At 49.6% G+C, this 284,629-nt stretch overlaps 5 protein-coding genes and 1 non-coding gene across 12 annotated transcripts; 3 read left to right on the top strand and 3 right to left on the bottom strand.

Annotated features, from left to right (window-relative positions):
• Nucleotides 1-54,854: 54,854 nt before the first annotated feature.
• On the top strand, nucleotides 54,855-95,958 carry REEP1 (receptor accessory protein 1). 2 transcript variants are annotated; one of them, XM_075562534.1, is made up of 7 exons: nucleotides 54,855-54,931; nucleotides 57,893-58,013; nucleotides 60,843-60,956; nucleotides 79,155-79,332; nucleotides 85,800-85,835; nucleotides 93,504-93,655; nucleotides 95,758-95,958. In XM_075562534.1, exons 1-7 carry the CDS (start codon nucleotides 54,864-54,866, stop codon nucleotides 95,827-95,829), a joined length of 741 nt encoding a protein of 246 aa, XP_075418649.1. In that variant the 5' UTR covers nucleotides 54,855-54,863; the 3' UTR covers nucleotides 95,830-95,958. The 2 variants fall into 2 exon arrangements, with proteins under 2 accessions (XP_075418649.1, XP_075418650.1); XM_075562535.1 differs by lacking the exon at nucleotides 85,800-85,835.
• Nucleotides 95,959-102,240: 6,282 nt separating this feature from the next.
• MRPL35 (mitochondrial ribosomal protein L35) lies at nucleotides 102,241-110,787 on the bottom strand. Its single transcript, XM_075563105.1, has 4 exons — nucleotides 110,666-110,787; nucleotides 107,603-107,792; nucleotides 106,890-107,034; nucleotides 102,241-102,649 (listed from the first exon to the last, which is right to left on the bottom strand). The coding sequence occupies exons 1-4, from the start codon at nucleotides 110,706-110,708 to the stop codon at nucleotides 102,461-102,463; spliced, it is 567 nt and encodes a 188-aa protein (XP_075419220.1). The 5' UTR covers nucleotides 110,709-110,787; the 3' UTR covers nucleotides 102,241-102,460.
• A 4,866-nt stretch (nucleotides 110,788-115,653) lies between these two features.
• On the top strand, nucleotides 115,654-149,627 carry IMMT (inner membrane mitochondrial protein). 4 transcript variants are annotated; one of them, XM_075563102.1, is made up of 14 exons: nucleotides 115,654-115,801; nucleotides 128,996-129,069; nucleotides 130,007-130,196; nucleotides 135,447-135,531; nucleotides 136,880-136,981; nucleotides 137,316-137,411; nucleotides 140,219-140,355; nucleotides 140,681-140,784; nucleotides 141,563-141,698; nucleotides 142,016-142,145; nucleotides 144,412-144,635; nucleotides 146,576-146,707; nucleotides 147,522-147,651; nucleotides 148,656-149,627. In XM_075563102.1, exons 1-14 carry the CDS (start codon nucleotides 115,757-115,759, stop codon nucleotides 149,267-149,269), a joined length of 2,199 nt encoding a protein of 732 aa, XP_075419217.1. In that variant the 5' UTR covers nucleotides 115,654-115,756; the 3' UTR covers nucleotides 149,270-149,627. The 4 variants fall into 4 exon arrangements, with proteins under 4 accessions (XP_075419217.1, XP_075419216.1, XP_075419219.1 ...); XM_075563101.1 differs by having other exon boundaries at nucleotides 136,877-136,981; XM_075563104.1 differs by lacking the exon at nucleotides 137,316-137,411.
• Nucleotides 149,628-155,298: 5,671 nt separating this feature from the next.
• Nucleotides 155,299-188,469, bottom strand: PTCD3 (pentatricopeptide repeat domain 3). Of its 3 annotated transcripts, XM_075563098.1 has the most exons (25): nucleotides 188,335-188,469; nucleotides 186,555-186,607; nucleotides 186,423-186,459; nucleotides 182,879-182,924; nucleotides 178,604-178,672; nucleotides 177,944-178,048; nucleotides 175,783-175,906; nucleotides 173,398-173,513; nucleotides 171,754-171,824; nucleotides 170,750-170,837; nucleotides 170,326-170,386; nucleotides 170,074-170,153; nucleotides 169,297-169,441; nucleotides 165,201-165,251; nucleotides 163,591-163,680; nucleotides 163,284-163,312; nucleotides 162,636-162,742; nucleotides 161,746-161,824; nucleotides 161,562-161,652; nucleotides 160,672-160,757; nucleotides 158,522-158,626; nucleotides 158,225-158,373; nucleotides 156,694-156,735; nucleotides 156,185-156,343; nucleotides 155,299-155,885 (listed from the first exon to the last, which is right to left on the bottom strand). In XM_075563098.1, the coding sequence occupies exons 1-25, from the start codon at nucleotides 188,433-188,435 to the stop codon at nucleotides 155,783-155,785; spliced, it is 2,187 nt and encodes a 728-aa protein (XP_075419213.1). In that variant the 5' UTR covers nucleotides 188,436-188,469; the 3' UTR covers nucleotides 155,299-155,782. The 3 variants fall into 3 exon arrangements, with proteins under 3 accessions (XP_075419213.1, XP_075419214.1, XP_075419215.1); XM_075563099.1 differs by lacking the exon at nucleotides 158,522-158,626; XM_075563100.1 differs by lacking the exon at nucleotides 182,879-182,924 and having other exon boundaries at nucleotides 188,335-188,349.
• On the bottom strand, nucleotides 157,297-157,433 carry LOC142462077 (small nucleolar RNA SNORD94). The gene has a single exon (XR_012787220.1). It is a non-coding gene; the product is annotated as a small nucleolar RNA SNORD94 (small nucleolar RNA).
• A 302-nt stretch (nucleotides 188,470-188,771) lies between the features above and the next one.
• POLR1A (RNA polymerase I subunit A) lies at nucleotides 188,772-251,172 on the top strand. Its single transcript, XM_075563096.1, has 34 exons — nucleotides 188,772-188,962; nucleotides 189,746-189,950; nucleotides 190,828-190,977; nucleotides 195,945-196,052; nucleotides 198,103-198,188; nucleotides 198,308-198,411; nucleotides 204,709-204,801; nucleotides 206,057-206,162; nucleotides 206,414-206,573; nucleotides 208,273-208,443; nucleotides 208,572-208,694; nucleotides 209,286-209,516; nucleotides 218,336-218,590; nucleotides 221,410-221,601; nucleotides 226,440-226,589; nucleotides 227,520-227,703; nucleotides 228,674-228,756; nucleotides 228,863-229,021; nucleotides 230,896-230,994; nucleotides 232,224-232,376; nucleotides 233,981-234,063; nucleotides 234,992-235,157; nucleotides 235,941-236,162; nucleotides 236,665-236,879; nucleotides 237,684-237,851; nucleotides 238,452-238,587; nucleotides 239,002-239,159; nucleotides 242,966-243,092; nucleotides 244,528-244,641; nucleotides 245,003-245,275; nucleotides 246,206-246,406; nucleotides 247,356-247,473; nucleotides 247,837-248,001; nucleotides 248,125-251,172. Exons 1-34 carry the CDS (start codon nucleotides 188,886-188,888, stop codon nucleotides 248,223-248,225), a joined length of 5,136 nt encoding a protein of 1,711 aa, XP_075419211.1. The 5' UTR covers nucleotides 188,772-188,885; the 3' UTR covers nucleotides 248,226-251,172.
• The last annotated feature ends 33,457 nt before the right edge of the window (nucleotides 251,173-284,629 follow it).

The following is a 284,629-nucleotide window of genomic DNA, read 5'->3' as shown; positions in this document are numbered from 1 at the left end:
TACATAACCATGACCTTAGTGACTTTAAGCAATGAAATCGTTGCAATTCATTGGTCTGCAGTTCTGGAGACCAGAAGTCGGAATGAATTCTATAGGCTAAAATGAACATGTTGAAAGGGCTGGTTTTTCCTGGAATCTGTTCTTTGCTTCTTCCAGTTTCTGGTGGCTGCTTAGCACTCTTGGCTTGTGGCGGCATCACTGTGATCTCTGCTTTTGTAGTCCCCTTGCCTGCTCCTCTTCTGACATCCACTATCTTCCTCTTATAAAGACACTTGGAATTATATTTAGGTCCCACCTGCATAATCTGGGCCTGCCACCCTGTCTCCAAATCTTTAACCGAATCCCTTTTGCCGTGTAAAGTAGCAGTCAGTTTCCAGCACTGGACCTGCAGACCATTGGGGTCATCACGAATCAACCTCTCACACCCACAGTTGCCGAACCCGTTGCCTCTAAGCTGAGGGGAGTTCCCCTGAGCACAGGCCGGGGAGCACAGAGCTGCTTTATAACAGAGCACCCTCGGACTCCAGCATCTTATTTTGTCTCCATTTATGGCTCTCCTTATTTGTGAAAAGTATTGTGTAGATAGAAAACCCCCCAGAAAGAAACGGTTAAGGTGTGATGGATATAAAGCACGGCATACATGTTTACTAGTGACACTGCGTGAGAGACAGAGCCTTTCCTCGGCGGTGTGGATGGACCCACTACAGTTCGCTGACCCATCGCCCTGTTGAAGGCTTCCTGTTTTTCTGTTGTGCCCACAGATCTTGCTGCAGGGAACATGTACGTGTCTCCTGAGACACTTGTTCACCATTGTCTACAGGAATGAAGGCATCTTCCACTTGACTAAATAACTTGAATTACATTCCCATAGATGCGTGGGTCTGTCTCTGAACTCTTTACTCCATTTCATTGATTAGTTTGCCTGACGCTGCACCAGGACTGTACTATCTTAATTAACATGCATGAAAATTTCCTGATATCGGGCCCGGGAAATCCCCTTCACCTTGGTGTGCTTCATAAATTTCTTCCCCAAATGGTTTTCCTTAAGTGGTAGAGACAATTTTTGCCCGTCTGCTGGGTATAAAATGGAATCTCATTATGGTTTTAATTTGCATTTCCCTGAATACTAATGAGGTTGGGCATCTTTTCATATGTTTATGGGGCCATTCATGTCCTCTCTTCTGTGAAGGGCCTGTGCAGGTCTTGCCAGTCTCCCTCTTGTCTGGATCTTAGGGAGTGGAGAGAGTTCTTTGAATTTTCTGGAGGCCAGCCTCAGTCACATATGCGTTACAAATGCCTTCTCCCGGTCTGCACTTTGTCTTCTCATTTTCCCGTGATGGGTTTTTATGCAGTGCATTTGTCAAGTTGTAAAATTTGTTTTGTTTTATCATTTTTGTGTTTTAAGAACACCTTTCTAATCAGACACGTAAATATTCTGCTACTGGGTGGTTTCCTGGTTTTGCCATTCACATTTCATTCCTTGGTCCATTTTCAGTTGACTTTTTTGTTTTTAATATGATGTGAGTGAAGGAGTCCATTTTTGTCTATGCAAATATTGTTAATTGCCCCAACACGATTTATTATAAAATGTGTCCTTTCTCTTCAGATGGACAATGCCCTGCCCTATCAGAAAGCAAGTCTTCTTAGATGTGCAGGTCTGTGTCTGGACCTTTTATTCGGTTCCGTTGATTGGTTTGTCTGACTGTGCACCAGTACTACATTGTCTTAATCACTGCAAAACAAAACAAGTGCATTGCTGTGGAGTAGACTCCAGTTGATGGCGACGCTGGCGGACAGAGCAGAACTGCACCATGGAGCTTGGGAGGAGAATGCCCTTTCCTTCTCCCGTGCAGTAGCTGGTTGCTTCAAACGACCAGCCTTCCCGTTAGCAGCGGAACCACTGTGCCACCACCAAATCCAAACGCACCCACTGCCATCGATGCTAGCTCACAGCAACCCAATGTAGAGGCTCCACGTCTTTATAGGAGCAGAGAGTCACAGCTTTCTCCTCCAGAGCGGTTCGTGGTTTTCAGCCATTTATCTTGTCCAACTCCTAACTCGCAGCACCTCCAGAGATCTTTAATTGCAATAGCTTTATAACGATTCTTGATATCTGGTGTAACAAGCCCCCCTCCCCCATCTTATTCTTTTTCAAGAATACAGTGGGACTTTCTTTTTCCATACACAGGTTTAGAACTAGCTTATTATTGTTATAGCACACATACATTAAAACATCTATTGGGCTTTTATGAGAATTGCAATGAATGAATGAAGCCCTAGGGAATTGATGTTTCTAAGCTGCTCCACATTGTCCCTGTCCATAAACATCCATCTCTAGCTAGCTGCCTTTCCCTAGGCATTCTTTAATCATTTTCAGAAAAACGGTATCCTTTTTCTGTAAATGTGTTATGCACGATTGGTTCAATGTGTTCTCGGGTGCGTGATATTTATTGACGTCACTGTATTTAACATCTGCCTTAGCTATCCAGCTCTGCTCTAACAGAAATACCGCAAGTGGATAGCTTTAACACAGAAATTTATTCCCTCACAGTTTAAACCCCAAATTCCGAGTAAGGGCTCTAGGAGAAGGCTGCCAGCTCTGGGGAAATAGCCTCACCTCTTTTCAGCTTCGATGGGCCTGGCCTTCCTTAGAGGGCCCTGTGCTTTCACACCAGTCTTTCCCTGAATCTAGCATCTTGGGACCCCAGGTCAACAGGACACACTCCACTCCCAGATCTGTTCCTTGGGGTGGGAATCCCTTCTGATCTCTGCTTCCTTCTCTCTCTTTTAACTCTTGTAAGGTAAAGTGTTAGAGGCCACATCCCAGGGAAACACCCCCGACATCAGACCAGGGCTGTGGCAGGATTCAGGGTGTGACATCCCACCCATTAATCCTCTTAGAGGTTTGTCACATCACATCACGAGTGATCTTTACATACAGCTATCACACTGCAGCATGACCAGGCACATTGTACACACTAATTTTTTTTGTACACACTAATTACATAACTGCCAAACCTCTGAGAATCATGGCCCAGCCAAACGAACACACATTTTCAGTCTATGGCCATATCATATTAACAATTTTCATCTTCCAGCTGTTTGTTGGTAAACTAGATTTTTTGGGGTTTTCTAGAAAAAGGGTCATACCAGCTGAGAATCGTAGTTGCGTGGCTATGTGTGTGTATGGTTCTGGTCTCTTTATTAGTTCGGCTTTGCTACCCCAGCTGGGACTAGCAGACATTCTTGCCTCATGCCTGGTTTTAAAAGGGACGGTTCAACCTTTCCCATGAACATTGTGCTTCCTGTAGAGTTCACAAGCTTGTTGATGGCAGGAACCATTTTCACCCTTAACAAATTATTGAGGACCCCCTCCAAATTCTTTTGGCTTAGTTTTATATCTCACCTTAGTTGTCTTATTAACATTTTAATGGAGACCTTTGAAATATGCATTCATCAATCTATTGTAAAATAATACTTTAAAAGCACCATAGCAAGGTGAAAGAAGTGGCATATTTTTTAGTGGAAAAGCACTTGTCTGAGGGCACCAGGATGGCGAGAAGCATGCCATGCGGCGTTGCTGTACATGTTTGCAAATCCCTTTCAAACAAAGACTAGTTGCCCCGTGGGATCAGAGCCCTCACTGATGAATTCGGGTTGTTCCGCCTTTCACGTTGACTGCACCTTTTAGTCACAGCACCGATCGGAACAGCTTCTAGATCACAAAGGAGGAAGATTGATGTATCAAGCCTTAATGGATTTTGAAGTGGAAAGAAATGTTGAAGAAGAAGGAGGTAATTAGTAAAAGGAGGAATAGACGTTATCATAAAGTGTTAAGGAGAAAGGATTCGTTGTCCTGTTTTCTAAACTAAGGTCGGGGCTTCAGTTGCTTGAAAACATTGCCTTTAATGCCGATCACTTTGTTAAAATCAGCAGGCAGAGTCAGGAAGCAGTGGATTGTCACCCCAAAATAGATGATGATGATAAAGGAGAAGAGAAAAGACCATAGAGATAGTTCACATTAATTTTCCAACTAGAAACACCATCCCTAACCACAGAGAAAATTCAGGAGATCGAGTGTCTTCTACAAGTGATTATTGTAGTTGACAAAATGCCAATATTCTCCAACTCTTCATCATCACTGTAAAGGTTCATGACATGTGTGTTATATGAATGTATTAAAGTATATAGGTGACTATGCCATTTTAATGCAATGTTTTAGTCCCCCAAAACAAGAAAAGATCGGCTTTACAAAGGTATTGAAAACAGAAGGCAATAATGATGAAAACTCAGGGAATCAAAAGGGTAGTGGGCTTGTGTGAGAGCCAACTTATGGACAGATCCTTTGGAACAGACAGACCACTGTCATACATTATGGACTAGCTGGATTGATAAACCAAATCTTAGAGCATATTAAAAAGATTATACAATAAATGAATAAGGTTGATCCCATGGATGCCCGGGGTGGTGCACCATAAGAAAACCAATCAATGCAGTACACCATATTAAGAACACAAAGAGGAAAAACGCTCACTTGATCTTCTAAGTGGATTCAGAAAAGGTATTTGACAAAACCCAGCACCGTTTCTTATTTAAAAATAATAGCCATCAGGAAACTAAGAACAGAAGGGAACTTCCTCTGCGTGGTAGAAAGAGTTTATGAAAAACTCAGAGCCGGCATCATACCCACAGTGTGATACTGAGGTTTCCCCTAAGATCAGCAGCAATACAAGGATGTTCACGTTCACCACTGCCATTGAATTTTGTGTTGGGAGTTCTAGCCAGAGCAATCGGCCAAGCTCGGGCCACTGCCACAGTGTTGACTGATGCTTAGCAACCCTCTGTAAGGTTTCCAAAATGAAATATCTTCATAGGAGCAGACCACCTCATTTTTCTCCCCCAAATCAGTTGGTGGCTTTGAATCACCAACCCAGCTAGAGCAATTAGGCATGGAAAAGAAATAAAAAGCACTCAAATGTATGGTTCAAAGGTACTAGGATACTACATACAAGATAGCTTCAAAAGAGCTACAGGAAAGCGACTGGAGGTAATGAATGGGTCCAGCTAAGTTGCAAGGTACAAGGTCAACACGGAAGCACCAGGTGTGTTCTTAACCCATCAGTCATGAGCAGCCCAGAAAGGGAACTATTCAAACAATTCCATTTACAGTAGTATCTAAAAGAATGCACTTCCAACGAATAAATCTAACCAAGGAGATGGAAGACATGAACACTGAAAACTACAACCAAAAAAAGGTTAAAAAAAAAAACAACCTAAATAAATGGGAAGGCATCCTCTGTTCATGAATTGGAAGACTAAATGTTTTTAAGGTGTCAGTACCACAGATTCAATACACCTCTTAGCTACATTTGTTTGGGGTTTTTTGTTTTGTTTTTTGCAGAAGTGGAAAATTCATATGGAATTGCAAGGAGGCTCTCAATAGCTAAAGCAATTTTGAAAAAGAACAGCGAAGTTGGAGAGTTCATCTTCTCCAGTGCCATAACTTACTACAAAAGTTGCAGTGATCAGAACATGAGCGGAAGAGGGCGGTACTGCTCGAACGAGAGACATACAAGGGCCCGTCAAAGTTTGTACAAAAATGGGATGTCAAGATAACGGGACTTTCCCACCAACCTTCGGAAACACCCTCAGATAGACCAATGGGATCGAATGGAGAGTGTAGAGGCCAGTTGCTTTTTGACAAGAGTAGCAAGTTGAATAGGCATTTACTAGATGGAGAAAGAATAGTTTCTGCAAATAATGTTGAGATAATTCGTTTCCATGTGCAAAAGAAAAAATGAAGTTGGATCCATACCTCATTATTATGAGGAAAAACAAACAAAAATCCCAAGACAGTAGTTCAATGGCCCAAATATAAGGCTAAAATTATGAAAGTCTTATAATTTTAGCCTTATATTTAGGAAACCAAACCTAAATCAAATGTACTGCCTGGCAGTCAATGCCAACTCATAGTGACTCTGTAGGATGGGTAGAACTGCCCCTGTGGGTTTCTGAGACCGTCACACTTCATGAGAGTAGAAAGCCCCATCTGTCTTTCTCCCTCAGAGTCCCTGGTGGTTTCGAACTGCTGACCTTATGGTTAGCAGTTCAGAACATTGTAACCACTATGCCACCAGGGCTCTTAGGGCTAAATCTTTAGGACTTTGTATTTAGCAGTGGATTTGTAGATAACATCAAAAACAAAAACAACAAAAGGGAAACATACATAAGTTGAACTTTATCAGAATTAAAAACTTTTCTGCATCGGATCACATTATCAAGAAAGTGAAACATACAACCTAAAAAATAGGAGAAGATATTTGAGAATCATGTATCTGATAAGGGCTTAACATTCCGATTCTATAAAGAAGCCCTGCAGCTCAACGGCAATGAGACAACTTTAATTAAAATTTGGAAAATGGGCTCTATAGAAGATATACCTATGGACAAGAAGTATGTGAAGAGATGCTCAGTATCATCTGTTATCAGATCAAAACCACAGTGACATCACTTCATCCCCAGTAAGGTGGCTATTCTCCCCAAAGCTGGAAGATACCAAGTAATGGTGAGAAGGCAGAGACACTGGACTCTGGTCCATTGTTTGTGGTGACATAAATGGAGCAACCAGGTCGGAAGTTCCTCAAAAAGTTAAACATAGAATCACTATATAGTGTAACCTTGCCATTCTACTCCTGGGTGGAATCGGTCAAGAAGGTTGTATATGTGTGTGTGTGTGTCCATACATACAAAAACTTGTACATGGGTGGTTACAGCAGCATTATTTCCAATAACTAAAAGGTGTAAACAACCCAAGTGTCCATCAACTGGGTGAATGGGTAAACAAAATATAGTATGCATGTACAATGGGGTATTTACTGCTACATAAAGAATGAGATTCTGATGGTATGTTGAGACATGTATCAGCTTTGAAAAGGTTATGCTAAGTGAACGAAGTCAGGCACAAAAGTACAAATGTGGTGCAGTTACGCCTCCATGACATATCTAGAATGGCAAGTACAGTAAGGTCACCTGGGCCTTCGAGAAAGAGGGAGTGGAGAGAGATTGCTCAATGTGAACTGAGGTTCTGTTTGGAAATAGATATGGTGTTGGGTGCCCAACATTATGAGGTTAATTCATGTCACTGTGCCGTGTCATGAAAATGGCAACATTCATCCTACATGTTTTTATCACAAGTGAACAAACAAAACGAGCCCAGGAGGGTTGGGCAGTCTTCCCAAAGTCACCCAACAAATAAGTGGTGGGACCAGATCCAGACGGACACGGAGGGTGAGCAGCACAATCGTGCTCAGGACGTGGAGGACTGACTCTCCAGGGGAGATTCTGGTTCCAGCGTCACCCCTGGTGAGCTGGGCAAGTAGCCATCCCTCAGAGAGCCTGTGCTCTCTCTGTAAAACGGAGACCACGGAGGGAGGGACCGTCTCTCCATGATGACATGAGGGGGTCATGGGGGGGAGGGGAGACTGAAATCTTGGCTGGCAAATTTCTGTGTGGCTTCTACCCATCCAATCCCAAGAGCATAAATTTAAGGACCTGTTTGAGATAGTCTCTTCCATCTTCCTTTGTGACAGTTGCTGGGTTTCCCGTTCCAGCAGCTGCCCACCTGCTCCCCCCACCTGGGTCTGTGGCATCACCGGAGAGGCCAGGATCCAGTCGCTTAGGTCAGCCTGGCCCGGCCCAGCCCCACAGTGTCCTCCAGTGCGTGGCGAAGGCTCGTCACTTCCCTGGAGGCAGGCCATCGAGCTTAATGAGGCTCTGGGCGGGTAGGTGGTTTCCCTCCAGGACATGGGCAAACTCCCCAGTTGGCTCAGATGCCTAGGCTGCCAAGCTGCCTCTGCTGAGCTGACAACAAGGATGAGGTCGGCTGTGGCTGAGGCATGCCTGGCACCAGGCAACGCGAGCTGTGGGGCTGGGTGAAGTCACTCCGGCTGGAAACTCTGATCCCAGGAGAGTTGGGAGACAGCTTGCTGGGGAGGTGGAGCGTACCAGTCGCCGTGGGCCAGGCTTCCCACTCCATGAGGATGCTACCTGGAAGTTTGCAGACTGCTTCCACATGGATTTCCCAAGCCAGCTCCGGAACCCGAAAGCTCCTGTTCTGAAGGCAGTCTGCAGCTGTTCGTTGGGTTGGCAGGGTTTTCTACTGAACTGCACGGCCCCTCGCTGATTGACAAGGGTAGGTTCCAAAGACCAGGTCGTTGTGTGAGAACAGGCATTCGAATGAAGGATGACACCCATCACAAAATGGAAGAGGACTTCATTACACAGCTGTCTGATTACGTCATGACATAAGCGCCGAACCATGAGAACCGTGGCCCAGCCAGGCTAGTATATAACCTTAGCTGTGCCCCCTAGTGCTACTCCTGCCTCATCTCTCAGCCTTCAGTACTGCCACAGGGGCTTTGGGAATGCACACCATAGTCCAATAGTGCACTGCCTTTCACTCTTGCCCTGAATGCAGAATGTCAGATAATGGGACAGTTGAAGCGTTAGTCTGGGTAGACTAGAGAAACAAATTCATAGATACTCATATGTGTATAGGAAAGAGCTTTATCTACCAGAGCAATTGAATATTGAGAAAACATCCCAGCCCAGTCCACATCAAGTCCATAAGTTTGATATTAGCCCATATGTCTGATACCAATCTATAAAGTCCTCTTCAGGCTCACAAAATACGTGCAATGACTCCGAATGTAGGACGATCACAGGCTAGTGGGTGGGAAGTCTTGTGGATCCAGTGGTGGTGTAAGCATCGCAGTGCTGGCAGGCATCTCCACGTGGCTTCTCCAGCTCCCAGGGCTCTGGCTGCGTCAAGGTAGCCTTCATGTGGCTTCTCATCAGAGAGGTCTCATAGGGAGTGAGCAAGTGTCCTGCCTCCAGCGAGCTATTTATCTCCTTAGTGCCTCCAAACGAGGTCATCACACTGTGACCTGATTGACAGGCTAGACTCTACCCCTTCATCCTGAATCCTCAAATTGACACAGATTATGTAACTCCACAGTTGAAAAGTACCTTATTTACAATGGAGAGAAATCCAATTTCTAGCTTCCCTGGAAGAATCCGATGAATTTGGCAGCGAGGTGATGCAGCCTGGTACCATCAGCCAGAGCCAAGCAGTGGCTGCCTGCAGGGCTCAGCCCCCACATGCCCCAGCCTGGAAGCTGGTGAAGGTTACCTTTTTTCAGCTTGCCCCGAGTCATTTCAATTACCAATCTGGCCTCTCTATTTCTAGAGCAATGTGGGAAGGTGAGTGATTTTCATTCTGAGATTCAAACTGGTTTCAACATGATTCGTATTGCCTGCAAAGGTCTGGGCTCTTACCACTGCCTCCCACTGTTCTCAGTCCTCTCAGGGCTACAGAGGATGGATGCAGTCACACTCGGCAAAGACAGCAGGAAACAGAGATCCAAAGTTGATCCCTGGCTGTCACATTTTAGAGTTGGGCAGCTTCCTTACCATCTCTGAACTTCAGACTGCCAAGTGCAATGATGTATGCAGGCTGCAGATGCAACATTTGACAGAGTCTCCAGGATTCGTCAATAAAAATAACCTAGCAGTTGCCTGAGAGTGCACTTGACTCACAGTCACCCCATCTGCTTCCGCGTAGAACTCGCTCCATATGGCTTTCCTTCGACGGCTCCATGGCCAGCCTCTCTTCTGAGCCGGCTCTGAGTGGACACAGACCTCCAGTGCTTCTGTCAGCAGTGGACCACAGCTCACAGCCCGAGTGCCCCGTTGTTTGCACCACCCAAGGGTGCTGACAATAGAATCGCGAGTGTGATGCCAAACTTTAAAAGGACCAACACCACCTTCTGTGGGTGTCTGGGAGTGGGCTCTTCACGGGAGTAGAAAGCCTCATCTTTCTCCTGAGGAGCAGCTAGGGGTTTCATACTGCCGACCTTGCAGTTAGCAGCCCGCCACGTAACCCGTCACACCACCAGGGACCCATATGTATACACATGTGTATGTGTGTGAATATATATGTATGCCTGAATATATATGTGTGTGTGTATGTGTTTCAAACTAGAATCCTGCTCAATCCATGCAGGATCTACTGCTTCCAGATGGTGACCAACCGGAGGGTATACGTAGAACGCCTCTTGCCCGCCCACGTGCTAAACCCCCAGGAATAAAACGAGAGAACTAATAGGTGGAAACCAAACTGTCATCCCTACAGTTGGCATAAATGATGTTGGAGGAGGTGCCCTGAGTCTGAGGTCCAAGTGAGCCGGCTGACTCCTGGCTCACAGTTTGGTTGATGGGATCTGCTTTCCCAGGGAACAGAGTCCTCACTCCTGCCCGGCTTCGTCGTCGTGTAGGGATGTCCTGACAGAAATATCACAGGGGGTGGCTTTGACAAACAGAAACATGCTTCCTCGCCGTGGGTGGAGCGCTAAGTCTGAATGCAGGGTGCAGGCTCAACAGGAGGGTCCTTGTCTGTTTGAAGCTTCTGCTTGTCGGTCCCACAGTGACCTCCACGTGGCATCTGCTATCCCCCATCTGTGCCGGACCTGCTGTTTGTATAGCTCAAAGGGGCTTTGGTTTACAACACAGCTTTGCTGACACAGACTCATTCGCATAATAGAAAAAGCCCTACCCCCAAATGGGATTACATCCCCAGCTATAGAGATCAGGATTTGCAAGCTGCATTTGGGGGCCCATTCAATCCCAAATATTGCCCTTGACTTGGGAACCTCTGTGAATACAGCCAGACACCCCCGCACCCCCAGGATCTTTAGCACCTCTTACTTCATATTATTTACTGCATTTGTGGTCCACTCAAGCCCCAGGTATTTTGTTTTTAATATAACTTTATTGGAGGCTCTTACAGCTCTTATAACAATCCATACACCCATTGTGTCAAGCATATTTGTTCATATGTTGCCATCATCATTTTCTAAACATTTACATTCTATTTGAGCCCTTGGTATCAGCTCCCAACTCCCCACTTCCACCCTCGTGAATCCTCGATAAATTATAAACGGTGATTATTTTCATATCAGTATTTTTTGCAAACATGGATTGCTATCAGGTCTATTTGTGGCTTTATCTTCTACTGAACACCAGGACTTGACTCTTCCTCGTCCCGATGGTCCGCCAAACCCTGAGCCTGTTTCCCAATAGCTGAGCCATTTCTTTGAGTTGTGCGATCTCCCTTGATGTGACGTCTGAGCCTTCATCCAAATGACTGATGCCATCGTTCCCGGGAGTGGCACATCATGGAATGAGTACATGAACAAATAGAAAAGTACCCGGATTCCTAATTCATTAGTCAGGGTTCTTTGGGTATAACCATTTTCTCCAGACTCTGTGCACACCTGCCTTTGCTGTCGTCCCATCCCAAATCAGGAGCTGTGGCTCATGCAGGCTGATGGCAGGCCCTATTCCAAGAGGAAGCAGGAGCGACTCTGCAGGACATGTCCTGAAGGAACCAGTGCAGACTTCAGGCAGGCACCTGCTCTTTCCAGTCTAGACCTCTCAGTTGGCTTACCGCTCTGTGCTAGAATTCTGCAGCTGCGCAGGATCTCTCACAAGGTCGTCCTCACTCACTGCCTTTGAGTGGATGCCGACGCACAGCCACCCTAGAGGACAAGGTAGAGCCGTCCTTGTGGGCTCCCGAGACTGTAACTCTGTGGGAGGAGCAGTTGGTGGTTTCAAACAGTCCAGCGTGTAGCTCACTAGGTCACCTGGGCTCCTGGTCCTAAGAGACTGTTTTTCACCATCCCCTGTGCCTGAGGCAGAACAGGTCGATTCACCTGCCCCGACTCCTGGGAGCGTTCATGCTTTGACTTGAGTCACGGCGCCCCCCCTCCTGGATGCCTCTTTTACTCACACCTTCCCCTCACCAGCTACATCCTGCCCATCTTTCATGCCTGCTGTTTCTTCTCAGAACCATCTGGACTAAAGTGGCTTCATTGTGCAGCAGCTCAAAGCGCTCACTGCTTGCACTGATCACCGGTCGTGTCCTAGGGAGCTATTCTGAGACTTTCACATATTTGTGTAGCCTTTGGTGCATAAATTTAATTGAAAAAAAAAACTTTACTGGGTTCTTCTCTGGTCTCTCCTCTTTAATGAATCCCTTGAAGACAAGCAGCCTGTTTTTGACCCCCTTTCCTCCTCTGTACACTTTCTACATCATTATCTTTAACAGCTCAGATATTGAGTTTTTGGGTCTTGTTTTGTTTTTTAGCAATGATGGAATTTTATGTGTCTGGAACAAATTAAAAAGAGAAAAGATTGACTTGAGGAGAAATCTTACTGACTTGAAGTGTGGAAAATACTCACAGGCCTCAAGCATAACATGCCGGTGTAGGTCTTTGGAGCACAAATCCCTACCCCTCTCCAAGCAATTCCAACCTCACTTAGAGCCGCAACCCAGCCACTGAGCACCTTCTGTGTGTTTGGTTCCGTGATGGGCCCTGGCTGGTTAGGAACGACTAAAGCAGACATGATCCTTGCCCTCATGGAAAACACTGCACGGAGACACCAATTCCTTCTTGACCCGCGGCCCTGTGGCTTTTCATTCAGGTGGTAAAGGAGAGAGAATCTAGCTGATAGCAAGGGCTCAAGTAGAGAGAAAATGCTTTAAAAGTGATGATGGCCACATAGGTACTGATGTGCTTGACACAATGGATGGCTGGATGGATTGTGATTAGAGCTGTAAGAGCCTTCAATAAAATGATGCTTTAAAAAAGTTACAGTCTCAAAAAAAAAAGGAGAAAGAATCTACAGATCAAGAGAGACTCCTGGTAGCCATGTTTGTTCTGCAGCTGATTAGATCAGAGATGGACACCTGTCCCTGGCTGGGTCAACCGTGGTTTCTCTTCCTGGCAACATGGACACGATAGAGCTAATCATGCCAGAGGCAGGAGCTGGGCCGAGGTTGGGCTGTATCGTGTCGGCTGAAGGGCAGGTGGAGGGTGAAGAATGAAGGAGATGTTCAGAGACTGTCCCGGGTGGCGAGGACTCTCCAGTCCCTGGCTCCATGCTCTCGCCCATCCCAGCATCCTGGGGCTCATGTGCTCCCCCAGTATTCTCTCTGCAGATTTTTTCTATGGCTTACCCAGCCCGCGGTCATTGGTGTTTGCCACCGAAAGAACTTCTACCAAGACCTTTCCCACTTTAGAGATGAGGCTCCAAGACCTGAAAGGCGAAGTGACTGGTCCTGGCCTGCAGCGAGTGAGTGGCCGAGCTGCAGCTCAGGCCTTCAGACAGTTCTCTGCTCTTTCTGGCCTTCCAAGGCGTCCCACTGAGCGCGTCAGAGACACAGACCTGGGTGTGGGTGGGGTTCTGAAACTGTAAGGCAACAAGCAGGGAGCCTTGGTGGCCAAATGGCTAGTGCGTGGCTGCTAACCCAAAGGACGCTGTTAGAAGCCCACCAGCAGCAGAGACCTGCTTCTGGACAGCCGACAGACTGGAGAACCCGATGGGGCACTTCTAGCCTGCCACTCGGGGTCTCTGAGTCGGAACGTACTGGATGTCACCTGACAACAGCAAAGGAACTGCCAGTGCTTCTAAAACACGATCCGCTGTCTGCCCCACTTTGAAGTGCCTTCAATGTGGTGCCCCTTTCCCCTGTCATCCTGCGGGACAGAGCAGCAGAGCTACCGCCGCCCACATTTTTGCCTTTGCATCTTGTGCCTTGGATTCTTGGCCGTGTGCACAGGCTGACAACACAGGTCTCCCCCTCCCTCCCTGCCATCCTTGCCCCTCTCTCCTTTTGTTCTTGTAACCCAGCACAGTGGGAGCTTGGGAACAGGTGGTTTCCCCTGAGCTGCGTGCTAGGGAACACCTGACCCCAGTGCCTTGTTTGGTCAACAGGCTTATTTTTAAGTAGACTTTAAAAAATGAGGTCATTGAAGACAAATTGGAAAGTATTTAAAAACAGAAATGAAAAGCTATTACTACTTCCACTGTCCCACCAGCACCATCGATAATGTTGCCGAAGATTTCTTTCTATTAACCTTTTACTTGTGAGTTAGTTTGTCATCGTGCATATTAACGAGTTTTTGTATCCTACTCCCTCCCCTTAGTGTGATAATTTAAAGGGTGTTTTTCTAAGTAAATATTTTTTAGTGGCTATACTCATACTAATAAGTTGGGTACAGTCACTTAAGGGCATCAAAAATATCTTTTTTCCATGAAGTGGACAATAATTCCATAAGCTATAAGAGTTGTAAAAACAACTAATAAACTCCACATGGAGGGAGCACACCAGCCTGTGTGATCATGAGGCGTTGATAGGAGCAGGTGTCAGGCATCAAAGATCCAGAACAAAAAATCACATCATTGTGAATGAGGGGGAGTGCAGAGTGGAGACCCAAAGCCCATCTGTAGACAATTGGACACTCCTTACAGAAGGGTCACAGGAAGAGACGAGTCAGTCAGGGTGCAGTGCAGCACCAATGAAACATACAACTTTCCTCTAGGTCTTTAATGCTTCCTCCCCCCACCCTGTCCCCCACTATCATGACCCCAATTCTACCTTACAAATCTGGCTAGACCAGAGCATATACACTAGTATAGATAAGAGCTGGAAACACAGAGAATCCAGGACAGATAAACCCCTCAGGACCAATAATGAGAGTAGTGATACTAGGAGGGTAAGAGGAGGGTGGGGGAAGAAAGGGAGAACCAATTACAATGATCTACATATAACCCCCTCCCAGGGGAACAGACAACAGAAAAGTGGGTGAAGGGAGACATCAGTCAGTGTAAGACATGAAAATAAAATTTTATAAATTATCAAGGGTTCAGGAGGGAGGAAGGGTGGAGGAGGGAGGGGCAAAATGAGGAGCTGATATCAAGGGCTCAAGTACAAAGAAAATGTTTTGAAAATAACGATGGCAACATATGTACAAATGTGCTTGACACAATGGATGTATGTATGGATTGTGATAAGAGCTATGTGAGTCCCTAGTAAAATGATTTAAACATATATGATAGAACCAAATCTAAATATGGAAAGATGGGTATATAAATAAATAAACTCTGCCCATCAACAGATAAAAAAATTAACTAATAATAAGAAGAGATGTAAGAACGATGCCTTTATTCATCCTTTTTTGTCTGAGCTAACTGGTGCTGGATGACCACAAGTACCCACAGGAGGCACCACAAGTGGAAGACGCTCACAGAACTTGACTCTCTCACGGCTGAGGAGATGGAAGTCCACGTGCAGAGTGCTGGTGCTGGGAGAAGACCTCCTTCCTGTCAGCTCTGGGGAAGGGCCTGGTCTCTTGCAACATGTGTGGGCCCCGTGTTCTTGGAGACATAACCTTGTGTTGGCATCAGTCTTCCCTGAGTCTAGGTCAGCCGTTTTTCTTGGCTGTAGTCAAATCACTTTAATCTCAAACGAAATCAATTCAAAGTACAACTTTAATCCCGTAGATTGTATCTGCCCAATTAACATAACTACCTCTAATCCTGCTCCATTAATATGGTAGGGGCTAGGATTTACGACATACAGGATAATCGTCTTACGAAATGGAGAATATTTACATAATACTAGCTGAGCTAGCACCCACTGGGAGGGCGGGGAGCAGAGTACAATTCAATTCATAACATGTTATGTGTGAGTGTTTTGTGACTGAAGATAATGGTGTTAAAGCATTGGTCATTGGTGGTTCAAAGTCACCAGCCACTCTGTGAGGGAGAGATGCGATTGTCTGCCCTTTTACAAATTTAGACTCTCGGAAGCCCTCTAGGGCTGTGGGTCGAGACCCTTTTGGGGGTCGAACGACCCTTTCACAGGGGTTGCCTGATTCATAACAGTAGCAAAATGACAGTTATGAAGCAGCAACAATAATTTTTTGGTTGGTGGTTCCCACCACACGAGGAACTATATGAAAGGGTCGTGGCAGTAGGAAGGCTGAGAACCACTGCTCTAGGGTCACTTTGAGTAGGAATGGACTCAATGGCAGGGCATTTATAGTGAATGATACGGAACCATGGTGGCACCATGGTTAAACTCTCAACTGCTGGTTCCAGTTCTGCCATACAAACCTGGCTAGACCAGAGGAGGTACACTGGTACAGATAGGAACTGGAAACACAGGGAATCCAGGGCGGATGATTCCTTCAGGACCAGTGGTGAGAGTGGCAATATCGGGAAGGTGGAGGGAAGGTGAGGTAGAAAGGAGGAACCGATTACAAGGGTCTACATATAACCTCCTCCTTGGGAGATGGACAACAGAAAAGTAGTTGAAGGGAGTTGTTGGGCAGTGTAAGATAAGACAAAATAATAATAATAATTTCTAAATTATCCAGGGTTCATGAGGGAGGGGAGCTAGAAGGGAGGGGAAAAAATGAAAATGAGGAGCTGATTCCAAGAGCCCAAGCGGAAAGCAAATGTTTTGAGAATAATGAGGGCAACGAATGTACAAGTGTGCTTTACACAGTTGACGTATGTATGGATTGTGATAAGAGTTGTAGGAGCCCACAATAAAATGATTTTTAAATAAATAAATAAGAGGTTGGCACCCAGCAGCTCCATGCTAAAAAAACAACCGCAAGACCTGGCAGTCTGCCTCCGTACAGATTACGGCCGAAGCGGCGGTTCTAGTCCAGCAGGCGGGGCACTGGCCTGCACCAGCCTGAGGGGCATCCAACCGCCACACAGATGATGGGGCGTCGTGGTCTGACGTTCTTCGGAACTTTTTCGTACGCTGATTCCCTACAGCAGAATTAGGGGTGAAGAGGTTTGACTCTTCGGGGTTCAATGCATGTCAGGGGATACTTTTCGCACAGGGCCCGCTAGGGCACACACGTGCTCACTGGTGGTGTGTGGGGGGCCCCGCCCGATTTTCACCGTTTATCTTTCGGCTCTCCCTGCCTGACTAAGTAGCACATGTAGGCCTAAGGAGCTGTCTCCACCAGTGTTCTCTGAGATCTGTTAAGAGAACTTCCCCGGCTACCAGTTCCCTAGATCAGATGACACAAGGAAGAGAGAGAGATGTGCATTTTGCTCTTTCCTCTGAGAGTGTAACAGTAACCCAATAACTGTTTGTCCTCGGCGTAGGGGACGCGCTGCCTACGTGATCGTCTAGAGCAGGGTCGGCCAACTGCAGCTCTTTGAGGATATACTGAAGTAGACCTGAAAACATGTAGACTATTATTCAGATCATGGTGATTTCATTGCTTTGTAAAAATGTATTTATGACTCTCTAATGATTTTTTTCATTGTTGTGAGGGGACAGGATTGGATCTTCTGTCTCACAAGTTTGCTGACCCCTGGTCTAGACGGTTTTACGTGAAAATCCCTCTGTTGTCTATTTTGGGGCATGAATAGGTAGAAAACTGGTAAGAGTTTAAACAAATTGGGAATATTTGATTTATCGTTGGCATACATTTTCAAATAAAAGGGAAGGTAGAGAGCAAGACTGCGTGTACTCAGCTGTTTTGTGCGTCCCGTGCCTGTGTTTTTACAGTGGGGAGGGGAGGGCAGACCCCTCGGCAGAGGCTGTACGTGATTTGGACTTTTAGGAGGGAAAGGCCTATGGATCACAATAGCACGTCGTGCTGGGAGGGGAAAGTACCTGAAGAACCCGGTGGCCACCACAGTGAACTTGAACGTCAGCGAGGATGATGGTAACTCGGTGCTGAGCAGCAGCGGGGCCTGATGCTCCAGGGTTTGCCAGGAGTCCGAGCGACTGTGACCGCCTGAGGGAAACGGAGACCCAGTGGGAGCACCTCTCGTGGCAAGTTGGGTTTGGCCAGGTCAGCACGTATGAACCAGATTGCAAAGGCCCTAGACAGCCAAGCACCAGAGTCTGGGAAATGCGCCCTATGGAGCCAGTCGAAGGGGACAAGCAGCGAGGGGTGTCAAATGGCACAGTTACGTTAGAGAGCAGCCGGGCAGTCTCTTATTGAGTTAGACGTGAACACAGTCAGGATTAGAGCCGTTGTCCCAGTAATTCCCCTCGTGGGAGAAATGAAAATAGGTCTCCACACAACCCCTCAAATGTCCGAAGCAGTTTTCCTTACCGTAACCAGAGGACTCAGACAGCGGGGAGCTAGGTGGGGGACAGGGGCTGGCTCAGGGAGGGAGCACTGGCTAGCTGACTCTTCATCATGCAGGCATGAAGTGAGGAGCGTGGGATGGGAAAAGGCCGGAGTAGCAAAGTAACCACAAAGGGGAGATCCCACGTTTGGAGCCTGCTGGGTGTGTGTGCCCGTCACACACCTGACATCCCTGGACCATGGCAGTGCCCTGGATGGAAATGGGGCAGCCGTCCTCTGCGCATGATCCTCAGAGCAGCAGCCTCTGCCGGGAAGCTTATTAGCAGTGCCGACTTCCAGGCCCCACCTCACTGTGGCATCCCGGTCGGTACAAATGGTTAATGTGCTTGGCTGCTAAGGGAAAGGCCAGGGTTTTGAGTGCACCCAGGGGTGTTTGGAAGAATGGCTTGAGGATCTACTTCTGCTCCGTGACAGCCATGGAAGTCCCTGTGCCGTATGGTTCTACTCTGACAAGGGGATTGCCATGCGTTGAAATCAATTTGATGGCAACTGGTAAGCCTTACCCCAGGCATACAACCAACCAGTCGCTCTGCAGGGGGCCCAGCAGTTTGTGTTTTCATAATCCCTCCAGGGCTTCCAGTACACCCCAAATCTGAGAACTACTAAAGTAGGAAATTGGTTTGAAGCAAGAGTAGGTGATCCAGGAGGAAATATCCAACAGGGTGTTGGGGCTCAGGAACCGGAGCTCAGAAAGGAGAGCAGCCAGGTTGGAGGTGGGGGAGGCTGGGCTTGCCTGCCCAGCACTGGGAGGACTAGGCAGAGGGTAGATGAGTCCTCTGAGGGGCGAGTGGGTCGGAAGAAGGCAGAGGGCCCAGGCCAGTCTCCAGGTGTCCAGATGATACTTCTTTAATTTGCTCTAGAATAGCTGACACAGAGGGGACAAGTATGGGAAGGATACTGGGGCAATATCCAGAACTCTGGAGTAGAGGTCCACCCAGTTTTGGGATGGACTTGGACCAGGAGCTGGGCACTGACAAAAACCCATACTGCTTCTCTCTCTGGGTCTCTTGCTTTTTTAACCCCTGACTAAAATCTGGAACCATGAAGAAAACTCCTCTCTGGGACTGAACATTAAAGGGAGCCTGAGAGCAGGCTGAGACGCTTGCTAGGTGACCACCTGGATCTACTTGTTGAGTGGAAGTGGGAGAAATGCAGCAATAAAGAGATGGGTTGAGTTTGGCCACTGACACCTGTGGACTTGGTTTACAGGAACTAGAGAAGATGAGAGTGACTGGTCTGAAGTTCATGACCTAGCACCGGGGGCTAGGGTTGTTGAGAAGTTTTGATGGGGCCATGGTCTAAGGCAAGGCGACCAATGGACACCCTGTTGAGGCTAAAAGAGGCAGCCCACATTGAGTTGACCAGAACCCAACCAGATGAAGAGGACTTTATAGATAGGTATTGGACATATGGGTTAATATCAGACTTATGGCCTTGGATTAGATGGCTGGGATGTTTTCTCAATGTTCAATTCCTCTTGTATATACACATATGTGTGTCCATGGATTTGTTTCTCTAGTCTTCCCAGACTAACACATTAGACTCCTTGTGCTAGGTACCAGTGATGAAGTCAAAGAAGTCATGGTTCTGCCCTCCTAGAGCTTGTCTGTCTGTCTGTCTTCTCCTCCATCGGGTCTTAGCATGAAATGTCTCCCTCTCCCATTCTTCTTCTCTGTACAGATAGATACATTCCCCTGCTTTAATGAGCATTGGCCACAGCAGCTAAGTTTGCATGCTTCATTTTAAGTACAAGGCGGACAGCACCTCAGCATGAGGAACAGGTCTGAGAGGCCCTGCCTGGTGGTGTCAGTTTGGCCAGAGCAGCACCCTGGGGTATGTACTGTGGGGTGGGGCTGGGTGATCTGTGTCAGGGTCACCTGGAGCATAGCCTTGACCAAGAGTGTCTGCTCCCGAGTCTGTCCCACATCTTTACTATGTGATCTGTAGGGGAAGTGGTTTTAGCTTACATTTCTCAGTGAGCTCCTTAAGGGAACGCTCCAGCAAAGATGGAGGAGGATGGAGAGCCCCATGGCTGGTCGGGGTGTGGGGGTGGTATGCTTTTTGACCCCCTTCTTGTTAGGAAGGAGTTTATTGATGACAAAGCAGGAATGGTAGCGTTGCGTCTCCCCACCCTCCCCCTTCAGGGGATGTATGCAAAGGATCTTTAAAGCTATTCCCACCCCGATGCTGAGAGAGCATTTTGCAAGTGACGCACCTTGGGTGTCCCAAGTCTGCGGGCCCCATTCATGGTTCACTTGGAGGGAGAAGGCATTTGGGTGGCTTCTTTGTTCCTTCCTCGGAGAGGCCTCACCTGTGCTCCGGCAGCGCCACCGCAGGAAAGATCCCTCCCTCTTTCTTTGCCATGATGTCTCGTGTTTCCCTTTGTTTTATTGGAATAGTTATGAGTCCGGGCATCATGAGGCATATGTGTCTCCTTCCTAGAGGGGGAACTTCAACTCACTGGCCCCTTTCCCATCTTTTTGTAAACGGTTTCTCCAACCTCTTTGTATCTGAGTAGCCATGTACTCCTCCCCGCCTCTCCCAACTCACCACCCCCACATCAGCGCACCTGTCCACCCATCCATTCATCCTCCCACTTCATCCTCCACACATCCACCCTTGCATTCATTCATATTTACTGCATGGGTCTCCCCTTTCCATGTCCCCTCATGCTTTTAGTGGGTACTCTCAGGGAGCGATGCCTGGCCCCACCTGCACGGAGTCACTCGTAGCCCCCAAGCCTTCAGTGCTCTCTCAGGACACCTTTCCTGAAGTGCCCCCCTGGCCGAACTTACTCCCCAACATATCAGACCCCTACTGAACATCAATATCTGCTGGAACACCCCTGCCTAGAAACAATGGGCAATATTTTTTCAAATATTAAAATAACAAACAAACATGGGATGCATTTTTGCCTTTATCTTTGTTTGCCTCTGATTTTCTTTTTCCTTGTGGGTGGTCCCCAGCCATGCAGATACAAGGTCAGAGGGCACTGACACTTTACGGTTAGAGAAGTAATGGCAACTTGCCTTCCAGGAATATTATACCAATATCTGCTCCCATTGCAATTTTTGACAGTTGGGTTTAGATATTTTTTTAATTGTGGTAAGTAAATATGCAACAAATGATTTGCCTTTTGGGCATTCTGTCTGTTACATTAGTCCTGTTTATCCTGTTGCTTAACAATGCTAGGATTTGTTTACAAATGCCATTGTCACCCTCAGAAACTCAGTGCCCGCCCCCCCCCCCCCGGAAGTGAGCCCGTCTTTCTCCATTCTACCCATCAGCAGTTACTCAAAGAGCCCCGGTGGTGTAATGACTTACAAGTGGGGCTGTTTACCACAAGGTCAGCAGTTTGAACCCACCAGCTGCTCTGTGAGTGAAAGATGAGGCTTTCAACTCCCATAAAGAGTGAGTCTCAGAAACCCACAGGGGCAGTTCTACTCACGAGTCTTAATCCACTCAATGGCCGTCAGTTGAGTTATTCCACTCAGCATGTGACCAAGGGTCACCCACGAGGCTTGAGCAAATCGAGGCTTCATGCTCTCTGGTGGAGTAATGCCTTCACTGTATTTCTCTATGATGGAGTCATAGTCTGTGTCACATTTTGTCTATCCAGTCATCTGCTGATGGACAGGCAGACTCTGTACCTCTGGGTAATTGTGAATGGTTTGGGAAGTCTTTATAAAAAGGCAGAGGCAGAAACGGAGGAGCCCCAGTGGCTTCCTCGTTGGCTGTGGCTTCTGTTGGCGGAAGCAGCAGTTTTTCCAGTAATCGAGCCGAGGTGTGGAGAGGGCTGTGGTGCCTGCAGCCCTGGAGGCTGCGAGTTGGCTTTCAGTGAGTGAGGAGGGCCAGAACTATCAGCACCAGCGCCCTTTTCCCAGGCAGAGCCCTTCGGCCTAGGCACCTCCTCAAGGGCCTACACAGCCCTTGGAAGCAGGGGGTGGGGTGGGGGTGGGGGTGGGTGAGGAGGGTGGGGTCGGCAGCTGCTGCTGACCTCCCAGCTCAGGGCTCCAGGCAGCAAGCACTCCATCAGCCACACATCCATTAACGAGGAACTCCTGGTTTGGAAAGCTTTGCACAGCCTACCGGGAATTAAAGGAAAGGCGTTCATTAACGTCACGATGGGAGCCATCATTACGGCCTGCTCGCCATGTAAGGCCACCGGCAAATGTAGGTTCTAAGAGGTTCATGATTGGCCTGGCAGCCCATTGGACCGGCCCAAGCAATGAACTTGCAGCCTCTGGAATGCACCCATCTGTTGAGCTATGAGGCTACACTGATCGTGTTGTTTCTATATGCTGGCAGGCGTCTGGAGTGGGTGCCATTTAGAAGGTCCTTTCGAAAACAAAGAAAAATCCAGTTTTTATTTTCTACCTGATTGGGCACAGTGCGGACGGTCTCAGATAAACCGTTTTCAAATGTACGCACTCTCTTCACTTGGCGACTGAAGCAGACAACTGCTTCCATGAGGGGATTTCATGTAAGCCACACAGGAGATATGAGACTAATATCTGATGAGTGTCTTCATGCTGGTCCCTTTAGAACCCCGTGCTAACCCAATCAGTGGAGACCCCGAGCGCCTAGGAAGAAAAGGTCGCGTTTTGTGTCATCCCTTGATCAGTTGGGATGGGTTCCTGTGGCCCGTGGGTTTTCAGAACTAGATGGCCAGTCTCTTCTTCGTCTGCCCCAGTCTGTTCGTCGTCATAGCAACAAGCCAGCCTGTGCTGGCAGGTGGGTGCTGGCTGTGCGTGAGGTGCGTTGCCTGGGAATCGAACCCAGGTCTCCCACATGGAAGACGAGGCACTTAGGAACGTTAACTCACTTGATCACAGTGAAAACTCCCATCAGTAATGGAAATGAGATGAGAATCGCTGCCTGTCTGCCTTCAAAGGCCCTTTTCTGTTGTGGGGGTGGTTTGTGCCCTGACTCTGGCAAGAGCCGGAGGAAAGGACGTTGGAAGCCTGGCTGGCACCATTGCTCCCAGGGACCACAGGGCCGCGTGCCCAAGGGGAGCCTGTGTGGTTTGTGCTTGCATCCAGCTCCACAAGGCTCTTAAAGCAGGAACCCAGAGGGCACAGTTGGACAGCTCCCAGCTCCTCTGGCCTGGGAGCTCTACTGAGGGGAACCTTTCTTTGGGGAAGGAGAGATCGATTCTTGCACATGCGCTTTGCTGACCACCTTACCCATGCTCAGCTGCATTTCTGCCTCTCCCAGCTAGAGCCTTACATGTGGGTCCTACTGTGAGCTGGGGTTCCCGGGTGTTGCTCTGAGGGGCACATAGTGAGTGAGCTACCTTGGCCATGATGCAGATTATTTATTCACGGATGTCAGTAGACACGAGTTTAGGTGAAAGAGGAGAAGCCAGGGGACCTGAACTTTCAAACTTCATGTGTCAGAGGTGTGAAAGGGCTGTGTCTTACACAGCTCCCCCTACTTTTAATCATTTAATATTTTTGGATATAGAAGTCCGTCATCTGAAAAGGCATCCTCTTTAGATCTCCTGCTGTAGCTCGACTTCTAGAATCAGCCAATGAAATCCCTGTGCATTGCAGTAGTCCCATCTGCTCAGGGTCACCATGACGTGATGGTGGCTCACATCAGCAGTTCAGGAACACCAAGGACTGCAGCCCCTTGTTTCCCAATGCCAATATTCCTAGAAGACAGAGCTTGGTTGCTCGGGGTCAAGGGCAGCTTATGTAATATGAGCCTGGTTTCTAAGGCCCACCCCACTGGATAAGAGGCACAGTTGTCAGAGAGGAGTGGTGTGCCCTGGGCAATACCCTAAAAGAGAAATCATAAGAACAGACAGATTTGACTCAAGAGATAGATTTTGGAACTGAGGGCTGATAGCCCCTAGGTAATACGATTTCCGCTCTGAAGAATAAAGAACTCCTTAGAGTCGCCCCAGGGAAACCATGCTGCGTTGAGTGATGGTGAGACCCTGTTCGTGCAGAGCCTCGAGCAGAGATCAGAACGTCAGCCTAGGAGGATCCAAGCACCAACTGAGGAGGAGCCAGATGGTTCCCAAGGTTCTTACAGTCATCTCGGTCTGGCTCCGGACTGCTGCCTCTGCTGCAGATTCTTTCCTGGAATTCCCTTTGCATCGAGGAGATATTAAAGGAACATGTGCTCCAGCTAAATTGATTGCTATTGTTGAACAATAGTGTTACACGCGATTTTGCATTTTATTCTTCTCTGTGTTTAAATTTTTTTCTACAACAGACATAAACAAGTAATGAAAAAAACAAACAAGTAATGTTTAGGTTAACAGTAAACAAATGAAACCCAACAGTTGAGTTTAGCCAAGTGACTATTTATTGTCTGCTCTCGTTGGTACTTGTTTACCACGAACAGGCCATCCTCCGTCCTGAAGAAACGTGTATCCTAGTGTGGAGGCATGATAGAGCCACGCACAACTGGACCTGAAGGGAGACTACGCTTCATGCTAATAGGAAATTACAGAGCATTGCAGGAGGGATTCGTGAAAAGAACATCAGTGGATGTGAGTGTAGAACGGTGATTCTCAAGGAGACATCATTTTGGCGCTATCCCAAGGACCATTTGGCCATATCGGGAGATAGTTGGCCATACCGGGAGATAGTTCGAGGGAGCCTTTGTGGGGTAGTGGCTATGCGTTGGGCTGCTCACTGCAAGGTCAGCAGTTTGAGATGACCAGCCTCTCCTCGGAAGAAAGACAGGGCTTTCCACTCCCACAAGGGGCTACAGTGTGAGAAGCCCACAGGGACATTCTATTCTGTCCTATGGGGTCACAGTGAGCCGGCATTGACTTGATGGCAGTGAGTTTGGTTTCGTGTGTTGGTTCGGAGACTGTTTTGGTTGCCACACTCGGGGTGAAGGAAGAGCCATTGGCATCTAGTGGATAGAAGGCGGAGACGCTGCCCACCACCCACCATGGCCTAGCACAGCCCCTAATGCCAACAGCTAGGGGACCTGCATGCCAGTAGTGCCAAGGCTGAGAAACCCTGGCTTAGAAGCAGGTTCAGGATTCTGGCAATGGAGCACTCCAGGAAAGGGAACGGTGGCAGACAGGCACACACAGGAGCCGCTGGCAGGCCTGTGAAGCGGAGGGGTGGGCAGTGGTGAGCAGGTAGGGGTTCTCAACCCCAGGATAAGCAGTTTGGCACTTCTCTGTGGTGAGTGGAGAGTCGTGGGGGTTTGTTAAGCAGTGCAGCCGCCGGGCGTTAGGGCTCCCCGCCTCAGCTTTGCTTCCTTTCTCTCTCGTCTGCACATCACCAAGACAAAAACACACCCGGCCTTTCCTGTTTCCCATTCCATCCACTCTCTGTCGTCCACTCATCTAAAGGAAAGCTCTGTCAGCACTTTGCCTTGCTGGCCCAGGACTCTCATCCGCTGGTGACAAAGGGATATAACAGAAATGATAGCCTTTAACCACTGGCCTTCCTGCTACAGTTTCCAGGAATACACCACGGGGAGGGCGACTGCCCGGGTCTGCTCTGATTAGCTTGGAAGCAGCTTTGCTTATCACCATCGTTTGGGTGTTTGTCCACATTCTCACACTATGCCAGGATGCAGCGTGGAGCAAGGACGGGCCGGTGCGTGCTCTGCAGTGTCCATGCAGTGGAAGCACCCAAGCAGAAGCCAGATCTTGACCTTGGTCAGACCTTGGCCATAGTCGTGGGACTCGCCCATCATTTGTTCTCTGCTGGCTCGCCCACAAGAGAGGAGTGCTAGGCAGTGGGAAGGGGCCCCAGTAGTACACTCAGAGAAGCACTGGGCTGCTGACTGCAAGGTTGGCAGTTCAAACCCACCAACCACAGGACAAAATTGGGGCTGTCTACTCCTGTAGAGATTAGCAGTCTCGGAAACCCTGTAGAGGCCTGCTGTGAACCAGAATCGGCCTCCTGGCAGCGGGAGAAGGAGAGAATGGCAGAGACCCAGTCCAGGGGCAGGTGTGGTGGCCCATGAGCATCCAGCCAGCTGGGGTCAGAGCTGAGGCTGACCCCGCCCCTCCACACCCCACTCTGTTTCCGGAGATACTGTGAGGATATTCACACCCAGGCAATGGCAGTGAGCAAAACAAGCTGCTGCAGTGCTCCCGTCAGAACAGGCAAGGACAGGATACTCCTGAAAATCATAGCAGGAGGCCCAGTGACTTGTGTCCCCTTCAGTGCACAGGTCCCCAGCGCCTTCATCCAGGGCCCTGATTTCCCTCAGGCAGCCTCATTTAGGCTCCAGACCCCCTCCTGTTCCTGAAATTCCATACTTCCAACCTTTTCTCCCATCATTCCCCAGGCAGAGTAAAAGCCAGCCCAGCCATAGCAAGGCATCTGTGAAGCGACTCCACACTGAAACACTGGCAACTGTGAGTCACTCCTCACGATCCCCCCAGGGATGGGTGCAGCGATGCTTCAGCCCAGGCATCTCTCCTGCCGCAGCAGGCCTGTGCGGGTGGGAGGCGGGACCCTGTAGGGTGCTGTTGCTTGGCAGACTGTACCATTAAGAGGTAGCCTGGTGCCATAGTGAGTTATGTGTTGGGCTGCTCACCACAAGGTCAACAGTTTGAATCCACTAGCTACTCGGTGGAGAAAGAGGTGGCTTTCTACTTCCATGAGAGTTACAGTCTCAGAAACACAAGGGCAGTTCTATCCTATCCTGTAGGGTTACTATGAGTCAGAATCAACTCAATAGTAGGGAGATACCCTTTGTGGGACCGGGGTGGTTCAGAGGTAGAATGCTCATCCTCCTGGCAGAGACCTGATTCCTAATCAGTGCACCTCAAGAGCAGTTACCACCCACCTGGGGTTGGAGGCTCGAGCGTTGCTGTGGTGTTCAAGAGGTTTTAGCAGAGCTTCCAAACCCAGATGGACTAGGAGGAGAGGTCTGGTGATCTACTGCCACAGATCAGCCAATGAAAGCACAATGATCTGATATGTCCTGTTGGCCCCGGGGTTACCACGAGCCTGGCAGGTGTTGCAGCAAAGACCAGGACCGAGGCCCCAGGCGCTGAGGTCTCAGGGTAGCTGCTACTTCCAAGCTGTGCTTAGGATGGGAGTGGCTTCACAGCCAGACAGGAAGGAGGCCAGATGCCCTTCTTGCCCAGCTCTGCAGAGGGGGTGAAATCGTTAATGTTTATTGTGCCAACCTGACCAATGAACACACGTGGGATTGATTGAAGGGCAGAGAGATAAATGGCTCGGCGAGCCTCACCTCTCTTGTCTCTTGCTCTTTGATCATTGGATCAATGTGTGGCTGCCTTGCTTGTTCTGTGCCTCCATTTGCAAGCCACACTACCTGTGGGACACCTAACCCGTGGACTCTGTCACTGTCACTTGAGGTTCCTTGAAGACCTGTTTCACCACACCATTGGAATTTACATCTTGAGCTGGGGACTGTCGGACCCTATCATCTTGCTGACTGTTGGTGACCTGCCTTGCTGTTTGCTGCCTGTGCCCGGATAGCCTGAATTGCTCTACAGAGGACTACCCAGAGGCCCTCAAGACTTAAAGGACTGTCAGTATCTTACAACTGTCTCACGGGAGTGAGTTGCACTGAGCCATTTGTACTGCTTTATAGATTAATTAACTGTTTATTTCTTATGTTATATAGCTATCTATCTATATAAATATATAAAAATTCTAGCGTATGGTTTTGTTTTTCTAGAGAACCCTGGCTAACAGAGGGAGACGTTGAGAACCTCCTGGGGGTGTTGGAATTTTGATGGAGGTCCGGTGGGTGGTGTCTGGCACAAATGCCCAGCACCTAGAAGGTCCTCAGCGGAGGCTTTCTGCTTTCCTGTGAGGCCTCCAGTTTTTAAGCGAGAAGAACACAGGCTCTGTGACGTTCCCTGATGGAAAGCGGCCTTTCCCCCAGCCTCAGTGTGCTGTTGTTACTTCCCCTTGAGTTGACGTGGGCTCCTGATGACCTGTGAGGAGGGTAGAACTGCGCCGTGGGGCTCTTGGGGCTGGGACTTCTCCGGGAGAGATCGCCGAGCCCGACTGCCAAGCCACCCCTCTATGGGTTTACACTACCAACTCCCCGGTTAGGGAATCTTTGTTTAAATTCCTGTTTCCTTAAGCTGCCTAGACTACTGGCATTGGAAAAGTGAATTGTGCTGAGACTCGTCATTAGTTCAAAACCAATCCGACCAGTCCTCACCCTTGATTCTGCTCCTTCAAATGCTCAGTAATTGTTCACTCGGCTCTTTTCTCTCCTCAAGGGCATTCATTCCTATTCGACCCTTGTCTGGACTCCTCTGTTCAGACCAAGGACTCTCTCACACCCTCTCTGGTTTCCACTCGTGGACACTGCTCCCTGCGGGTCCAGGCAGCATGTCTCCAAGTTGGACCCTGCTCCAGAACCTTCCTCCCCTTCTTGGCTTTACACTGGCCCCTAGTGGGAACACGTTTCCATTTTGCCACCCATACAATCATGGCCATTTGGGGGAAAGCACTCAGATTGCTTTTATTCTGAAGCCAACAAGGGTTTCTGAAGCCCCTCTCCTCAAAGCCCACTCTGAGATGCTGTCTTAAAATCGCTCTCTTTGACGACCTACCTGTAACCGTTCTCTTCAGGTCTGCAAAAACCGTGTCCACAGCTGTCTATGTCAGTCTATGGCAGATGAGATAAATATGTTTTTATTTTATAAACAAATCAATTTGTGCCCCATTGTATCTTCATATGGAGCCACAGTCCTCTGGACCAGTGGTTCTCAACTTTCCATTGCTGTGACCCCCGTACTCCCCTGGAGTCTAGGGCCTAGCCCTTACAAGCACTATCAAGAATTGCCTTCCAACACCTCCTGGCTGGGGCCCCTGCCTCACGTGGGGTGCCTTGCAGGCGGTGGCTGGTGCCCCAGGCTGGTATGACTCCGAACAGCAGAGAAGGCCTGCTTGCAGGTGTGCACCCAGTGACGTGGTGGGCTGTCTGAATGAGCAATCCTGGGGCAGTTTCTCACCCGCGTGCCATGCCTCCCCAGGCTGGCCCCCTCGGGAGCAAGTGTCCAGATGGTTGTTTAAGGGGCCACCAGCTGGACTTGTGTCCTAATTTGTGTACTTGTGACCCATGTGAAGAGGGTAGAACTGTGCCTGGGGGTCTCGGGGCTGGGACCTCTTGGGGATAGATGGCTTGCTCATAATTACATGTTAAACGAGTCTCCTCTCAAATTTTGAATTTCATCCACTGAAGGAGACCTATCTCCGGTTTCCTTTCTCCTAGGGTAGTGGTTCTCAACCTTCCTAATGCCGCAACCCTTTAATACAGTTCCTCATGTGTGGTGACCTCCCAACCATAAAATTATTTTTGTTGCTACTTTATAACTATAATTTTGCTACTGTTATGAATCATCATGTAAATATCTGGTATGCAGGATATATTTTCATTGTTACAAAATGAACATAATTCAAGCATCATGATGAATCACAAAAAATATGTAATTATATATTGTGAAATATTTATTTCTAATGACAAATAAAGGAAGTTTTGTCTTGAAGCATGGTGTAGCATGGGTAGCAGTCTTCGCGCCAGGTATGTGGGCATGTTTACATGTTGGCAGACCCGCCTGGAGATGGATAGAGGAGCCGTGTCTCATTTCCTAAGACCATTGGAAATATGTGCTTTCCGTTGGTCCTAAGTGACCCCTGTGAAAGGGGTCGTTCAACCCCCAAAGGAGTCACAACATACAGGTTGAGAACTGCTGTCCTAGGGTATTCTGTGGTTGAATCAAGGAGCCCTGGTGGTGCTGTGGTAAAGCGCTCGGCTGTTCATCGAAAGGAATCGGCTCCAAGGGAGAAAGATGTGGCAGTCGCTTCTGTAAAGATGTATAACCCTGGAAACTATGGGGCAGTTCTACTCGGCCCTATTGACTCGTAGGGCCCTAGAGGACAGGGTAGAACTGCCCTGTGGATTTCCCAGCCTGTAACTCTTTACAGGAGTAGAAATCCTCATCTTTCTCCCGAGGAGTGGAGGTGGTTTTGAACCACTGACCTTGGGGTCACTATGAGTCAGATCCTCTCCATGGCAGTGGGTTGTAAGGACTTGTCTAATCGGGAGGCATGCTAGGCAGGAATGGGATCTCCCTCTGTTTGATAAAATCTCTGTTCGGAGGCTTCTAGGAGCAGGTAAGTCAGGTCTGGGCATGTTCTTTCCTCCTATCACCCTTCCTGCCAGAGGTTCATGGACACGGTGTCAGTGTTAACTGACCACTGGGGCTTTTCAGCTAACAAGCCCAGTGGCCTGGGAACATGGCCATTTCTGATGAGCAGCACGGCCAATTACAACCAAGCCACCTCAGATCCCTGGAGAAAAAAATCAGGACATAAGAAAGAAATGGACATTTGATAGCAGAAATAATTGTAATAGCATAACTTGTGGATAGGGCACGTTACACAGTATTTCTTCTTTATAACCAGAACTAATTTTTTAAATAGATGTTTTTAATTTTTAGGGAAGTTTTAGGTTTACAGACAACATCCAGAACCATTATTAAGTCTCAGTTGTATTCTGCTCTATTAATTAGACAGATTTAAATAGGTCAGGAAATCAGTAACTCAACACGAGGCCAGCCTCCGTGGGCAGTATTCATTTGCCTGGCATGGTAGGATCATATGAGGGAGCCAGCCTCAGTGTACTCGAGTGAGGGGATTGGGAGGGCCTGGGCTCATATCTGGGTGAGTGTGGCCTGTTGGTAGGACCTGAGTCATTGACCTGCATCCCAGTTGCAAGGGAGGCTGGGGAAATGATGTGAGCATCAGCCATTTCCAGCTTCAGACTCCTAAGTCCAAGATTTTCCTACAAAGGGTGGTGAGGGGCCCTTCCTGCGTTAGGTGCCACCTGAGTGACAGACAGGTGCTTGTCATACCAGCTACCAGCATCTAGAATTGTCACCAGCTACTAGCATCTAGATGTCCCTGACATCTGCTTCCCCACCTGCCTGGACTATGGGCCGGTGTGGGTTTCGGATGGTATAGTGCTTGTGTCTATAGTGGTATAGTGCCCGTGTCTTTGGGGATCCCAGAAACCCTCTGCCCTTTTATCCAGGCTGGTCCCACTCCTGAAGCTGCCGTCCTGTGTCCTCCCTGCCTAAAGGTCTTGTCTTTCTGGTCCCACTTGAAGCCATCTCCTCGGGGCCCTTCGCTCATCCTTTCTTGGTCTGTTCTTGTATTTTCTAGGTTTTGTGGGACCTGAAGCTTATACAGTTGGGGGAGAATCTTTTCAGAAAAAGAAAGCATTTGTGGGATACATTATGTAGACGTCTCCCGGGGCCCATGCTGCTCAGGTGCCCTGATACTTAGACTCCATTAGCTTCACAGCAGGTCCATGTCTGCTGGCATCCACGCTTTTCTGCTCGGTAGGACTGGATAGAACTGCCTCCGTGGGTTCCCAAGACCGAGAACCTCATCTCTCCCAGGACTCATGGTCATTAAGCAGTCATTTGTGTAAACTGCCTGTTTGCTGGCTGCCTTTCCAGCAGAGGACCCCCGGCATGCAGTGGGCACTCAACAAATATTCAATGATTGATTACAAAGTGTGGGTAGCTAAGAGTTGGCTTTTGGAGTTTCTGTGCCCAAAGTACCAGCCTTTTGGGGTGTCTCTGGGCTGGTATGAGGGCTGTGCCTCCAGCGTCCTCCTTTAACCTGCAGAGCAGCTGTTGTGGGTCTCATGCTCAGAAGAAGCTGGTGCAGCGAAGCCCCAGCCGCCATCACTGTGGAGGTGGATCTCTCGGAAGAACATGCAGCACGGTCGCTGTGACTGAGGCCACGCCCACCACCAGACAGAGTCAGGCTGGCATCTCCGCAGGGTTTGAGTTGTTCAGATTGCAGGCTTGAGCTGGTCGAACGGAACAATTTACAGGTTTGTTCCTGCTTCCATCAAACTTTTCAGCTCTGTGCTTTTCTAAACTGGGCTCGGGCACACATTTGCGTCATCTCGATTTGGACTGGGAATTCTGCTGCACGCATTACATACAAGCTCTAAATAAGGAAGGAGCAAGCAGCAACAGCAGCAGCAGCCAAAAATAAAACAAAAAACCCTCTCTTCTCTGTGCTAAGATTGGCCAAGTGGCTGGGGGAGTGCTGGTGGCCCTGAGACAGGAGGCCTGGGTCTGACTCCTGTTGGTCAGAGAAGGGCTTTGGGCACAACCACCCCGAGCCTCCAACACCGTATTCACATCCCCTCGTTTAGAGGACACTGGCGCAGATCGAATGACCGAAGCTGTTTCGATGGGGACTTCCCTGGAAAGATGGTGTGCGTGTTAGTGATCCGAAGCCTAGAGGATCAGGAGCGGGAAACATGCCAGGGAAAGAAAGACTCACCAGAGAGGCCCCGGAGTCAAGCACCACAGGGAGAGAGAAGGCCGCAGCTTGCTGCTGTTCTGCCAGGATGGGCTGTGGCTGAGGGAGGGAGAGTCTGCTTTGTGTGAACAGCACCTGTGCTTGTGCTCGCAGGTGTCCAAAAGTGGATTCCAACCCCAGCGACCCAGGTACTGCAAGGATGAACCGCCGCCCGCCTCTGCACCAGCTGCACAGCTGTTCTTGTGTTTGAGCCGATTGCAGCCACTGAATCACACATAATATCCTTCTGGGCATATGCTGCCATCGGGTCAATTCCGACTCACGGTGGCCTTATAGAAGAGGGTAGAACGGTCCCTTTGGGCTTCTGGGTGTGTAACTATTTATGGAAGTGGAAAGCATCATCTTATGGCTGGAATCCTTTGAGTCAACGTATAGTCACCTGGTATCGGTGAACATGTAATGTGGGGCAGAGTGGGATTCTGGATGGCAGGAAGCACACAGCTCTCTCCTCCCCTTCTAGTCCTCTCGAATCCCCCCATCCAGTAGCTCATGGCTGGCTGGCCTGGAGGCTCTCGGCAGTACTGGGTCAAGACAGAGTAGCTCGGGGGGCTGGTGTGCAGGGGGGTGTGCAGGGAGACCTGACTTCCCCTGTGAAACTCAAGTTACATCTCGTCTGTATTGCAAGGGAAACCGTGTTGGCTGTCTCACGGAGTTAGGTGAAGATGAAGGGAGAATGGTGGTAAAGAAGTTTGCGGGGTACCGTACGTAACAAGCATGAACGGACAAAGATGGCTGCTGTTGGCTGTGGCCGAGCTGGCTCCGGTTTGTGGTCATCTCGTGCAGTGTGGCCTGGTCTGGTGTCATCATCGCTGCCCTTGGCATGTCTGGGGTCACTGGCACAGCCCCAGTGTGCTTTGTGGCTCTTCCAACTGAGAGGGCCCATCTTCCTACACTAAGTAGACAGTCGAACACAATTCTGTTACGGTCGGTAAGATATTTTTGTTAATTGGCTAATTTTTGGAGCCCTAGTGGTTAGGTGGGGTAGGGACCCACCAGCCCCGGTGTGAGAAAGATGTGGCTGTCTGCTCCCACAGAAGTGCACAGCCTTGGAAACCCTGGCGAGCAGTTCTGCTCCGTGAGTCAGAACCGACTGAGCGTGTGCGTTTAGGGAGCAGTCTGGAAGCTCCGCGGAAGCCTGTTCACGTGAGGGACCCTGGGAAAAGGCCAGTGGCCGCGCGTCCAGCGTCATGACAGCATGCAGGCTCCCCCGGTGCCTCGCAGGGGTGGGGCAATCAATAAATAGCTCTTAAAGGCCTTTAAAAATAGCCTGCAAATCAAAATAGCGTCATTGCCAAGGAGCCAAAGCATGCAGTGAGCGAAGATTGCCGTTTTCCTGTTGTCCCCCCGCTAGTCCATTAGCAGGTCGCACTGGGTACACAGAGGCCTGAGGGTGGGGATACAGGGCAACTCAAATACAGGTGGTTTGCTGCACCTTGTGGGCCTTGGGCTGCATTGCCTGCCCGCCTGAGCAGCTCTTTGCCCACTTGGTGTGAGCTTCTCTGAGCTTCACTGAACAGGAGGCTTCTCCCCTCCCCCAACCCACCCCCACTCCCTCATTCTCTACCACCCCCCCCCCACACACACACACAGAGCCAGGGAGACAGGAGCAGGTCCTCTCAGGCACATTTAGAATGCAGGCCCAGGGTGCATTTGAGATGGGTCTTCCAGGGCCTGGTGGCACAGACTGTGCTGGATTACACACCTAAAATAGAAGGCAGGTGGCGCACTGCTGAAGTGCTCGATGATGACCAAAAGTCTGGCCCTTTGAACCTAGATGAGCTGCTCCCAGGTCATCCCTACAGCCCCCGTAGAGCTGTTCTCCTTCGTCACACGAGTCACCATGAGTCAGAAATCAACTCAGCAACACCTAACCAATACCCTGAACATTGATGCTCAGACCCACCCAGGAGTACCTGGGAAAAAAGGCCTGGCCACCTGCTTCTGTGAGGACCACAGATGAGAAGAGCCCCATAAGGGAGCCCTGGTGGTGGAGTGGGTAATGCATTGGTCTGCTTACTCTGAGAAGAGCTACCCCCTCCCCCATGAGCCCTAGATAAGTTACAAATTATTATTTTGTCATATTTTGCACTGTCCGATGTCTCCCTTCACCCACTTTTCTGTTGTTCGTCCCCCAGGGAGGAGGTTATAGGTAGATCCTTGTAATCAGTTCCCCCTTTCCAACCCACCCTCCTAATATCATCACTTTCACCATTGGTCCTAAAGGGATCATCCACCCTGGATTCCCTGTGTTTCCAGTTCCTATCTTCACCAGTGTACATCCTCTGGTCTAGCCAGATTTGTAAGGTAGAATTGGGATCATGATAATGCGGGGGGGTGGGGGGGTAGGGGGAGAAACATTTAGGAACTAGAGGAAAGTTGTATGTTTCATCGCTGCTGCACTGCACCCTGACTGGCTCGTCTTCTCCCCAAGACCCTTCTTCAGTAAGGGGATGTCCAATTGTCTACAGATGGACTTTGTGTCTCCACTCTGAATTCCCCCTCATTCACAATAATATGATATTTTGTTCTTTGATGCCTAATACCTGATCCATTCAACATCTCGTGATCACACAGGCTGGTGTTCTTCTTCCATGTGTGTTTTGTTGCTTTTGAGCTAGATGGCTGCTTGTTTGCCTTCAAGTTTTTAATACCCCAGACACTAGTTCTTTTTACAGCCGGGTACCATCAGCTTTCTTTGCTACACTTGCTTATGCACCTATTTATCGTCAGCAATCATATCAGGGAGGTGAGCACACAATGATATGATTTTTTTGTTCTTTGATGTCTGATAACTGATCCTTTCAGTACCTTGTGATCGCACGGGCTGGTGTGCATCTTCCATGTGGGCTTTGTTACTTCTCAGCTAGATGGCTGCTTGTTCACCTTCAAGCCTTTAAGACCCCAGATGCTATATCTTTTGATAGCCGGGCACCATCAGTTTTCTTCACCACATTTGCTTATGCACCTGCTTTGTCTTCAGTGATTGTGTCGAGAAGGTGAGCATCATGGAATGGCAGTTTAATAGAACAAAGTATCCTTGCATTGAGGGAGTACTTGAGTGGTGCTCTAATGTCCATCTGCTACCTTAATACTAAACCTATAAATATATGCACATAGATCTATTTCCCCATCATCATATATAAATATGTTTACATATGTACATGTCTTTATTTAGATCCCTATAAGTGCCCTTTACCTCCTAGCTCTTTCCTCTGTTTCCTTTGACTTTCCTCCTGTCCCACTATCATGCTCAGCCTTCATTAGGGCTTCAGTACTTCCTCACGCCCTATCGGGCCTCCCACACCCTCCTCACCACTGATTTGGATCACTTGTTTCTCCCTTGTCCCTGGGTTTGTTAACATCACTACCTTTCCCCCCACCTTCCCTTCTCCCATGCCCCCCCCCAGAACTGTCGTTCCTGTTGTTTTCGCCTCCAGATTGTTCATCCAACCTCTCTTATTTAGACAGACCTGCAGAGATAAAAACATGCACAAAAAACAAGACAGAGCAAAACCAAGCAACAAAAGAAAACAACACAACAACAAGCCAATGACAAAAACTCAAACAACAAGAAAGAAAAGCTTGGAGTTAGTTCAAGGACTGTTCGTTGGTCTTTAGGCGTGTTTTCCAGTTGAGTCTGTAGGGGCACCAAGCCCTGGCCCCAAAGTCTATTTTTGTTATTCCCTGGGAACTTCGTTGCTCTGTTCCCCTTGCTGTTCTGTTCTTAATATTTTGCCTCAGTGTGGTGGGATCAGATCGGGCGGAATTCACACTGTGTCTCCAGTGTTGTTCCCTGTAGGACTATGGGTCAGTGAGGGATGTCGTGTCTCATAGTGGGGCCGGCCATGCGGTCCTCTCTGTGGATTGGCTGCGCTAAGCTGGAATATTGTCCTCAAGGCTTGGTGGGCCAGGATGTGTTCCACTCTCTCTTCTTCCCCCTTCAATTGCTCCCGTGTGCTCTAACTTTTGTTTTTTTAAAGAGATATATTTAGCTTTAGTGGGAGAACGGTGGGGCTTTCTACTCCCTTAAAGAGTTACAGTCTGAGAGACCCACAGGGACACTTCTACCCTGTCCTGTTGTGTGCTGGAATTGACTGGACGGCTGTGAGTCCCTGCTTGACCTTACATTGCAGTTTGTGTGCATCCCTTTTGTCTCTCGTGGTGAGGCATCAGGGAAGGCTCTGGTTTTCTCAGATCTTAGAGGCCGGCAACGCTCAGGACAGCTTCATTCATTTTAGAGACCTGCTGCTGACATTTTAGATGGCGTGACTCCTGGTGGTCAAGGGGTGTCCTGTTTCTCAAGTATGGTTGGCAAAGCCCCCAGCCTCTCTTCACTAGAGGCCAAAGGGCTCTCTCTGTTGTGGCAGCAAATACAGCTGCAGACGGTGTGCAGGTGCCCTGGGAATGTGAGCTCGCCTCTGGTCCTCTGGTTGAGAAGGCTGCCTGAAAGTGTCTTACACTCTCTCTGGAGTCAAGGTCGCTGCTGTCGCTGTGTGGGGGGTGAGCGAGGGACTTGGAGGAAGGCCCCTAACTTGGAGAGCTAGGAGAGGCTGGACACAGGCATTGAGTCAGAATAATAGAGTGGGTTAATGGAGTCAGTAAGTGTGGAATGGGGCTGTCAGGGTAAAAACAAGTGAAGGAGGTGAGAAGGGAGGGTGGGGGCTGAGCTCGAGGCGGTCAATCCCAGAGAGGAGGGGCTGTGTGGAGCCTTGCTCTCCTCTACAGAGATGGGCGCTCAGGCCTTCCCCCTTCCCTCTTCTGGGGCAGACCTTGAGCGTGTCGGTAGCTTTAAACCAGTTCCCGTCGCGTTGGTGCCTGGAACCCAAAGAACATTCGCCGTGTATCCAAGTAGACCTGTGCTCCCCAGGGGTTCATGGCTGATTTCTAGGAAAGAGATAAACAGGCCTTTCTTCACCTTTCAACACCTCTGGGTGTTGACTCAAACCTCTCACCTTTTAGTTAGCAACTGAGCACCCTAGCTTTCCCACCACCCAGGGACTTGTCGGGAGCTTTAGACCCCGTGTTAGTCTGGGTAGGCTAGAGAAACAAATTCATGGACCCTGATATGTGGGTATAGAAAGAGCTTTATATGCAAGAGCAATTGAATATTGAGAAAGCATCCAAGTCCAGTCCAGATCAAGTCCTTGAGTCCGATATTAGCCCACATGTTCGATATCAATCTATTAATCTCTTCAGACTCATGCAGCACGTGCAATGATGCTGAATGCAGGAAGATCACAGACCAGTAGGTGGGGAGTCTTATGGATCCAGTGGCATGGTAAGCATCTCCGTGCTGCCAGGGGTCTCCACATGGGTTAGCTAGGTCCGGAGCTCTGGCTACATCAGGGTAGGTCCATGTGGCTTCTCTCAGGGTTGTCTCATGGGGAGTCATCAGAGAGAGTGTCTCCCATCTCCAAGAAGGAAATACAGGAGTTCCCAGAATCCTCAGGAGATGGCTGTGCCCACACAGAGGCCACATTGGTTATATCCTGATTAACAGGCTAGACTCCACCCTACACTCTTAATCCTCAAATTGACACTGGATTATTAAATTACCACAGACCCTCCGAGACATTTAGCCAGAGTTCCTGCGTAGTGGCAGTCACATGTACTTAGTAGGACACCCCAGTCACCCAGGGACTCTGTGGGCTGGGTGGGGAGTGTGTTGGTCTGGGTTGACAGAGAAACAAATCCAGGACACTCATATATGTGTAAGAGAGCTTTACAAAAAAGATAGTTGTATATCAAGAAAACATCCAATCCAGTCTAGATCAAGTCCCTAAGTCTGATATTAACCCATAGGTCCGATACCAGTCTGTAAATTCCTCTTCAGACTCACGCAACACATGCAATGATGCTGAGTACAGGAAGATTACAGGCCAGTGGGTGGAAAGTCTTGTGGATCCAGTGGTGATGGAGCATCTAGCACTGGCGTGGGTCTCCACGTGACTCCTCCAGCTCCAAGGCTCTGGCAGCCATCAGCATAGCTCCATGTGACGTGTCAACAGGAATGTCTCACAGAGAGACAAAGCAGAGAGTGTGTACGTGTATCTGGCCTCCAGTGAGCTATGTATTTCCGTGGTGCCTTCAAGTGAGGTCATCAAGCTGCGACCTGCTTGACAGGCTGCACTCCACCCTTTTGCAAGTTGACAGGAGATTATGTAACTGCCACAGGGAGACAGGCTCAGAGCTGACAGAGAAAGAAGCCTGGCTTCCGGGGTCCATGCCCACTCTGTTCCTGGCTGTTGCATCTCCGTGGGCAAGTGAGGAGTGCCAGCAAGCCTCAGTGTCCTTGTCTGTAAAACAGGGTGACGGGCATCAAGGAGTTTAGGCTAGAGCGGACATATAGCCTGCGGAACAGCCCTAAATTCACAGGCACTCAGTAATCGTGGTTATGTGTTGGGTTGTTTACCATAAGGTCTGCAGTTCAAAACCACCAGACGCTCCTTGGGAGAAAGATGAGGCTGTCTACTCCCACAAAGTGTTACAGTCTGAGAACCCCACAGGGGCCATTCTGCCCTGTCCCAGAGGGTCGCTCTGAGTTAGAGTGGACTCAGTGGCAGTGGGTTTTCAGTGAGTTGTTGTGATCGTGGTGTTTTATTATTAGTATCTTTCCTGCCGTAACAGACTTCACGAGAGTCCAGAAAATCCTCCGGAGACATTTGCAAAGATGTCACAGAAGTGGCTTCTGGAGATGAGTCTTAAAGGATTAGCGGGACTTTATAGAGCAAGCAGGGCTTGGGCTGTGCGCTTGGCGGGCAGGACGTGCAGAAGCACTAGCAGCTGGACAGTCACAGAGGGTGAGCCTGCAGGACAGGTCAGCCGAGGCTGAGGGGGTGGGGGGCCCTGAGACTGGAGCGGAAAGAGGTCAGCAGGGCCCGTGGAGAAAGGCTGAAGCAGGGTCCCTGGTACCTGCGAATGGGCATTAGTGCCAGAGCTCCTTCAGTGTGGACCTGCTCCGCCCATTCTTTCTTCCCAGTAAAGCAAACAGGCTACGGAGAAACAGTCCTTTCCATCTCACTCCCTCCTTCCCAGGCCTTGAAAGCCGAGGTGCTCGATGACAGAGCTGTTGAGCTCTGAGAGACTGCAAAGCAAATCCGTCTTTTTGCCCCTGAAGGCCCCCAGTTCTGGGCCCATCCCAAGGTGTTGCTGGCAGGAGCACTTCCATTGTCTCTCTCGCCGCTCACCTGCTGTCCGAGCAGAGTGGACACTAGCCAGGGCATCTGAGCCGAAGCAGCAGCTCATTGACTTCCCCAGAGTGGATGGCACCTTGCCCGAGGCTTTGCTGACTGAGCCCAATGCTGCCTGGCACACAAGCACCTTGCTGCTGAGACCAGCGTCCCAAGGTCACACGTGTCCTCCGGATCCCCCCGACTGTTGCTTCCCTGCTCTGTGAAACCAGCACACGCTTATTGGGCATCTCTGGCTGTGCTTGGCAGGGGCATGTGGGTGTGGGAGCACCGTGGCTCTGTGGGCTGTGTGACCTTTCTGGAGACACGGGGAGTAGACAAATCACAGCAGGCATGGTCCAGGGCTACAGGCTTGCTGGCTGCTGTCGCGTAGTCAGACTCCAGTGTCCCGCGTATGTGGGGTCACACTGCCCTTAGGGTTCTCCAGGCTGGGAGCTTTCGGAAGCAATGTGTCAGGCCTCTTGTCCGTGCTGCCTCTGCGCAGGTTGGAACCACCAGCCTGACAGCTCGTGGTCTGTTTGCTCCACTAGGAAGTCTAACGGGAAGGTTAAAAGGGAGGGATGTTGGGGGTCGGGTGGGGGTGGAGTATAGGAGTTGTAGCAGCGTAGACTGGGAGAAGAGTCTGACCTTCATGGGCGGGGGTTCAGGAAAGGCCTCGTGGGGGGAGCAGGGCTGCCCTGGCCCTCTGGAGAACACTTAGAAGAGCGGTGGGCAGAGGCGGGGTGGTCACTGGGAGACCGCCCTCACAAAGGTGCCCACGGTCACCTGCCCATCCCAGGCATTGTCCTCCTTGTCCCCCCCCCGTGCCTTTGTCCCGGTTGCCTACTCTCCTCCGCTTAAATGCCTTAATGTCCTGGCCCTCGCCTGCCCCTCTTTTTCTTCCTTTCAGACGACTCCATGGTCCCGCGTGCTGGACTGCCTTGTTCCTCACACGTGGCACCGCGCCTCTCCCCAGGTGCCCGGTTGGCCTTGCTCACCAGGGCAGGGGCTTGGCTTGGGGGCCTGCCAACCTGTGGGTCCTCGCCCCCCACAACCACCACCATGCTTCCCCCACACGATGCTGGACCCTTAGATCACAAGGGCCCCGCCCCTCTGAGCACCTGCGCAGTCCCCGAGGGTCCTGCGCAGTCCTGGAGGCTCCCGGTAGGAGCTCCATCTGGGGTTGAATGAAAGGACTAGACGTGCTTAGAGCCAGGCTTCCTCCTTGAGCCTGAGAAACTGGCTCCATCAAGTTGGCTATTTCCCCTGCCGATCTGAGGAAAGAGGCAAGTCTGCATGGGTGTCACCCCGACTGGTAAACTGCAGTGAGCCCAGTGCCCTGTGTCAGGCCCCTAATTGCCCAGCTGTGGCTCTGGGCACCCCTAGGTGGGCCGTGCAAGGCTGCTTCCACACGGTCAGCCTGGCAGGGCGAGCGGTGGGGTTACTGCAGGAGAGGCTGGCACCTGCCGAACATGGATCTCTGAGCCTCTGTCACTCCAGTACCCAAGCTCGGGGATCAGCTTGCACGTGCATTAATATCTGGGTGACCTCATCAGTCAGATGGGAGCACTAAGCCCTCCGGCTCCGGCCTTCTGTCAGTTCATTCATTTAGAAATAATGGACGAGAGTGTGTCCCTGCGGTGGAGCCATTCAGAAAAGGGCAGGGGCGATGGATGGGCACCATGACCAGGGCAAACTCCGTGCCATCGAGTCCGGGCCGGCCCACGGCACCCTGTGGCACAGGGTAGAACCGCTCCAGAGGGCTTCTGCAGGGAAACAGACGGCCATCTCGTTCTCCCTGGAGCGGTCAGTGGGCTAGAACTTTGGACCTTCCGGTTAGCGGTGGAGCCCTTTTACCACTGGCTCCCACCAAGCTCTTTGTCACGGAATTCCAAAACCAAACTCACTGCTAGTGAGTCTATGTCAACCCGTAGCAACCCTGTAGGACAGGGTAGAACTGCCCTGAGTTCCCGAGACTGTAGCTCTTCGAGTGGCTGACCTTATAACAGTGAGCCGCCGGGGCATGCATAACCACTGCACCACAAGGCTGCTTTCGCCACTCCGTTGCACGGGTGTAAAATTGTGGAATTGGCAAATGTTTTGTTCTGTATCCTTGGGGTTTTTTGTTTGTTTGTTTTGAGGTAGAAGGGCTGGGGGAGCATGTCTCAAACACCAGCTGTTGGGCTAACAGTCAAGTGCTTCTCAATGTGAGCTTCCTGGAAACTTCCTGTGTGGTGGGTGTTGGGGCACAATGATGGGAAGTACTGATCCCCTCTTTAAGGTTCTTGCAGCCTGATCTGGGAGACTTGCCTTTAATCCAGGAATCACACAAATCCCGGGAAAACAACAACGCTGATCTCAGGGACACTGTTCTGTGGGAGTGGATTGGGAGGTCGGGGAAGGCTTCCGTGAGGAAGCGATAATGGAGCTGGGATTGGATGGGTGAACAGCTTTTAACTAGACAAAGAAGAAAGATTGCAGAAGGAGAGAGCAGCGTGGGCAGAGCCCTGGGGTGGGAGGAGTTAGGAGAGCTGTCTGCAGGCCCTTGGAGGTGGGGCTGAGCGTCAAGCTGTTCTGTGGCCACTGCAGCCCTGGACTTGGAACAGGAGGAACTGCTGTCCAGCTGCTGCCCTGGGCTGGTGCTGAGTGTTGAGAAGTGATGGGTGCAGTGTGTGGGGCATGGGTGTCAGGAAGCAGGGTTGGCCTGATTGGATTTACAATCGGAAAAGCTTCCTCTAGCTGTAGAAAGCCCCTGGACATTGTAAGCAGTTGCTGGCTGTTAAGCAGAGGGTTGGCCCTTTGATCCTGCTTTGCTACACCGAGCAAGAAAGGCCTGGTGATCTGCTTCTGGGAAGAGTACAGGCGAGGAAACTTCCGGGGCAGTTCTGCTCTATAACAGAGTTAGAGAGGACTCAGCGGCAATGAGTAGTCTGGCTGCAGGATGATGCGGCCAAGTCAGAGGGGGGCGAATTACGAAGAATGTGGAGGGGAGAAGGGAGGCAGCCCAGGATGTGAGTGGGCTGACAGAGAATCGGGTGGGGAGGTGCAGCAGAAGAGGAGAATCGACTTTTAATGGCAGGGGGCTTGTCTGCCCACTCCTGGCTTTGGTTTCTGTGACCCCAAACCGCAGAGTGTGGCCGGAGATAAAGGTTCCCGAGCACCGCCAGGCCAGGAGCAGAGAGCCCCCTGGGCCGGAACCAGGCCCACAGCTGCATGTTCTGAAGCTTGGAGAAATAAATTCTCCTGACACCCCATTGAGACATCTTCCCTCAGCTAGGATGTGTGGAAATCACATTTCTGCTTTCTCTCTCTCTCCTCTCCAGGCTTATATTTGGCACCCTTTACCCTGCCTATTACTCCTACAAGGCTGTGAAATCCAAGGACATTAAAGAATACGTAAGTGACACTGTGTTGGCGGGAGGAGGGGGGAGGGGGCAGGGGGAAGGTGATAGGAGGGGAGGGAGGTGGTGGCCTCCCTTGTGTGGGCCTCACTGTAGGGCAGGGAGTCCATTCCTTGCTCCTCTCACCCCGCTTACACACTGTGCCCTGGCCTCCTTCCCTGCAGAGACCTATTAGAACTGGCGGATTGGTGTAAGGAGAGCCAGGAGGGAAGGGGGAGGAGATGGCATCTGGAAGCAGGAGGCGTCCAGCTCTGCCACATGCCACCTATGGCCTTTGGCTAAGTTACTTCACCTCTCTGGGCCTGCTTCCTTGTCTGCAAAACATGCTGTCACCCAGAAAGCCCTTTGCAGGTGTCACTGACGGGAGACTGTCTGGCCTTGGGGGGACGAACACAGGCCCTGGAGCCCCGCAGATCTGGGTTCAGATCCTGTTTCTGAGACTCTGGGCCAGAATCCCATTCCAGTTCTCAGATTTGAATGCTCCACGATCTAAATCCTGTTGCTTTTATAAGCTTTTTTGAGGGTACAGGCTGTTCATCACCCCGTTTCTGTTCCCTACAGCACCTAACACAGGGCTGAGGGTGAGGAAGGGGATGCGGGAGTCTTTCATTCGAATTCACCACCATCGAGTTTATCTGACTTATGGCCACCCTATTGGAGAAAGCAGAACTGCCCCCGTGCGTTTCTGAGACTAGGAGTCTTTATGCACGAGTAGCAAGGCTCGTCTTTCTCCTGAAGAGCAGCTGGTGGTTTTGAACTGCTAACCATGCAGTGAGCAGACCAACACATAACGACTACCCCACCAGGGCCACTCAGTGAAGGACTGTCCTAATTACTCTTGGGGCATTTGGGTGCCCCAGCCACACATCACAGGTCTATTGGGTGCCTTCAGGCAGGAGGGCTGTTAGGGATTGTATTAGTCTGGGTACTTCAGAGGAACAAATCCAAATCAACTTATGTATAAGAGAGAGTTTTATATAAAGGTTAAGTGCGCATCAAGAAAACATCCCAGCCCAGTGCTGCCCAAGCCCACAGTCCAACATTAACCCATTAACCCACATGTCCAACACCAATCTACAAAGTCCTCCTCCATCTCACAAAACAGTCGCAATTATGCCAACTGCAGGAGGAAAGCCGAATCAGTGAACGTGTAAACATCTCAACGCTGGCAGGGGTCTCCACATTGGTGCTCCAGCACCCAGGGCTGCATCGGGGTAGGTCCATGTAGATTCTCCTTGGGGATGTCTTGCAGGAAGTTAGCCTTGCAATCTGAAGCAGGGAACTGCTAAGGCAGCTGCACCCTGGTGCGACCATCACAAAGCAAGAGACCCGAGAACTAGAAAGGCGAGGCTCATGGAGCCATTTATCTCTCCACCCTTCAATTAACCCCACATGTGTTTATTGGCAAGGTTGGCACAATAAACTAACTAACTCAGGGATGTCCCTCAAAAATGTGTTGTAAACTCCAACCTTTCTGTCTGTGCTTATCCTCCCATTTAGGAATGGGTTGTCTTTGTTCTTTAATAAGTTAAGATCAGTGGAAGGTGTCTTTTCAGTCCATCATTCTGAGATATATATGAATAAACCAGAATTTCCCCAGGCAGAGCGGAGCTTTTGTAGTCTACATTTTTCTGATGAGCATCAAGCACTGAGTTAGTGCACTCAGTGATACTGCCCGGGAAGGGTCTTTCTGGTCACAGTGAATTTTTTCATAAATGCAGTTTCGTTTGAACCTCATTTTTTGTAATAACAGAGTTAAGAGAACAGCGTGGGGTGTGGCATTTTGTTTGCTGCTTAGGAAAAATGCCGCAGAAACTGTTGTGATGTTGAACATAGCTTACAAGGACAGTGCTATGGGAAAAGCTCAAGTGTACAAGTGGTTTTCTCATTTCAAAAAAGGTGAAATGTCAATTGATGACAAACCTCATTCTGGACATCCATCAGCTTCCCAAACAGATGAAAATGTTGACTCGCAGTGCATTTGAAATTTGTTCTACCAGGTCAGGACGTTAATCAAACATTCTATTTAGAGGTTCTGAAAGGATTGCATAACCATGTTCACCAAAAATGCCTGATTTCTGGCAGACAGGGGACTGGTTTTGCCACCATGACAATGCACCTGCTCCCACAGCCATCTCAGTGCACCAGTTTTTGGCAAAAACCAGCATGCCTCTCTTGCTCCATGCACCTTACTCACCTGGCCTCGCTCCGTGGGACTTCTTTTTGTTTCCACGAGTGTAGAAGTTCATGAAAGGACAGCAATTTGATGATGTAGAAGAGGTGAAGGAAAAAAACGAGGAAAGTGCTGTCAGCCATCCCAAAGATGAGTTTGAAAAATGTTTCCAAGAATGGAATCGCAGATTTGACAAATGGATTAAGTGTGGTGGAGAGTATTTTGAAGGTGATAAGGTTGTTTTGTAAAAAAAAAAAAAAAAAGTTAAATTTATAGCTTTGGAGGGCAGGGAGGATTCCAGTTTTTTTAGGGGGTACCTCTTCATCAAAGAGATTAAACAACTGAGTTGAGGAGACCAAACTAAGCCCATTGCCCTTTAGTCAATGCCAACTCATAGGGCTAGAGTAGAACTGCTCCGAAGGATTCCCAAGACTGGGAGCAGACAGCCTCCTCTTTCCCGTGGAGCACCTTGGGGGTTCAAGCCACTGACATTGACCTTAGCAGCACGATGCTTAACTCTCTGCACGGCCAAGTGGCCTGAAGCAGGGAATCGATGGGGTGAATTAGGTGCTAAGACACACCTAGATCTCTGAGAAGCCAGGAGGGAGATGCTGTAGAAACAAGGACCTTCCTTCGGAGCAGACAGACAGCAAACCTTCCCTTCAAACCAGCACCCTGAATTCTGACGCGTAACCCCTAAACCATGAGCAAATGAATGGCTGTCAAAGGCACCCAAGAGGAGCCCTGCTGGTGTGGTGGCTATGCATCGGGCTGCCAATCACATGGGCAGGAGTTTGAAAGCACTAACCACTCCTGGGGAGAAAGACGAGACTTCCTACCCCGCCCGTAAAGAGTTTCAGTCTGGGACACTCGCTGGGGTAATTCCACCCTGCCCCTTACGGTTGCTGTGAGTCAGCTGCACAACTCGATGGCAGCGGGGCAGAAAGCCACCCCCGACTGCCCCGGCACCAGCTCATGAACACAGGCGTCATCAGATCTCCCCTGGCTGGCACGGACCTGATCGCAGCCACTGTGAAGAGAAGGCTGTAGGACAAAGACAAACAGGCAAAGTGAAGAGGGGCGCTACGGGATTTGGGCTAGAGACCCAAGGTCAAGTCCTGGCCGTGGCATGTGACTGATGCCATGTAGGACAAATGGCTTAACTTCCAAGAGGCGCAGTCTGCTCTGGATGGCGGGCGGATGACAATAGTCCCTGTCTCATTCGGAGTGTTGAGCGACAACGGGACATCGCTCTCCCTTTCTGACAAGATGTTTCTTGGCCAGTCTGGCGCAGGTAATGAAATCAGGCCTTGAGATTTCTCAGATTTTCTCAGCTACCCCAGGAGGTCTTGATGATGAGACCAACCACCTTTAGATCAGGTGCAAACAAGTCTCGCCGTCCACTCTCCGTGTCTCCCAGAACTTGCATTTGAGCTTGCATTTGACTGCTGCCAAGCAGGGCAACCAGACACGATGCTTTCTCCCTTGGAGCCTGGGCCCCTGGTATGTGCAAGGGACGCTCAGCGTGCAGACTATAAATAGTGGTTGACTTACAAGCACAGACCTCCATGATTCCCAGCTGACCAGGCAGCCTCCTCCAGGGCTCCCTCGCCAGCCCCGGTACAGGGAAGCTGGGTCAGAGAAAGAGGCCTGGCTGGAGTTGGCACAGTTCAAGGTCTGATCCTCCACTTTGCAGCCACAGACATTCAATTCTGTCCGCTCACACAGGCGAGATCAAGCCCTGCTAAATTGTTTTGCCGTGACTGTACTCACAGGCGGCTGCTGTTGGGCTGGAATGGCAGTTCATTAATTTGGAGTGGAAAATCTCCCTGACAAGCAGAGCAGCTGTTTGTGTTGTCTGCCGAGCACGCGCTTCCCCAGTAGGGACTGCTTCTTGAGGGCTGAGATTAGAAAGTTTCTGGATAAAACTGGAATTGGAAGGAAGAAGCTGAGTTAGCTCCCTAAAGTCAGGGAGATCTTCCTCCCTTCTCTGCATCTAGTCATAGGTGCATACACACACACACACACACACACACACACACACACCCCACTCCTATGTTCCCTTCAGTGTCCTTTTGACTACAAGTCCCATTTGCCAAGAGAGAAATATGAGGATTTCCTTAGACTCCTGTCTCTTCCCTTCCATCCAACCTTGTACACACACCCAGTTGGTAACTAAGACCAGTCATCCTTTTTTTTTATGGTATTGGTGAAGAATATTTTTGAAATCATTTTATTAGGGGCTCATACAACTCTTATCACAATCCATACATACATCAATTGTGTCAAGCACATTTATTCATTCATTGCCCTCATCATTCTAAAAACATTTGCTCTCCAACTAAGCCCCTGGCATCAGCTCCTCATTTTTCCCCCTCCCTCCCCACTCCCCTATCCCTCATGAACCTTGGTAATTTATAAATTATTATTTTGTCATATATTGCCCTTTCTGATGTCTCCCTTCACCCCCTTTTCTGTTGTCCATCCCCCAGGGAGGAGGTAACATGTAGATCCCTGTAATCGGTTCCCCCTTTCCAACCCACCCTCCCTCTACCCTCTCAGTATCGCCACTCACACCACTGGTCCTGAAGGGATCATCCGCCCTGGATTCCCTGTATTTCCAGTTCCTATCTGTGCCAGTGTACATCCTCTGGTCTAGCCAGATTTGTAAGGTAGAATTGGGATCATGATAGTGGGGGGAGGAAGCATTTAGGAACTAGAGGAAAGTTGTGTTTCATCACTGCTACACTGCACCCTGACTGGCTCGTCTCCTCCCCGCGACCCTTCCGTAAGGGGATGTCCAGTGGCCGACAATTGGGCTTTGGTCCTTCATCTTTTTAATGAGCTCTCCTCCTTCTCTACTGCCCTTCTCAAATGAGATTCTTATCCTTTCTTCCCTGGAAGGTTGCAATAGCAACCCCCTCTGTTCATTTTTACAAGTTGCCATTGTAACAAACTTAGTGATGAAGCCAACTCCAATTTGCTCTTCTAATTCTGTAGGTAAGAAGTCCAGTGGGTCTCACCGGACCAAAATCACGGTGTGGTTGGGCCTCCATTCTTCAGGGAGTTCCAGGGGAGACTCACAGTCTTGTCTCCCTTGCCCCCTTACCCCAGTTTATAGAGGCCTTCTGCATTCCTTAGCTTATAGCCCCTTCTTCCATCTTCAAAGTCAGCAAGGTTCCATGTCTTTGACCTAGCCTCTGTAGCCAGAGCTCGCTTTGACCACCATGGTGAAAAGCCATCTGCTTTTAAGGGTTCATGCAATTAGATTGAACCCACTCAGATCATCCAGCATCCTCTCCCCACTTCCAGGTCCTTAGCTTGTCACACCTGCGAAGTCCTTTGAGCATTCCTCATGGGCTCTTGGGATAGGGGTGCGGTGGCAATATTCTCCTCGTTAGTTCTCCCACCACCTCTGTGCTCCACAGAAGCCTTTTGAAAATGCACATCTAGTCATTTCACTCCCCTGAGTGTTTCCATGGCTGCTTAAACCTCTGCAAGGTCAAGTCTAAACTCTCTTATTTTAAAAATAAGGAGCAGCGCCTTATGCTGACCACTGGTCTGGGGGAGACACTGGGTCCCCCATGACAGCACATCATGGAGAAGACATGGGCCAGGTCTACCTGAGCCGTCCAAGGCTCTAGTAGCACTATATAAAATGAGCTGCCGCAGGGCAGTGGTGTACATGATTGGACCAGTGACTCCCCAAAATATCCACTCAGCTGCTGACTGAAAGCCCACCAGAGGCACCTCACAAGAAAGGCCTGGAAATCTATTTCTGATGAAGCAGCCACAGAAACCCTGTGGAGCGTGGTGCTACCTGGATGCTCATGAGGTTGCTGCTGGAGTCAGTCGACTTGATGCCAACAAGTGGCTTTCGGTCAGTAGCAGCGTTGGGTGTGATGCATGACTTTGACAAGTCCACAGATGCACGTCAGCAGGGAAAGCAAGTCACACCCAATTAAATGAGGAAAGGGGCCGGTGTAATGAACCTCCCACCAGGAGGCTAGCCAGTGTCTTGAGAATGGTACCAGCCTAGGGATTCTGGGTCAAGGCTGCTGGCACCTTGGTCTCTGAGAAGTGGTCTGTGCCAGGTCACCCCAGTGTGAGTGACTCCATGTTGCTGAGCCACCTCTGTCCCTTCCATGTGGCTGCTGTGTACACAGACCCGTGGAACAGGCATTGCAGCGTCCGAGGCCAGGGGCTGACTGCCATCCACATGACTGGCCACGCCCTCCCTTCGTCACTGAGAGTCTCCCCTGGTGTGGAGACCTCTGGGTGAGCATTCACACAGCTGACAACTGTATCTGCATTCTCTGTGTCCACTAACATCATTCCCAAAACCCATTAGCACCCATCGCTCTGCCTGGCCCTTCCAAGGACTCCTCGTCTAGCCACTCCCTCACATCGGTGAATCCGTGGAAATGCAGGATGACCTCAGAACATCGCTTCTTCCAGGCTAAGGGCACTCCAAATTCTGCCCGCAATGGGAATCTGGCTCGTACATGTTGTCAGGGTCCCTCCTGACCATACAGCTGTTCACTTCCAGCCCACGCCAGCGCTGTCATCTGTAAACTGGTCTCAGGTGTTTTCTTCTCAGCCATTCCTCTTGGTCCAGAAGAATTCCCTGTGAGACTGACAGAGGGCCCAGATAGCAGACATTGTATGAAAGGCTTGAGACTGGCATAGATGGGGTGGAAGGTGAGATGCGGCTTAACAAGTGGCTAAGCCAGCTACTGCCACAGCCAAGAATGGAGGACTTTCCCAGGTTCCTGAGAGTCCAGGGGGCAGAGTCTAAAGGACCCTCTGTGAGCCAGCTGCTGTAGCTGCTCCTTGAGAGAAGGATGAGGCTTTCTACTCCCATAAACACGTACCATCTCAGAAACCCATAGGAGCAGCCCTACCCTGTCCTAGGGAGTCACTGTACGTTGGAAATGACCGAGTGGAAATGAGTTTGGGTTTTGAAGGGTGTCTCACTCAACACACTCCCTCCAGTCAACGCCGACCCAGAGTGACCTACGGCCTTTTGTCGCTCATCATAGTGAGACTGGGAATATTATTATCCGTTCACCATCTGGAGGAGGAGACTAGGGCTCTCAGAGGACTGCTATTTGCCCAGCATTGCATCAGTCAAATATTCGCACCGGGACTTGACCTTCGGTCTCTAAAGCCCAAATCCCATATCCTCTTTGACTGGTTTTTTTGCCCTATATGGAAAAGGACCCCCTTCCCTTCACACCAGCAGCACACCAGTGGTGATCTGATATGATCTTAGTGATCTAGTGCTGCTGCACCAGGAATACCACAATGATCTTAGTGATCTAGTGCTGCGGCACCAGGAAAACCACAAGAGTATGGCTTCTTCCCTCCCTGCCACGAGTTGATGCCAATTCATAGCAATTCTATAAGAAGGGGTAGAATTGCCCCCTGTGAGTTTCCAAGACCTCTCGATGGGAGTGCAAAGCCCCGTCTTTCTTCCGAGGAGAAGCTGGTGCTTTGGAACTCCTGACTTTCAGATTAGCAGCCCAACAAGTAACCACCAGGCCTCCTGAGAGGTGGCCAGAAGCCTGAATTCCAGGCGCTGGCTCTAGAAAGTTTTCTCTCTGGGTCAGCTCTGGAGAAAGATCCTTATCTCTTCTGAGCTTCTGTCCCCGAGCAGCTTCCATGTAGCTTGGCCTCTCTCCCCATATCTGCTTGTTCATTTGCTTGATTAACCTTTCATATCTCCAAGAGATTGACTTAGACGCCCTCTTCACTAATGCTTTCTACCACAACATAGAAAGGCCATTCCCAGATGGTGCCATCACCCCAGGTATAGGGGTTGACATCCTATATTTGAGGAGGGACATAATTCAGTCTAGAATAGCTAGCTACTAACCACAAGGTTTGAGGTTTGAGCCCGCCCTGAGGTACTTTGGAAGAAAAGCCTGGGAATCTACTTCCAGAAATCCAGCCATTAAGAACCTTAGAGAGTACAGTTCGACCCTGGGATCCTTAGAGTGACCATGGATCAGACTCGGCTTGATGTCTGGTGTTTCCATCCAGTCAGTGCTGACTCATAGTGACCCCTGTGGGTTTCTGAGTCTGTCACTGTTTATGGGAGTAGAAAACCCTGAGGTGCTGGTGACTTCAAACTGCTGACCAAGCAGACAACAGCCCAACTCGTAAGCACTGCACCACCAGGGCTCCTGATACCTGTTGGTCTCTGGTTAAACCAACCTTGCTCCCAAGAGGCAGCCTGTACAGAAGCAGCCTGTACAGCCTGTACAGCCTCTTGGGGAGCAAAGCAGTCCACTGAGCCAAAATCCATGATGAGGAACCAGCAGATGGATCTTCATTTTCTTTTAATTGTTTTTTTTTTGTGCCCACTCAGGGATGCAAAAAAAAATGTTTTACTGGTTGGCCCCACGACCCCTTTTAGCACGTTAAGTAGTGTCAGTCCTGGGTGTTTGTTTTGTTTTGTTGTTTTTTTATTCTTGGTGTTGTTTCTGTTTGAACACTCAACTGTTAGCTATCACTGCTGTTCCCTTATATCGAATACCTTTTTTCCCCTCTCTTGTTTGGAAGCTTTCTCTCTTTTTCCCCAGAGATATATGTAGGTTTTCTTTGGGTTCCCTGGGCTTCGAATCTCTAGGTTTTCTGTTTCTCATCAGATTTGGGAAGTGGCCAGCCAGTGTTTCTGCAGTGTTGGCCCTGCCGCATTCACTCTGTTCCTCTCTTCGTGTGTGTTTCTCGTGGGCTGTTGGTACTTCCTGTGTTTTCCAACGTGGACTTCAGACTGAATGGTCTCTGTTGCCGGTCTTCATCCTGTACATGGACCTCTGCCTTTCTTGTGCCCAATCTACCGAAACAATAACTATTTTATTCCAGGTACTGCAGTTTTCACTTTGAGGATATCATTTAGTTATTTCTATTTATGTTGTATAAAGAGTTTTCTTCACTCTCCTGAGATTTCTCCCTCTTTACTTACTAAATCCATCTTTTTCTGTAGCTTCTTTAACCTATTTATTTAACCAACATCATGATATCAAACCTACCCATTTATTTTCTAGGATAAATGTAAATAGTGACAAAAGAAATGTAACTTTCATATGGAGACTTGTTCAAACAGGTTGTATCGTGAGGTGGACTAGTTGGTTTTATTTGTGTTTATCACTAATAAAACGACTCAGCCTATTTTGCCTGCTAGTTTCACGGTAACTAAAATGTTTTTATAAAGTAGTGTTTCTGAAAAAAAGGAAGGGAAAAAAAAGTAGTGTTTCTAATTCTAGCTTTGTTAAATAAGTTTTATTAAAATATAATTCACAGGCCATGGAATTCACCCTTCAAAAGTACATAATGGGTTTTGAGTTTATTTTCAGAGCTATGTAACCATTGTCACTAATTCCAGAACATTTTTATCACTCCAAAAAGAAAGCCTGTACTCATTTGTCATCCTGCACTGGCCCCTCCTAGTCCCTGGAACCCATAAATCTGCTGTCTCTATAGATTGGCCTCTTCTAGACGTGGTGTAAATGAGATTGCACAGTGTACAGTCTTTTGTGAAAGGCTTCTTTCACATAGTGCCATGTTTTCAAGGTTCATCCATGCGGCGGCATGTTCAGTACTTTGCCCCTTTATATGGCTGAGTAAGACTGGGTAGCCCGGTCACATTTCACTTATCCACTCAGTTTGTTGGACATTTAAATAATTTTCACTCTATGGCTACTATGAAGAATGCTGTTTATTCATGTACAAGTTTCTGTGTGGACACGTTTTCAATTCTCCTTGTCTTCCTTCTTTCTGGAATTTCCACCTCTCACCAACTACTGTCTCTGGTAAGTGCAGACTCCACGCTGTGATTCTTTAAGCCAATCAGACTGGGCTTCTGCTTGAGTTCTCTTTACCCCGTGATGTGGATGTACACCTGGAGAATGTCCTCAGCCCCATCTGCCTGGATCTAACTCAGTGTGTCTCCCTTATTTCCAGGGCTGATTCCCTTCCAAGTAATGCCTGCTTCTGGCTGCTCTTTACTGTCTCCAAGCACTTGTTTCATAAGTTTATGAATGTTGCTGGCAGGAGGGTTCGTTAGTCCCTTAGAAGCCACTCAACCGTTACCAGAAGCCATAAGTTACAGACGGAGGGATTTTTATCCTATGCCAGTCTGGAAGCTTTTTTGGTGAGGGAGTGGTGTCATTTGTTTATGGCTCTGTAGATTCGTGTGGTCAAGGCTGGTAGGAAAGGCTGGTGAGGGGAGAGCCAGGAGTGAAGGGAGCAGAGAGGAGATTGTTGAAGTGGTGCAGGAGAGAGGGAAGGAGGGCTTCCACTGGAGGAGAGAGCCGGTGGAAATGCAAAGGGATGACCAGGTGGGAGGGAGGGAAAGGATCCAGCTTTGAACTGGCGATGGGGCCTGCCATACAGACATCCCCACTGTGGATGGCGTTCAAGAGGAGGGGTTACTTTCCTCACTGTTCAGGAGGCTAGAAGTCTGAGAGGTGAAGCCCTCTGTTGGGAAGAGCCCAACTTCTCGAGCCCATTTTCCTGGATTCTTGGTGATCTTCTCACTGTCTCTTTCTTTCCTCATTTGTACTTGCCTGGCCCTGGTCTTCACTGCTCCTTCCAATTCAGAAGAGTTTGTGTTTAGGACATACTACCCTGATAGGGCCTTATTTAGCAGAACAAAGAAGGCCCCATGCCAGGGAGGATTACATCCACAGTGTTAGAAAGCAAAACCCATTGCCATTGAGTTGACTCTGGAGAGCAGAGTAGAACTCTTCTACAGGATCTTCAAGGCTGCAGACCTTATGGAAGAGTGCTGCTGGCCTAGTGGGTGAGCAGTTCAAACCCACCAGGTACTCCGTGGGAGAAAGATGGGGCAGCCTCCTCCCGTAACGATTTGAAGTCTTGGAATGCCAGCAGAGCAGTCCTGCTCTGTCCTATAGGGTGCTGGTCTGCCCAGAGTCAGAATCAGCTCAATGATAGTGCGTCTGTTTTACATCTTTATGGAAGCAGTTCTCCTATTGAACAGTCAGTCGATGGTTTCCACCACTGACCTTTCAGTTTGAAGCCACTGTACCAACCGCTGGGGGCGCTACCGTCCCATCATATCGTGAGGAGGGAGGGAGGGGAAGGGGATACAATTCCATCCATAACAGACTTCCTCACAGGAAAGTGTTCTCAAGTGACCAGTGAGCGCTGCCAGAGAGTCTAGGCTGGTTCAATGTAGTCCTGGGTGTGTTTTTGAAGAGACCTGAGGGGATTACTCACCTGGTGTTCCCAAGGAACTAGCGAGTTACATCAATTCTGACTCCCGCTGACCCTAAAAGACAGAAGGAACTGTCTCCTATGGCTTCCGAGGCTCTAAATCGTCATGGGAGGGGAAGCCTCATCGTTCCCTTGTGGGGCAGCTGGTGGGGTCCAGCTGCTGATGTTGCAGTTAGCACCCCAGTGCTACTCTGGTGGTCTTTCTGGGGAAATTACCTGCCGGAATCCCCATCCTTCCTGGTCTGCAAGTCTCCCTGGATCATCCGAGGGCAGCTCATGTCTCTTTGACCCCCTAAGCCAGGGGTCAGTTGGAAAACACTCGTCACCCTTCTAACACCAAGGTCTGGCATGGAACTAGACAGAAGTTGGGGAAGGAATCGGGAGAAGTCACAAAGCGGGCGCCGTGCTTGGACCTGCTTCAGCACCGACTCTCCAGGCCTGTTCAAGGTTGAGCAGTCGGGTATCCTTGTTACTAACTGCGTTGCTTTCTCTTTCCAAAGGTCAAATGGATGATGTACTGGATTATATTTGCACTTTTCACCACGGCAGAGACGTTCACAGACATCTTCCTTTGTTGGTAAGTACATGTGTTAGTCTGGGTTCACTAGACACACAAATTCATAGGCACTCATATGTATACAGGAAAGAGCTTTATATACCAGAGCAATTGACTATTGAGAAAACATCCCAGCCCTGTCCAGCTCAAGTCCATAAGTCCATATGTCTGATATGGGCTGGTAAGAGCTTCTTCAGACTCAGGCAACACATGCAGTGACACCAAATGCAGGAAGATCACAGGCTGGTGGGTGTAAAGTCTTGTGGATCCAGTGGCGGTGGAAGCAACTCCACACTGGTGTAGGTCTCCACATGGCTCCTCCAGCTCCAGGGCTCTGGCTTCCTTAGCGCCATGTGGCTTGTCAACAGGAATATCTCACAGGGAGACAAAGCAGAGAGTCTGTGTACCCTACCTCCAGGGAGGAAGACGGGAGTTCCCAGAATCCCGAAGGCCATGCCCACACAGAGGCCTCATTGGCTGTGACCTGACTGACAGGCTAGACTCCACCCCTTTGCAAGTTGACAGATTATGTAACTGCCACAGGACTCCAGGACTTAAGGCGCTCATGGAAAGATTTTGCCTAGTCTCAATGGAGAAGTGGGAAATAGTTAGAACCAGCATTAACCCTTACCTATGTCAGATGTGTCATGGAGATGCAGGGGTATTAATTGGAGCATTTCAAACAAATTAGTTTATAAAAGTTATTCTTGCAGTAAATACTTATTGACCAACCTTGTTCTGAGTATTGAGGTTCGAGTGATGGACACGACAGAATTATGAGGTGACTGTTGATGAATGATAAAAGGATTTTGAGACAAAGGCAAACCCCTTTCCTCTACTAAGACTTTGTTCACTCTCCCACCATAGTAGTGGTTCTCAACCTTCCTAGTGCCATAACCCTTTAACACGTGTTGTGGTGACCCCCCAACCAGAACATTATTTGTGCTGCTACTTCATAACTGTCATTTTGCTACTGTTATGAATCAGGCGACTCCTGTGAAAGGGCCATTCGACCCCCAAAGGGGTAGCGACCCACAGGTTGAGAACCGCAGTACTATAGCGTATTCTCCCGCGAGGTGGCAAACTCCTGCTGGTGAAGGAGGGTGTGTTCCACCGGGCTGTGGTTGTCCCTGTAATTCCTAGCACACACTTCTACCCACGAGGGTTTTCAATGGATTTTTTCTGAATGAACCAGTTAATGTAAGAATGAACCAATCAAGGACAAATGGGAAGAATGGCCATTTTCTGGGTAGAAAAGTAGGACAGGAAAAAACAAAGCTTGAGGAAAGCACATGTAATAATGGCTAATAAGAGTATAATGCAATCTTGAAATTCTAGCTCTGCTAATAAGAAACGAAAAGACCCGCATACACTTTAAATCAGAGTTGTAGCGAAGTCCAGGATCAACACGCTGTACCCTCTCTCGTTCCTCTTGAGGAGCAGACCTGTTCCTGTAATCAGTTGAGTTGGGATTTCCTTGCCCCCAGGAAGGAGCAGAGGAAAGTCTGTCACCCAAGGTGAATCAGGAATGCAGAGTAAGGCTCTTTGGTGCCAGGTCAGCACGACCTGGAAGGGGAGTACCCCAAACGGGCACAGCTGGGAGCCACCCCAAAGAACCCTACTACTCTGGCTTGTCATGAGGGATGCTTCGCCGACACAAGAAAGCCAGAGACTAGGAGACGGGAGGTTTGCAAAGACTGCCTGAAGGAAGAGATACACAGAAATGGGCCCAAAGAACAAACAGGGTCTGTAGCAAGCGGGCCAGAGAATCAGTGAGGCGCAGGCAGCCCCTAAGGGCCCCTCAGAAACTAAAGTCACCCTCCAAGCTGGTGGTTTCAAACTACTGACCTTTTGGCTAGCAGTCCAAACTCCTAACCACTTTGCCACCAAGCCCCTCAGAAGACTACATAAGAAACTGGGAATAGTGCCTGCTTTGATATATTTTTAGTTTTTGGTTTTAGCGCCTGCTTTGAGAAGGGGGCTAGGGACCAGGAGAACAAAAGTGTTCTCTTTGGACTTTGAGAATGAAGCTGTTGGCTTTCTTGGAGATCACCAGCCTAAGGAGTCCTCTGGAGCCACTCGGAGTCAGAAGTGGCTTGATGGCAGAGGGCTGGGCCCGCGCTGCCCCTCTTTAAAAGGATGCATCTTCTACGTGATAAGAAGGGCGCAGTGAGACAGCCCTTTTGGACCAATCTGTATGTCGAGCTGATGCCTGCCCTTGCCACATTCACGTGCTTCCCCTTGGCAAACAGTTGTTTTCCAACCAAAATTTCCTCCTTAATTGCTAGAGTATTCAAATATGGGAGAGTCATAGCCTCTGTTCTTTTTAACGAGCGCCCATCATGAAAGTGGTCCCTAGTTTCTGGGGGGCATAATCCGGGCAAGCCTGGCAGAGGCAGGAAGCAGGGGACCTCGCTGAGGAATGGAGGAACGAGTAGAGTGGCTACTTTAGCAGAGTCCTTGTGCAAGGACTCCTACTGGCACTGTCGGATAAGAGTTGACCTACTAACTGCAGGGTCGGTGGTTCAAACCCACCAGCTATGCTGAGAGAGAAAGCTGAGGCTATCGGCTCCCGTAAAGATTTATACTCTCTGTAGAATTGCTGTGGATTGAAATTGACTTGCTAGCAGTGGGGTTGGGCTTCTGGGTGTGAGAAGGAGTTAAAGGGCTCAGAACTGACTTTTTTGAAAACTGCTTATGATTTCAAACCTCTCTGTTTTCTAGGAGGGAGGCTGGCTGGGGGGCGGGGGGCAGGGTTTCCTTTCCTGATCTTCAGGCTAGCACAGGTCTTGAGCCCATCCTTCTCCCTCTGAGCAGCAGGGCGATTGCCAACGGGAGCCTGGGCGCCTGGCTTGCTCTGAGAAGAAGACAGAGAGACCTTGGGATGGTGTTGCCCGTGTCTGGCGGGCGCGGGCAGAAGAGGAGTCTCTGGGCAGTGCGGCCCAGAACCTGACTGGCTGTGTGCCTTCTTCTCACCTCCAGGTTTCCGTTCTATTACGAACTAAAAATAGCGTTTGTCGCCTGGCTGCTGTCTCCCTACACAAAAGGCTCCAGCCTCCTGTACAGGAAGTTTGTACATCCCACGCTCTCTTCAAAAGAAAAGGTAGCGTACCCCGCCCAGCCTCTCCCTCCCTCCAGCGAGGGGCCCAGGGGAGGGTGCCGGCAGGCCTAGGAGAGATGACAGGATGGCAGGAGAACTCCCAACAAGTTGTTCCTTGTAGTCTTAAAGTTTGATTTCCTGCCCTTTTTTCCTGGTTGGTGTAGACACAGTGGTAAAATTCTCTACAAGGCGTGATGCATCCTTATTTACTGGAAGATATGCCGCTCAGTTGAAACAAGGGAAAGACAAACTTCAGTCATGATTCATCCCCTCTAAACGGAATCATTTCCCTTTTGTCACGCCAAGCCCCTCTCCTTTTGTAGGCATGGTTTTTCCCCCCTGAAATTTTACTGAGATCTTTTTTTTTAAGATGCTTAAAACATAGCACAGACACAATATTTGTAGGCTGAGATCTTTTTTTAAAAATCATTTTATTGGGGGCTCATACAACTCTTATCACAGTCCATACATACATCAATTGCGTAAAGCACATTTATACATTCGTTGCCCTCATTACTCTCAAAACATTTGCTCTCCACTTAAGCCCCTGGCATCAGCTCCTCATTTTTTGCCCCCTCCCTCCCCGTTCCCCTCTCCCCCATGAACCCTTGATAATTTATACATTATTATTTTGTCATATCTTGCCCTGTCCAACATCTCCCTTTACCCACTTTTCTGTTGTCTGTCCCCCAGGGAGGAGGTTATATCTATATGCCTGTAATTGGTTCCCCCTTTCCACCCCACCTTCCCTCCACCCTCCTGGCATCGCCACTCTCACCACTGCTCCTGAAGGGATCATCCTCCCTGGATTCCCTGTGTTTCCAGTTCCTGTCTGTACCAGTGTACATCTCTGGTCTAGCCAGATGTATAAGGTACAATTGGGATCATGAGAGTGCAAAATATGTTCGCACATAATCAATTTCTACTCGGTCTTCAATAATCTACAATAGGACTGCCCCCTCAATACTTCTTTGGTTTGATTTTCTGTCTTAGAATGAATTCTCAGGAGCAGGATTACCGGGTCATAGGATTACAATATTGTATAAGTTGTTAAATGTAATAGGACGGTGTTATGTCCCTCTCAGATAAAACAGAAGCACTATTCACATGTTGGTATGCTAATTTCTATTGTTGTTAAGGTGGGGAAGGCTTTGGGGAACATCACAATTGGATGAGCAGGCTACTGTAAACTTCTCCTCAGGAAGGACAACCCTGGGCCCTCTCATCGGGAAAGGGTGGATGCGGAGCCAGAGGGAGCTTGCTCTTGACCTGGTTATCAAAGCCCTACGCATCCTAGTTCCTGTTCCTGGAGGGTCGGGCTCACCATGAAGCCAGACAGTGCCATTTCCATTGAAGAAAAGGTGTCTGGCTCTTAAGAGCTGCCAAGAACCACTTCCGGAGTCAGTCAGACGTCATAATTAGAGGACTTTCTGCTGCGACTTCCTAGGGATGCTTGACACCAGGCATGGAGCTGGGAGGTGGCCAACAGCCCTGCCACCCTCAAGGTGCAGGAAATGCACTACCGTGCTGAACTGCAACTGAGACGGGAGGCCAAGTGTCATTCTCTTACCCAGCTCTGAGTGGGAGCCCATTGCATCCATTTGCATACACCACTACGACCACCTCCACCACCCCCACCCTGCCAAAGTGACCCCAAGCCAAGGATTTGAATAAACTCCTCGATCCAAATTTGAACGCAGCCAATTCTGGTTTCTGCTTTCAATGTAGCATCTGTTACATGACTGTACCCCCACGCCCGCCCTTGCTAATAAAAACAAATCCTATCCTCTTTCTTTCTGCCTTCTGATCTCTCCCACCAGTCTGCATTCAGACAGGAATCTTCAAAAGTCCACGGAGAAATTTCATGATCTATCATTTCATTCTATTTCCTCACAAACTTTTCAACACCACCCCACCCCCTTGTAGAACGGGGTAACCGAATGTTAGTGCTGCGAGGACACCAGGGCCCTCAAAGGGAGGACGGTGCCAGCGGGCATCAGCCACGGAGGCCAGTCACTCTGAGAGACGCTCTGCTTGCACGAGGCTCCCGGGCCTGCACAGCCCTCCACGGGCTGTGACCGGCAGCACCAGATTTCTCAGAAGGCAAAAAGGCATGCAGAAAGGCAAAGTACAATAATAATAATCAACTTTTTAAAAAGACAGACAGAAAGGCGATGCACTTCCCAAGGTCTGGCAGCCAGGCCATGACAGGTGGAGCAGACACTGAGTCTCCGCATCCTTCCCACCCCAGCTTCTTTCCCTGTGTGGAGGGGCGAGATAGCCCACATCCAGGCGCCCATTGCATCTCGCCGGAGGGCGATAGGGCTTGAGATACCATCCTAGGGTTGGTCTCAGAAAGATTCCTGTGTCGGCAGGTTGCTGCTTTATTTATTTGTTTGTTTGTTTTTTGAAGTTCCTTTGCAAACTCCCCAAATGTACTCCTGAGTCTGAGTAGCGCAACTGATTAACTAACCAGAGATTAGCTGCTAAGAGTCACCCAGAGGCACCTGGCAAGAGAAGCCTGGAGAGGATGGCTGACGGGTTAGTCACGGACCACCCTTCTCAAATACACATGGAGTCTCCGGGACTCGGAATCAGCTTGACAGAAGATATTGGTGTGGCTTGCTGTCCCGCTTTCTTTTCCTTTCCTCATCTTCATGTGTGCTTGCGTGCACACACACACACACACACACACACACGTGTAGGGCTCTCCAGTCCCAGTGAGAAGCAGTGGTGAGCAAGCTCTCTAACCTAGAGCTCAGGAGAAGGCAGAGAGAACCATGATCCGTGTCCATGTTCCCAACTCAGTGTGCCCCTCCGCTTCTCCCGCAGGAAATTGACGATTGCCTGGTCCAAGCGAAAGACCGCAGCTACGACGCCCTGGTGCACTTCGGGAAGCGGGGCTTGAACGTGGCGGCCACCGCAGCAGTGATGGCTGCTTCCAAGGTACCGTGTGGGGCCCCGACCACCACAGCTCTGTGAGCACCTCCATCCCCCAGTCAGCCTGCGCGCCCCGCCGCAGCACACCTCAGGAAGGCCAAGGACCACTCAGTGGTCATGCCTCATCTTTTTCGAGTTCCCTTTAAAAATGTGATGGGGAAGAAAATGGTGAGGCGTGTCCCTAGACCGCTGCACACACAGAGAAATGCGGTATGCCATAGTAAGAGATTCTCAGGGGTTCCGGACCCTGGAGAGTACGCCCAGGAGGAAGAGGAATGGAGAGGGCAGGGGAGAAATACTGCTCTCTCTGCAGTTCCTCCCTAGGTGCAGTGGGAGAGTCACCGAAACTCGGAATGATGGAGAGACTGCTTGAGTGAGTGCCGAGTGACTCCAAGCACCTAGGGTCCAACAGAGACAGGGACAGGACTCGGGACCCCAGAAAGGAGGAGGGGGATGTGCAAGCAGTCCTCCCTGAGATGAAGGAGGCTTGAAAGAAACCCTGGGCTTGGGGGCTATTGAGAGCTGAGCAGGGCCTCCTTCTCTTTCCCATGCAGCCCTTTGCCGTTTACCGGTCCCTTCTGAGCTCACTCTCCTGGTCCTGGTGTCCGATCCTCACTATGGGCCAGCCCTGAACACACAAAGCGGCCAGACATTTATTCTCCGTGTAACCCAGCAGTTGACCTAGTGTTGCCTGGTGACGGGCCCTTCCCCCTCAAGCCCCAATGTGGTCCCTGGGTCTACCGGAGCTGGGTTGGAGGAAAGGCATTCAGGCTGAGGTTTGGGAAGGTTCGGTGGGGGAGGGGTGCATTGTATTAGCAAAGGGCAGCTACCAGCCCTGGATGGTGGTGCAAAGGGTAGGGGAGAGGCGGTAGAGGGAGGCCTTGGAAGAGGATGAGTGGTGCAGATCTTGGTGCTCCCTGGGCCTTGAAGGCTGCTGAGATACCTGGGTCAAGGGGCCCGAGCTGGGTCTTCTGTGCCCTTGGCCATGAAGAAACATGTGAGCAGAAGGACCCAGCCCGCAGGGCTACATGGTTGCTTGGGAAGCACCTTCTACCGGAAGTCAAGGAGTTCTGCCACCGAAGAGCAGGAGGGCAAACAGAGCGGTTCTTATTTCCAACCAGGAGAGAGCAGCACTTGGTCCATCACTCAGGATTGTAGTGAGGGCTTCCCTCGGCTGCCCACCTGGAATGTGGACAGTCCCTGCCCACCTCCGTCTAATGCTTGCTGGCAAGTGAGGGCTCCCAGTGATTATCTTCAGAGGGACAATCTGCCGGGATATCTCAAGGAGATTTACAGAGAGCAGTGGCTGCTAAGAGCCTCCTGTTTGTGATGGAAACTGCTTTAAGCCAAAGAAAGGAGAACTCAGAGTTTCCCAGTGTGGAATCCAGCAGCAATGTGATGCTGCAGGACCCCCACCCCCCGACCCTGCCTCCTCTGCTTCTGTACCCTGGAGTCAAGTTCAGTGATGGAAGATCAGTGGGTTGTATCTGCCAGGGCCCGGCCGCCCTGCCGCGTGTATGGAAATTCATTCTGATGGTAACTCCTGCAGGGCCGTCCTTTTCCAGGTCTGCCTCAAGCTGGAGCCTCCAGAGTCTTGATCCCGTCTTGGCCTGTGCTTCCTAAACAGCCAACGCCTGCCCCTCTGGTTGCCCGGGGCGCCCCTGCCCCCCAAGACTTCTCCAGCTAGGCACCAAGCAACCGCTAAAGCACGAAGGAAGCTCCTGCAGCCTGACACTTGCCTCGTGAAATAACTGCATGCTTTCTGCGGCGCCCGGTTTCAGAGGAGGACTTGTGTCTGCTGGTGGGGGCTTTGCGTTTTCCCCTCGAAACAGAAATATCTTGGGAGACAGCGCACGTCTTCTGTTCCAAAAAGCACACCCTGTATATTTGAAACAGCTAGATGGGTACTAAAACACAAAGTTAAATTCAGCCTGGCAGGGGCGTAGTGCCATGGTTTCCATAGCAACCGCAGAGCACTCGAGTAGAGGTGGGAGGACCATGCAGGACGCACTCACAGGGAAGCCCACTGCCGTGCCCCCTGGCGGTTCCCACCCATAGCAAGCCCACGCAGAGTGCAGGGCCCCTAGGGGCTCCACATCTTTCTCCCGCAGATCAATAGGCAAATTCAAACCAACACCCACACCCCACCGCTACTTGAGTTAGCTCAGCGCTTTAACCGCTGTGCCACTGGGGCTCCTTGCTGTCTGGACCAGAGGGTTCGCATCTCATTTTCTTGATCAAGCCACTGGGTTTTGTTTTGTTTTGTTTTGTTTTGTTTGTTTTTAACATTCCCCGTTGTGCCGCATCAGAATCTCAGGTCCATGAAGCTCTCTTTTTAACAGGTGGGCCAGATGGATTCTAAACAACTGCCTTGCACCCGGCCCCAAAAGGGCACAGGCAATTCAAGTTAAAACACTCAACTTCCCGTTCCTGGCATGTGGGTCCATCTGCTTTCAAAGCATTGGACTTGAAAATGAGGGGAATGCAGTGCCCAGCTGGGAAGCAGGATGGTGGGGGTACAGAACCCTTCCCCTCCTTGGTAGCCGCTGTGCCCCCAAGTGCCTAGCTGAGCTCTTAACTACTTATTGATTGCATTGAGGGAACAGACGGGAGCCTGGTGGTGTAGGGGGTATGCATTTGACCACAAACCGCAAGGTTGACAGTTCGAAATCACCAGCCACTCTCAGGAGAAAGATGAGGCTTTCTGCTCCCACAGGGGCAGTTCTACCCTGTCCTGTAGGGTTGCTGTGAGTCAGCAACGACTTGATGGCAGCGAGGGAAGGGAACAGCCGCAGCCAGAGATACCCTGGAAGAAAGAAAGATCAGGTAGTCTACTGCTGAAAGATCGGCCCTCAACAAGATCGGCAACCTGCTCAAGGCCTCATTTTTAATTTCTGGGACCCTGCCTCCCCAGAAATCAGTTCCCACAATAAAGCCTACAGCATTTGGCAGGATGGACATGAGAGAGCCAGTGATGAGTGAGCTGGTGGCAGGAAAAGACTCAGTTTAGAGGGAACTGGATGAGGTCCTGCTGCAGAAGCCATTCCCCACCCCACCCCCACCCCAACCCCCACCCCTGGGCAAACTCCCTGCATCTCCTCCCACCCTTGGGTGCCTTCTCAGGGGGAAACACTGAACTAAAGTGGGGAAATCAAAGATCTTTCCCCTGTACTTTCCATTGGTTCTTTTAAGATAATGTTGAGCCTTTGTCCCTAATAAAATGAATGTTTGTAGTGTTGCCCCTCCCCCTGCTTTGTGAATGTGAAGAAACTTTGTGAATGTGTGAAACCTATCACTGTACAAATTAAGTTCTTAAGAACAACACTATCTTAAAACTAGGAAAACTGAACAAATTAGACATGGGGGGGGGATTTCTCCCCAGGCCCATGAGCCCCATTCAACCCCGAGTTTTCTCCCCCAGAGGCATGTGGATCCATCTTTTCTTCCTGTGAGAGCACTCTTCTCTCCGCGTGTCTGGCTGTCCTGGTCTCTCAGCCGTCCTGCTCCAGACATCAGCTGTTTCCTAGCCCAAACTTTTCACCCAGAGAGAATATTGCGTGCAGGTCTTTTTGCGACTCAATAGGTTCTCTCTCTATTGGGGAAAAAAACAACAGCAAAGAAACAACACTCTACAAATGCATTTATTAAGCAAAACACATTCTCACTTGATAGCGAAACCACAGTGAGGGAAGAAAGAAAAAAAAAAAACCAAATGGAGCAAAAGTTTTGAAACTGTGGAGTGTATCTAGTCACCCTATCCTGCTTACCACTGAAATGGTATAGAGAGCTTACTGCCTGCCCCGTCCTCGGAGCTGGCTCTAAACCAACCTTGCTTTTTGCTACCTGTGGCGTATCTTGAAAAATTATGTTTCGTTTCCTCTTAGAGACTCTCCGCTAACGTAGTTCAACAGGGCCGATACTGCTCTGAAAGTGACCTGTTTAAGAAAGAGGCTTGAAGTACAGGGTCCTGCCCTGGGCTGGAAATTGGAGCTTCTCCTCCAGATGGTTTCAGATGCCAGTGTGGCGCCCCTCCCCCGAGACTCTAGTCTTGCCTGTGAGCTTGTTCGCAGCTTGAGTTAAGGGGTTCTGTCATCTCTTCCTTTGTGTCTTGAAATGAGATTTAAAAAATAAACAGTTTCTACTTGTCTCGTGCTTTCCACTCATTATTGTTCATTAAACCTTGTTGGTTGATCTGAAGATTAAGCCTCCTTGGTTCCTCTGTTCTAGGTGTAGCTAGAGTTAGTTATCTGTTTATCTAAGAGGCAAACCCTGCCTTGCCAGGGTCCCATGTAGATCAGTGCTACTTGTCCGCTAACATTCTATCTCTTTGTTCTGACTTGAAAAAGATTCCGTCAACACACACTCCTCCCACTGCGTGCAGCAAATTCATCGCAATCACTTTCCCTTGTTGCACGTGAAACTTTTACGTCATCAAAAGGCTGATCTGATCTTTTCTTGTGCTAAACCCAAACTGCTGTCCTCTCTAGAGCAGAGCTGCTCCATAGGGTTTCCAAGACGGTGCAGCTGTACTGGCGCAGACAGCCTCATCTTTCTTCCACTGAGCAGCTAGTGCATTTGAACCACAGACCTCAGGACTTTAGCCCAACACTTAACCCACTGTGTCACTGGGAAGGGCTCCTTTTTTCTTGCACTGAAGTAAGGCCAAGTAAGAATCAGATGCACCTATTCAACTAACTTTCTTTTTTGTGGATTTAGTGAAGGCTCACAGAACTAATCAGTTTTCCACTCAACCATCCGGTACTCATTGTAATCCCCCCAATGTAGCATCACTGACCCCACTTCCTCCCTTTGCTTTGTTTCTGTTCTCCCTTCTGTCCTGACCCTTCTGAACTTTGTCCTTGGTTAAGTGCTGCCCGTTGATCTCAAATGGTTATTCCAAGGTGTTCTATCTCATAGAGCTCTGTCATATTGCTGAAAATTTAGTATGAGGGTATACTCGTGTCCAGACCTCAAGGATGACTAAGGGCCATAGTCTTGTCCAACCAGTCGGTCTGGTCTGGTCTTTGTTTTATGATTTTGAGGGGGTTTTTACCCCACATTTTCTTCCCGCTCCATCCAGGACCCTGTAGTTGTGATTCTTTGCAGAGCTGAGGCAGTGATAGGCGGACACCGTCTAGTTCTTCTGGTCTCAGGGGCCTGGAGACTGATGTTTGTGTGGTCCACTAGTCCCCTGGACTGATTGTTTGCCTGCATCCTCCGTGTCCTCCCTGCCTCTGGACAGGGAGAAACCAGCAGTTGCAATTTAGATGGCTGCTCATGAACTTATAAAACTCCAGGCACAACTCATCAAAGTAGGATATAGTACATCATACTCGTTCACCTACAAATACTAGCAGATGGCAGTGGTAATCCAGAGACTGCCTGTATTGCGATTTCAATTCAGTGAATTTGAAGTTCATTTCCTCACTTGATTCCACCCTCATTTCAGGTCCTCCATAGTGGCAGGTGGCAGGTGGTAGATACAGCAGATGGCTCTCGTCACGGGACATTTCTTTGGAGCAGTGCTGCCCACCTGTTAGGCTCTTTGGGTCCCCTCTTATGTGTACCCTTCCCCCAGATCTGCACGGGCCCCCCCTTACCCATCTATTGATGAGGCTCACCAGGAAATCAAGGAGCTCGGCCTTCTAACAGCACCCACGCTGTAGCTCCTTTCCCTTCAGATCTCTCCTGGTGGCTGTGCACCTCCTTCCTGACTGGCCAGACAATGAAGGGGCATGACCTCCCGGGGGAGGCATGCCTTGGTTATGGGCCCTAGTGTCCCAACAGCTAGATATAACCCACTGAGCAGGAAATTAGCTTATCCCACTGGACTTTTAAATTTTTCATTCTCCTTTAACTTTGCTTTAAAAAAACAAACAGAATCTCTCTATGGAGCCTCTCTATGGAACAATGGGACAGGAACAGTTTGTAAGTCTCCTTCCTTCTACCCATCACTGCTTTAGCTAGACTTCCTGCCTAAATAAAGGGTGCTTCCACACAACCTGACACTTCATTTTAGGAAATCAGAAGCTCATTCTGGGAAATTCATAAGCCAGTGGTTGGGGGATTCAGACCAGACTGGGGTTGGTTGTGTGCACATGCACACACACACACACACCTGTTTTTAATCAATCACTGGACAGGTATTGGTTTTCTCTTTATAAAGTTTTTCTGGATCCACTAGTGCCTGCAACGTTTTTCCAAGGAAGAAGAGAGCATTGCTGCCCCCACCACCCCCACTACCTCCCTCCCCGGGCCTCTGAGGCTCACTTCCTGGCTTCCCATTGTCATGCCTCCCACATTAGAAGGCCAGGGACTCCCAGAAGCCCTTGCTTGTCCTTTTACACCTCAGAGGGGCACAGTGCTAATGTGCATCAAGATAACCTGTTTTATCTGAGGACTCTGTGACATAAAATTCATATGTAGAACTCACCACAGCAACCACCTTTACGCACCAAAGCTATGCCAACTGTTATAGTCAGCCAGCTGACATCGTTTGGAAGTATTCCCTGCACTCAGTCTCCCCGATAAATCAGTTCATGCCCAAGTTTAGCTTTTGGAAACATGCTTAAGCAGAATCAAGCAAGACTTTTTAACCAGTGTGGTTTTTGTCATTCAACGGCCCAAACGGCTTCTTGGTTCCCTGATGTTTCTACCTGGAATGTTGCGGCACTTCACTTGGGGGCTGGCTGGTGGATTAAAACAAACAAAAGACCACCACCACCCACCTCACAAATCAGCAGAAGATGAAGGACCAGGACTCACACAGAGCCGCCAGCCCGGTGTTCCTTGTCCCCCCTCTGTTCCGTATTTACCTGTGGAGACCATATGCCCCCTGATGTGTCAAGGGGCCAAGTGGGAAGAGAGGAGTCTGCCTGCTGGACCTCACAGTAGAATGTGGTGGGACCCTCAAGGTCCGAGAACACCATTTGAGGATCGTACAAGAGCAGGAAGAGCTGTGTCTGGGCTGCGGTGACACGGCATCTTCTCCTTCACTGCTTCCATAGCCTCTACCCTTCCCCTCGCTTCCTCCCTCCCCTAGCTCCTCGGTGTTGCTGCTGTGGCTAGGTGCCATTGAGGCACTCCAAGGCTCAGCAAGCCCATGGTCCGCCGCCCAGCCCTGTGCCATCCTCACCATTCTGGTTAGAAATCCTGTGCCAGCTGGGATTTCTCTGGAGCCCACCAGCCCTCTTTCCCTTCCTCCCCAAGTCCTTGTTATCCTCTCCCTCGAAGTCAGCTGGCACACATGGTTCCCAGACGGGCTTCTCTGCCCAGGGCCTGTCTCTTCAAGCTCGAGTCCGGCAGGTCTGGTTCTCTGTGGAACATCTCCTCTCTCTCTCTCTCCCCTTGGCATTTTTATATGCCAGTTCCCTAACTCCAAATCTGCCCCTCCTCTTCTGCCCCCTATTTCTGATGATGATAAAATGACCACCCTCACAGGCACCAAGACTGCCAGTCTCACAGTCCTCTGCCATGCCTCCTCCTCTTGCTCCTTTAGTCCCTGCCCTCTGGCATCCCTTCCCTCCTGGGCCTTCCTCCTGGGCTGCATTCGCCCTTCTAACTGTGGCAAGAGCTACCCAGGTGGCCAACTCCAGGCTGTTCCTCCTCTTCCGGTCCAACCCTGACCCTGACCTGCCAGGCTTACACCCCTTCCCTCTCCGCCCCACCCACACGGCTGTTCTACAAGATGCATTTCGGCTGGCTAGTTTTCGAATTTCCCTTTTCCTGCCTCTGCCTTGGTTCACGTTGTCCTATCGCTGCCCCTGTTTCTACCAGTTTGAACTTCTGTCAAGGGAAAAAGATGCTTCTCCATGAAACTCCTTCCGGTCCCTCTCTCCTCGGTTCTCCTCGGCACTCTGTTGTCGTCCCGTATACTCACGTCTTATCTGCACCCCTAGGGCGTGCTCAGTAAATATTAAAGGAATGAAAGACCACTGTCCATCTTTCTGGACGCCACAGCAAGCAAAGGAATGCTCCGTCTCAGTGATATCCCGCTGCCCAGGGTCCAGCAGCCCGAGTCTTCCACTTACTGTTTGCACAGCGAGGCCTCAGCATTTTCACCTGCAGAGCGGGCCGACCAGAGTGCCTGCCACTAGACACTGACGAGACCACGCACCTGAAGACTCCGCAGATGCAGAGCCAGAGCTGCTCTGCTTCGAAAACGTCAGCCAGGCTGCAGTCCCCTTCGTGTGTCCATCCGTGTGACTCTGAGGTTGGCATCACCCTTGACCAGAATAAAAGAAACAAGGCAGGTGTTGGCACGGAGATGTCTTTTACCATTCCGAATCTTTGAAGGCAGGGAGGCCCAGTTCCCTACTTGGTAGGTGTAAGGTCCACCCCTTGTCATTTCTTCCTGGGTGGCTGAATGGACACTGTCGTAGACACTACCTGCGCTCCAGTCCTTGAGCAAGCCCCTCTCCTGCCATGGGCTTCTGCTTCCTCAATGCTCAGGGCCTGAATTTCCATACAGTTTCTGCCACTTTTGCTCAGCTCCAGGTGGGTGGGTCCCCGAGAGAGGAGGAGGGAACCTTAGGTGCATTGCTAGAACCCCTCGAATCACAGGTGGGGAAACTGATACCTGGGGGTGGAGTGACTTGCCCAAGACACACAGCTGCTAGGTGCTGAGCTGGGATGGGGCTGGACTCCCTGGTTCCTGGCTCAGTGTTCCTGCCTTGGAGCAAGTGCCCCCTCAGCCCTACGCCTCCTCCTCTGCGCTCCCACCCCCAAACACACACACGCACACACACACACACCACCACCACCACCACCACCCCCCTACCTGAGCAGAAACCTCTCGGACCATTTTAAAAACAGTTTTATTAGCATATTATTCATTTACCATAAAATGTAATGGTGTAAATATGTTTAAAAGAGTTGTCCAGTCATCACCACAATCAATTCTAGAACATTTTCTTCATCTTGAACCTATTATTATTACTAGCTCCCCTGTGCCTCTCAACCTATCCTGGATTTCGCATGAAGAAAAAACCCAACAACATAAAACACAGAAAGACCTCTATCCAAGAGAAAGCAGGTGATAATAGAAACTGGAACAAATTAAAGACGAGCCAAAGGGAAAGCGAACGATAATCAGTTACATTTTAACCTAACTCTATCAGCAGTAGTCCTCAGGCCTATCCACATCCCTGAGCTGTGGTCTGAGGGAGTTCAGGGGAGGCTGAAAGCACGTGGAGGCTCTCTGGGGCGTTCACTGTCATCCATAGCCTTCTGGAAACGGTGCTAAGAACTCACGTGTGGGTACAATTTCCTCCTCTGCTCTTAGGTTTTATTGTTTACAAACCTTGGATCACACAGGCTGGAGTGCTACTTTTGTGTGGACTTAGCTGACACCTCACTTAGATGGCTGCTTGTTTTAAGACAAGCTGGTGAGACCTCTGATGCCAGGGTCCGAGAGTCGGGCACATCTCATTTTCCAGCACATTGTGCCCCCCACCATCGTTTGACTTGGGTTGCGTTTCTAGACTCTGAAGGGCAATGCTGAGTATGTGAGAGGTGACCAAAGGCCACTGAACATTTTAGAGCTTGTCACAGCCCTGGATTCTTTGAAGGTGGTCTCTCTGCTCTCCTGACCATTTTACATCAGACACCGTTAGGAATTAAGAAAGTGTATTAATAGGACATTGGTATTCATATAACAGCTCGAAGATGCCACCAAGGCAAGGCTCGGGCAACATTTAAACACAGGAAGTAGTTCAGACAGATGCAGCCCAGTTTTTCCCACCTCTTTTCTCCCTAGCCTGTTTCGCTCAAGGCTGCAGCAAACACACCTTAGGTTTTTCTCCTTCACCCCTTGGTCCCAGTCACACACCTCCCAACAATAAAGACCCTTTCCCCTCTCCGCCCGGTGACCCGGCCCTGGCCCCGTTCAGGTTTGAGCTCCTGTGTGAGCGGAAGCTGCCCCTATAGGCTCCACTGACAGTGTTCTCTCCCACCTCGGAACACCTGCCTCACGGTTCCTTGTCTGTGTCACGTGCTGCCGGCGCTGTTGACCTTCCCACGTGTCTGCGACCCCAGCCTGACTGAGAGCAAGCGGAGCGCCTCGCGAGCAGGAGCCCCGTCCTGCGCACCCGCGCTTTGTCAACATGCCCTCCCTCGGTGGCTGCAGGACTAAAACCCCAGGGAAGGATGAAGGAGGAGGCCACGTGACTCTCCAACCCATTGTTCTTGGCTTGGTGCCCATGGCTCTTTTTTCTTTTCCCCTCTGTCAGGTGGCTGGACTCTTTCATTTTGTCTCCTCTTTGGACCTCAGAGAAGGGCAGGTAACCCTGTTGAGAGGTGTGACTAACTCCAAACAGATCCAGCTGGGCAGAGAGGGGCCAAACAGCCATCTCTGCTCACCGGGACATGGTCTGGATCAGAGCCTGGTGTCCCCCTGCCTTGACACCTGTGTGTGTGTGTGTGTGTGTGTGTGTGTGTGTGTGTGTGTGTGTGAGTGTGTGAGTGTGTGAGACGTGTTACTCCATTCTGGGGACAGAGCGGGCCCCATGTCATCATCCGTCTGAAGCCTCTCACTGCGCTAACTCGGTAGCATCTAACATGAGATTAACTTACTCTATTCTTTCCTTTGTTTGATGCCTGGAGAATGGATTGAAGTTGATTATTGATGCTTCTCTGGTAGGCATTCCCTCTCTTTCTCGCTCCTTTTTACTCGACTTCCATTTTGTTTGTTAATCCAGTGTCATGTCACAAACAAGACCTGGGTCTCCATCCAGCATGTTGCTCAGGAGACTGCTTGGTATTGATGTGGTGCATGTGAGCTCTTCCGGAGCTGGGTATCCCCCGGGGACTTAGAAGGAAATACTAACGCTCTTTGCACTACTGGTGGGAAATGTGCTTGTATTGGTGGCTTCATTATCATTTGTCTGACTCACTAAAACCTTTGGTCTTAATCCATAATGTTATCAGTCAAACTAGACTCTGTACCGAGGTGAGCAGAGCTGAATTTCTGGCACCGACCACTGCAGGAAGCGCTTGGCCTGTGACTTGGTTTGTCGGTCTGGATAAGACCTCATCAAGAACTTAACCACTTAGCTGTTAATGGGGACCCTGTGGGCCCTAGAGACAGATCTCATTTGATTAGTGGTAAATAATTTTATTTGGAATACCAGGATATTCAGGTATAACTCTGTGAGAACATATCCACTTCCTTGACTAAGAAAGAGGTCCAGACCTCCAGAATTTGGAGTGTGTCGGCTTCATGGCTTTCTTATCCCGTACAAGAGCCTGGAGAACGGGAAACCGAAGGCCTGAAATTAGGAGAAACTTCAATGATGTGATTTAACTCTTGAAGTTTAATTTTATGAGTTTCAGCCAGGAAAATAAACTACAACACTCAGGCATGGATCAACTTCCCTTGCCCCAAGGCTCTCTTATGGAATTTCTGGGTTCCAGCTGGGAAACCCCTGGGACCATGTTGGGTTCATAGGTCCAGAAAGCAGCACATAAACAAGTAACCACCAAACCTGCTAGACCATGCTTATAACACCATGGGAAACACAGAGGCCAAGAACAGGAGACCATACGGAACAAGACAGATCCTCTTCACAAGAAGATTCATTTTCATGAGAGGCCAAGTCTATCTCCCTTCCTAGTACTATGGGGTAGCCTATGGACTGGCTCTCCTTTTTTAGGGGTGGGGTTGTTGAGGACAATGTGTCAACTCCAGGGACAGGTGTCCAGAAGTAGTGGAGGTGGGCTGACCTGTTCACAAAAGAGCCCCAGAATCCTTAGCTTTCACGATGGCTCCTATTCTAAATTCAGTGTTGACTGATAAGGAGATTGATCCAAGAGTCAACACATACACATGCCTGCCCCTGACGGAATCTAGTCACCTTTCATTAGCGTCCCCCTGGGAGACTCAACATTGAATCCCAAAGCATTCCAGGAACTCTTCGGAGGGCCTGCAATAAGGTCTAAATCCTGAGCCAAGGAAGAGCGTCAGAGATTCTCGGAGGAAATCTCGTCCAAGCCATTCCTGTTCTCCCCCCACCACCCTTCCCTTCTCCCTCCCCTCCCCACTCTCCTACTGTCCTTTCTCCTTGGTGAAACATATACCGCAGTGGACACACCCTTTCAGCCAGGTGCAATTTGCAACACTGATGGCTGTGGTTGTTAGGTGCCTTTGAGTCAGTTCCAACTGATCGCAACCCGGAACACAACAGCACAAACACCGCTTGGTCCCGTGCCAGCCTCACAAGTGTTGTGAGTGTGAGCCCATTGTTGCAGCCACTGTGACTGCCCATCACATCAGAGGTGACCCTGGTCACAGTCCTCAACCCGTGCCGCCCTTTTCACTGTCCCTTTCCAAACGAGTCCTCCATCGCTCACGTCAACGACTGGCCCTAAGCTTCCGATCCACTCCTGTAAGTTGTCAACTTAATCTCACAGGGATAATTCTTTAAAAGAAAACCATGTGGACATGGAAAACAAGGTGGACATACTTTATTAATTAAGCAATTGATTGGTACAAGACTTCCTTAACCAATGCTAGAGCTTCCTAGAGGTTGTTGAGCCTGAGGAAGGCCTAATTGACCTGGTCTAGGCCTCAATAGCAGACTTGAGCCTAGGTTCTTGGGCATAGACAGAAACTCAACTGAGTGTCTGGAGAGACCTTTTCTCCCCACTTCTTTCAAAGTCTGATGAAAAAAAAAATAGTCCCTCCTCATTTTTGAATAGACATATGGTATTTGTCTGAATCATCTGAACAAGATAGGGCCTGAAGGTGACCTTGCACGACTGCTGTGGGTGTTATGAAGAATGAAGGTGGAATGATTTCTTACAGTGAGTGCGTGCCTCTGGCACAGCCTCCCAAGGGTATGAAACAGAATACCGAGTGACGAGCCAGTCCCACTGGCCCTTGTGTTCTGTGCCACCGAGGAAGCAATTAGGACAGAGTGCTTTCTCACTCAGAGTGTTTACGTTGACTGAATAAAAGGATTCTTCAGATTAATGTAGACGTAGGTTTAATGTGCTGCTGCTTCGGTACATGCATTGAAGCATTGGGCGCAGTCAATTGATGGGGACTTCCTAGCTTTTCTCCTCCTCCAGAATCTGCGGAGTCGCTTTTAAGCCACACTCATCAATACGCATTGCGGCCCCACGAGACACCCTCTGTGCCTCTAAGGGAGCAGGTGCAGCCGAGCATTTGCCGGGGGGGATCCTCATCCCACGGAGGTGCCCACCCTGCCTGCTTTGACGCTGCCACTCTGGGGGTCTGACCAGGTGTCAGTGGAATGTGTTAAGACAAGCAGGACCCCCGTTCTTCCTTCCAGATTTCTTAAGTGGCTTAACTGAGCACCAAGGGTTTCAGTTAGGCGACCGGGCCTTGGGGAATGACAACCAAGTCCGTGCATGTGACAGAGACACCATGGCAACCGCAGTGACCAGCCCTGCTGTTGTCAGTGGGGGAAAACCACATGTTGAAACTGCTACAAGTCATGGATAGGAAGTCCAGAGGAAGTGCTTCTGTTGTGGGCCAGGTCCTTCGGTGATGTCCCAGCTCTGGGTGGAGGGCTCTGTGAGTGTCCTCATCGCAGGTGGCCGTCCCAGGCATCTCAGTCACACTTAGACAGGGGAGGAAGCCAGAGCAGGACCAGGTGATCTCCTCCCACATGTTAAAAACTCACTGCCACCGGGTCAATTCTGACTCATGGAGACGCTGTAGGGCCTGGTGGAACTGCCTTTGTGGGTTTCTCAGACTGGAACTCTCTGTTGTTGTTGTTGTTGTTGTTGTTGTTGTTGTTAGGTGCCATTGAGTCAGTTCTGACCCACAGTGACCTTACGCACAACACAAGGAAACACTGCCCCGACCTGCACCCACCTCACAATTGTTCACATGCCCAAGCCCACCTTTGCCGCCTCTACCGTAAGAGCCCTCCTCTTTTTCATTGCCCGCTACTGTACCAAACACGATGTGCTTCTCCGGAGACTGGTCTCTCCCGACAGCATGTCCCAAGCGTGGGAGACGCAGTCTCGCCATCCTTGCCTCTAATGAGCATTCTAGCCATACTTCTCCAAGACAGATCAATTTGTCCTTTCAGCGGTCTATGGTCTTTCAATATTCTTCTCCGGCTCCACAGTTCAGATGCATCTAGTCTTCGCCCGTCTTCTTTATTCCGTGTCCAACTTCCACATGCGCATGAGGCAATGGAGAATACTATGGCTTGGGTCACTTGCACCTCAGTCCTCAAAGTAACATCCTTTTCAATACCCCAGGGAGGTCTTGCAGCAGATTTACCCACTGCAATGTGTCCTTTGATCTCTTGGCTGCTGCTTCCATGAACTCTGGCTATGGACCCAATCAAGACAAAAATCAGTGACAGTTTCAACCGTTTCTTCATTTATCCTAATGTTCTCTATTGGTCCAATTGTGAGAATTATTATTTTCTTTACACTGAGTTGTACTCCATACTGCAGACTTCAATCCTTGATCTTCATCAGCAAGTGCTTCAAATTCTCTTCACCTTCAGTAAGTAAGGTTGTGTCATCCATGTGTCACAGGTTGTTAAAAAAATAAGCCTTCTTCCAATACTGATGCCACTTTCTTATCCATATAACCCAGTTTCTCTGATTATTTGCTCAGCTACAGATTGAATAAGTATGGTGAGAGAAAACAGCTCTAACGTATACCTTTCTTGATTTTAAACCGTGAAGTATCCCCTTTTTCCATACACACAACTACTTCTTGATCCATATAACTTGTTACTGGAGTAGAAAACCTCATCTTTCTCCAGAGGAGTGGCTGGTGGTTTTGAACTGCTGGCCAGTGTGTAACCACTATGCCACCAGAGCTCCTTCCTTTATATAAGGAAAATAAATTACCTTTATTAGCAATCCCCTATGTAGCTCTGGTGGTGCTGTCAGGTAATCATTGGACTGTTAACCATAAGGTCAGTAGTTCAAATCCACCAGCCACTCCATGGGAGAAAGATGAGGCTATCAGCTCCTATAAAGAGGTACAGCCCCAGAATCCCAAAGGAACAGTTTCAGTCTATCCTATAGGGCCACTAGACCTCTAAATCAACTCAATGGTAGTGGGATAGCAATCCCTTAGCAGATTTTCCCTTATATCTCATTGACCAGAACAATATCATATGATTATCCTTAACTGAAAGGGAAGCTGGGAAATCTTTTGTTAGTTTTTTTGTGTTTTTCACTATTTCAGGAATGGGGTGGGGATGAATCTTGGATGGTCAACTAACAGCGTATCCCGATGCGGTCAGTTACATTTGGGAAATATCAAGTTAAATAAATTGAAATACATGTCCTTTTTTTTTCTGGGTGATACACCATTGAGCTTTTTCCAGATTTAGGGAATCCGAACCTATTTTCATAAAATAGGGAGCCTCATTATGTAGAAGAAGCCTTGCTGGCTGTGGGTAAGTGCTAACCAAAAGGTTGGTGGTTCAAATTCACTGGCCACTCCCCAGGAAAAGCCTGCTTCTATACAGGTGATAGTCTTGGGAAGCCCACGGGGCAGCTCTACTCTGTTGTACAGAGTCCTGATGGGTCCGAATCCGCGATCCAGGGGGAAGCTGGGAAATGATGGAGCGCACCGACCAGGAGCTCTTCGTAGCCCCAGAAGAATATGGGAAACACGGGTAGGAATACCACAGGGAAAGTTCTCCAGAGCAGAGCCAAAGTGGCAAGTTAGGTGGAGGTTTGTAGGAAGAGAATGGGAGTGAGGTTTTCAGTGGAGACGAAGAGGGCTACGAGCGAGGGTCACAAACGAGAGGCGGTGATTGCTCCCATCTCAGAGTGTTTTGACGAGAAAGGGCTCACTTGTTTTCCAGAACCTGGTCTCCGTCCACCTGTATTTCCTCTGACACAGCACTTGGTTAATCCTGAGCTGTCATTCGCCCCTCTTTTCCTAACCCCCTGCCAGTCTTCATGGTGCCTCTGAGACTGGCTGCCTTCTGGGGCTGAAATACCGTGCTTTTCTAAAACAGCCGCGAGAGACGCCCATGGTGGCTTTCTCTCAAATGCGGTGTTGGCTACGTGGATAAGAGTTAGTCCTTGATCATTCATGGAGGCTTGGGGTCACGAACCTTCTCTTTGTCCTTTTGGCTAGAAATTACCTCTCCTTTGTCTGACATCCAACAGGATCTCCGTGACTCAGACAGCAGCTCCAGCAGCTTCTTCATTGACATTTTCCCAACACTTAATATTCACAGCTTTGCGGTGGGTATTATATGGGCACGATCTCATTCCATCTCCACCACCAACCTCCCCGGGAGGCTCTGCTTTACAGATGAGGGAATCGAGGAGAGAGAGATAAGGTTGCCCGACTAGTAAGTGATCGACCGGAATCCCAATGCAAGTCCCCCTCTGGAACTTCTGCCCTTCACTCTCGCCTGCGGTGCTCTGGTCCAGCATTTCTGTGTTGCGTGCGTATTATATGTCCTTTTAGGTTTTATCAGAAATCACACTCTGCTTCTGGTACTCCCTAGAGCAAGTAGCACGGCGTCTTGTATAAGCTTGGCAAATGATTGCGGAACAGATGAACTAGCAAATGGGAAGATGAGCCAAGTCCTGCGTTGGGGATGGTTTTCCTGAGTTTTAACATGCTAATAAACGGCTCAGGAGCATCAGAATGTTTTCCTCACTCCTTTTGGAACCAGGTTTTTTCGTTCATGATTTCATCATCTGTTTCCTCTGAATCATGACGTGATCTAAGGTGATTTTTAGTAGGATCTTCGTGGTTGGTGAGCTGTTTGATTTAGAGAGGATTCCATCTGGTCCAGCCCTCACTTGCTTGGCCAAAGCCAGTCAGCTTTTACTGTCCATGCATACTCTGGGGACACTGACCTTCAGCATCCTAGTGCCAAGTTGGAAGCAAACAAGGGTGATTTCTGTCCAACTATCCCTTTGCCTGCTTTTGCAATGGTAGTTGTATAAACCAGGAACAGTTTGGGTCCCTTTGGGACGTTGGAACCCCTCTCTTTCATGTTTCAACACATTTTTGCTTCATTCTAGCACTTGTTCTTATTCTCCCAGAAGCCCCTGCTGTTTCTGCCTTACCACTTCTCACTCACTCTGTGTTAGCTTCTTTATCCTGATCTTTGACGAAAGTCACTCCAGTGAATCACCAGGCTCTCCCCTCATTTCCATGTCCTTTTCTTCTTTCCGTAAAGTTCTTCCTTCCCCTGCTCGCTACCTGTCTGTCCTTTCTTGTCCAAACTCCATCTTCACTTCCAACCATCCCAGCCTCCCACCACACCATTGCCCCAGCTCAGGCTTTGTTCTCCGAGACGAGTCCCGCTTTGCCTCCCCAGGCTCACTTAGCTCACCCTTTCACCCCGCAACCTCCCCCCCACACACACACACATCTGAGGCCACACTATCTCTGCATCTAATTCCTGTCAAGGCCAAGGCTTTAGAGAAACCGCACCTCTACCTCCACTGTCTTCCACGGGCTGTCAGACCCCTGTGAGCGCGTGCAGGGCTGTGTCCACTCCCTCTGCCATGCAGTCTCCCATCCAGACAGCAGAGACCTCCCGTCCAGAAGCACAACAGCCTGACCTTACTTTCCTAAACACAAGACCCACTCCCTCCAGATCGATCCTGTGGCTCCCGGTCAAGGTGAAACGGCTATCATCTTTCCTTCCTGAATCCTTGCTTCCCGGGAGTTTTGCCATGCCCAAAGGCAACAGTGGGGCGAAACGTGCCTCAGACACCGCATCAAGCCAAACAGCTGAGTCTCTGGTTCCAAGACTTGGCAAACACCGCGCGTATGGGATTTCCTGGGAAGCGTAAGAACGGAGCACACCGAATGTTCCGCTTGGGTTTTCTGACCGATTCTTGTGTGCTGGGAACTGAGGAAAATGCAGCTACAGGAGGGTTTTTATTTAGATAAAAGCAAGAGAGGCAAACCACCTGTAGAGAGCAGGAGGAACTCTAGCCGGGAACTGGGTCCTGGGTCTGGGTCTGTCTCAAGTTCTAGTTTCTCCATGGCGGGGCGTACGGGGTGGGGGTGGTGGGAGACTAGCGCCAGAGGAACAAGTGCTGAGCCCTGTTTGCTCAGCCCCTTGGGTAGTGCTTGCCACATCCTTGCCTCTCTGTAGCGCCCTCCCTGGTCTCCCTTGGCACCTGGCTGGTCGCCAGACTGCCCTCTTGGCCTTCAAGTCTCCCCATGAGTCGGTGGGTCAGACCTCTGACGCGTGCTCCTTCCTGTGTTGTATCCAGGGACAGGGTGCCTTATCGGAAAGACTCCGGAGCTTCAGCATGCAGGACCTCACCACCATCAGGGGCGATGGTGCTCCTGCGCCCTCTGGCCCGCCCCCACCAGGGCCTGGGAGGGCCAGTGGCAAACACGGCCCCCCTAAGATGTCCAGGAGTGCTTCTGAGAGTGCCGGAAGCTCAGGTAGGTGACACTTCACTTATCCCCACCTCTCGCCCTCTGGGCCTTGCCTTCATCAATGGAGAGGGCGCCCAGCACCAGCCCTCCCTCCCTATCATGTGGCATGCCACCTGGCCGCTGGTCAGGGAGCTGCCCTCAACAGAGACGCCCATCAGACCAGGCCAAGCCAGGCCAGCCAAGGTGCAGAGCACCGCTCAGACCTGGAAGGGAAGCTGGTCTGGAGTCTCTGCTCAGGGGCATGTAGAATGGGCTGCACCAAGAGGTTGTGTCCTCCATTGGATTGTTTGAGGAATTGGGAGGTGGCAGGATAGCGTGCCTTGGCCAAGCCTTAGATAGCAGGCAAGGCTGGACCTGGGCTAGGGGGCCTTCTGCTCTTTCCAGCTCTAATCTCATACTTCTGGAAGGGCTGACCTCTCAGGTAAGCACACCTGAGCATCTCTTACGAGACACCTGCCTTATAAGGCTCTCATGGCTCCTTTGCCTGCCTGCGTGTTTCATACCTTCTCTCCTCCTCATCCCTAACCCCAACTTTCACCCCGGTCTCTGTGCACCAAAGGCCATACTAGTTCTGCATCTGATTCCTGCCGAGGCCAAGGCCAAGGCCATAGGAAACCGCACCTCTACCTCAAATGTCTGCCACGGGCTGTCGGACCCCCGGCAGGAGGCTGCCTCATTAAAAATGACCTGGGAACCTTGTTAAGCATGCAGCGGCCAGGGCCAGGTGAAGATATTTTCATGCCCCAGGGCAAAGAGTATCAGGGATGTCTTTTAATATAATAGAGTCAGGGGAAAAAAATCTACTTATTCATTTACTTTATTTCAAATAACTGGACAAACGGAAGGAGATCATCTAATTAAAAAGATACATAGTAAGTAAGACAGGAGCATTAGTTCCTTTCTGGTAGCTCAGTAGTTAAGCACTCTGCTGCTAGCCCCAAGGTCAGTCGTTTGAACCCACCAGCCGCTCCCCTGGAGAAGTCCATTCCCATGAAGCTCCACAGCCTTGGGAGCCCTATGGGTCTGTGATACTCTGCCCTGTAAGGTCGCTGTGAGTCAGTGGATTGGTGTTGGATCCGTTTCTGAAGTTGTAGCGTGTTTCTGCCGTGGGGTTTCACTGCGCCTAGTGTGAGAACTTCTACATAAACTTGTGTTGACCATTTGATATTTTGTTTGTTTTGATGAGATTTTGAGTCAGATTGATCCCTAGTAGCCTAGGGGGTTATGTACTGGCCTGCTAACTGCAGTCAGCAGTTCAAAACCACCAGCTGCTCCACAGGAGAAAGCTGAGGCTTTCTACTCCAGGAAAGAGTTTCTGCCTTGTGAACCCACAGGGGCAGTTCTTCCTAGTTTTATAGTCCTGTAGGGTTGAGATGAGTTGGAATGGACTCGATAGCAGTGGCTTTGGTATTGAAATTGGTTTCTCGGGAAGCCTAGCACCCTGGTCAGTGCCTTTATAGCCTGGCCCTGACTCCCACCTGCCCAGCCCAGCCCATCCCCAGAGGATCCATAGGTGCGGGGTGCAGTGCAGAGGTGTGTGGATACAGGCAACACACCAGGTGCTGTTGGGGGCACCCTCATAGGGGCCCCTTGCTGTGGATCCATCATGGGTGGTCTGGGACGTGTGGAGAGCAGGCAAGCACTGATTGGCAGGGCGTGTCAGGACTCAGCAGTCTCCCAGACAGCCCTCAGGGCAATCGCAGACACACAGGCTCTCAGGAGGTGAGCGCTTCTGCTGCCAGGAAGGGGTGGAAGGGCAGCAGGTTGTATGGGGGTTGTATGGGGGACAGCCTGGGTCATCACCTCCACCTCTCACCCTTGTGGCCAAGTGAGCCATGTGACTGGGAATGGGCCACTCTATGGAGTCACTCCCTGGTGACCGTGACATTTGTCTGGTGGCTGCCCTGCCCTTAAGCGGTCTTCAAACTGTGTGGACCTTGTGTGCTTTAGGTGCCGTCTGTAGGAGAGTCTTGGCCCTGAGCCCCAGTCCTGCCAGGCCCCACATGACTCTTGGGGACTTTAGACATCAGTGGAACCAAGTATCCCTGTGGCTTTCCAGGACCGATGGCACAGACTCTACCACCACCACCTCCTCTCCTGGGCAAGGAGCACGGTTCAGAGCTCAGTGGGTCAGCTGCCCCTCAGGACCTGCTCAGGAGTGACTTTCTGTCGGGAAGCAGAGTCCTCGCCCCGGCAGAAAGGAGGACCTGAAGTGGCCCTCCTTGGGGACATTCTCCTGGACAGGTCCTCAGGACGAGGAGTTCAGTGGACAGTGTAATTACACATGAACCTAGGCTGTGTGGGCGGTCTGGCTGTGACAGCTGTCAGCCCATTGATGTGGCTGATCCCACCAACGAGGCGGGTGTCCTCTTCCTCCCTGACCTGTCCCTGCATGTCCGTCCTGGAGGACCACCTTCTCCGATAAAACAGAAATATGTTTCCATCCTGCAAAAGAAAAACACACAGTTCGTAAGAAGGCTTTCCCATCAACAGAGGCATGTTGAGATATTAAAGTTGCTGCTTCTTGGGGCAGGAGGTGGGCGTGGGGACAGAAGTAGAAACCCGGCCGGCTGGGGAGCTGGCAGTTTGGCCATGGGGACCAGTTCACCACAGGGAGGGCTACTCCTGAGGGAACTCTCCCAGGGCCACTTAGCATGGGATCCCCCCCAGGCTGGGCAGGGGCTGCTCAGCCTAACCCTCTGCTTTCTCCAGGGAGGAAACCAAGGGCCAGGAAAGGGGCTCATCACCAGGGTGTCTAGCTGGCAAAGGGGTGGGGGTGGGTAGTACAATTTGGCCAGACCACCAAGCACCTGCAGCTTCCGATCTGTCAGGCACCGTCCACGCCGAGAACTCCCTGGTTGTCCAGTCTGTTCCAACACACAGCCACCTGTAGGACCGAGCTGAACTGCCTCATTGCACTGCCCAGGTGAGCATCCTTATGGATGCAAACTGCCCAGTGTTTCTCTCTCAGAGCAGCTGGGAGATTCCAACTGCCCATACTTTGGTTAGCAGCCAAATGCTTCACCGGGATTAAAACAAAACAAAAGGCCCGCTCTGCGAGGCTCTGCGGCAGAGCAAACACCATTGGGGTGAAGTTCCAAGAAGACAGCCACCTATTAGCTGTGGGACGAGGTACTTGCCTCTCAGAGCCTCAGTTTCCCTTATCCATACAAAGGGAATCTTGGGTCACCTTTCCAGGACAGTGAGGAGGAAGGTGAAACAACGCAGGAGAATGTGGCTTGAGGGTGTGAGCAGTCGGTGTGCATTGCAGCTGTGCAGGGTCACACTGCTGTGACTCGATTCGCCAAAGACAGCATGTGTAAGAACAGATGCAGCTGGGAGAAGCAGGCTGCCTGGTGGGGTAATCGGATCCCTGGTATTGCCAAGGTGGCCGTGTTTTGAGAGTCTGGAGGGGGATCCCTGCTCTGGGTAGGAAGTGGGGCTCAATAGCCTTTCCCACTAAGATCCTACGTGGGCCTTACAGAGGAAAGAGGCTGTGAGAGGGCCGCACTACTACACCAAGACCACACAAGAGGGAATCCACAGCCAGACCTCAAGACTCCTGCTGGTCCCTGGGTAGATTGTTCAAGCAGCCCCCCTGGGGCAGCGCTGCGGGGAGTCTGGCAGATTCCCAGAGGCCAGATGGCAGTGTCTCTTGGGCTTTCAGCGGTGTCACAGACCAGCTGGATAGAAAAGGGTGTGTGTGTGGTGGGGGGTGGGGGATGGTGGGATTGGCTTCTGTGCCCTGCACTAGCAGAGACGGGCACCCCCTGCTGGCCTCACCCGTGGGCAGGACAGGGCGAGCTCTGGGAGACGTGGCCTTGCTGCAACCTGACCCTGTCCTCCTCATCGCCTCCCCCCCCCCCACCCATGGCCTGGGCACAGGGGCAGGAATGTGCTGACCCAGCAGGAGGCCGAGACTGAGTGGCACTCCCCCCAGCTGTTCTGGGCTGAAAATAAAAGTCCCTTCAGGGAGAAAGACAGGTGAAAGATGGCTACGGGTCCCATGTGCGGGCAACAGTGCCTGGTCAGAGGTTCTAGGGCCGTAGAAACCCCCTGAGCCAGGTCAGGAGGCCTGACAGAAAATTGACCAAGTCGGATTGTGCCTCTGGCCTGTGGGACCTGGATGACGGGCATAGTGGGTGTGAAGGGGAAGCCTGGCCTTCTATCCTGGCTCTGCCCGGGCCCACTGACCCCAGGCCCTGCAGAGGCAGCAGGTACTTCACAGGCAGGGGCTGCCCATGGCCCTGAGGCCAAGTCAGACTCCCAGAGGCCCATGGGCCTGAGGCAGAACTGTGACCAGTGGGGTGTCCATTGGCTGGCACTTGTTTTGTTTTTGTTTTCAGAAGCCAATCCCAGGCCTTTCTTCAAGGTGCCTCTAGGCCAAGGGTTCTCAACCTGTGCGTGGTAACCCCTTTGGGGATCTAACGACCCTTTCATAGGGGTCGCCAGATTTGTGACAGTAGCAAAATGACAGTGATGAAGTAGCAACAAAAATAATGTTATGGTTGGGGAGTCACCCCCACATGAGGAACTGTATGAAAGGGCCGCGATGTGAGGAAGGTTGAGAACCACTGATCTAGGCAAACTCCAACTTCCAGCCTTTTAGTGAGCAGCCGAGAGTTTGAATCATTCTTACCCCGCAGTGACTGCAGGACGACGTCACTTCAGGGATGAGACTGGACCTTAGAGACGTCCTCACAATAATGCCAGGGGGTTGGGGGGAGATGGTGGGAGCATGGCCAGAGGACAAACTTTGTTCAGGATACACACCCAATGTCTTTCCATTTTCTTCTTTGAAAAGTGAGCACAGTCAGCCCTGCTCAGCCCCTGGGAATGGTACAAGTGGGTCACACTCAGCCCATGACCAAGAGCTTGGTGGTTCAAGTCTGCCCAGAGGCACCGTGGAAGAAAGGCCTGGCCAGCGACTCTCAAAAAATCAGCCCCGGGAAACCCTGTGGAGCACAACTCAGCCCCTCATGAGATTTCCAGGAGACAGAATCGACTTAGCAGCACACAGTTTGGGCCCCTGGGAGCCCCTGGGCACCTGGAGAGCTCTCTGTAGCCATTGCACGTAGATGGACCTTAGAAACAGGAGGCTTAGTGAAAACAATAGGAAACAGAACGAGATAATACCTACTAACGCACATAGGTGAAAACATAGGCCATGAGCAAAACTAAGACTATGCAGTGTGCAAGACAAGAGACAACAAAATCCACTTTAAAACATGAAATTGCAGCTTCTCAGGGAGGAAGGCGGATGTGAATGGGGCATGGGAGTAAGATACCTGCATTCCCATTGCCTTGAGTCTGTTCCAACTCCTGGGACCCTGTCGGACACCTACACTTCCCAGGACTGTACATGGTTCTGAGAGCAGAGGGACCCCTCTTTCTCCCGGGGAGCAGCGACTGGTGGCTTCAAACTGACAACCTTTTGGTTAGCAGCCGAGCATCTCACCACTGCGCACCTGAAGTCCTTGAACTACAAACTAGCAGCAGTCATTGCATGGGACGAGCTTGGCTTCGGTGGGTTTGGGAAAGACTGGAGGGAGCAGGCAGAGGAGAGAGGGAGGAACATGCGCACTGACTGTTGCGGCCTGGGTGCAGAGCTCTGGCAGCTCCTGACCGGCAGACCCCACCCTAGACTTCCCTGTGAGCCCACCCTGCCCACTGCACCCCCCTACAGGCACCCGGCCCACTCCTCTCCCACCTGAAGGTTTCAGTATTGGGGCAGACACCACATCCTGAGCACCTGTTCTGTGCCTGGCACTTGGACACCAGGGTACAAAGAATGGTCCTGCCTTCCATGAACTTGGAGTTGCTCCATCAGCATGGATCTATGTAGTGAGCACCTACTGTATACCAAGGAGTGCCTGGGTGTGCACATGGTTAACACATTTATCCGCTCACCCTGAAGCTGGAGGGTCAAGTGCAGCAGAGGTGCCTCAGAAGAAAGGCCTGGCAATCTATTTCCATCCCATCCCCCACCACCCCCACCCCCACACACAAAGACTATCAGCTGCTGGAAGTTGCATGAGGACCCACAGCTCTATTCTCATACATTCTGGAGTCCACCCGATGGCAGGTTTATTTAAGCGGAGTGTCAAGGCCTGCATCATCATTTCGTCTTCAGCCTAGTGACCAGACTCCAAGTGCTTTAGCACCTCAGAGGTCAGTCTGAGCATCCATGTGGGAGGCATACAGAGGTGGGGGAACTTCTGGGAAGGGTCCTGAGGTCACCCCTTGGAGGAAACTGTGACTCCTGTTGCTTCTCATCTGGGCTGCTGGCCTCTGCAGCCAACAACGTTTTCTAGCACCAAGAGGAAGGTGAATCAGAGGGGGTCCCTGCCCCTCACCCTGTGATGTCTCTGTGTTGGTCATGGGACCCCCATACCTCCCTGGGACCCCCAGTTTTCCTGGGGCTGCCTCCTGTGAGTGGGGGGTGGTCACTGATGGTGCTCCCGCCCCCACAGTGTGTACCTGCTGTCCCACCTGCAGGACCTGGAAAGGTAAGTAAGCGGTCAGCCTCTCTGCAGTGTGCTCACGGCTGCCACTGGGGGAGGGTCTAACCAGGACTGGCACCTCACCGTGGGGCTCCCTTCAGCTGCATGGCCTGGGGGGCCGGACTCAGGAGGGGAGCCCTTAAAACAGGGGTCCCCAGGGTGCTGGAGTGACCCAGGGGGGCTGCATAAGCAGACACCTATACTTTATCTTAAATTAGGGGCAATAGTACACGTTTTTAATTGCCCAGGGGCACTGAGTACTTTTGTTTTCCTGAAAGGGGCAATAGGCAAAATGTTTTGGAACCTGTGCCTTAAAGCCACATGCAGTGATGGTCATCCAGCTCCTGTTAGAAACTGAGAGCCATGTAACCTGGAGGCCTGGCTCAGGGGTTCTCAGCAGGGTGCAGTCACCAGGTGGGCCAGGACTGCAGTCATGAGAAGGACAAAGGACGGCCGGAGTCTGGAGCAGCCACTGCAGAGATGGCGCTGACCTCTTGGCTAGAGGCTTCTCCAGGGCTGCTTGGGTGTCCTGACCACATGGCGGCCGCTCTGCCCAGAGGCGGTGACCCAAGAGAGAGGGCGCGAGCAGGAAGTCACAGCACCCTTGAGTCTTTGACATCACAGGCCGCCGTTTCTGCCCTCGTATATTTGTTCGCAGTAAGATGCTCGCCCACATGTGTGGAAAGGGGAATCAACCTCCACTTCTTGAAGGAAGGGCAGCACAGGAAGGTGTGGGCATCTTTGTAAACCATGCCAGTTGCCCTCTGGGTAGAGGGGACACAGGTGATTGCTGAGCTCCTGTGGGGTGACAAAGTCATCCCAGGGGTGTCTTGTCTGGGTGCGCCCAAGGGAGCCCTGTTCCCGCTTTGCCATTGACCACTGGCGTGTGAGTCCCCTAACGCTCCCAGCCTCGGTTTCCCTTTGGAAACAGGGTGATGATCTGCTTCTCTCCCTTGCTGTGCTGTTGTGAAAGTGGCCGCTCTGTGAAGGGGCTTTGTGGAGACTTACTCTTATGGATAGTTATAGACCGAGGACCCCCAGTTCTGGACAGGGACCCCCGCTGCTGCCCTCCCTGCCTGTGAGTGTGGCTTGGCAGGGCGAGGGCAGCCCCGAGGTTGGCCAGGTTGCTCTTTCATGGCCTGCTACCCCTGCTGGTTTACTCATAGACCCTGGGGACTAGAGAGGGCACTGGACCTCACTTGGCCTGGCGGCCCCTAGAGGAGCTGCCTCAGGCCCCCCGCTGGTCAGCAGCCTGCTGTCTTGGGTGAGGGGAGAGGGGTGCTCACACCATACTCACCACCCCCTGTGCTGCTAGTTCTGCTGTCCTTGAAATGTTCTAAGAAACCCATCCCCCACATCTCGTTGGCCCTCTGTCTCTTCATTTCTAAGGCTCTCTGGGGCCTATAAAAAGATCTGAGAGTTCGGGAGCCCCTAAGCCCATTGTGAACTCATCTCTGAGGAACCCTGAGCAGGTGGGGGCAGTTGGAGACCAGCATCTAACACCCACTCCCACCAGGCTCAGATCCACCTGCCATGTGAGCCTTGGGCCTCCCAACCCACACCCAGTGTGGACAGCTAGTCCCTGGAAGACCGCCACACCCCCCACCCCCATCCCACCCCCACCCCACCTCCACCCCAGCCCCTGACTCTTGCGGCCAGTCTCCCTTCCTACGTGCCCTCCATTTAAGACGGTAAGTTTCTGGGCCCAGGGCCCTTCAGAAAGCCACTGGCTGGTGTGAGAGCTGCCTTCTCCTCTGCGCATCCTGGTGGGGGACCGCTCTGTGCTACCCTCTGGAAGCCCTTCCCGGACCCCTGGTGGCTTCCTAGTCAGACACTGTTTCCGGTGTGTTCCAATCTGGTCGCCACTGTTGAGTGTGGGGACAGGCAGAGCTAGGTCTCTGTGGGGGCCTGGGGGCAGGCCGGGAGGACAGCGAGGGCACCCAGCATTCACTGAGGGACCTTCTGGATGCTTCCCTCAGAGGGAGGGGTGGGAGCTGGAGGGTGGGGGGTGTTGGGTGGTCAGTGGGTGGGGCTTGGTGGGCTCCCACTGGGCTGCATTCCCCCTCTTTCAGAGTAGTCTCTTGACTCAACCCTCCCTGCCTTTCTCCCTCCATCCTTTCATGCTTCCTAGACCCCCTCAACCCCCAGGTTCACCCCTGGGTCTGCCCAGCATGAACCATCTAATGCGCTGCCCAGACCCACTAGCCCTCTTGCTCGCCAAACCACCTCTGCAGAGGCCTAGTGGACCTGGGTAGCTGCCTCTCGGGCCACCAGCTCAGAGGGGAGGGGCCCGGCACATGGTGTTGGGGAGATCGTCTCCCCCTGGGGCTGGAGGCTGGGAGAAAGGATATGGGGTGATCTCAGACACTGTGATCAGAGGGCCCTCCTGTGCTTTGAAGGAAGCCCATGCCACTGGGCTAGCCTAACTGGGGGTTGGAGTCCTCCCTGGGGCTTGGTGGCCTCCAGCACCCCTGGGCAGAAGCAGGAATCCTCCCGGGGCTTTAGCCCCAGGTCTGCATCCAGGAGCTGTGGGGAAGGAAAAGTGGGCATCTGGGAGGTGACAGATAGGTCACAGGGCAGCGACAGCTGTGACAATAGAACTCAGAGGCCCCGGGGGCCGTGGAGTTGGGCAGGGCCTCCCTTCAAGCTGTGCTTCCCAGGTCTCGGGTCCTAGGGGAACGCTCCCCCCCTCCCAGGGGAACGCTCCCCCCCTCCCAATCCACACACCCACCTGTGTGTTGGCCTGTCAGCCCTGCTCCAGTGTGTCTCTGGCCTCGGCCTCTCTGTGTTTCTATGATTATCTTCCTCCATCCCCACCCCCGCTCTTCCCTCTTTTCTCTCCACCTGCCTTGAAGTCAGAGAGAACCGAACTTGTGTTATTGTTTGGAACAGAGGTTTTATTTACAACCTTCTTATTAAACAAATATATAGCACATGATTTTAAAGAGTAAACGACACCCCCTTTCATCCTGCTTTACAAAAAAAGGTTTTTTTTAAACATTGCTTTTTATTTGAGTGTGGTCCCTGGGACAGCATCTTACCTCTGGCCTCAACAGTCAGAGCTGTCCAAAGTGTAACACATGGGAACATGGAAAGGGGTGTGTGTGTGTGTGTGTGTGTGTGTGACAGACAGAGAGCGAGTGGCTGATTGACTGACTCATCCCAGGCCCTTCCCTAATAGCATCTTCTTTTCTCTCTCCTTGGCGGCTGTCGGGACGCGGATGTAAGTGCCCCAGAAGTGTGTGCTCTTCCTGACGCATGTGCTGGCTTCCATTTGTGTCGCCCGCTAATGCGTGTGTGCGTGCTGTGTGGGGTGTGTTTGCTAACCCGGCGTGTGTTCTGCTGCCCCTGCAAGGGTGAGGGTGGGGGGAATGGCAGGTTGGGGGCTTTGCACATGCTCAGCCCTGGCTACTAAAGGGGTTCAAGTGCTTAGCTGCTAGCTAGCTAAAAGGATGGTGGTTCAAACCCGCCAGCTACTGCTCCACAGAGCAAGGTGTGGGCCGTCTGCTCCTGCAGGGGCGGGGCAGTTCTAGTTCTCCTCTGACCTGTAGTCTTGTGCCAAGTCGGCATCGACTCAATGACGGCGGGCTTGCTTTTAAACCTCAGCCAGCCTCTCCCTCCCTGCTCTCCTCAGAGTAGAGGTGGCCTGCCTCCCAGCCTATTCTATGCTGACCCAGACCTGTCAGCCGAGGCCACACACCCGTTCCTGTGCCGTGGAAGACAGCAGGCACTCCTGACCTTTTCCACTGGCCACCCAGACTTGCTGGCAACTCTGGGGGCTCACGGCATGCCAGCCACCACCTGAGACTTGGAGGTGGTGGTTGGAGGCTTGACTTTGCAGGGAGACCCTCAATCAACTGGTCTCCTGGGGCAACCGGAGTTCTGACATGGGCAGCAACACTTTCAGGCATCTTGCAAGGAATGACAATGTCTTGGGTCCCCAGTTCTGTTTAGATCTGTAGATTCAAGTGCCTGAGGAGGCACCTGCGGAGCCCTGGTCCTCAGCCTCTTTCTGATGCCCTCTCAGTGGGACTGTGCGCTGTGGGGGTAATTTCTTCATCGGTGGCCCTTCCTCATGCCAAGAGGATGTATGTCTGCTTGCAGAAATCATCTGTATGACAGTGAAACCGATTCAGGAGAATGATGTCTTGCAGTCAAGGGATAGGCAGGCAGGTGAGGCTGTCATCGATTCTGGTCTTCCTGGCAGCTAGTGCGGTGCCAGAAACGCCACAGTGCCACAGCCAGGGCCTCAGAGGTCCCAAAAGGAAGGTGGAAGCTTCCAGATGGTGTTCTTGGCAACAGTACTCCGTGGCACGGTGGCCACTGGGGGTCTTCTGCTTTGGGGGTGTCTCTCATGTACTCTGGACATTTGATCAGGAGATACCTGAAAAGGATGTCATGCTTGGCAAAGTAGAGGGGCAGTGATAATGAGGAGGACTGTGTTAGTCTGGGTGGACTGGGGAAACAAATGCATTGACACTCGTGTATAAGAGACAGTTTTATATAAGAGGTAATTGTACATTAAGAAAGCATCCCAACCCAGTCCAGTCCAAGCCCGTAAGTCCAATATCAGCCCATATGTCTAATACCAATCTATAAAGTCTTCACGAAACACATGCAATGATGCCAAATGCAGGTTGATCACAGGCCAGGGGTTAGAAAATCTTTGGATCCAGTGGCGTTGTAAACATCTCAGCACTGGCAGGGTCTCCACGTGGCTCCTCCAGTTCCCAGGCCACAGGGTCTATCAGCATCGCACCATGTGTCTTGTCAGTAGAGCGTCGACAAGAGTGAGTAGAGAGAGAGAAGTGTCTCCCACCTCCAAGGAGAATAATACAGGGGTTCCCAGAATCCTCAGGAGAAGGCCATGCCCACACAGAGGCCTCCTTGGTTATAGCTGGACAGGCCAGGTGCCACCCCTTCCCTGGCAATGCCCTCAAATTGACACCAGATCATGTAATTACCACAAGGACCCTCAATGAGGTAGACTGACGCCTGGGCTGCAATGCTGGCTCAAGCCCTCCAATCGTGGGAGGTACAGGACTGGGCAGTGTTTCCTCTAGTTGGGCATGGGTTGCTGTAAGTCGGAACCGACCCGACAGCACGTAACCGCAGGGACTCTCTCGGTTCATCTGAAGCTACCCCCCGACCCCTCGCCACCCATGCAGCCTCTGCCCAGCTGACCACTGACTTTCATCCCCGCCTGGATGTCTGGGTTCCCCTGGTCCCATTGCTCCCACTGGGTCCGAGGGTCGCCTCCTTTCTGCCTTGTGGCTGGAGAATGAACGCAGCACAGAGCCAGCCCAGCTGCGTGGCTTGTCACGCAGGTGTCAGTGCTTGAGCCCTTTGCCGGGTCTTGTGATCCAGACTAGGGAGCCGGCTGGGTGGCTAGAGGCATGAGGCTCTCAAGGGATCCTGGGATATGCGTCCAACCTCAGAGCCATCACGCAGGGAAAGCCTGGCCCAGATTTCTGGAGGACAGCAGGTGGAGGTGCACAACTCTCAAGGAGACCCAAGCCCAGGAGGGGGGCCTCTGGAGAGAGGTGGCATGCAGGCTCAGGAAGGGGAGGGCTGGCAGGGCTGCTTCTGAGGGTGGCACCGCTGGGTCGGCCCATCTCCATTTCTTCCTGTCGGGCAGGAGCTATATCTCTGTGCCCAGAAGGAATCCCCTTGTGATGAGTGCCGGTCTGATCTGGTAGAAGAGCTAAGCTTTCTGCAGTGAATGATGTCAGTCTCCTGCTTTGTCCAGGGGGACAGACGCCACTGCATGTCTCGCCTAGTGAGTCAGGTGCTCAGGGGGGCCTGGGGAAGGTCAGCCAGGGCTGGCTGAGGCAGTGACCAGCATGAGAACCAGGGCAGGCAGCATAAGCCCCTAGCACACAGCCCCCAGTGCTGAAGGCCTCACAGCGCGGAGAGGCCAGCAGGCCTGGTGACTCCCAGGGTCCTATGGGGACCACTTTGGGGACAGGGGAAGGGACCGGAGGACTGCAACATGGAGTCAAAAGGCTGGGGGGTGGGGCAGCACAGAGGAAGAACTCAGAGAGGCTGATGATCTTCAAACTAGGCCCACCTGGGGTGCAGGCAGGCAGACTGCTCCCGAGTCCACAGTGGAGGAGGTGGCGGTAACTGAGCAGTCAGTCCTCAACTCACGACACAGAACGCCACCCTGTCCTGGGCCTTCCCCATGGCCAGTGGCAGATGAGGCCATTGTGGTCCCTGTCTTCACAGGCTGCTCCCCTAAAACCTGTTGAGCATGATAGCAACATGCACACCTCCACTGACAGATGGAGGGGGAAGGGGAGGGGCTGGGTGTGAAGTGCACTGGCAGGATTCAAACCCGGGTCTCCTGCGTGGAAGGAGAATTTTGGCAGTGAACCAACCTCCCGATACAATCCTTTGGCACGTCCTAGTTAAGACCAGCGTGTCCATGTGCTTCCCCTGCCGTTCGTTGTGCGGTACAGCAGCAAAATGCTGGTGGGGGTGAGGGGCGCAGTGCTGCCTTGTGGCCCAGTGAGCCCCTGCGCCTGGAGGGAGGAGGGCATTTGGTGGCGCAGCATCGGTGTCCCCGGAAGAGCGTTGGCTTCTCTGCAGAGCTCCCGGTGGGTGCCTGTGCCCGGCTCTGAGCGTCCCCCGACTGCAGGAAGCTGCTGGCACAGGGAAACCCGTGGGAGCCGGACTGCAGCACTGCGGCCGTTTGTCCATCTCTCTCAAGTCCCTGTCTCTGGCGCGCCCTAGTGCGGCTGTCCAGTCCTTCTTTCGCTGGCTTTCGTGGGAAGTGCTCGGTTTCCTTCTCTGACAGGTCTCCACCGCCTCCGGGTTCCAGCTTTCGCAGGTCTGTCTGTGATGTTAGTTCTGAAAGGCTAACACTTAGCTCTCCGCTCAGAGAGGGCTCCGCGGCCGGAGGACCCGGGAGGTGGATTGGCGGGCAGCATTGTCAAAGCGCTGTGCTTCCTTCGGGTGGGATGGACGCCTCCGCAGCGTTCACTGCTGCTTTGTTCAAGGTGAACCAAGACGCAGACCGCTGTCGTTTGTGTTTGAAGTGGGGAGCCTATGATCAGGTCCCCCTCCCTTGAGGCCCCTCTGCATCTCTAGGACTTGACCTTGCAAATTAAAAATCCATTTCGGGCTGTAGCTTAAGGCTTCCTGGCAGTTTGCAGAATGGAGCTGCGTGTGCCAGCGGGATCACCAGCAGCACTGCTTTGCATGGAGACTGAGAAGTCTCCCCTGCCCTTGAGCCCACTGCCCTCCTAGAGGCATCTCTGTCCCTGGGAGTCTGAGCTCAGGGCTTGGCATGCCTCGGTGAAAGAGGCTTCTTTTGCTCTGGGCACGGGGGCCCACACAGATCATAGCTTTCCACGGCTTACTGTTGTTCCATGTGCACAGTTCTTGCTAAACCAAGCCCCCCGCCCCCGCCACACACACACACACACACACACACACACACACCACCACCACCACCCCACCCCCGTTTCACTCTCCCCATCACCCCTGGAGCCCCTGCCAGAGGCCTGAGGACCATGACCACTTCTTCTTGGGCTCAGCCCAGCTCTCCTAACAGGCCTGGCTTGTGGTGCCGTGTGGCTAACCTCGTCCTTGCCCTCCCTCCCCTGCTCCTGTCTCCACGACTGATCCCCGCCCTTGTCTCCCCTGTGTAGATTGGCAATGGACATTAAGTGGTTGAGGGAGATGTGATTGAGGGTGGTGTGAAGGCCTGGGAGCCCCTGCGGCTCCAAACCCCACGGGCATTTTCTGACAACGAGGAGGAAGACCTGCTGGACTTCATGTACAAGTATAAGGCCCTTCGAAAGCCGGACTTGGCCCTGGAGGTACAGGGTGCCTGGGGCTGTGGGCTGGAGCCTGTGTGCCCTGGGGCTTTGCCCTGGTGACCTGGGTGACTGGGCAGCAACACCTCTCAGGGGCACCCACCATTTCCTGAGTGCCTGGGGTGGGCAGCCCCGTGCACCCAATGGGCAGGACAGGGTCCTGTGTCAGATCCAGCTACTTGCTGGTGGGAGGGGAATACCCTCGTCTTTCTATTTGGAGTCAGAGGGGGCAGTACAGCCAGAGGTTTGTCTCTGCGTGATTTTCCTTTCGTAGTAAGAACGAACTGAAGATCGCGTGCAAGTCGAAAGCCACCCAGAACACCTGCCCTGTGCCCAGGTGTGACTGTGGTTGGCAGCAGGAAGGGCAAGTCTTGAGCCCCCCACCCCCATCCCACCCTCCCCTGCCGGCCTGAGGTAGAGAGCAAATCGGCAGCCTGGGACTGAGGCACGCAGTGGGCAGCATTGGTGGGAAGTCTCTCTGCCTCCTCCTGTCTCCCTTCTTCTTTGTGATCTGTCAGGAGGCCCGAGAGTCCCGAGGCCATCTGAATCCTCTGTGCACCGAGCACAGCCCTGTGGGAACCAGCTGAGGAGAGGCTTTGGAACGGTCCCCTTTGCAGACGCAATCCTTGTACGCACACTCAGAGGCTCGCTCTAGGGCACCCTCCCCCTCCCCTAGGCGAGGCCCACGAGGACCGGTTTGCGAGCTTGAGGGCCTGGGTAAGAGATGTCCTGAAATGGATGCTGCTTGAGGAGCCAGCCCGGGCAGCCCCCCACGAGGAAAGGAGCCCGGGCCAGAGTGATGGGGAGGCCTCTAGGATGTACGGGGGTCTGAGGGTCTGGGCCTTTGGAACGTTACTTTTCAAAGTAGCTCTCGCCACTTTGCTGTTGACACCAACAGCCCACCAGGTCACGAAAAGCATGGGTCCACCTGCGCCTCTGGCTTCTCCAGGGGTGGGTGCGAAGTGGCCCAGCCTTACAACCCAGCATGAGGACAAGCCTCCCAGTCCCTGGCTCCTTACTCCCTTGCTTGCCTGGCATTGGGCAGGTCACTGGGAAGTAGCAGTGACCGTGACCCAGACTTGCCCTCAGGAAGTTATCTGGGGGTGTGGGGATGGGGAGAAAGCTCTGCTCCCCGCAGCATGGGTGGCGGCGTGTAGAATGCCAAGAGGACAAAGGAGCCCTGGGGCGGCCATGCGCCTGCACTGAAGTGGCATAAGTTCTCCATGACTTCCCACAGGTGGGTGGTTTGAACCCATTCAAATCCAAAGACCCTTCGGGAGGCAGGTCTGGCGGTTGATCTGCTTCCACAGGGTCACAGCCGTGAAGACCCCCCAAGGATGGGACGCTTTGAGTCCGCCCCAGCCCCAGCCCCAGGGAACGAAGAACACCACAGAGGGCTAGGGATGTGTAAGACGGAGAAGGGCATCCAGGGCAAAGGCACAGACGCGAAGAAAACTGGCAGAGGAAAATGACATTCCTTGCAGAGAGAGACGTGGACAGAGATAGACAGGGCTTGAGGGCCGGCCAGTTGTGTGCTAGGCTGGGAGAACATCGCTCTTTTGTGTCGCATAATGGAACGGGTGTGCCCAGCGCAGCGTGAGGGGTCCCTCCAGGACGACTTGCGGGTGAGATGAGGCGGAACCTCGTACACGTCAGGTGGTGTCCTCAGGGTCTCCCATCGAGAAGGGAGGGACTGGGGACTGAGACATTTCCAGCACGGGCCAAGAATCACCAGATTGGTTCCCAGAGGAGCCGGAGCAGACCAGGGCTTGACGGGGGACATTTCTCGCTGGGGTGGGGGTGGGGTTCTCTTGTCATGATCCTGGTGCTTCCCGGATAAGAACTAGAAAGAAGTGTAACTCTTCCACACAAGCACCTGCTGGGAGAGCCAGGGGCACCTGGGAGGGTGCAGTCACTAAGATAAGGACATGGCTCCCTCTGGGAGCTGTCCAGGGGGAACGACTCTAGGGGTTGGTTCCTCTTGTGAAGACTCAGAGTGACCCCCCCCCCACACACACACCTCACACCACTGGGATGCTGCCCTCAGAGTCTCTGTGGTTGCCAAATGGAGGGGCGCCTCATTTTCTCTGCCTTTTCTCTACCAGGCACCGCCTAGAACCCTCCGATCTCGCTTCAGGACGAAAAGTACCTCACCCTCGGCCACCGAAACCACGTGAGAGAGATGAGCCCACGCACCGGGACCCACAGAATGTTCCTCCTCTGCCTTAAAGAGCTATTCACCGAGAGCAGAAGCCGTGGCTGGCGCGCCCCAAGTGTGCAGCCTCACAGCCTTCTCCTTCTCCCTCTCTAATCCCCCCCCCCTTTTTCTTTTCTTTTCTCTTCTTGGGAGAGGACAAAGGTTAAGGTAGTGTGTGGGAGGGGTGACTTTGAAGCCCTCTGAGGGCAGTAGCTTTCCGCAGTGGAATTGTCTTCACAGACAGTGGTGTTCCCACCCGTGCGAGAGCCCCCCCACCCCTCACCCTACTGAGATGTACATTTGTAATTTATCTGTTGCATAATTAGACTTTAGCCCTGTATATGCAAACAAAACCATTTTCTTAAAGTGTTTTGTTTTGTTTTTGTTCTTGGTACTCATTCGTAGGACGGTGGTGTATATTTTGTTCTTGGTACTCATTCGTAGGACGGTGGTGTATATACGTGTGGCTTTTGGTGTACTATAAAGGACTGCAAGGCTGCCAGAGGTTCTGCTGTGTAAGAAAATGGCAAAACAAACAAAAGAGAACCAAAACCCAAACCCAGAATTGTAAACAACCTCTTTGACTCTAGACACGGTCCCAGATGTGCTTATGAAACATCCAAAGGCAATCGGGGTACAGTGTCCCTTCTCCAGCAGCTGGTGGACCCTTCCTTCCCAGGCAGATGTCGCCCACACACCAGAGAAGCCGAGGCACATTTTTTAGGGGCAGGGAGGAGTGTGGTGAGGTCAGAGGGACAGGTAAGAGACGCCATCTCCCCGCTTGGATTCTGGATCAGGAGCTTCTGAAACCTGCTGGGGGGCAGGTCACTTACCCTGGGGATGTGGACTCACAGGGCTGAGGGACAATTCTGTTTCAAGCGTATTTGACAAATGACTCTCTCTCCTTCAGTCACCGTGCCGCCTATCCCCTGGTGGAGAAGCCTATACTCTGAATACCGCACCTTGTTTGAAAGGAAAATAAGGAACAGAAAGATGTATGGCAGTAAGGACGCGGGCTCTGCGAGGGTCTGAGAGGTTGAGATGTCTCTGAGGAAGACTTGCCCCTAAGACCCTGGGGCAGCTGGGACCCACGTTCTCCTGCCCCCTCGCTGGCTCGGACGGAAGCTGAAGGAGAGAGGAGTCTGCTTCCTGGATGCTCGAGGTCTTACTGGACTCTCGACAGACAAGCCTGGCTCGCCTAAGGAAGGCAGGAGGGCATTCTCTGGGGGACTCAACCCTGTAATGGAAAAGAACCTGGCTGAAAGGGCAAGGTGGTCAGAGGTAGCTGCTCTCCCCGCTGGGAGCCGAGCCTAGTGGCAGGACTAGTGTATTTGTGCTTAGAGATGGTGTTTTCGTGCAGTGTGATGCATGCAGCGGCCCCACCCAGTTAGTTACTCATATTTGGATTACGTTTGTTGACATTGAGGATGAGGGGACTATGTTCTGCGTCACACAGAACAGTCGACCGACATCAGAGGCCCGGTAAAGACTGTCGCATTACTGAGCCGCACCTCAGTGGCCCATGCTGACGGCACTTAGCTGGCTCTTAGCCACCTGAGAGGGTTTTAGGTGATGCTGATTGTTGCCAGGTATGCATATTGAAGTCCCTTCTCCCCACAGTTCCGCCAACTGTGCTTCCGACATTTACTAAAGTGTTTAGGGGAAGAGATCTAGAAGTAGGTTTGTGGTTGCAGGCCCCAGAGAGGCCATCTGCTCATTGTCTGTGACCCCTCCCCGCCCCACCTAAACCTGCTGGGAAAGACAGGACCCGTGTTTTCTTCAAGCTCAATGAATAGCTTCAGACAGAGGGAAATATTCTTTAAAATATGCTTACCTGTTATTGAGAGTACCCACAATTACCAGGGGAAAAATGCAGAAAAACCTTAAGTTAAGCAGCTTTTTAGCAATGTTTTTTCTTCTTGCCAAAATATGAAATGCCTTTAGTAGCAGAGATGAAACCCTGTTTTACCCTGAGACGTTTGCATAAGTACAGGCTGTCAAGTTTGCACTCATTATGCCAAAAAAAAAACAAACTGGAAGCACTCTACTCTCAGACATGGTGTTATTACTTCTCATTCACACGGTTTTAAAAGAATATCAAGGTATCTAAACTGCTGTCTTAATGTCAATGTGACTTTTTCCTTTAAATGTTGATGAAGGAGTTGGTTTCCCTCTTAAAGACACTCACTGTATAACAAGAGCAGCTGTCATGTTATGGCAGAATGTGTTTACTTATCCACCAAGCTGTATACCTGTGTACGGACTGACATAAAATGTGAATGCCTGCAAGTGTACATGTAGTTGGCGTGGTGTTCTGTCATGAGGCTGTCCAGGTACAGTGTTCCTAAACTGCAGATGTACAGGCACAGGCTGTTTCCAATATGCTCTCTCGGAAGGCTGTCATTTTCCTGTGGTAACGTTTAGTTAGTTGAGCGCCCATTTGGGGGGAGGCGAGTTGTGGTCTTGGACTTGTGCAGGGGAGAGAGTTGAGTCAGTCTCCCTCCTAGCTTCGTGTGACTCACTTGCTCCCCGGGCAGGCCTTGGACGTGCGTGCTCTCCGTAGTCAACTGTCCTTGTGTCTAGGTTTCAGCTTGGTGCCCCAGCCATCATCACGGAGCTCCTCCCTACCCCCTCAAGTTGCAGTATTTGAAGCAGCGAAGGCAGTGCCCCCGCCTCTGCCCTGGCACAAAGAGCTGGCCTCCCGGATCAGAGCTGTGCCCACTTCCCCACTGTAGCTCCCGCAGTCCCCATGCTGGACTGTGCGTGCGTAGGGTTGTACAACTACAGTATTCCAAAGGGCAACTTTCTGCTGTTGTGCTATGATGCCTGATCTACATCTTGAAAAAATAAAGTCTTAACATTTTTTCTTTTTAAAAAAGGCTTTGTAATGTTGGGCTTAGAAGGACAGAGAACACAAATCCACAAACCAGTCAAACGTGTGGACGGTAGCAAGGTGCTCATCCACTCACTGGCCTTCTGACTTGGCCTCAGGCTCCTGCAGAGGATTGTTGGGAGGGGAGAACTATGAGATCATGAGTGTTTTGGAAACAGGTGGATCACACAGACACTAACATGACAGCACTGCTTTTACATGTTTAAAAGATCACTACGGATACTGGACAGCTATGAAAATACAGAGCAGGTAACCTGGCACGCAAAGACCTAACTGTGCAGATGAGTCTTCATTCTTTCCCTTCTCTGAACCTGTTTCCTCATAGCTACAGTGCGTGCGTGCGTGCGTGCGTGAGTTACTGGGAGTGGTATGCACATCTTGAACATGGCTGCAGCCCTCACCTTTAAAAAATGAGTGGTACAAAGCTTGGAGTCACATAAACCTCAAAATTGAACATGGACCCATTTTATTTTTAAAATCATTTTATTGGGGGCTCATACAACTCTTATCACAATCCATACATACATCCATTGTGTCAAATACATTTGTTCATTTGTTGTCATCATCATTCTCAAAACATTTGCTACTTGAGCCCTTGGTATCAGCTCATTTCCGCCCCCCCCCTCCCTCATGAGCCCTTGATAGTTGATAAATTATTATTTCATCATGTCTTAACTGTCCAACGTCTCCCTTTACCCACTTTTTTGTTGTCCGTCCACCAGAGAGGGGGTTATATGTAGATCATTGTGATCAGTTCCCCTTTTCTCCCCCCACCTTCCTGGTATCGCTACCCTCATTGATCCTAGAGGGGTTTATCTGTCCTGGATTCCGTTTCCAGCTCTTATGTGTGCCAGTGTACATCCTCTGGTCTAGCCAGATTTGTAAGGTAGAATTGGAATCATGATAATGGGAGGAAGCATTAAAGAACTAGTTGTGTTTCATCATTGCTACACTGCACCCTGACTGGCTCATCTCCTCCCCACAACCCTTCTGTAAGGGGATGTCCAGTTGCCTACAGATGGGCTTTGGGTCCCCACTCCACACTCCCCCATTCAAGATATATTTCTGTTCTTTGAGGATGGGCCCATTTTCTTTGTCGCTAGACCTTTACAGTAAGGACTGTACAATGGAGCCCCTGTCGCAGGTGAAGGAGCAGAGTCAGAGGACTGAAGAGGAGGAAGAAAGATGGGCACAACCTAAGAGCCCACCGATGGCCATCCACACAGTGGACACAAGTCCCATCCAGGAAGCAGCTCATACTGCGGGTGCCTCTGGAGGACGTTATGCTGAGCGAGACAAGTCCATCAAACTGGACAAAGATCGTAGGGGTTTGCTACTGTCAAAAGCCAAGGAAAGGTTTACATGCAGAAAGAACCCCCGTTACCAGGACAGAAGAGGAGGGGAGAGAAAGAAAGTCATTAACTAGATAGTAAGCACAATTTAAAAGAAAAGACAACGTACAGTAAGTGACAAAAAAGAATGATTGAAAATGTATTCATTTCTTAATTTCCTGAACCAGATCCAACACAGCAGAACTGAGATTAACCAGGCTAACTGCTGTCAGACGGCACCGGTCGTGCCGTGAGGGCGTCCCAGGATTCACGCTGCGAGACTGCAGTCCCTGCGGACTTCCATCTGCACTTCATGTGTTAGAAGACAGGGGCATGCACAGGATTCCAAGGAGCTAGACCTGGGTTCGGGGACAGACTTTCTGAACTTTGGGGGCATTTACTTAACATTCTCTTTCAGTTTCCCCACATCTACAGTTGGGATGAATCATGGTATCTCCTTTGTAGGGCTGGCAGGGGATTAGCAGTTGGACAGGTTAAGTGCCCAGCCCCATGCTGGGACAGAGGCCACAGTCAATAACATAAGCTCCTACACATGTTCAAGGATGAGGATTCCAGTTTGTGGGAAAATCCCATTTTTTTGTTAATTCCTCTTTTCCACGAACTTTCAGAAGCTTCTCCTGCATGTGCTTACGTAGAACTTTCTGACTTAATGCAGGATGTTTGTCAGACAACAAAATCAGTGTTGATAACCCCTGCGACAGACATAGAACCAGCAGACTCCACTTCCCCTAACCCATGCCTGTCAGCACTCGCACTGGAAGCTGTGGTCCAAGCCCTGTTCCACGGGCCTGAGAGAAGCCAAGGTGACTCAGCCCCAGCAGACCGTGGGCCACATTTACACTCAAGCCATCCCTGAGACTGGGAACTCACGCTTCTCCCCAGAGCCCATCGGCAGCAGTGCCACCCACTGCCGAGCTCGGGAGCTGGTCGGGTGCGAAGCGATGTCAGGGCCTTGCGACTGGCTGGTTTCTGCTGTCTCTGAAGTGGGAGGACATGCAAACCCATCGAAAGTGAAGGTTACCCTGTGTGTTTGGGGCCCTGATCGCATCACCAAGTAACTGTCCTTTTTAAACAACTGCTCCTATGCGCGCGTGCGCGCGCGCGCACACACACACACACACACACACACACACACCTGGCTTTACGATACTCTCCTTTCCTTCTAATGCACACACTGTTTCCCAGGGCTCCCTTCCCGACCTGACAGGCCACAGAACTTCAGTAGTTTCTCTCCTTTCTTCCAGGAACAATGGAGGAACTCCATCTGATCGCCACTATTGTTTCTGAAGCAGTCATTGATGCTCAATTCTTAGTGATGGTTTTCAACCCTAAAAAGCTCACTTGAAAACGCTTCCCAGGGGTTTAACAGCTGAGAACCACTACCTTAGAATACAACCACTCAGCTAACTGAATTTTACTTCAAGCCTCTCTCCAAGTGAAAAATGCTTACTTCTGACCTCATTTCTAAAAGGATTGAGGCTTTTTCTTTGCTTCTACAATGCATCTTACCCTCACAAGCAAAATTATGAACTCTCAAGGATACACTAAAAAAAAAAAATACAGTATATCTCATTTCTATTTTGCATTTCTCCATATGAAATCCAAAATGAAGAAAGCTATAGAGGCAGTGATTGGATTACTAATTACCTGAGGGCTAATGACAAGAAGAAAATGTTCTATAATTCATTGTAGTGATGATGCAGAACTGAGTATGATTGAACTACTGCACTGTATGTATGAATTATATGTGAATAAAACTATTTTGAAAATACACTATCTTTCAACACTTCTTGTAACTTTGTCCACCTGAGTAACCTCTTGTTTAATAAATGGGTTTGGTGAGTGCTGTTTCACGGACCCTTCTCCCTCGGAAATGTCCTGGACTCAGGAGCGCAATGAAGACAGTCCACTGGGTGTCAAGAGGATCGCTGGCCCACGCTCCTCTCATTGGGAAATGCTCAGCGAACCCCTTTTTGCTCCATATTACTAGTTGCAAACACAACTGAGTGGGCCTGGGTGGGTTCCAGCAAGGGAAGTCACCGAGGCATAACAGGGCAGGATGGCACCGCTGGGAGTCACTCAGCAGTTAGACTCGACTCGAGCTGAGGGTCAAGATGTTTAAGGGGAAAGTAATTGGAACAGCAGGTCGTCAAGACCATTTATTAAAAATAACGCACACTTGCAACGGCCATTTCTCTGACCACATCAAAGGTGTCTACTCCATTAAGTTTTAATGTTGTTTAGACAGGATTACATGTATCAGCGGGCACAGTTTACATCATCAAGGTACACTTATTCATCTTTGCAAAGACACACACATAAAGGGCACACACTCAGCAGCTGGGAAACATCCCCACTCCTCAGCTCTAGACTTTCAGGTTTGTGCGATCATGGTAGAGCTGGTAAGGATCATTAGCATACCAGTTTCTCCTCTTCCAGAAAGATGTCGTCATCTTATTTAAGAGTTTGCTCTGGGTTTTATTGCAGAAGACAAACTCTCTCAAGCGTCTCTTCCTTGCAGCTGTCTTTTTCCACAGCTTTTTCTTATAGCCGGCCTGTCGGGCGACGTGACAAAGACATAGAAAACATTTTATGTGGCAGGAAACAAGGTATATTGTCTCTACTTGTGGCTTATTGGCCTAATGGGGACAAAAACAGACATCTATTGGGGCGGGCATGTTCTTTGGAAAGATGTGTCTTACTGGCGAGTGGAGAAAGCAGGTAGTTGCAATAAATAATTTAACATTTTTGGGGGAAAAGAAGAATTAAAACCACAGAAAACAGGAGAACAGGAGAAAGCATACACAAGTGCGCCTCACTGAACGGCCTTTGGTGTGACATCGAGTGCATATGTTCGGTGGCCCCACGGGTTGGTTGGTTGGTTTTAAAGGGAAAGCAGCTCCCCTTCTGCTTATTATTTCCTCCGAATGATTTTAAAGACCCAAACCCAGATTCCTGCAGAACTGAACCAGGGTAGGTTACGGGTTGGTGAGACCTGGCTCTAGGCGGAGTACTGGGCTTTGTCAGGCAGGCAGGTGGCAGCAGTGGCGGCTACTCCTGCTCCTCTGCTCCCAGTTGCCTGCCCTCTCACCCCCTCCTCTGGCCTCCTCCAGTAACTACAAGAATGAGGAGAAGTGACCTCATGTTAATTTAACATGGTGTTCACACACATCCAAATCAGTGTCCTATCCATGGGCACATCATGGTGGTAACGAATACTAATCACTAACTTCATGTGCATGATCTTATCTCTTCAGCAACATACGCTCTGTGGCAGTTACATAATTCTGTGTCAACTCGTAGATATAAAAAGTGTAGGGGTGGAGTCAAGACTGTCAATCACGCCACAGCCTGATGGTGCCTCCTTGTTGGTGTGACCTCATAAAGGAGGGTCCTGGGAGCCCCCCCCCCCCTGCCTTCCTGCTGGTGAGCCATGCTGAGACCTGCTCAAGCCCTGGGATGCAGCCATCGCCAATGGATCCAGGCAACCTAGCCCCCACAGGCCTGGAACTTTTCTGCATCCTGTGTCCTTGCATGTAGTTGCTTGAGTCTGAAGAGGGATTAAGGATTAGTGTTGGACTTAGGGACTTGATCTGGCCTGGGCCAGGATGTTTGCTTGACAAATAATTACTTCTTGATAAAAGTTCTCTTTTACACATTTATGAATGTCACTGGATTTATTGCTCTAGTCAACCTGGCCTAACATACTCATTTATGAATTTGATCAAATAAAACATAAGCACCATTTGTTAGCAGACCGACATCAGAGAGCTAGTAAGAGTTCTTAAGCACTGTTCTAAAGCCCATCTGACTATGGGATGGTGGAGGGAGAATTGGCTAGCACGGTAAGTTCACTTCAGGGGGCTGAGAGACACCGTTATTGAATGTATTGCTTCATTTATTCTATCCACACCAAAAAAACAGACTCAATGCCATTGAGTTGGTTCCAACTCACAGGGACCCGATAGGACAGGGTAGAATGGCACCTGTGGGCTTCAGAGACAGTAACTCTTTATGGGAGCAGCAAACCTCGTCTTCTCCCGCTTCTATTCACACACTTGGAACCAATTTTTAGAGGAAGTACTTTTTTAGGAAGTACTTTCCTAAAGAATACTCTAAATCAGTGGTTCTCAACCTGTGGGTCGCAACCCCTTTGGGGGAGGGGGTGTCAAATGACCCTTTCACAGGGGTCACCCGATTCATAACAGTAGCAAAATGACAATGATGAAGTAGCAAGGAAAATAGTTTTATGTTGGGGGGGGGGTGTCACAATATGAGGAAGTGTGTTAAAAGGCCGCAGCATTAAGAAGGTTGAGAAGCACTGCCCTAAATCTATTTAGAGGGAGTTGTTACCTCAATTATTTATCGCAGAACTACCATAAATACCACTGGAGCATTATTAGTTTCTCACAAAGCAAAATAAGACCAAACAGAAAACCTCTATGGAGCCCTGATGGCACAGCGGTTAAAGCGATTGACTGCTAACCAAAAGTCTGACCCCACCAGCCAGTTAACAATGACAGCCTTGAAACCCCTACGGGGCCGCCTGTCCACCAAGGTGCTAGGAACTGAAATAGATGCAGTGGCTTTACTTTTAAATAAAAAATACAATCATAGCCTGTTTGGATGAGACCTTAAATGCCAGCCTGCTTCAATAATGGCTCAAGCCACAGCAAATTACCAAGGGGAGGAAAGAACAGAAACCAGTCCTTTGACAGGAGCCTAGGGCCCTCTTCAAGCCAAGGCTCTTTACAGCGCTATGCTAACCGAACCAAAGTGAAGTTTATCACTGAAAAGTGGCGTGGGACTTTCACATGGCTCAAGCACCATCACGGGGACCAAGACTCTCGCAGTGCAGGGGTGCTCAGAAGTAAGGGCACTGGTTCAGAGTTCTGGTTTGAAAATGCTAGAGATTGGCGGTTTGCTCCCAATTTTAAACCCAGAGGCTCAAGTCAAACCCTCGCGTTCCTGTGACACTGTTCTAGTCTGCAGGCCAGCTGGGTCTCTCCGGGTGAGGCTCTGACTTTTCTGTCCTTCGCGAGGGGTTCAGCACCTGGCAATAATTATGATGGCCCGAAAGGAAGAAAATGTTTCCGGTGATCCAAAAGCCAAAGACTCAGAACTCTCAGAACTTTACTCGGCTACTTGGGGTTTTGTAAGCATCTGCCAAGTGGTCTGGGAGAGTTCTGACCAACCCACTTATCTACAGATCCTAGACTGTCTGTAGGATAGAATACTTGCCTCCAACCTGTCAAACGGCGAGAAAAGTTGTGCCAATTATTCTCACCACCACCCCGCCACTCCCTCCTCCAAACATAAGGAAACAGCATTTCATCTCTAAAGACTCATTTAACTTGCAATTGGTAAAAAGGAATTAGTATTTGAACAGATTGAAACTCCAAGGTGGCTACCGACTGTTCTGGACATAAAGTCATGGACGAAATGGGAGAAAAATGTAGAACACAGTTCAAAATCTTAAAAAAGATCAGACTTACTGTTCTTACAGAGACTGGCAGAACCCCGAGACTAAGGCCCTTAAGACACCTTCAAACCTGAAACTGAATTCACCCCAGGGATAACCTTTCAGCCAAACAGTAGGCTCCCGATCCCCATGAAGAACCCATGCCGAAGAACAACCCAACAGGCTGGACCAAAGGGCAGCATTTGTGGCAAACAGAGCAGGAAAATAGGAAGGGGCAGGAAAGCAATGGAAACAGGGAGGGGGCAGGGGTTAGAAGAGCACTGTTAGATTCAGGAATGGCAATGAATGCTGCGAAACAAAATGTGTACAAATCGTTGTTGTTGTTGGGTGCAGGGAGACTGCAAAGGTGGTTCTGTGGAACTTCTGGCTGCAAAGGGCTTCCTAGTTATCAGCTCCTTTGTTTCTATGGTTAAGAACATGGATGCAGAACGTGCCTGTGGCAGATCATGGAGCAACACTGCTAGATGATGGTTCTCAATCATTCACACTTCCAGCCCAAACGAAGCCCTGCTGGCAAAGTGGGCCATGCCTTGGGCTACTAAGAGCAGTTAAGAGTTCACCTACAGGAGGCATCGGCTTTCTAGTCTCGTAAAGATTTATCATCTCAGTTCTACTCTCCCCAGAGGGTCACTCTGCCAGAATCGACGTGATGACAGGGAGTTTCAATCAGGGAAAACACTCATAAACACCACCTTTTTTAAAAAAAAGTATCTGAGATTAATGTTCTGCCATAAAAATTAAGCTGCCTGACAGGTGTTAAAGTGGGTGAGGGGAAGAGTGTTCCACAAGAGGGCCAAGAGGAATCATGGGGTGGGGACATGGTTAACTATGTATGTCTAAGACGTTTCAACTGTTGAATGCAAAATTGATTCACAATAAAAGTTATTTAAAAATCAGGTAAGCTACCTAGAAAATCCAATCCAAAGTAGGCCGAAAAGCATCTCAGTCCCCACATCTGGGTCATGACCCCAGTCCAGGCTGGTCTATTCTGTCACTGGATTGCTCCACTGTTGAAACAAGACCTTAGGGGTTTCATGGGACTCCATAAGATAAACAACATGTCAACAACTGAGGCGACTCCTGTCCCACAGTGAAGACTTTTGTCGTTGTAAATAATCTTTTATGAAAGGGGCTGTTTAGTGGATGCTGACATGTTTTCTCCACACGAAGTCCCTCCCAGAAAGCCAGCGCATACAACCTGCTGGGGCAAGTTAGGGGAGGAGATACCAGTGATGAAACAAACGTTCAAGGAGTTGTTTCTTTTGATCTCTTGCTACCCTCCATTTGAAATCCAGTACTGGGTGGAGACTTACCTTCCTCCTTACCCAAAGGCCAGAATGAAGTCGAAGAAACCGATACACGACAGCCTTGACAGTCTTTCTCTTTCCCTTTCTTATACTGCAGTAAGTTAGAGTTCTGACTGGTAGCTTCAGGACACTAGGAAGCAAGGGACCCACCCTAAAACACACATACATACACACATATAAAGATATCAGTTGTTTAGTAGATTAAGAGATCGAATCTTTCTATGACCACTAGGTCTAAGAACTGAAGTTATTATTGATTTGCAAGCCTTCCACCACCTACTTCCCTCCACCCCAGAAAAGTGCGTCCTACTACATTGCAATCATCTGGTTTCTCATGTATCTGACTCTGCCTCTAACTTTGCCTCCTCTTTGTCAAATCCAGTGCTGGGTGCCCTGGTCTGCTAATACTGCACATTTGGTGACTGGATGACAGCACCATACATCCCACCCCTATAGCTGAGCATCTTGCTCATCCTCCTCTTTGGCTGATAGCCTCGGCCAGGAAGCCAGATATGGACAACAGAGGGGCCTCCCTTTGGCAGTCCTTGCTGTGGACAACCAGCTGTACACGTGGTGATCACATTCCCTGACGCAAACAGGCAAAATCTTCATAATATACAGTAGGCAGGCCAAGTGTTTCACCTGTTTTTAAGATGTCCTTGCAGGTGTGAACATTTTAGAAGTTTCGCCCAAATGTCAAATTTACTGGAAGAGACTACCTGTTGAGAATTGGTGCAGGCAGCCAGCATGGCAGGTTTCCCACAGGAGTAATCAGTCTGGGAGTAGAGGAAACAACTGGTGTTTGCAGCTGACTAAAATGTCGGGTGGACAATGCAGAGAGAAGACATGCATTCTTGGCACAGTTTTGATAGGCCGAAGATGCCAAAATACTCAAGGGCCGTAAGAATCCTGTAAAAACAGAGAGAAGCAGGTACACTTAATATGATACATCAAAACGGGCATCCAGATATTTAAAATTAAGTGATGTATCAAAGCCACCAGGCGTACCAAGTCATTAATGTGCCCCAATTTCCAGAGGTGCTCTGGTGGCTCAGTATGTGTTAGGCTGCTAACCACAAGGTTAATAGTTTGACACCACCAGCCATTCCCAAGGAGAACGATGAGGTTTCTACTCCTATCAGAGTTACAGTCTCAAACTCCCAGCGGCAGTTCTTTGTCCTGTAGGGTTGCTATGAGTTGGAATGGACTTGATGACAATGAGTTGAGAATGGATCACAGGAACACCATCTCCCATGCCCCTGAGACCAGAACTAGATGGTGCCCCACTACCACTAACAACTACCCTGACAAGGAAGTCTTTCAAAGCCCTAGGATAAAGTGAGATAAGATGTGGAACAAAATCAAAAACCCTAAACAAACAAACAGGCCTACTGGGCTCGGAGGACAGGAAGGGATAAGAAAGAAAGATGTAAAAGGGAAGTCTAGGAGGGAATGGGGAGAATGCTGCTACATTGTGGGAACTACAATCAAAGATTTGAAACAATACACATTAATTGTTGAAGGGAAAATCAACTTACTCTGTAAACTTTCTCTCAATCACACTTGAAAAAAAAAATAAAGACACAAGCCAGGATGGGAAAATAAAAAATACTGGAAATACACATAAATGATAAAGGACTCATAAACAGACTAAAACCACTAGCTGTTCAAGGGGGGAAAGATAAGCCTTTTTACTTCCATAAAGAATTCCAATCTCAGAAAGAAAAAAAAAGATTTACACTCTCGGAAGTCCACGGGGCAGTCTCCGTGGCATGTAGGGTCACTGTGAGTTGGAATGGCCTCAGGGGAGGGAGTTTCATGGCAATGGAAAGTGCCACGGCTTCGGGCAGCATTTAAGCATACTACCCCATGAAAGAGGCCAAGCACTGAAGAATCTGCATGACAGTGATACCTTGGGTGTCAAACTCAAGTCATCTTTAAACAATGAAAAAGTCAAGAACTGAACATATTTTCCCCTTTAAGAAATAATGGAAAACCAAATAATTTGTTTTGAGACCCCAAAATTACATTTATAAGCTCATTTTTCCTGGACTTGAAATCACTGTGGAGGTTTTTAGCCTTCTTGCATGTCACTGTCTCATACACACTATCGCTATCAAGTTGTTTCTGGTCTATGCAAATTAACAGCAACTTTTCAACTTCTCCGTTTCATCGGAATGACTTCACATCTTTCACTACATGCGTTGCTTGAGTCATATATACATATTTTACTGTTGATAATGTCAGCTTAGCCATATTATAGTAGCTTCCAAATGAGACAAGTGACACCCCGATTAAAATTTCACCATCATTTCTTTCTTCAACTATTAATGGTTCTCACAGTTTGCCTCTTAGCTTTGCTGCTGGAATCACTCAATCTCTGTGGAGCCGTGGTAACAATATGCTACATAAATAAAGCACCAAAAGAAAGCGCAAATGTTTTAATGCACTAACAACAGCACTATAGGTTGTGTGACTGCCAGTGGTGCTGACACAGAAGCGTCACCCACCCCTTTGTGTCCACAGCAAGATGAGACACTTGACTCAGTCTTGGCCCGGACAAGTCAGACATTTGGTTCGAAGGTTACAAACACCGCAAAGATCTGTTTCTCACTTTGCTGTTTGAGTAGTGGAAATTTCCAGCGTGGAATCATTGGACAACCAAGGAATTACTGTATATGGCTCCACTGATGTTGGGTTCAAAAGGAGGCAAAGCAAAATGTATAAGAGATGCATATACTGAAGCTATTAATTTGTCCCTATTGTAGAAAAAAGCCTAGAGGGTAATTATGAAATAAGAACAGCGCTGACCCTTGGGGAAAGTACGAATGGGTGGAGGAAGGGGCTTCTGGTGGCATCACGTTCCATGAGTTGCCCATGGTATTAGCTATCCACTTGTATGATTTAGTTATTAAATCCATGCATGTCAGTTATTCTTTACATGTATTACATCTCACAAGTTGGAAAATCCCTATCATTGCAGTTTTCTTCTTCAACTTATTTTTAGTTCTCTTGTACAGAAATTTGTAAGGTAATATATTTTGTATGAAAATCATTTCTTAACTATCATCTTTTTAAAAAAATTTTTTTAACTATCATCTTTGAATGATTTTTAAACTTTGTGCAGCAAGCTCTTAGTGAGACATGATTTAGCTGCCTGTACAGCTGTTACCTGGACGCAATTCCTACTCACAGTGACCTTATAAGACAGGCATAAATGCCCCTATGGGTTTCCAAGACCGCACGTCTGCTTTCTTCGTACGTTAAGTGCTCCTCTGGCTCGCTCCCTAAAGACCCGGGGTCTCGAAACCCATGGGGCAGCTCTGGGCGGCGTGTTCTGTGGGGTCACTTTGAGCGGGAGCTGACTCCGGGTCACTCTTCGGCAGGAAATCCTTCTGACCGCCCTACTCCGAAGGCTGCAGTTAGAAAGCTGTCGCGTGGTGGGTGTCACACGGCGCTTACTGTGAGCCCGCAGCCAGTGCCATGGGCCCCCCTGACAAGACTCGAAACAAATGATTTCAAGTGTTCAAGGTCAAAGGCGAGTGGCGGGGCCTAGCCTCTAGCCATAAAAGTAAGCTGGGGCCAGGTCTCCATCTGCCCCTACGTCTGTCCCTGGTTACTTGCTGGAAGTGAGGAGGAGGGCGGCAGAAAACGAGGCCCGCGCTCACGGAGCCCACCACGCGCCTCTCGGGAATCCAGGCATGGCCCCTTTCCTGTTAACCTTGAGCCCTGCGCCCGCCCCCGCCCGAGGAGAAGCACACGGCCCTGGGGTGCTCACTGACCTGAAGCGGCTCTCACGGCCCCGGCCAAGGCCCGGGACGCCATGCCAACAGCCGCTCGCAGTACGGCGGCCGCGCGGGGCCGGGGCCGGAAGCCCGGGGCCGGAAGCCGGAAGCCCGGGGCCGGAAGCCGGAAGCCCGGGGCCGGAAGCCCGTGCGGAGACGTCCGACCGCCGCGCTTCTCCAAAGCCACCCCGTGGAAGTCAACTGACGCCGACAAAGAAAAGAAATCGGTGTCTTTAAACAACAAAGGCGGGGGGTGGGGGGGGGATTGAGGGTGGGGACTAAAAGGAAAGGGCGGAGTCAAGGAAGAAGGTTAAAAATTAGTAAAGGAGCGGTAGAGTCAACCTGTATTAAATGCCTAACTGCCACCGCCTGTCTGTCGGTGGAGTCGCCTATGGTGCTGGGCGGGTTTCTGCAGAGCTTCCAGCCAAACCAGACTAGGAAGACCTAGAGATCGATTTCTAAAATTAGCCAGAGAAACCCCTGCATCAAAACCGTTGCCTTCTGTCTTGCTTAGACTCCCTGAGGCGTCTCGTGCATGGACCCTTCCTAACTTTGGCTATGTCTGTGGCAGACTGTCCTCCAACACTGTAAAACAAGGGCCTGGAACAGTGCTTGGTATATAGTATTAGGCTACTAAAAATAAAATTTTTATTGTGTATGTAATTGAACAATTTATTTTTTATCTTTTTGTTAAATTTATTTGGAAGAATAATACATACCATCTTTCCCAAACTGGAAGATGTTACACCAAGTGAATGGAAGGGGAAAAAATAACAGAATTATTAAGTATGTTTTTTGGGGGTGTGTGGGGGTGGGATGGAATGCCAACTATAATGTGATTCTAAATATCAGAACGTGGCAGGGGGCTGACTGCAAGGAATCATCAATTACTCATACGTAAGGTCAGGTTGAAGTTGAGACCTTCTCAAGAATCGACACATTGAACCCTAATGATAGAAAATCTGACAAGCAGTGGGATTACATCCAGAACATTATGCATTACCAAGGGCTCAAAGAGAAAGTAAATGTTTAGAAAATAATGGTGGCAACATATGTACAAATATGCTTGATAGAATTGATGTCTGGGTGTAGTAAGAGCCCCCAATCAAATGAAAAAAAAAATACATTAAGAAAACAAAGGTCATTAAAAATACAAGAAAAAATACATAGGACCAAAGTGAATGTCAGAGAGACTCAAACTTGTTCTTGAACAAAAAATAAAGCAAATGGGGAAAAGGTATGAAGTAAAAGAGCTGAACACAAAATTTCAAAAGTTAGCTCTAGAAGACAAAGGATTATAATGAAACGTGCAAAGGCTGGAGTTAGAAAGCCAAAAAGGAAAACAGAAAAGGAAGGATGTGCTCAGTATATCTCAAGCTGAAAGACTTGAAGAAAAATTCAAAATTTATATTGCAATATCGAAAGATTCTTTGGGGAAAATATTGAATAAAGCAAGAAGCATCACAGAAGATGAAAGTAATGCAAAGAGTCACTGTACCAAAAAGAACTAGTTGACACTCAAGCATTTTGTATATGGTCAAGAATCTATGATATTGAAGTCTGAGCTGCACTGAAGGAATTAGAGAAAAACAAGGCTCCAGGAATTGATAGAATACACATTAAAATGTTTCAACAAAGCTGATTAAGCACTGGAAACATGCACTGGTCATTCAAAAAATTTTGGAAGATAGCTTCCTGGCCAACAGACTGGGAGAGATCCATATTTGTACCCATTCTAAAGAAAGGTAACTCAAAAACTGTGGGAATCATTGAGCAATATCATTAATACAACACACAGGTTAAATTTTCCTGACGAAAACTTACTAATGGTTGCAGCAGTACATCAAAAGGGAGCTGACTGAAATTCAAGCTGGATTCTGAAGAGGACACAGAGCATGGGACATTCTTGTTCAGATTGCTGCTGTCAGGTAGATCTTGGCTGAAAGCAAAGAATATCAAAAAGATGTTTACTTTTTGTTTTGTTTTTTAAAATTTTATTGGGGCCTCGTACAATTCTTACCACAATCCATACATACATCCATTGTGTTAAGCACATATGTACATTTGTTGCTATCATCATTCTCAAAACATTTGCCTTCTACTTGAGCCCTTAATATCGGCTCATTTCCCCCCTCCCTCCCTACTCTCCCTCCCTCATGAACCCTTCATAATTCATAAATTATTTTGTCATATGTTAACCTGTCCAACATCTCCGCCCCCACCCCCCGCCGCCCTCTTCTCTGCTGTCCATCCCCCAGGGAGGAGGCTATATGTAGATTCTTATAATCGGTTCCCCCTTTCCACCCCACATTCCCTCCACCCTCCAGGCATCGCCACTCTCACCACTGGTCCTGAAAGGATCATCTGGATTCCCTGTGTTTCCAGTTGCTATCTGTACATCCTCTGGTCTAGCCAGATTTGTAAGGTAGAATTGGGATCATGATAGTGGGGGGAGGGGGGAAAGCATTTAAGAACTAGAGGAAAGTTGTGTTTTATTGTTGCTACCCTGCACCCTGACTGGCTCATCTCTTCCCCACAACCCTTCAGTAAGGGGGTGTCCAGTTGCCTACTGATGGGCTTTGAGTCTCTACTCTGCACTCACCCTCATTTACAATGATATGATTTCTTGTTCTTTGAGGCTTGATACCTGATCCCTTTGACAGCTTAGGGTCACACAGGCTGGTGTGCTTCTTCCATGTGGGCTTTATTGCTTCTGAGCTAGATGGCCACTTGTTTATCTTCAAGCCTTTAAGACCCAAGATGCTATATCTTTTGATAGCCGGGCACCATCAGCTTTCTTTGCTGCATTTGCTTATGCACACATTTGTCTTCAGTGATCATATCAGGAAGGTTGGCACCACTGATATGACATTTTGTTATCAGACAATAACTGGTTCCTTCTACACTTCGTAGTCAGACAGGCTGGTGTGCTTCCTCCATGTGGGCTTTAATGCTTCTCAGCTAGATGGCTGCTTGTTTTTTAATTGACTGTGCAAAGGCATTCAACTGTGTGGATCCTAACAAAGTATGGAAAACATTAGAAGAATAGGAATTCCTGAAAATCTCATTGTTCTCATGCTGAACCCTGTATACAAACCAAGAGTCAGTTCAAGCAAACTATGAGAATATTGTGTAGTTTTAAATCAGAACAGGTATGTACAGTGTGTGCCCTTTCACCATATTTATTCAATAAATGTTGGGCAAATAATCAGAGAATCTGGACTATGTGAAGAAGAACATGGCAACAGGATTGGAGGAAGGCTGAATAACAACTGCAAGGTCGGCAGTTGGAAAACAGCCACTCCCTGGGAGACAAATGAGGCTTTCTACTCATCCTATAGGGTTTGTCCTATGGGACTCTATCCTAAAAGGTCACTATGAATCAGAATTTTTTTTTTCTTTCTTTTTTTTTTTTTGAATCAGAATTGACTAAACAGAAATGAGTTCAATTTTGGTTTGAGGGGAGACACAAGGAGCCATCTTTAACACGCAAACTACCTCTCTCTGCCTTCCCAAGTTTATCAGAGACTGATCAAGACTGCTGCCTCTCCCAGTCTCTTTTGGATTTGTCCTGGTCGTGTTGGCGGTTCAATGATGGGTAAAGTACACAAGAAGCCATTTGCGCTGTTTCAAGGTTTAGGATAGAAGTAAGGCTCTGATTGTAGGGCACAGACTCCCACAAAGCAAATGCCTTTTAGTTTCAGGCACTAATGCAGTATTGATAAAGGGGTGAAGAGTTAGCCTGCTATTAATGAAAATACTAGAAATACAACACAATATAAGATTTAGTTGTAAATCCAAAATTAAGAGCCTCCTCTCTTGAAGCAAAAATTACGTTTAATTCATATAAAAATTACTTTTAAGTTTAATTCGGAGGGATGGTCTTCTAACTCAGGAAGGAGGGAAAGCCATTACAATAGGTAGCCAGGCATGAAGCATCCCTATTTAGATAAACAATGGAAAATAGTGCTCCAGGGGATGGTGATCTGGTAATGCCTGGAGAAGTGTAGGTATCGATGATTTTTTTCCTGTGATCATTGCAAACCTTTTAAATTACATAGTTTGGGGTATGGTTTCCTATGGTCATTGCAAAATCTTTTTGTCACATAATTAGGGGTATATAATTTGATTTTCACATGATTTTTAAGCAGTTTGGAGGTAGCAAATACCACTGTTTCCTTCTGTCTGTCTGTTCCGCTGATAGGCGATTTCGGGCCCTTACTTCCTGCAACAGTACCGCGAATAGTATTGAATAACATGTCCTTTCTTGATTAGTTTCAGTAGGATATTCTGGGCAATAATATTTCTGCAATTTCACTTCCACCTCATCCCACAGATTTCGACCAAAATTACGGTTCTACATTAAAACGTCATGAAGAAAACTAGCTTAAACGTAAAATAGAAACTATGTCGACTGAAACAAGCCCCGGAGCCTGAAGAATCTGGGTTCCTTACCCAGGTCTACTACTTGCCAAGTCCCTACAGCCCTCAGGATGACTTCCCAGAGAAAGGCTGCCTGCTAAAAGCTGAAACACTGCCATTGTTTACGTAACTGTGCCCCAAACAGTTGTCTATGAAAAAAAATCCCAGCTGATAGAGACAACCGTGTATGTTTTCTTGCTTTTATTCTTTGAAGAGTCGGATCTACCTATTTTCCATCTGCGAACAGATCCAGGTTTCTGTCACCCTCCCCCTATTCACCTAGTGACCTCGGCTTCAGGCTACTGAATAGAAAGCCGAGCACGACCCGGAAGTCGTCCTTTCCCTTTCCTTCTAAGTAACTGCGTCCGGCTTCTTCGGCTCACTCGGCGGCCTGGAGCGCTGCCTGGTAGCTAGCGCAGCCGCCACTACGCCGGCGGGGAATTTGCTCCGGGAACGTCTTGACCGTGAGCGTGGATGGTGGGCGGGAATGAAAGGGGCGGAGACGAGGTTACGCGTGCGCAGTGGCGTTCGATTGGACGCCGACGCACGTAAGTACGTACGTACGTACGTACGCACGCACGCACGCCGGTCCTCCCTCCCTCCGGTACTCGCGCCACCGCGGCTGCCCCCGCGTAACCCAGTACCACCGTCCACCCTGCTGCCGAGATGCTGCGGGTCTGTCAGTTATCGGGCGTGACCGTTGCCGCCCAGGTGAGCGCGGGAGTGGAGGCGCGGAAAGAGCGCGTGAGGAGGTGTATTTGGGCCTTGAATGGGAAACCAGGGAGACCTTGGCTCTGCGTAGGCCTTAGGAAAAGGCTTGTGGCAGGTTGCCGACCGTACGAGACTGGGGCGGAGCGGTGAGGCAGTTAACTGGGAAGTTATGTCGACTATAGGATGACTGAGGGCTATTTTGGGGTGTGGTGGGGTGTGGAGAGAAGGTGGCGGGGAGGCCGGTGCAGGGTGAGGGGTGCGGCTTCGGGGCCGTGTCATCCAACCAGCACCCCGCTGTCCCAGTCAGGGACCAATCCTAGCTCCTAGCGCCTGGCTCGCCGGTTGGGCTCGTGAAAGCAGTGGGGTTCGCGCAGCCAGCGTGTGAAGGTCGAGGTGGGGAGAACTACATCTCCCGGCAGAACGCGCGCGGTCTTGGCTTGTTGCATCTCTGATTAGGGGGTTCTCGGACTGTTGGACTGCCGGGAGATAAGAGTACGCGGTTTGCGGGGTAGCGGTGGGTCAAGGTTGTATTCATCCGTAGGAACTGCCTTTCTTTTCGCAGGAGAGAACACCGCAGAGCTACTTTTACTCAGTAAATAAAACACAAAGACTCCGGGAACGGGAGAGGACAGGAGTCATGACCTTGTACTCCTTTCTGAGATAAACCCGGAGTGGGGGTGGGGTTTCCAAGAGGCACAACGGTGGCAGACCTAGTCAAGGAGTCCAGACACCTTAATCACCTTTAGTTTTGCCAACAAATCAAAGTAGTATTCTAATTTTTTTAAATTAAGTCTGTTTCCATTGGTCACACTTGTCACAGAAGTGATGTTTTGGCAAAGAGCAACCTTTCTGAGTAGACTTTCCTTCAGAACTAGACACAAAGGGCTTAGAGGACGCGGGGTGCCAGTGTACCATAGCCCTCTCGGAAACTACAGACTTGCGAGTGGCCCTGTGCTCTTGCAGTAGTCTTCTAACCTAATTGAAAAGAAGGGAAAGAAAGGTGGTTATCTTGAGGACTGAAAGGCAATGTTGCTAACAAGCCTGTTTAGAATTCAGTTTGTACGTGGTCTTTTTTTTTTTTCTGTGGAAGAGGGGAAGATTTATTTGCACAAAACCGACTTGTAGAATCATTCTAATATAGTCTGATGAGATTGATGGCTGCTCAGTGTCTTTTTGAAGGCTTTGATTCTGCTTAAAAATTATTTTTAAAGTGTTATTGGGAATTGGGTGAAGGTTTACAAAGCAGATCAGTTTTCTGATTAAAAATTCATAAGCATTTTGGTTTATCTCATTGATTATAGCCCCATGATGTGTTTCCTATTTCTGTTTCTACTTTTCTAACCCTCCTAAATTTGGTCCTTGGGTAAATGCTGCTCTTTAGATCCCAAATGGTGGATTATTCTAAAGTGTGTGTATGTGTATTTTTTGCCTCTTACAGACTTGGAATTTGCATGGTGGTCAGCTCAAAATCACCAGCCGCTCAAAGGGAGAAAGATGGGGCTTTCTACTCCCATTAGTCTCGGAAACTCATGATAGGGTCTCAATGAGTTGGCATCAACTCAATGGCAGTGAGTTTGGTTTGATTTTATACACCTGCTATCGTTTAAATGAAAATTTAGTCATGGGTTAGCTTCATTTTCAGAGACCTGAAGAGTGACTAACGGGATGGGGGGTTTCATTGATTTCTACTGCACCAGTAAGCTTTTTATTGTTTTTCTTTAGGAAACAAATGGAGTGTGTGACCATACCAAAGGCAAAATATAAATAATCCCATTCCTTTTAGGGGTTTTGTTGCACATTTTTCTTCCACTCTATATAGGACCTCCTAATGTGTAGTTGGTAATAGTAGCCAGGCACCATCTAGTTATTCTGAGACCCTGGCCATTGATACTGATGTTTGTATGGTCTATTGGACTCTGTGTGTGTGTGTGTGTGTGTGTGTGTGTGTGTGTGTGTGTGTGTGTATGATTTGTGGCAAGTCTATTTTTCCAAGCATGCTATTCTTTTCCAAGAACTGATATCTCCTGAGAACATGTCCAAAATATGTGAGATGTAGTTTCATTTTTAAGGAACATCCTGGTTGTACTTTTTTTTTCATTTTGTTGAGGGCTCATACAACTCTTATCACAATCCATACATCCATCCATTGTGTCAAGCACATTTGTACATTTGTTGCCCTCATCGTACTCAAAACATTTGCTTTCCACTTGAGCCCTTGGTATCAGGTCATCATATTTCTAAAGAGTCTTCCCTTTTCAGACACATACTGACATTTTTAAAAATCATTTTATTGGGGGCTCTTACAACTTTTATCACAATCCATATATCCATCCATTGTTTCAGGCACATTTGTACATTTGTTGCCATCATCGTTCTCAAAACATTTTCTTTCTACTTGAGCCCTTGGTATCAGTTCCTCATTTGTTTTCCTCCATCCCTCACCCTCATGAATCTTGGATAAATTATAAATTATTACTTTGGTATCTTACACTGCCTGCTGTCTCACTTCACCCATGTTCCTGTTGTTCTTCAACCGGGGGGTGGGGTGGGCATTATATGTTGATCATTGTGGTGAGATCCCCCATTCTTCCCCAACATTCCCCCTACCCTTCTGTTATCACTATTTCCATTATTGTTCCTAGGGGGTTTATCTATCCTGGATTTCCTGTGTTGAGATCTCTTATCTGTTCCAATGTACATGCTCTAGTCTAGCCGAATGTGTAAGGTAGAACTAGGCTCAGGATAGTGGGGGTGGGGGCAAGCATTAAAGAATTAGAGGAGTGTTGTGTGTTTCATTGGTGCTATACTGCACTCTGGCTGTCTCGTTTCTTCTTTGAGGGGATTTCCAGTTGTCTATAGGCAGTTGGGCTTTGGATCTTCTGATGCCTGATATCTGATCCTATTGACAGCTCGTGATCACACAGGCTGGTGTGCTTCTTCCATGTGGGCTTATTGCTTCACAGCCAGATGACTGCTTGTTTTATCTTCAAGCCTTTAAGACCCTAATACTATATCTTGTAATAGTGGGGCACCATCACTTTTTTCCACCCCATTAGCTTATGTGCCATTTTGTCTTCAGTGATTGTGTTGGGAAGGTGAGCATCACAGAATGCCAGGTTATTATAACAAAGTGTTCTTGCATTAAGGGCGTGCTTGAGTAGAGGCCCAATGTCCACCTGCTACCTTAATACTTAACATATAATTATGTGTACATAGATCTACTTCCCTATTGTTATATTGATTTTGTGTTTAATGGAGAATGTATCCCCTCTCTCAGTGGTGCAGAAAGTTTGTGGGTTAATATTTGATTAAATAAGAGTTTAAAAATTAGGCTCAGCATTCAAATAATAAGAAAGTGGCATTAGTTCCCTATGATTGACACAATTGTGGGACACGCAGTGTTAGAAAGTGTGTTAACTCCTAAGGGCCAACAAATGATCCTTGAACTAACTACAAGCTTTTCTTTTGTGAAGTGTTTTGTTTTGTTCTTTATCAGTGATTTGCTTTTGTTGCTTTGTTGTCTGGTTGTATACTGTTGCTTTGTTTTCCTCTGTCTTGTTTTCGTGCATGTTAGTGTCTCCACAGGTCTGTCTGAATAGGACAGGCTGGATGAACTATCTGGAGGAAAAACAATGGGACCAACAGTTCGGGGGGGCGGGGATTTGGGGGGGGCAAGGGGGTAAGGAAGTGGTGTCAAACATAGGGACAAGGGAACAGCATGGGACCCAAAATGGTAGAGAGGGGGGAGTGGCAGGCCTGGTGGGGAATGATCAAGGGTAAGGTTGCGTAGAGAAGAGGTATAGCTGTAGCCCAGGTGGTGACGGAGCATGGTAGTAGGGCAGGAGGAAAGTCAAGGGCGAAGGAGGAAAGAGCTAGGAGTCAAAGGGCGTTTATGGAGGTCTAGACAAAGACATGTACATGCAAATATATATAGGAGGATGGGGAAATAGATCTATGTGTCTATATTTATAGGTCAAGTATTAAGGTGGCGGAAGGACCTTGGGCCTCTACTCAAACACTCCCTCAATGCATGAATACCTTCTTTTATTAAATTGGAACTCTATGATGCTCACTCTCCCGACACAACGGCTGGAGCCAAAGTGGGTGAACAAGTAAATGTGGTGAAGAAAGCTGATGGTGCCCGGCTATCAAAAGAGATAGTGACTGGGGTCTTAAAGGCTTGAAGATAAACAAGCGGCCATCTAGCTCAGAAGCAACAAAGTCCACATGGAAGAACACACCAGCCTGTGTGATCGCGTGGTCCTGAAGGGATCAGTTATCAGGCATCAAAGAACAAAAAATCATATCATTGGCTGCACACCTCCATGATAGGATCGCTGAAGACAAGTGGGTGCATAAGCAAATGTGGTGAAGAAAGCTGATGGTGCCCAGCTATCAAAAGAGATAGTGTCTGGGGTCTTAAAGGCTTGAAGGTGAACAAGCAGCCATCTAACTCAGAAGCAAAAAAGCCCACATGGAAGAAGCACACCAGCCAGTGCGATCACAAGGTGCCAAAGGGACCAGGTATAAGGCATCATGCAAAAATATATATATATGTATATATATGTGTGTGTGTGCGTGTATATATATATATTTACCATATTGAATGAAGGGGGAAGTGCAGAGTGGAGACCCAAGGCCCAAGTGTCGGCCACTGGAGATCCCCTTATAGAGGGGTTTAGGAGAGGAGATGGGTCAGTCAGGGTGCGATGTAATACCGATGAAGAACACAGCTTTCCCCCAGATCCTGGATGCTTCCTCCCCCCAACTACCATGATCCAAATTCTACCTTGCAGGGCTGGATAGGGCAGAGGTTGTACACTGGTGCATATGGGGGCTGGAGGCACAGGGAATCCAGGGTGAATGATACCTTCAGGACCAAGGGTGTGAGGGGCGAAGCTGGAGAGTGGAGGGTGAGTGGGTTGGAAAGGGGGAACTGATTAAAAGGATCCACATGTGACCTCCTCCCTGGGAGATGGACGGCAGAGAATGGGGGGAAGGGAGACTCTGGATAGGGCAAGATATGACAAAATAACAATGTATAAATTACCAAGGGCACATGAGGGAGGGGAGAAAAAAAAAGAGGACCTGATGCAAAGGGCTTAAGTGGAGAGCAAATGCTTTGAGAATGATTGGGGCAGGGAATGTGTGGATGTGCTTTATACAATTGATGAATGTATATGTATGGATTGTGATAAGAGTTGTATGAGCCCCTAATAAAATGTTAAAAAAAAAAAAGAAAGTGTGTTAGTCTGGGTAGACTAGAGAAACAGATTCAAAGACACTCACTCATGTGTAAGAGAGAACTTTATATTAAAGAACAATTGTACATTAAGAAAACATCCCAGCAAAGTCCAGATCAAGTCCATAAGTCCGATATTACCCCATATGTCAATACTAGTCCATAAATTTCTCTTTAGACTCAGACAGCCATGCAGTGATGCTGAATGTAGGAAGATCGCAGACCAGTGGGCGGAAAGTCTTGTGGATCCAGAGGCAGTGGAAGCATCTCAGCACTGGCGAGGGTCTCCATGTGGCTTTCTCCAGCTCCTGGGCTCTGATTCTATCATGGTGTCCATGTGACTTAGCAGCAGAGTGTCTGTGTGTATCTGGCCTCCAATGAGCTATTTTATCTTCATAGTGCTTCCAAATGAGAAGTCACATCAAGGTGGGACCTGATGACAGGCTAAGCCCCACCCTTTCACAAGATGTCAGGAATTCTGTAACTGCCACAGAAAGTATGTGGGGAAAATAAGCACCTTCAGTGTTGGTTACTTTGATAAATTTTGTCCATGTTGCCAATTTTGTCTTTAGCAATTGATCCTATAGGTATACTTACATATTTGCAAAATGACTGTGCAGAGGTATACATGCATTATTGGTTAAACACATCAACACATCTAGAAACCCTGTTGGGTTTCCTGTTGGGTTGTTAACTCCAAGGTCAGTGTTAGAGTAAACCATCCTCTAACAATCGTGGGGGATCCATAGGCGTAACTGTATAGTTATATAAAGGTTATAATAAAGTGGTGGGAGATAGGAAAGTAATGGAGTCAGACACATTTCATGGTAGCATGCTCACAGCTTCTCTAGGTGGTCCATGTGGAGGTGGGAGAAGAGAGTGAGTCTTAGACCTAGAGATCAAAAATCATACCTTGATCTTTTTACAGGTTTTTTCTTTCTTTGAAAAATTTTGTTTCTTTTAATTAATTTATTCTTTTATGGGTCATTGGTTTTCTTTTTTGTTGTCATTGCTGTGTTCTCATTTGTCGCGTATCTTGTTATGGCTTGATTTTTGGTGCATATTATTAGCTCTACAGATCTATCTAGATAAGACTGTCTGGAGGAGATAACAATGGGACCAATGGTTCCGGGGGGACACGGAAGAGGGTGAGGCTTGGGTAAGGACGTAGTGCTGACCAACCCAGGGACAGGGAAGCAACAAGTGATCCAAAATCAGTGGCAAGGAGGGCGTGAGAGGCCTGGTAGAGATTCAGTAAGCACAATGTAACCGAGAGAAATTACTGAAACCCAAATGAAGGCTGAGCATGATAGTGGGACAAGAGGAAAGTAAAAGGAAATAGAGGAAAGAACTAGGTGACAAAGGGTATTTATAGAGGTCTAAATACTGGCATGCACGTATGTAAATATATTTATATAGGAGGGTGGGGAAATAGATCTACATGCATATATTTATAGGTTCACTATTAAGACAGCAGATGGACATTGGGCCTCTGCTCAAGTACATACTCAATACAAGAACATGTTCTATTAAATTGGCATTCCATGATGCACACCTTCCCGCCACGATTGCAGAAGAAAAATGTGTGCATAAGCAAATGTGAAGAAAGCTGATGGTGCCCAGCTGTCAAAAGCTATAGCGTCTGGGGTCTTAAAGGCTTGAAGATAAACAAGCGGCCATCTAACTCAGAAGCAACAAAGCCCACATGGAAAAAGCACACCAACCTGTGTGACCATGAGCTGTTGAAGGAATCATGTGTCAGGCATCATCAGAACAAAAAATCATATCATTGTAAATGAGGGTGAGTGCAGAGTGGAGACTCAAAGCCCATCGGTAGGCAACTGGACACCCCCTTACTGAAGGGTTGTGTGGAGGAGATGAGCTAGTCAGGGTGCAGGGTCGCAACAGTGAAACATATTAACTTTCCTCTAGTTCCTAAATGCTCGCCCCTGCCCCCCTTCTATCATGGACCCAGTTCTACCTTACAAATCTGGCTAAACCAGAACATGTACATTGGTACAGATAGCAACTAGAAACACAGGGAATCCAGGACAGATGACCCCTTCAGGACCAGTGGTGAGAGTGGTGATGCCTGGAGGGTGGAGGGGATCCAATTACAAGAATCTACGTGTAGCCTCCTCCCTGGGGGATGGACAGCAGAGAAGAGGGTGGGGGGAAATGTTGGACAGTGTAACATATGACAAAATAATAATTTATGAATTATGTAGGGTTCATGAGGGAGGGGACATTGGGGAGGGAGGGGGAAAAATGAGGAGCTGATATTAGGGGATCAAGTAGAAGGCAAATGTTTTGAGAATGATGATGGCAATAAATGTACAAATGTGCTTGACACAATGATGTATGTATGGATTGTGATAAGAATTGTACGAACCCCCAATAAAATGATTTTTCAAAATAAATAATATTCAGGAGGACTATATATATTAAAAAGAGCGAGTCTTTACTATTTGGGGACTTGTATAGGTAGCCAGAAATCATGCATATTCAGTAGTTACATATGTCACAAGGTGTGTGGTAACCACAGCAAAGTCCCTGAGCTCACAGGTGAGGAAACCTATTCCCTGCATTAGGAGAGGGCATGAGAGGGGATGGGTGCCACCATGGAAGGAAATAACAAGAAGGTCTGCTTCTGCAGGGAGACAGAATCAACCATGTGCTCACATTAAGACAGCATAGCTGTTAGGGGAGAATCTGTGGGATTATATTTAATGCAGTATAATGTACTAGGACTTTATCTCTAACTTACCAAAGTTGTGGCTTTCCTACCATGGAATACTAGCTTTCTAGATTCCCTCTTTATAAGTTAGGGAATATAGTCCTAGTCATATTTCCCTCAGTGTTAGTTTCCCACAGGTCAGCAGTTTGAATCCACCAGTTATCCCATGGGAGAAAGATAAGGCTTTTTGCTTCCATGAAGACATACAGCCTTGAAACCCCCAAAGCAGCATTTCTACCCTGTCCAGGAGGATTACTATGAGTCAAAGTTGACTCCATGGCAGTGGATTCGATGATAAAATGCTGTTACCCATAGAGAATGAACTCAGTGATACATTGTTAAATAGAGTTTAGTACAGAGCCAAGGGTATAGTTTACCATTTGTGTCAATAGAGGAAGGTGGAGGAAAATACATACATTTGGTTAACAGATGGGGCTGTCATGAGGCCGAGTTGGCTTCATAACAATGGGTTGCATAAGAATGTGTGTGTGTGTGTGTGTGTGTGTCTGTGTCTGTGTGTGTGTATAAGCAGACATCTGGGTAAGAATATCCAATTTCTCTAAATAGTTAAGAAACTGAGAATTTGTTGTCATTAGAACTAAATGATTGCGAAACAAGCATGAAGGAGATTTTGCTATGTATACATTTAAACCTTTTGCATTTAAAAAATTTAGATCTTAGACTTAATTAATACTGAGAATTGTAAACTTATAGTCAAATATAACATACTCCACCAAGGGAGGTGTGGGTCAGGATCATGAAAGTAGCGGGATAAAGAAACATGTTTACAGAAATGTTGAAGGGAATTCAGGTGCTTTCTAGCTCTAGTGTAATTTGGTTCTCTGTTACCCTGTCAGTTATCTACTCTTATGCTTGCTTCTTGATACTCTGATTAGCTAATTATCCACCATTAACAGTTTTTTGATTATTGATCTGAATATCTTATATAGGTAAAAATTGAACCTCAAATTGACACAGTTTTTTTGTTTTTGTAATATATCCCTCCTAAAGGAGCCCTGGTGTAGTGGTTACTTGTTTGACTGCCAACCACAAGGTCAACAGTTTGAAACCACCAGCTAGCTGTTCCTTGGGAAACAGAGCTTTTTACTCTCTTAAATAGTCACAGGGAAACCTACAGGACAGTTCTTCCCTGTCCTGTAGGGTCAGAATGGACTCCTTGGCAGTGAGTTTGGTGTTTGAATTCCTCCTAAGTCAACAAGCCTCATGGCACAGAGGCCTAAGTGCTTGACTGCTAAGAAAAAGGTTGGCTATTTGAACCCAGTCAGAGGTTCCATAGGTGAAAGACCTTATGTCAAATTATAGCCGAGAAAACCCCAAGGTACAGTTCTGCTCTCACATATGGTTGCCCTGAATTAATTGTTGGCTCCTAACAATAACAAGCTAAGAAAAACTACGCTTTGATGGCTGAGTAGTAGAATGCTCGCCTTCTATGAAGGCCCTGCCCATGGTGGCTTGCATGTTGCTACAATGTTGGACGGGTGTCAGTGGAGCTTCTAGACTGAGACCTAGGGAGAATGACCTACCTCTGATTCTGAAAATCACCCATTGAAAATCCTATGGTGTACAGTGGCCTCAGCTACTTACTTATCCTTGCACATGATAGAGCAATGATTAGGGTCAACTAAAGGGAAGTCAGCAAAATGAGCTGTTGATGTATGTGGAAATAGATGTGATTCTGTTTAAACTTTTAAACTTCCATGCTACCTGCTTTAGAGCAGAAGGAAACCACACGTTTCTCATAAAATTCTGTGTTCTTTCACCTGAGTGTAACACTATATCAATTATGCATCTACCTCTGGACGTTGGAGAAGAGTGAAAATTGCAGCTCTAATTGTGGGATGGTTTCATGTCTACTCTGTAATTTATTTCTTAGAACAAAGTATTTTTTCTTTCAGTAGTGATTACATAATAGCTTTATTTCTTAAAGAAATCATTTTATTGGGGGCTTGCACAACTCTTATCACAATCCATAATACATCTATTGTGTCAAGCACATTTGTACATTTGTTACTGTCATCATTCTTAAAACATTTGCTTTCTACCTGAGCCCTTGGTATCAGCTCCTTATTTTTCCCCCTCCCTCCCTCCCTCATGAACCCTTAATAATTAATAAATTATTATTTTGTCATGTCTTACACTGTCCACCATTTCCCTTCACCCACTTTTCTGTTGTCCATCACTCAGGGAGGGGGTTATATGTAGGTCCCTGTAATGAGTTACCCCTTTCTACCCCACCTTCCCTCCACCCTCCCAGTATTGCCACTCTCCTCACTGGTCCTAAGAGGATCATCTGTCCTGAATTCCCTGTGTTTCCAGTTCCTATCTGTACCAGTGTGCATCCTCTGATCTAGTCAGATTTGTAAGGTAGAATTGGGATCATGATAGTGGGGGAGCAGGAAGCATTAAAGAACTAAAGGAAAGTTGTAAGAACAAAATTTGAAAGGAATTTTACCCTACCCCACCCACCACCTACCGCTACCCACCCCTTATTCCTCACATGCAAGTTCAGTAAGTGATCTAGGGAGACTTTTCTCCCTTTGACTTGTTGCAGTGTGACTTTCCGATAGTTAAAGGATTTCATTTATAGATGCCATAAATTTGAAATTAATAGACATGTGTGGTTTTGAACTAGTTTAATAAAATATCCCCCAAATATTTGTGCTTGTTTATTTTATCTGAAGGGGCCACAGATTTTTAACAAACATTGGGGTATATGTACTTTTTAAAATGAAGATGACTGATGAGTTTGAACCACTGACTCTGTGGTTAGCATCTCATAGCTCACTGTGCCATCAAATGGTTTTTTTTGTAGTATTGAATATTCTTGTTTAAAAGTATGTTGGCTTTTAATCCAACAGTATTGTAAAACAAATCAAAGATTAATGAGGTGCTTTTAATCCAACAGTATTGTAAAACAAAACAAAGATTAATGAGGGTTTGCCTCTAGAATATGGTGTCAGTGAAAACCATCGCAAAAAACTCAGCCAAAGAGGGAAAGGAAAAGACCCATATCAATATTGGACATATTGATTCTGGCAAGTCCACCCCAACTGGTCACCTGATCTATAAATGCGGTGGGAGTGACAGAAGAACCATTGAAAAGTGAGAAGGCAGCTGCTGAGATGGGGAAAGGCTCCTTCAAGTCTGCCTAGGTCTTGAATAAGCTGAAAGCTGTACGTGAACGTGGCATCGCCATTGATATCTCCCTGTAGATATTATCAGTGTAGACCAGCAAGTACTACGTGACCATCGTCCATGGCCCTGGACATAGAGACTTTATTAAAAACATGATTATAGGCACATCACCGCCTGACTGTATTGCACTCAATGTTGCGACTGGTATTGGTGAATTGAAGCTATCTCCAAGAAAGGGCAGACCCAGTCAATGATCTTCTGGGTTACACACTGGGTGTGAAACAGTTAATTAAAATGGATTCTGTTGAGCCACCCTACAGCCAGAAGGGATATAAGGAAATCTGTAACAAAATCAGCACCTAAATTTAACACAATTGGCTACAACGCTGACAGCATTTGTGCCGATTTCTGATTGGAATGGCGACAGCATGTTGCAGCCAAGTGCTGGTATGTTCAAGGGATGGGATGTTACCTGTGAGGATACAATGCTAGTGAAACCACACTCAAAGCTCAAAGCTCTGGATTGCATCCTGCCACCAACTCCCACTGACAAGCCCCTGCACCTGCCTGCCTCTCCAGGATGTCCCAGCACTGCCCCTGGGCACAGTGGAGACTGGTATTCTGAAACCTGGCATGATGGTGGTTACCTTTGCACCAGTCACCGTTACCACTGAAATGGAGTCTGTTGAAATGCAACGTGAAGTTTTGAGTGAAGCTCTGCCTGGGGACAATGTAGGCTTCAATGTCAAGAACGTCTCTATTAAAGATGTTTGCTGTGGCAATGTCGCTGGTGACAGCAAGAACGACCCGCCAATGAAAGCAGCTGGCTTCACTGCTCAGGTGATCATCCTGAACCTTCCAGGCCAGATCAGGGCTGGATACGTACCTGTGTTGGATCGTGTTACTGCTCACATTGCTTGCAAGTTTGCTGAGCTCAAAGACAAGGTTAATCACTGTTCTGGCAAGAAGTTGGAAGATGGCTCCAAATTCTTGAAGTCTGGCGAGGCTGTCATCGTTGACATGGCACCTGGCAAGCCCATGTGTATGGAGTGCTCCTCTGCCCTCCTGGGTGGTTTTGCTGTTCAAGACATGAGACAAACAGTTGCTGTGGGTGACATCAAAGCAGTAGACAAAAAGACACTGGAGCTGGGAAGGTCACCAAGTCTGCCCAGAAGACTCAGAAGGCTAAATGAATATTGCCCATCACACTTCCGGTGGTGGGAGAACAGTCTCAGCACTGTTTGTTCAATGGGCCATTTAAGTTGAATAGTAAAAGACTGGGTAATGATAACGATGCATCATAGACTTTCAGGAGGAAAAGAATGTGAGCCATATCTTTCTTTTGGTGTGCCCATTTTAAGTTATTAGTTTTTAAAATTAGTACTTTGTAAATGGAAAACAACTTGATAAGAAATTTGTCACAGAATTTTAAAGAAAGCCATTAAAACAAAGTTTAGGGCAGGGGGAAGCCCATGAGATTTAGATGAATGCCTCTAGGAATTGCCTGGCTACATGCATAGTTGGGTCCAATTCCCAAATAAACTCACTGCCATTGAGCTGATTTCAACCTGTAATGACCCTCTAGGACAGGGGAGAACTGCCCCCTTGGGTTTCTAAGACTATCTTCTTGGGAGCAGAACTTGGTCTTCTGGAAGTTCATCCAGGAATATCCCCTGAATGGATTTCTGTGTATCCTATGTTTTCTAGATGTCAAAAATAAATTTACAAAGGTGAGAATAAATATACTGCTGTTTTGTTTTTACTTTTCTATCAAGAAATGACAAATTCCAATTATAGTCCAGGTACAATGACCATACTTAAATAAAGGCTCAAAAGTGATCCTTTTTTCAAATTCTTAAAGGTAGTTTATATGGCCTTGGACTGTAGAGGGCACCTCTTAATTTTAAGGATCTACAAATATATTCTGTGGTAAGTTGATTTCTGAAAGTAAATTTTTGTGTAATGCAGACATTTATAATAAAAGTATTATTTCCGAATTACCAACTCTGTCATGTTTTTGAAAATGCTTTGGTTGTAATGCTTTCTCCTTCTTCTGTAGAGTTGTCTCTGTGGGAAGTTTGTCCTTCGCCCATTACGACCATGCCGACGATACTCAACCTCAGGAAGCTCTGGGTATGTAGTATGTCTGCCTACCTCCATGGAATGGCTGCTCACACCCCTCTTTTTAAAAGTGGAGCTTTCTGTGGGGTGCTCTCTAGAACAGCCGTTCTCACCCTGTAGGTCGCTACCCCTTTGGGGGGGCTGTCGAACGACCCTTTCACAGGGGTCACCTGGTTCCTACAGTAGCAAAATTATAGTTATAAAGTAGGCAACAGAAATTATTTTATGGTTGGGGGGGTCACTACAGCATGAGCAAGTGTAAAGAGTCACAGCGTTAGGAAGGTTGAGAACCACTGCTTTAGAGCCTTATTTACATGAGGATAAAAGTATTGTGATGATTCTCTTGGCTCCTTGTGGTAATTAGATTGCATCTAAATCAGGCTCCCCTCCCCTCCAGGTACTGTGTTTCATTTGATGGCAAGCTGTGGCATAAAACGCATTCTTAATTTTATATTATTTAAAGGGTTTCTTATATTTTCAAAAATTTTTAAACGGGTGAGGCACCTTGAAACTTAAGAGTTCTTCATGGGTTCATAGCAACCTCCTAATTGTGAACATCTGAGTCTTAAAAAGATTTCTAGTCTAGAGGTTACTATTTTAAAAAAATAGATGAGGTGCCCTGGTGGTGCAGTGGTTAAGTGCCCAGCTGCTAACACAAAAGATCGGCACTTTGAACACAGCAGCTGCTCCACTGGAGAAAGACGAGGCAGCTCCTTTCGTACAGATTACACCTTGGAAACCGCATGGGGCAAGTCATTGATTACTGAATTCTACTTTCTACGGTAGACACGTTATAAACAAATCAGGGAGAGAAGATGTGTAGCTGTGGTGTTGAAATTGGGTGCTGCATCAGAATCAGTGGTAGAGAAGAATGTCTTTGAGCATAGCAGTAGCCCAGTAAGTAGGAAGGCTAATAAATCTAAATGTGTCTCTTATTTCGTTCACTTAGATTGAGTGCTGGCAAAATTGTGGGAGCTGGACTCTTATTTGTTGGTGGAGGTCTTGGTGGCACTGTCCTGTATGCTAAATGGGATTCCCATTTCCGGGAAAGTATAGAGAAAACCATACCGTACTCAGACAAGCTCTTTGAGATGATTCTTGGTTCTGCACCTTATGGCGTTCCATTGCCAAAGAAGCCGGTAAGACTTTGCAACAATGTTTTGTTATAACCTACCTAATTGTAAGTGCGAGTTGTGTTGATTTTGTTTTGTGCTGCTTTTGTTTAGTTTATTTTTTCATCTTGAAGATGTACAGATTTATATTTTAATCAGTAGGACTTTAATCAGTAGAATTTTAATTCAGTAGAACTTGCCAGGTATGTTTGTTGCTGCTGGTTAAATTGAACTTAAAGTTTGCAGATGAGTTCTTATCCCTTTGGGGTCCTAGACATGCTTTCATCTAGCAAAAAACAAATATCATCCACATGAAACTGGAGAGATGGCTCAGACAAAGATGGCCCTCGGTGCCTTCTGTGGCCTTTAGCCACACCTTTGCAGCTGTCAAACTGCTGGAGACACTAAAACATGAATGAAGAATGGCCACAGCATAGAGCCTCCTGGGGATAGTTAATAGTGGCCCCCTTTAAACCCTTCAACATAGCCACAAAGTGTTCAGCTATGTCCTGATTGGTTGACCGTATCTTTTAGTAAGCTAACTTTGTGCCTATTTTTTAGTTTCACCTTTTTACCCATTAGCCAATTTACTTATTAGCCATTACACTTAAATTCTTCATTCAAACATCCAAAAACCCAACCCACTAAGCTTGAGTTGATTCCTACTCATAGTGAACCCATGGGACAGGGTAGATCTGCTCCACAGGACTTCCAAGGCAGTAAATCTTGGTAGAAGCCAACTGCGCCTCTCCTCTGTAGAGGCTGCTGCATACAAACCACCATTCTTTTGGTTAACAGCTGGGCACGTTAACCATAGCACAATCAGGGCTTCTTTGATTCAAACACTGTTGCCTGAAAACAAGAAAGAAAGACAAAACAAAAAGATTAGACGAGAGATCATGGTTTTGTGGCTGAGTTGGTATTGGGTATTTCTCTTCAGTGGACACTGGGTGGGCTTCTCCAGTGTACAGGGTCATGGCCTCCTTAACCAACATCTAGGAGTCTGTGTTGGGCGAGCCAGATAGTTTTGCAGGAGCAGGATCCTGAGGGTTCCTTCTAATAGCCCTGGGTTTTCTCTAACCAGACCCAGGAAAACTAGCTGCTAGTCGTAGGACACGGAGTGAAGCCCACAAGGCTAGAGCAGAGTTCCTTGCTGCTTGCTATGACCTCCAGTGCCGTTCTGTGTAGATGACTCCTTTCTCTCTTGCTAGCCGCGGCCTGTCCTCCCTCCACTTGGCCAGCCTGCTGAATTATTTTCACGTTGACTAACTCAGCATGTGTCTTCTTCCCCACCTCAAAACTAATGTTTATCCTCACTTGCTTTTTTTCCCTTTTGTATTAAAAATAGCACCAGGCTTTCGGATGAATTCTTGAGTTCATCTCAATAGTTGCCCATATTTTATTAGCTGTCCAGTCTTTAAAATTTTGCTTTCTGCATTGGAAAAATATAAAGTATCCAACTGCCAAGATACCACTTTAAGGACTAAGGTATGCCTGACCTAAGTCATAATATTTTCAGTTGCCTCATGGATTGAAAAGTTGGACAAAAGACCAAAGGACACCAAGGAAGAGTGGATGCTTTTGAGTTATACATTAGTAAAGAATATTGACTATATCATCGACTGTCAGAATTAAAGACAAATCAATCTTGGAAGAAGAACAACCAGAATGCATCTCAGAAGTATGGATACTTGTACTTTGAACATGTTGTCAGGAGAGACGAGTCCCAGAAAAGGATGTCATGCTTGGTAAAGTAGAGGGTCAGCAAAAAAACACTTTCAATGAGATGGCTGACATAGTGGCTACAACTGAACTCAAATACAGCCATGATTGTGAGGATGGCACCGGACTGGGCAGTGTTTCTTTTATTCTATATAGGGTCAGAAATGACTCGATAACATCTCACAACATTATTTATACTACAATTAGTGCATTCATTTATTGTAGGGATTTTCAATCACTTGAGGTAAAGATTAGATGATAGTGAAAACTAGTATGGATATAGAAGCTGCAATGTTTACCCTATTGTTTTTTTAATTTAATCATTTTATTGGGGGCTCCTACAACTCTTAACACAATCCATACACACATCCATTGTGTCAAGCACATTTGTACATTTGTTGCCATCATCATTCTCAAAACATTTGCTTGCTCTGTGAGCCCTTGGTATCAGCTCATTTCCCCCCCTCTCCCTCCTTCCCCCTCCCTCATTAACCCTTGATAATTTATATATTATTATTTTGTCATATCTTATACTGTCCTTCTCCCTTCACCCACTTTTCTGTTGTCCATATAATCTGAGCTTATATGTACATCCTTGTAATTGGTTCCCCCTTTCCACCCCACCCTCCTGGTATCACCACTCTCAGCACTGGTCCTGAAGGGATCATCCGTCCTGGATTCCCTGTGTTTCCAGTTCCTATCTGTACCAGTGTACATAATCTGGTCTAGCCAGATTTGTAAGGTAGAATTGGAATCATGCTAGTGGGGGTGAGGAAGCATTTAGGAACTAGAAGAAAGTTGTATGTTTCTTCGTGGCTACCCTGCACCCTGACTGGCTCGTTTCCTCCCCGTGACCCATATGTAAGGGGATGTCCAAATGCCTGCAGATGGGTCTTGGGTCCCCAATCTGCACTCCCCTCATTTGCAATGATAAGATTTTTTATTCTTTGATACCTGATCCCTTTGACACTTCGTGATTGCACAGGCTGGTGTGCTTCTTCCATTTGGGCTTTATTGCCTCTGAGCTAGATGGCTGCTTGTTTGCCTTCAAGTCTTTAAGACCCCAGATGCTATGTCTTTTGATAGCCAGGTGCCTTCAGCTTTCTTCCCCATATTTGCTTATGCATCCACTTTGTCTTCAGCAATTGTGTTAGGAAGGTGAGCCTCATGGAATGCCAGTCAGTTTAATAGAACAAAGTGTCCTTGCATTGAGAGAGTACTTGAGTGGAGGCCAAATTTCCATCTGTTACCTTAATACTAAACCTATTCATATATGTACATAGATCTATTTCCTCATCCTCATGTATAAATATATTTACTTATGTACATGCCTTTGTTTAGATCTCTATAAATGCCGTTTGCCTCCTAGTTCTTTCCTCTATTTCCTTTTACTTTCCTCTTCTCCCACTATCATGCTCAGCCTTCATTTGTGTGGCAGTCACCTAATCTGGTGTCTACCAGGATTAAGAGTGTAGGGGTGGAGTCTAGGCTGTCATTCTGGAGATAGCCAATGAGACTTCAGTGGGCATGACCTGAGAATTCTGGGAAATCTGGTATTTCCTCCTTGGAGGCAGAAGTCACCTCTCTCTCTCTCTGCTACTCCCTGGGAGACATTGCAGAAGACAACCCACATGGATGCAGCCAGACCTCTGAAGCCGGAGAAGCCACAGAGAGACCCCTGCCGGCCCTGAGATACTTACAACGCCATTGGACTCAAAGACTTTTTAAGCACTGGCTTGTGATTGTGTTGCATTTGACTTTATTGCATGTGTTTTGTGAGTCTGAAGAGGACTTTATTGATTGATAATCGGACATATGGACTAATATCAGATTTATGGATTTGATCAGGGCTGGGATGTTTTCTCCATGTTCAATTGCTCTTGTATATAAACCTCTTTCTTGGACATATGTGTGTCCATGAATTTGTTTCTCTAGTCTACTCAGACTAACACAATTTGGGTTTCAGTAATTCCTGTCAGTTACATTACCCTTGATCACACCCTACAAGGCCTCCTACACCCTCCTTACAACCGATTTGGATCACTTGTTGTTCCCTTGTCCCTGGGTTGGTTAACACCTCTTCCTTTCCCCCACCTCCCCCTCTCCCATGTCCCTCCAGAACTGTCAGTTCCCTTGTTTTCTCCTCCAGATTGTTCATCCAGCCTATCTTATTTAGACAGACCTGCAGAGATAATAAACATGCACAAAAACAAGACAGAGCAAAACAAAGCAACAAAAGAAAACAAAACAAAAAGCCAATGACAAAAAACAACAAAAAAAGAAAAGCCTGTGGTTAGTTCAATGACTGTTGGCCTTTAAGAGTGTTTTCTGGTTGAGTCTGATGGGGTGCCAAGTCCTGGCCCCAAAATCTATTTTTGGTGTTCCCTGGGGACTTCATTACTCTGTTGCCCTTGCTGTTCTGTTGCATGCCCTTAGTGTTTGCCTCGGTGTGGTGGGATCAGATCAGGCGCAATTCCCACACTGAGTCTCCAGTACTAGCAAAACTTGTAATAGCAAAACAAGGTAGGAAACAACATCGGAGATTAGTTATAAATGATGGGATATACATTACATAGGATATTAATGTAAGTGAAAATTATTTCTTTGAGTTGGAAAAATAAAAAGAGCAAGTTATGTAGTAATGTGTATACTCTAACCCTCTTTTCGTTTTTTTAAAGAAATGAAAGTTGTATATATCTGAGCTTATGCTTGGGGTGGAAGGACAGTGTTGGCTACTTGAAAGTGCTGTAAGGGAAAGGATCGGTAAAGAAGGAAATTAAAACCCAAACCATTGACATATCTTGATACTATGTTGCTTGTCACAACAAGTTTCTATTTCATGAATTTAAAAAGATCACTAGAGAAAAATTAATATAATTAATGTAATTCTAGTTTCTAGGCGTGGCAAAGGTCAAAACCTTTTTTTAGTAGTCTTCTAAAAATATGAGTTCTACTGTGAAGGTCTGGCAAAAAGTGGGACCACATAGGTTGTGAGTATAAACATTTCTATTATGTAGTAATTAGGAAAGACGAAACCAGCCATTACTTCAGTAGGACCATTTATCTTAGTGTACATGATCATGTGAGTCAGTCCTGGAGATTAAAGAAGCAAAGTAACCCGACATTTCCATTTTTACTCAGAGCCCATGAAAATAATTTGATTCTAACTGAGTGTATGTAATATCTACCTTAATTTAGTTTAGAAGGGAAATTGAAATAACCTGAGTATACACAGGACTGATGCATATTTAGAAGGTGTGTCATATGCGATGCACTTTATTTACTCTGTATTCTAAGAGAAGCCCTGGTTACTACTAAAATATGATCAAATTGCTTGCAATGAATGGAAAGCTTGAGCTATAGTTTTCTGGTAACAATGACTTGTTATATAGAGGGTGGCTAATAAAATATATTGTGTTGTACAGCTTTTAATACCTTAAAGTCTAAAATTCTGAAAGATTTTACTTTTGAAATAATACAAATTACTGTATGCTTTTTTTTTCTTCCCCGTGTATCATATCTGAAATGTGAAATGTTTTTCTTTCCATGATTCAGTCTGGTCCAGAGGCTGTGAAAGGATCCAAACAGCCTGCTTCATACCTGCACAGACCACAGGGAGACACTCCAGCATCAGTAGCAGGTACCTACATTCAGACCTGTTCTTTTCCGTAGATGAGTTTTTGAATTGACTTGTAAGAAGAAGGCTCCTCCCACGAAGGGCTCTTGTGTCCCCCACTCCCCTCCCAGGAAAGAAGGGTTCCCACCTATCATTTGGGCTTTCATTCTAGAAATTGGGCTTTATTTTGAATACCTGTTGAGTGAAGGTGTTGACAGAAAGGGGCCTGCTTGTAAGAGACTGTTTCTTTTTCTTTCTCCTATTTTCCCTCTTTGTGCCCAGCCTTTTACCCGTTTGCATTTTAAGCTTGCTTCTCTTTCCCTTGTCCTTTAACCTGTTGCTTCACTAATTCCTTTTCCCCTCTTTAGTCTTAGTGATAAAATGTCTTACTGCTGTCCTCCAGCTTTATTTACCTTTGTCGTAACAGTAATCTCATCCTAATTTACAGCACTTAGCCAATTCTAAACTGTTTGGTGTACATTTGAATTCCTTTGTGTATCGTTAACTGCTGTTTTGGATGAAATTTCGGCGCTGTTTACTTGAGTGTTTAGTGTGTATCAGGCATTCCTCTAACCATTAAGAATCAGGCAACAGGCAAACCGGAAAGAAAAAAAGAATCCCTGGCTAACATCCCGTTGGTAAAATGAGGGGGAGAGATGATACAAGTAACCAAGTATATGCGGGGTCTCCCATGGACTGGTGAGAGGGGCGAGGGAAGCCTCCGGCTGTTGTAAGGCAATGATAAGCAACCAAGGACAGAAGCTGGGATTTAACCGGCCTTACAGTAATTCTACTTTGTACCTTTGAAATGTGTCTGCGGCCTATTTTAAATAGTTTTTCCTCCATTTCATTGCTTCCCCACTCACACTCTGCCTCTAGAGTTTTACTACTGGTTTCACTCTTCTACCACCTGTCCCTCAGGCTGCCTTTGTCATCCCCCCACTTGTCAGGGCAGCTAAAGAGAATCTTCTGGTTAGCCACTTTACTTTGTCTGCCTTCTGCATCATAGGATCTCTTTTTCCCGTGTCATTTTCATTCCATGTTGTGCTCAGCTTTTGTCCACTGCTCGTGTGTTAAGCGTTGGTACTGTTGCTCTGCCTGAGGGCAGCTCGTGATGGTTGGAAAACAGAGGATGCTGACATGACTCCTTTTCCCCTGGCTTCCCCAGCCAGTGTCCATTGTGTGTGAGCTTGAGGCTGCACTGGGGAGTGCTCCGTCTGTTTGAATGACGGCTCCATGTGTGATTGTGCCACATGTGAAGTGGGTGGTGGTGGTGGATTCATGTTTATCTCGGTTACCCCGGGACTATAAGTACATGAGTAACATATATTTATAGCACCTACAGAGGCAGCTCACATTATTTCTGCAGCAGGTGATACACTGTCAGTCCCAGCCCCTGCGGTTCAGCACGACAGATCCATAAAACCGGATCTCTCTGCAGTTGGTGAAGGAAAACCTACCCCTGCAACTTCAGGTAATTTGATTATTAATATTTGCTGCTTCATAAATGATACACATTAGAATTATTTAATACCTAGACCACACATACATACTATGTAAGTGTAAATTTGTGCTTCTTTTAAATCTACAGACTTGCTTAGGAAACTTTCTGAAAATTTCGAATCTAGGGGTTAAGACATGGACCCATTTTCGGGCCAGTAAGAGTGCTGAGGTGGTTTTAGGGCTCTTAGCCCCGTTCTCCTCAGTAGACCTAATGGGCAGGTTCAAATGCTGATGGTGTTTGTCTCTGCTAGCTGCTGAAATCCCGTGCTGAAATTTGATTTCCTCTTATTTACTTTTGCCACAAGAGGAAGCGTCCTCGCCTCCTGTAAAAGAGCGTCCTCCTGAAGAAGTTGCCGCCCGCCTTGCTCAACAGGAGAAGCGAGAACAAGTTCAGATTGAGTGTATGTAAACCATACAGCTCTCCAGATCACCTCTCAGTTGCTTTCTTCTTCAACCTTTTGCTCCCATTTCTTCAGCTTCTGTGACTGCTTTTTCTTTATTCGCATTACTCTGTGAGTTTTAACATTTGTCTTCTTCCCATCTGACTTTCTGTTACCTGGGTGGCAAGGGATCGATAATGTAGTGTGCAATGTGTCTCATGGTGAGCATTCTGTGACGTACTTTCGCCTTGTGTTTTTGGAAGTGGCTCTTGAATCCCTCCAAGGAAGCGGTCTGTTTAGAAATCTGACGTGTGCTGAGTCCCTCGACTGCTCCTGCGTTTTCTGAGCTCTTGGCCATAGCACAACGCTTGAGACTGTTGGACCACCTGCAGTGGTTTTGTACTTTCCCCCTCGCCTTTTCGTATTTCCTGAACTTTTTACCACTTCAAATTGAGACCACTTTTTTCTTTCACTCATGCTTCCCCTCACGTTTCTCCCTTTGTCATATGGACACATGGGTGTAAATTACAAATTTAAGGGGTTTGTGCCTTTTTTCCAGTTCCTTGTAGCTTTCATTCTTGAGCAAGTAAACATTTTCAGGATTTTGCCTGCTGCCTCTTAATTTTCTCTCACACGTAGACATGTTTTAAATTAAGGATTACAGCTCAGTGTGTCACAAAGCCACCCTTGGGCTCTTTACCAAGGGTACATAGACCTCTTGAGTGACTGCTTTTACAGGTGTGTGGGCCTCCTGTCCACCGCTACCTCAAGCATGCCATGGCAATCGGATACCGTATTTTCCTTCCTCTGCCTCGCCAGGTTAACTTTGATTCTGCAACTGTTTCTTAGTGCGTTTTCATTTCTCGCTTTCAGCAACTTTGATTTGTGTTACAAGGGTACCGCTTATGATTTATCAATTTCTATGTATTTGTTCATCTCTCTGCAAAGCCACTGTCAGAATCGGCCTGTTTCTCTTGCTCAAACTCTCCTTTTCCTTCATTCTCATCTCATATATTCTTTTTTTGTTGTCCCCAATATCATCTTGTATTATCTTTTTCTCCATGGTTATCTTTCAAGTGACCATTTTTCATTTTAGCACATTGTCTGAAATCACTGCTTACATTGTTTGGAGGTTTCTTTGATATTCCTTTTTTTAAAAAAAATCATTTTATTGGGGCTCATACAACTCATCACAATCCATACATCCATCCATTGTGTCAAGCACATTTGTATGTTTGTTGCCATCATCATTCTCAAAACATTTTCTTTCTACTTGAGCCCTTGATATCATTTTTCCCTCTCCCTCCCCACACCCCCTCCCTCACAAACCCTTGATAATTTATAAATTATTATTATTTTGTCATCTTTGATATTCCTTAAGTAGCAAATAAAAATGTGATTTTTAAGTTGTATAAGCATGTATACATAACAAATTGGACAGTTTAGTGTTTTTCAGTTGAATGATTTTGTAATAATAATTACATTGGAAGTGTGATTTTGATTATAATTTTCTTACCCAAACAAAGAAGGTGAGGGGGAGAGTCTTGTCCTTAGGGGAGTAACCTGGGTTTGCCCTTAAGGAAGTTAGGGTAACCAGGGATGCTTTGGTCCTGAGTAGCCAGGGAGTCAGAGGGCCCTAAGACCAACCCTGTAAGCTTTCCTGATAAGCAGCTAGCTGTGTGTGCATCTCAGTCCTGGACCTGCTTTTGCTGCTTTAGGCCCATGTGTGACCGTGTTGAATTGATCTGCTATCCATCATGATTTTGTGATGAGTTCTTTTGTTTGGTATCATCTCTTCATGGCCATGAATCCATTGGCCACACCATTGTAGCCTCATGACTGATGATCTCCTTCATTTGGAAGATTTGTCTTTGTCTTGTCGTTGCCCTATTTAAGACTTAACAGCAGAGTCTCTATAAAATATAAAAGAGAAGAAAAAAATAATGATCTTAATATATGATCGCTCCTTAAACATTTGTGTCTTGTAGCCTTCAGACTTGTTTGCAAGCTACCTTTTATTTTTGTGCCTGTTACACCTGGAGAGCCTGCCTGGTATCGGCCGCTAGCCGGAAGGCTGGCCGTTTGAATTCACACAGTCTAGGAAACCCGTCGATGCAGTGCTGCTCTGTCACGGGGGCTTGCTCGGAGACATCACCTAACAGCAGCATCTGTCTTGGTGTGACCGCGGTGTTTTGCTCTGAGTATTTCTCTGGCTGAGGGTCTCTGGTCTGGGCATTATTTAAAGGGAAAAACAATCCATTGTTTATGCTGAGGTTGTCAACTCTAGTGGCACAGTGGTTAAGCCCTCTGCTGATAACCAGAAGGTCGGCAGTTCAAACACACCGGCTGCTCCAGGGGAAAAGAAACGACAGTCTACTTCTGGGAAGTTTACAGTTTCTGAAACTATGGGCCAGTTTTACTCGGTCATACAGGGTCAGAGCTGACAGTGGGCTTGTTTTTTTGGAAACTTTAAGGTCTTAAACCTGATCACATTCTTTTGAAACAGATTGCCTTTCTTTAAGCCGCCCTTTTTCTTAAGGGGGGGAACCCAGGTGAACTTTATTTTGAAGAAATTCCGTTAGCCATAAAAGTAAAATTACTATAAGCAACAACTCCCATTTTATCAATATTTGACTATGCTTTTAAGTGAAACCTTGATTCCTAAATTTGGGGCATTTTTTTGTTTTGTTTGTTGTGCTGTTGGGTTTGCTTGTTTTTACCATTTTTGGAGACATGCAGTGGAAGACAATAGGGGAAGAGTGTAGGATTTAAAATTACTATATATGAAGGCAGGAACCTATATTTTTAAAACGCTTCTTTCCCCCCAGCGATAGCTAAGAGCTTAGAAGATGCTGTCAGCCAGACTGCTCGCACCACTCTGCAAGCAATCACAGCGCAGAATGCCGCGGTTCAGGCTGTCAATGCACATGCCAGTGTCCTGAAAGCCGCCATGGACAATTCTGAGGTGAGCCCAGGAAGGTGCAGCCCATTGCTCTGAGTCAGTTCCAGCTCACAGCAGCCCTCTCGGATGGAGTGGAAATGTTCCCTAAGGTTTCCAAGACTGTCTTTACAGGAGCAGGTAACCTCACCTGTCTTCCATAGAGTGACTGGTGCGTTTGAACCACCAGCCTCCTGGCTGGCAGCCTATCATTTAACCCACTGCACAATCTCAGTATCTTCAAGAATGATTGGATAGGTGTTATTTAATAGACCAGTTTTATCCTCACAACATGGTTTACACATCAGCTATAGCAATTATTCATATTTACACACTGAAAATTTTTGTTTAGATTTCAGGTGAGAAGAAGGCAGCCCAGTGGCGCACGGTGGAGGGCGCATTGAAGGAACGCAGAAAAGCAGTGGACGAGGCCGCCGATGCCCTTCTCAAAGCCAAGTAATTACTCATGGACTTTTACAAGTTATTAGGGTCTCCTGGTGGCTTTCTTCGGGCCGGGCTTTCTTTGTACAGAGTGAGTGAATGGGGACCAAGCCCTTTTCCCTCTCTCTACCTGTGCTTTGTTGTGCTGGGGTCAGAATGTGGGCATTTAATAAGAAGGAAATAAAATCTAATGAGACTAAACTAAATTTGGCAGAAACTTGAACAGCATGCATCTTGTTAATAGAGGAAAGAGAAGCCTCTTAGTAGAGCCAACATAGCTTCTAGGAGCCCTCAGACAGTATCTTCAACTCACTGGTCCTGGAGCCACATTGCAGAACTCTGTTTTGCAGTGGACAAGGCCTGCAGTCTGTTCAACTTGGGAAGCCTAAGGAGTCCCAAAGCCTTCCTGTGAGACCCAGTTATTTGCTGAGGGAGAGTTGTGGCCTCCTCCATCATTTTACCTTAATTAAGCTGTCTTCATTGGAAAGCTAACAAGATCCAGGATATTGGTTGCAAGAACTGACATTCATTGAGTGCTCACGCGGTAGCAAACACTGCACTCTCCTTTCCTGTACCTCATGCCACCGCAGGTCCGTCCCCCTTTGTCCTTGGTGGTTTGGGTTGTTGGTGAGATAAGCTGCCGTAACTGGAGCCTGCACAAGCACTGAATCTTTGTTTCAATTCATTTCTTTCATAGATCTTTAAAAACTATATGTTGTACAGCTTTTAGAATGCTTCCATAAAGTTGGCAAGGAATTGTACTAAGTCTTTGTTTCGTTTTATTGGTTTCCAGAGAAGAATTAGAGAAGATGAAAAGTGTAATTGAAAATGCAAAGAAAAAGGAGATTGCTGGGGCCAAACCTTACATAACTACTGCAGAGGGCAAACTCCACAACATGATCGTCGATCTAGACAATGTGGTCCAAAAGGTGAGCCCCTTAGGCCTCTTGATTACATGAAAACACGGCCCTTTAGCCAAAGGCTTTAATAATGCAAGGAAACAAGATGTGTGTAGCCATCGTTGTTGCCACTTAGAGAAGTACCATTTTGTGACTAAATGAAAGACAAGCGCTTCCGTCTAAACTTGGTGTGGTCGATAAAGGGTAGTTCCTATCAGCTTTAGAAAGCTAGCTAGGTATTATCTATGCATTCACAGTCAACTTAGCAAATAGCAAACGACTTCTATTTCTGAGATTGTCTATACTGTGTTGTTCAATGTAGCCATCTACCCTCTGTGTTTCTCTAGGTCCAAGCAGCACAGTCTGAGGCTAAGGTTGTGTCTCAGTATCATGAACTAGTGGCCCAAGCCCGGGATGACTTTAAACGAGAATTGGACAGTATTACCCCAGATGTGATGCCCGGGTGGAAAGGGATGAGTAAGTATAACTGAAGCATTGTGCTTAACAACTGACCTATCAACTATACAGTAAGCCTGCTTCAGCTGCATTCATTTGGTCCAAACCCCTGTCACCTGGTGTACAGCACAATGCTGTCGACATTTTCTCTAGCAGGCACCATGCCAGGAAGCACACTGGTGGCCCCCTCCCTCCTCCATGCTTGGTTTTAGCCATGGTGAATAATCTGGTTCCTGCTATTCAGAAAAAGCATTTGGGATCCAAGCAAGTGAGAGAATATTATAACCTTGGCTCTGATAAAATATGTGTAGTTATTCAAAACCTTAGTACTTTGCAAATATTTAGATTGAATTGCTAATGGCACACCTTGGAGGTGTGAGTGGCTCAGTAATAGAATGCACTCCTGCTTTGTAGGGTACCTAGTCCACTTCTCAGCCAGTGTACCTCATCCACAGCCACCAGCCACATCGTGGTGCTTGTTTGTTGCTATAAGCCAGCCGGGTTTTAACAAAGCTTCCATACTGAAGAGAGGCCTGCTGATGTAGAGCAGCCTGCGGATCACTGCAGTCTGATATGGTGAGACTGGTACAGGCCTGGGCAGCATTTCAGTTCGTCACCGTGAGCTGGGTGCCAGCTGTCATGGCCGCTTTGGTAACCTGGGCACACTTTCTGATTGCCCTCTGACACGGAGGTTGAGAACCTACTCAGGGCTTTAGAGTAGAATTGTTGTGGGACTGGACTACATTAGCTCAGATTGCAAGAAACTTGATACTGAGGGTTAGACAACTATTACATAAGTAACTGAGAGATCGTCCCATTTTCCTGAAATGCCTGGCGCTAACATTGTCGCATATGCTTGGAATTCTTTCGTAGCTAAGCTCAGTGCCATCCTTGTTAATAATAGCCAGCACGACTGAGCAGTATTTTGGCACCGTTTTCTAAGCATTCTACAGATCTTGGCTTAATTAAAGATCCAAACAATCCTGAGGTATGAAGAGGCCTTTTTGACCTCCAGTGTCTGGTTTTTCTTTCCTTTCTTTTCGTGGTCTTCCAATTTAACATCAATAAATGTAATACTTATATTCTTATTTTCAAACTCCTTTGAAGGCATGTGTTCTGTGCTTTGGAAGCTTTGTTTTGAGCCTTTGTTTAAGTTACGTACATAATATAAACAGAATTGTGTCACATGACAGATCTAAATAGGGTCTTTTTGTCATTTGCGCTCTCCGTGATTGAAAGCCTCTAGATAGGATGTATATAAATATATTGCTTGTAATTGTGGAAAGTTTCATATATTAAAAATAGAAATAAGAGTATGGTAAGCGCCAAAGCCCTTTCACCCTGCCTCAGCACTGGTCACATGGCCAGTTTTGTCCCATTTGTTCATGCTGCCCCTTCCTCTAGCTTATGTTGAAGCAGATCTTAGCATGTCCTTTCATTTTTAAATCCCTTCAGTGTGCTTTCTGGAACATCTTCACCAAGCTCCATCACAGCGGAGACATGAGTATTCCTAAGTGCCCTTACATGTCCAGTCAGGGTTCCGATAGGCTCCATTGTCTGCAAAATGGGCTTGTAAAATGAATTTAGTCAATGCGTCTTTTATATCATCTTCTTATTTCAGTTTATTTTTTAAAGATATGAGTCGTTTGTCATATAGAACTTCCTATACTTTCTCTATTTTGCTGATGTAGTCCTAGTTCTTAATGTAGGCATGTGGGGCTTTAAAGGCTCAGTATTTTGAAGACTCGTACAGGCCTTGAGGATTTAAAAAGCTCTGCAGGGGGCCTGGTGCACAGCTCTGGCTGCAGACTGTGGTCCTGGATCCTGTTTGTGTGAGAAAAGGAGCAAAACTGATAGGAGAGAGTAAAAGAGTATTTAAAACAAGAAGCGAACTGGGGGTGCATGTTATGAAGAATCCTGGGATATAAGCCAGAAGACACAGACGTGGCTGCATGTATCAGCTGTATCTCCATAGGCAAAATTAATAGGTGAAAAGCTAATTTATAGTTCATTCACATGACAAGTTTTACATTGGGTTCCTGAAAAAAAAAAACAACTGATTTCTATGCCTGTAAGACTTAACTAAGTTTTTTTGCTTGCGTTTGAAAACATTTTATTGTTAGACCCTATCTATCAATATCCAGCTCACCTGGAGAATCTTAAGCCCATTTGTGAAGCTGATTTTTCCTTTGCATCGTTTTAATGTTAAATTGCAAATGATTGAAGCTGTGTACCTGTGGTAAATCCTTAGGGTGAGATGCTGAACTCTGGAATGTGTTCTCTTTAGCCGACACGCTGTCCACTGATGATCTGAACTCCCTGGTCGCTCATGCCCATCGCCGCATCGACCAGCTAAACAGAGAGCTGGCAGAACAGAAAGCCATGGAGAAGCAGCACATCGAGTTAGCCTTGGAAAAACAAAAGCTGGAAGAAAAGCAGACGTTGGACTCTGCTGTGGCGAAAGCACTAGAACATCACAGAAGTGAAATAGTGTCTGAGCAGGACCGAAAGGTAGCAGAGATGGGTGTCATGCCGGGCCTAACAGTGAAAAGGAATCTATTTCTGCCACCAGTTTAAAATGCCGGGTTTAAGTCATGCCGAACCACCCACAGAATGCAGCTTGGTCCTCTGCATTCCTGGTCAAAACTTAGAGCTGGGAAGCATCGAACTAGCAGAGCTCCTTTTTGTTGAGCAGATGCTGCAGTTCAAGGGGTCATAGGCTACTGGCAACCAGGCTTATCTAGTTCCTCCTCCCCCAGTGGACTTCTCCCCGAAAGCAGGCCTGGAAGACCCTCTGTTGGCATCTGAGTGTGTTCCTCTTGCCAGTGTTCTACACGGCGGGTGGTTAGGAATGATGGAGTCACTCTTCTAGATGTGGGCACATCACGTGTTAAATATGTGGCCACGGAGATTTGGGGACCTGGCTACACATCCCACCTTCATATCTCTCTGCAGCACAGTTGACCACTCTCTCCTCTCTCGATAAAGGGCTTTCTTCCCTCTTCTAACCTCTCTCGCCACCTGCTGAGCACTCCTGAGGCGCCTTTGCTCAGTCGGCGTGCCCTACTATGCTTCTGAACCCTTACTCCACAGTCTCAAAGTGACCGTAGGTGGTGGTTTCAATACCATCTGTAGCATTCAGATCCAGGCCTAACTGTGATACCCCTGGCTGAATTTTTAGTAATTGTTTTATACTCAACACATACCAAACGGCCTTTTGATTCTCTTCAGCCTGTGCTCAGGCCCTCAGCTGGCTTCTGCCGTAAGTAGACCACCAGCTATGCTTGCTGGGTCTTCTGTCACTCATGTCGCCTGTCGTACAGCCAGCGTCAATCCCTGATCGGTCCGTTCTTCTCCTTTACCTTCACCTTAGTCCACGCTGTGGTTCAATAGGTGGCTCTTTCTATGCTCGTCATTCTGTAGTTTGAACAGCCTTTCCTGTTTTCATACTGATCCTTGTATTTGGTTGGTTCATTTTATAAAACAGCTTTGATCAGACACGAGGTTTGTAAACTCCTCCATCGACTGTTAGTATTTAATACAAATTCTAAATTATTGTCTGATAACAAAAAGGCCTAGGTCTCTTTTCGGCCTGCTAGGAGCCTGGGGTCTTCATGTCAGTGCTCCAGGCTGAATGGTATTTTTTTCTGTGCCTTAACTACATTTTCCATCTTGGGACCTTTATACATTTCCTGCTTGGGACTACTTGAAAAAGGGGCTTTACTTAGTACTTTGGATGTCACAGTCTCAGCAAGGTCTTCCATGTCCCCTTATTCTAAAGTAGAGCCCAATGTCAAGTGTCACAGCCTGAGAGAGGCCCTTTTTATGGACTTGTTTATTGCCAGCTCTCCACGTTAAAAAGTGTACTGACTGAGAGCTAGAACCCATTTACCGTGAGCACCCTTGTATCCAGGCAACTAGCAGGCACTGCCGGACATGTTTCTTAGATCTTTATGTACTTGACTGACTGCACTCATAGTTATTTGCTATTTTGAGAAAATAAAAGCTTTGGATTCCAGGTACTCTGTGTTCAATAGGTTGTATTATGTACGACATGATAATACCATTTTATATTATGTTCACTAATCACCAGCTACTGTAATGTTCATGACATTCCTCAATGTGGGCGTTACTGCTCACAGAGAGATTTGGGGAGAACGTTGTAGTGGTTTTCCTCCATGATCTAGCATTAGTTACTTTCGTGGGGAGCTTGCACTTCAGAAAGTGACAAGTGTCTGCTTTGTGTGGGAGGCAGCCAGGTGATGTGGGTTCGAGAGACCCCTGTTTGAAATTGGGTAGGGTCATCGTTGGATGTTTGAATCACCTCCCAACTCTCAGCTGTGTTCACATGCCTGCCCCTTGGAAGTGACTGGAAGCATTTTTGTTCATTGTCTTCTCTTCTCCTGGATTTGGAGCGTTGAGAACCAATCCTGGCTGTGTTTGGTTCATAGGTTGATGAAGTTCGAGATGCCATGGAAACTGAAATGAGAACCCAGCTCCGCCGACAGGCTGCTGCCCACACCGATCACTTACGTGATGTCCTTCGGGTCCAAGAACAGGAACTGAAGTGTGAGTTTGAAAAGGTAAGAATTTTCTGTTATCCCATTAATGACCTGTTATCAACAGGCTCTCCTTCCCATTAATGACCTCCGTATGGCCTCTCTGTTGCTGTGGAAGGAAGGTTATGGAAAAATTGTTACAGAGCCTGGTAGAGTGGGGCTTTTGTATATCTGCAAAACGGGTCATTTTTACATAAAGGTGTACCTGCCTGGAAGTCGTCAGATGTGTTTTGAATGCATCAAAGGCATGTAGCGTTCCAGCAGCTCAGGACAGTTGGTGAAGGAGGACCGGGGACTGTGTGTTGGACAGGAGGCATTTCCTCATTAAGGGTACTTCTCTGAGAGGTTGAGTTTATAAAACAGCAGGTCATAAAGACACCATTAATTTTAATCAGTTTCTATTCAAAGTCATTTACAGATTTTTCAAGTAATGTTTCAGAAAATTGAAATGGACTATTTTTTAAATTTCTATTTTATAGCTATTTACTGAGAGAAATTAATGTTTTATTCTTAAGTAGAGGACATGGAAATACTATATTATGTGTGGCCATTAATGTACATAAGTTTTTTTGTTTTTGGAGTTGGCAGTTTTTGGTAGCCTGCTTTGCCCTGATCTGCTTTGTCTCCTGTCAGACTCCTGATGGAAACATCAGGTACAGTCCATCTGGTTCTGAAGTCACACACATAATGTTGTAGGTTCATGACGACTGCTTTGGTATTTCAAAGGCCCACTTTGCTTCCAGAGGGGTGGCATTTTCTAGAAGAGTAGCATCCAGATTAAGTGATGTGCACTGAGGTAGCATCACTGTTCTCTGTGCACTGTTTGTGTTTATTTCAGGACATGTCTGAAAAACTCGCTGAACAAGAATTAGAGTATCGTCGGCTCAGCCAAGAGCAAGTTGACAACTTTACTCTGGATATAAACACTGCCTATGCCAGACTGAGAGGGATCGAACAGGCTGTTCACAGTGAGCAGAGGGGCACTGAGGGCGGCTGCTTGCTGGGAGGCTAATGAGCTGTGTGCACTAACTAAAATCTCTACCAGAGTTTAAGCATTCTTTTTAATTAGACCCAGATTTCATGCACTTGGAACACAGAATGTTTAGGGGGGAAATCTTTAAAGGCACTAAAATTAAATCTAAGTAACTTGAAGTTTTACTTCTTGTTACTTAGATGTAATGATACGACATAGTTAATGATAGGACAAACACTAGATGACTGTTGTTGAGTCAGTTAACCAACGCCCGCGGGCTTTTCTTGTGGGCTTGGGTTGTGGTCCGGAGGGTCCTTGCGGGCTTGTGCTCCCTCTCCAAAGGGCCCTGAGTCCTCGGGGACTTGGAGAGTCAAGTGGAAGCTGTGGTTTGCTGAGTCTTCCACGTGCCCTACCGAAAGGAAAATCTGACAGGGGATTGATAAAATGAGTTGGGAGGATGTTTAGAATCTCTTTTATCAGTGATCTATAAAAATAAATTCAATATTCCTGGATTTTCAAGATCCATTCGTTGACTAGGTTTCTTTGAAGTCTTCCATTCCTTTGCAAGGAGTTTCTGGTGGTCTCAGCATCAGCTGTCACTGTCCAATTTATCAACATGTTTCTTTCTCAACTTCTAAATAAAAAAATATTTAAATTGGATGCCTCACAGATGTGAGTGACATAGGAAGACTGTACTTGGTATTGTCCTGAGTGTTTAGGTCACAAGAAGAGGGCTGGGAGGTCTGTGTGTGGGTACCTACACCTGCCAAGTTCTCCCTGGGGTGTTAGCGAAAGCCAGCCTGGCTGTCACCTGGTGACACCTCACCTTGTTGCCTCACATGCAGTGACTGACTAGGAAGACCACACCAGAAAGGTTCACCCTTTCTGTGAGACTTTAGCTTGTCCATTCTACATTAGCTCTCTAGATGTATTGGAAGCGTATGTAGTGCTAGATGAAGAGGACAATGTTTTCTTTGCCTTTTATTTACTTATCTGTAGGCCATGCAGTTGCTGAAGAGGAGGCCAGAAAAGCCCACCAGCTGTGGCTCTCGGTCGAGGCGCTGAAGTACAGCATGAAGACGGCCTCTGCAGACCTGCCCACGGTCCCGCTGGGCGGTGCCGTCGAGGCCATCAAAGCCCATTGTGCTGACAATGAATTTGCCCAGGCTTTAACCGCGGCAATTCCTCCTGAGTCCCTGACCCGCGGGGTGTACAGCGAGGAGACCCTTAGAGTCCGTTTCTATGCTGTCCAGAAACTGGCCCAGAGGGTAGCAATGATTGATGAAACCAGAAATAGCTTATACCAGTACTTCCTCTCCTATGTGCAGTCCCTGCTCCTGTTCCCACCTAAGCAGCTGAAGCCACCACCGCAGCTCTGCCCTGAGGATATGAACACATTTAAGCTATTGTCCTATGCCTCCTACTGCATTGAGCACGGAGACCTGGAGCTGGCGGCCAAGTTTGTCAACCAGCTGAAAGGGGAGTCCCGACGAGTGGCCCAGGACTGGCTGCATGAAACACGAATGACCCTAGAAACCAAGCAGATAGTGGACATCCTGACTACATACGCCAGCGCCGTAGGAATAGGAACCACTCAAGTGCAGCAAGAGTAAGGCCTAGGTGGTGTCCTGGCCAGTCCTATTTCATGTCACAGGAAACCGGCAGTGACAAGTATACGAGGGGTTGGCAGCAAGGGACCCACAAGTGTCTTGAAAGGAGCAGGTTTCAGATCCTCTTCTCAGGGTCAACACTTGCTGCAGTTCCATTATCTCCACTTGCTATCATGTCAGTGAACTCCAAGAATGCTTTCCTTGCCACTTGTGTAACATTGTCATTTTTCAGGTTTCACCGACCGGGCTTTTGAGCCAATCAAAATAATGTTTGTGATCCCTACTGCTAGTGATTTTTGACCTTGGAGCAAACTGAATAAAGCAACAAGATGAAAATGGAATACCTTGTCCCTTTCCCCAAGCTACCATTTCCAGTGTGTTGTGTGTTCAGAAAATGGCCTTGGAAAGTAGCAAGCAGAGGCAGAAAGTCCTGGCCACATGGAGCTTCTGGGCTGAGACTGGGTCACCAGAAATTCCAGGGCTGATGCATGGCTCTGAAGCTTCTGGTGAATTGATGCCTGCTAGTCACTCAGGGAGCCTGGTTACAGTTGTGATCCAATCCACAAGGTAAGCAGTTGGAAACCACCAGCTGCTCTGCAGGAAGGAGAAAGACGGGGCTTTCGACTCCAGTAAACAGTTCCTCACAGGCAGCTCGACTGTCTTAAGGGGCTGCCATGAGTCAGCATCAACTCAAGGACGGTGAGTGTGGATTTGAGTCAGAATCAGCACCCTGATGTATAGACCAGAATGCTTAAGATTTGCATTTATGGTGGGACTTTTAGCTTTCTAGTGATTGAAAGAACTCATGTATCCAGACTGCCAGGAAAAAATAATTTTTTATTGGGACCCAATATACACATTGCTATGTGCATGTGTAAATGAAAGTTTCTAGCCAGTGCTGGTCCTCTGCTTCTGGGGCTGCTTTCTGTTGCTACCAACTAAGTTAACTAAACACACCCCACATGGGTCACCACCAATAGTTTAAAAAGCATTAGCAATTGGCCATGCTCATTTCTGGTACCTGGACTGAATCTTCACAGAAGTGGGGGCAGTGATCCTGGGAATGTTACAGAGAGATTGGATAATGCTGTGGTGTACGGGGTGGAGGGGGCTTCAAGTTTATGTAAATTCTCCTTTTCCACAAACTCTGAAGTTGCCTCCTATTTAATCTCAGTTGCCATAAAACCAAAAGAATTTCCTTGACCACCTTTTGGAAGGTAAGGGCAATTGGTGTCCTGAGTAAACACAACATGGTATGTATTGGTTTTTAAAGGGCAACCCTTCCACATGAAACCATGTTTTTACCAATAATCATAAATTGTCAGCTTTTTGTGTCCACAAAGTATCCCAGATAGTGTAACACCTAATGGAAGGATTGACAGCTCTTCTGTGGGAGAAACACATTTAAACCATTGTCTGTGTATGTTTCCCTGGAAACCCTATGGGGCAGCACTACGTTCTACGGGGACACCATGAATTGGAATGGGCTCAATAGCAAAAGGTTTAAGCTTTTGGGTTTTGTGTATGCAGAGAATTTGTATCTGAGCACATGGAAATCATGAAGGGGGTTTTAATATTTTAGATCCGCAGGTGATAATGGCAACTACTGGATTCAGTTTGTTCCATTCAAGTGTCTGCATGCCCCTGACCTTGTCCTTTCATTGCAGCCTATTGGGTCATCTTAGATCTGGATTGATATTTACATTCCTTACATTCTCTGAAGTGGATTCTTAAAAACATATCTAGTGTTCTTGGACTGGAACCTGTTTTGTTTAATGCTCTTAATATCTGAATTGGAGGCACTCTTGGAATTTGGGGGCTGGTTTTTACAAGGTAACAGAACTTTACCAAATTCACTGCTATGAGTCGATGCTGATTCGGTGACTACAAGGCAAGATGGAAGAGCCCCAATGAAGTACTAGACGCACTCACTCTTTGCTTGGAAGTTTGGAAAATAGCTACTTGGCCAGGTGACAGGAAGAGATCCATATTTATACCCATTACAAAGAAAAATGACAGCAGGATGCTCAAATATCAATTCCATTAATGTTACATGGAAATAAAATTCTGCTGAAGATCAACAAATGTGGCGGCAGCAGTACATTGATGGGGAACTTGCAGAGGTGCAGGCCGTGTTCAGGAGGACGTGGAACAGGGATCTTGCTCATCTTGGTTCAAAGCAGACTACTAGAAAGATAATTACTTGATAAATTGACTGTCGAGGCATTTGATGTGGATCATAGACTACAGACAGCCTTGAGAAGAATGGGATTTCAGAACACTTCCGTGTGCTCGTACAGAACTTGTACCTGGATCAAGAGACAGTTGTGCAGACAGGTGTGTCAGGGCGGGATCCTTTCACCATACTTACTCTATGCTGAGCAAATAATCAGAAAAGCTGGCTTATATGAAGGCATCAGATTTTGAGGATGGCTCAGTAACAGGTGTTGCCTGTGATACACAGATGACAACTGCTTACTGAAAGTGAGGAGGACTTGAAGCACTTGCTGATGAAGATCAAGGATTGAGCCCTTGGTCTGGATTACAGCTCATGTCAACAAGACCCAAACACTCACAATTAGACCAATAGGTAACATGACAAATGAAGACTATAGACATCAGGATGTGCACGAGTGCTCATGGAAGCCGCGTTGCATTAGGTACACCTGCTGCGCAAGACCTTTAGAGTAGCAAGGGTATTACTGTGCAGGAGAGGTGGGCCTGACTCAAGCCATGGTATTTTCAATGACCTCCTATGCATGTGAACACTGGACATGGGGTAAGGAGACCAAAGAATTGATTCATCTGAATTGTGCTGGCAAGCAAATTGAAAGTACCATGGGCTTCTAAAGGACAAAGCTGTCATAAAGACGGACAGCCAGAATACTCCTTAGAGGCAAGGATGGTGAGATTCTGTCACGTACTTTGGACATGTCAGGAGAGACCAGTCTCTGGAGACCATCGTGTGGTAGTCAAGGGAGGAAGGCCCTCGAGGAGATGGACTGTCACAGAGGCTGCAACAATGGGTTCAATAGGAGCAAATGTGCGGCTGGGCAGGACTGGGCAGTGTTTCATTCTGTTGTGCACAGGGTTACTGTAGGTCAGAACTGACTGAAGGCACCTAACAACTTTTCTAAACTCATCCTCTTTATTTTGGGGATGGATGAAATGGCAAAAGGCATGTACTTGCAACTCTGATTTACCTACTTGTAATATTGATATACATATTTGTAATATCAAAAATGCTTGTAATGTTTATTTTACTCAAACTATATAAAACATTATAGTTAATGAATTGTTTCTCTTGGAACTCAGGAATAGCCTCCTGTTTGATAGCTAAGCTCAAAACATGAACAGACCTTCAGTGGTTTATTTCAGATCCAAAACAAAATTATGCAGACCACTTGCTTTCAAATTTTAATAGTTCCCTTAACACCCCACCACCCTGTTGCATTTTAGAAAGCAGACTGATGTTGTAAGGTGGCCCTCTAGCCCCACCCCCTAATCTTCCTGGGTTGTTTTTTCACTCGAACACCAGTCATATGATATAAAGGGTGAATCTTACTTGCATTTAAGCTTGGTCAGATTTATCAGCAGAGGGAATCCACAGGATCCAGGAGGTAGATGGGTTGTAGGTACATCCAGTTGGTTCTGACTCAGTAACCCAGGGGTCCTCAAACTTTTTAAACAGGGACAGTTCACTGTCCCTCAGTCCCGTTGGAGGGTCAGACTATAGTTGTTTTTTTTTTAATTTTTAAACTATAAACAAATTCCTATGCAACTGCACCTCTTATTTTGAAGTAAAGAAACAGACGGGGCAAAAACACCCGGTGGGCCGCAGTTTGAGGATGCCTGCAGTAACCCAGCCCTGCGCCATCTCGCTTTTTAGGCGTGAGTTCATTGCTGCAGCCACCACGTCCAATTGGTCTTCTGAGGGTCTTCCTTTTTCACTTGCGCTGTAGCAGACATGGGAACTCTTTGGAATGCACAATTGCTGTCCATCAGTACCCCTTTAAAGCAGCGTAACTACCCCTGGGACCACTCCCACATTTCCAGTTCTAAGGCCATACCAGGTCATTGGGTTTTTTGCTTTCATCTGTCAATGGCTATAGGACAAGGTTCTCCATCCTTTTAAGCACGCTCCTAGTTAATTTTTTTTTCTTTTGCCTAGTTTTCATCTTTAATGTTGGAGATTATAGAAATGATTTTAAATAATCTTAGGCAGTCTTTATTAATCATTCTATTTGGGGCGGCAATCCACTATTCAGTTGTATTGAGCACACTTGTACATATGTTGCCATCAACATTTCCAAAACACTTTCCTTCTACTTGAGCTAAGGTAGTCTGTAAGGCACAATCCTCCAGTATTCCTATTAAATTTCCTGCACTTTTAATAGGTTCTAAATAAGTCTCCCAAGTCCCAAATTGTCCCACTGTTTAAAATTAATTTACTTCATCTCAGTGCAGACGTGTAATTTGACACGAGGGGAAAATGTAAATGCTGAAACACCAGGCCAACTACTTTTACCAGGATCAAGCAGTCATTTTCTCAAACAGAAGTCCTGGAGGCTGCAGGGCAGTCAGCGTTGATGAGGAAGACGAGGAAGGTCGCCTAGCCACTACCCTGAGTAGCAGCTGCCTTGAGTTTTAGCTATGTTGGCTCTGCACAGGGTCCAAGGGTTTGGGAGGGAATGTCTGGCAAGTGAACTGGGCTTTAATAAATTGTCATGACCCTGCTTAGTTTGCAAGTCTTAATTTTCGCTGCGATCTATAAAACTGAGCTGCTCCCTCGCAGGCCTTCCCATGTGAAAGTCCACTGCTGTGCAGGCGCCCAGGCAGCAGTCCTCTAGTCTTGAGTCCAAGGCAGGTGCAGATGCACTGCCCTTCATTTTGACCTCCCCGTTTTAGTACATTGCTTAAGTATCCCCAATTGTGTGGTCAAAAGTCATTTTACCTCTCAGGTCTACTCTAAGTGATTGTATAACCGGTCCTGTCATCCTTCTAGTGGCCTGCTTTGTGTAGTTTATGCAGCAACCAACACGAAGAAATTCAGCAAAAATCAAAGACTGTTGAGAAAGCAGGTAGCATTCATTAGTTTACTCTGCATAATGAGCTCCTGGGTGCCAGGTTTTAATCCAATCATAGACATTTGGGAGAGGTACTGTTAAAATCCTTAGTGGCCAACTGGTCAGTGCATGGTAATAAGGCATTCTATTGGCAGTCTTCAACTGACCTGTTGAACCAAAAATAGCATTTCTAATTTCTGGTGATCAAACAAGCTTACTCGACATACCTGAAGACTCCTTCCTTTAGCCTTCACAGTTCTCACTCCCAACTGTGCTTAGGGTGCTGGTACTCTGAAATGGCTCACTAGCCTCAGCAACAGGCTGTTCCCTGCTTTCTGGGCAGCTGGTGCTGATGCGATAGTGCTGGCGTGATTATAAAGCAGCATGTCCATTTTTTAATTAGGCTTTTCGAAACTGGATTCTAGTTCTAATTGGATCTGAAGTGCAGCCCAGAGCTTGTCCCTTCTAATTTTGCTATAAATGTTGACATTTCAGGATGTAAACATGAATCTGTACATCAACTGAGACATACTTGCACGTTCTATCAGTATCTCAAACAGGGTTTTCCTGAGCCATGCTCTCAGGGTGAGCACTGAGGCAACAGAAGATGCTGATGAACCAGTTAGCATCACTGGCAGTGACACCAACCAGGTTCTCCTTGAAAGTTGCTTCTTTGATTCAATGTAAAGGCGTTAAGGGATCATCACAAATTCTTAAATAGCTAAGTACTATACTAGTGAGTTTATTTCTCTTTGCCCTCAGAGTTCTTGAGCTCAGTCATTCAAGAGAATGCAAGAACCAAATATCAGCAATACATGATCAAGCCCAAGAAACATCCACCTGTTACCCACAAGCCCCCTCGTCACCTACCTACCTCAGGCATGCCACTACAGGAGGCGCAGCCTGCAGACAGGGAGTTACAGGGCGGGCGGAGGCTATGTAGAAATGAACGCACACATATGCACATAAGGTATAGCATTTATTGACAGGCTCCACTTGTAGGTCAGTCGTGCAGTCTAAACTCCTGTCATTCTATTGAGCTTTAAAGCACAGTCTTCATGTCTTCGGAAAAGGGCCTTGTTGCCCGAACAGCAATTGTTATCCAAACGCGTGAAAACCTGTTGACCCCTCAGACCAGGCACCACAGCACGAGGCAGCCCAAGGCTGGGACTCGGGGTGGACCTTGGAGGGGCAAACCGCTGAAGTTCCTGGCTCTGCTCGGCACAAAGCTGGATCGCTGCTGCTAAACTGGGAGCCTCACTCACTTCGGAAACACCAAACTCAAATCTGACCAAATTTGAGGTCGGTGTTACCTCTACTATACTTCACAGCAACAAATTCCCTATCTGTAGTCCCTTCTTTCTCGCACCATTGCTAGATATTAACGCCTCAGTTCCCATGGGACTTTTGCAGACACGCTAGGCCTCATCTGCTTCTGAATTTCCCACTTCTATTTGCTTTCACTGATGTCGCTGTCACTATCGCTGTCACTGCTGTCACTCTCGCTGCCGCTGCTGCAGGTGGTCAAAACAGTTGGGCCTCCCAGGGCTTTCCTGGAGGAAACAAGAGGGGAGTCACGATGGGACAGCCGGGGGACCAGGCTCCCTGAGTGCCTCAGACCTACCACTTGTCATTTTTTTTATCAAAAGGAAAAAGATACACCAATTTTATAAGTAACAAACTTCAACAGCCAAACCTTTCCTGACTGGTACGCTAAATGAGTAAGGTCTAAATTAATACACATTTTTTTAAAACAAGAAAGGTTCATGACAGAAAGTGATAATCTGAATGGACAAATTGCCTGCTCTACCAACCCCACCTTTCTTTCCCACGAAGATCCAGCACCACTTACTTCTGCTCCTCTGTGATGGCAAAGTCGGCCAGCACTCTCTGGGTGAGGCCCTCACAGGAAGGCAGGCTGAAGGCACTGGCCAGCTTCACCACCCCAATGGCCTGCTCCGGGCTGTTGGCTGCCTTTGCACTGTCCACAAACTCACCCAGCAACTCACTCCTGTCAACGAGCAGCCAAATGAAAATCGTCTCCAACTAAGCCCTGCCAAGGCCATCAGTGAAAGTCTATAGACACAAAAATCTTAACATTTCTTCGGAGTGAAAAATTCTTTTACAGTAGCGTTTCAAAGTCAGTCACATGACATTGGTTAACTACATTCAGCGAGCACCTCGCTGCAATTGCTAAGCAGCTGTTCTGATGGCGGGGCAGCTGCAGATGGGCACGTGCCGATCAGAAGCATGCTCAAACGTGGTGGCAGCAGGTGACGAAACGGGACCACCCCACAGAAAGTCAGGCCATGTGGCTAATTGCAGGTGGTATTCAGGGACATCCTATTAACTGCAACTTACCTGGGAACCTTGTTATGCTTCCTGAAAAGCCCCAGCATTTTCCTGTTCAGGACGAGGAAGGAGAAAGATGTTGACTACAAACAGAAAAGCAGAAGGCGCCCAACTGACAGTAGCTGTTCCTTCCCTGCCCTCGCTGACATAAATCTGTGGGCTCCAGCTCCCTCTGGCTGTCTGCCCTGCCTGTGCACAGCCACCTCGCAGCGGCCCCACCTACGGGCACTGCACACGCCAGTAAGCCTGCCAGGGCTTGCACTGCTCTGGGCACTAACCGCTAGCAGATGCTCTGCTGAAAGGAAGGAAAGGAGAGAGGGACAGAAGAACAGGGGAAACAATGCTGAGAGCAGGCTTCAGCGAGAAGCTCGAGCTTAATCTGCTTTGGAATTTTCGTCAAACACTTTTTGATTACTAAATAGATTCAAGGTTGATTTTACATCCCCAAATTGTATCAAACACTTAAGTTAGTGGGGGCCTACACAACAAAGAACCAAGTGGACTGGAATGCACACCTGCCAGGGGCCACTCTATCCCCAGGGGAAGGACTCCATCACGGACTGGGGGGTGGGGGCCCTGAGCTCTGCTGGCCCTCCACTCCGCTATGAAGAGCAGGCTCAGATTGAGGCACCAGTCTCATGCCAGTGCTCGCCAGCATCCTGCCACACGCAGAACGAAGGAGAGACACCAACATTCAGCTCCCATGGCTCAGCTGAGGTCCGTACCCCTGCGCCAATCATCACAGCCTGATTCACAGCAAAGGCATGCCAGCCTGCCACCTGCTACCCACTGCTAACAGCAAACACCTGTCACTAGCAGCACACTTCCTAGCATGGTGTCTAAGCGATGGAGCTGCACTTGACACCAGAGGTCAGCAAGCTTCCATGCTTCTGCTGGATGCAGTTTGCAGTCGCATTCTGGACTAGTGCTTGTGGAGTTCCGTTCTTGTGAAGAAGCCATGCATAAACAAACCCCTGAACCTAAGGCCCCAGGCCACCCTCGGGAAGGGATCTCGCTCGCGTGGCTCCACTGTGAGCCCAATCAGTGTACAGAGGGAGTGGTGACTCTAGAAAGGTAGGCACCACCTGAGAGTCATCAGCTCTTTGAGGTCAAAGGGTAGCACTGGACAAAGGCGGGAGCACAGGAAAGGGGGGAAAGGGGATGGATGAATGGGGTCAGCGTGGGACTGCTATGTGAACTGAAGAAAACTGCCCAAATTGTGCTTTGCAAACCTTCAACCGTAAACTTCATCCACACACCCCTCCCCTCAATTCTTAGAAGTCTCATCACTCAGCTCCTATTCTGAGAGAAGGGTGAGAAGACGTGAATAAAAGGTTGCTCAGGAAGCTCAACGACCAAAACATTAAAAAAGAATAAGTTTCTTTGGTCACCTATTATAGTTTAACTTTCCACTGAAAATACACGACACAGAAGCTAGTTTGAGTCCTGCTAACTCAATCTTGTTTGAGAACCTTTCTTGACAAATGCTATCTTACATGCGAATATCAGCACTCCTCATTTACACATGTAGTCCACTCACCAGGCTTCCTGGGCTCTCCCGGCCCTCAGAAAGAGCCCAGCTATACAGTTCAGAGAGGCAGCTGGCCAATCTGAGACGGTCTGTCTGGCTTCTTGGCTTTCGTACGTAGACTTGATGTCGGCAGCACAGTCAGCAAAGGCCACCTGGAGCTGAGAGGACCTGAGTCAGTGGGGCTGCCTAACTGGTCTGATGGGCATCCATCCCACGGCCCCGCCCAGACGACCACCCCCCATGTGAACGGCTCCCATGCTTACTAAGGACCTAATGCAGACAGAAGAGAAAGCAGAAGACCACCACCTGTCTGGGGGAAATGACTGCTGCTGCTCGTTTCCTTAGGAATGCGAAGTCAGAACCAGGGCCTTGTCGTTTTTCCTCTGGACCTGGCCGCATTACAGTCCCTAGCTACAAACGAGGGGAGTGAGGCACAAAGGAAGTTCCCTAGGAGGACCTGGGGTCTGCACCTACACAGACACTTACTCAAGTGTCGCAGGTGGTCCTCAGCCACAAGAGTTGGAAGGGATGAAAATGAGGTCAGAGCAGTTAGGATGAACCAAGAAGTTCAGGCTTTTTCCAAAAGGCAGCAGGGGTCCGTCCTTTGGTGAGTTTTAAAAAATCATTTTATTAGGGGCTCTTACAACATCCCATACAATCCATTGTATGAAGCATATGCATATTTGTACATGTTGCCAACATATTCAAAACATTGACTTTCTAGCTGAGTCCTTGTTATCAGCTCCTCCGCTCATGACCCCCTGATAAGTCATCTTGTTTTACACCAACCACTGACTCCCTTCACCCATGTTTCTGCTGTTCATTCCCCTGGGTGGGGGAGGGCTCCATCACCACCCCCATGTCTCTTCCTGAGGGGTTTATCTGACCTGACTTCCATGGACCAGTGTACACGCTCCAGTCTAGCCAGAACTAACAGGGAGGACTGAGGAAGCCTCAGAGGACCAGAGGAATATTGTGTCTCCTCGGTGCTACTCTGCGCCCTGGCTGACCCATCCTGTCCGTGTGATCTTTCCGTGAGGGGAAGTCCTATTGTCTAAAGACAGGTTTGGGGTCTCTACTCTGACTGCCTTGTTCTCAGCAAAACGTTTGATTTTGTTCTGCATCTTCTGATGTCTGTTATCTGATCCTGTCGACACCTCATGATCACACAGGCTGGTGTGCTTCTTCCACGTGGACTTGTGGCTTCTCTGCTAGATGGCTTCTTGTTTTAACTTCAAGCCTTTAGGACCCCAGGCACTCATCTTTTGGTAGGCGGGCACCATCAGCTTTCTTCACATTTGCTTAAGTACCCCCTTTGTCTTCAGCGATCGTGTCAGGAGGGTGACCATCACAGAATGCCAGGTTTTTAGAACAGGGTTTTAGCGTTGAGGGAGGACTTGAGCAGAGGCCCAAAGTCTGTCCACTTCCTCAATGTGTTGCCATACAAAGATATGTTCATACACCAATACCTCTATGAATATATTTACGAACCTATGTTTATATCTCTCTATCCATAGCTGCTTCCTAGATCATTCCTGTTTCCTTTTACTTAGCTCTTGTTCCACTATCACGCTCACCATTCTTCTGCCTCTTTGCAATTCCTCTCAGTTAGATTGCTATTGCTCCAACACCTTCTGTTCTTGCTTTAATTTCCTAGTGGTTCCAGTCTATGGTGTTGTTTGCTCACCACTCCCCACACTCCTCACCCCATGCCTTTTCCTTCTCCCAAGTCCCCAGGAACCATGGGTCCCATTGCTTTCCCCTTGGGCTTGCTTCCCATGCCTATTTTACATAGGTTTAAAAACAAAGACAATACAAAAGACAGAAAAAAACAAACTAGTAACAAAACATGGAGAAAGCATACTTAATTCCAGGTTTGTCTGCTGACTTTTATGACTATCACCCCTACAGTCCTGGAAGGGGGGTGAGGGTTGGTCTAGGAACTGTCCCTCCTATCCTGAAATCTATTTTGGGGGACTCCTCAGGGGCTTTGTGACTTAGCTTTGCTCCCATTGCTGATCTTCCCTTCTTGGTTCTGTGGGGGCAGTCAGCCTCGACTCACTCCCCGCCGCGTGTCCCCAGGGCTGTCCTGTTGCGGTAAGCTCCAGCTAGGGGACACGTCTCTAGCCCTACAGTACCCTGAGGGGTTATGCTCATAGCTCCTGTCTTGGGTTAGAGGACTGAGGTGGACTGTAGAAACAACATTTTAACATGTGGACTGGCTTCAATGGGCCTAATGGAAACCTGCAGTCTGGGGGCAGCATCCTCCAGAGAGAGAGAGAGAGAGAGAGAGGAGAGAGAGGAGAGAGAGAGAGAGAGAGAGAGAGAGAGAGAGAGAGAGAGAGAGAGAGAGAGAGAGAGAGAGAGAGAGAGAGAGAGAGAGAGAGAGAGAGAGAGAGAGAGAGAAAGGGCATGCTGCTTTCTCACAACACACCGTGTTTCAGGAGGTTCCTTACCTCTGGCGGGTGCTTGTCCCTGGACATGAGCATGAGGATCTCTTCCCTCAGGTCACTGCGGTAAGTGTGGCCATACTCTTTACTGTCTTGGAAGGGAAAGGAGCAGTGATGAGTGACCTTCATCTCCTAAGGCTGACACAGCTTTGGCTGACCTCTGTCCACTGCCAGCTGATTCATGAGGGAGGCTGAAAGCAAGTGGCTCACAGCATCGGTTCCCAGCTTCCAGAAAACCACCAGGATAGTTCATGGCAACAAAGAGTAAAAACAGTAGTGAGAGCCAAGGCCAGTAACCTGTTCTTGATCAGGTGCTGTCTAAGTGGGCCTGGTATCCCCACACGTAGCACAATGGAAGCCATCACTTCCACATGGGAAGTCACTGTTTTATAGTACTTTGGGAGTTTCGATCTTTTTTATACACAAATACAGCAACAATGCATATTAAAAGGGCAAGATCTAGTTTGCAGACACGGACGGTTGAAATGGACGCTGTGATAATACAGGAATCCCCTGGGCATGCCTTATTTTACAATCAACTCAAGACAGAACAGCTCCATGATCATGGTTGTTTTGCTTAGAAATATAAAGTACTGCTGGTTTTGGTGAGCAACCAAACCAACTGATGCCACATGGTACTGATTCAGGGAGCCCGAGACATGGGATCAGACTGAGGGTCTGCTCTGTCTGAAGAGGAAGACTCTCAAGCAGCTGGTTCTCAGCACATTTAACTCATGCAAACCATGCGCAACATGAAGTGGGCTGGGAGCAGCCTTCAATGCATTCATTTTGGTCCAAAGTGGAAGTGGCTATCGTGAACAATGGCTATGTGCTTGTTCACCAAACACAGGGCATTTTCCAGGACAGAGGTCAGGCCCACACAAGGTGAAACTGACCTTTCCAGATCTGAGGAATCATCTCTAGCCGAGAGGCCACATCCAAGGCTTGGAGAAGATCTAACAGCGTTTTGGAATGGGGAAAGAAGACCTAATTGAGAGAAATTCAAGTACATTTTCAATAACACCGATAAAGACACAGACTTGTCTGCAGTGGTAAATGATAAGTCATGAACCATCTTACTGAAGGTATCAGGTCCTTATACCACTGCAAGGTGACATCGATGTTTTCCATCAGACAAAGCAAACTGAAGAATCTGGAGCTGAGAGAAAAGGCGAGTTACAAACTCCCCACCCCGAACAACACTCAAACTCAGAGCCACCTACAGGGCAAGCTGTCAATCTCACTCGATGGGACCAGGAAGCCTGGGCTGTCTCCATGGAAAAAGCTGGTGGTTTGAACTGCTGGCCTTGTGGTTAGCAGCTCAACCAGTAACCCACCATAGGCCACGAGGTCTCCTCACACTTAACACCAGGTGGTAATATGGCACAGTTTTGGCCGACACCTTACATAATTTCCATACGACTAATTAACAAGGTCCCACCTGTCATTCATGTGCTCATCTGCCCAAGCAAATCCATTTAAAGAGCCTGTCTGGGTTCTTGAAAAACAAAAGCAAGGGCTGGGGAAAATCACAGAACAAGCCAGAAAGCCCCTCCGTGACCCATCCCTGCTGCTCCAAAATTAAAAACACAGAACATGCAAAGTAGAGGTGAGGCAAAAAGAGTACATGGGCTTAAAGCGCTCCACGAACTGTTTTCATTTAATCCGGCGCCCTGGGGCACTTAGGGCTTCGAGCTGCAAGGTCAGGAGGAGATCAGCCTAGCAGCTGCCCCCAAGGCAAAAGATGGCGCTCTCTGCTGCCACCAAGATTCAGCCTCAAAAACCCTACAGAGAACCCGGTACACCCAAACCCACCAAAGCCAATAGCAGTGGGTTCCATTACATCAGGGGCATGGTCCTTACAGTAAGTGCAGGTACACTAAGGAAGGGCCCCAACATCTCCCCACTGGCCTAATCTACTCATGGTTACGTAGACTTCTTGCCCAAAGACACATTTCTAGCACACTTACAAATAGAAATTACGCCGGTGATCAGGTCCAATGAACTTCCGATTGTCGCCAGTGTTCAAAAGGCCATGTATTTTATAAGCAAGTTCTAGGTCTTTGAGAGAAAAGGCCTGAAAATTTTCAAGTATTAATATTTATTATTGACGTATGAAAGCAATAGTCTTTTTTCATCATGAACTAGTGTGTTGTCGTCATCAAAGCCCCTCCCCCCCCACCGCCCAGGGCACATGTAGGGAGAGGGGTGCTTACATACAAAGGAAACACCCCAGGAGACATGCACATTTCACCACAAAGCAATTATCTTTAGGGAACAGGGTACAACTTATTCCGAAACCACTTCAAAATATATGATAACAAACTGCCAAGTAAAAAGTCACGAATAGGCATTAATGAAATGCTCTGTACCTGTATCTGGAACAGAGATACAGAAAAGGGGAATTTAAACAATAAACACGGGGTAAAGACACTATGGGAGCAATAGCAGACATTAGAGAAAAAGAAAAAATTTCGGCAGCTAGACTTGCATGGCGAATGCTGGGAAGTGAAAGGAGCCATGTGGAAAGGCAGACTGAATCAAGACTCGGTCCAAGGACAGACCATGGACGATGAGGGGGAGCAAGGGGAAAGGACTCAACCAGAAACGGTACTCACAACTTTCATGGCAGATTGAAAAAACATATCTGAAAATCAAAGTTCATGAGAGCCATGGTTAGGATGGGTGGAAACAATTTTTCCCAGGAAGTGACAGTAATAAATTCTGGCAATGTAACAACTGATAATACACAAAATCAAGCTAAAGGAATAAAACAGGAAGAGGGACAGCAAACGGCCACTCTGGCTCTCACAGAATAACCATTCAAAATACTACAAAACCCTGTGCCCATCACCTAACAAACAAAGCCTCTAATTAACCAGCACGCCAAAAGCCCACTGGGTTTAGATGAGGAAAATGACCTACCGTCATCCAGGTCCCTTGTGTCAAATTTCTTCCCCACTAACTCATCCATTATATCATAGATGATATGGGACGATGCGTTTGAAGCACTATCTGCGAAGGATACAAACGGGTCAAGCAGGTTCATCTCCTACACCACCGCCACGCCCGCTCCCAGTGCACAGGTGCACTCTCCTCCCTCCCTCTTGCGCCCGGAGCTCATCTGGGGTGACCATGGGTCTTTGTCCATCGGCTCCACCGGAGGCTCTTCAGCTTGACTTTCACACCCCTCACTGAACTGACCCACCCATTCAAATAGCCATGTCCTGTACAATACAACCTGGATCAGAAAACCAAGTGGGGAAATAGGGCTAATACCTGTAGACAGTCCTTTCAACATTACGAGCTGAGTACTTAAACATCAAATCGCTTATCCACAATGTCTGCATCCAAATGGTTATGAGAGGACTCAAGCTCATAGGTAAAAACCATTCTACCTTTCAGTCCTACCTTTCGGAAAGGGTTCTGAAGCCTCTGCGCACTGTTCTTTTGACAGCACACGCATGCCTTTTTAATTTGCTTCACCTCCAGGCGCTGGGTCCCTAATTGTATTAGTGACACACAATTGCCTTAAAATGTATGTTTTTCACACTTCATGTGCTCTCTCTGTCCTTGGGGTAAACTCCTAGGAATTGTCTTTGGCAGTAACATGTACCCAGAAGACAAACCAGCCCTGCCTCCCCCCCAAACCCCGGCTGTTCCTTACGAAGTCCTCACTTAGCCACCTAACAGGGGGTGCAGTGTGCCAGAGACAGGAAAAGCTACGGGCTCAGACGCTAGTTCTCACCACAGCTGAGTAAAAGTTCAAAGCTGTCAATTGTCATGTTACCTTTGTTTTTCCCCAACAGATTAAACAAAACATCTCTCAGAGGAGAGGATGTAGACTACGTGAAATCTGCCGTCCACCCCGGAATGAACAGTGCTCCTCTCTCTTGTTTCAACGGCCACCAGAGCAAAGGACGACTTGCCTTGTCATGTCCCAGCATGGCTCCTCCTCAGCTTAGTCAAGTTGGGGGTACACAGAAAAGACCCAACAGACGGGGCTGCCTCCCGCCTGTCCTCCAGTTATGGCGCAGGACACGGCACACTCAATCTACCGCAGCAGGACCTACGGAGGAGCCCATTCCCATTCGACAACCTGGCAAGCACTGGATTACAAATCTCAACTCAGAAGTGCCGACTCCAGAGAACACCCCAACAAGGACGAGCTGACCTCGAGGCTGGAGCCAGAGACGGAGAGCAAGGAACTACCCTCCCTGGGGACCACGAGCACTCCTTCCACCACGGACATTCAATCCTATTTAATGTGAGTGAAATCGCACCACTGCAGCTTGGCACGTCTAACAGCCCACTTCTGTTGGCACACCAGCATCGCGCTCTGTGCCGTCTCTCCAGCTCATCACAGAAAAGGCACGGCCCTCACAGGAACACTGTTCCCAGGCTACAGTTGTGAATGTGCAAACTCCATTCTCAAGTACTATGCAAAACAGCTAATTTGTAACAACTGGTCAGGGAAACGCAAGGAAGCTGTTTAATTTTCTATATAAATCAATGTAACGTAAGATAATACATACCAGACTGATAAAATACTTGAAGAATGTAGTGATATGTTGCAAGCGAGGGTTCTTGAATTACCAGGTGGAGAAAAAAAATAAGAAAAAAACATGTCAAAACAAATTTGTCCAAAACATATCTTACCATTGTACACTAGAACGAAACACACATCGACATTGTTTTTTAATCAAGACTCCTTTCTGAACAGGCGAAATCTTTGTGAAGACCTCACCATGTTCCCGCCCGAACTGATCCCGCCACACCAGGGCTGACCACTAAGGGTGTGGGGCTGAGCAGCGAGGTCCCCAGGGAATGCTGAAGGTGGACTTTGAGGCCAGGGCTTCGCACCCCAACAGACTCGACTGGAAAACACACCTCAAGGCCAAGAAGCAGTCCCTGAAGTAACTACAAGTTTTTCTTTCTTGTAGTTGTGTTTTGTTTTTTGTCATTGGCTTGGTGGTGGTGGTGTTTTTCTTTTGTTGCTTGGTTGTACTCTGTCTTGTTTTTGTGCATGTTATTATCTCCGCAGGTCTGTCTAAATAAGATAGGCTGGGTGAACCATCTGGAGGAGTAAACAATGGGACCGACAGTTCCAGGGAACATGGGAGAAGGGAAGGTAGGCAAAGGAAGTGGTGTTAAAAAACCCAGGGACAAGAGAACAACAAGTGATCCAAATCAGTGGTGAGGAGGGTGTGGGAGGCCTGGTAGGGCATGATCAAGGGTAATTGCTGAAACCCAAAAGAAGACTGAGCATGATAGTGGGACAGAGCAAAGAGCTAGGAGACAATGGGCATTTATAGAGGTCTAAATAAAGGCATGTACATATGTAAATATATTTATATGAGATGGGGAAATAGATCTATGTGCACACATTTATAGGTTTAGTATTAAGGTAGCAGATGGACATTGGGCCTCCACTCCCTCACTGCAAGAATACTTTGTTCTGTTAAACTGGCATTCTATGATGCTGGCCTTCCCTACACAACCGCTGAAGACAAATGGGTGCATAAACAAATGTGGTGAAAAAAGAGGATGCCCTCCCCCCAACTACCATGATCTGAATTCTACCATGCAGGCCTGGATAGGACAGAGGCTGTACACTGGTACATATGAGGGCTGGAGGTACAGGGAATCTAGGGTGGATGATACCTTCAGGACCAAGGGTGTGAGGGACGATGCTGGGAGAGTGGAGGGTGAGTGGGTTGGAAAGGGGGAACTGATTAAAAGGATCCACATGTGACCTCTTCCCTGGGAGAGGGACAGCACAGAAGGGGGGAAGGGAGACTCCGGATAGGGCAAGATATGACAAAATAACGAGGTATAAATTACCAAGGGCACATGAGGGAGGGGGAAAAAAAGAGGACCTGATGCAAGGGGCTTAAGTGGAGAGCAAATGCCTTGAGAATGATTGGGGCAGGGAATGTATGGATGTGCTTTATACAATTGATGTATGTATATGTATGGAGGGTGATAAGAGTTGTATGAGTCCCTAATAAAATGTAAAAGAAGAAAAGAGGAGAAAAAAATGATTAGGGCAAAGATTGTACAGATGTGCTTTAAACAATTGATGTATGTATATGTATGAACTGTGATAAGAATTGTATGAGCCCCTAATAAATTGTTAAAATTAAAAAAAAAAAAAAAGATGATGCCCAGCTATCAAAAGATATTATCGTCTGGGGTCCTAAAGGCTTGAAGGTAAAGAAGCAGCCATCAGCTCAGTAACAACACAGTCCACATGGACAAACACATCAGCCTGAGTGATTAAGAGGAGTTGAAGGCATCAGCTATCAAGCATCATCAGAACAAAAAAATCATATTGTGAATGAGCGGGGGAGTGTGGAATGGAGACCCAAGACCCATCTGTAGGCAATTGGACATCCCCTTAAAGAAGGGTCGCAGGGAGGAGACCAGCCAGTCAGGGTGCGATGCAGCAACGATGAAACATACAACTTTCCTCTAGTTCCTACATGCTTTCTCCCGTCCCCCACTATCATGATCCTACTTCTACCTTACAAATCTGGCTAGACCAGAGGATGTACACTGGAACAAATAGGAACTGGAAACACAGGGAATTCAGGGCAGATGATCCCTTCAGGACCAGTGGTGAGAGAGGCGATAGCGGGAGGGCGGAGGGAAGGTGGGTTGGAAAGGGGGAATCGATTACAAGGATCTACATATAACCTCCTCCCTGGGGGATGGACAACAGAAAAGTGGGTGAAGGGAGATGTCGAACAATGCAAGATATGAAAAAATAATAATTTATAAATTATCAAGGGTTCATGAGGGAGGGGAGAGCGGGGAGGGAGGGGGAAAAATGAGGACCTGATGCCAGGGGCTTAAGTGGAGAGCAAATGTTCTGAGAATGATGAGGGCAATGAATGTACAAATGTGCTTTACACAATTGATGCATGTACGGGTTGTGATAAGAGTTGTACAAGCTCCTAATAAAATGATGAAAAAGAGACCGGGAAAAACAATGACCTCACCATGTGCACAAGTCCTAATGCTACTATAAAAGCAGTTAAGGATGGAGCACAATGACAACGCACAAGCACGTGTCTGGGTTACGTGTTTCCTTTGCGACTACGTCACAGAATTTGAAACTAATCTATTCTTAGTGGAGAATTCTTTACACAATTAAGAAATAAAATAAAAAAGCACTAAGGTATACAACCACGGAGGTAGACAGTATGGTTGCTCCCTCCAATAACTGGGAATGGAAATTCCTTATGAGCCAGCAATTCTTCTGCTGCCTACTATTCCCTGAAGAAGTCAGAACAAGCCAGAAAACCTTCAGAACTTTCCTGAAAGTAAACACCGGACAATGACTACACACATTACTCTCATGTTGGTGGCAGTGAGGTGTACAGCGGTAAAAAGGGGGCAACAGAAAGCCGAAACATCCATAAGAAATGGCTAAGGAACTGAGATACACACGATGGAACACTGGACCACAACGATGCAACCCCAAAGCACCTCCCGGCTGAAATGGACTGGAGGACATTGCTGAGTGAGGGCAGTCCATCCCCAAAGGGCAGAAACGGCAGAACTGACCACCACTTAGGATAAAAACTGAAACAAACGCTTGCCCACCAAAGGTGACAGACTTTGGAGGTGCCAGAGGGAGAGGAGCAACCCCCTAAAACAGCAGTTCTCAACCTTCCTAAAGCCGCGATCCTTTCACACAGTTCCTCACCTTATGCTGACCCCAACCACAAAATAACTTTCATTGCTACTTCATCGCTGATTTTGCTACAGTTATGAATCATCATGTAAATGACATGCATGATGTATTTTCATTGTTACAAATTGAACATAATTAAGCAGTGATGATTGATCACAAAAATAGTATGTAATTATACATTGTATGTATTTCTAATGACAAATAAATGAAATTTTGTCTTGAAGCATGGGGGAGCATGGGTAACAGTCTTGGGCATATGTGCATGTGGACAGATCCGCCTGGAAATGGATGGAGGAGTGATGTCTCGGTTCCTACGACCATCGGAAATGTGTTTTCTGATGGTCTCAGGGGACCTCTGTGAAAGGGCCGTTTGACCTCCAAAGGGGTCATAAGCCCCAGGTTGAGAACTGTTGGACTAGAAGGTTGCCAGGGATTGACCTGGGTGATGGGGGAAGGGAGGCCGGTAAGAGAAGAAGTCGTGTGGCTGTGTCCGGAGGAGGCAGGGTGTGTTGATGCATCGGGAACGTAACCCTGCCCACCCACTCGACCCCTGACAAACCTGATACACAATAAACTCATTAAAAAAAGGTATAAGGGAGCAGCTCTCAACATGTGGGTCGGACCCCCCCAGGGGTGTCGAAAAACCCTTTCACAGGGGTCGCCCGATTCATAACATTAGTAAAGTTGTAGTTATGAAGTAGCAATGAAAATAACGTTCTGGTTGGGGGTCAGCACAGCTGTAGGACCTGTATGAAGGGCCGCGGCTTGAGGAAGGCTGAGAACCACCGGTGTAAGGTACTAAAGGGAACTGTAATTCGCTGTCAAGGGTGGGACGATGGCAATACCATCCTGCACGGTCTGGACCCAGGACCTGCAGCCAGCAGAGCAGCGTGCCTGCAGCAGGACCTCGAGGTGGCACCCTTCCTTACCTATTCCGATGGCTCTCATCTCCCGGAAGGTCTGCAAAGCCGGCAGCCTTCCAAACGCATGGAATCTTCGGAGACATCTCAAGATGGTATTAAACGTCTGCAGATTCGGTTTCACCTTCTGAGCAACCATTTGTCTCAACAGCTCCTGTCCCATCAAAAGCAGGGAATAATTGTTTACGCCTGGATACGATAACCAATAACATAGTATTCCCTATTTTAGCAAAGGCAGGGAAGAGGAAGACTCATTTGGGCTACATTCATAGCAAGTTACCAAACTCCTGATTTCAGAGTCATTTTATTAATTAGCACGATCAGTGATGTTGCTGGGGAAGCACTTCATAAGTGCCCCCCCCATGGCATCTCACACTCCAGCCATCTAGTGAGTCCCCCCAGAAAAAAGGCTCATACCAAAGATGATATTAGAATGAACTTTTAAGTTTGTGCTTTTAAAAATGACTAGTACAATATAAGCACGTTTTATTCCAAGTTACCAAACAGCAATTCAGTGATCTTTAATGTTTAGAACTTATGAGATAACTTTACGACAAATTTGCTACATCTGTTTTAAAATACTTTATTTTTATAATTTACAATAAAGCACATTTTCATACACATATGAATAAAACCCAGATCTTCATGAATTCCAATTGTCTGCTCTGAGGGAATTATGTTTATTCTTCCTACAAGCCATGCACAGACACTTACCTTACAATCACTGAATAGCTACCAACACACCTGAGGCCTATTCGAAGACAATACAAGGGAGGGCCTCCTTACCTGCACCTTCTCCCACCTGTCCTCAAATCTCCCATTCACGGTCGTTGCTTCAATCAAAGCATTGAAGGTGTCTACATCAGCTGTAAAGGAAGGAAACAATCTTAGTCCCATGTGGAGTTGAGGTGGCGGCCTTCACAGGCTCACAGCTGTGTGTCCACGGGCCTGGAAGTCACCTCCACTCCTGTCTCACATACCAGAGCCTCTGAGGAGGAACCAGACCGCTCACACACACCTTCCTGAAGGCACACTCACCACTAAGTCTGTTGTTCAACAATTCCGTGTATAAGCTTAATGCCTGCTCATTAGCTCGGTGCTAGAAGGATAAAAATTAAAAGGGCAAAATTAATTCAAGAAATCACACGCACAATGACTGCTATAGTTTGGGAATAAAGCAGCAGACAAGCTTCTTATTTTGCCTTCCTGGGGAGCCCCGGTGCGTAGTGGTTATGGGTTGGGCCGCTAACCACAAGATCGGCCGTTCGAAACCACCAGCTGCTGAGGTGGAAAGACGAGGCGTTGGCTCTCTCCTGCCCCCACAGGATTGCTGAGTCAGAATGGAACCCAGTGGACCGAGGCCAAGGAGCCATGAAATGTGCTACATGTACGGGGCAGCCTCCCAGCAGTTTTGAGGTTAAGAAATCCTGCCATAGCAGAAGTACAAACAGAAAATACTAACCTTCACCATGCCCCGGATCATTGTGCAGTAGGAATGTGCGTTTTTCTCGGGCATTACAGCAAAGATCCTCTCAGCGTTGTTGTTTTCTCTAGACACAGAGAGTCAGTGTGAGCCAGGGAAACGGGACGTGCAAACAACTACCACTGAGTGTTTCCGCCATGCCCTACATAGTCTCAGCACCCCGAGGAAGACAGGGCTAGGCGAATTTTGAACATGAGGAAAACCAAACCCACGAGAACTTCAGTTTTAAGTTGCCCAATTATGCCGTCAAAAGGCAGAACCAGAATGAAAAGCTTTCCTAATACAGTGTTGAAAAGTCTCCCCACCCGCTGTCACCCCGCACATACACGCTCCCACACGTATCCACTAATGGTTTCTTTGGAATCAGCCACACTAAGACAAGTATACACGGACTCTGCGTATATATGCCACGTTACAAAAACACGCGTTGCAGATATTTATTTAGAAACGTCCAAATGCAAGCAAATACAAATTTTAAATTTACAACAAACTATATTTCAGATTGCAGAATGCATTTTTGTGTGGGAGGATGATGGGCACTGTAAGAAACTGTAATACCAAAAACTCAAGCCTACTGCCACGGGTGTGACTCAGATTCCAAGCGACCCTATACCGGGTGTCAGAGGCTGCCAATCTTTACTAAGCAGACAGCCTCATCTTACTCCCTCAGCGTGGCTGGCGGGTTTGAACCACCAACCTCCTGGTTATGAGCCCAATGTATAAGCTGACAGCACCACTAGAGAGCCTTAGATAGTAATATGAACTTCTAATAAAGGAAGGAACCCTGGGGGTGTAACGGTTAAGAATTCAGCTACTAACAAAAAGGTTGGCAGTTCAAACCCACCAGCACTTTGGGGGCGAAAAGACCAGCTATCCTCTTTCGTAGGAGAGGTCAGTCTAGGAAACTCGTGGGGACAGGTACATTCTATCCTACAGGATCCCTATGGTCAGAATCAACTTGATCGCACATTACGACAACATACTTCCAAGCTATTCCGAGCTGATGACCAATCTTCTTCCTAGATTTCTCACTGTTTTCCTCTGTGGCCTCCTCCTGAAATGAATCATCAGCAGCAGCTGTTAAATCAAAGTTAGGACAACAATGGAATGCACTACAAAAAGAACTTCCCAGAAGTATGAACACACCCAGCAGAAGGCAGAGCCAAGGCCAGTACATGCGCACCCCTCTAGGTAACAATGCCGCGTGGTCGATCAGAGAATTTACAGGTGAAAAATAGAGCTGGCCCCAAAGCAGGAAGGGATGCCCTGCAGAGCAGGTGGGGCCAAGGCCGTCAGGCCTTGCCCAAGGACAGAGAAACTGGAAGGTCACGTGACAGTCGGTCTCTTGAGGAAGCACATACTTCAAAAACTATCTGGCTGAATCCAGACAAAAATACTGTTCATCACGAGGGGCCAGGGAAGACACCCTGACTCCGGAGCTAGAGATCGGACGTCTGGTTCAGTCCCAACACTTTTAAGCACTGACCAGCAACGCCAGCTGATGTTTTGTTTTTATGATTTAAAAAAACCCAAAACACTGCCCCACATTTACAAATCAAGATCTGGGTCAGGCTGACACCCAGCCAGCTAGGCCTGGCTAGCATAGCTCAGGGCTACCCCGAACCTGTGGCCTCGGGAAGGTGGTTGGCCGGGACTGGCAAGGAAGGTCCCGGGTTGGTTAGTGGAGAAAAACTGGGGATGGCCATTTGCTCACCCAGAGATTCATTTTCACACAAGTAAAATGATACTTTTTAAAACAATCGACTATACACAGGGGTTACAAAATATTTGTGGAAAAGTTATATTATCTTTAGATTTTATTTTTCCACTTTTGTAAGCTGTCTCTTACATGTTATATATGCTACTTCTCCACTTCATTGTCTAAGAAGGAATCCTGGTGGCCAGTGGCTAAAGCTCCAGGGCTACCAGCAAGTTCGACGGTTCAAACCCACCAGCAGATCTGCTTCTGGAAACATTACAGCCTTGGAAAGGCTATTGGTAGGGAGGAGGTTCTACTGCCTGTCACTGGGTCAGAATTAGTGACAAGTGGGCCTCTATTAACATCTCAGTTTCCCACACTCCAAAAGACCTACACTAGTGCTCTCAAACACAGTCCAGTAACCATCACTCAGACAACCTCCTTTATTTTGGCGCGGGGGGGGGGGGGGGATGGCAGAACTGGACGCTGACAATATTTGTGCATCTGATCCAAATGTTTTTTTGGGGGAACTATTTCTAAGGGTAAAACTCTGTGTTGAGATGGGTGACACTCCTTGCGGGCACGACGCCCCTTTTGCACCCAGTCTAGCATGGCCACTCCTCTGGCCTGTGTGCGCATGGGCTTTCAGGAGGTCCAGGAGCGGGACATCTTGTGGCTATTTGCTTCGTACTGTCACTGAAGTGACACTAGCCCACGCATCTGTAAGAGGGACGTAGGGCTACATTAATCATCTCTCTCGTGTGGGCACCACTGTGTGTCAGGCAGCTGCATCCCGCATCAGCACAAGGCTCTGACCTTTACTTGCACAGGTGACCAAAGAGCATATGTTAATCCGAGAAAGGGTCCAGAGGAACCGTGAAACCACTGCCAGGTCTACCCTTATGAACGCTAGAAGGCGACGGATTACCAAGTCCTCTGGCTTCTCAGTCTGTTGAAAATGATAATCAGCCGGGGGCTCTTGGTCACCATAGTAACAGAGCAGATCCAAGAGCTTATTAGTCGTTTCCAGAGAGATGGCAGTTCCTGTGTGGGGAGACAAAGAAAGGAACCTTGAAAACACAAGAACTACCAAAAGCCAGTAGGTTGAAATCTGTCACTTACTCCACTAGCGGGCTATCTACTTAATATCACCCATCACTTTATCCATTTAATGTCAGCAAGAAAGAGGTGCAGACAGGGACATTACTCTCATTTTTCAAGTAGTTTCACCTGAACAATTATGAATCTAGATGAAGTCTGATCCACAGGTCTTTATCTGATGGGCTCGGATCCTGAGAGAGAAGCCCCGAGTGTCAAGGGCTCACCTTTCATACCCAGCCCACCATGCCCACCCTGCGACAAACGTATGCAGGCCTCACTGGGACCCAGGCCTGCACTGAGAGGCTTGCCAACAAACCGAGATTTAGGTCTAAAAGCAGTCTTTAAAAATCAATGCTAATCAAAGAACAAAAATCTTATCATTGTGTGCTCACTTACCCGATACAACTAATGAAGGCAAATGGGTGCATAAGAAAATGTGGTGAAGAAAGCTGATGGTGCCTGGCTATCAAAAGATACAGCGTCTGGGGTCTTAAAAGCTTGAGGGCAAACAAGTGGCCATCTAGCTCGGAAGCAACAAAGCCCACATGGAAGAAGCACAGCAGCCTATGTGATCATGAGGTGTTGAAGGTATCAGGAATCATCAGAACAAAAAATCCTATCATTGTGAATGAGGGGGAGTGCCGAGTAGAGACCCAAAGCCCATCTGTAGGCAATTGGACATCCCTTACGGAAGGGTCCCAGGGAGACCAGCCAGCCAGGGTGCAGTGTAGCAATGATGAACATACAACTTTCCTCTAGTTCCTAAATGTTTCCTCCCGCCCCCCACTATCATGATGCCAATTCTACCTTACAAATCTTGGCTAAAACAAAGGATGTACACTGGTACAGATAGGAACTGGAAACACAGGGAATCCAGGGCAAATTAATCCTTCAGGACCAGTGGTGAGAATGGCGATATCGGGAGGGTAGAGGGTGGGTTGGGTGGAAATGATTTCAAGAATCTACATAGAACCTCCTCCCTGGGGAATGGACAACAGAAAAGTGGGTGAAGGGAGATGTTGGACACTGTAAGATATGGCAAAATAATAATAATTTATTTATTATCAAGGGCTTATGGGGGGCGAGGGAGGGGGAAAATGAGCTGATGTCAGGGGCTTAAGTAGAGAGCAAATGTTTTGAGAATGAGGGCAATGAATGTAAAACTGTGCTTTACACAAAATTGATGTATGTATGGATTGTGATAACAGTTCTATGAGCCCTTAATAAAATGATTTTAAAAAGCAGATGCTAAAAGCACTATGTTCTCATTTTAACACTCAATTCAGAAAAGGGCACAGGGAGGAGGCAAATTTTACTATTTTAGATTGCCCCTTTCTAAATAAAATTACTGAACAAGGAATGAAAAAGCCCAGAAGACAGGGTCTGGCCTAGTGGAGAGGCACAGGATGTGGACTCAGTCCACTGGGGAGGGTGTAGCCCTGTCATTTCAGTGCTGTGTAATCCCGGGAATACTACTGCAGCACCCACTTCCTTTAGAAAATGACTGTAAAACACGCAACCCCTCTGGGGAACACCCAGACCACACCCAAACCACCAAGATCTTCAAGACCCTCTGAGCAACGCAGCGACCTTTCTCAGGCTGTAGAGCTAATGAGTGTTAGAGCAAACACCACTATCAACCCCAGAGATGAAGGCTCGGTGCTCTCTGTTCCACGTGACTGCTCAATTGCAGATCAGGCCTTTGCCCCCCCCCCCCTCACTGCTATCGAGTCATTTCTGACTCGAGACCCTCTAGGGCACAAGAAGTGCTCCCTAAGGCTTCTGGGACAGAAGCAGACAGCCTTCGCTCTCTGCCACAAAGCACCGGGCATATCCAAACTGCCGACCTTGCTGTTAGCAGCCTCATGTGTAACCCACTATGCCACCAGGGTAAAGGTCCATTCAAATTCAGTACCCAGCTGACATTCACAAATGACTGGAAGCCGAGAAAGAAGGCACTGCCTCTACCTGTGGTCCAGCACGAGAGGGTAAGTTACCTAAGTTGCAACTCTTATCTCATCTCTTGAGTTTAAGATGAAGCCAAGCAGAAAGTGAATACCTCTTACACTATCAGATAAACAGCACAACCAACCAGCAGCACAAATACAACAGTGCTTGACTCGTTAGCCCCAGGCACTCTGGCTTATTAAAACTACTCTGACCCATCTTCAAAGACTACCTTCTTAGAATGACTGTAATGAAATGTTGTTACCTGCTTGCAATAGCTGATCAAACATGTCCACGGAAGCTTTGACTTTTTTGAGTTTAATTCTTTCTTCTAAGGCAGCTTCGCTTATACCTTCAATCTGAGGTTCAAAGTACTCTGGCATTAAACACTAGAAAAACAAAATAGCCGGTCACCACATGTAGGCTGAAGTAAAAGGACAACTGCATAGGGTACGTACTTTGTTTCCTACACACCAAACAGAACTACCGCACTCCATCCAACTCAATTTTCATCCACAGTACCCTGTCTCTTATAGGAAAGTATCTAACGGAGCCCCACCCCCATCTCCAAACCAAGACTGTTTCTGACTGCCTTCCAGCTTTCTAGATGCTGAACTTGGGTCTCTGCTTGGCTCAGGGCCCAAGACAGAGGTCAGAATCCCATGGGAGTTGTTCTAGCAAAAGTCAACCTTGAGCTAAGCCTACAACTGTCTTTCCCGGGGCTTCAGTGTGCAGCCACACAACGCTCCCGGCTTCCTCGGGGGCTGCTAGGCGTCAATGAGTGAGAAGCAGGAGGGCTGTTTGGGTTTTAAGAAGCAGGGAGCTTTGAGCAGAAGGGACTGGTTTTGGACACGGTACACCTGAGGTACTGATTTCTACTGATAAGCAGCACAAGGAGCCTGGACACCTGTCTTACCAACTGAACACAACAACTGGCACCCAGCAGGCACTGTACCGAACAAAGTACTACCACAAGTACTCGACTATCAGCCCACCCGAATATAAGCCACCAACAACTTACAAAAACTTTTGACACAAGTAAAAGCCTAGGCTGGGAAATGCAGCAGCTACTGGCACATTTCAAAATAAAAATAGATACCAATGAAATTACATTGAGGCATCAGTAGGTTAAATATTTTTGAATATTTCAAAAAACATGGTAAACTAGCTCGTAAGTGGAAAGAAGTGTCAACCAAACAATATGGTATCAACAGTAACTACACACGCTGTGTTACTGCATGCGCTGCCTCACTCCCTGCATTTACACGGCACAGCCTGTATAGTCTGAGGCCTAACGCAGGCTGAGGATATTCCAGAATGTGAATGACATGACTGCTTGCACAGAGCAGCCTGTGTCAGGGCTCTTACTCTATACGCTGCATTGTGTGTGCACTGTGTTACTGCATGTAAGGGAAGTGCTAATGCAACACATGCATTAAAACAGTGTGTACACAACATAGTGTGCCTATCATGAGCCCAGCACAGGCTGCTCTATGCAAGCATAGAGGTTAATAAGATAGGGTTAGTCCAGACAGGGGTTAATAAGAAAATAAAAACTAAAATATAGCAGACTAAGTACTGTAAATAAACATACCGTATATCCAAGACCAGAGATAGACCGGTACTTGTATTCAGCAAAGCTTGGGTGGGGCAAGGGGGCGTGACCAAGCACGGGTAAGACTAGAAAGGCTCGACATTGGTGACAGCCCCGGAAAAGAGCAGAACGGCCCCCATCCGACATTCATCTGACAAGGACACGGTGCGGCCAGGCACACAGAAGCAGGCAGGTTACTGCCTAGCACTTCAGACAGCACAGAGGCTGCGGCGTGCAGGGGAAAAGGAGAGCGGTGAGCTCAGCAGTCATTGGACCACCCACAGAGACTATAGGCGCCCGCAGATGAATGGGAGAGACCGGAGAATCCGCACTGCACTGGAGAACAGGTAAGTGGGACCCTTACTTGAGAATAAGTCAAGGAGGGGGGCCTTTTACAGCATAAAAATGTGCTGAAAAACTCAGCTTACACACGAGTATATATGGTAGTTGGAAATACATTTTGCAGTGCAAAGTAGGATTTAAGTGCCAAATGGGCTAGAAGCCTGCTGTTGCAGGCAGAGAAAGAGAGACTGAGCAGGAAACCCGACACAATGCTTAAGGAGCCATTAGTGAAATTGTACAAATAAAGATCTGAGAAACTGCTGTCAAGGATGCCAAATGTTAGAAAATATTAAGCTACGAGGAGCAAATATATTTAAGGAAGTCAAAAAGGTTAGTATCATGAACAGGTTTAATACTACTTGTTAAAGGGCCTTTTCCTCAAGAATTGAGGGCATTCAAATAATTACTCAAATGTTAGCCAGCAAAGCATAACTTAGATTTATATAATTATACATAGTATTATCTGAAACTTGCAATTACCTCTCCTTACCGGTATATGAGGTTCAGCTATGTCCTTCAGAAAATATTTGGGATATGAATTAATTATAAACTTAGCTGCATTCTCTCCAGACTTCTTTGCCAATAAAAATAAACGCTACAGAAGAAAAAAAGATTTAAATATCCACTGGTTACTTACAGAGCACATGTGAACCCTAAGCAAGAATATTCTTCTGAACACAAGGGAACGCAACACTGGATCCCAATTAGAAACCATGTTGCATTACACCCCTCTTCCACTAGGGGCGACGGGAACAAGTTCAGATCACACTAGGCAATCTAAGGGGGGACCAATCAAACTCAAACTCACTGCCATCAAATCAATTCTGACTCACAGTGAGCCTGTAGGAGAGGGCAGTCCTGCCCCCTCTGCCCCTGTGGGTTTCTGAGAGGGTAACTCTCTAAGGGAGCAGAAAGCTAGTGCAGCTTAACTGAGAGGGTCACTCAAGTGTGAAGATTCCTAAATACTCGAAACTAAAACAATCCGTTTTGGGAGAGGTTGGGGGAAGCAGTAAAAGACTCAGCCTACCAGTTGTACCAAGAGCTGCAATTTCTAATAGGTTTTTACAATGAAGTTAAATGATATATACATCTTGCACCCAAACCAGCAGGAAAAAGCCCAACACCAGAGAAGTTACATGGGAAGACTCACAGACTCCATAGTGGAGGTTGGAATGAGGTATGGATCATCTTGAAATGCACAGGGAACAGCTGTGGGGTCCTGTGGAGAAGGCAGAGTCTCTTTAGCTAAATAGTTATGAAGAGGAGTTAATGAGTTTGGATGATCAAAGATTCTACAAATTGTTTTAATTACACATATAAGATTTTATATAATTCTTATCCAGGAGAAAGCCCCCTGGCCTGTCAATGTCAGCATCACACAAACGGTCTGAAACCCCTGGTTTATGTACGCATATGGACACACACACAGAGCAGGCACACACGGACACCTACACCTAAGTCCTCTCAGCTCTTCAAGAAATGGCTACAATTACCCCAAGCCAACCAAGGGTCACCACCTATAACTGAGTCTAAAAAGGGAGACGCGCTAACACCAGGAACTATTTTAAACTGCAGGTGAGGAATGCCTAGACCAGTGGTTCTCAACCTGTGGTTCGCCACCCCCTTGGGAGTCGAACAACCCTTTTTTCACTGGGGTCGCCAGATTCATGACAGTTGCAAAATTAGTTATGAAGTAACAACGCAAATAATGTTATGGTTGGGGAGGGGGTCCACAACACAAGGAACTATATTGGGGGCCGGGGGGTCCGCAACATGAGGAAGGTTGAGAACCACTGCACTAGAGCATGGTTTCTTTCAAAATAGGACCACTAGCTACATCATGTCAACTTCATCCGAGCACTTCCCACCGGACAGACAAGGGTACCCCCAGATCCTCGCCCGAGGCAGAGCAGCAGCAACTTCACCATGTCCTGCTACCCACGGTCCCATTAAAACATTTGTAGTGCCAGGGCGCTGAAAACAAACTAACTCTCCAGCACCCCCAACTCACTCCCTGCACCCTCTTTCCTGGGCCTTCTGGAGGGCCTGTTCCCTTGCAGAGATTGCCCCTGAGCTGTACCACGGCCAGTGGGCCTACTGGCCTAGCCTTTCCCGAGGGCAGTTTCCTACAGCTCTCAAGAGAAGGCTGCTCACACCTGGAGTCTGGAGTTGGTATTCTGTTTGGTCCTACTTTCCTGCTGCCGCTTTCAAAGCTCTGGCTCTTCCCACTTCCCATAGGAGGCTCATTTCCTCTTTGGCTGAGTGCTTGGATGTGAACCAGGAGGCTGGCAATTTGAGCCTACCTTGCACCTCTGAGACAGACCTGGAGCATGGGAAAGGTTAGAGGCAAGGAAATACTATGGGCAATCTTACACGGGGATCACTATGAGTTAGAATCCACTTTACAGCACACAGTGACAACACACTGCTCTTACGAAGCTGCAAAGGGTCTAGGCACAGGCAGCAGCTCTGGACTACACTCTGAAAACAAGCCTCGTGCCTCCAGCTCCAATTTGATCACACTCACACACACCTACTTTGGTCTCCCAATAACTCCAGTTTTGGTGACATGCTGGATTAACTTACTGGATTTATTCTTCCATCTGAGGCTCTCAATGGCTCTCACTATGGTCAGGGAAACAACTTCTCCAGCCTGGCCCTGCAGTGCACACACTCCAAACCAAACTCGCCCGACAAAGCGACTCTCCCCGTTCGTTATCTTCTCCATCTCGCGTGAGTGGCACTGGCCACTCTAAGTTCAACTCAAAGGCCATTACTTCCATTCAACTATTTCAGGTGGGCTCTCACCATTCCCAGCACTGGGGAGTGGTTGAGTGTCCCTCACCTGGACAGGGTGGTTTACGCTGGACCCCGGCTTTCCTTGGGGAAGCATGGCGTGGTCTTACATGCTAGGCAGGGAGCTCTGCATGACTAAGCCAGCTGCTGCAAGCTGATTCCACTTATGGCAGCTCTCTGCACGTCATGTCACAGCACGAAGCTCCCCGGGCTTCCCAATGGGCTTTCTTCCGAGGGGCTGCTGGGTAGGGTCCAACTACCCCACGCCTTCGGTAGGCAATGAAGTGTAGAAAACCATCTGAATTCCTCAGGGACCCCTCCTACATGACTAGCATCCAGGGACAACCCCGCCCGCACTAAGTCTACAGTGGGTTTTCCCTGCAGACATTTCACACTCATGGCTCAGTACCAGAACTCGCTGGGTCCTGGGGCCTTCACTGGGCGAGGACCGGGAAGGGTTAGCTTGGTTGCTCACTTTCCCCATGCACTTTTCCCTCTGCTACTTTTGCCTTCATGAATCTCAGCCACCACATGCTGAATCCTGTGAGTTCTCCTAACTCAGCGACCTGTGAGAGGCCTTGGGGACTATGAACACAGGCATCCTGCAGTAAGAAACAAAAGGATTTGCTAAAGGGAAGCATGAGAAAAAGACCAGGCAAAGACCACACCCCAGAGGAAGGCCTGAGTAACTAGGAAGGAGCTGCATTACTGTGAAAGCCAAGGATGTAGGTCTGCAGAGGAAAAGGGAAAATACATTTACTTCACATATGTAAGTGAACATAATTCCCACTCTCTTTTCTAAAAGCTGTGTCAGACAAATGCTTTTCTAAAAGCTTGTGTTAGATCACTGTTTAACCGCTTCAGGCTCCCCGCATGTCCCAATGCCTAATTGCAGTATGAGAATGTGTCTGTAAGCTTGCGGAAAGATAGTGAATTTTTCCACGAACTTTTTGCAGCCCCCACACTTAAGCTTGCGATTCTTCAGAAGTCTGGATAAAACCCGAACTGTGTGGGATTCATGATCTCCCGTCCTCTTTCACTCCCGACCTCATCTCTCCAAGCCTCAATTCCCACCGCACCGCACGACTCACCCATGTGCCCCTGCGCGGAATGCTGTTCCCACTGTCACCTCTGCTCCTCTGGCCATTCCAGTGCTGACTATCCTGGAGTGTCCTTTCCCAACCGAGGTTAGGCTTCCTTCTCAGTATCCCCACAGCAGCTCAGGCTTGTTGCCATCACCCTACTACCAAGATCCTCAGTTTTCCTCGAGGCCCCCCCCTCAAGGGTCTACCCATGAACTGCGTATCTAATGTGACAACGCAGCACAGTGCTTGCTAGCGACTTCTTGGCACTCAGCGTCCACATGAGCCATCCTCACGAACACCGTGAGGACCACCTAGAGAGGCCCATTTCTCTAGTGCATACATCAGGCCGAGTCTGGGTTCACCCAAGAAGCAAAACCAGTGGAGTTTATTAACATGCACACACAGAGAGGTTTTCACACACATGCCGACTTATGGAGTGACTGTCCAAAACCGGCAAGACTTGCAAGTGGGCAGATCCAAACCCACAATCAGACCGCTGCCACAGTCAGTTCCGACTCACCGCGACCTGACAGGGCAGAGGGGCGCTGCTCTTTAGAGTTCCCAAGACTCACAGCTTCTCGGGACCAGGAAGTCTCGTTTTTCCCCTGAGGGGGGGTGCAGTCTCTTAAAACCCTTGCTCAGAAACTGCTCGGGTGTACTGGTGCACCTTGTATCCAACATCCCATGCACTTCTCTTACAGTGTAAGAGCCAGTCTAGCTATTTGTGATAGTGGCCTCCAAGAAGGTGAAAAACCATAGGCATGTGGCTGGAGAAAAGACTGGATTACTTTGGACAATTTCCCCAAAACTGAAATTAAAAGTAGCTTCAAGGTAATGAAAAAAAATTGCGATTTAGTTTTCGCTACCAGACTCCAAACTTCATTCACAAATAGCCAACAAAGCAGATGACTGAAAAATCCCATCAATGAGAAGAGCCAGCATTTTCGGGGCCTGTCCTTTGTCAGGACCTGTCCCCAACCCTCTGACACACACGGCTCCTTCTGCTCTCACCCTCGCCCTGAGCTCGGTGCTGAGGAGCCTTCCACTGCAGCTCCCGAAACAGAAGCGTTGAGAAAGGTATTCGTCAAGATGACAGGCAAGCACTTAGTGAGGAAACACAAAGTCTTTTGCTCGGTCCCCCTTTCTGACTCTAAGCAGTGTTTCTAGCATGCAGGTGCTCTCTCCACAGTATCCTATGGTCCACCTGGATTTTTAGCTAGCACAAGCCAACCCCCACCCCCCAAAAGGCCCCTCAACCACCTCTTCAGTTGATAATGTTTAAAGATAACTGGGACTAACAACAGAGAATTTGAGAAGAACATGACAAAAAGACAAGGGCCCTTAAGATAAAGTCAAGACTTATACATATTTAAATCAGCGCCGAGCCAGTCACTTAAACACTTTAAAAACCTGGTTTCCTCATTGACATATCAAGCAGAGAAGAGATCAGGCAATTTCTAAGAAACTCTTTGGAGCCGCAATAGCTAAATTGTGAGTAATGAAGCAGTCTGAACGTTAAATAATTATCTGTGTTAGACACTTACCCTGTTGACTGTGGAGGCAAGGGCCTGGAGAACTGCCACATTATCCCTAAGAATGAGAATCACACCTTAACCACACGGCTCTTCACACTCCCCCCGTGACCCAGAGAGTCTACTCGGAGCAGACTGGCCACGTCTCACAGAGAGGGCGTACTTTATCTCCCAAGATCAAAGTGGTGACAGATCAGAAAATGAGGACACTATCTAGGTCTTAGGCGTAGAGGTAGTTTGAAATTGTTCCAGATATACATTTCACTGCTCCCTGTGGTTCCTGATTTTTTTTCATTCTAATGTCAGGTTTAATGTTTCATTTCCAAAAGAGAACTGTAGCAAATTTAACAAACCAAACACAGTTTTTTAAATAAAGTCTAATCTAACACAAAAATATGTCACCTGAAAAAGACAAATCCCCATGCAGGAAATTTTATACTCTATCAAAACTGAGGAATCACTAGATGGGGATAGTATCCACGAGCCATTTCATCTGCTGGGAAGTCATATCATTCCAGCCAAGAGTGACTAAGCTATGTACTCTCATAGCACCCATAACTAAATTGGCTACACACCTTCATAAACTCATGAACATTTGACCAGATCCCAGTGAAAACGAACAGACAACTGGTATCAGACGACCGCAGCTCTTTTCTGGTTTCAACTACAATCTTGTACTCCGCTGGTGGTCAGAGGCATCTTGCACCACAACCCACTTACTAGATGATACAAGTTATCGGAGACCACATGCTGCAAAACGCTTCTTTTGCATTCCCTGTGCTTTCTTGAGTGACAAAGGCAGAGTGGGTTGATAAAAGTACTCTGTGCACTGTTAAAAGTGGTCAATTAACTTACAGAGGTACAGCGTCGCTACTTCCCTACCTATGACATAGGCCAGGCGCCCTCAAACTACGGCCCCCAGGCCACATGCGGCCCGCCGAGGACATTTATCTGGCCCACCGGGTGTGTTTGCCCCGTTTGTTTTTTTACTTCAACATAAGATATGTGCAGTGTGCATAGAATTTTGTTCATAGTTTTTTTTTTAAAACTATGGTTTGGCCTTCCAATGGGTCTGAGGGACAGTGAGTTTGAGGACCCCTGACATAGAAAGACCAATCAACCGGCTTCTGGGTAGTGGGCTTGCTGAAAACTGTTTCCTTTTAGCAGGCTAGGTACACTATCCCATCCTCCTTTCATAACTACTCATTACTTTTATAACTTAAGAATCTTGTTTATTTAAACAATGAACAAGTCTTCAGGTCATTCTCAGAAAGACCTGGCTTTCTGATGGGGCCTTGAAGTCCATGCCATAATAAAGTACTGCAATCACTTTTGTGGTTAAGTTTTACGTCTTACATATTCAACAAATATTGAATAAATGAGACCAGGTCAATTAAGGCAGGGGTCCTCAACTTTTTAAACAGGGGGCCAGTTCACTGTCCCTCAGACCGTTGGAGGGCCGGACAACAGTTTAAAATTATGAACAAATTTCTATGTACACTGCACTTTTTTTAAAGGGTGGAAACAGACCCAGTCATGGACACGGCAGCCTGCTGGGTCTCTTTGCTTTATTAGTTTCCAGCCGATCAGTTCAGAAAGTTGGAGAGGGTGAGGCTGCAACCAGGAGCTCTGGATATACGCTCCTGGGGCAGGCTTGGCAGGTACAGACCCACCGGGGACTGGTAGGAAGACCATGGACCAGTGGCTGCTCTCCCACACAGATGGAAACCTGGGATTCAGGGGTTGTGCCATAGGCCTGCATGCCCCAGCAGGTCACAGACCGTCAGTGCCCTGGTGAGCCTGGAAGGACTTGACCAGAGCGATTCATGCAGTGACCGGGCTGGGGCCGCGGACTGGGACGTGGCCTTGTAGTGGTTGCATCTGCTCACACAACTTAGGGGGTCAACACAGGCCCTGGTGAGGGATGGAGCCCCTTAGAGAAGCCAAGGGTGTTATGTCTTTCAAGACACAGACACCCTAAGACCAGAGTCCCAGCCTCGAGCCTCGGAGGCCAAGATGAACCAGCCCTCGGCCCTATCCTGGCACAGGGGGTAGGATCGTCAGGAAACACCGCCCCCCCATCCAGCCCTCCCTGCCTGAAGGTCAGCAGGCTGTAGTTCTAAAGCGGGGTGACCAATGCTTGTGGGTGCTGGGGCTGGGCTGCCTGCTTACTTTCCCTGGGAGGCAGATTTGTGGCCTTTACGGATGAACTTCAGGGAGCTGCTGAATATTCAGAAGCGGGACTGCCCCCCTTGGGGCCATCATTGAGGAACTCGTGGCCAAGCCCGTGGCCGCATTTACCGCAGGACACCTTAAAGGCATCAGGCTGATTGCGCTTGGGCCGCTCGGCCACGCTCTCAACGTGGACGGTCTCCATGAAGGCTGGCCACGGCGATGAGTGCTGTACGTGGAGCGGCTGGAGAGCAGCTCGCAGCCGCACTTGGCACACACGGAGACGGCGGGTTCACAGTGATTCTGGAAAACCTCGCCCATGGGAGAAGCTGCAGAAAGACAGTGCTACCAGGTTCCCGTGCTGCTCTCACACTCGACAGCTTCGAGTGCACCGACCCCACCGCACATATCTTATTTTGAAGTAAAAAACCAAAATGGGCAAAAACACCCGGGGGGCCAGATAAATGTCCTTGGTGGGCCGCATATGGTCCGCGAGCCTTAGTTTGAGGACCCCTGGTTTAAGGCTACAGCGAATAAAAAACTAAGTTTGCAGCCCAGACCACAATGACTTCAAATTTGTCTTATTTTCTGTATCACGTTAGAGGTAACTTCCTTAGGAAGTTAGCCTAACAGTGATGTTCATGAGTAACTCCTAAGTAAACATTAGTCCATATAGTGGGTCTTTTAACATTTCATCTAAGTAAAGCTCAATCCCCTTCATTCTCAAATCTCCATCTACTTCCTTTCCATTCTCTGGGTTACATTCCTTTTCTAGTTCTCCCACTGCTTTCTGCATCATTGGCTCTTCACTTAGCCTTCATGCCTGGTCCCGTCTTCTGTCCATCATATCACATCTCAGTATCTAGACTGTTCATCATTTGTTGACTTGACCAGTCCCTCCTACTAGGATCAAAGTGCCTTAAAAGGACTTTGGCGGAGCTGATACCAAGGGCTCAAGTAGATAGAGAATGGTTTTGAAAATGATGGCAACATTATGTATAAATGTGCTTGATACAATTGATGTATGGATTGGTTTTGTTTCTCCTTTTCTTTTTCTTAAACATTTTATTACGAGACTCACACAACTCTTATCACAATCCATACACACATCAATTGTATAAAGCACATCTGTACATTCTTTACTCTCATCATTTTCAAAGCATTTGCTCTCCACTTAAGCCCTTTGCATCAGGTCCTCTTTTTTTCCCCTCCCTCCCCACTCCCCCCTCCCAATGTATGGATTGTTATAATAGCTGTAAGAGCCTCCAATAATCTTTAAAAAGGATTTGGTCTGATTTATTCACCCTCATTACCCTCATCCCTAACATGTACAATCATGCTACCCTCACAGTAAGTACATTTGTTAACATCACGGAATACTCACCAAGTTTTCTTTCTTGGAATGACCACTTCTTCGACACCTTAATGTGAAAAATGAAGCAAAGTTTATCAAAGTTGCCCAGAAGAACTAGTATACAATGTGCTGATCCCCGAATGATTTCAGATTTTCACATACTTGTCACATCGGCTCCGTGAACATTTGGGAGGGTTTCACTTCCAGAGTAAAGCCTGTGAAAAACAGAAATACTCAAGCTAATGTTCACTAATGATGTTCTCAGCTCATCTCTCCTGTACGGGAATTCCGAATCCAAAGTTTTCACCACCATTGATGGAACAAATGGAATGGTTCATGTCAGTGTGTGATGATTGCCTCTCCTGATGGGGGAATTTCAGAAAGGGATCAATCATTTCAAATTATAGTTGCTTCTCATGACATTAGGGCACAGAACACTGCAACTTGAGGCTGAATGCTGAGTTAGGGAAGTTGCACTCGGGCAAAGAGAATGGTTAAATGCCAACACCAGACACTCACACAGAAGCCCTGGTGACCTAGTGGTTATGCTCTGGGCTGCTTATCACGGGTTAGTTGTTTGAAACCATCGGCTGCTCCAAGGGAGAAAGATGTTACTCCCGGAAAGAGTTACAGTCTCGGAAACCCATAGGAACAAATCTACCCCGTCCTACATGTTTGTTGTGAGTTGGAACGGATTTCATAGCAGTGAGAAGTCCTAGCCGGAAAAAGAGGACCAGAAAAGTGGAGGACAGCGAAGATTCAGGTGGAGTAACATTAAGGCTTCTGCAGGACCAAGCAGAATACTTTCTCTTCTGGACAAGATACTAAAGGAGGATTTTAGACAGGTAATATAAAAGTGAATGCAGTGTTTTTTTTCTATACTAGTTCCAAGGCCTGAAGGTGCAGCAGTTAACCTTTGGTCGCCCACGAAAAGGTTGGTGGTTGAAACCCACCTGCAGCTCTGTGAGGAAAAAACATGGTAGTTGGTTTCTGTAAAGAAGCCGTGGAAACCTGATGGGGCAGCTCCTTTCTGTCCTACAGGATCGCTGAGTGGGCACTGATATGACAGCAGTGGGATGACTTTTATTTTCAATATTCTAGTCTGACTATAAAACCAAACACTGCCATCGAGTTGATGATGACTCGTGGCGAAGCAATTGGACAGGATAGAAACTGCCCTTGTGAGCTTCCAAGACTGTAACGCTACCAGAGTACAAAGCTCCATCTCGCTCCCAAAGGGCGGCCCATGGTGATTTTGAACTGCTGACTTTGTGGTTAGCAGCTCAATTTGTAACCACTAGACCACCAGGATCCTTCTATTGATGACGAAAAAAAACTTCGCTGCCGTCCAACTAAGGAAGCTAGCCCTGAATTCAGTTTTTTCTCCCCTAGCTTTTTACTACAAATTACTGCTTCCCATATTTTCACAAAGATAATTTTTTGCATAATGTTCCAAAGTGAAGCAAGCACAGCATTCCTAATGTGAACGGACATGATCAGGTCCTGCTTATCCAATAAATTGATTTATTTGCTCAAATATCCGTCCTTGCAAAAGCAAATTAACACTCGTAAATGGTCTTTTAATTGGACAGACAAGAGCTCGTCCCACTGGGCATAAGTGAAGGTCAGATAATATTTTCGAAATGTAAGGTGCGATTGCTAGTAGCCGCGTACTACAATGGAAGCGCTACAGAAGTGGGGTCGCCCTTCTGCTAACAATGCTAATTCCTGAGTTCTACAAATCTACCAGCACCCAAGTAAATCAATGATCCTTAAAGTCTAGGTCAAGGCCGTGGGCTGGACGGCGCGCGGGAGCTGACAAGCACATGCGCACTTCCCGCCATCGTTGCACGTCTCACGGCACACTCGACGAGAAAAATACAGGACCAAGCCGAGGCTGGGCGTCTTTCTGGGGCCCTCTAGCCCTCCACGTTTCTCTTACCTACAATTTGGGGCCCGTCCACGAGGACCTGCCCTCCAGCCGGTCGGCAGAAAAGGCCTACAGCGGCCCCCCAAGGAACGAAGAGGCCGGGCGGCCGCCATCCTTCACTCCCCGCGGAGCATCTTGGGAAGCCGCCCCGGGGCCTTCTGGGAGCGAGGGATCCGGTGGGCGGGGAGAGCCCGCTATTGGCTGGGGCGAAACCAAATGAAAGCAGTCGTGAATCGAGGACAGGCCTATGACTTAAAAGCCTTTATTGCAAGAGCGTTCTGCTTCGTGTGCTTCATTTGCCTTGTAGAAAGTTTTCGAATCTATGGCTTTAGTGTTTTGTGCACCTTCGGTTGTTTTCAAGATGAGGAAGTGAGTCGTGGGAATAGTCTCCCCCCCTACAGAGGAGGTGGCCTCGCCTACGTCGATCCCATTCCAGCCTGCGTTTCTCCCTGCGCAAGCGCACTTTGAATCACGTGGTTGCGAGCCGAGTGCTGAGGGAAGCATCGACCGGGAGCAATTTGGAACATCTCTTTGGTTGTCGGAACACCTAGCTGACGGACAAGATGTTGGGCTCCAAGAACGTGCCCTGGCGGCGGCTGCAGGGCATTTCCTTCGGGATGTATTCGGCCGAAGAGCTCAAGTAAGGGGTTGGTGGGAAGCACGCACACGCAGCCGCTCTGGAGGAGGGTGCCTTACTACAGTTCCCAGAAAGCCCTGGGCCAACCGTCTCCTCGGAGTCTGCGGGCGTTTGGCGCATGGACTGTTGGGATCCGTAGTCCCAGGAACGCTCCCGGGCCAGCGTGCGCTGCCTGGAAGCTTGTGGGGCAGAGCTGCCTGGAGATGGGACTCATTCCGAGTTACATCGTTATTTGACCTCGTTAATTAAGCGATTGTGGAGTTAGTATATTGGCCTTTATGCGACTAATTAAACACGTAGTCAGTTTGTCTATAAAAGAATTACCCTTCAAGATTCGCTGTAGCCCTCCTCACCCAAGTCTAGGACACTCCAGTTTCCTTTTTGATCACGGTTGCCTTTAACAATTTTGAGCAGAGAATCTCGCAACCTTCAGCCACTACCAGTACCACGTTATGTTAAGGTTCTCCTTAAGTTAAACACTTCCATTGCTCCAGAGATCATCTGGAGCATCTTGAACAAAAATGTGTTTCTAAATCATTTTGCCACTCCTTTACTGACAGATGTTTATGGAGTGACTTGTGCGTGCAGCCTCGACATTACATTTGGGGGCACTCCGTTGCTCCAGGCAGACTAGCATACTCTGCCCTAGGACCCCTCTGTGTGTCTGAGGACACTGGTGTTAAACAAATGATCACTTTGTTTTCTAATTGTCAAAAAAAAAAATCCTTCAGAGAAGCTGGTAATCATAGTTTTTCCTTGGTCTTTTCTCTTTATTTGCCTCTCTAGGAAGTTAAGTGTTAAGTCCATTACAAACCCTCGGTACTTGGATAGCCTGGGGAACCCATCGGCGAATGGCCTGTATGATCTAGCGCTGGGCCCTGCAGATGCCAAAGAGGTGTGCTCCACCTGTGTGCAGGATTTCAACAACTGCTCTGGTCACCTGGGCCACATCGATCTCCCGCTCACGGTGTACAACCCTCTCCTTTTCGATGTACGTCCTGCCTTGGGCTGGCCTGGGTGCGCTTGTCTTAGGGACGCTGGTTGGCTTTGTGAGTGCCACCTCTCACCCCCTGAGAGGTGCTGCTGACAAGGTTAATCTCCAGCTACATGGATGATGATAAGGGATTCTCCTGCATGAGATTCAAAGCCTGGAGGAGCCAAGTTGGGTCAATTCATCTGGGTGACAACTCCTTGGCCGTGGAAGAACCTTTAGTATTCTCTAGGCCTACCAAGTGTTTGACTTGGTGGCAGGGACAGCAGAGCCCCAGAAGGTGAGACAGTGAAGAAAGAATGAAATTGCTGTTCAGATGCCTGCTGGTACATTTTCAGCTACCATGTTAGACAGATAATGGAGTAAGCATACAATTTATTAATCATACTAAGAAAATTGTCTTAATCGAAATACTTTGAATAAAATAAAGGTAGTTTCCTAGAAAAATCTTTTGCCTACCAAAAGTATTTCCCAAATTTTAGTGAATTCAAATGAAAGCCAGTGAGAGAATATACCCCTAAAAACCCACTTATTGTCAGACAGTCGATGCTGACTGATAACTGTTTGTAAGAGTAGAAAGAAGGCCCAGTCTTTCTCCTGGGGAGCTGCTGGTGGTTTCAAACTCCCAACCACATGGATCGCAGCCCATCTTGGAACCACTGTACCACCAAAGCTCCCCATGAGAGAATATAGGAGAATGCTTATCTAATGCTTGAGTCTAAGAAGCCCTTTTAAAGTATAGGCTAAAGGGAAATTCTTAAGACTCGTTTCAAGAACATAAAAATGAAAGTTTTAAGAGCATTTTAAATCACCGTGATTTTTATGTTTCATTCTAATAATATACTGTTTTCTCTTTATTTTTAAACCCATACCCCAGAAACTCTACCTGCTGCTCCGTGGCTCCTGTTTAAACTGTCACATGTTGACCTGCCCCCGGGCTGTGATTCACCTCTTAGTCTCTCAGCTGAAGGTTCTGGAAGTTGGGGTCCTGCAAGCAGTCTACGAGCTGGAGCACATCCTGGGCAGGGTAAGGGGGTTGTGGCAGTCAGGGAAATCATAATGGAGGAGGATGAGATGATCATATGCTGTCCATAAGAATTGCCATAGGAATGGTTTGGTCCTTCTGTCCTATGACTGGCTGCCTGTCAATAACTAGGTATGCTACCACGAAGTCAGAAAAGTCATGGGGAAAAAGTTACTGAAAACAACACTGGACTACCGTTTTACCCCTCAGTTGTCTTATTCTATTTGGACTGGGCTTCCAATCAAACTTCATGCGTTGCTTTTGATTATTGCAGCTCTTTGCGCTCATTTAATCTACAACGGTTTCTCCCCTTTCTCTTTTGACAATTCAGTGCCACTTGTAAGGTTTCTCAATTTTGGATTTCTCTGTGTATTCACATACGTTGGCATAAGGAAAGCCTAGAAGATGTCAGCTATTCTTAGATGCCATTGAGTTGGTGCTGATTCATAGTGACCTTGAGGACAGATTGCATCAAAAAGAATGGCTTTCCCACAAGCCTTTTGCAATCCCCTGTATCCCAGGATAGAATGCTGCTCCGTGCTGTGCCCTCCTCACAGTCATTGCTGCATGGGAGTCTGTTACTACAGCTGCTGTCAGTCCGTCTCCTCCGGCGTCTCTTCCTCTTTTGCTGACTGTTTTCCAGCATGGTGTCTTTTTCCATTGGTGCCTCCTAATGACAGCTCAAAGTAAGCAGAAGGATGTCTGTTTCTGAAGAGCTTCCTCACGCTCCACCTTCCGGGTCAGATGTACTGGTTCTGGCAGTCCATGGTACATTGGCTATTTCAAGCTTCTGGGTTCTTCAACCTTAGTTTTTCATTGTCCAGCTTTCACAGTCTACTAAAAATAATCCTGCTTGGGTCAGGCACACCTTAGTCATCAAGTTGACATCTTTGCTTTTAAACATTTGGAAGAATTATTTTGATATCTTGACCGCTCTTCCATGGACAATGGTTGTGAGTTGGAGGAGAATGAAATCCTTGATCGCTTTGGTTTCTTCGTTGATCGTGACGGTTATTGGCCAGCTGTAAGGAGTTCTGGGCTCCTGATGTTCTGGTTCGGCACATGCTCGAGACTGCAGTACTTTGCCTTCACCAGGTGGTGCTTCAGAGCTTGTTCACTCTCAGTCAGCCACGTGCCATCTGCACAGTCGAGGTTGTTACTGAGAGTCCTGATGCCGTGCTCTTCATTTACTCCAGTTTCTCAAAGGGTTCGTGTAGCACATCAAATAAAGTGAAATAACACAGCCGTGCTGAGTACTTCTTCCACCTTTAAGCCATGCAGTGTCTCCTTGTTCTCTTCAGATGCTCGCCTCTTCTTCTTCACTGTGCGGTTCTGCATGAGCACAATTTTAAGTGTTCTGAAAGTCTCGTGATTTGGTACGATCCACGCAATGGAATGCTTCCATGTAGTCCATCAAACGCAGGTCTTTCTGATACTTGCTGCTTGGGCTAAACCCATCTGACAATGGCGTTGCTAGCCTTGTCCTCTTCTGAGGCCACCTCTCATTACTGACACCGTTCCCCTTGATGTCTACTACAAATTTTTGCTACCATGTGGTTTCATGGTATTGTTTGATAATTTCCGGATTCCATTTCATTGTCTTTGTTTCGATTGGCCACTATTCCATTTGGTTGTTCAGGTAGCTGCCTTCTCAATGTCTTGACCTAGAAGAGTAAGCTCCCGGTGTTGCGTCTGTTAAAGCATTTCAGTTGGTATTCCGTCGGTCTTGTTTTTCACCAGTACCTGTAATGTGCTTCTTCTTCCATCAGTAACACCTGAATATATGCTGCTGCCTGAAATGTTTGAACATTAGCCAATTCTTTGTACGGGGAATCTATTCCATTTTTTCAATAGTCCTGTTTTAGATGAAAATGTACATTAACCGTTTTTGTACAAATTGGTCTGCATCATCCCTTGGTGAGCACTTCGGTTTTTTCCATCTTTTTGTCTGTTAATACAAGCTTTTGATTTCCTTCATTCTTTAGCATCATACAAGTAGAGAGCCATGGTTGTATCTTAGCTGACTGCTCACAAACTCTTTTAAGACTCTAGATGTTTCTCACCAAACTAGGATGTAAAACATTACCTTTGTACATCATGGCAATGGGCTGAGTTGTCCCCTGAGACCAGTAAACCATCTAGCTAATAGTCTGGGTATGTCTAGGGAGTCTCGAATCTGCTGCCCCGTGTGCACTGTTAGGTCTTACAGCACACAGACACGAGTGTGCACATGCCTACAGACTCATCCTCGTGGGCATGCACTTATTTACATATGCTTTCCTGGACACATACATGCCTCTGTCTACCTATGTACCAGTGCACCTATTTTTTGTGGTTTTACTACTAAAAGATTATATATTATTAGAGCATTTACTGAATGTGTCCCCTTTTCTCATGTTGTTCTCAGAGACTTTATTGACCCTGACTGAGTTTTACTAAGTTCACCCATATTTGGTTTTACCTTTGTGATCACCAAAAGTAACAAGCGGCTTCTATCTAGAAAGTGACTTCCTTCTTCCTTTCCCTCCCATCTCTGGTACCCATTAAAGAACTCTGTTTATAGATCTACACTTCATATGTGGGCAACTGTACAATAGTTGTCCTTTTGGAGTTGGCATATTTTACTCGCCATACCATCATCTAGACCCAAGGACTCCTCATTCTGTATCGTTGCTTACAATTCCGTTGTCTGGAGGTACCACAATCGGCTTATCCGTTCACCCCTTGGTGAGCACTGAGGTTTTCCCATCTTTTTGCTATGCTAATACAGCAGGGAACAGAGTTCATCACTGTTTTCACAGCCTTTAGGATGGATACCTAGGAGTGGGATTGCTGGACCAAAGGATAGTTTTATCTCAAGTTTTTGAGGAAGCCCCATCTGTTTCTTGTCGGGGTCGTACTGTTTGACAGTCCCACCAGCAGTGCATGAACATTGTTTGCACTGTTTGTTGCAAATGTTTGTTGCAAAAATTAGGTCCCCTGGTTTTACTCAATCGTGTCTTCTGTAAGCTGTAGTTTGACTTTTAACATAACTCTTTGATCCATTTTGAGTTAGGTTTTTTGGGTAGTGTAAGTTATGGGTTCTGATTCATTTTTCTGTGTGTGGATATCCAGTTTTTCCAGTATTTAATTTTTTTAAAATAATTTTATTGGGGGCTCATACAACTCTTATCACAATCCATACACCAGTATCATTTCTTAACGAGATGTTCTCCCCCCCCCTACCCCACCCCATGGAATGAATGGCCTTCAACACTGTCAAAGATCAGCTGTCTAGATAGGCGAATGGATTTACGTCGGGGTTCTCATGTCTGTTCCGTTTGGTCTGTGTGTGTGTCACTGGATCGGTGCTGAGTTGTTTGATTACCATGCTGCACAGTACGTTTTGAGACAAACGTGAGACCTCCTCCTCTGTTCCTCTTCAATATTAAGGTTCTTCAGGCCTTCTTTCTTTCCATGTAAAGTTGAACATTAGTTTCTCTATTTCATTGAAGGGTGTTGTTGAGATTCGGCTCTGGATTTCATTATATCCATACGTTGCTTTTAGTAATATGGATACATTCAGATGTTGAGTCTTCACATCTGTGGACATGGAATGTTCTTCAGTTTGCACAGATCTGTTGGTTCATTGCAGTAACAATGGTACAGGTTTCCATGTAAGTCTACTGGGCCCCTCGTTAGGTTGTCCCTAGGTATTTTATCCTTTTGGGAGCTACTGTAAACAGTATTGATTTCTTGATTTCCTTTTCATAGTCCACTTTGTTAGCTTAAATTTGAGTGATTTTTGTGTGCTGACCTCGTGCCCTGCCACCTATTGAACTTTCTTTATGTAGCCCCCTCAACGCTCTGATGTAGGCTCCTGGGGTTTTCTGTGTACAGAGCCATGTCATCTGAGAATAGGGCAGTTTACTCTTCCTCTCCAATTTGGATGCCATTTGGTTCCCTTTTATACCTGGCTGCTCCAGCCAGAGCTTCTAGTACAGTATTGAACACGAGCAGTGGTCGAGAACATCCTCGGCTTGTTTCTGTTTTCCAAGGGAATGCTTCAGTTTGACTCCATTGAGAAAAATACTTGGGGGTTGGGTTTGCATATTGCTTGCTGCCCTCATACCATAAATTAGAGAATATGTCTTTGTTCTGGATGTTTCAAGCAGTATCGATTTCAGCGCTTTTCTGAATAGTTGGTAGAATTCTCCAGAGAGGCTGTGTGTGCAAGACTGTATTTTCTTGGGAATTTTTTTAAATGGCATCTTAAATTCTTTTTATGGTTTTGCTAAAACTTTTTACCTTGGTTTTTGTTCATTTAAGTGGGTAGTGGTTTCTAGAAACGTATCCATTTCTTCTAGGTTTCAAAGTTCCTGGAGTGTAATTTGTTACCATCTTCCTCTTTGATTCTTTGTGTCTCAGCTTGGCCTTCAGTGGGGTCACCATCTCATTTCTGGTTTGGGTTATTTGCATCTTCTCATTCCTTTTTCCTCGTCAATTTTATTGATCCCCTGAAAGAACCAACTTCTAGTCTTGTAGATTCTTGGTTCGTTTCTGTTTTCTGTTTCATTTGTTTTTCTACCTTGACCCTTGTTACTTCCTTTTTTAGTGTCTTCCATCCTCTTTCGATGCTTCCTGTGTCTTTGAGTTCTTTGTCCTTTGACTCTTTCAATATTGCCTCTCAAGATGGGAAGCTTCCCTTTGAGTCTTTAACTGGAGAAATACCTACTGTGCTCTTTCCTTCTGGATTCTGACTTCAGCCCCTTGCCCATTTTGTTGAAATACTCTATACTGTCCTGCCTTTGTTCTAGGACTGCCCCACCACCTATCTGAAAACTTCACACGGTGATGGCTTCCTTCTTGATGGGACACTGTCCGGGGGGTCGCTCTGAGTCGGCATCGACTCGCGGGCGGGGGGTTTGGGGAGTTTGGAGTAGAGGTGCTAATAAACAGTTAGTAACGTGTTTTTCTTCTTTGCCTTTCAGTTTCTGGAAGAAAACCCTGGTGCTTCTGCCTTGGAAATTCAGGAAGAGTTAGAACAACACACAACCCAGACCGTACAGAACAACCTGCTAGGGTCCCAGGGAGCACATGTGAGTGGCCGCCTCCCTCAGCTCCCTCATCACCCTTCCCTGGGCTCGGTCCTCCCTGCTGACTTGTGACTGCCTGAGGTAGATCTGGGTGCTGCAGCCTCTGAGGGGACCTGTGAGCCCCCGTTCCCTCCTCTCTGGCTCTTGACTGCAGGGGGGGTGAGGTGAAGCAGGGAATCTAGGCTTAGCAGCCAGCAAGGTCCTGGCATGGAGGCCCTCCTTCCTTTCTCCACACTAAACCGTTGACCTCACGCCCCTTCCTCGTCACACGTGTGTGTGGATATGCTTGATGGGTCAGTGCTGTGGGCCGGCAGCTGTTGTCGCTAGCCGCCCTGACTCAGAGGACCCAGGCCTGCTTCGTGGGGGGTTGTGCCTGGAGCCTTTATGGAAGCACTTGGCCATGCTATGTTCTTCATGCAGCCCATGCATGGCGTAGGTCCAAGCCACCAACCTTTAGGTTAGCAGCTGATTGCAAACCACTAGCAACATGCAGGCGCCTCTCCACCTCGAAGCTATCTTAAAACATCCGGTCCGAGTTTGACATCAGAGATTCTGATGTGATGAGTCTGGGTTGGTGGTGCTCAACAAAGAAGAGCTCATGGGCAGGTTTAGGTGCTTCCCAGGTGGTTGTCCCACACACACTGTCTGCCGAAGCTGCGCATCCGCATGTTCACTGGGGAGGCCTTGAGAGGACCTCCCAGCTTCATCCAGAGATACTGGCTTTCAACAAAAGGAAACTGCATTTTTTGCGTGCTCAGTGTATCCCAGGGAGCCCTGGTAGCATGGAGCTACCCACAAGGTCAGTAGTTCGAAACCACCAGCTGCTCCTCAGGAGAAAGATGAGGCTGTCTGCTCTGGTAAAGAGTGAGTCTCAAAATAGGTGCATAGCAAGTGTGGTGAAGAAAGCTGATGGTGCCTGGCTATCTAGAAATACAGCGTCTGGGGTCTTCAAGGCTTGAAGAGAAACAACCATCTAGCTGAGAAGCAATAAAGTCCACATGGAAGAAGAACACAAGCCTATGTGATCATGAGGTGCTTAAGGGATCAGGTGTCAGGCATCAAAGAACAAAATATCATATTGTGAATGAGTGGGAGTACAGAGTGGGGACCCAAAGTCCATCTGTAGGCAACTGGACATCCCCTTATAGAAGGGTCTCAGGGAGGAGACGAGTCAGGGTGCAGTGTAGCAATGATGAAGCATACAACTTTCCCCTAATTCTTCAATGCTTCCTCCCGCCCACTATCATGACCCCAATTCTACCTTACAAATCCAGCTAGACCAGAGCATATACAAGGGTACAGAAAAGAGCTGGAGACACAGGGCATCCAGGACAGATAAACCCCTCCGGACCAATAATGAGAGTAGCCATACCAGGAGGGGAAGGGGAAGGTGGGGGAGAAGGGGAACCAATCACAATGATCTACATATAACCCCCTCCCTGGGGGACGGACAAGAGAAAAGTGGGTGAAGGGAGACATTGGACAGTGTAAGACATGAAAAAACAAGAATAATTTATAAAATGTCAAGGATTCATGAGGGAAGGAGGGAGGGGGAAAATTAGGTGATACCAAGGGCTCAAGTAGAAAAAAAATGTTTTGAGCACGATGAGGGCAACAAATGTACAAATGTGCTTGACACAATGTATCTATGGATTGTGATAAGAGTTGTACGAGCCCCCAGGAAAATGTCTTTTTAAAAAAATTTTAATTTTTTTTTTTTAATGAGTCTTGGAAACCCACAGGGGCAGTACTACTTGGTCCTGTAAGGTTGCTGTGAGTCTGAAAGGACCCGATGGCAGCGAGTGTGGGGTTAGTGTTTCCCTGGGCCCCTCCGTCTCTAACAACCTCACAAAGTGCTTACTTACTTCTCCCTCTGAACTCAGCAACATCTGTTTGGAAGAGGTGCTGGTACCTGGCAGAGCTGGGCTTTACTTAGGGTCGTGTTTAAAATCCCAGGGCTAGAAAAATAGAAAGGTGGGAAACCAAGAGAGGAGACACACCGACTTCATTTTAAAATGGACTGGAGGGTCTTGTGGTTTTCTTTTCCAAACAGGTGAAGAATGTGTGTGAGAGCAGGAGCCAGCTCATCGCCTCCTTCTGGAAGGTGCACATGAGTGCCAAGCGATGCCCCCACTGCAAGTGAGTGTGCCTCGTGCCTCTTCCCTGGACGGGCAGTCTGGCCAGCGTCCCTCAGCTGCTGGGGGTCGGGGGGTGTTTGCTATGTTCTTCTCCTCCGTCACGACTGCGCTCGCATGTAGGACTGGGCGCTCCGTCATCCGGAAGGAGCACAACAGCAAACTGACCGTCACGTATCCAGCCATGGCGCACAAGAAGAGCAACCAGGAGGCCCCCGAGACCCCGGGTAAGCAGGCCGGGCCCAGGAGAGGACCCCTCCGCCATGGCTTTGTCCCAGACCTGGAAGCGCTGTCCCTGTTGATGACCCGTTTCTCAGCCAGGCATCTATGGCCCACTTGTCTGCAGGGGGTTCTCTTGCGTGCCCTGCCCAGGCCGCTTTGACAAGAGAGCTCCTGTGCTGGGGTGTGTTAGGCTGTGCCGGCCGGGGAGGGCCACTTCCCTCCAGCGGCAGTTTGCCTGAAAGATTCCCGAAGAAGCTGGCCACTGGTTAGAAACGTTCTGTTGTGTCGTCTGCATTGTCTTCATTCACGTCCACTGTTTGACCTCTCTGGTGTCTACTCTCCACGGCAATGGCTACTACACAGAACTCTCAGACAAAATGCATGATCAGGGGGTTTATTAAGAATGTTAACAAGTTGCCAGGCCGGTGAGAAATGCTCAGGGCTGAGTTGTTTAGGTGGCCATGGTGCGAAGATGTGTCTAGTCCACTTACAAATCCCCAAGGGGCGGACCACTAGCTGTAAGCCTCAACCCAAAGTCAATACAGCTCAAGCTCCCCAGGGTCGGCAAACCCAGCTCCCTGAATTAAGTGCCCAGAGGCACCGCATTCCAGTAAGCCTCAGGCCAAAGGCACTCAGCTCCACTTCCGTGGGCTGGCAAGTCCAGCTTTCCCAGCTAAGTGTCCAGGGCACCCAGCCCCCTGCACAGCGGCACTCAGCTGTCCTTGCTCCTCGGGTGGGGACGTCCGTCACAGGGGTCCGTGCCCCGGCTTCTGCTGCTGCCCCTCTGACGGTGTAGCTGTGTTCTGGAGCCAGAAGGTTTAACAAGGAGGGATCTTGGGTCCAGAGCACACACTCCACTCGTGGCTCTTGCTGGTCATGAGGTCCCTCCTCCTGCTTCTCAGAGGGCTCATTTGATATGCAGCAGGATGGCACTCCAGGGAATCCTACTGAAATGTTACACACAAGTTAATGCTGTCCGTATCTTCCCCTACTCATCAGAGTCATGTAGGGAAAGATCGTTTAGTGGGATTGAAAAGCTACCTGAAATAATTTACTGTCCCTGCAAAACACGTGGATTTCTTAGGGAGATAAAGGTAGGTGAAGTTTTAAGAAAAACCACATTCAAAGACTCGGGACCCCTGGGGGGCTGTTTTGTTAGCTGTACCAAATGGTGGGTTCTCCGCTCTGCTCTGCCCTGGTGGAATGACTCCAAAGAGCTGGCCTGGCTCCTCCCACTTACTTTGGAGTTGAGTGCTCCTCTGCAGTAGTGTTTTCTTTTAAACATTGAGCAGTGAGCGCTGGATGGGATATTGTGTGTTGAGTGCCAAGTCCATGCCTGCTCTGTGCCAGGTGTGAACTGTCCATTTTTGTTTCGTAGCCCAGGGTCGAAATGGCACAACCTGGGGTAGACACCTGGCTCTGCTTCTTATTCTGAGTGACTCAGATAAGGTCACTTCTTCAGGCTTCAGTTTCCCACTCTAGAGGAAGCGGCCCAGAACCTACAGGGTCACCTGGAAGGCAGTGAGAGAGATCGTCCAGAGTGGAGAAAACTTACCCAGGTGCAAGTCTAAAGCATGAGCATTACCAGACCTCAGTCTAGATTCTGGGTCGAGAGGTGGCCGAATCCGTTTGCTGCCGGGGGAGAACGTCTCCAATACATTGAAGACTGGGCAGGCCTGTAGCAAAGAGGCCTCTGGGTTCTACTACTGCTGAAGTAAGCCTTCCGTTTGGAGTGAGGCAGGTTGATGAAAAAAAGCGTCGGAAAGGCAGTGCAGAGCGTCCACGTGATCTGTTTGCTCTGACGTAGCATCCTGCCATTCTTTCAGGGCGTTGATCCAAACTAAGAAATGAACTTGGAGATGAGACCGTAAACTCAGCTACAGGCTCCAGTTGAATTTTCACCAGTGTTTTCAGTGTAATGCCTACTTTTATGCTCTAGGTCAGCGGTTCTCAAGCTGTGGGTCGCGACCCCTTTGGGGGAGGGGGGTCACCCAATTCATAATAGTAGCAAAATGACAGTTATGAAGTAGCAACAAAAATCATGTTATGGTAAGGGGGAGAGGGTTCACCGTAACATGAGGCACTGCGTGACAGGGTCTCAGCATTAGGAAGGCAGAGAACCACTGCCCTAGCCTCTCTACCAGGATTCCACGCTGCATTTTGGGAACCTGCTGCGTTTGTGCTTAGCAGTGCTTCATGTTAAACTAAGTAAACGGTAGAGCGTCCTACTCCTGTTGCCCCCAAAACTAACCTACCTGTGGCCATCGCATTGATTCCGGCTCTTAGCGGCCCTTGGTGTGCACAGCGGAACAGCCCCAGGTTTTTCTTGATTCTCGTCTTTTGCACGGTGGGTTTCCAGGCCTCTCCCCTGACCCGGCTGGGCAGGTGTGTGCCGCAGCCTTTGCTGTAGGCGAGCCGTCGATCAGCCAGGGCCCTGGCTTTTCCTGTGCTCTTCGACTAACTTCCCTTAAAGCGATGTTTCCCTGGCTGCCTGTCTGCTCCAGCTCCCAGGAGGCCTCAGATGGCGAGCAAACACGGTCAAGCGTTGGACAATAGCTCTGTCTTTGTGGTGAGCCTTTTCAGTGTTTTTTCCCAACTTACTCTTTGGTCATCTTGGGATCTGCCCTAGGAACAGTTGGCAGCGAGGTAAGATGGAGGGGTGATGGGAGACTGAGGCCCTCCAGGGTTCCAGGCCTGGGTTTTTAAGACCGTAGCACATATTTGTTTGCTGGGCACTCAACGCCGGGAGGCCAAGCAGGTGCCCGGAGGGAGACCAGACTCCAGGGGGTAGGTGAGCACTCTGAACGTGGGCCCGGGTGATCCCAGAAGCGGAGCCTTGCGCACATGGACTGCTGTGTGCATGCACCGCGTGCTCCTGGAACCAGAGTGCGTTCGCATTTGAACAGACCGCGAGACTCCTTTGAGCCCAGCCACTCGCACCCACTGGAGCCCAGCCTTCCCTAAGTCACGGTCACTCGAGCTCCAAGCCCTTTTCCCAGATGGCAGCTTTTCACACCGTGTAGTCCCGTCCGAGAGATCCCACTGTGTAGGTTGCTGGGAAGGATGCAGCCACGAGGTAAGGTGGCCTCCCTCAGACCTCTTCTGACCCCAACATCTGCTTCTGTGATTAAACTGCGTCAGGAAGCCCTCCTGGCAGCTGGTGGCGACAGTGCCAGAGCCAGCCAGTCCTCCGGAACCCTTCAGTACTTTTTCTAAACAGTTTTATTAGTACGTTATCCGCTTGTTATTCAATTCAGGAATTCCGTCACATTAAGAGTTGTACAATTGTCACCACATTCAATTCTAGAACATTTTCCTCCTTGTACTCGTTATTCATGTAGCTATTTGTTTTCTGGTGGTGGCAAAAGTATACGTAACAAAACATTCTCCAATTCCACAAGTTGTACATGTATAACTGCAGTGCCATCGACGATGCTTCTCATGCTGTGCAGCCGTTACTGACACCCTTTTCCAAACTGCTCCACCTCCCTGGACATGGGCTCCGTGGCCCTCCGCTGCAGCTCCTCCTCCTCCACCCATGTCCGAGTTTGGTCTCCATGGACATGGGCTCCATGGCCCTCAGCTGCAGCGCCTCCTCCTCCACCCATGGCTGAGTTTGGCCTCTTTTTTAATTTTTAGTGGTTTTCTCGATACAGTATTCACATGTCATGCAGTTCCGTGCTTAGATGACTTTTTAAATGAATTGGACATACATCATCACAATCCGTTCCAGTGCTCCCTCCCCCTCCTGCATCAGACTTATTTGTTACAAGAGATAATTCGTCTTCCTCTTATTTCACTATTAAGTTCAGATACTTCCAGAATAACCCACAGATGGTTCTGTACGTTAGTGGGACTTTTTCCCACTGAGCGTGCGTAGCTTTCTTACATGGTGGGCCTCCCTGAAGGTCAGTGGAAAATTCCATCAAGCCCAGCTTACTTTCTGTTGACTTAATCTGCTCGAATAGTTTGCTTTTATAGTGACCAACAATGAACACTTAGAATTACCCCTTGGCCCAGCAATTCCACTTGTAGAAGTTTCTTTGTGGGAATTCTGTAAACACCCGCAGCCTTGTTGAAGTAGTTTATAAAATAAGATACAATCTGAATGCCTGTCGATAGAGAATAGGTAAAAATGAAAGCAGAAGTTTAACCTGCCTCCCTGCACACAGAAAGGTTGGCGGTTTGAGCCTATCCTGAGGTACCTCAGAAGAGAGGCCTGGTGATCTACTTCTGAAAGGTCAGGAGCACAGTCCTGCTCGTCACCCGGGGTGGGGGTGGGCCCCAGATGTCGGGGTCAGCTGCTCAGCAGCAGCAAGATTGGCGATAGTTCAATGAATTTGGGCCCATCTGTGGTAATCCAATTTATGTTGTTTTTGTTAAGTGCCATTTAGTCGGCCCCAATCCCTATGTACCCTGCCCTGTCCTGCGCCATCCTCTCTATTGTTACTGTGCCTGAGCCCGTGGATGCAGCCACTGTGTCCGTCTAATCTGATTGAGGCCCTTCCTCTCTTCCACCGCCCTCCACTTTGCCAAACAGGATGTCTTTCTCGAGGGACTGCTCTTTGCTGACAACATGTCCAAAGTTGGCGAGACAACGTCTTGCCATCCTTGACTCTAAAGGGGAACTCTGGCCTTGCTTCTTCCAACACAGATCTGTTTGTCCTTTTAGTCCACGGTACCTTCACTGTTCTTCTCCAGCTTCACCATTCAAATGCATCGATTCTTCTGTGGTCTTCTGGAGGCAATGGAGAACACCTTCATCCGCAATGTCACATCCTTGCTCTCTAATACTCTGTAGCAGTGTTGTGCAGCAGATTGACCTAGGGCAACACGTCTTCTGATCTTAAGACACCGATGAGGATCTGAGGAAGGACCAATCCTTGACAACTTCAGTCTTTTCTGCATTTATCATGATGTTAGCTGTTGGCCCAGTTGTGAGGATTTGGGTCTTCCTCACAGTGAGTTGTATGTAGTCCATACTGACGGCTACAGTCCTTGATCTTCATCAACAAGCGCTTGAATTCCCCCTCGCTTTCAGCAAGCAAGGTGGTGTCGTTTGCATATCCGAGGTTGTTAAGAAGCCTCCCTCCCATCCTGACGCTGCACGCTTGTTCATAGGACCCAGCTTCTCTGATGATCTGCTCGGCACACAGATTGAGAGGCTGCAACCGTGATGCCCACCTTTCCTGATTGTAAACCATGCAGTGTTCTCGTGTTCTGTTGGCACGACTTCCAAGTTCCACATGAGCACAATGAAGGCTTGTGGGATTCTCAAGGTCATCCACAGTGTCTTATGGTCCACACAGTCTCATGCCTTTGCATAGTCAGTGACACACAGGGAAAAAAGACCAGAATGGGATTTTTAAGTCAACCCCGACCTTAGGCTATTAGAAGCATCCACGATGGAGCGTGTGAATATTTGGTCAGAATCTGTTGTGTGCTAGACACTCAAGTTCTAGGGCGCAGACAAGGCATAGCCCTTCCCTGATGAATACGTAAAGAGGGGGGCTCGTGCCACTCTGCATTTTAGGGCGTGCGTCCCAGAAGAGACTAAGAGTTTTGAAACTAGAGTGTTCGACTATGTACTTGGCCTTTGAAAACCATGAAAGTGCCCAGAGCCCGGCCTTCTGGATGGGAACCCTTTGATCTCCTGACACACTTTGAGAATACGACCGATGCGATCCTTGTCAAAGGCATGGATTGTACACTTAGCCGCACACACGCGTGTGTGTGCGTGCACATGTCCATGCTCCTTAATCCGTAACGCTGCGTGCACAGGGAACTCATCTAGAATAAGCCGCGTCCTAAAGGTGCTTCAAATAAGATGATGTAATCGGCCCAGATGTCCAGCCGTATCTAAATCAGGAGGCATCCATCCCCCCGTGTGAATCTTCTGCAGCCATTGAGAACGCTGGTCAGGGAAAGAGCAGGAGCAGAAGCGCTCTGGAGGGGATGCCTAGCGTGGAGCACAGCACTGGCTGAGTAATTCCACACTTCAGCTGATAAATTATGCAGAAATGCACTTGTCTCAACCAGAGAGCGGGAAGGAACGTGTAAAAGTGATCATCGTTCTGTTAAATGCAGTGGTATCATGTTTCCGCTGCCCCCGCCCCCCTGGGCCCTACTTTTCCTGTTTTGTGCACCAACCATACTACTTTAGCTACTTGAGAAATGAGGTCAAAGCACCGGTGAGGGGGACCCGGGCTGGAAACGTCCTGTCCTAGAGCCGGGTCTCTGGTCAGATGGGAGGCTAGGGCTGGCCACCCGCTAACGGCCGTCTTTGTGCTTCCCTCCTCCAGCTCCAGGGATCGAGGAGGCTCAGCTGGGAAAGCGAGGTTACCTGACCCCCAACAGCGCCCGAGAACACCTCACCGCGCTCTGGAAGAACGAAGGTGCGTGTCGGCCTGCACCGCCAGCTCTGTGCCTTCTCCAGAAGAGGGAGGGGGTAGTGTGCTCGTGAAACCAGCCCATTGTTTTGGGGCAGCCTCGGGATGCTCTGTCGTTGAGGCATCTCTAGAAGGGGGCGTGCACCCACCTCTGAGCATGCCGACCCTGTGCCTGAGCCCGGTCATTACACTGCAGCCTCGGCGGGCCTTGCTTCAGCACTTGGCCGTATTTCTGGAAGGCTCAATGTAAAAGCCCGCGATTTTACATGTCCACCCCAAAAAAGACCTTTCTTAACACGCAGGACTGAGATCATCCTCGGAGGCACGCGCTCAGTGAGAAGTAGCTCGCGTTACTGTGGCTGGCCCCAGCACGGTCCATTCATTGATCAGGAGTGGAACATTTCCCTTTGATTCTCAAATGATTCCCTCTTGGGCAGTGCCCCTGTGGAGGGCTAGTTTTTTGGTTTGTTTGTTTGTTTTGTTTTAAGGCTAGTTATTTTCCCCTTGATTTCACATATATATGTAAGAACGCCACAGTGGCCCTTGTTTTGCTTGTTTGTGTTCTCACTTGCTGTTGGGGTCCAGGTTGGAAATAGGAAACAGGTGTAAGGTTGTTCTCTCCCTGGCCTCCAGGGGGTCTTTATGGGGGGCATCCACTCGGTGGCAGTGAGTTTGGATGTTTGCATTTGGTTGCCAATCACAGATGATTAGCTTGTTTTTATTTTATTTTACTTTGGGGGGGTGAGGTTATTTATTTTTTTGTTGATTATATTATTGGGAGCTCTCAGATACTACAACACCCCATACTTCAGTAAGAGCAAACAATTTTACAACCATACTTGCTGCCACCATCCGCTTCAGAACTCTGATACCACCTCCCCTTTGTCCCCTCCCTTCCCTGGCCCGGAACCCTTATTCTCTCTCATTTTTTTCTTTGTGCTGTGTCTTACACCGCCCAACGCATCTGTTCACCTGCAGTTTGGTTACTGGCCCCCCTCGAGTGGGGCCCTGCAGTCATCTTGCTGTCAGCTCCCCTGTGGTGCCTGTGTTTAGAAGCCAGCTTCCCTCCTGCAGAAACGCGCTCCCACACGCAGGGACCGCTCTGGGTCGTGTCATTCTTCATAAACACATGTGGTCTTGTTCGTTAGACGGCCCTGCACTGCTTTATTTCCTCTCCAGGATATATGGGGCATCCTCCTGTGCCCTTGAACAGAGCTAAGTGGTCTTGGGGGGGGGGGGTGTTTCTTCACTTTGAATACAGGGTTCTTCCTGAACTACCTCTTTTGGGGACTGGAGGACATCGGCATGGAGTCCCGATTCAATCCCAGCACGTTCTTTCTGGATTTCCTGGTGGTGCCGCCCTCCAGGTACTGCCCTCGGTGTGCTGCCCCTGACAGACGGATGGAGTTAGTGTTGACGACCTGAGGAGGGGGTGGGGGGCACTGAGGAATGGAGCCGAGAAGGTGCCTCCCTCCGCGAGGGCCTGGGGAGCAGTAGGGCGCTCCCCTCTCCCGACTGCCCTGAGTGGGATGGGAGTGCTGGCCCTAGAGGTGGGTGAGGGTAGGAAGAGCCGGGCCCGCCCTTGGCGAGGGTTTCCTAATGATGCCTCCACCTGCAGGTATCGCCCTGTCAACCGCCTCGGCGACCAGATGTTTACCAACGGCCAGACGGTGAACCTGCAGGCCGTCATGAAGGACATTGTTCTGATCCGGAAACTTCTGGCACTGATGGCCCAAGACCAGAAGCTGCCGTGCGAGGTGGCTGCACCATGCGAGGAGGTCAGGGTTGGCTCTGTGCTTACATCCCGCCTTCAGCATACACTTTTTGAGATCTGACCTGGGGCAGTGGGCTGGACAGAACACTCGTGTGTGGGGGGACCGCACCTGAGATATGCCTTTCAGCTGGCAGAGCCCTGGGAGGGAGGGTGGGGGCCTGCGAGGGAGACATGCATGGGTTCCCACTCAGTGCACCTCAAGCACATTCGAGGCCCTTCTGTCAGTGGAGGTTGGTGGTTTGTGTGTTGCTGGGTAGATTCTGGGGGAGCTTCTGGGCTAAGACCTGGAGGAAAGGCCTGGCTATTTCTTCTGAAAATCAGCCACTGATCACAGTCTGAGCCCTGCCCCTGAGAACTGTCCTCTCTGCTAGTGACCCTGGGTGGGCATTCCGCTTCTTGGACTAAGTTGTAACGTGGGCCACCTGCCCTCGCTGGCCGTTGTGGGCAGCTCGAAGAAGCTCTGCGTGCCCCCACAGCCCGGGCCGTGGTGCTCGAGGGCTCCGGGGTTGGCTGCAGCAGTGGGGTCAGTGTGGCCGAGGGGAGTTTCTCAGTGGGTGTGTCCACTTTCTCCCTTAGTGGTGCACTCAGACATTACCCCCGTGTGCTCTGTGGGGGTAGAGTTGAATCGGGGGCTCAGAAAACTTGCTGGCATTGTGGTGCTCTAAAACTCTCTTGGGACATGAATAGGTAGGAAGTTGGAGAGTTACCCTCTTGGAGACCCAAAGGGAGAGCTCGGCCCTGTCCTGTAGCGTTGGCTGGTTTGGGTTTGATCTTCTGCCCTGTCGGCCAGCCTGCTGTGATCCAGGCCCCTCACCAGGGGGCGCACTCTGCCTCCAGGGTTGCCCTCGCTCTCCTGGGAGCACCCTTTGGTCTTAGTTCTTTCCCAGCTGGCGCCCTACATTTCATCCCATGGCAGGTCCCAAGGAGGACTCTCCACCAATCACCACGTGGCCATGAGTGGTGACCAGGGTCCCTCCCTGCCATCAGGTGGCCTCTCCCTGCAAAGCTCCCCCAGCAAAGGGTGCCCCTGAACATGCCCTGCAGAGGCTGTTCCGCCTTCTCTCTCCTTAAGGAAGGCCCTCAGGGCTGGACCAAGCTCACCTTGTCCTGCAGCCCAGTCACTAGCTCTCCAGCCACCTCAGCCTGGAGAGCCACGGCTAGTGGTTGACGCTCTCAGTGGTTGACGCTCTCGGCAGTGAGGGCCATGTCTTTCCCCTGACGGCCAAGGTCCAAAGTCTGAAAAGCACTCATGAAGCCCTCCAGGGAGGTGTGAATACCAGCCTAATTGAGGAGCCTCAATTTAAACTTAACAGCAGATGTCCTCTGAGAAATCCTTTTCATTTAAAGAAATTGTTCCACTTGCCATTAATCCATGCTTTGGTTCAAGTTTTTGTAAGGCCGTAAATGAAATTCCTGGAGACATGGTGACCTGGCAGGGCAGCAACGGTTGTAATGGAAGAGCTGGCTGTGGGAGGCTCACAGCTTCTAGGGCTGCCTGGGGAAGGGCAGGTTAGGGGGCTTCAGCAGGAGCCTTCACAAAGGAGCCTGCTTATCTACGAGAGTTCCTTTTACCGCCAGAAAGGGCCAGGCTGGCGACTGCGTGGGTCACACGTGATTTGTTGACGCTAACTATGAAATGGTTTTCTTGGCCCATTGTCGGAGCCGCCTGAGAGAGATGACACCTCCTCTCGGTCCCTTCGCAGGATAAAGACTCCTCGGCGCCTGTGGACCGCTCCTTTCTAAGCACACTTCCAGGCCAGACGCTCACAGACAAGCTATACAACATCTGGATCCGCCTTCAGAGCCACGTCAACATTGTGTTTGATAGCGAGATGGACAAGCTAATGATGGAGAAGTACCCTGGCATCCGACAGGTGAGCAGCAGGCTGCTTTCCAGTCTCTGGTTGAAGGGCGTCAAAGGAGAAAGGGGCAATCATCCTGGGTCCTTTCAATTGTTTTTGTTTGTTTACTTGTTTCATGTGGATCCCTCCATCCCCAAAAGATCTTGGAGAAGAAGGAGGGCCTGTTCCGGAAGCACATGATGGGGAAGCGCGTGGACTACGCGGCCCGCTCTGTCATCTGCCCAGACATGTACATCAACACCAACGAGATTGGGATTCCCATGGTGCGTGCAGGGGCGTGCCCCCAGAGGGCAGGGCGGGGGATTGCGGCTGACAGTACCTGCTTCTCCTAGGCCAGCCATGTGGATGCGGCTTAACTTGCCAGACAGACACTTAGGAAGATGACCCGCATCTCCCGGCCGAGGGGGGCTGAGTGGAGGGTGTTTTTGGGGAAAGTGCCACTACTGATTAGCGATGTCTGCTTGGGCGGGGAGTGTGAGGGGGCCCATGTTGTGTTTCTCTCCTCGAGGATGTTGAATTTACCAGCCAATGAGACAATAATGACAGTTTACAAGGGGTATAAAAAAAAAGCTGATGCGTAAATGACAACACTTTACGTACTGACCCTCTGTGGACTGGCTCTGCTGGGAGAGGAGACTCGACCTCTTTTCCCTGGAGGGAGTGGGTCTGGGCAGATGGCTCTGCGCCAGGGAAGACGCTGGGTGGCGGGGCCGGTAGCCTCGCTGGAGGGCCTTGCAGGCTCCATCCGCTGCTCAGCATCTTAGGGCAGCATCACGCAGCCTGCCACGTCAGACTTGGGGTCCATAGCCCTGACTCTGCCCGCTCAAATTGTCACCCTCCTTCCTTGTTTCCAGGTGTTTGCCACAAAACTGACCTACCCTCAACCAGTGACCCCGTGGAACGTGCAGGAGCTGAGGCAGGCAGTCATCAACGGCCCCAATGTGCACCCGGGGGCCTCCATGGTGGTCAACGAGGACGGCAGCCGCACCGCCCTGAGCGCCTCCGACCTCAGCCAGCGAGAAGCCGTGGCCAAGCAGCTCCTGACACCTGCCACGGGGGCCCCGAAGCCCCAGGGGACGAAAATTGTGAGTGGAGGGCAGTCTGGGTCGTGGGCTCTGGCAGCCCCTCCTGGCTCCCTCATGTCTGGCGGCCACTGACTGCTGCCCCCGCCACGTCGGCGCGGGAGGGAAGTGAGCTGGCTCCCCACCCATGGGTGTTCTGCAGCTGCCCCCGCTGCACCCAGAGCTCCAGGCGTTAAGACTAGGGGCACTTCCGGGCCATGCAGCACAGTCGGTGCTGGGGCACACCTGGAGCGCTAGAATCACAGCAGGTGAAGGGCTGCCCAAGGGGGGTCCCCAGTCGCTGACAGCAGCTGGCCCCGCTCCCCCGCCCGTTCCCTCTGTGGAGTGGCCCGGTGCCCTGTGACTTCAGCTCTGCCGGGGCTCCTGTGTGTGCCATTTGAGGAGAGCAGCCCCCAAGGAAGCAAGTGCTGGGTGTCGGGTCTCAACGCCGGGGGCTGTGAGAAGGGTCTGGACTTTGCCTGGGCTCAGCCAGCAAGTCCACCGCAGCCTGACCGTGCTGCTGCTGTAGCCAGCCACACCTCAGGGGTGTGGGCTGCTGAGCAGAGCGGAGCCCGCTCTGAGATGGACATTAGGGTGCTGTCCAGAGTCGGGGGGGGGGCATGTGACTGTTAGACCTCTGTCAGACCTGATGACTAACTCGCTGCCCACTGAGATGGATGTTAGGGTGCTGTCCAGAGTTGGGGACGGGGCATGTGACTGTTAGACCTCTGTAAGACCTGATGACTAACTCGCTGCCCGCTGAGATGGACGTTAAGGTACTGTCCAGAGTCGGGGGGGTGGGGCATGTGACTGTTAGACCTCTGTCAGACCTGATGACTAACTCGCTGCCCGCTGAGATGGACGTTAGGGTGCTGTCCAGAGTGGGGGGGGGGGCATGTGACTGTTAGACCTCTGTCAGACCTGATGACTAACTCGCTGCCCGCTGAGATGGATGTTAGGGTGCTGTCCAGAGTCGGGGGGGGGGCATGTGACTGTTAGACCTCTGTCAGACCTCATGACTAACTCGCTGCCCGTTACTGACCCCGGAGCCCGTGAAGGAGGAAGTCAATTAAAGGTCTGCCGCAGCGTGGAGTGCCAGGGAAGGGGGAGGAAGAGGCTGCTCCCAGGGAAGCGTGACTGGAGAGTCAGGGGTGACACTGACCGCCAGGGTACCCATTCCTGATGCAGAAACCCCCTGTCATGGATTCCTTTGACTAAAAACAGCCAAAGCCTAGGCAGAGACACCCTGCCAGTGATACAGGACAGGCTAGTACTGCCCCTGTGGGTTCTGAGACTGGAACTCTACGGGAATGGAAAGCCCCACCTTCCTCCCAAGGAGCGGCTGGTGAATCTCCAAATGCTGACCTTGGCGGTGAGCATGGAGCCCACCGAGTCACCCCTGTGCCACCAGGCCCTCTAGCAGAGACAGGCGGGCGCCGAGTGTGGGTGTGATGGTGCCATCAGGTTGGAGGAGGGGGAGAGCGCTGCGGCCGTGACAGGTTGTTCCATTATTCTCCCGTCCTCGGGGCCCTCTTGGGGGAGAGCGGTCCCGTGGGGGCAGCAGGCATCTGCAGACAGAAGTCACCACCTCAGGTTCACAAGGGCCCCGGCCCATCTCCCTTCCTTGGTGTGGCTGCAGTGGCAACCAGGGGGGTGGGCGGGGCCTCCCGAAGGGAGTGCCTGGGCAGGAGATGGGCCTGGGCCCTGGAGAACCTGGAGAGGTGGCAGGACAGGGAACCATCTCCCGCAGCAGGAGGGATGCGGGGCTCAGGTTAGGGAGCCACCGAAGAGGTCAGGTGTGACGCTAGTGTGTGTGTCCAAACCTTTGTGCACAGAAGGCAAGACAGGTGGGAGGCACAGGGGAGGCAGGAATGTGGGGAACGCAGGGGACCCCAGGCAGCCCAGCCTCAGGAAGTTAGGGGCAGAGAGGCGCAGGACTGTGTGCAGGTTGCCTCCCCCCGGGGCTGTGGGAGGACACTTCAGGCCTGTCCAGACAAAGCCATTCACCAGGAGCCCAGGGGAGCAGCTGGAGCAGAGTGGAAAGAACTGGTTCTCAGCCCTGTCTGTGCTGTGGAAGGGTATGAAAGGAAAACCCCGGGAGATCTAGGGGTTCTGGACATGGGGTTGTGGGGAGGAGGCAAGTGCGGAAAGGGAGTTCCTTCACGGGGCCTCCACTTTCACCTGGACCAGCGTCCCTGCTGGCGGCTCGCACATTCCCAGGAAGGAAATGAGGGAGTCATGAGGTTGGGGTCTCACTGCCGCTTCATACTGTGCTGCCCGCCTCACCTCTCCACGCAGCTGTCACCCGCTCTGCCCAGACAATACCCACCAGCCTTTGCACTGGCCGTGCCTTGCTCGCTGGATGTATTTGCCCTCCTGTGATTACCTGGCTAGCACTGTGCTTCTTCACAGCCATTCCTCTAGAGCCCTGCTCCCAGAATGGGCACCACTGCCCCTGGTGAGCGCTGGTTTATGGACTGTTGTACAAACGTGTTTCATTGCCAGGGGGCGGGAGTGGAGTGATTCTTGTTCTGAAAGGAGGTGGGAACCCCTGCTCTCGGGGGAAGATTGGGAAACTTCATCAAGGACCAAACTCATAGTGACGCTGTAGGACAGAGCAGAACCGCCCCTGTGAGTTTCCAAAGCTGTTACTCTTTACGGGAGTAGAAAGCCTCACCTTTCTCCCAAGGAGCAGCTGGTGGTTTCGAACCGCTGACCTTGCGGTTAGCAGCCCAACACATAACCACTACTCCATCAAGATCACTAGTCTAGGCTTTGCAGAATGACAGCCTCTGTGGCAGCTGCTCAACTCTGTTCTAGTGCTGCCCGAGCAGCCCTCAGGGACGAGGCGTGACTGCGTTCCAAGGTGGCCAACGCCTGCTCCAGGGAGCTGCTTCCTGTCCGCTGACCGGTATGTCCCTGAGTTTTTGCGTCCTGTGACCGGGCCAGTGTGCTCTCCATCCCACTCATTCACTGCACCCAGCAGCTACCTAGCTTTTGTCAGCCTTTGTGAAACCCGTGAGGCATGAATCAATTTTGGTTGGGGCCCTGGGAGAACAGAGTGAGCCTGGAGTCGAGGTGCAGGAGCCTCCGGGGCATGAGGGAAGGCTGGACCCGAGGGCAAAGCCAGGCCTGGGCTGTCTTTCTTATCCAGAATCTCCATACTGCTATGCACACGTGCACCTCTTGGTTCTCAGTAAAGCTGCACACGACTGCCCCGCATGTTCACGTTGCCTCAGCGCCTGGCGAACCCACGTACTGCAAAACAGATGTCCAGACACGCATCATCCTTACGATCAGATCCATAGGTTTTGTTTTGTTTTAAATCATCTTATTGGGGCACGTACAACACTTATCACAATCCATACGTGCATCCACTGTGTCAAGCACATGTGTACTTTTATTGCCCTCATCATTCTCAAAACGTTTGCTTTCTACTTGAGCCCTTAATTATCAGTTCTTCATATTTCCCCTCCCTCCCCACTCCCCCTCCCTTATAAACCCTTGATAATTTATAAATTATTATTTTGTCATATCTTAACACTGACGTCTCCTTTCACCCACTTTTCTATTGTCGGTTCCCCCTTTCCACCCCACTTTCCCTCCACTCTCCCAGTATCACCACTCTCACCACTGGTCCTAAAGGGATCATCCGCTCTGGATTCCCTGTTTCCAGTTCCTATCTGAACCAGTGTACATCCTCTGGTCTAGCCAGATTTTTCAGATAGAACCGGGATCATGATAGTGGGGGTGGTGGTGGCAGGGGTGGGGTGGGGGGAAGCATTTAGGAAATAGAGGAAAGTTATTGCTACACTGTACCCTGACTGGCTCGTCCCCTCCCCAGACCCTTCTGTAAGGGGATGTCCAGTTGCCTACAGATGGGTCTTGGGTCCCCAATCTGCACTCCCCCTCATTCACAATGATTTGAGTTTTTGTTCTTTGATGCCTCATCTATGATCTCTTTGACACCTCGTGATCACACAGGCTGGTGTGCTTCTTCCATGTGGGCTTTGCTGCTTCTCAGCTAGATGGCCGCTTGTTTACTTTCAAGCCTTTAAGACCCTAGAGACTATATCTTTTGATAGCCGGACTCCATCAGCTTTCTTCACCACATTTGCTTATGCACCCCGCTTTGTCTTCAGTGATCGTCATGGAATCCCAGCTTAATAAAACAAAATATTCTTGCATTGAGGGAGTACTTGAGTGGGGTTCCAGTGTCCATCTGCTACCTTATTACTAAACCTATAAATGTATGCACATAGATCTATTTCCCCAACGTCATATATAAATATATTTATATATGTGCGTGCCTTTATTTAAACCTCTAAAAATGCCGTTTGCCCCCTAGCTCTTTCCTCTATTTCCTTTTACTTTCCTCGTCCCACTATCATGCTCAGGCTGCATTTGGGTTTTAGTAATTCCTCTCGGTTTGGATGTGAAGGTGATCTGTCTGCGACATCTGTCACCCCATTGATCGCCAGGGTGCGTTGGGCTGATCTGGCTGGCTAGGCGGTGTCCCCTTCTTCCCTCACCGCTCCATGTGTGTCCTTCCCAAAGCTGTTTGCTCTGTTGAAGAGGAGGACCTCCCCCAATAGAAGGAGGACTCTCCTTAGGTCGAGGGTGTATGAGTACCTGCACTCCCCTGCTAGAACCTCCAAACAAGTCTCAAGATCCATAGGTTTTTAACCAGCATGTTTTGGGAAGGAGGTGGCCAGGCCTTTCTGTGGAGCCTGCCCTGGTCTGGGAGCTCCACTGAAGCCAGACTGCAATGTCAGGAGCGGAGCTTCCAGTGGTACAGCCATCCACCCGCCAGCGCAGGCCTAGCAGCCAGCAGATGTGTGATGTTTACAAGTAACGAAGTGGACGTGTGCTTTCCCTCTGGATAGTTTTAAAGATTGTGGTGATTGCACCCCACATAGATCAGGGGACTTGAGAGAGGAAGGGGGAGAGTGTTGAGGGGCAGGTCAGGATCCTCCGCAGTTAGCTGAGGAGGGAAAGGGATGGCCACCTCGGCCTCTTCCCCTGGGCCCAGGGAGTGAAGGCGACAGCCAGCACCGTGTCCCCTCCTGCCCAGCAGTCTGCCACAGCTGGACACTGGGGCATGCTGCTGTTCCCGGCAGTGTTTGTTTAGACTGACTAGGGAGAGGAAGGGGCTGTGGGGCTTGTTTGGGTTGGCCAGCACCCACCAGCCTGCCCCGTGTGACCCCCAGCGGTGGAGAGTTTGCTTATGCGGAGCCGAGAATGTCTTACATTTGCCAGGCAACCGGTTTGGGGTCTGTGCCCTTCCTCCCTTGAGAGGCTAAAGAAATATGACCTTGAAGGTCACCTTTCACTGCATGACGTACAGTGGCCAGCGCCCTGGGCAGATGCTCATGGGAACCCCGCGAGGTCGGCGCTCCCGCAGACGTGGGCCTTGGGGGAGGGGAAGGCCACTATTCCTCTCAGAGAGGCCTCTATGCTGGGTGATCTTAGGGCCGTGGCTACGGTTGGGGGAGAGGGTGTTGTTGTTAAAAGCAAGCGGCGTTTGTGGGAACACAGCCACGCACAGGGCTGGGGAGAGTGGCACGCGCACTGTAACCCTCTGGTCTGTCTATCGCCAACTGCCAGATGCAGCTTGGACATTGTGGACAGCAGGGAAGAAGCTAGGCTTAGAGAGGCCTGTGTTTTTCCCACCCCGGTGGAATTTAGGGGGCATGGGGTGGGCTGGGAGATCACCTAGTCTCCATAATGCCTGGGGCGGCGCTTACTCCCATGTCCCTGTATTTAAAGTACCCCCTCTGCCCCTTATGTAGGCATCCCAGTAGCTGCCAGTGCTCCAAGTCCTCTACAGTCAGCTTCTGAAAGGAGGACGCTGTGGATTTTTGAGAGCTGAATTTTATTTTCCTTCAGTTAGTCTGGTGCCCGCCCCAAAATGAGCATATCATGTATGCCATTTTTTAAAAAATGATTTTTTCAAAAGTACTGCCTGTCCATTTCTGAAAGGAATAGTACTGAGATATCTCTGCTCCCATAAAGACTCACAGCCTTGGAAACCCGATATGGCAGACATTCTCAACCTGGGGGGCCAACAACCCTCTCACAGGGGTCGCCCGATTCATGACAGTAGAAAGTGACGGTGATGAAGTAGCAGTGAAAGTAATGTTATGGTTGGGGTCACCACCACGTGAAGGACTGTGTGACAGGGCATGACTCAGGTTGAGCACCACTGCTAAGGGCCCGCCGTGAGTGGGAACAGACCCGGCGGGAGGGAGGCCTTGTGAGTTTTAGAGACATGAACGTGAGGGTGACCACCTGCCCTTAGGAACCCTCCTCCAGGCGAGGGGGGTCAAGAGGCTACTGTAAACTCTAGAAACGACTGAAACAGAACGATCAAATCTACAACTGTTGTGCCTCCCGGCTACCGCCGCCCACTCCCACCCGCTGGCCCTCCGCTGAGAGCCCTGGTGCTGCGGTGGTCACAGGCTGGGCGGCTGGCAGCATGGTCAGCAGTTGGAAAGCGCCAGCACTCTTGGGGAAAAAGGCGGGACTTTCTACTTCCCCAATGAGTTCCAGCCTGGGAAGCCCACAGGGGCAGTGTCTCCTCTGCCACTGGCAGTCGCAGTTAACCCTTCTCTGAATAATCCGTCCCGAGCTCTTCCGTCTCCAGGGTGACAAGACTGCAGATTGAGCACCCTTACAGGACTCAAACTGTGTTCCTTCGAAATGTTCTCTGAGTTTCAGAAAGTCCAGTGTGAGGGGCAGGAGCAGGGTTCCCAGGGACCCTCTAAGGATAGCTGTCACTAAAGAGTGAGTGTAGGTAGGTGCCTTAGTGTGATGGGGGAAAATTCCTTGCAAAATGTCCTGGCCTTTTTCTCACCGATTCAGTTTTCCGTTTTCTTTAAAACTTCTTCCTGACAAGTCCCCCTCGATGACCCTGAGTTCCCCAGAAGTTCTGGCAAGATGATCTCTTTGGAACCCAACGAAGCTGCTGCTGTGATATTGTGAGCCGGCCTCTCTGCCTGGAATTTCCCTGGCTCGTCACAAGTCACTCATTTCAATTAGACCTGGCGTCCTCTGCCCTACTGGTAAATCCCTGGTCAGCATTCCTTCCCGAATATCGTGCTCCTTAACTTCCACCTTGCTGACAAAACTGGTGGAAAAGCCAGCTCTGGGCTGGCTGATCTTGGCACGGCACTTTGGGCGCCCATCGAGTGAAAGCTCCTAAAGCCAAGAGTCTGGCTGCAAGTTGGTAATGCCGGGTCCCGTGAGGTCCAGCTTCGGCACTCATTTCATGAGCGGCTCGTTCCGCACTTTCTAGATTCCAGCCACCGTGTCTTCAGCAGTGTGGAGGCTGACGGTCTTCCCTCTTGGGGCTCACCTGTAAGGGCTTTCCAACCTTCCCTCAAACGCCTGACCCGCCCACAGTGCAGTTTATGCGAGGCAGCAGTGCCAGGCGTGTGTCGCAAAGCTGTGATAATTGGAAGGCATCCACTTGACTCTCGTTCAGAATTGGGCCTTGACCTCACTCCGGTTTTTTCCCAGGGCATACAAAAGATGTTGTTGTTCTTTTAAGGCACTGTAGTGAGCCGAAGTAACAAGTGGGTTACTGAGAGAACTTGTCTGCAGCCGTCCGCTGGTCACTGAGATGCAGCACGTTCAGCACGGGTGAAGGGGAAGCCTGCAGTACCTTTTTGGCTTGCCCTGGTCCGAGCAGCTGAGGGAGGACCGCGGTGAGCCTGCTCCCTGGTGGACAAGCACACACACAGGGTTAGGTGTGCTCTTTTTAATGCCCGCAGTGGGCCTCCTCTGGGCACCTAGCTCATTGTTCTTACTGTCATCAATGGGTGCCCTTACTTAGGGGCTACTGTCGGCTTAGCTCCACCGTCTTGCAGCCTTGTGTAATATTTTATAGTAGGATAGACTGTGGCTTAGGCAACCATGTCCCTTCTTTTGGGCAGTCGAGTTATTTCTGCTTTCTGCCATATTACTCTGCGGCGATGCTGTTTTCAGAAGTACCAAAGGGAACTGTGCTTAAAATGTTTTACTAGCTACTGCCAGATGGCTTTCCCAGGCAATTTTACACTTCTGATTAATTTTTCAAGGGCAGCGAAATGCTTGCCGAGGGCAGAGACCTGGGGAGTCAAGAGCCCTGTGTTCGAATCCTGCCTCCGGTGTATGAGATTGGGTTTGTTGCATACAAAACTTGGTGTCATCTTTAGAATCACCCGTAGGTGACCATGTGGGAGTTTTGGGGAATTCAGGAGCTTGGCCAACTCTTGCTTTTCGTGGTTTTCGGGACGTGTGTGTGTGTCCTATAGGTTACAGGTGTAGTCTTCAGAAGAAGTGTTTATTTCTCCAAATTCTCTAAGGCAGTGGTTCTCAACCTTCCTAATGCCGCGACCCTTTAATGCAGTTCCTCATGTTGTGGTGACCCCCTCCAGCCATAAAATTATTTTCATTGCTACTTCATCACTGTCACTTTGCTACTGTTATGAATCGGGCGACCCCTGTGAAAGGGGTCTCGACCTATAGGTTGAGAACTGCTGCTCTAAGGCCTCGAGGACCCCCGACAGGCTGTGCATCTCTGAACAGAACAGATCCCAGGACCAGAAATTGCTGCCTATTGGTCCGTTGCTCAGACCTGTGAGCCCAGAGCGGGAGCCAGGGCAGCTCCAGGAGGCCCAGGAGCTTTCCCCCAGGATTCGGGAATGACAAGGGTTTTGCCCCAGATGGAAATGGCCCCCTTTAATTTAATAGCGCTTGAGGCAGACAGGAACCGGCAAGCTGAGGTGAGCCCCCAGGAGTGGTGTTGCTGGCCGCGTGCATGCTGGTCCCCCAGCCTGTCCTCCACTCTCCTGCCGCAGGTGTGCCGGCACGTGAAGAACGGGGACATTCTCCTCCTGAACCGGCAGCCCACCCTGCACAGGCCCTCCATCCAGGCCCACCACGCCCGGATCCTGCCCGAAGAGAAAGTCTTACGGCTCCATTATGCCAACTGCAAGGCCTATAATGCCGACTTTGACGGAGACGAGATGAACGCCCACTTTCCGCAGAGTGAGCTGGGTCGGGCGGAGGCCTGCATCCTGGCTTGCACCGATCAGCAGTATCTGGTTCCCAAGGTAGGTCTTGATCCGCTGGTCCTCGCTTCCAGACCTTTTCATGTCAGATCTGGACCCTGGCCACACGGGGCCTAAGGCTGACCCCGGGGCAGGGCAGTGTGGACACGGGGACGGGGCTTCTCTCAGGTAGGGACTCCAACCCTGTCGTCGTTCAGCGGCCGGGAAACAGACAGAAACACTGATCTCCAGCCCCCAGAGCCAAGGTGAATAGCATGGGAGTGGGGTATCCCTCCCAGACCTGCCCTGGATCCTCTTTCTCTGATTCTCGGCTGTGGGGCCTCGCTGTGAGCCCACTGTGCGCCCCTTGCCTGCGCGCAAGGGCCTAAGAGTCGTGGGTCGGAACACTTAGGAAAGCGTAGTAATACACAGGTCAGTATGCTTTCATCAGTAAACAAGTCCCTAAAAAGTAAAGACTTCAGGTCCTTGTTTTACATGTGAGTGTATATATATTTTTTATCTTGGAAGTTCTGTTTATTGAAGTTGGAAAATGTTAAAATGGGGGTGGGGGAGGTAAAAACTTTTCTGGGAGATGGCCTAATAGGTCACTCCCGTCGCTTTCAGTCAGTTCCTCGTGTCAGAGGTGCAGCGCTGATCTGTGGCAGGCTTCGCCTAGTCCTCCGAGCATCACGGTGCGTCTCCTGAAGGTGGTTATACAAGTGCAGGTGTCTCTGTTCAAGCTGCGAAGGCCATTTTAAAAATCTGTCGTTTAATATGCCTTTGGTTTCGCTAAGTACTTATTTCTGTTTCATTCCTCTTTGTATTCCTTCTCCATTTCCTGGGTCGTTCCCCCACCAATTAATCATAGTACTAGAATAAAGTACTTTTTTTGGTGGGGGGAGGGTTGGTTTTATACTTTCAGGAGAGTTTCTTGTGGTCTCTTAATTAAAACATTAGGCAAATGAAATTTTGTTTTCTTTTCCAAGAAAACTGGAATTTTTCATTTATTTTTTATGTTAAGTATTAATTTCCTGCATCTGTTGTTTTTATTAAGGGTGGAGACGTTCTCTAACCAAGAATTCTAGTCTCAGAGGAATAGTCACTCAGGACACCCCCCCCCCCCCGAAGACACTCCTTGGTGATGTTGTTTTGTTGTGATGCTCAGTGGAGGAGGGCGCTGGACCGTTTTCTGGGCTTTTGATTGAGCCACAGTTTTTCCTCCTAAACAGACTACAGGAAACCCAGACTTCCATAAGCAGACTGTTAGGGGTCCCCTTAGTCAGCATTTCTACCTAGGATTTATGATTACTGCACTCAAAGCAGTTTAGCTATTAAAGTAATTTTCTAGTCATGGAAAAATCTGGACCGAGAACACAGAAGGCACGGAATCATATCACATAACTTGTAATTCTGTCCTTTAAAGGAAGAAAACAGAAAGAAAATTATCAGCCACTAACGACTCTGGGATGAGTCAAATGCATCATACTGGTTTGGGGTTTTTCCCTCCGAGCAGAATACTACCCTGTGTGTGCAGCAAGATGATGAGGGCGATCCTTCATTCATGTCACGGGCTCTGGGCCGTCGGCACATGTGCACCATAGTGCCTGGCCTCTCGGGCACCTTTTCGCCCCGTCAGAAGTCATCGCCCTGGCGTTTACGTCGACCTGCCGCCAGAGCGCGTAGACCGTGGACCAGCATCCTTTTCAGCCTCTGAATTGGTCGAGGTGGTTGGTTCCTGGAGCTCCTCCCTGGCTGCGCTGTGCGTTCCTTTAGCTTCAGGAAGCGTGGCCGTCATGTTGGAGAGTGTTTAGCAAACAGTCGGACGGGACAGGTTTTCCGCTCCGAGGCTCGGAGCTCTCTCACGTTCCTGTAAATGTTGAACAGTTCACAAACGCGGCTTCTTGAAGACTGTCCGTGGGCACTTGCTATTTTTACTCCCGTGTGTCTTAGGTTGCCATGAGCACAGACCCAACAGATAAGGTGCAGGAGCCCGGGATCAGACTGGCTGGGACCAGCGTGGCCGGCCGTGGGGCAGGCGCTCGTGCCAGCCTGTGGGGGACAGCAGCCTTCGCGAGGGCCTCCCTGGACCCGGGCTGCAGCGTGGAGAGGTCCTCGGAGCAGACATTCTTTCCTTTCTTCAGGCACCCGCGTGAAGCTCCTCTAGGACCTGAGCCTGAGCTCCCTGGCTGCTGACACTTGGCCTCCGGGAGGCCTTCCTGACTGTCCCCTTCCCCCCCCACCTCCCCGCAAGCTTACCTTATGGCTTGGCCTCCTGTTTCCCTCCATGGTGTTTAAAACACTGCGATGCCGCATTTATCCAAACACCTGGGTACTGTCCAGCTCGTCCCCGTCACAAAAGCCCTTGGTCTGCTTGGAGCAGGCTGAGAGTCTAGCCCAGGGTCTAGGCATACAGTAGGCTCTCCACAAATATTTATTGAATGGATGACTGATTTACGGGAGGACCGGGCCAGAAATGTGTGAAAAATACTAAAGCATGAAACCAAAGTATAAAAACAAGAAGTCAGGACTAACAGCAGCCAGACTACATTGATGCGTAAATGCCAAAAATATGCTGGAGTAACTAGAACCAGATGGGATTAAGCAGAGCCGGGACTGGATACATTTGAAGCCGTTTGAGCACAGAGGGACAGAGAGCAAATGAAAGCCAGGAAAGCTGGTGGCGAATCCCCTGGTCGTGTGCTGCGGGGGACTGTTGGCTCTCAAGGCGAGAGGCTCCGGCCAGGTCTTAGTGAAGGCAGGCAGTGGGCCAGGACAATCTGGACACAGGACCGAGGGGCTCTGCTTGGAAGGCAGGCTCCAAAGAGATGACTTGGGCTTGACTTACACTTGACCTTTGTTCTTTGGTCTGTTTGGGTCTGCAGGATGGCCAGCCGCTGGCAGGCTTGATCCAGGATCACATGGTGTCGGGTGCAAGCATGACCACTCGGGGCTGTTTCTTCACCCGGGAGCAGTACATGGAGCTGGTGTACCGAGGACTCACAGACAAAGTGGGGCGGGTGAAGACCGCCCCCCCTGCCATCCTGAAGCCCCGTCCCCTCTGGACAGGAAAGCAGGTAATTGGAAGAAAACCACCAGTGTGGGAGGGGAAACAAGAAACAAGCCAATCAAGTACGAGGTTCATTCCCACGAGAGCCCAGGCCAGAGACAGAGGAGAGCCTAAGCAGGCAACAGCCTGGCGTTGCCTCTTTTTGGGGTGTCTGGGTCTGAACTCAAGGTTTCAAGGGAGTGTCCACTCAGTGGAGGAGGGCACATTCTTTCTGTCCTTGGCCTCGATCTTAGGCTTGATGTCCTCGTCGTCATGAACGTGGCGGTGGTAGGCAGAGAGGCTGGTGGTTGTGGACGTGATCTCTGTTGGCAGCTCCCAAACCGTTGGCTGAGTGGCTTAGAGATGATGCCTTAGGTAATCGTCGTAGCCGATCTGCAGTGCAGGGACCATTGTTTTAATTTCCAGGTAGCAGAAGAGAATGCCAAGGCTGAGAAATCCTACCCAAGGGACAGGCGCTAAATGAAGACACCACACCACATTTTCCTTCCTCTCAGAGTAACACAGGATAGGATGATTAGGGTCAGCATGAAAGACAGGGAAAATGTGCTCACTTGAGAATCAGCCGGAACCTCCCCTGTCAGTCTAAGGCTCCTTGGTTAAAGAGCTTTTGTTTTGCAGTCGTGGGACTTCACGGGGCTTTCGTGGTTAGACCAACCTTGTATTCCTGAGAATGAGTCAGCTTTGCTTGGTCATGTGTTACTGTCCTGTCTATCTCATAGGATTCTTTATTGAGATTGAATAAGGAGTATGTTAGACAGGGTTCTCTAGAGAAACAAAACCAGACCGCAATTAATTTTATATATATTTATATAAATAGATAACATAAGAAATAAACAGTTAATTAAATTATAAAGCAGTTCGAATGGCTCAGTGCAACTCACTCCCATGAGACAGTTGTGAGACACTAGCAGTCCTTCAAGTCTTGAGGTCCACTGAATAGTCCTATAGAGCAATTCAGGCTATCCGGGCACAGGCAGCAAACAGCAAGGCAGGTCACCAACAGTCAGCCAGATGACAGGGTCTGCCAGTCCCCAGCTCAAGAGATGTAAGTTCCAATGGTGTGGCAAAGCAGGTCTTGAAGGAACCTCAAATTACAGCGACATAGTCCACGGGTTAGGCGTCCCACAGGTAGCGTAGCTTGCAAATGGAGGCACAGAACAAGCAAGGCAGCCACACAATGGTCCGATCAGCAAAGAGCGAGAGACAAGAGAGGTGAGGCTCGCTGAGCCATTTATCTCTCCGCCCTTCAATTAGTCCCACGTGTTCATTGGCCAGGCTGGCACAATAAACGTTAATGATCTCAAGGAGTAAGAAGTCCAGTGATACAGAAAGCGAAGAGCTGCCCCATCGGGTGTCTGAAGCTGTAAGTCTTGATGATGCAAATGCCACAACTCGACCCCTACTCCTATGAGTCCACATTACAGGACAGGTTGGAGCTCCTGGGCGGGCTTCTGAGACTTAAACTCTTTAAAAAAACTGAAACTATGGGCCATTGTGTGAGTTTTCATGGCATCCTGATCAGAGTGGTGGACACTGGTAGCTGGGCACCATCTAGTACTTGAGCTCTCAGGCAGTGGTAGAGTGACTACCACGCTGCCCAAGTTTTCTAGCAGGCGTCCTCAAACTACGGCCCGCGGGCCGCATGCAGCCCGCCGAGGACAGTCATCCGGCCCGCCAGGTGTCACCGGGGTTTGTTTTTTACTTCAAAATAAGCTGGGTGCAGTGTGCATAGGAATTTGTTCAGAGTTTTGGGTTTTTTTTAAACTATAGTCCGGCCCTCCAATGGTCTGAGGGACAGTGAACTAGCCCCATGTTTTAAAAGTTTGAGGACCCCTGCTTTATAGTATCAGGATCGTTTGCATTTCCATATGTTCTAGGATCGTTTCATCCACTTTCGCAAAACAGGCAGATGGAATTTGAGTAGGGATTGCACGGGACATGTAGCCCAATTTTCAGAAGGATGGCTGCCTTAATAATAGTGCAGCCACGAGTTTGAGACGTCCTTGTGTGTGTTTGTATCATCTTGCGTTTCTTGCGACAGTGTTGTGCAGTCTCCAGTGTACAAGTCTTGCATGTCTTTGGTTAAATTCATTCCTGAGTATTTTATTCTTGTTGGTGCTATTATGAATGGAAATCTTTTCTTAACTCACTTCGGGGGCTTTTCATTGATAGTGTATAGAAATACGGTTGATTTTCCTATATTGATCTTGTATCCTCATTCAACTCGATCGATATGATTTTTTTTAATTCTAAGTTTTGTGGGTATGGGATCATATTACCTACAAATACAGTTTTTCTTTTGCCGTCTGGATGCTTCTGTTTCTGTGCTTGCGTAATTGCTCTGGTTAGAAACTCCTGCACAATACTGAACAGAGAAGTAGCAGATTGGGTCTCCTTAGCTTGTTTCTGATCATGGACAGATAGCGTTCACCCTTTGACTTTTAAGTGTGATAAACGGTGTGACGTCCATAGGGGCTCGCTCCTTAGTAGATTGAGAAGTTTTTCTTTCTTTTTTTCCCTCCATAGAAGATTGTTGGGGACTGTCGAATGCTCTTTCTGTCCCCCTTGGTTCTGTAGGTGAGGTGACAGATCATGGTTTCCCTGTCGCTACCTGATGTTAGTAGCCACAAGCACTGTCTGCATCCCTTTCTTTCATGCCAACTTCCTGTGCTGACTACCCAGTCCGGTGGTCCCCACTGTGGCATCTGGTTGAGGCACAACTGCTAGGCAGCAGCTCGGGGAAGTCTCTCTCCTGCCATGACTCTGGCCCCTCCTGCCCTCAGCACCAGCCTTCTGCAGAGCTGAGGTGGGAGCATGAGTCATCACCTCTCTGGTATCTTCTTCTGAGACAAGGAAGCATTGTCTGCTTTCTTTAAGGATGCTGTCTCTCTCCTGGTGCCCATCCAGGAAGACCGTGCTCTCCTAACTTCCCTGACCCTGTTGTGTACATATAAAGACGCTACTTTTGCCGGCCTGGGGCTTCGGACAAAGAGACAAAGAGCCAGCTGACATCTCCCAGCCCCTCCCTCGTCTCAGTGACCACGCCTGTATTTGGGGCCCGCTGCTTGAGAAATGGCTTCTCCAGGCCTTTTGTTAGCAAGTGCTTGTCGTGGGTAACTGCTCTGATGAGTCCACCTGGGACGGAGCAGGAGCAGGCACTCCATGGCCTTTTTCGTAGCTATAATCCCAATCCAATAAGTTTACTTCTACTGTTCTGCCCAGTAAACATTAACTTGGTTACAAGTCTACATGGGGTCACAGTGCGTCCTGTGAAATAGGACATTGGATGATTCAGATGTTGTGTGAGCAGTATCCTAGAACCTTCCGGGAGCCTGCTTCCGGCCTGCCTCAGTGTCTCTGCTGCCACTGCAGCAGCTGTTGGCAGGGGCTAGAGGAACGGGTGGCAGCCAAGGGGGAGGCTGCTGCAGGAGTGGAACTAGAAGCAAACAGGGACAGAGCCAAGTGCGCCCCACCCCCTGCCTTGCTGTCCCACCCCCATGAGCAGCAGGAGCAGCCCTGGGACTGGGGGCATATAGGCAGCTGGACCTTGCCAGAATGGACGTTCAGGAGTGCATATGGTGGTCACGGAGTCCTGCTGGCACCGTGGTTACTCGTTGCTCTGCTAACTGCAAGGTGAGCAGCTCGAAACCACCAGCGGCTCTGCAGGAGAGAGGAAGCTTTCTACTCCAGTGAAGAGTTTCCGTCTCGGAAGCCCACGGGGCAGTTCTCCCCTGTCCCAAAGCGTCACCCTGGGTTGGGAATCGACTCGATGGCAGTTTGGGTCTTTGCTTTTTGAACTGTGGTCCCGTGAAGAGCACGTCCGGGTGTGAGTGCCCCGCTACAGGAGCTCCGGCACACTGCAGTCCCCTGGTTCCGTGACCACGTCCAACAGCCAGGGTCCCGGGGGCGCGTGTTCGCTGAGGCAGTCGTTTATTGTTCCTACGGGACGTATCGCAAACAAGTGGCCTTACTAAAAAGCAGAGCGTGTCACTCGTGTGCACAAAGCCTGCAAAGTTGCTTTCCTTCCCACCCAGACGGGAAGCCCTTGCCGGGCCTCCACCTGCAAAAGTCTTCTTCGCAGCCCCCTCCTCACCCCTGCCCTCTCCTGTTGTGAACAGCTCCTTCATGGGGGGGGGGGGATCGTGGTTTGTGCCCCAGGCACAAAGGGCGGGGCTGGGGCAGAGCCCACCTGGGAACACCCCTTTGCACCTCACTCCCTCTCCAGTCGACTTTTCATCAGGACACCTCAAGTCTCTGATGCTCTTCAAGTCTGATGCTTCTCAAGTCCTGGTAGCTCTTTAGGGGGGGGGGAGCGCGCCCTTCTGAGTCTCGGCCTCCTTTGCTTCCTGGGGACTATCAGAAAGTGCAGGCTGTTTGGCCAGTGGGGGAGCTGCAGAGTGTCTCGTTGGTTCTGGGGGGCCTGTAGGGGGGAGAGGGACAGCTCTGAGGAGCCCCGGACTGTCCGGCTCAGCCCTGGACCATGGTCCGTACTGGCTTTCACTCACGCAGCAGGAACCCACCATCTTTGCTGGCTCTGCAGATGGTCCTCAGCTGGCAGCAGTTTCCTCACCCCATCCTTCCTTCCTCTGGCCTACTCACGAGCCTAACTCCAGGCCAGGGGGTTCTCATTTCGAGCAGAATGTTTGTGGACCCGTTTTCCTTCCCACTCTCCGAAGCCACTTCCCAGCGAAGGGGAGGAAATCGCACCTTGAGTGGCAGGTTCTCTTCCTTCGGGCCTTCAGACGTGGAGTTTCCGGCTTGTGGAGATAACAGGCAGGAGGCCAGATGAGACTCCCCAAAGGGCACGTTTTCTCCTGCCCTCAACTTGACCCCTCGTCTTTTCAGGTTGTGTCCACGCTGCTGATAAACATAATCCCCAAAGACTATACCCCACTGAATTTGGCGGGAAAGGCGAAGATCGGCGGGAAAGCCTGGGTAAAGGAATCTCCTCGGCCGGTTCCGGGCTTCAACCCCGACTCCATGTGCGAGTCCCAGGTATGGCTGCCCAGTCTCAGCATGCCACCTTTGGACAAACCAGTGCCAAACGGGCAGGTGTGCCCAGAGTGCCCCCTCCCCGCCCCACCCCACCACACACACACACACACACACACACACAGAAGGAGGCATCCCTGAGTTCATGCTGCCTTTTGCTGTCGGGAAGGGGCAGGGCTGGCCCCTAGCATGGACCCTTAGTGTAAAAATCACAGCCTGTTTGAGAAGAGACTTTGAGCAAAGGCCTCTGAACTTGGCCCTGCAGCAGAGGTAGGAAGCTCAGAGCTTACGATTCCCTCTCAAAACCTGAGTGATGATGGTCAAACCTGATGGTCAAATTGCTTGAGCCCCCCAGCTCTCCCCCTGCTCCTGGCCGTGGGAGCGAAGCCTCAGGCTGGCATGCCTGCAGGGACAGTGAGTCCCTAGAACTGTGCTGAGGCAGGAACGAGGCTGCGGCCCCTCAGAAAGACTCCCCAGGCCCCTGGCTGTTCCTGGTGGGAGACGAGGCCATCGTTCACAATGTGCTCCTTGCCAGAGGCCGAACAGGCAGTCCATTTAGACCTGGAGCCTCTGGTTTTCTTTCTCTTTCTAGAGTTCATGCTCCGTGCATGTTGCAGTGTACAGATGCAAGGTCCCATTATTCCTAATCCTAGGGTGTGTTGGGCGGGACGGCCTAGGACAAAGCGTGGGGATGGAGTGGAGACCCTAGAGCAGTGGTTCCCAAACTGGGTGCTACCAGCTCCTGCGGGAGGGGTTCAGGAATGAGCCAGGGGGGCCGAGAAAGCAGGTCCCTGTTCATCTTTTGCCCAGCGAGGATTTGAGGTCGTAGGGAAGGGGCGCCCGTAACAAGGTTCCTGAGGCCCCAAGGGACGAGGAAGGCCTGCTCCTTGGTAGACGTCACCTCCAGCCCCCTGGGGGCCCCTCCCTTTGCAGGTGATCATCAGAGGCGGGGAGCTGCTCTGCGGGGTGCTGGACAAGGCACACTACGGGAGCTCCGCCTACGGCCTGGTGCACTGCTGCTACGAGATCTACGGGGGCGAGACCAGTGGCAAAGTCCTCACCTGCCTGGCCCGCCTCTTCACTGCCTACCTGCAGCTCTACCGAGGCTTCACCTTGGGTGAGTGCCCGTCAGAGGCCCAGGCCTTCCTGGGGCAGTGGCTTGCCCACCCTCCTTTGGCCAGGCCAGCTGTCAGTGTCCTCTCCAGCTGTTCCAGATGCCTACAAGGTGACAGTCTGAGCCTGCCTCCACTCAGGGGTCCCCACTCTGGTCTATTCGCACTCTCTTCCTTTTTGACCCCACATCTGTAGGGTTCTGTTTCCAAGACTGAATCCCTCTGAGCATCCACACCCTCTCCCTCTCGCCTGCACACGCCCTTCCGGAATCTCCTGGGCCCGACCCCCTCCAAGAGTCTCCTGTTCTCCCAGCTCTCTGTGCCTTCCTGGAGCACCAGGGATGCATGCCAGTGCCTTTGGCAGCAGTGCACTGGGGCAGACCTGGGGGGCTGACCAGAGAGAGGAAGGGTCTAGCTTGTTCCTTCCTGGAAATGGTGCAAACTGGTTTTGTTTTGTTTTGTTTTCTAAACTGGGCTTTTACAAAGGAAACAGATGTGTGGTTACTTTCTGTGTGCCAGTAGAGTTGAACTTGGAGACTGGCCTCGGCCCCCGGCTGAGCTCTTTTCGGGCTTGCGAGTGTGTGTATTAGTCCAGGTTGACTGGAAAAACAAATCCAGAGACACCTATATGTAAGAGGGAACTTTATATCAGGAAGTTATCATGCATCAACAAAACATCACAGCCCAGTCCAGATCAAGCCCATAAGTTCAATGTTAGCCCTTCAGTCCAGTATTACCCATGAATTCCTCTTCAGATTCACAGAGCACATACAATGATGCCAAATGCAGGAAGATCGCAGGCAGGTGGGTGGAAAGTTCTGTGGGTCCAATGGCAGTGGACGCATCTCCAGGGCTCTGGCTGCCATCAGCGTGGCTCCTATTGACACAACTGACAGGCTAGGCTCCACTCTCGTAATGTATGATGTTGCCATGAAATTATGAAACTACCACAGCTGTGTTTCATTCACTTCACAGGCGTCGAAGACATCTTGGTTAAGCCCAAGGCCGATGTCAAGAGACATGGTATCATCGAAGAATCCACTCACTGTGGGTCCCGGGTAAGGACGGTGGGGGCTGGGGGTTAAGGAGAGGCAGGGTGTGCCGGGGCGCTCTGCCACCGAGGGGCTGTGGTTAGAATCCACCCTGTTCACTTCCTCCCTCTAGGCCGTGCGGGCTGCGTTAAACCTGCCGGATGCCGCGTCTTGTGAGGACATCCGAGGGAAGTGGCAGGATGCCCACTTGGGCAAGGACCAGCGGGATTTTAACATGGTTGATCTGAAGTTCAAGGAGGAAGTGAACCATTACAGCAACGAGATTAACAAGGTCTGTCCAGCGGTGCCCGCTTCACCGCCACCCTTTGCAAGGCAGGTTTTAAAGAACACAGCTGCCTCTTGCTTCGCACCCTTTGGAGCAACCTGAGTGGCCATTGGCCAGCCGCCCGGGCGACCACTGGGAGCTGGGGAGATGGAACAGGCAGAAGCCCTCATTTCGAGGGGAAGTGCCTAGACCTTCGTGCCCACACCCTTGCAGGGTCTGGGAAGGGAGTACCTTCGCTCCGCTCCTGGTTGATTTGGAGCAGCAGCGCGAGAGAGACTGAAGAGAGGCGGTCAATTCCCCGTGGGGTCAGTGCGAGTCGGAGCGAGCTCCATGGCAGAGAGTTTGGTCTGGGTTTCATGTAGGCTGTTGCTGGGGACGGAGGTGGGTAGGACCTGCTCTTTGTAACAGCAGAGCACAGGGCCTGTGTCCCCAGGTTCAAATCCTGGCTCCACCCCCTCCTTGATGTATGGCCCCAGGCAAGCGGCTTTAACTAGTCAGCCTCGGTATCCTCGCCCAGAAACGGAGATGTGAGTGGCACCACATAATGGGCATCTGAGGAGACTGACAAAGAAACAGCCCGTGTGCTGCCGGGAAGAATTGCTCCATGGGACTTCCTGGGCTGTGACCCTGCAGAAGCCGCGGCAGACTCTTCTCCGGGGGCCGCCCGGGGCCTGAGGAGCCAGCACACAGGACACGCTCGGCGCAGAGAGGATGCGGCAGCGCTCCCACAGCCACCTGCTTGGCCTCACCTGAGCCCCTGTGCAAGTTCAGAAAGAGAGGAACCTACACAGTCCGAGACACAGCCTGGTTCTCTGCCCTCCTGCCCTGAGCCGGGACTCCCAGTCCAAAGGCCTGCTGGCAGCGTGTGCCTCCTAAGCCTGGAGGGAGGCGCAGCCTTAGGGAGAGAGGAAGAGGCAGAGGCAACAGTGTCGGTCTGTCCCTGGTGTCCCCTTGACTGCCTCGGCATCCTTGGGGATCCGGGAAGACCAGCCTCGGCACAGTTCAGTCCTTGAGAGAGCTGTGGAGAGGCACCTTCCCGACACCCGCTCTCTCCGGAAGGCTCAGCTTCTAGGACAGTGGTTCTCAAGCTTCCTAATGCCACGACCCTTTCATACAGTTGCTCACATTGTGGTGACCCCTCCAACCATAAAATTATGTTCATCGCTGTCATTTTGCTACTGCTATAAAGGGTCGTTCGACCTCCAAAGGGGTTGCGACCCACAGATTGAGAACCAGGATGACAGGAATGCTAGCAAGGGACGGACGTGTCTTCAGAGGACTCTTGGACTTCGTTGCCCCCTTCTCCCTGCCACCTCTTCTCCCGTCTTACCGGACTGAGTCTCTCCAACTCGGACAGCCTCTCAGCACCCTCCACCCCCACCCCGACCCCGGTGTCTCCCTGGGACCACCTTAGAGGGTTGCTGCCTCCTCTGGCCCTGGAGTGGAGGCAGGGCTTCTTATTGGTGCTCAGGTCGTGTGCTGGTAAATACAAATCCCCCTTGGAAGTTGGGGCAATCACAACGTGTGTGGGGGCCCAAGCCTCACTCTGCTGGGCAGATTTGCGAGAGTAGTGCCCGCAGTGGTCAGCAGCTCCTTTTCAGAGTCACTGACTCACTGTGCTGGCCCCTGGGCTGCTTCCCTCCTCCCTAGCCCCTCTTGTTTCCCTTTGGCCAGGGAGCAAGCCCCAGGCTCCTGGTCTTTGGACGGCTCGCTGGTTCCGGGGGAAGGACTGGTCCAGAAGGAGACTCCTCACCGTGGCTGGGATTTGGAGTTCATCTTTGGACAGTCAGGGACTCGCCTCTGACCTTGGACTTGCCTCTGAATCAGGCTTCCCTGAGGACATGATAAAGTCACTGACCCGGTGTGCCTTCCGTCCACAGGCATGCATGCCATTTGGCCTACACAGGCAGTTCCCTGAGAACAACCTGCAGTTGATGGTGCAGTCTGGAGCCAAGGGTTCAACGGTGAACACAATGCAGGTGTGAGCAGAGGTGGGCTGCCGGGTGGTGGGGGGCCGCGGGGATCCAAGAGGCCGCTCTCCAGTTTGTCTGTCTCCCAAGTGTGAAAAACTTATCAGACGTCGCAAGTACTGAGGGACAAAAACATCTGCCAATCACTGCAGGAGCGAAGTGCTGTTAACAGGTTCACATTGTAGACAAGATATAGATGGAGACAGAACTATAACATGCTCTAGTAGTTACACAGTAAAACCTGTGACCCCTAGCATCTGTATGAGGCGGAGACCTGTCAGAAAAGGAAAACTCACGTTTTGTCCAGGAAACCAAACTGCAGAAAACTAGGGAGACTGCTCCCTCCACCCCACCCCACCCCACCCCCATCAAAGGTGGGACGATTTCGAGAGCCGACTTTATAGGAAACATGTCAGGCTTCAGTTCTCACAGTCTCACTGTGACATCGATAGTGTTATTAGAAATGTGCATACGGGGTTACATATGTATTATTATGACGTGTGTTCGTGCTACAGATCCTGTGTAGGTGGGCATTCTCTTAGCTCGCACAATTCGGCATTATCTGCTGTTCCACTTCTGCTATGTGATACGCTTTGTCTGATCCAGGCTCGCGCTCTCCTCGCATCAGGACTGCTCTGTACTAGCATTTTCACAGAGCCCAACCATGGTGGGGGGGGGGTCTTCTGGCTGTTTTTTAATCGTGATGAGTTTGAGCACCTTCTGAGGACCACCTTGCGATGAGTTTGAAAGGGCATCAGGAGACCCACCCCAACGTGCAGTACCACCACCCTCTCCCAACTAAGTGACTTCCAGGCACCACCAATAATATTAAAAAGGCAGTTCTCTAAACAAGTAGCTAAAGGGCTTCTTGAGTCCTCTTTCTGCTGTAGAGGTTAAGGATTGTCATAAACGCCTTTCCTCCGTGGACCTCAGTTTCTCTGTTTGAATTCGCAAGTCCCTGGTGAAACCTTTGATGATTTCCCAGGCATGGCTTCTTTCACAGATGTCACCCACGTCAGCTGACTCCAGAGGTGAAAATCCAGGGCTTTTCCACCAGAGGAAAATGTACTTCCTAACTTAAAAGCCAGCTTGCCCGGTGCATTCAGAAAGCTAGGTTGGCCTGCAGGAATTCGGTTTCCACACAGCTGCTCAGGAAGAGCAGGTGTGCCCCGCCCCTTCTGGAGCCAAGTGTCGTTGTCTAGTGTGGATCTCGAGTTTCTGCCCCTTCCCCCCAACAGATCTCCTGCCTGCTCGGCCAGATTGAATTGGAAGGACGGAGGCCACCGCTGATGGCCTCTGGCAAGTCGCTGCCCTGCTTCGAGCCGTATGAATTCACGCCCAGGGCTGGTGGCTTTGTCACCGGCAGGTTCCTCACCGGCATCCGGCCTCCTGTATGTATTATGCCTCTCCCTGTGGGTTTTTCTTCTCGTTTCTAGATTCAGCGGTCTGTGACCTGTGACTCCCACCAACAGCTGAGCAAGAGGGATCAAGTAATAAGCTACTTACCACTTCACCCATTAGGCATTAGTGCCCAGGAGGTGGTGACTGAGCATGTTCAGTGAAGCCTACCTCTGTGCCAGGCACACAGTAGGTGTGCAGTAAAAGGTAGCTGAATGACATTGCTTGAGGAGTAAGACCAAATCCAATGGCATCATTTCCTGGTATCCCCACCCCCGACGCAGTTCCCTTACCTGCATCTGAAGTTAGTTGGAGTGCCACTCACCTGCCCTGATGTTCTTCAGAGATCGATAATCACAGAGCCCCCAGTGGTGTCTCCCCACTTCCCACCCAACTTCTCCCTCCCATTGGGAACTTTGACGGACGAGCATGAGTTCTGGGTTTTGCTTGGAGGACCACAGACTGCGCTGGGGACTCCCCCACTCCCACGTGGACCTCTCCAGAGTCAGCTAGGGCTTCTGGCCAGACACGACAAAGAGTCAGGGTGGCCAGAAAGGTTCAGAGTGGTTTCAGCTGGGTTTTGTGTTGAGAATCCACAGCAAAGCATGCACCAGTGCATCCGTGTACCTGCTGGGTCTCCAGGGGCCACTTCCCTGAGTGGCTACCTTGACAGCATCCGGAGGTGGACAGTGCGCACCCTCCCTTTCTGAGCTGCTCCTCCCATGGCCTCTGAGGTTCCTGTCTAATCGTCCAACTTGCTGCTGCTAATTGGATCCCTGTTCCTGAAAGTCCTTTAAGGAGCATAATGTTCGCAGCAGACGTCCTTGACTCGTTAAGCTGAAGTGGTTTTAAAGAGATTTCAGTGGATAGTTGTGGTATAAGATTTAAAGATCGTTTCAGGAAATCGTTCGAGGGGTTTTATCAAGCCTTTGACTGAGAACTTGAAGTTATGCTCTACATTTCCGCCTTCTGATTAGGATTCTTCTGTAGAATCTGATGAGAATGATCAGTAGTGACAGCCGGGCAGCATGCAAGCCTTCAGCTCTGACAGCAGAGACTGTTTAAGTGCTATGTCTGTGTCGATGGGTGCACTCATGAGGGGCTTCAGAAATGTGTGGGCACGTTTAATTAAAAGGTGGTAGAGTTTCCCTGCCAGCCTTTTGAAGCCCATTCATGATTTTGCGCAAGTGTGCGCACATACGCCCAATCCTATTTCCAGTGCATTTCTTACTGTGCGTTGGCCTCAGAAAGTTCACAGGTTTGAAGGCAGCAGTGAAGAGCCACGGTACCTTTAAGTCTGGGAATGGAGGGGGGGAGGGTGTCTAGAGATCACGTAGCTGAGAGGATGGAATGCAAAAATGTAGGTAGTACCCTGCTCCCTGTAAGCAGATCCACCTGACCCTTCACACGGTTAACGTCAGACGGGGATCACTGTTAGGGCAGGCAGGAGGTGAGGGGGCATTGGAGATGAGGGGATCTGAATGGGTGGCCCCGTTTGGTCAGGAAAGGTAGTAGCCCCTGAGCCAGCACCCTCCTTGAAGCCCACGCTCCTCACCTCCCTCCTGCCCCCGGGGGGCTGTTCTCTGCTTCCCCACAGGAGTTCTTCTTCCACTGCATGGCGGGGCGGGAAGGCCTGGTGGACACTGCCGTGAAAACCAGCCGCTCCGGCTACCTCCAGAGGTAGGGCGCGCTCTGCCTCTCGCAGCTCTGCCGGCTCGCGTGAGCGCCTGGGATTGGAGGGCACTGGAAGTTCCCCTGGGGTGGCCGAGACACTAACAGCAGCGGAGCTTCTTTCCTCCTTGAGCTCCCGGGGTTTTAGACAAGGGTCCCTGCGTTCGGACATGTCCCATTCCTGGGCTTGGGGAATCGCGGGTACGGGGAGGGAGGCGGGCAGGGACGCAGGGTCACGTTCCACCCTGGAGGGCTCTGGCCAGCAGGCACAGCACCATCAGGGTCCTAGTGTAGGAGGCCCACAGTGTCACCAGGAGTCAGCAGTTGGCCGGGGCTCGGATGTTAAGCCTTTCACACAGCAGCTGAGTGTTTAACTGCGGGGGGTGGGGGGGCAGCAGCGCACCCACTCAAGGAAAGGGAGGGGAAGGGCGGGCGCAGAGAAGGCGTGGGCAGCTGGCTGAGAGGCAGATGCAGAAGCTTGTTTGTAGGCATGAGTGGGCAGCGGCACTGCTGGCAGAAACCGCGCGGTCCCTGGGGCCGAGGGGGTGCAGGTGGGATTGAGGAGGCAGCGTGGTGCCTATTACAGACAGGGCAGGACCAGGAGAGGATGCTTCCAGGGGCGAGGCGAGCCTGTGAGCAGATGGCTGAACCAGCCATTGGCAGGTCCAGCAAAGGGCGTGCACGGGCAGCGCTGAAAGCAAGCACTGTGCCCTATGTTTAAAGGGCAACCTGCCTTTGCCTGCCTGTGGATCTGAGGACACTGGTCTTAGACTGGCAGCCAGTCTTCTCAGCCAGGCAGCAGTGGCCACCTATGTCCAGGAAAGTCCTCTGGGAGCCTTGGGACAGTCTGTGGAGAGCAGGTGCTCCTGGCCACTGCCCACACCTGGGAGGCAGTCGGCCTGGTGGGCTCTGAGCTGGATGGCTGGTCCCCCGACAGGTGCATCATCAAGCACCTGGAAGGCCTGGTGGTCCAGTATGACCTGACGGTCCGCGACAGTGACGGCAGCGTGGTGCAGTTCCTCTATGGGGAGGACGGCCTGGACATCCCCCGGACACAGTTCCTACAGCCCAAGCAGTTCCCTTTCCTCGCCAGCAACCACGAGGTAGTGTGCCGGGGCAGGGCGGTGGGGAGGAACCCAGACACCCTGGGCTTTGTGGCCCGGCCCAAGGTGGCCCCTGAAAATGGAGAGGGGAGAACAGATAAAGTGCCTTTCTGAGAAACGGCCCCCGCCCTCCGGCATGTTGTAGCCGGTTCCATCTTCACAGAGCCCCGGGGGCTGGGCAATCGTTTGGTCCTCTGGTGTCCTTTCTCAGCGGGACACCCCCATAGTCACCATCTGGGAACCTTTCCCCTGTGTTGGGCCTCATCCTTGCCATAGCCCTGGGAAGGGCACCCCTCGGGCCAGTTTACAGTTGAGGCCCCTGAGCTGGCATTCTGTAACCAACTGCCTGGCAGGTGGCAAAGGTAGCCTTTGAACCTGGGCCCCTAGCACTCAGGTGACCTTACTGTACCACCTGCCTCAGGGAGGGCTGAGTAGACTCCCATCTTGCAGCTGGGGAAATGAGCCGATGTGACCTGTCTGCAGTCACCCACTCACTGGGCAGAATTGAGGGTTGGGTTTCAGCCCCGCTCGTACTCTGCTGGTGCTGTTCCTGGGCTTGGCCCTCTTCCTGCCCAGAAGCTGCCTGGCACGGCTCAGGTGACCGTCCGTCAGCCCCGTGGGCAGCACAGACCCCCAGTCCGGCTCACACAGAGGGAGGACCTAATTCGCAAGACCTGATGACCGAGAGGGCTCCCCTCGGACCTTCTGGGGCCGTGACTTACACCATGTGGCCCGATCCTCACGTTTTCTTGTGTGTCTGTGTTTCTTCACTTACTTGCTTAGGTGATAATGAAATCGAAACATCTCCACGAAGTTTTATCCCGAGCAGCTCCCAAGAAAGCACTGCGCCACTTCAGGGCCATCAAAAAGTGGCAGCGCAAACACCCCGACGCCCTGCTGAGAAAGGGCGCCTTCCTGAGCTTCTCGCAGAGCGTGCAGGCCTCCGTGAGGGCCCTGAACCTGGAAGGTGGGAACCAGGATGGCCGCAGCCCTGCCACCCACGAGGTGAGATGGCGTGGGCTGTACCCTGGTGGCTGTGTTCCTGACAGAGGGCGTCTTCGTGACATCTGGTCCCTCGAGGAAGGGGCTCTCCAGCAGTGTGGCTGTGGGTAAAGACCACGTAGCGAGAGCTGTCGCTCACAGACCCGGTAGGGAGCGTGCTTGACCCCCCTGCCCTAGGCCTTGCCCTCTCTTGCTGGTCTCCCATTGGCCCAGCACCGGGGGTGCTTGCAGCCAGCGATGGGGACAGCCGTGTGAAAGTATGTGGATTTGAGCCGCACGGCGTGTTCTGGTTGCCTAGGACAGTCAGGTTGGTCCTGTCCTGAGGAGTCCCACTGTGGACAGGAAAGGGCATCATCACCTGCCGGCAGGAAGTGCGCACAGCGTCCGACAACCAGCCAGCCCCCAGGCTAGATTCAACCCTTCCCTTTCAGAGGGCCGGGTGGCCTTCTCCTGGGGATTGGGCTTTGTCCCACCTGGACCCCACTGAGCTCACCGGTCTTTGCAGGTGCTGAGGCTGTGGTCTGAGTTGGACGAGCAGAGCCGAAGGAAGTACCAGAAGAAGGCAGCCCCCTGTCCTGACCCCAGTCTGTCCGTCTGGCGCCCGGACATCTACTTCGCTTCAGTGTCGGAAACGTTTGAACAGAAGATTGACGACTACAGTCGAGAGTGGGCCTCTCTCGCAGAGAGGAGTCATGAGAAGTCGGAGCTTTCTCTCGAGAGGTGTGACGTCATCCGCTGGCCAGCACCACGTGGTGCTTTCAGACTTTCGACCCTCTTCCCTTGCTGCTCCTCGCCCTTCAGAGGGGCTGAGACAACCAGGAGCACCTGGCGGTCCCCTGGGGCTCAGGGACTGGCAGACGTGGCAGCTCTCACCTGGCCTGAGGGCTGTGAGGGGCCAGAGGCTGGCAGAAACCACCCCTCTAGAGTTGTGGGAAGAGCCCTGGGGCAGAGTGGTTACCTGTTGGACTGCTGACTGCCCGGTCAGCCGTTGGCACCGCCAGCTGCTCCTTGGGAGAAAGACAAGCTTTCTGCCCCTCATGTAGACTCAGCCTTGGGCACCCACAGGGGCAGCCCCACCCGGTCCGGCAGGCTCACTGTGAGTCGGCACACGGCAGTGCATCAGAGTTGAGGGTGGTGGCCTCCCTCTGCCCCCATGGTGGGTAGCCGGGAAGAGCATCCACCCGCCTCCAGGCGTCCTCCGGGCTGAGTCTGAGGGGGAAGGGACAGGTGGGGGACCTCGGCTCAAACGCGTTACCTAGCAACCTAGTTAGCACAGACAGGCACAGCCCCTGGGAAGTGTCGCAGACAATGAACGGGAGGGAATGGTGATCCCAGAAGTGCTCATGGCCCAGAGAGCTGGTGGCTTCCTGGCTCAGGGTGGGCTTGGGAATTTAGCCTGCCTGCTGGGATCTTCTGCGGAGCACCCAGGCTACTGGCAATATGTAGAGATTGGAAGGGAGGACAGTGGCAAGCTGGGGGAACACATGGACCTGACCATGGCTTCCCTGCCCCACCTGCCTCCAGGCTGAAGACCCTGCTGCAGTTGAAGTGGCAGCGCTCGCTGTGTGACCCAGGCGAGGCTGTGGGCTTGCTGGCCGCCCAGAGCATCGGGGAGCCCTCCACCCAAATGACCCTGAACACCTTCCACTTCGCCGGCAGAGGCGAGATGAACGTCACACTGGGTATCCCAAGGTGCATGTCCCCACGAGGGCGGTTGGGGTGGGTGCTGCCCATGCCCCCTCCTGGGAAAAGGGAGCTCCGTGCTCAGGGAGAGATGGGTGCTCATCCAGGTGGAGGATTTCAGAACCTGACACGTCTCTGGGTCTGTGCTCAGGCCTTGGCGCTTCCACTTCACCTCCCGAGCTTGCCCGTCACAGCCACCCGGTGCGTGTGACCTGCGTGTTCCCAGGCCTCCCTGCAGTCTCTGGGAGAAGGCTCAGGAACAGGTGTCGTGAGCCAGCACTGTGCAGACCCACTTGGGAGTCCGGCTCCTGGGCTCCGTTCACACAGACTGGCGTGGCTGCGGCTCCAGCCTTGCAGGTGGATTCGTGCACTGTGTAGTGTGATAGCCACTCGGCAAGAGGGCAGGGTGGGGTTGGAGCGACACCGTCCTGCCCAGAGGGAGCTCCTGCTCCAGTGCAGGAAGCCAACTACAGAATTGCTCACTGTCATGGGGGACCCATCAGCCGCCCTGCCAGGCCCAACACTCTCGCTTGGATCCCAGAAGCATGCTGACCGCTTGAGAACACACACACACACCACCCCCCCCACCACCCCCTTGCTCTGTGACAGGCTGAGGGAGATCCTCATGGTGGCCAGCGCCAACATCAAGACGCCCATGATGAGCGTGCCTGTGCTCAACACCAAGCGAGCCCTGAAGAGGGTGAAGAGCCTGAAGAAGCAGCTCACCAGGGTGTGCTTAGGAGAGGTAAGTGCCTGCTGCCCAGTGACCAGGCTGCCGCCCTGCAGGCCACTCCCCCCTTCCTTAGAGCCGGACTGCTGGCTGTCCTAACCTGGAGCCGCCTTGCCACTGGTGACAGACCTGTTTTCTATGCCGGTGGATCATGGAGCTTTTAAAATAATCACTAGTTCAACAGTAGCCTCGGGCCTTCCACCTGTGTTTCCGGAGTGAGCTTACCGTCTGGGCTGAGAGGCTTTCCAGAGAGCCCAGCAGCAGCCTTGGGAGGCTGCCTGAGGGGTTCCACACTGGCAGACCCACCTGGTGTTTCTCTGGGGCCCTGGCTGCTCTCTCCAGGCCCCCTAAGCTTCCCATGCCCCACTTAGCAGCGAGCAGTGCCCCGGGGACGGGCCCAGCCAGGTCTTCCTGTGCATCTGGTTCCAGGTGCTGCAGAAGATTGACGTGCAGGAGTGCTTCCGTATGCACACCAGGCAGGAGAAGAGCCGCGTGTACCAGCTGCGCTTTCAGTTCCTGCCGCGGGCCTGCTACCAGCAGGAGAAGTGCCTGAGGCCCACGGACATCCTGCACTTCATGGAGACCAGGTCGGCTTGGGGCTGTGTTTCCCTTGGCCAGGGCTCAGAGAGCACTCATGACACTAGACTCCCCAAGACAAGGGGCCGCTTGCCTGGCCTGAGCCCACCCAGGGGAAACAGTGGGCCTGCCGTCCGAGTCCTGGCCACGATCTGCAGGGGTGCCTGCGCTAACCCCTTCTTCCTGATCAGTCAGTGAGTCAGGAGCTGTGTGAGACTTGGGAAAGTGTGTGTGAAGTGAACAGATGCTCAGATGCACGCTGGCAGGTGGGCCTAGACGTTCCTGTCTGATGGGCTGTCCATCCAGGCTGCCCCACGTGGTTGCTATGGACCCTGGATGATGAACAGTGGACCCGTGGCATGTTGCTCTTAGAGCCAGGGGCCTGGCTGGGTTTACCTGCAGCTTCGGTCAAGCTCGTCTGGCCCCTCCCTGCTCAGAAGGACGCACGAATGCACAGGAGCTGAGGGCTGGCCCGGGCCGGCAGGCAGGAGGGCCAGGGCGCTTCAGAAGTATGTCCCCTTTTCCTCTGTGGTTGGTCGCTCTTGCTTTTATAAATAAGATGTCTCCTAGTCTTTAAACATGAGTAACTAATTCATGTTTTTAAAAGCCTGGTAAGACCCAAATGGATTCCATCTGTTGGCAAGTCTCAGCCCACTAATGCAGACCAGCCTCGGGCCTTCCCCAGGGCTGCTGGGGCACTGAGAACCGGGCCAAGCAGAAGCACAGGTGCTTGGTAGTCACCCACCCTACCACGTGTCTGAGAGGTCCCCACTAATGGCTGAGTCACCAGGGCAAGGGGTAGATGAGTCTGTGCCCCGTCTCCCCCACCCTCTGCAGCTGATAGACAGGGGCTGCTGTCCGGGCTCTCTGACTGGGCAGATCCTGCCCTGGGACAGGACCCCTGGGGGGTGTCCACCTGCACTGACCGGTCAGGCCTGGCTGCTCTCCTGTAGACTGGGCACAGGGGAGTGGTGCACATGCCTGCCTACCTGGGACGGTTCTAATTACCCAGGCCTCGTGCAGACGACCTTTCTATGAGAAATGGAATCAGGAGCTCGTGGCCTCCTGGCCAATGTCAAGAGCAGGTGGAGCTGGGTGTCTGCCCACTTTCTGAGGCCTGCTGAGAGGCCTGGGGGCAAGGGGCGAGCACCGGGCTGTGTTCCGAGCTTCTCCCCCGGACGATACCAGGGGGCACTGCGAGTGAAGCACCATTTTCACACTTCTTCCGGGTCAGCCCGGCCGCCTTTTGCATGTATGCTTGGAAAGCTGTGATCTGCAAAGCTGGTGCTTTGGTGCAGCTGTGCTCCTGTGATCCAGCAGAATGGACTGAGGCCTGAGCACGCATTGCGATGTGGGTTGGACTCCCGTGGTCAGTCCCGGGCAGCCTATGGACCACACAGTCAGGGAGTCTTTTCATAACCCCAGGGCAGACTCCAGGAGACTCCCTCACCCCCATCATCTCCCTCCCTCCTAACTGTGAGCAGAGAGAGGCGTGTCTCCGGGAGGAGTTCTGTAAGCATTGGCGATTCCCTATATGCCTAAACTGACACTGTCACTTGGATGTTGGTGTCGATCCTCTGGAAGGTGGGCAGGGCTGGAAGTGGAAAGAGCCAGGTGAGGAGTCCAGGGTTGGTTCTGGCCTTGGGTCCCCCAGCCGTGAAAAAATGGGCCTCTGCCCACCCAGCCTTGCAGATAGCAGGCTGGGGGGCTGTTTGTAGGTCTGTGGGGTCCAGCTGAGGCGAATGTTGACTGGCTGGGGGGGGGGGCCCGGCAGGCCGTCCCTGCGTCCCCTTCCAGTGGTCGAATTCTGACCAGTGGCCACACCACTCTGGGCCTGCTGCCACCTTGCCACTGGCCGAATCCCAGGACTGAACTTGCTGGCACCATAGTCACAGGCGCACCATGTAGCCATCAGGTGCTGGCTGCTCTGCCACCTCCCATGAGTGCTGCTCACCAGGAGCGTCGGGCACGGCAGAAAGGCGTGCCAACCAGTGTGCGAAGGGCAGGCTTCTCGGAGAGCAGTCTGCACTTGGGTCACCCTGCAGGTCAATGCAGAGTTGGCGAGAGTACAGGGTGAATGGCTGAGGCCCAGGCCACAGAGGAGGAGGGACAGATGGGTGTTCCTAGAGGTCACCTACAGGAACTAGAAGTGCTAGAAGGAGGGGCCTCAGGTGGGTCTGGCCACTAGGACCAGCAAGGGAGCCCTCTGGACCCCCCCCCCCAATAGACCCCCACAACACGGGCCGCACCCAGCCAGGCTCGCTTGCCCTCCCTCTGGGAGACGTGGCAAGGCCCTGCTGCAGGGTTCCAGGCCCTCACTCGTCTGCAGCAGACCCGGACCTTGCACCCCACACTTGTCCTTGCCACAGGGTCCCCTCCCCCGGCTCTTCCCCGCGGCCTGACATCTTGGGACAGCCCCACCCTGCCTGCCCTCATATGGCCCCATCCCCTGACCCCAGCATCTAGTGACAAACTCCTCACCAGATTACTAGGTGAGGTACCTCTGTTCTGCCGGGAGCAGAAACCGCCGCAAAACTGTAAACTTAGATACAAAAACTTACAAGAAAATGGAGGGGAAGTGGCCTTTTGTTTTTAATGACCGAACTCCAACGCACAGCTATCCAAGTCCATTCCAGCTCTTAGTGACCCTGTGGGGCAGGGCAGAACTGCTTCTGTGGCTTTCCGAGAAGGTCAGTCTGCACGGGAGTAGAAAGCCTCGTCTTTCTTCCTCTGAGCAGCTAGTAGTTTTGAACCGCTGCTTGTAACATGTAACCCACTCACCCACCAGGGCTCCTTGTTCCACATGAAGACTAAGTTCCTTCAGGGACAGGAGCCACATTTGCACCCCCACCGTCCTATGTAGATTGTAGGAAGCATTATAGGTGGATTACTGGAGGGGTAGATTGGGGCCTACTAGTTGGTATAATAAAAGGCTGTCTGCTTTGTAATATCACCATGTCCTGATGAAGAAAACAAATCGCATGAGCTCAGAAGCAAGGGAGCATTAAAGATCCTTGAGGAGGGGGCGAGGGCCGGGCAAGGCCCCGAGTCACCGGGCAGATGACTGACGTTGGTTTTGTTCTCACCTGCCGACAAAGTGTGTTGCCACAAAGGGACTTCCCACGCGGTCCTCTGACAGTCTGGCCGCCTCTCCCTGCGTGGCTCCATGAGTCACCAGACTGCACTTCCCGGGAGGGTCTGGGTCCAGAGCCGAGGCTCAGCGCCCAGGTTGGCTCACAGTGTGCGTCCAGGCTGTGGCTGTGTGGTACACAGGCAGAACGACAAGGCTTCCTACTCCAACGAAGCGGTCCCGTCTCCGAAACCCACAGGCACAGCCCTGCCCTCTCTCACGGGGTCGCCAGACTTACGGTTGCGGGTTTGGTTCATCTCCCGGGGTGCAGTGCCCCTACTGCTGACTGCTGTGCATCCCGCCCCTCTCATGGTGACCCGGGTCCCGCGGGCTGTGGTGCTCTGCTGGGTTGTCGGGAGTGAGTCCCTCCCCCCAGGCTTTCACCCTAACAGCACGCATTAGCGTGTGCCCATATCTTACAGGTGAAAGCGGCCGCCTGCTGTGCTCAGCCACGTGCCCATGAGGGGGAGACCCTCTTGTCCTGGAGCCCGGGCTCCGCGGGCAGGATACCCAGACACAGTGAGGGGAGGGAAAGCGGGCAGAGGCCAGGCCTCTACCGTGCTCATAAGCCTCCTGAGGACTGCCTCACTGCTGTCTGGTGGAGGGGAGGGGGCATGCAGAACGACCTCCCTCACCAGGGGAGATGGACAGGCTGCCACTGAAGGGGTCACCTTGTTGCTTCCCTAGGTTTTTTAAGATGCTGATGGAAGCCATCAAGAAGAAGAATAATAAAGCGTCTGCCTTCCGGAGCGTGAATACTCGAAGAGCTACCCAGCGGGACCTAGACCACTCCGGGGAGTTGGGGGGAAATCGGGTGAGTCGGCGCCAGGTGGGCACAGCCTCCTGTCCTGGGAAAGCCCTGCCAGTCCCCAACACTCCTCGGGCCCTTGTTGTAGGGCAGGACGACGTCTCTGCTTTGCTGATCGTTCCTCCGGCTGTGGCCAGAGCCAGAAGCGGGTGGGGGCCAGGGCCTGGGACATCTGAGTGCTCCTTCTGCGCGTTGGCTCCCAGCCTGAGCCTGGGCTGTGCCCTCTCTGGGAAGCTCCTTCCCTGTCTTCATTTTGCTCTGCCTGACTTTCCCAGAGGAGCTCTGGTGGCACAGGGGCTTCCGTGTCGAGCTGCTAGGCAGAGGTTAGCGGTTTGAGCCCGCCAGACAGCCTGCAGGGAGAAGATGGGGCTTTCTGCTCCCATAAAGGGTTACAGCCTTAGAACCAGCAGGGGCAGGTTCTGTTCCTGGGGGCTGCTGTGAGTCGGGATCCACTCGGTGGCAGGGAGACTGGATTTTTGGTTTGGACTCTGCCAGGCGAGTTGGGCAGCGGAGCTGGTGGGGATTTGAGGGGTGGGGGGGCATGTTTTGAGCTGGAGTGAAGAAAAGGGAAGGAGCCATGGAAAAGCCTGCAGGCACAGTCATCCAGGAGTGATGGGCCACCTCTGCTGCCAGCCCAGCCTGAGGCGTGGTGTGTGGGGTGAGTCCCTCATCGTCTGCCCTGGCTGCCTGATGCCGGCGCGGCCCTGGGAGTGCAGGGTGCACAGGGGCAGCCCCTGACCGCCAGTGGTCCACTGGCACCGGAGAGATTACCCGAGCCGTCCAGGCACAGAGTGAGCATGGGCCACAGCGTTGTTCTGTCCCTTAGCTGAAAGAACATAAGGAACTCAGAGCCCGGGGGGGGGGGGGGGAGTGGTTTGAACACTGGCTTAGAAAATGCTCGGGCACCCCCACCAAAGCAGCCCTTCGGCCTCATGCCCACCTGCAGCAGGTTGGGTTAGAAGTATTTGGAAAAATATTCTGAGAGGCGTACCTGTCTTCCTTTGGAGTGTGGTGGCTTCGTAGTTACGAGGTGGGCTGTAACCACCAGGTCAGCAGTTTGAAACCACCAGCTGCCCCGCAGGAGAAAGGCAGGGCTTTCTAGTCCCGTATAGAGTTAGCACCGTCTCGGAAACTCACGAGGGCCAGTTCTCCATTGTGAATCACATCCCCTGGATGGCAGAGCTGGCCAAGCCGCATCGTTTCATGGCTCTGCGAGCCCTGGCACTTTCCTCCTGGCCCTTCCCCTTGAGAAAGGAAGGCTTTGCCAACGGTGCGTGTGGAGACGAGAGCTCCAGGCAGAGGCTTGTGGGTCGGTAGATGGCTGGATGGGTGACTGGAAGAGAGGGGTGGATGGGTTTCCCACGGGATCAGTGCTGGCTATCCGGCTGTGTCAAGCACTGGGCACTGGAGTTCATCTTCCCTGCTTGTCCCCAAACCACAGGAGCAGGAAGACAATGCCGACGAGGAGGAGGAGGGGCGCATTGTAGACGCTGAAGCCGAGGAAGGGGACGCTGATGCCTCAGACGCCAGGCGCAGGGAGAAGCAGGAGGAGGAGGTGGGAGATGGGAGACGGGAGGGAGGGAGGGACTTTGGTCCTGCCCTCTTCCTTCCGCTGGGCTGGACAGTGAGCATGGCGCTGGGAGCCCTTCCAGAAGCTGGGGTGGGGGTGGGGGTGAGACAGGGGACATCGCTTCTCTGCATTAGAATCCCATGAGAGGACCCAAAGGCCTCTGGCAGGGGAAGCTGAGGACGGGCGCTCCCTCCTTGCTCCGTCCCAGAGCGGCCCTTCCTGCAGAAATTGCTGTGAGGGGCGGAGGGCATGAAAGCTGGCAGGCAGGAAGGAACCTGGAGCGTGGGCATGTGGGCTGGGCCAGTGGGGAGCCAGGACCCTGAGTGCCATGGCCTGTCCCCTGCAGGTGGATTACGAGAGCGAGGAGGAGGAGGAGGACAAGGATGATGAGGAGGACGAGGACGCACTGCAAGAGGAAGGGAGCGGCCCTGGCGAAGGCACCCTAGAGGGGGCCGTAGAGGTGGGCAGCAGCCCGGAGGACGCGACCCTAGCGAGGCCCCGGCAGCCCACCCCTGGTCAGGGCACTGAGGCCTGCGAGCGCCGCATCCAGGCCGTGCGCGAAGCCCACCCGTTCGTGGAAGACTACAAGTATGACACGGAGGAGGGCCTGTGGTGCGAGGTGAGTGCTCACCTGGCGCTGGGCGGGGGCCGGGTCACGAGCCAGGGTCTCTGAGTCAGCGGTTTTCATGCCGGTCCCTTTAAGACTGGCCACTGCTCACAGACCCCTGCTTCTCTCCCTCTGGCTTTCCAGGGACGGTGTAGACATGGATCCGATCTGACAGCTGCTTGGGGTCTACCTTTCCTTTCTCCCTCAGTGTGACAGACACGGCCCCCGACTCACAGCTGGTCCAAAAGGGTGTCCAACCCACCCCAGGGCGCCTCGGGAGGCAGGCCTAGTGGCCTGCTTCCTGGAGACTGTGCAGAGTGGGTCTCGGGCTGGAAGGCCTGTTGGTGGCACTGGGCTGGAGTGGGTTTGAGACTGGTAGCCAACCCTGGTGGCCCAAGCAGAACCGCCTCACAGTATTTTCCAGGCCATGGTGATGATCTCAGGAAGGTGCCCTGGTGATGTAGAGGTTATGAGTTGGGCTGCGAACTGCAGATTCGACAGTTTGAAACCACCAGCCGCCCCGGGGAAGCAGAGCTTCCTCTCCTGTGAAGATTCACAGTCTCGGGAACCCACGGGGCCCTTGGGCCTGCCTGTCCACAGGGTGCCTGTGAGTCGGTGTCTGCTGACTGGCAGTCAGTGAGAGTGTCTGCGGGGTCCTGTCACCAGAGCTGCTATGCCCCCAGGACTCCTTGCCGACGCGGATGCCTGCAGACAGGCTCCTCCTTGCGCTTCAGTCCCGTTTAGTAGCTGGTGGCCGGGATTGCCCACCCAGGACAGATGGGCACGGGACTCTGCTGATTAGAAGGTCATCCAGATTCCGTGTGATCTGGCTGAGGTGGCTGCGCCCCGGAGTCAGATAGTAGTCACCTGGACAGAGACCCTCCTGCCCCAGCCAGGTGTTTTCTGACAGCACCTGGAGCCGCTCTCCCTCTTCTCTCGCAGGTGACGGTGAAGCTGCCCCTGATGAAAGTCAGCTTTGACATGAGCTCCCTGGTCGTGTCCTTGGCCCACGAGGCCGTGGTCTACACGACCAAGGGTATCACCCGCTGCCTCCTGAACGAAACGACCAACAAGGAGAATGAGAGGGAGCTGGTGTTGAACACGGAAGGGATCAACTTGCCCGAGCTGTTCAAGTACGCCGAGGTAGGTGCCCGCTCCACTCCGCTGCCCTCCCCTGACAGCCCCGCCTGCCCTGCCCTGCCCTGTCCTGCCTCCTGGTCCTGCAGGCACATTCTCCTGATGAGTGAAACCTTTAAATTCATCCAACCTAGACTTTCCCAAACCAAATTGAGCACAGGTCTCCCCACCTTGAAACAAACACGTGCCAGAAGGAGACTTGTGAGAAATCATTGGGAAACGGATTCGTGCACTGAGTCGGGTGCTGGGAGGCCCAGTGGGCAGAGACAACCCGGGCAGAGCCCCGGGTGCCCCTTCCCATTCTCCCTGCAGCGGTGTCACTTGCCTCTGTCCTGGGCACAAGGGTGCCGACGGAGTACTGAGTGAGCATGGAGCCCCAGCACCCCCTGCCCCACACGTGCGCGTGCACACACCTCTTCCCCTCCATCCCCCCTCTCTGGGTGCCTTTCCAAGACTCCCCCAGAGGACGGCGCACGGAGCCACCCGTGCGATGCGGGCATGCTTTCTGCCAGAGTCCTGGGACTTTATGTAAATAGGGCTGGGCCTCGGGCACCTGGTGAGGCCTGACCAACCCTGTGGGGCTGCCCCAACCCTGTGCCCTACAGGCGTAAAGGCTCTGCCAGGAAGCCTGCCATGCCTCCCTCCCAAAGAAGCAGTCCCTTCGTTAAGAAAATTAGGCTAAGATGTTCTCTTTGCTACAAGGGAGCATTCCTTACAAGCTGCTTTCTGTTTCGTCTTCCCTGCAACTCTTTGAGGCCCCTCGTACTGAACCTAACCCAAACCCCACGTTCAAATCTGCTGGTGAAAGCAGAGTGGGTCACGGGCCTAGCCGGAGTCCTGTCTTCCACGCTGCCACCTCTGGACCGCGTAGTCACCTGCCGTCCTCGGCGGCTGGGCACAGGGAGGGTGGCTGGACCCTCGCTGACCGGGCCTTCCCCCCCCCCCCCCCCCCCAGGTCCTGGACCTGCGCCGCCTCTACTCCAACGACATCCATGCCATGGCCAGCACGTACGGCATCGAGGCGGCGCTGCGGGTGATCGAGAGGGAGATCAAGGACGTGTTCGCGGTATACGGTGAGGGGCCACCAAGGGGCTGGGGTCAGGACGTGGGAGCCAACAAGGTGTGTCAGGAAGGTTCCTGAGGGTCCACCCACTGCCTGGGCCTCGGCCTCTTTTCCTGGGTAATGTCTGCCCCTTCCTGCCCTGCCATGAGAACGCCTGGCTTCCGTCCCCGCTGCTGCTGGCGGGGAGGGGAAAGAGGGGCGTCATCCTGGTAACCAGGGGGCAGGGAGGAACTCCCAGGCCCGGCTCGAGGTTAAAAGGACACAGCGAGTAGGTTGGGGGTGGGGACTGTTGAGAAGCAACCTGCCTTGAGTCAGGGACACCCCCACCTCTCTCCTGTGTCCCCTGGTCAGCGCCTCATCCTCACTGTGACAGGCATTGCCGTGGACCCGCGCCACCTCTCCCTGGTCGCTGACTACATGTGCTTCGAGGGCGTTTACAAGCCACTGAACCGCTTTGGGATCCGGTCGAACTCCTCCCCTCTGCAGCAGATGACGTTTGAGACCAGCTTCCAGTTTCTGAAGCAGGCCACCATGATGGGTCAGTGGGCCGTTTCTGCCTGACGAGGGCTCCTGGGCTCTTCCCTCCTCCACCCCACCCCCCGGTCAGTCCACTTGGGCGTCTCCCTCAGTGGCCTAACGGCGGCTCTTGTGTCTCCCCCAGGTTCCCACGACGAGCTGCGGTCCCCTTCCGCCTGCCTAGTGGTCGGGCAAGTCGTCAAGGGCGGCACAGGCCTCTTTGAGCTCAAGCAGCCGCTGAGATAAGCAGCCCCTTGGCCCGGGACCTTGGGCCAGAACCTGCGTGGGGGCCTGGCCCACCCCTCACAGGGAAGCCGGTGGAGGTGCCGGGCATTATGGGGCAGGCTTCAGAAAGCTCCTGCCTCGGACCAGACCAGCGTCACCCGGGACATCACCAGATAGTTCGTCCACAGGATCCCATCTGAGGGCCTCCACTCGGGCTGGGCACTGATACCAGGGCGGCAGCTGTGACTGCAGGGAAGACTCGGGGGCACCCTGTCTGCAGCCCTGCCCCCTCCCCCATATCTGTGCCTAGTGGGGTGCCCCTCCCAAGTGTCCTTCCAGGCCAGGGTGGTCACACCACACTGCCAGCTGGTCTCCGGCTGGGCTGGGCTGGGCTCTGGAACGTGTCTGCCGGCTCCCCACCCCGTCTCACACCAGTGCGCCGGGCAGCACCGCAGCAGTCGAGCCCACAAAGGTGGTGTCCCTCCGGAGCCGTCTTTAGCTTGGTCTAATGTTGCTCCAGCTTGGGCCGAGGACATCAGGAAGGAGGGAACAAACGGGGTGGGGTGGGGGCTGTTCATGACTGGGCCTGGCCAGCAGCTTCTGCACTTGCGAGTTGAGTTGAGTGCCTGCACCTGGGTTTCTCATCCTGGTTGTGGGTCCCTCACAGGTTTTGGGGTCGGGCACAGCCTCTGAAGCACTCATCTCACTTCACAGGTGGTCCCTGCAGTGCCCACTTTCCCAAGCTGCTCTGGCTGCAGGGCCAGGAATGCAGCTGGGTGTGGACCGGGGCTGTGCTGACCTTAGTGTGTCCCAGGAAGGGGTGCTGCCCATGACCTCGGTCTGGGGGATACAGAGAAGAGGCCTTGCCAGGTGGCCGGTAACCAAGCCACCTGCTCCAGACTCCGGTTTGCTTCTCTGTCCACAGTAGGGTGTGTCTATGACAGGGACTGTCTGGAATGAGGGTGAAAGGGGGTGCACTGACAAGTGTGAGTGCCCCGAGACACATTGCTCACCAGCATTTCAGTCTCAGGTTTCTTGGGAAGCTGGTGTCCCTCACTGCCCCAGTCTGACCTCGTGACTACCTGAGCACGTGCTCTTGGCACAGCAGAAGACAGGACACCTGGTTTTCAGTGTTCCCCCGGTCCAGAGCTTGCACACTGACCAAGCCATGACTCTCGGATAATGTGCTCATTCTGTTCCTGTCTCAGAGTGGCTGCCTGGGAGGTTGAAGACGGCCCAGCCTCAGGGTTGTAAATGATTCTTGGCTGACGATTACATTCTGTTTGGGGGCTGGAAGTGGGGGACCCCATGCTATGCAAGATGGTTTTGGTCAGAACAGAATGGAGTGTTCGTCTGCAGAGATTTGCAACCTCCGGAGCTGTGAGCTCTTAGCCCCTGCCGTGGGGCGCACTCCTGTTGCCTGTTCACCAGGCAGGATCCATCATGCCTGCTCGTTGGCTTTTTCCCTGTGCCGCTCTCCCCACAGGCACCACTGGCAGGGAGCCTGTGACTCCCTTTTCAGTAAACAAGACTCAGGAATAGAGCACACGCCTTCTCAGGCTCCCAGTCTGGAAATCTGGGACCCTCGGTTTCTTGCAGACGCTCCACGTGCCCCTACGTACGTTTGCCATTGGCCCTCTCGGAGCTTTGTGGGTGGGCTGTTTAAGACCATTTAAATAAACGACCTTGCAGCTTCAAAGTTCTTTCTGTGCTGTCTTCCTACCACTGTGATGCTGTTTTAATCAGGCTATGGGGCCTGTCGGCGACCTGCTTTTACCTGGCCTTCAACATTTAGCAGCAGCTAATCGGAATTTCCCATTTTAAAAGTCAAGCATCACTTGTTTAATGAGGATTATACCGCCCGTTCATTGGCACCGCTCCTCCCACGGGTGGTCATTGGGGAGCTGGATGCAGTTTAACTCCCGTGTACGGCTCTGGTTTGGTCGTAGGCCCAGAGAAAGGCCTGGGAGCTGCTTCCAGGCACAGGGCTGACCTGAGTTTGCCTTGGCGGCTCAGATTTCACAGGGTGGCTCAGGTGGCTGACCTTGAGCAAGTGTAGAGGCTTGGGCTCCCTGGCCTGGCGGGCCTGTTGCAATGGAAAAATCTGCCATTGCAAGCGCTAAGAGCGAGCTTTGTAGGCCCTGCCCCATGGAGGATCGAGGGCCCCAACATGCACTGCAACAGGAAGTTCAGCAGTAGGGTAACCAGACTGGAGGTGGAGGCCCCGCCCAGCATCCTGTCCCCACTCCTACGCATGGCTTCTGCCCGTCCAGCTGCATGTGATGTTCTGTGGGGGCAGGCACGTAGGAGCTTAGCGTCCAGGAGGAAATTTCAAAAGGACCCAGTCCAGTAATTGCTATTCCAGGTGCCCTCGGTCCCCACCCAGCTGCTGCTGCCTCGCCACCTCTAGCCATAAGTGCAAGGCCCTTGACTGCCTACAGGTCTTGGTTTTGCATGCTGAGCTCAGCCTTGCGGAAACTGCCTTCTGGGCTCCCTGCCCACCTGCTGCCGCCTTTGGGGGACCCCAGCCAGCCCTGGGGCTCTGGCCTCACATGTGACAGGGTCAGATACCACAGGCTTCAGCTAGACCACAATAAACAGACCCCTCCCTGCTGACCCAGGATTCTAATTTGGAGATGCAGATCCGTGAAGCACATGAAGTTCCACTTCCACAGTCTATTCGGCTAGCCTCAAGAATGTGATCAAGCTGTGTGGCTACATTTTGGGTTAGACATTGAGCTTGGCCTGAACCTTTGAGTAACCCTAAGAGTGACTCAGTATCTCGGTGCCTAGAGTTCCTATAAAAACCTGCTGTTGGGAGCGGGGAGGGAGGGGGAAAAAAAAGAGTATCTGATGCAGAGGGCTTAAGTGGAGAGCAAACGTTTTGAGAGTGATTAGGGCAAAGAATGTACGGATGTGTTTTATACAATTGATGTATGTATATGTGTGGGTTGTGATAAGAGTTGTATGAGCCCCTAATAAAATGTAAAAAAAGAAAAAAAAACACTTGCTGTCAAGTTGATTTTGACTCAGTGACCCTTTGGGGGCAGGGTAGAACTGCCCCTGTGAGTTTCTGAGACTCTAGGGAAGTAGGAAGCCTCAGCTTTCTCCCTCAGAGGAGCTGACCCTGAGGGTTAGCAGCCTCATTTGTGACCTACTGCACCACCAGTGCTTCAACCCATGAAATGGTGATTACATTAAACAAGATTACGTATTAAGGTGCCCTCGTGGCTCTGTGGGCTAGGTGTTGGTTGAGCTGATGAGCACACGGTTGGTAATTCAAGTCCACCAGCTGTGCCATGAGAAAGATGAGACTGTAAAATTTGACAGTCTCGAAAACCTTAGGGTAGGGAGCATCTGCCCTACACGGTTGCTATAAATCAAAATGGACTCAGTGGGGGTGTGGGTTTAATTGTCTTGGGTTTGGAGACATTTTCATTGTCATAACGGCACAGAAGGACTTCTGGGTAGACACCAGGGGTGCTGCTACCATGCATAGGATGCCACTACAGCCAAGGGCGCTCTGCCCCCACATGTCCCTGGTACTGAGATGGGAAAGAGGTCCTGGTGCCCACACGTGGGGTTTTCGCGTGCAACATGGAGTGGTTTCAATCTGCCGCTGATGAACAGTGCTAGCTCACTGGGGTCTTAATTCGAAATTCCTTACTGATAGAGCTGAGTCTCTGCATGTGTCTATTGGCGACTCACTTCTAGAACTGCCTGTTTTACCCTCTGCCCAGTTTTCTCTTGAGTTGTTGCCATGACTTCCTGCCAATTTTAAATAACCCCTATTATAGAAGATAACTTTGCCATCTGCATGAACTACTTGGCGCCATCCACTCCCAAATGAAGTGGCTGAAGGCAAGGCGTGGAGCGCAGTGCCCGGCTTGCGGTTAGACCTTCAACCAGGTGGTCAGCTTTGGGCTCTCCTATGCAGTGTCACCCTTGCACTGTGCGCGGGGCTGCTGGGGCATTCACTACGGTACGTGGGTAGATTTAAGAAGTAAATTGCCCATGGTGAGGGCAATAAGAGGACTGCACCCATGACCCAGCATGTCCACAGGTGGAGGGGGACAGGCTATAGTAAGAGTAAGGAAATTGAGGGCAGCGCATCCTTCAACAGCCCAGTGAGGAAGGGTCTGTTCTCATTGTCCATGACACCATCAACCAGTGGGTGAGCCTGTGAAGCCAGGCAGCTGTCTCCAAGACTGGGCTCACTCCACTCACCAAGAAAGGACGGCTCAAAGTCATGGTGGCAGGCAGACATGAGGTCAGCACATGCCTGCCCAGGTTCAGCACTGGCCTCCAGGCCCTCCTGGTCTGCATGTCTCCTGGTGAGGACAGACAAATCTGGAGCATAGGAGCGGAAGAGAGCTCTGCACTCGGGCTGGTGGCACCTGGTGCATGTTGGTGGCCAGAAGTGGGATCTAGAGCGTGGTGTGGTGGCACACACTGACATTGTGGTGCACTCTGGGCAGTCTGGATTGGGAAAAATGCCGTCGGGGCCTGCACAACGGTGCCGCCAAATGGAAACAAGAGTTGCAGAGTTGAACAGCCATCCCTGGGAGGGTCTGCTTGGCGTCATCTTCATGGCACAGATCTCCACACCTGTCATCCCATGGCCCTGGTGGGTTTGAACTCCCCCCCCCCCCCCGCAAGCTTTGGGCTAGGAGTTAATGCAAACTTTACCCCAACAAGGGTCCTGGGGATATGCTGTAGCAGCTATGGCCCTGTGGCTCCGTTGAGAGCAAGCTAGAGAAGACCAGGGGCAGCCTGCTGAGTCAGATCCCCCGGGCGGCACGTCTCTGCAGTGGATCCCCGCTGGCACGGGGTGGTGGTTCTGAGGTTCCATCGGTAAGGTTCCATCAGTTCTGAGGTTCCATTGCTCTCTCACTTCTAAAAATCAGAACGGCGGGGCTTGAGGGAAGAGACTCAAGTCAGCTGGCCTGGGAAAATTCCCAACAGTCTGGTGGATGAGCCATTGGAAAGGTGGCTTCTTGCTGGGTCAAGAGTCACGAGCTCATCGTAGGTCATGGGTATATGTCACAAGGACCCTGGTGCATGAAAAGGGGGAATTCTACACTTGACCATCTAAAGGTGGGGGCTGTCCAGTTCCCACAGACCACCTGTCCCTACTCACTGGACTCAGTCTGCTTTCCAGCCCTCCCTCTTCACCTTGGCCGGGGGTGGGGGTGGGGGGGGGGGCTCTCGTGAGGCCGGTTGGGCTATCCTGTCATTGCAGCAGGTGCCTGTCCCAGCATCCTGCTGCCTGGGGACCACCCGGCCCTAGGGGAGGGTCTCCCAGAGCTCAGCTCTGTGACTTGGATTGATCCACAGTCTGCAAGGCTACCTTCTGTCCAACAGCACTATGACACACCCAGACTCTGCCACGTCCCGCCAGGCCACAGACCCTGGTCTTCCCAGCCAGCCTCCATCTGGCCGGCCCAGCCCGAGCTTGCGCTGTGGCGATGAGGTCTTCTCTCCCCTCTGTAGTCCCAGCTTCCAGTGTTCAATAAGAGGAATGTTGGACAAAGGACGAAGGAGGAAGGAGATGAGACGTGGTGGCCCTCGTGGAGCATCTGTTTCTCCATTTTCTGGAGTAGTGGGAGCTGTTCTAATCTGTCCTGTAGGGTCGCTTGGAGGCCCGAGCAATTTGTGGAAGCAATGGGTGCTTCATGGCCCAGTATTGGCATGCTCTGAGAACCGGCTAGAGATGCAAATTCTGAGACACACACACACCCGCCCCCATACACACACACTGCTCTGAGAACTGGCTAGAGATGCAAATTCTGAGACATTCCCCCCCCCCTACACACACACACACACACACACACACACACACTGCTCTGAGAACTGGCTTGATATGCAAATTCTGAGACGCACACCCCACACCCCACCCCCGCCTACACACACACACACACACACACACACACACACACACTGACCAACTAAATCAGAACCTCTAGGTGAGGCCGGGGGGCTGTGTTCTTTAACAAGGCCCTTGGCATTCATGCTCCGCTTTGAGAAACCAGTCCCTGAACACCATCACTAGGGAGTTCCCCATCTCTGTTCTTTTACTTGTTCTAGCCCCATGTCTCTCAGGAGTGTGGAAAGAGCTTCTTCAGCCCCTCAGCCTTCACTGCCTGTAACCACGTCAGTGCCCCCACTTTGACCCTCCTTGGACCCCAGGTGGCTCCCTTCTTGCACATCACTTCCTTTGTGTCCGGGTCTCTTGCCACTTCTGAACCCCTAGCCGGCTGCTGGACAGGCAGGGCGGCCGGCACCTCCGAGTATTGTAGATGAGGAAAAGGAGGCTCTAAGAGGTGAATGGCTGCTCTCCTTGAAGAGCTTCCCCACGCCGTGGGAGGCAAGTCGGCGACTCTGAGGCAGCCGCTAGGTCTCCAGTGGGGTGTGCTCTCATCTTAGTGTGGAGGAAGACAAACCAGGACACCCTGCGAGCTCAGCCTGGGGGCTGGTAGGGCCTTCAGGGTCAGTCACTCACCTCCCCGTGTGCTGCTGTGCCCACCAGCATCTCGGAGCCCTGTAATGTTCTCTATGCTTAAAAACCCTTTGGATGTTGGGGTTACTTCCAGAAGCGTATAGACCGTGCTTCCCAACCACGAGTCCCCATGACCCTACTGTGGTATGGGAGAGGAAGCCTGGCGTTGGGTTGGATCTAAGCCCTCATTTTCTGACCCAGTGACCTTCAGCAAAAGACTCAGTGATCTCACACCATCAGCTTGTGGGTAGACAAGAACTCCAAAACCAACCCACTGCTGTCAAGTCCATTCTGACTCCTAGTGGCCTTATAGCACAGGTTAGAACCACTCCTGTGGGTTTCCAAGACTAACTCTTTACAGGATTCAGAAGCCTCATCTTTCTCTCCAGCACTCACTGGTGGTTTCAAACTGCTGACCTTAATGCTTTGCAGCCCACTATGCCACCGGGACGCCTTTAAAAGGTGCTTTATCAGTGGTAATTATGGTTTATCATGTGCCCTCCACTTATCATACTCTCCCTACTGCTCCATAGGATAAACTCCTATTCATCCTTCAGAGCCCAACCAGTTTAAATCACACCTTGCTGAAATTATGGTAGTGGGTATAGTGTTCACCAATAGGAGCTTCCCTTTCTGCCCTGTTGCCCATCAATGTCACGTGCAGCCATGAGACTTGACTAGTGTCAAGAGCTAGTTGGTGTCTGTCAGGATTTCTTTCTCTTTGACTTGGTCCCCGGCACTGCTCTAGACAGTAGCCAGAAGGAGCTGAGGTCCATTTGATGACACTAGAGTCCAGTGTCATTCATCACTGTCTGTGTTAGTCTGGGTTTACTAGAGAAACAAATTCATAGACACTCATATGTGTGTAAGAGAGTTTTATATCAAAGAGTAATTGAATATTAAGAAAACCTCCCAGCCCAGTCCAGATCAAGTCCATAAGTCTGATATTAGCCCATATGTCCTATACCAGTCTATAAATTCCTCTTCAGACTCACCCAACACATGCAAGGATGCCAAATGCAGGAAGATCACAGACCAGTGGTTAGAAAGTCTTGTGGATCCAGTGGTGGTGGGAACATTAATGCTGGTGTGGGTCTCTACATGGCTCCTCCAGCTCCAGGTCTCTGGCTTCATCAGCAGAGCTCCATGTGGCTTGTCAACAGAAATGTCTCAAAGCAGAGAGAATGTGTGTCCCGCCTCCAGGGAAGAAGACAGGAGCTCCCAGAATCCTCAGGAGAAGTCCATGCCCACACAGAAGGCTCATTAACTATGACCTGATTGACAGGCTAGACTCCACCCCTTGACTCAAGTCGACAGATTATATAGCTGCTACACTGTTCTCTCTTTCTCTCTCTCTCTCTCTCTCTCTCTCTCTCTCTCTCTCTCTCTCTCTCACCTCAGTTGACTCACTTTTGAAATAGAGATGAGTAATACACACTTCACAGTTAAATATCGGAAAGGCTCTGAGACCTTTCAGTTGGTTCCCCCTTTCGAACCCACCCTCTCTCTACCCTCCTGGTACCGCCACTCTCACCACTGGTCTTGAAGGGATCATCTCTCCTGGATTCCCTGGGTTTCCAGTTCCTATCTGTACCAGGTCTAGCCAGATTTGTAAGGTAGAATTGGGATCATAATAGTGGGGGAAAGGAAGTGTTGAAAGAACTAGAGGAAAATTGTATGTTTCATCGTTGCTACACTGCCCCCTGAATGGCTCATCTCCTCTCTGCAACCCTTCTGTAAGGGAATGTCCAGTTGCCTGCACTTGGGCTTTGGGTCCCCACTCCGCACTCACTCTCATTCATAATGATAGAATTTTTTGTTCTTTGATGTATGATGCTTGATACCATGGACACCTCGTGCTTCTTCCATGTGGCTTTTGTTGATTCTCAACTAGATGGCCGCTTGTTTACCTTCAAGTATTTAAGACCCCAGATGCTATATCTTTTGATAACCGGGCACCATCAGATTTCTTCACCACATTTGCTTATGCACACATTTGTCTTCAGCGATTGTGTTGGGGAGGTGAGAATCATGGAATGGCAGTTTAATAGAACAAAGTATTCTTGCATTGAGGGAGTACTTGAGTAGAGGTTCAATGTCCATCTGCTACCTTAATACTAAACCTATAAATAGATACGCATAGATCTATTTCCCCATCGTCATATGTAATTATATTTACATATGTGCATGCCTGCATTTAGAACTCTATAAATGTCCTTTGCCTCCAAGCTATTTCCTCTATTTCCTTTTACTTTCCTCTTGTCCCACTATCATGCTCAGCCTTCATTTGGGTTTCAGTGCCCTTGATCAAGCCCTACCAGGCCTCTTAACACCCCCCTTGCCACTGATTTTGGATCACTTGTTCCCTGTCCCTGGGTTTGTTAACCCCACTTCCTTTCCCCTACCTCCCCCTCTCCCATGTCCCCCCAGAACTGTTGGTCCAGTTGTTTTCTCCTCCAGATTGTTTATCCCACCTATCTTATCTAGAAAGACCTGCAGAGATAATAATATTCACAAAAAAGAAGACAGAGCAAAACAAAGCAACAAAACAACAACAGCAACAACAAACCAATGGCAAAAAAAAAAAAAGGTCTATAAATAGTTCAAAGTCTGTTTGTTGACCTCTAGGAGTGTTTTCTGGTTGCGTCTGATAGGGTGCTGCGCCCTGGCCCGAACGCCTATTTTTGGTATTTCCTCAGGACTTCCTTGCTCTGCTCCTCTTGCTGTTCTGTTGCATTCCCTTAGTGTTTTGCCTTGGTGTGGTGGGGTCAGATTGGGCATAATTCCCACACTGTGTCTCTGGTGTTGTCCCCATAGGACTATGGGTCAGTGAGGGATGACATGTCTCATAGTCTGGCAGGACATATGATCCTCTCCGTGCATTGGCTGCTCTGTGTAGGGATATAATCCTCAAGGATTGGTGGGCCAGGATGTGCTCCACTCTCTCTTCCTCCCCCTTCATTTAGTCATGTGTGCTCTGATCAGACATGTCCCTCTCCCTGAGCTACATCTTCAGTGCTGTTCCCCCTTCTCGGGTAGAGGGGTGGTTGTCCATGTAGTTGGGATTGGAGCCGGCCCCTTAGACCTCTCTACTGGTTCCCTGCTTCATACCAGTATGTTGCATTCCCATCTTGGAGCACCAGATTGAAGTCTGGCCCCTCTTTCCCTGTGTAGATATAAACAATACCCTCCCGTTAGGTGAGTTAGTACCCTGTTCCCCTGCTACCCATGTCTTTTGTTTTCTTCCCCTCCTCCCCCTCCTTTTTAGTTGGCTACCATATGTATCCCTGGATTTGGTCTGGTCCCTGCCATACTACCTGGACCTCACCCCAAGAATGTTTGTATGCAGCGGCTTCTTCCCGATGCCCCTTTTGCATTTTTTTAGGCTTACCTCGGTGGACTCGTGTTGTACTTTTCCTTTTGTGCTTGGGTTATTTCGCTTAGTATAATTTCCTCCAGTTCTTATCATGAAGCGATGTGCTTCATGTGTTCATCGCTGCTTTTTAGCGTTGTGTAATACTGCATTGTATGTATGTACCACAGTTTTTTAATCCATTCATCTGTTGAAGGAAATTTGGGTTGTTTCCAAATCCTTGCAATTGTGAACTGTGCCGCAATGAACATTGGAGCACAGATGTCTGGCCGTGGTTTGTTTCTTGCCTCTTCTGGGTATATGCCCAGTAGGGGGATGGCTGGGTCATATGGCAGCTCAATTTTCATCTGTTTTAGATATCACCAAATCAAGGTCCATAGTGGCTGTACATAACTACATGTCCACCAGCAGTGGATGAGAGTTCCTTTCTCACCACAGTCCTTCAATTCTTAGAAAATGTTATTCCACTCTCCTCTTCTTCATAGTGTCTGCTTATAGGTCCGAGCATATTCTTTTTTTGGGAACCTTTATATATGATTGCTTGTTTTTTCCCTAGCTGCTGTCATGATTTTCTCCTTTTCTTCAAAGTTGGATAGTTTAACTAGTATGTGCCTTGGTGACTTCTTGGGATTCCGTCTAGCTGGTGTTCTTTCAGCCTCCGGAATGGTTGCCTGATTTTCATTCATTAAGCTGGGGAAGTTTTCCTCCAAGAATTCTCTTACTATTGTTGCAGATTACTTCTTTCTTGTGTCTTCCTTTGCTAATCCAATTATTCTGATGTTGTTTCTTTTCATAGCATCAGACATAGCTCTTAGGATATCGTCAGCTTCTCTGATGATCTTACTAGATTTTTGTTTGTGTTTGTTAAAGTCTGCTTGGCTGTCCTCTAGGTCACTGGTGCAGTTCTCTGCCTCCTCCAGTCAACTGATGAAGTTCGTGAGTCTGCTACTGGTTTTTGTTATCTCGTCCCTAAACTCTTGTATTTCCCCTTGGTGTATGGACTTTTATCTCCTCTATCATTTCATCCTTTTACTGTATTGGTTCCCTCATATCCTATATGACTCCAACCAGCATTCTGAAAATTTATTTCTGTGGCAGCTCAATGTCTGCTTCTTCTATGCATGTCATTAGGTTCAGGACATCTGCCATTGCCTTTTGTTTCTCTGGTTTTTTCATTGAGGTCTTTGGGCTGATTGTTGTTTGCGCTGCATTGTTTTAGAGAAGTCAGGTGCCATTTTCCAGAGGGTCAGAGAGCCCTGGCTTTCTCTGGGAGACTCGTAGGAATGCTTCTTCTAATTTCACTATGGAATTGGTCTACCACTTTATCCTCCTGTGGTTTCACTCTTTCCCTAGTCAACCTTTATTCTGTTATTTGGAGGGAAAGTTGGATGGTCCTGTCAGGAGACACTGGTTGGGTTGTTGTGGTGCCACAAGGATGGTGCTGTACTGGGGGGATCTCACAAGAAGCCATAATGGTGTGCCCCATGGCAGCTTGGAACACTGCAAAGGGCTTGCGGGGGTGCCCGCTGCAATGAGAATTTCACAGAAGGCTGGTGGGTCACAGCATGGAACATTGGGGAGTGTTGGCCAAGCTGCCTTAGGCTGTGTGAGGCACTATGGCAGGCAGGAGGAAGTTCCCTTAGTTACGTGGGACCACAGAGGAAGGATAGGAGCTTCCCCAGCCACACAGGCAGGATTCCCCTGAAAAGGTGGGTGGGATTTCCCCAGCTAAGTGTTAAGCACTGCAGAGGATGGGCCGCTGGAATTTCCCTGGGAAGAAGTTGGGTGGGATATCCCATGGTGGAGTGTGGGTGGGCTTTTCCCAGCCTCTGGTTAAGCTGAAGAGTGTGGAGCTCTCCCGGCTGTCTGGAGGTTGGCAGTGGAGCGTGAGAGAAAAAGGAAGCAGAAAAGAAAAAACTAAGCAAAAACAACTAAGCCTGCTGGGACTGTGGGGGGATAGATAGAAGAGAGGGAAATAAAAGTAACAATATAGCTGAGCCCCCATCCCTGCTTGTGGGGCTGGAATGGTTTAATCCCTACCCTGAGGGGCATCAAGCTGTGGCTGTGTTGAGATAAATGATCCCAACTCCAACCAAGACAGTGCAGGGCGCAGGTCAAACCCTAGATGGCCTCCACCATGGTAAGCCAAAAGCCCCAGCTCTCCCCCTGCAACCCAGCAGTATGGAATCTCCCTCTTAGTAACTCTCCTGTGCTGATTTCTGTGGAGTCCCTCTGGTATGTGCTAATTAGTTGCCATCTTCCCAGAAGTCCCCCAAAATTGTTTTTTTTAAGCAATTTATTGGGGCTCATACAATTCTTATCACAATTCATACATATACATACATCAATTGTATAAAGCACATCTGTACAGTCTTTGCCCAAATCATTTTTTTTCTCTTTTCTTTTTTCACATTTTATTAGAGACTCATACAACTCTTATCACCATCCATACATATACATACATCAATTGTATAAAGCACATCCATACATTCCCTGCCCCAATCATTCTCAAGGCATTTGCTCTCCACTTAAGCCCCTTGCATCAGGTCCTTTTTTTTTTCCCTCCCTCCCCTTTCCCCCCTCCCTCAGCAAAATTGTTTTAAGAATAGTTTTAACTTAAATATATGATAAGTTGGGGGGGGGAGATAGAGAGAGAGAAGCTGATTTCAAGGGCTCAAGTACAAAGAAAATGTTTTGAAAATGACGATGGCAACATATGTACAAAGGTGCTTGACACATGGATGGATGCATGGATTGTAATAAGAGCTGTAAGAGCCCCCAGTAAAATGATAAAACAATTATAAGTGTGTAAACATTTCCTAATCAGAGCCTGTGTCAACAGAATCTCATTTTGTCAAGGTTCTTCATTAACTGTGACCTCAGGCTGGCAACCTTGACTGCCTGATAAACTTTTCTAGCCAGAGCTGAATAAAGACTATGTAGCTCTTAATTTTCAGTTTCCACAAACTCCTGGACTCACTTTGGAATGTCTACTTGCAGACACCTGCTATGTGATATTGTTAAACATCTTTGTTATTTAAGTCTAATCCTTGCAGTCAAATACATCCCTAAGTAGCACAGGAAAGGATCCCATTTCTTTACTCTTTTTGGGGGGTGGGGTGGTGGGGGGGTGGGTTTTCATTTATTTTTGGAGGAGAAATGTTTAAAGGAACAATTTGTATTAGAAGAAAATCAATGCTCTTCAAGTTGACATATGGGACCAATATAATCGTCCCTGAGTAAATAAGTAACTCATGGTCCTTGATGCATCATTGAGTGGCACTGGAAACACACTATCATCTAGTCTATTGAAATACACAGTGCATCTACATAACAGTGCAACTACTCCTTAGGTTTTCTTAAGGATTCCATTTCTTACAGACAAGTTTTTCCTTCCAAGATTCTCCATCAGAGCTGCTCGTGCCCAAATCCTAGAAGGCATTGTTTCCTCTTTCTTTCCTCTGTTCCCAACATACACACCCAATGGACCACCAATCCCCCCAAATGCATTCTGAATCAATCTAATTCTCGCTGACTTCTGTTATCAGGGAACTTCCCAAGTTCCCACTTTTTCTATGGTAGCAGTCTCCCCACTGATCTTCCTGTTTCCATTCTCGTACTTTACAGAGCCACAGTGATCTTTGTAAAGTGTAAATTTGATTCTGGTGCACAGTCTCTTCTGAACATTCCTTGTACAGAGGATAAGCAATTAATCCTGAAGCATGGTGCACTAATGTTCTATTGACACATGACCAACTGCCACCGAGAACACACAGAGTCTCTTCGTTTGGGTGAGCCATGAGTCTGGATTTGGCAGTAGAATCAACAGAGGGTCCAGGGGACGTGGACCACACTGGGGACACTGGCTGAGAATGTGACACCAAAGTGACTTTCTATAAAATCTTGGTGCAGTGTTTTCAGCTATAAAAAATAGTATGTTTAATAAAAATAGCTGGTTATGACCACAAAAAAGAAAAGCTTTTTTTAAAGCCCGGCTTACATGTATCAATATACCTACAAGACTAAAACTCTCTGCTGGTTTACTGTTGGATCTTTAAATGTGTTCTGGTGAGAACTGCAGTTACCCCGTTACAAGGATGCTTCAGATCACATGGTTTGTCCGCAGGCTCTAAGAGCCTTTTTCATTGCTGCCAATGTTTTTCCCCAGTCACTGATTTTTGTCAAGGTTTTCAGTTACAACCTTGTGGTAGTTAGCATTTGTGAACCTAATCAATACCTTTTTTGAGATGGAAACAATAATTAAAGGAAAAGTTGAAAAAAATTAAAAGGCCTCTGCCCAGGGACTAGTCGTGTTATAATTACTAATGTAATTCAAGGTCGAAAGATTTTATGAAATGTTTTGTTTTCAGTTGACATACTTAAGAAATAGTACATTTAAGCAATTTACAGCTATATTTATCACATATTTTCTATGGCTAAAATTGATACTAGATATTACTCAGGGTTCTGTAGGATCTGATACAGCAGGAGGCCTATGAGCAGTGGCACCTTGAGTTATCGCCCTGGGTGACACGGACCCTAGAGATACCACTGCCATTCATTAATTTTGTGGTTATCAGCTGTGCTGGTTCCACAATTTCATGTCAACTTGAAGATATATAAAAGTAGAGGAGTAGTATTCAACCTGTCAATCAGGTCACAGGCTGATGGTGATTCCTTGTGGGCATGGCCATCACTTTCCTGCTGGCAAAGCACTCGGAGAGCTGCCATAGCCACTGCCACCATTGGATCCACAAGCCTTGCACTCACCAGCCTGTGATCTTCCTGCATTCTACAGCATTCCATGTGGCTATGTGAGCCAGAAGAGGGACTTATGGACTAGCATCAGACTTATGGGCTTGAGTTGGACTGGGCTGGGGTGTTTCTCAATCTAAAATTGCTTCTTGTTATAAAGCCATTTCACATATATGCGTGTCCCTGGATTTGTTTCTCTGGTCAACCTGGCCTAACACACCAGCCAAGCACAACCCACCCAGGGATCTCCTCTGCAATTTAGAAGCTCCTTCAAGGGCTCAGCTCAGGTTAACCTCCCTCCCAACACCACATAAATGTGAACCCAAATACAAACCTACAGCACTGAAAGAGAGAGCCTGAGATATCAATTTGTAATGAAGACCATTACAAAGTAAGTAAGGGGAACAGTGTAGCCAGAGAGCTTCCAACTGGAGAGGAAGTAAACTATATTTCAAGATAGATCAGATGGCATTAAATCTGGAAAGAAATGAATAAACACCAGGGCAGCTCCAAAGTAAATCGATAACCTCGCCAAAATACAAGAGTAGGAAATCGTAGGTTTAGCAAACATTGGAACAACAGCAAAGAAGAAAATCCATTTGCAAAATGAAAACACCACAGAAAATGACGTGAAATATGGAAACCTGCAGTGGCACACACACACACAAATACGTGCAGTAAATGGCGGCAATGCATTAATAATGATCGATAATTACAAGGAATGTAAATGGATGAAATGCATGAGTTAAGAGACATAGAATAGTTGAATGGATTAAAAAAATAGGACTCGATGATATGCTGTCTTAGACACAAAGACAAAAATCAATAAAGAATGAAAAATATATATCACATTAATATCAAAAAGAGAGGAGTGACAGTACTGATTTATGATAAAACAGACTTTAAGTCAAGATCCAGGATGAGGGTCAAAGAAGGGCATTACACAATGATTAAAGGGTCCATTGAAGAGAAGGGTAGATCATCATAAATTATATGGACACAAAGAGCCTCAAAATACATGACTCAAATGCCTATAGAATTGAAGAGAGGACCACATGGTTGGCCCCACCATGAGACATGACACCCCTCACTGACCCATAGCCCTACAGGGGACAACACTGGAGACAGTGTGGAAAATGCACCTGATCTGACCCCACCATACTGAGGCAAAACACTAAGGGGGTGCAACAGAACAGCAAGGGAATGGAACGATGAGGTCCCCAGGGAATGCTGAAGGTGGACTTTGGGACCAGGGCGTAGTGCCCCAACAGACTGGACTGGAAAACACTCCTAAAGGCCAATAAACAATCCTTGAACTAACCACAAGCTTTTCTTACTTGTTGTAGTTTGTTTTTTGTCATTGTTTTGTTGTATATTGTTGCTTGGTTCTGTTCTGTCTTGTTTTGTGCATGTTATTATCTCCGCAGATCTGTCTAAATAAGACAGGCTGGATGAACAATCTGGAGGAGAAAACAACTGGACCAACAGTTCCAGGGGGACATGGGAGAGGGGAAGGTTGGGGGAAAGGTAGTGGTGTTAACAAACCAAGGGACAAGGAAACAACAAGTGATCCAATCAGTGGTGAGGATGGTGTGGGAGGCCTGGTAGGGCATGATCAAGGGTAATGCAACCAAGAGGAATTGCTGAAGAGCTGGGAGACAAAGGGCATTTATAGAGGTCTAGATAAAGGCATGCACATATGCAAATATATTTATATATGAGGATGGGGAAATAGATCTATGGGCATATATTTATAGGTTTAGTATTAAGGTAGCAGAAGGACATTGGGCCTCTACGCAAGTACTCCCTCAATGCAAGAATACTTTGTTCTATTAAACTGGCATTCTATGATGCTCACCTTCCCTACACAACCGCTGAAGACAAAGTGGGTGAATAAGCAAATGTGGTGAAGAAAGCTGATGGTGCCCGGCTATCAAAAGATATAGCATCTAGGGTCTTAAAGGCTCCAAGGTGAACAAGCGGCCATCTAGTTCAGAAGCAACAAAACCCACATGGAAGAAGCATACTAGCCTGTGTGATCTCGAGGTGCCGAAGGGAATCAGTTATCAGGCATCAAAGAACAAAAAATCATATCATTGTGAGTTCACCTCCATGATACAATCACTGAAGACAAATGGGTGTATAAGCAAATGTGGTGAAGAAAGGTGATGGTGCCTGGCTATCAAAAGATATAGCATCTGGGGTCTTAAAGGCTTGAAGGTAAACAAGTGGCCATCTAGCTCAGAAGCAACAAAGCCCACAGAGAAGAAGCACACCAGCCTGTGCGATCACAAGGTATCAAAGGGATCAGGTATCAGGCAGCATCAGAACAAAAAAATCGTATCATAGTGAATGAGGGGGAGAGTGTGGAGTGGAAACCCAAAGCCCATTTGTAGGCCACTGGATATCCCTTACAAAAGGGTCTCGGGGAGGAGATGAGCCAGTCAAGGTGTGATGTAGCAATGATGAAAAATACGACTTTCTTCTAGTTCCTAAATGCTTCCTCCACCCCCTTCCCCACTATCATGATCCCAATTCTACCTTGAAAGTCTGGCTAGACCAGAGGATATACACTGGTACAGATAGGAACTGGAAACACAGGGAATCCAGGGCAGATGATCCCTTCAGTACCAGTGGTGTGTGTGGCGATACTGGGAGGGTAGAAGGAGAATGGGTCGAAAATGGGAAACTGATTACAAGGATCTACATGTGACCTCCTCCCTGGGGGACGGACAACAGAAAAGTGGGTGAAGGGAGACGTCGGACAGGGCAAGATATGACAAAACAATAATTTATAAATTATCAAGGGTTCATGAGGGAGTGAGGAGCAGGGAGGGAGGGAACAAGGTGAGGAGCTGATGCCAGGGGCTTGGGTGGAGAGCAAATGTTTTGAAAATGATGAGGGCAATGAATGTACAAATATGCTTTACACAATCGATGTATGTATGGATTGTGATAAGAGTTGTATGAGCCCCTAATAAAATGATTAAAAAAGAATTGAAGAGAGAAACAGACAACTCTATAATAATAATAATAATAGGAAACGTTAAGGTGCCTCTTTCAGTGAAATGTAGAACAATTTGAAAGAAACTCAACAAAGACTCAGATGAACAAACCAACACAGAATTGAGAACCCAGAAGGAAATCCCTCTTCTTTTTTTTTTTTTTTAACAGGAACAATAAAGTTTATTGAGCCGTAGCTTAGTACAGGCGCTGGGGTTTCCCCATGGTGCTCTTAATGTACAAAGCACGGACATTCTGCCAATTCTTCTTCAGCAGCGAAACCAAAAAGTTGACAGCCAAGTGGATGTTGTACACGAGTTCATCATCTGTCATCTTCACATGGCCAACTGCCACTGCCAGACACAGCACCTTCTTCATCTGGAACTTGATGGTGGACTTCACCTCTTCGACCTTGGCCACCATGTTCTCATTGTGGGTCAGCAGGGAAGGGAATTTCCCGGCCTTGTTCAGGCCCGGGCCCAGAATTCGAGGAATCTGCTTGATCAGGGACTCTGAGGCCAAAAAGGCATCATACTTCTTGGCCAGCTTTTTGACCAACTTCTTATTCTTGTTGAGCTTCTTGAGCGCCTCGATGTCCATGTGAGGGATCTCCACGGCCTTCGCTTGTCGCAGTGCTGCTGGTCCCCAAGGACACACACTGAGAACTTGGGGCGCGGGGTGGACTTAAACCTGACGGTGCCAGAGAAGCGTTTGTCCTTCTGAGGGTCGTAGTTCTTCAGGCTGATCTGCAGCTCCACCGTCTCCAAAAACTTCCGGCGCTTGCGCTGGTTCCCGTGCAGGACTTCCCGCACCGCCTCGTAGAGGGTGTCGCGAGAGACATTGGTGCTCATGGTTCCTAGCGCTGCGGCAGCCGGAAAAGAGCGGAAATCCCTCTTCTTATAGAACACTGATCCTTGACAAATTCCTGAAGCATGGTAAACAGGGCAGGGATAGTCTTTTTAACAAATGGTATTGACAAAAGTGGGTATCCATTTGAAAAAGAATGAAACAGGAACCATATCTCACATTACATTTAAAAAATAAACTTAAGATAGATCAAAGACCTAAATTTAAAGCTAGAACTATAAAGATCATCAATGAAAAACTAGGCTTTAATAAATGACATAGATACACCATTAAATATAGTGAAAACCATACAAACAGCAGAAGACAAATTATATGACTGGGGACCTTCTAAAACTTAGACATTTACATGATCAAAGATTTCACCAAACTAAGTAAAAAGAGAACCCAGAAACTGGGGGAAATTTTTGGCAATGACATATTACACAAGGGACAAATCTCTAAAAGTTATAGAAAACTCCAGCACCTCAAGAAGAAAAAACAACTAATCCAACTGAAAACTGAGCAGAGGACACAAACAAGCATTTCTCCAAAGAAGACATTCAGGTCACCAACAAACATGAAGAAATGCTTAGCCATGTCAAAAATTAAAGCCAAATCCACTGCCATCAAGTTGATTCGGACACCTAGAGACAGAATAGGACTTCTCCCTAGGGTTTCTGAGGCTATACATCCCGATGGGAACAGAAACCTCATCTTTCGCTTACCGAGCAGGCGGTGGGTTCAAACTTTTGACTTTGGGTTTACCAGCCCAGTGCAAATCCAACTGGGCTACCATGGCTCCCTTATCAGCCATTGGGCAGGTGAAAATAAAAATAACAACGAGACACCACCTCATCCCCACATGAGTAGCACAGTTAAAAAAAGAAAGAGAGAAAACAAGAAAGGTGGCAAGGGTACCGAGAGGCTGGATACCTCCATGCCCGGAAATTGCTGCTGAGACTTTAAAATGGTGCAGCACCTAGGGAAAGCACTTCCGAAGAGTTGGGAATAGAATGACCACATTACCCAGCAATCCCTCTAGGGGGAAAAAAAGGCTGAGACACAAATAGATCTATGTACACACATGTTCATCACAACACTATTCACAATAGCAAAAAGATGGAAACAACCGAAATGGCCAGCAGAGGAAGAATGAATAAAGAAACGTTGGTACATGCACAGGATGGAAACCTACACAGCACTAACAATAATGCTGACTCTGGAGGACATCATGCCGAGCAAAACGAGTCAATTATAAAAGGACAAATACTGCATGAGATCGCTCTTGTAAAAAGTCAAGAAAGGGAGTCACACTGAAAACCTTACTTGACGGTTACCAGATATATGCCGGGTTGGGGGGAGGGGGGAGTGTGACGGAGGATGAGTCACTTAGTGGGTTGACGAGTGCTCATTTGGATGAAGGAGAAGGCAACGCCACTAGGAGAGAGGTCAGCAACAAATGAGGGGGGCAGGGGAGGACACAGGGGTTTGCAAGCATGAAAGGCAGCGGAGACAAATACTGCTGGATGCAAAATCCTGAAATAGCTTTGCTCTATGAATAGACACTTGGAACGACCCACAGGCCGCGCAGGTGGGAGGGAGAGTGGGAGTAGAGCCATGAATAGATGCAGGCTTGACAGAGGATATTTGTGAATGTGTGTTTACCTTGGCTGCCAAGATCTCCAAGAAGGCGGTAGGGCATAGAGGGGCGAAATCATGAACAAGTTTCTTGTTGGTAGGTGCCATTCAGTTGATTTTGACCCACAGCAACCCTTTGCCCACGGAATGCAACACTGCCTGGTCCTGCGCCATCCTCACAATTGTTCCTGGCCTTGAGCCCATTGTTGCAGCCATGGTGTCAGTCCATCTCTTTGATGCCCTTCCTGGTTTTTTGCTGCCTTTCTACTTTACCAGGCATGACGTCCTTCCCAGGGACTGGTCTCTCCTGACAGTATGTCCAAAGTATGTAAGAGGAAGCCTTGATCTCCTGGCCTCTGAGGGCCACTGTGGCCTGACTTCTTCCAACACAGATCGGTCTGTCCTTTGAGCAGTCCATGGTACTCTCAATAGTCTTCTCCAGCGCCACAGTTCAAACGCATCAATTCTTCTTGGGTCTTCTTTTTAGTTTTAAAACAATTTTATTAGCACTTCATCCACATGTTGTGCAATTCACTAATTCGATGATACCAAGAGTTGTACAATTGTAACCACATTCAATTCTAGAACATTTCGTCTTCCTTGTACTCATTGTTATTCATGTAATTATTTTTTCTAATTGTGGCAAAAATATGCACAACAAAACATTCTCCAATTCCACAACTTGTACATGCATAATTCAGTGCCACGGATGATACAATTTGTGTGGTAGACCATTATTGATGCCATTTTCCACATTATTCCACCACCGTGAACATGACCTCAAAAGTTCCTAAACAACAAATCTTTCTCCTTCACCCATGGTAACTACTGGTCAAGTTTGGCTTCTTCCTTTTCCTTTTTCAGTAGTATATTGTATTCACATATCCTTCTGTGGTCTTCTTTATTCAATGTCTAACTTCTTAGACATAACCAAACACCTTGGGGGAATGAGCCACCAGGCCTGGCAGATCAGGGTCATCGTCTTGGAGGACACGAAGGTCAATTGGCGTAAGCAGATCACAAGACAATATTCTGCATCTGCTTTGTGCATAGTGACTAGAGTCTCAAGAGGCCACGAGCAGCCATCTCAGGGGCAACTCCAGGTCTCGCCCTGAGCCAAGGAAGGAAGAGTGTTGAAAATGGGAAGATGTGGAAACAGTTAGCCCATAGCACTAGTGGACCAGGCAAACAAACATCAGTTTCCATAACCCTGAGACCAGAACTAGATGGTGCTGTGGGTCACAAGTATAGTTCAACTGGGTCAGGGCTAGAATAGGCTGTGGGGAACCAAAGTTTGAGGTGGGCCTAAGTTTCAGTTTCTCAGAAAGGGCCTAAGGTTCAGTTTCAGGTTCCTGGAACAGACGTAAACCACCGCCTGATGTAGCCTGACCCACGCTGACCAATGGGACACAGTGTCCAACAGGCGACCACCCACCGTCGGCAGAGCAATCGGGAGGACACACGCGACCCTACTGGCCAGTCATTGCTGGACAAGACTGGCACCAGAAATATTCTCCAATAAATTTAAAGAATAATAACCCTGGACTGCCCCTTGCCCCCTAACCCTATAAAAGCCTGGAGAACAAAGAACTCAGAGCTGATCCCCTTTGGACACTGGGTCCCCGCTGTGCTGGGCAGTGGAGGGGAAAAAGCCCTAGCTCGAGCTAGAAAAATAAACTCCTTTTGCTGTGTTTGCATCTCAACTGGTCGTAATTCTTCCGTGCGCCCCAGGTGAGCTCACATTCTATTCCCCAATCTAACAGTGCCTCCTACCAATATGGAAGAAAACTCAAAATTATAAAAGAGACGAGGCTTCCTGGCTGCACAGAGACAGGCGGAGTCCCCAAGACGAAGGCCTGTGCTCGTCCTTGAGGTTTGGAAGTGAAGTCCTCCCTGTGTTAGAATAACCAACCAATTACGATCAGAAGGGGCGCACTTACCTAAGCAGGGCTTTGAGCTGTTCTATAAACCTTTACTTTGTTCACAGCGGAAAGTGTTTAAAGCATTCCAGGGTGATTCATAGACACAACAACCAACAACAGCAGTTAAAAAAAAATAGCTCACACAGGGGATTTCAACGGAAGAGAGTGCTTTAGAGTGACGAGGGGGAGCCGGAGTGAATCTCCCGCCTTGCTGACTCAGACTGAGTCACTGGGCCCATCTTGTTGCAAAGGCGGCTGGAAAAGGAAGCTTCTTGTTGGGCATCCGGGAGTCTGGCTAAATCTTAGGGCTAAATCCATTCAGCAAAGGAAGAAAGGGAGAATTGACACAGTCTCTGCCACCACTCTTGTGTGTGTGTGACTTTTCTTTCCCCAGCGCACCTTTTCAGCTATTGTCTCATTTAGTCCCTCTGGCCCAGGGTCAATGCGGACTGACCCTGGTGACCCATTTCCCCTGTAACGGCTGTGGCTCACGTGCCAAGCTTAAGGCTCAGCGTCTCTTGCTGTTCCCTCAATACTCACTTGAGCAGTCATTTGCCTGTGGCAGCAGGAGACCTGATGTCTCTTTCTTCACAATGTCCACTCACTTTGTTGCCCAGCGTCCCATCTCAAGTGTCCAAGGAGCCCTACGAGCGAACTTGGTCCAAAGCAGACAGTCTACTTCCAGTCACCAGGGGTAAGGAGAGAGAACTGAAGAAGCTGGGGTTTGGGTCTGTTCTTGTTGCTTCTATTGCTGCTCGTTGTCTCTTGGTTAGAAGCCAGTTCTGCCCAGTGTAATGTGTCTTTGTCTCTGTTGTGGTGAAGTCCTTGCTGGCCAGAATCCCCAGCAAGACTCAGAAGTCTTCTGTGCACGGGCTCCAAGGTCACCTTGCTTTACTCAGCAGAGCTTGGCCGTGGCTGAGTGTCCAGGGAATTTCCAGCCTCAGCTACATGCTGGGGAGGCAGCCTTCCCCCATGGGCCCTCTACTACTCCAGGACAGAATCTTCTTTGCTTTTCAGGGCAATTGTATCCTGAGCGTAGCAGCTCTGGATCCAGGAAGGAGGTCCTAGTAATATTGATACTTGGAGGGGAAGCTGATGGGGTCATGGTACTGTCTTCCCAGGGCCTCTTAGCCCTCAGCCAGCCATCTCTGCAAATGGAAGGCAGTGGGTGGGAAGTATTTTATCTGGCTGTGAAAGATGCTGCTATATGCTGGCTCTCTGGCAGCAGACCCCGTTCTTGCTATTGCTGAGCAACTCGGACAGGTCACTGAGGTTCAGGAAAACAGCAACCACGATCTTCTCCAACGGAACGTTCTAGAGCCAAGAGGTGGGACAGCCTTTGGCATTCTTTCTGTGCAAATGTGCGTAAGCCTCTGGCCACATACAGGAGGGGCAGACCCTAGTGTCCCGCCTCCTGGCTCTGACTTCCCTGTCCCACGACTATCTGTACCTGGAACCCAGGTCTTCGCTTTCTCAGAAGGCTGTCTCGGGTCACCCCGTCATCTTGGAAACACGTCTTTGCTTCCCAAAGTCGTTGCCTTTATATACTTCAAAGGATCCTTTAGCTTTTTCTGTACATTCTTTGCCCTAATCATTTTTTTCTTTTCTTATTTTACCTTTTATTAGGGGCTCATACAACTCTTACCACAATCCACATATATACATACATCAATTGTATAAAGCACATCCGTACATTCTTTGCCCTAATCACTCTCAAAGCATTTGCTCTCCACTTAAGCCCTTTGCATCAGGTTCTCTTATTTTTCCCCCTCCTTCCTCGCTCCCCCCTCCCTCATGAGCCCTTGATAATCCACAGATTGTTATTTTGTCATATCTTGCCCTATCCAGAGTCTCCCTTCCCCGCCTTCTCTGCCGTCCATCTCCCAGGGAGGAGGTCACATGTGGATCCTTGTAATCAGTTTCCCCTTTCCAACCCACTCACCCTCCACTCTCCCAGCCTTGCCCCTCACACCCTTGGTCCTGAAGGTATCGTCCACCCTGGATTCCCTGTGCCTCCAGCCCCCATATGCACCAGTGTACAACCTCTGCCCTATCCAGTCCTGCAAGGTAGAATTTGGATCATGGTAGTTGGGGGGAGGAAGCATCCAGGATCTGGGGGAAAGCTGTGTTCTTCATCAATACTACATCGCACCCTGACTGACCCATCTATCCTTTAGCTTTTTCTTCAGAGACCTTGAGGACACTATCCAGACTTGGGTTCACTTAGTATGTCAGTGAGCGTTCATCCAAGGACCGACTCACGCCTCCTGGGGTGTCACTCTGCTCACGTGTCACCAGCCAAAGCAGTTTGCGCGACAGCATCTAACTTCAGAGAGAGCAAGGACGTGCCCTTGTATGCTGTGGGTGAGAGGAGGGAGGAGAGACCGCTTGTGAGCGGCACGAGTGACACACAGCTCCTAGGAGAGGCGTCAGGGCTGGCCACGAGACCAATACACCTCCCCTGCATGTCTGTGAATCTCTGTCTCCAGCACATCTCGACCTGCTCAGCCTAATGACTCTACTAACAGGAAACTCATCTGACTTACTGCATTTTTAGTATGTATATTGGTTTGTCTATTTTTGTATGTCTATTGTATATGTATATTGGCATTAGTATTCAATATATTGAAATATGCTAGTTAATGCCCCTTAATTTATGCCCCATGTGACCATGCTCCAGTGTTCAATGAACTCTTCTGTTACGGTTTCCTAGGAATGGGGAAAAGCTTGCCAGGCGATCTTGTGCATGATCCTTTGCACAAGCATGATGCCATGGCCATTGTTCAAGAGACCTGGTGGCACAGTGGTTACGCACTGGGCTGCTGACCTCAAGGTCAGCATTTTGAAACGACCAGGTGCTCCTTGGGAGAAAGATGAGGCTTTCTATTCCCTTACACAGTTACGGTCTCGGAGGAGATGCACGGGGGCAGCTCTCTACCACCCTGCAGGGTCGTCACGAAGGAGAATTGACTCAGGGTAGGGAGTGGTTTGGTTTGATTTGGTTTGGCCAGCTCAGGAGGAGGAGATGGGGCAGGGAGACTGGCAACCAAGCAAAGCTGGATTTCACTGGGCGAGGGGGGGTGGGGGGGTGGGGGGTGGCAGTCAGAGTCCCAGCAGGAGAGACAGCAGCAACTCAGTACTACAGCTCAGCTGCTGGGGAGAGTGCAATGAAAACACCGTCTGTAAAGGTTTGGCTGAGGTGGAAGGAGCCAGGGAGGGGAGGGCAGTCCCGTGGAAACTCAGTTCAGGGAACAAAGGGACTAAGTGGTTACAAGAACCCAGAGAAAGCGAAGGCAGGCCTGCTGAAAATGGAAGAGCCTATCCGCCCCACTCTCCCCGAGCAAGGAGCTGGAACAACACAGACCCATGCTCGCTCCCCTGCCCTCCTAGTTCCTGCTGGTGCCCGTGACGGTTGGATGCACCCAGAACCCAGAGGAAGCACAATTGACCCAGTTCATGCAGGTCTGCCCCTTGGGCAGAGTGGGGCAGAATGGCTGGTGAGTCTGAAGGCACAAATGTTGTGCGGTGTTGTGCGACGCTGTCACGTCTGTCCCCGCTCGGTGACCCGGTGTACAGTAGTCCGAAACACCGCCCGAGCCTGTCCAACCTCACAATTGCTCTTAGGGTTGAGCCCATTGTGGCAGCCACTGTGCCCATCCCTCCCGCTGAGGGCCTTCCTCCTTCTCACTGCCCCTCCTCTGCGCCAGGCCTGGTGTCCTTCTCCAGGGTGCATCCTGGGCACACTGAAATTGGCATATAAAGCCAAAGAGTAGAAACCTGGCTTCCATTTACTGAATGTTAACTATGTGCCAGGCATGAGAAAATGCCCTCCAGCTGAGGCTGAGTTGATGGGAAAGAGAAAGCCAATCCGCAGAGAGAGGAGCCTGGCATGGAGCGTGAAGAGGAGCAGGCGTGGTAGGACACGTGGAGACAGGAAAAGGAGGAAAAACTGCAAGTCCCTCTCTCTTTCTGGGCTGCAGTACTCTAGGGGGTCGGGGAGTGACCTGTTTTTTGTGGGAGTCTCATGATGTCATGCAAGAAAATCCCCTTCCATAAAAGGCTGCTTGAGGAAGTTTCCATTTCTTGTAACCAAACGAAGTGTGAACAAACATGTGAGAGGTGGGTTTTTTGTGCCAACCTGGCCAATGGGAACATGTGGGATTAATAAGGTCACAGTTTGATTGGAGGGCAAAGAGATAAATGGCTCAGCAAGCCACGCCCCTCTCTCTCTTGCTGTCTGGTGATTGGATCAGTGTTTGTCTGCTTTAGCTAGTTCTCTGCCTCAGCTTGTGGGCTACACTACCTGTGGGACAGCCAACTCCTGAATCCTGTTGCTAGACTTGAGGTTCCTTTGGGACCTGCTTCACCACGCTGCTGGTGTGTGCATTGCTTGAGCTTGAGGCTGTCGGATCCTGTCGCCTTGCATTGCTTGGGTTTGATATCCCATCTGGCCTGCTTCGCTTAGCTCCTGAGCTGCTGACGGTTGGTGACCTGCCCTGCTGTTTGCTACCTGCCCACACTGCTCTAGGGAAGACTCTGGACCCAGCAGCCCTCCTGAGTTGAAGGACTTCCCGTATATTAACGGTTCTACGGAAGTAAGTTGAACTGAGCCCTCTGCTGCTATGTGGACTAATTAGCTGTTAAATTCCTTCCTGCTGTATATATCTATCCATATATATAAAATCATAAGTGTCCTGGTTTTGTTTCTCTAGAGAACCCTGTCTCACACGCATGTCAGAAATGAAACCAAGCCCGTTGCTGTCGTCTGGCTCATAGCGACCCTATAGGACAGAGTGGAACGGCCTCATGCAAGGCTGGAGGCAGACAGCCGTAGCTTCCTCCCATGGGGCTGCTGGGCTGTCCGTTAGCAGCTGTAACCACTGTCCCATGAAGACTCCTTTTAGCCCATGTAGCAACCCCACAAGACAGCTGTGTCTCAGGGCTGTAGCCCTTCACCGTATTATTCAATCTGTCTGCTGAACAAATTGTCAGAGAGCTGGATGAGATGAAGGATGAGATGAAGGAGACTGGCATCAGGATTGAGGAAGGCTCATGAACAACCTGGAATATGCACACGACACAACCTTGCTTGCTGAAAGGGAGGGGGACTCAGAGTACCTGCTGATGAAGATCAAGGACAGCAGTCTTTAGGAAGGATGAAGACTCAATGTCAAGAAGACCCAAATCCTCACAACTGGACCAATGACTAACGTCATGATCAATGGAGGAAAGTTTGAAGTTGTCAAGGATTTTGTCTCGCTTGGATCCACAATCAGTGCTCACGGAAGCAGCAGTCAAGAGATCAAACGATGCATTCCATTGGGTCCATCAGCTGCACAAGACCCCCTTAAAGGGTTGAAAAGCAAGGAGTTTGCTTTGAAGGAGGACTAAGGTGTGCCTGACTCAATCCATGCTACTTCCAACCACCTCCCATGCACGTGGGAGCTGGGCGCTGATGAAGGAAGGCTGACGCAGAATCGAGGCACTCGATGCTGGTGCTGGTAAAGAGCCACGGACTGCCAGGAGAACGCACATGTCTGTCCTGGAAGAAGCACAGCGAGAAAGCTCCTCAGTGGCGAGGCTGGCGAGACATGGTTCACAGAGCGGACAGAGTGTTAGGAGAGATGTGGGAAAGACCATCGTGCTTGGTAAAGCAGAGGGGCCACACAAAGGAGACAACTTCTCACCCAGCTGGATGGGCACGGGGGCTGTAACCATGGGCTCCAACAGAGCAAAGTGGCACAGGATGGCACAGGACCCAGCAGCGTTTGTTGGGTGGAGCTCAGGGTTGGTATGAGGCAGGCCCCACCCAACGGCACCTAAGAGCAATAACATCAGACCTCCATTTACAATAGGAGACTCTCCAGGGTCAAAGTCAGCTGTGGCAAACTTCACCAGGAGGCTGGAGGGAGGCCCATTCTTGGGTCCGCCCCACTCTGACTCTGGTGGTTCTAAGAGCTCCACCAGCTGGCAAAGCTGACCCAAAGCAGCGTCCAAACCCAACAGAATCCCACCTTTGTCCCAGTCACCCTTGAGGGAGACTGCTCTCTCAGCGCCTCTCCAGCTGTGGCTTGTTGCCATTCAGGTTTGGCCACCCAGCCCTGCATGCTTGTCAGGGGTCCTGCAAGGCAGGCCGTGGGCCGCCCTTTCTCTGAGTGTCCCTGGACACGGCCTTGCTCCTGAGCTGCATCCCCAGGGCAGGCCTCGTACTGAGCACTTCCTCGTGGCCAGCACCCCCCCACACACCGAGGGTGGGGGGCCTCGAGCAGTGGAGGAAAGGGGTCCAGGCCTACCCCCTGTCATCTCCCCCCCCCCCACCCCCAGAGCAGGGAGGTGAGCTGAGGTAATGTCTCCCCTGGGCCGCAGCGGTGAGAAGATGATAGGCGCCTCAGAAACACCGTGTTGAATTTAAGGCAGAGCCAGACAGAGAGAGCCTGCAATTTCACTCAGAACAACCAGTTTGTTTTGCTTGGCCGGTCTGGGAAGTAACCCGCTGCCCCTAGGAAAGCCCAACAGGAATGAACGGTGGGGAGTCCCTCGCTGGGCCACAGAGCTGCCTGCCACTCTTGTTTGGGTCTCTCTGGCCAGGGAACTTTGCTCGTGCCGGGGGTCAGTCCCCTCTGGGGGACATTTGAGGCCCCTTGTTTCGCTCTGCTTCCTGTAATGCCTTTATCTCCCTGTGCCTGTCTTGGTGCCAGAGTTTTTCGGTTGACACGTTGCCAAATGGACCACAGCACCCATGGGCTCTCCCTGTGCTTGCTGTGTCCTTGGTGCTGCGCTAACTGCTACCTCTCTCGAGGAGTCTTTGCAATGAGTGGAGCAGAAATACCTTATTGCTCATGAAGATAAAAAAGCTGAGGCTATGAGAGATCACAAAACCTGCCCAATGTTACCTGATCTGGATCCAAAGCCCGGCTCCATGCATCCCACTGTCCCCTAGGCTGGTCCTTTCTGAAATCTGTGGAACTTCCAGGCACCTTTGCCTCCAGGCTGGTGCCCTTGAGGGGTATGTGGTTTTGGCAGGGGTAACCTTGAGGGGAGTAGCAACAAGGACCCTTGAGTGACTGTTGGTGGGAGGGTGGCATCACCACCTGTCTGTCCTTCTAGCTGTGGACACCCCTCCCTGTTGGTGTGGGGGCTTCCCACCCTGGGGGTGTGCTTCCGGACACCCCTCCCTGTTGGTGTGGGGGCTTCCCACCCTGGGGGTGTGCTCCTTCCGAGGAACTGTTGACCTCCTAGCTTGTGACGGTCAAGTCCTGACTGCTGTAGGGAGAAGTGGTCTATGTAATGAGCCATGGCCCCGCTCTGTCCCTGCCCTATGATCCTGGGCAAGTCCCCTCCCCTACCCCCGCCCTGCCCCCCGCACCCTAGTGGGCCTTGGACACGAACTCTCTGGTTCCATCTATTATGGGATGCAGAAAAGGCTTTTCCCAGGTTGTCTCCCCCAAATATATGCCAAACCCAAGACACTGCTTGCTAGCAGCATGGTGGAGATATTCTCCCTGAAGGCATTCAACCATGTAGTACAACCAGACACTATTGTTTATCCCACTAGGTGGGCTCACACCCTACTGTTAAGGACAGTGGGTGGCTTTCCTGAAGGAGAGCCCAGAGAATTGGTCTAGCCAGCTCAAGGACGGTCAAGTTTAGGCTGCCATCTTGAATCTAAGATCTGCCCATCTCGTCATATGTGTATTCCTAATCCCTCCTCTTCCTATTGCATGTACACCCCTAGATCGTCCCCCTCCCATTGCTGTATTGCCTATGGTCCAACCCCTGCCTGTGACGTATGTGGTCATGTTAGATCTCTCTGGAGATAGAATTGCACCTCGGTCCTTGGCTCCGCGCGAGAAAGAATTCACGCCGAAGCCTGGCTCGTGATCCAAGTGAGTTTAATGAGAGTTAGAAGAAGTTTCAGGTTTACACGGCACCCATAGGACTCCTCCCGACCATGCAGCCTGGCAGAGACTGCTCGGTGTCACACAAAGATCTCTCTCCGAAGTTCTCCTCTCTCCCTCTGGGCTCCTGCCTTTCAAGGATTCTACACGGAGCTGTGGTGGACGACCCCAGGTCGACCCCATTGGCTGAATTGAATTCACCTGGCCCAGTGGGCCGATCCAGGATTAGCACCCACCCATGCCCACCGGCGGGAAACCTGGGCCTCTGAGCATGTGCAGTGCGCCGCCCTTTGTTCTCGTGCTGGGCTTTCTGGGCAAAGGCCCAACGGACATCCCATCCCTGTACTATCTGCCTAACAGTTACCTGTAATCTGGGGGGCTTGCATGCCCCCCTAGTATATATAAGCCTTGGTCAGAAATGAATTCTTTCTCCTTTCCTCTCTCCTTCTCTCTCCTCCTCTCTTCTCCTCCTACTGTCTGCACGGACCTGGCTGCTGAGATCATGGCCATCCAGGAGGTGAGCATGCTACTATGAAATGTGTCTGACTCCTTTATTTTACTCTCTCTCCTATCTTCTATGACTTTACTATGATCTTTATATATTATCTCCATACAGTTGTGCCTATAGACCCGTGATATTGTCAGCGGCTGGCTATCCCGATAATCTATCTACAGGGCTGGCCTTTGACTTCATAGGGGAGGTCGGGGGAGGGTAGCATGGATGGTGGATCCAGAGTCAGGTGAGACCACTTTGACGTTGACCAGCTCCTGTTGCGGTGTTGTTGGGGCAGGGGTGGGGGGTGGGGGCAGGAGCTGGGAGCTGCTGGCTTCAGCAGGGGCTGAAAGGGCAACCCTGCTGGGAAGCTGGCTGAGGGGACAATGGGCGCTGTATGGGAGGCCTAGAATGTTGCTTTTCCTCCTGGCTCCCAAGAGCGGTTTCCATGGTGCGCAGCAAGCTCGGAGAACTTGACCCCAAGATTCCATGGGGACTCTTTATGTGGGAGTCTTTGAGTCCTGTCCCATGTACCCAGGGTCCTCCCACGCCCGCCCCCACCCCCCACCCAACACTCCAGAGGAGGCTGGAGTGAGCGGAGTCCGGGGTTCTGAATGCTTCCTCTGGTTGCTGATTGCCTGGGGAAGAGTAGACAGCTGGTACACACCCCTATTATGTCTCCCCTCCTCAGTTTAGACCACCAAAGTGACTTTGGCCTCTGCTTGGTCATCTGGTACTAGGTGCGGTTCAGTCAGTTCTGACAACATGACCCCAGGCACAACAGAAGGACGCGCTGCCCTGCACCCTCCTCACCACTGTGCTTGTCTTTGGGCACGTGGTCCTGGCCCGATTAGGCTTTCCCTTGTCCACTGCGCCTCTGCTTTCCCAAGCACTGTGTCTTCTCCAGGGACTGGTCTCTCCTGATGGTAAGTCCAAAGTCCGTGAGACAAAGTCTCCTTATCCTTGCTTCTGAAGTGCATTTCGGATGCATTTCTTCCAGGACAGATTGGTTAGCTCCCTTGGCAGTCCACAGTCCTGTGAACATTCTCTGTTGGATGCATCTCCTCCTCCTAGTGCAGAAGGTGTGGGACTCAGGGCCCTGAGGAGGAGGACCGGTGCAGCCTTAATTCTTATACGTCATTTGACCTTGACGGTCACCTCTGTCTTTGACCAGCAGGTTAATCCACAGGAAGCAGGTGCCCGGATGTAGGTGAGGGAGTGGGAAGTTGATTGTGCAATGGGGCCTGGGGTGGGGAGGGAGGGGGAAGCAGGAGTGGACAGAGAGAGGAGTTAGGCGGTGATGCAGGCTCGGCAAAGGCCTGTCAACTGACCTCAAGAGAAGGGATGCCTGAGTTGGGACAAGAGGGGCAGGCCTTCGTGTCTGCGTGTTGGCTAGTCGTTGAAATTGTGCTGACTTGGAAAGGGGGCTGGCCTTGCTTCCAAAGAGGTGGACCCCGAAAGTGGGTGGCCGGGAAAACGGGTCCTTCGGTTCTGAGGAGAGGCCTGAGAGGCCCCACACAGAGTCCAAGCCGGTCCAGTACCTCCACCAAATGCAATGTTCCTCTCGCACACACACTCACACACTCACACAGTCACACACAGGCTCACCCACTCACACACACCAGGTGTCAGTGGGTTATATCTTGGGCTGCCAACCACAAGTGCATTAGTTTGAAGTTACCAGGCCTGCCTCGAGAGAAAGACAGGCTTTCTGTTCAGGAAAGAGTCAGTCTCAGAGGCCCACAGGGGCAGTTCTACCCTGGTCTCCACCTAGGTTCACCAGGAGGCAGTCAACTCGATGGCAGTGCATTTGGTTGTTTGGTTTGGTGCGTGCACAGACACAGCCTGGACGAATGTACCATGGCCCGAGTGCAGACAAGCAGGCAGCATAGTGTCAGAGCGGGACTGGGCAGCGAGTGGTCTTTCTAACCAGAATCTTGTGACTCTCACCTAATCACTAGACAGATAGGGGGCTTGTTGCTCACCCAGGGGCTTGGGCAGTTTGCTAATAATGCTCATCAAATGCATGGAACTCTGTGGCAGAGGGACTATATAAATAAGATGTAAGGAACCCTAATGAGGGGCTGGTCTGCCTTGCCGTCTTGCTAGGCTTAAGAGAAAGCCGATTCTCGAGCAGTGGGGGACTGACTTCCACCAAGAAGAAGAGTCAGGAGCCAAGATCCTTTGGGCCCAGGGTTTCTATGCTGTGAGGCTCTAAGAGAACCGTAACACCAGAGAGGGAGAAAGATGCAAAGCAGTTGGAGCAGATGTAGCAGAACCAGCAGACTGGCAAGAAATACTGGGATGGGCTTCCTGGCCCACAGAGCAAGAAAGCTGAGAACCGCTGGGCAGTAGGTTGGCTGGGGGTGGGGTGCCTCTGGGCACTTACTAATGGAGCTACAGATCTTTAGCACTTGCTCAACCAGGGCAGATGACAGCCCAGTCCTAGAGGACTAGGGGCTGAGAGGCCAAGGTTCAGAGAGAAACCTTCTGAAAGCACAGCTCAGAAGAGGTTGTCCAGATGGAAGAACTGTATCCCGAGGTATTTCAGAATCCCAAAGTTAATGGATTACTTCCCTGATAAAAAGGAACCCTGGGAGTGCAGTGAATAACGTGCTTGGCTGCTGTAATACCAGCTGGTGTGATCCAAGGATTGTAAATAATACAATCCAAATACAAAGGAGGGAATGGTATCCGAGCTTCAATTGTGAACACCTGATTTGCGGAAGTTGATGAATGACAGAGGAAGCCCCAGATCCATTTTTAGGGTCCACACGTGGATGAAGCCCCCAGTGAGTCCTCTTGGGTCATGGGATGTGACTAGTCTTGTTATGATACAGTCTTGTAGAGACGATTATAGTAGACAGGTTAAAATGTAACATCTCATTGGACACACACCCCTTTGTAAGTTTCACTGGCATATCAATTCTAGAACATTTTCATCTTCCTTGTACTCATCGTTATTCATGCAACTTTAAAAACTGTGGCAAAAATACGTGGTGCCATTGATTATCCTCTTTGTGTTGTACAGACATGATTGAGATCCTCTTGAACATAAACTCATGAACACAAACTCAGTTCCCCCTAAGCAACAGCTGTTTCTCCTTCACCCATAGTGACCATCGATCATTTTGGTTTCTCTTATTGATCCCCCTCTTTTGACCCATTTAAAAGTGAATCAGTTTCCAAAAAAAAGAAAGAAGGGGAAATACGCATGGATTAAGCCTCTGGTGAATCCCCTCGGAACAGGCACGTGAGTCCATGGTGGCACGCTGAGCGGATTGGGAAGTGGACTACGGCAGATGTAATAGGTTAACATGGAACACTTTCTGATCCTTTTGGATCCATTTAAACATTGTTCTATGTTGAAGGCCACTAAGATCAAGCTTAAAACGGATGGAAATCCTCATGACCGATGTGTCAGTGTGTGATGATTTCTTCTGTGGTTCTATCAAGGACAAGAAAGTATGCAAGGTCTGGAAAAACAGGTGGTTTGATTTTCTCAAGGCTGTCTAACTTGGCAGAAGATAGAGTTGCTATGTGTATCAAATGTGCTTGCTTAACAATAAGATAATTAACCCTGGGTTGTTTCTGCATGGATATAAGGAATATGTTATTATTATTATCATTATTATTAATTTTGGGGTGAATTTCGCATTTTATTACCTTGTTATCTGCAATGTCTTCAAACCATGCTGGCATGAATTATGGCACAAGTTCATCTGAACAGCCTTGAATGGAATCAAGTTCATGGAGTTACCCCCTCTGCAAAGTCTGAAGGACTGGCAGTCAATGACGGGTAAGATCGGCACAAGACATACCAACCTAAGACAGACTTTGGTTTGCTCCCATCCTCTATAAAGATGAAGGCATTCCATTGATCAATGACGGGTAAGGATGATTCTTGATGCCTGACGACCTAAGACAGACGCAGTTCCCGAAGGGATCTCTCTTGGCTTTACAAAATAAAAAAGGGGGACCTGTCTGGAGCCATGAGGCCCGGCCATTCCTTGGAATTCATTAGGCTGAGCTCTGGGTATTCTTCTGCCCCAGCCTACAGCACTGCAGCTGTGTTTGACATACTTAGCTTGCCAGACATAGATAGGGAAGTCTCTATCTGTCTGCACGATTCTGTTCTGCAGTCACTGCTCCCGGAATGAACTCTGCTTGCAACCTTGGGTAAACATGAGTATAATCATTATAGATAAGCCACCTGCCTCCTGCCTCCTCCCTTCTCCATAAAAACTGCAACCTTTAGAGAAGAGGTATAGCTGTAGCCTAGGTGGGGACGGAGCATGGTAGTGAGGCAGGAGGAAAGTCAAGGGAGATGGAGGAAAGAGCTAGGAGCCAAAGGGCATTTATAGAGGTCTAGACAAAGACATGTACATGCAAATATATATAGGAGGATGGGGAAATAGATCTATGTGTCTATATTTATAGGTTTAGTACTAAGGTGGCGGAAGGACCTTGGGCCTCTACTCAAGCACCCCCTCAATGCATGAATACTTTCTTTTATTAAATTTGCGCTCTATGATGCTCACTCTCTCGACACAACTGCTGAAGCCAAAGTGGGTGAACAAGTAAATGTGGTGAAGAAAGCTGATGGTGCCCGGCTATCAAAAGAGATAGTGACTGGGGTCTTAAAGGCTTGAAGATAAACAAGCGGCCATCTAGCTCAGAAGCAACAAAGCTCACATGGAAGAACACACCAGCCTGTGTGATCGCGTGGTCCCGAAAGGATCAGTTATCAGGCATCAAAGAACAAACAGTCATATCATTGACTGCACACCTCCATGATACGATCGCCGAAGACAAATCGGTGCATAAGCAAATGTGGCAAAGAAAGCTGATGGTGCCCGGCTATCGAAACAGATAGTGTCTGGGGTCTTAAAGGCTTGAAGGTGAACAAGCGGCCATCTAGCTCAGAAGCAATAAAGCCCACATGGAAGAAGCACACCAGCCGGTGCGATCACAAGGTGCCAAAGGGACCAGGTATAAGGCATCATGCAAAAAAAAGAATATGTGTGTGTGTGTGTGTGTGTGTGTGTGTGTGTGTGTGTATACCATAGTGAATGAAGGGGGAAGTGCAGAGTGGAGACCCGAGGCCCAAGTGTCGACCACTGGAGATCCCCTCATAGAGGGGTTTAGGAGAGGAGATGGGTCAGTCAGGGTGCGATGTAGTACTGATGAAGAACACAGCTTTCCCCCAGATCCTGGATACTGCCTTCCCCTAACTACCATGATCCGAATTCTACCTTGCAGGACTGGATAGGGCAGAGGTTGTACACTGGTGCATATGGGAGCTGGAGGCACAGGGAGTCCAGAGTGGACGATACCTTCAGGACCAGGGGTGTGAGGGGCGATGCTGGGAGAGTGGAGGGTGAGTGGGTTGGAAAGGGGGAACTAATTACAAGGATCCACATATGACCTTCTCCCAGGGAGATGGAAGGCAGAGAAGGCGGGGAAGGGAGACTCCGGATAGGGCAAGATATGACAAAATAACAATCTGTGGATTATCAAGGGCTCATGAGGGAGGGGGCAGCGGGGAGGGAGGGGAAAAAAAGAGGACCTGATGCAGAGGGCTTAAGTGGAGAGCAAGTGCTTTGAGAGTGATTAGGGCAAAGAATGTACAGATGTGCTTTATATAATTGATGTATGTATATGTATGGATTGTGATAAGAGTTGTATGAGCCCCTAATAAAATGTTTTTTAAAAAAACTGCAACCTTTTGCTCAATAAATGAGACTTGATTAGACTGCTGTCTTGTCTCCATTTCTCGTGTCTCTTGTCCCCCCAATTCCCACTCCCTCCTCCAGTGTCCGTGTTGAAGTTCCCACGGGTCGGGACAGTTCTAGTTTTCAATATTTTTACTTTCTTTTAACTTGAGGTTTTTCTCTTTTATTTTGTTGCTTTTGTTAGCTTTTTTGTTTCTTTGTTTTTTATTTTTGCCTGCTTTTTGCAATATGAAGTCCAGGATGGGGGAATCTATAGACAGCAA

Source organism: Tenrec ecaudatus, chromosome 11 (genome assembly GCF_050624435.1).
Source record: "Tenrec ecaudatus isolate mTenEca1 chromosome 11, mTenEca1.hap1, whole genome shotgun sequence".
Classification (NCBI taxonomy): domain Eukaryota; kingdom Metazoa; phylum Chordata; class Mammalia; order Afrosoricida; family Tenrecidae; genus Tenrec; species Tenrec ecaudatus.
Note: the sequence above shows the minus strand (reverse complement) of the source record. Positions and strands in the feature narration are given on the sequence as shown.

Bases quoted from the DNA above. Each gene is read 5' to 3' on its own strand.
- REEP1 (XM_075562534.1), top strand. From the start codon at position 54,864: ATGATGTACTGGATTATATTTGCACTTTTCACCACGGCAGAGACGTTC. The intron at 79,333-85,799 runs GTAGGTGACACT...CCGCCCCCACAG, and splicing joins TGAGAGTGCCGGAAGCTCAG to TGTGTACCTGCTGTCCCACC. The intron at 85,836-93,503 runs GTAAGTAAGCGG...ATGGACATTAAG, and splicing joins CACCTGCAGGACCTGGAAAG to TGGTTGAGGGAGATGTGATT.
- MRPL35 (XM_075563105.1), bottom strand. From the start codon at position 110,708: ATGGCGTCCCGGGCCTTGGCCGGGGCCGTGAGAGCCGCTTCAG. The intron at 107,035-107,602 runs GTAGTCTCTTCC...TGTGTGTTTTAG, and splicing joins CCTGCACCAATTCTCAACAG to GGTGGGTCCCTTGCTTCCTA. The intron at 102,650-106,889 runs GTAAGTCTCCAC...GTCGCCCGACAG, and splicing joins GCCTTTGGGTAAGGAGGAAG to GCCGGCTATAAGAAAAAGCT.
- IMMT (XM_075563101.1), top strand. From the start codon at position 115,757: ATGCTGCGGGTCTGTCAGTTATCGGGCGTGACCGTTGCCGCCCAG. The intron at 130,197-135,446 runs GTAAGACTTTGC...TCCATGATTCAG, and splicing joins TTCCATTGCCAAAGAAGCCG to TCTGGTCCAGAGGCTGTGAA. The intron at 137,412-140,218 runs GTATGTAAACCA...CTTTCCCCCCAG, and splicing joins AGAACAAGTTCAGATTGAGT to CGATAGCTAAGAGCTTAGAA.
- PTCD3 (XM_075563098.1), bottom strand. From the start codon at position 188,435: ATGGCGGCCGCCCGGCCTCTTCGTTCCTTGGGGGGCCGCTGTAGGCCT. The intron at 169,442-170,073 runs GTAAGGAGGCCC...TTGATGGGACAG, and splicing joins ACAGGTGGGAGAAGGTGCAG to GAGCTGTTGAGACAAATGGT. The intron at 163,313-163,590 runs GTAGGTCATTTT...TTTGATTTTCAG, and splicing joins CACAAGGGACCTGGATGACG to ATATGTTTTTTCAATCTGCC.
- POLR1A (XM_075563096.1), top strand. From the start codon at position 188,886: ATGTTGGGCTCCAAGAACGTGCCCTGGCGGCGGCTGCAGGGCATTTCC. The intron at 198,412-204,708 runs GTAAGCAGGCCG...TCCCTCCTCCAG, and splicing joins GGAGGCCCCCGAGACCCCGG to CTCCAGGGATCGAGGAGGCT. The intron at 232,377-233,980 runs GTATGTATTATG...GCTTCCCCACAG, and splicing joins TCACCGGCATCCGGCCTCCT to GAGTTCTTCTTCCACTGCAT.